The 243,793-nt window shown below is 40.9% G+C and overlaps 2 protein-coding genes across 6 annotated transcripts; both read right to left on the bottom strand.

Moving 5' to 3' along the window:
* Positions 1-3,091: 3,091 nt before the first annotated feature.
* On the bottom strand, positions 3,092-240,620 carry LOC140741982 (NCK-interacting protein with SH3 domain-like). 4 transcript variants are annotated; one of them, XM_073072625.1, is made up of 18 exons: positions 240,286-240,343; positions 230,595-230,762; positions 229,736-229,805; positions 229,414-229,646; positions 229,025-229,300; positions 228,743-228,950; positions 150,280-150,392; positions 148,322-148,517; positions 140,787-140,877; positions 98,863-99,404; positions 94,461-94,631; positions 89,459-89,545; positions 69,269-69,407; positions 68,405-68,485; positions 54,095-54,223; positions 47,227-47,319; positions 25,748-25,920; positions 3,092-4,824 (listed from the first exon to the last, which is right to left on the bottom strand). In XM_073072625.1, the coding sequence occupies exons 3-18, from the start codon at positions 229,787-229,789 to the stop codon at positions 4,624-4,626; spliced, it is 2,787 nt and encodes a 928-aa protein (XP_072928726.1). In that variant the 5' UTR covers positions 229,790-229,805; positions 230,595-230,762; positions 240,286-240,343; the 3' UTR covers positions 3,092-4,623. The 4 variants fall into 4 exon arrangements, with proteins under 4 accessions (XP_072928726.1, XP_072928727.1, XP_072928729.1 ...); XM_073072626.1 differs by lacking the exons at positions 228,743-228,950; positions 229,025-229,300; positions 229,414-229,646; positions 229,736-229,805; positions 230,595-230,762 and having other exon boundaries at positions 240,286-240,620; XM_073072628.1 differs by lacking the exons at positions 228,743-228,950; positions 229,025-229,300; positions 229,414-229,646; ... (1 more) ...; positions 230,595-230,762; positions 240,286-240,343 and adding an exon at positions 179,665-180,386.
* On the bottom strand, positions 192,262-218,704 carry LOC140741983 (uncharacterized). 2 transcript variants are annotated; one of them, XM_073072629.1, is made up of 6 exons: positions 218,564-218,704; positions 198,697-198,918; positions 197,688-197,994; positions 197,202-197,450; positions 195,120-195,268; positions 192,262-195,032 (listed from the first exon to the last, which is right to left on the bottom strand). In XM_073072629.1, exons 1-6 carry the CDS (start codon positions 218,575-218,577, stop codon positions 194,819-194,821), a joined length of 1,155 nt encoding a protein of 384 aa, XP_072928730.1. In that variant the 5' UTR covers positions 218,578-218,704; the 3' UTR covers positions 192,262-194,818. The 2 variants fall into 2 exon arrangements, with proteins under 2 accessions (XP_072928730.1, XP_072928732.1); XM_073072631.1 differs by lacking the exon at positions 198,697-198,918.
* Positions 240,621-243,793: the final 3,173 nt, after the last annotated feature.

Raw genomic sequence — 243,793 nt, 5'->3', positions numbered from 1 at the left:
ATGCACATGTCAAAACTTAAAGTGGATGGGCTAGAGCAGTAAAAGACAATACATCTACTTGTGGCCACTCTATTAAGTACGGGGGGTACCTGATAAAGTGGCCATTGAGTGTTTATTCAAGCTAATCCCATTTCAGGAAGCGCCAAAAGCTTGCCTCTTGGGTCCTTATTAAATCTTTAACCTCTAAACTTTGACTGTTTCCTCAAGTTTTCAATTCTCCTATACTGGAAAAAAAGACCTCTCACCCTATCTATGCCCTTCATTTTATATCTATATATATATATATCCATAAAATCTCTCCTCAGTTTCCAACACTCCAAGGAGTAAAGGTCCTTTATCGTAACCTCAGTTGCTCAAATTCTGGCAACACCATTGTAAATCTTTTAGGTAACCTTACCAGTTGAATCCCATCCTTCCTTTGAGAGGCCAACCAAAATTGAACACAATACTACAAGTGGGCGCTCACTCATGTCTTGTACAATTGCAATATAACCTCCCAACTTCTCTTCTCCATGCACTGAGTGATGAAATACGGCATGCTAAAAGCCTTCTTCACTATCTCCATTTTAAGAGAATGATGCCCATGTACTTCAAGGTCCCTCTGTTCTACAACAGTATCCAGTGACCTCCTTTCAATGTTAAGTCCTACCTTGATTTGTCCTTCCAAAATGTAACACTTACCCGAATTAAATTCCATTTGCCATCTTCATTGGCAATGTTCTTCTCCTTAATGAATACAGATGAGAATTATTCAAAACCTAATGTCTGCTTGCCAGTCCTGATTTCGTTCAGCATGTCTGTGATTACAGTATGAACTAATAAATGATTGTGTCTTACATGCATTAGGTAATAACAAAAAGATGCAAAGAACATTTGAGTAGTATGTCTATCCATGGCCTCCTCTACTGTCAAGATGAAGCCACACTCAGGTTGGAGGAACAACACCTTATATTCCATCTGGGTAGCCTCCAACCTGATGGCATGAACATTGAGTTCTCTAGCTTCCGTTAATGCCCCTCCTCCCCTTCTTAACCCATCCCTTATTTATTTATTTATTTATTTATTCCCCCCCTCCCCTCCTTTTTCTCTCTCTGTCCCTCTCACAATCACTCTTTGCCTGTTCTCCATCTCCCTCTGGTGCTCCCCTCCCCCTTTCTTTCTCCCTAGGCCTCCCATCCCATGACCCTTTCCCTTCTCCAGCTCTGTATTCCTTTTGCCAATCACCTTTCCAGCTCTTAGCTTCACCCCTCCCCCTCCTGTCTTCTCCTATCATTTTGGATTTCCCCCAACCTCCGACTTTCAAATCTCTTACTATCTTTTCTTTCAGTTAGTCCCGATGAAGGATCTCATCCCGAAACGTTGACTGTGCTTCTTCCTATAGATGCTGCCTGGCCTGCTGCGTTCCACCAGCATTTTGTATGTGTTGCAAAGAACATTTGAGCCTGGGGAGGATTTAACTGACCAAAGTGAAGCAGAAATTGTGTAAGGTAATGGAGCAGAAGTGGGGAGGTGAAGAGATCTGACAGACCACAAACTTTAGCAGGAGAGATAAGTGATCTCAATCCCACTAAAAAGCAGGGAGAATAAAATAAACAGCTAACTATCGGAAGGAAGATAGAAATAATGATGAAAGGTGCAGTGAAAATCATTGAGAAGTTGACAGGATGGAAGCACACTGGTGGACATGTGGCAGTGGCAGGTCAGTGGGCACACATCACTAAAAATATTCAATGCAAATTAATTTATAGATATTAAGCAAATTGGGTGATGCAGGAATATGGCAATGAGGCAAAACATCAGTCACAATAACGTAGAATTGCAGAACTGGATTAGAAAGTACAAGGGAAGAGTAAGAAACCCTGAAGACAGATGGGTGGACTCTGGGTCATGGGGAAACGGGGCATTGGGAGCATGGTCCCCAGGGAAGGTAGACTCAGAGAGAAGGGGGAAGAGACAGGGACAGGGATGAGCAATAGAGGACTTGGCCTGGGCCCAGCACGCAAGTGCAATTACAAAAAAAAGCATGGCACTGCCTCTACTTCCCTAACAATTTGTGAAGATTCAGTATGATATCTAAAAATTTTGACGAACTTCTATAGATCTGTGTTGAAAAGTATATTGACTGGCTGCAGCACAGCCTGTTATGGAAACACCAATGCCCTCGAACAGAAAATCATATCAAAAGTAATGGATATGGCCCAGTCCATCATGGGTAAAGCCCTTCCCACCATTGAGCACATCTACAATGGAGTGTTGTCGAAAGAAAGCAGCGTCCATTATCAGGGACCCACCATCACCTAGGTTATGCTCTCTCCTTGCTGCTGCCATCAGGAAGAAGGTACAGAAGCCTCAACAGGACTCACACCACCAGGTTCAGGAACAGTTATTACCCTTCAACTATCAGGCTCTTGAATCAAAGGGGATAACTTCACTTGCCCCATCACTGAAAGGTTCCCACAACCTATGGACTCACTTTCAAGGGCTCTTCATCTCATGTTCCCAATATTCATTGCTTGCTTGCTTGTTTGTTTGTGTGCTTATTTATTTATTAATTATTTCTTTGTTTTTGTATTTGCACAGTCTTTCATTGATTCTATTATGGTTATAATTCGATTATGAATTGAGTATGCCCACAAAAAATAAATCTCAGGGTTGTATATGGTGACATTCATGTGGTAGTGGCATCCGTCGGTCTCAGGAGACCATGGATCTGCGCCTGGAGAGGGTTGTATGGGAGACCAGCAGTTGCCCAAGCTGCAGGCCTTCCCCTCTCCACGCCACCGATGTTGTCCAAGGGAAGGGCACTAGGATCCATGCAGCTTGTCACTGGTGACGTCGGCAGAGCAATGTGTTGTTAAGTGCCTTGCTCAAGGACACAAACACGCTGCCTCAGCTGAGGCTTGAACCAGTGACCTTCAGGTTACTAGTCTGATGCCTTGCCACTAGGCCATGTGCCAACACAGACATTCATGTACTTTGATTATAAATCTACTTTGAATTTTGAATAACATTCTAAAAAAGCTACAAAAAATGTCAATTTCTTGAGAAACCGGTGATGCCTGCTGTTGGGAAAAGATCACACAGTGAAGGCCATGTTTGTAGCTGTTTTAATTATAACGAAGAGAAATAGGGAAATACTGAATAACAAATAGCACTGGAAGCTGGGAGGGGTGAGTACCTGCAGGTAACGGGCCCACCAATAACCTCACTGCCGATCTGTTCAGAGGTCAGACTACAGCTTGATTTGCTCCTACTCTGTATGAACATGAGCAGACAGTCAGTGACTGTGTACTCACTTTACCCCAGACCAACACCTTTATCACCATTCACTTAAGGCTATTTAAATGTTAAGCACTTTGTTAAAGCTGGCAAACAGCAGTGTGAGCCAGAGAATACTGAGCAGAGTTTGGACACAGAAAGCTACTGGCACACCCAGAGAACATGTCCACACAGATAAGAAGAGCCATGTTTGAGTGGCCTTTAAGCCGCAGTCAGATCATACCACAATACTTTCAAACATTCAATTTTCCTGATTCATTCCCATGTTTCCTTGCTAGCTATGCAGATGATAGCAGCAGAAAAGTGGTGCATTCGGACACTGCCCTGTCAAACAGCAGCAGCCGATTGTGGGTAGTATGTTAAACAGGAAATGGCAGGACTGATCAAAATGCCCAAGTGACTGATCAACTCATCTCCAATTACACTCCTGTCTTTAATCTGATCCTGAGCACACACAGTCAAGATTGGTGTGGAGTCCCCAACCATACCCTCCTCCTCACACTATTGAGGGCAGTAAATGAAATCCCTGAACACTACATTCTTTTATAGTTGCCTGACACTGAGATCCCAGAGAAAAGTATTGGCACCACTCACTCAAGTAGTGTGTGCCACTGTGAGGACCCTGGCAGACTGTAGCATGGTACCCTGTTCCCACCACAACTACCAACACTTCTAACAAGCTGTCAGAGTGACAGTTGTTAACTCCACCAAAACAGCAAACTTAACATTCAGTAAATAATTGGCTAAATTTTTTAATTTCCAATCACAAATATAGAGAGGTGGATGTTACTTTAGCAAAGTCAAGGTGAGATCACCAAACTGTTATAATTTTATCCTCATAGATAATGCCTGCAATGCCCAAAACTCATTGCGGCTTTATAACGCATGGTATCCCTGCTATATATGTCCAGATGAGCCTTTTGTGAAATATTCTAACTGCTGTGCTAAAGATCTGGCTGGTCAGCTCAGCTCCAGGAAACTTGGAGAAATGTTAGATGCCAAAGTCCATTAAACCCTCTCAACCAACATTCTACTCTCCCTGTTCAGTGGTTATTGCCATGGCATGGCTCTTCTACTTTAGAGTTACTGATATTCTGGACACAATAGCAATCTATATAGTCTAGCAACAATGGTCAGTCACAATGCTCCACCATTTCTGTAGCAAATGGGGAAGACAAAGGATTCAGAACCTTTTCCAAGGCTGCAAAAGGCTTTGGGTTCAGTTGCAAATACAAAGCACACTGTCAAATGGGGATCAGAATTTAGCAATAGACCACACCAACAAATCTTTCAAGTGTTTGCATATTGCATCCTGAAAACTCTTTTGGCACAATGATTCCTGAGTTAGTTCTCAATGGCAAAATCTGGAAATTCTTTGCAAATCTCATTGATGATCAGTTTGTCCATCTGGCATGCCTGGTCATTTTCCTCTTCAGCCAAAATTCGCTGGAAGGTGCCCTGTAGATCGGAGAGGCGATGTCGGTGGCATGTGTAATCAGTTGTACGGATGATGGCGTGCATCAGTGAGAGGTACTCCATTCTGATCTGTAGGAACAGGTAGGGGAGCATTGTGAGTGAAATCTACCGCATCTCATGAACAAGTTAAATACAAGCATCAGATGATAGTAAAGCTTAAACCGTTCTGTGTTTATTGCAGTAGTAGAGTAGAGCAAAACTCTAAAAAAAAGAAAAACACTTCAACTTTTGGAAATCTTGAAGGTTTAGCATCTGACACAAGAGATAATGTATGCCATGCTCTTCTTCAATTGTTGTGAGCATGCCATAAGCATGGAGACACTTGCAGGCTGCCCCAGCATAATTCTTGGGCTGTGTTGGTCGTTGACACAAAATGAAGCATTTCACTACATGTTTTTATATAACTATGACACATAAAGCTAATATATTTTTCACTCACCAGATTATCAGTTCCAGCACTCCAGCCCCACTCATAGGGAGCTCCCTGGTTCCTCCAGCCTAACTCACAGGGGGGCCCAGTTCCTACAGCCCCACTCACAAGGGGCCCCCGGTTCCTCCAGCCTCACTCACAGGGGGCTCCCGGTTCCTACAGCCCCACTCACAGGAGGGCACCCAGGTTCCTCCAGCCTAATTCACAGGGGAGCCTGGTTCCTACAACCCCACTCACAGGGGGCCTCTGGTTCCTCCAGCCTCACTCACAGAGGCCATGGTTCCTCCAGCCTCACTCACAGGAGCCATGGTTCCTCCAGCCTCACTCACTGGAGCCCACATTCGTTAGTGGTTCATTGGAAAAATTATTGTCACAGTCTGTGACATTTAATCTAAAATTTTAAAAAAGATTGTTTTTTATTAATAGAAATAATATTCAATAGTCTGGAAAGTCTGCAAGTTGATTAGCACCAATGTGCTGAGCATGCTGGATTATTAGAGTTTTATTGGAAAGCACATGACAACATTTTTTGGGGCAGTTCTACATCTTATCTTAAACTTCACTAGGGAGAGTGGTCCCAATAAAGTCCCAGTGCATGAATAGGACTAATATGAACCAGTGATAAACAAACTACTCAAAGTCCATCCTGAAGCTCTCTCTCAATAAACAAGTTTAACTAGCTTCTAAATGGACAACTCCAATCTTGTCTGCCACTGAATTGCCTGTGCACTGTAACATAGTTATATCTGGGGTAGGGATATCACTGGCCACTGAAAGGAAAAATACTGCAGAAATCTTCAACAGAAAAAGAAAATGTGGAAACACTCAACAGGCCAAGCAGCATCTGTGAAGAGAGATAAACAGAATTAACGTCTCAGGTTGAAGACTTTTCTTCAAAATTGAGAGAAAGAGAAAAACAAATGTTAAATTGCAGAACTAGTGGGATGGTTACACATAAAACATTGGGAACATCTCAATCAGATGAGACTAGGTAGAATTTTAAGAGAAGTTTGGGGTTATGGAAGACTCTGGTCCGGGTGCCGGTCAATGAGAATAGACAGCTTAAATGGTTCAGCATGGACATTTGGGCCAAAAGGCCTGTTTCTGTACTGCACTTCTCTTTGACTCTGTCTGCCATTGTAATTTGTATCTCACATCCTGGCAACTGTTCAGAGACCTGTAGATAACTCCCATCAAGCTCCTTTCACCCTAGCAATTTCTTCACTCTACCCACAAGGATTCTACATCTTTGGATCCCATGTCACCTCTTTCTAAGGATTTTACATCATTTTTCACCTACAGTACCTACCTTCCAATGTGTATCCTTGGATGTTTAGCTCCCAGCTATGATCTTCTTTCAGCCACGACTCAGTGATGCCAACAACATCATACCTGCTAATTTCTAACTGCTCTAAAAATTCATCTACTCTATTCCAAATACTGCGTTTATTCAAATGCAATACCTTCAAGTTCTGTATTTCCTGTATTTTCCTGTATCACCCTTTTCGATTTTTCCACCATGTTACATTTCAACTCATCCCAGTGGCTGCAATTTTGCTCTCTCATCTACCTGTCTTTCCTCACAGTCTCACTACACATTTTCTTGAATATCAAATGCACCATCCTCAGCCCAATCATTCTAGCTCCCAATCCCCTGCCAAATTGGTTGAAACCTTCCCTGACAGCTCTAGCAAACCTGCCTGCAAGTATACTTGCTCCCCTCCCCTTGGGTTCAGATGTAACCTGTCCTTTTGTAAAAGGTCATACTACACAGAAGAGATCCAAATGATCCAGAAATCTGAAACCCTGCCCCTTCACCATTTCCTCAGCCATGCATTCATCTACCAAATCAACCTATTTTTATTCTCTTTGGCCTGTGTAAGGCAGGAATCCAGAAATTACTATCCTGGGGGTCCTGCTTTTCAGCTTTCTACCTAACTCCCTATATTCTCTCTTCTGGACCTCCTCTCTTTTTCTACCTATGTTGTTGGTACCATAACTTTTGTCTGCTTGCCCTCCCCCTTTAGAATGCTATTGACTTGGTCTCAGACATCCTATGAGCCATAGAGCCAGACTCAGTGCAAGAGGCCTGCATGCAGTGGCTTCTCCCTGGTAGGTCATCACCCCCCCCACCCTCCACCAACAGCATCTAAAGTGGTATATTAGTGAGGAGAATGGACACAAGAGTACTCTGTACTGGCTGCCAATTCTCTTTCCTGCTCCTGACAGTTACCCAGGTACCTGCCTCCTGCAGTTTAGGGGTAACTACTTCCCTGCAGCTCTTATCTATCACATCTTCATTCTCCAGTATAATCTAAAGATACTTGCAATTTTCACATGGCTCCCAGCCTGCAAGATGTTGCTGGTAGAGGTAAATACATTAGAGATTTTTATAAGAGACTGTTGGATAGGTGCATGGATGACAGAAAAAAATGAAGGCTATGTGGGAGGGAAGGTTTAGATTGATCTTAGGGTAAGTTAATTGGTTGGCACAACATTGAGGGCCGAAGGATGACATTCTATGTTAGAAACATAGAAAAACGACAGCACAATATAGGCCCTTTGGCCCACAATGCTGTGCTGAACATGTCATTATCTTATAAATTACCTAGGATTACCAATAGTCCTCTATTTTTTAAGCTCCATATACAGTGGCATGCAGAAGTTTGGGCACCCCGGTCAAAATTTCTGTTACTGTGAATAGCTAAGTGAATAAAAGATGACCTGATTTCCAAAAGGCATGAAGTTAAAGATGACATATTTCTTTAATATTTGAAGCAAAATTACTTTTTTAATTCCATCTTTTATAGTTTCAAAATAACAAAAAAGGAAAAGGACCTGAAGCAAAAGTTTGGGCACCCTGCATGGTCAGTACTTAGTAACACCCCCTTTGGCAAGTATCACAGCTTGTAAACTCTTTCTGCAGCCAGCTAAAAGTCTTTCAATTCTTGTTTGGGGGATTGTCACCATTCTTCCTTGCGAAAGGCTTCTAGTTCTGTGACATTCTTGGGCCATCTTGCATGCACTGCTCTTTTGAGGTCTATCCACAGATTTTCAATGATGTTTAGGTCGGGGGACTGTGAGGGCCATGAGAAAACCTTCAGCTTGTGCCTCTTGAGGTAGTCCACTGTGGAATTTGAGGTGTGTTTAGAATCATTATCCTGTTGTAGAAGCCATCCTCTTTTCATCTTCAGCTTTTTTACAGACGGTGTGATGTTTGCTCCAGGATTTGCTGGTATTTAATTGAATTCATTCTTCCCTCTACCAGCGAATTGTTCCCCGTGCCACTGGCTGCAACACAAGCCCAAAGCATGATCGATCCACCCCCGTGCTTAAAATTGGAGAGGTGTTCCTTTCATGAAATTCTGTACCTTTTTTTTCTCCAAACATAGCTTTACTCATTGCGACCAAAAATTTCTATTTTAACTCCATCAGTCCATAGGACTTGTTTCCAAAATGCATCAGGCTTGTTTAGATGTTCCTTTGCAAACTTCAGACGCCGAATTTTGTGGTGAGGACGCAGGACAAGTTTTCTTCTGATGACTCTTCCATGAAGGTCACATTTGTGCAGGTGCCGCTACACTGTAGAACAGTGCACCACCACTCCAAAGTCTGCTAAATCTTCCTGAAGGTCTTTTGCAGCCAAACGGGGGTTTCGATTTGACTTTCTAGCAATACTACGAGCTGTTCACTCGGAAAGTTTTTTTGGTCTTCCAGACCTCAACTTGATCTCCACCATTCCTGTTAACTGCTATTTCTTAATTACATTACGAACTGAGCAAACAGCTACCTGAAAACGCTTTGCTATCTTCTTATAGCCTTCTCCTGCTTTGTGGGCATCATTTATTTTAATTTTCATAGTGCTAGGCAGCTGCTTAGAGGAGCCCGTGGCTGCAGATTGTTGGGACAAGGTTTGAGGAGTCAGGGTATTTATAAAGCTTTAAAATTTGCATTACCTGGCCTTTCCTAACAATGACTGTGAACAAGCCATAGCCCTAACACGCTAATTAAGGTCTGAGACCTTGGTAAAAGTTATCTGAGAGCTCAAATCTCTTGGGGTGCCCAAACTTTTGCATGGTGTTCCTTTCCTTTTTTTCACTCTAAAATTGTACAAAACAAAAAATAATACACTAATCTTGCTTAAAATGTTGAAAAGTATGTTTCATCTTTAACTTTATGACTTTTGGAGATCAGTTCATCTTCTATTCACTTAACTATTCACAGTAACAGAAATCTTGACCAGAGGTACCCAAACTTTTGCATGCCACTGTTCCTATTCAGGAACCTCTTAAAAGACACTATCATATTCACCTCCATCACCATCACCAGCAGCCCATTCCATGCACTCACCATTCTCAGTGTAAAAAGCTTACCCCTGATATCTCCTCTGTACCAACTTCCAAGCACCTTAAAACTGTGCCCTCTCATGTTAGCCATTTCAGCCCTGGGAAAAACCTTCCATCTGTCCACATGATCAATGTTCTATGTTCTATCAATGTAACAAGTGCAATAAGCCACAGATAGAGGTCAGAAAGGGAAAGAGATGAGGAAATAAACTGGTTAGAAACAGAATGTTCAGGTTCACTCTGGATTAAACACAGGTGATTTACAAATTGATCACCAATATGTTTGGTTTACCCTGTGTAGAGGAGAGCACATTGTGAACATCAAATGCAGTACACTAGGTTGGAAGAAGTGCAAATGAATTACTACTTCATCTGGAAAGAATGTTTCTGTCCCTGGTTGTTGGGAGGGGAAGGGGTGAAAGGAGTTGCATATCCTGCTGTGTCTAGGCATAAGGCAGGGGCAGTTGGTAAGGATCAGAACAGCAGACCAAAGAATCACAAATGCTGTGATCCCTTCTAAATTCTGAAATGGGAGAACTTTGGGGGAGAATGGAATATGTGTTCGGTGCTGGAATCGTGCTGGAGCTGGTGCAAATTACAAGGAACGGTCTGTTGTGGAGATTGGCAGGGTGGATGATAAGGCTCGGGGCAGGAGGGGTGAGACCAGAAGTCAGGAAATAGATGAGATATGGTTAAGTGTTTTCCCCATGACAGTAGAGGAAGCCACAGTTTGAAAAGAAGAGGCACTTGTGCAGAAAGCAATACTGAGCAAATGCAACAGTATTGGAGGAACTCAGAGAATGGAATGGAGTCCTTACAAGGGAAAAGGTGGGTGGACTAATAATACAGCTATTGCAATCTGGGACTCACCTGTGTTATGACCCCAGCCCCCTCCTTTGTGAGATTCGCAAGAGCCCTAGTCAAGGGGGGGTCAAATGACCCAAGAAAGAGAGGGAGACGTGCTGAAGACCACGTTCCCCAGGGAATCAGAATAAAGCGACTCTTTGACTATTGTCTCATGAAAACCACGTGTAAAGCCCTCGGGCAAAATGGGCTGGTCGCTCAACAAGACAAAAGCCTCGGACATAGCCATTGTCTTGGGAGACACCTTTGTGGGATAAGGAATTGGCCTACGTGCAAAATCTCAGGGCAATGTGAGATGGGTGATGGGGGAAGGATTGCCTCGCCCCCCTACCCTGATGGACATCTACAACCCTGCCAGTCCAGATAAAAGGTGGGCTGCCGAGGCGGGGCGCCAGACGCACAAAGGAGAGACACAAGGAAGACACGATAGTGCTTCCCGTCGGAGCGTGACGCCATTCTGAAGGAAGCCACGTGCGTTAGACTCCGGATTGGGAGTCTGTGGATGAAATCACGGACAATCGCTTTTAACTAACAACCGGGAAGCCTGCTCTTCTGATTCCACGGCGGTGCTCCAAAGGGATCCGGGCAGGTGAAGCTGTTTAATGACATCTCTCTCTCTCTCTTTCTAACAAAAGTGCACCAACGCGACACCACAACTGACGGCGGCTGGTGGAACTGCAGTGACCGCAAAAAGACTTTTAAATATCCAGTAAACAATATATATTTACGTTACCCCTAGACAACTCTAGAGCTTATTTCTGATTGATTATTACTATACCTGTGCTTTAGATTGAGTTGTGACGACATATATGATCTGAATGTTTTGTATTAACCATACGTTTGTGCCCCTTTATAAATAAAAACGTTTGAAAATAGTAGCATCAGGCTTCGGTGGATCCATCTATCTTTGCTGGAAAACTACCCGGTTACTGGGGAACGTAACACCTGTCTCTTCAGATGGTGAAGGGAACCACCAAGGGAAGGTTCAGTGACCGACCATGTGTGAAGGAAAGAGCACAGTGTGGATATTGGCAGCAGACAGAAGACATTTTCCAGTTCTGAACAAGTGTAGGAAACAGTACCCATGCAGCTGCTGACATATCAAAGCTAAGTAGGACTGAAACAGAGAGCTCCATGCATCCCATGAAAGGACAGGCAGGGGCCCAAGTGAGCTCCTACAGCTACACCTCTGATCTTCTGTCTGGGAATGCTGCAGCCTTCCATTCTCAATACTGAATTCTTCTAATTCAGTTTACTTATTCCCTTGTCCATATCAGAACCAGCCCCATCTGCTGTGAGGTTTACTCTCTCTGTTAACTCAGCCTGAGCTGCTGCATATGTCAGCAACATATAACAAACAAAGTTTGATCCATTATCTAGGTGCTCCCATTTAACCTGGTCTCACTCCATCAGAAAAATACCCGCTGTTCTAGCCATCCCTTCCTCAGCCACTCTACAACATAAAATGAGGTTTTTATTTATTTAGAGATTAGCCATGTGACCAGCAACCCACCTACTTACAGCCTAATCACAGGACAATTTAAAATGACCAATTAACCTTGTAACTGGTACATCTTTGGACTGTGGGAGGAAACCAGAGCACCTGGAGAATTCCCACACAGTCATGGGGAGAACGTACAGACAGCACCAGAAATGAACACCCAAGCTGTAATAGCGTAGCACTAACTGCTACTCTACCATGGTGCCCAGTTTTCTTTTTGTTTTCCTATTTCTCACAAAGGATCTTTAATTTGGAACATTAATGCTGTTCCATTTTCCACAAATGCAGCTTGAACTGCTGAGTGTTCCACACTTTCTATTGCTGAGCATCTCCTCACATCGGTCTTCTGTTCTGACTCTGGAGATGGAAGGTGAGCATCTGCTTTAGAAACAGGAATCAGAATGGCTACACTGACACATCCAAGAGAAAAGTCAAAATGACTGAGCATGGGACTTGAAATATAGCCTCAGTAATGGGTACCAGTGACTGAAGGTACAATAAGGGAACAAGAGAGGAGTTTCCTACAACCTTCAGGCTCCTGAACCAGTGTGGATAACTTCAGTCACCTCAACACTGAAATGACTCCAGAACCTACAGACTCATTTTCAAGGCTCTACAGCTCATGTTCTCAGTATTAATTATCTTATTCTTATTTGCAGTTGTTATGACCCCAGCCCCCTCCTTTGTGAGAATCGCAAGAGCCCTAGTGAAGGGGGGGTCAATGACTCAAGAGAGAGAGAGCGACGTGCTGAATTGGACTCAGGAGAGTGAGGGAGAGGCCTCAAGGTTTTGGAATGTGGTCTGGCCTCTCAGCCAGACAAAAGCCACGGAAATGGCCATTGTCTCTTGGAGACACCTTAGTGGAATGGGGACTGGGTTACGTGCAAACCCTCAGGGCAACGTGGGCTGGGAGATGAGGAGAGATTGCCTCACCCCACCCTGATTGACAGCTACAACCCTGAAAGTCCCAATAAAAGGTGGGCTGCCGAGGCGGCCCCTCAGACGCACCAAGGAGACACACTAAGAAGACACGATAGCGCTTCCCGTCGGAGCAGGAAGCCATTTTGAAGGAAGCCACGTGCGTTAGATTCCGGATCGGGAGTCTGTGGCTGAAACCAAAGGAAAAACCGTTTTTAACTAACAACAGGGATTTGCTTCGCAAAGACAACGGGCAAGTGTTCCTTTCTCTCACCAATCCCTCTCTCCAACACGTGAAATGCCAGCGGTTCCCAAACGGAAAAGCCTGCAGACTTCTGAGTGACTTTTATATTTCCATTGGACTCAGTATTATCCCCTAGACAACGATAGAGCTTATTTCTGATTGATTATTACTATACCTGTGCTTTAGATTGAGTATTGACGACGTATATGATCTGAATGTTTTGTATTAACCATACGTTTGTGCCCCTTTATAAATAAAAAAAAGTTTGAAAATAGTACCATCAGACTTCAGCGGACCTCTCTATCTTTGCTGGTAAGCCACCCAGTTACGGGGTACGTAACAAGTGGGGGCTCATCCGGGATTTAAAACCAAAGGGGAGGGTCAGTGAATCGGGCTGTAAGTCCAAACTTGAATCTGGTTACGCAGGTAGCCAGACAGGAAATCAGCAAAGATGGATGTGGATGAATTTATGAGAAACCCGACTCCTAGGCTACCAAATTAGACTTGGTAAATCTGGCGAAGGGGTTAGACCTCACAGAGGTGAGGTCATCAATGAAAAAGCGGGAAGTGCGAAGGGTCATAACACAGTATTTATTTATTTACAGTATTTGTCTTCTTTTGTACATTGCTTGTCAGTCTCTGTTTATGTAACAGATATCAGGAATCAGAATGGCTACACTGACACATCCGAGAGAAAAGAGAAAAGTATTTATGTAAAGTTTTTCATAAATTCTACTGTATTTCTTTATTTTCCTGTGAACACCTGCAAGAAAATGAATCTAAGGTAGCATATGATAACATATGCACATTTTGATAATAAATTGACTTTGTCCTCAAAATGGAAGTTGTGGTTTTGGAGAAGTGTTTCTCCAATAAAAGTTGAATTTATGGGACAAGTGCAGAAATATTGCTTTTACGTAGAATTTGTTGAAGGTTTATAAATGTCCATGATATGTCCAAGGTTTATAGATATCCATGATACCTAAAAAACCAAGTATGAGTTTCAGAAAAGACAAGAAAATAAAAGAGAAATAACAGCTGATACATGAATATGAATCTCTAGGTTCATGCAATAATCTTTCATCTTCACCAGCACTGGAACAATATTATTCAGGAAAGGCTGTAGAATGCAATCAAGTACATTTTTGAGTCAATTGATCCAAGAGCCAATAGGCTGTTTTATGTTAAAATTACAGTATGCAATTAATGTAGTAGTATATATTAATTTAAAACCCCTTTAAATCACAAAATTAAACAAGAATAAATTACATGTGGGTTTGCTATAGTTATGTTCCTAGAAAAATATACATTATAAAAAGTCACATTATATCAGAGCTACAGTAGCTGCATGATTCTTTTAAAACATTTTGTGCTGTTAAAATGCTCATTATGTTTCAGTTCCTCCATTGGCTTGTCCCCTCCTGACTCCTTCCCACCTGATCCCTCCAATCTCCTTCCTCCTGACCCCTCCAATCTTCTTCCTCCTGACCCCACCAATCTCCTTCCTCCTGACCCCTCCAATCTCCTTCCCCCGACCCCTCCAATCTCCTTCCTCCTGACCCCTCCAATCTCCTTCCTCCTGAACCCTCCAATCTTCTTCCTCCTGAACCCTCCAATCTCCTTCCTCATGACCCTTTTAAATTCTTCTCTCCAATGTGACAAAATGTGGCAGAGCTGGAGGTCTGGATCATTGTTACAGATTGGTAAGACAACAAGGTGAGAGGAAGGAGCTGTAAAGGGGATTTGATGAGAAAGTTCATTTTACAAACAGTGGTTGATATCTGGAACACACTGCAAGAGGAGGTGATAGAATCAGATACAATCACTATGTTTAAGAGACAGATGGCCCAATATAGGAGGGCTAACACCTCAGCTCAAGACCCAGCTATATATCTACACCTAAAGGACAAGGGACACCCCTTTGATGACAACAATCTGCACATTTTGGACAGGGAGGACAGGTGGTTTGAAAGAGGGATTAAGGAAATCATCTTTGTCACACTGGAAAACCCATCCCTGAACAAAGAGGGAGGGGCATGACATCACCTGTTATCAGCTGTTTACAATGTAGTCCTAAAATCTTTACCCTTGCATCTCCACAACAGTTCACACCTTCATTCAAACAAAGATAAGATTAATGACCCTCTCATTACTTCTGTGACTCAACAACCCTCAAACAACTCAGGCTATGTCCACACTACACCGGATAAATCCATAACCGAAGCTCTTTCTCTTCATTTTTACCCTTCGTCCACAGTAAAACGGCGTTTTCGTCCTCCAAAACCAGAGCTTTTCAGAAACGCTCTCCAAAGTGTGTATTTTTGAAAACGCTGGACTGGCTGGATCAGTGTGGACAGGGTAAACGGAGACTTCTGAAAACGTAGTCAGACGGCAGCATGCTATTTAATTGTTTTCTGGAACGCAACCTAACAATTTCAGAACAGATGGCAACGAAACTGATGCCAGATGAGTTAGAAATGTACTCACCAAATACTTTGACCCATAACTTACTGAATAAATAAGTATACTCACTTTGCCCTGTTTTCTGTCCTTGCTCGTATGAAGGTGGTTTACCTATTTATGCAAGTACTTCTTTGACAATAGATGTGTAACAGCCTAATGTAACATTGTATGGAAATACAAGATAACACTGATGCAGACATGTTTTATACATTTAACAAGGTGCTTTTATTAATGCAACAGAGTTAGTCAGTTTTTCAATGTTCCGTCGTCAACCGGGTCAATCTGTCCGTGAACTTCCTGTCAGTTGCCTCCGTACCATATACCATATACAGTATTTGTCTGTTTTTACTTTTAAGTTCTCCTGCGTGAAAGCCAACAGCTGTCCGTCGTTTTAAGTTTTTCTAGTCTGTAACTACACAAACGCGCACTTTTACGGCGAGATTCGGCACCAAACATGTCGCTTGTTTTTGGTAGATGTGTCCTGCGCATGTGCAGGAGGAGGAGATTCACCAAAATCTCTGTTTCAATGTGGATAGAGATATGTTTAAAAACGCATAGTGTGGACGCCTATCGTTTTTACGCGAAACCAGCGTTTTCAAAATTATCCGGTCTAGTGTGGATGTAGCCTCAGAGTTTATAAACTGGAAAGCTACCCACCATGGATTAAAACTGAAGAAGCCTCTCCGATGACAGACAGACAAACAGACAGACATACTTTATTGATCCCAAGGGAAATTGGGTTTCGTTAACAGTCGCACCAACCAAGAATGGTGTAGAAATATAGTAATATAAAACCATAAATAATTAAATAATAATAGGTAAATTATGCCAAGTGGAAGTAAGTCCAGGACCAGCCTATTGGCTCAGGGTGTCTGACACTCTGAGGGAGGAGTTGTAAAGTTTGATGGCCACAGGCAGGAATGACTTCCTATGACGCTCAGTGTTGCATCTCGGTGGAATGAGTCTCTGGCTGAATGTATTCCTGTGCCTAACCAGTACATTGGCAAAACATCCTCTAGACAACACAGCAAGTCTAGTTGCCTTGATTTACTGCTGCTTGATATACAATGACCTGGATGACTGAGAACCTTCATAGACATATCACCTCTATCAGATTATCCTTGAGCTCCTTCGCTCCAGGAAAAACATGCACAGCCTTTCCAGTCTTCCCCATGAGTATCATCCTCCAGTCCAGAAAACATCCTGCTGCATCACCTCTCCACCCTTTCCAGAGTAACTACATTCTTCCTTTGAGGAGTTGAGCAAAATTGCACACACTACTCCCAAGTGTGGTCTAATCAGTGTTTTATAAAGTGGCAACATAATGTCCCAACTTTTACATTCAATGGCCTACTCAATGAAAGCAAATGTACCACATGCCTTTTTCAAGGCCCACACCTACCCATGTTGTCACTTACGTTTTGCACTTAAACCACAAGGTTTCTCCATTCATCAACATTCCTTATTGCACTACCATTTATTGCATGTGAACTACTCTTATTTAACTTTCCCAAGTGGCATCAATCTCAAACTTGTTAGGATTAAATTTGATCTTTCAATATTCTAACCAACTTTCCAATTGAACTTTCTCTGGATGTAACTTAAACCGCTAATGCTTCCTTGTAATCCTCAACACCATCTATTTCATGCTAACAGTAAACATACTAATCATTTGCCTACATTCACATCCAAGCCATTAATTTATATCACAAACAAAAAGGGTCCGGTGTCCTGTGGTACACTGGTCATAGATTACTACAAAGCATCCTTTACTTTATAAATACAGCACTTTTTAGCACAGGTTCGGTATTGTCATTTAAAGTAAAATTGGATAGGTATATGGACAGGAAAGGAATGGAGGGTTATGGGCTGAGTGGGGGCCAGTGGGACTAGGTGAGTGTAAGCATCGGCATGGACTAGATGGCCTGTTTCCGTGCTGTAATTGTTATATGGTTATATTGAGCCCACACTATCCTATTTCACCCATGTAACCAATTAACCTACTAACATTCACATCTTTGGATTGGGGAGGAAACTGGAGCATCCAGAGGAAATCCATACTATTATGGGGAGAACGTACAGACAGCAGTGGGAATTGAATATGGGTCCCTGGTATTTCATTTGTGTTACTCAAACCAATACCATCTGCCTCCATCACAAAACCAATTTTAGATACTATTATAGCTAACTCTCCTTGTGCCTTAACCTCCTGGATCAGCCTACTATGCACCACCTTATCAGGTGCCTTACTAAAATCCACACAGATAATGGAAGAGATGCGGTTGAGGGCAGTGTTGTTGGTGGAGGAAGGGATGTCCCTTTCTTTGAAGGAGGACAGGTCCTTCATTTTGGAATGGCAGAGATGGAGGAATTGAGAGAAGGTGATGGCATTCTTACAAGTAACAGAGTGGGAAGAGGTATAGTCCAGCTAGTTGTGGGAGTCAGTGGGTTCATAAAATACATCAGTAGATGCACTGTCTCCAGAGATGGAGAGATTGAGGAAGGGGGTGTGAATGAGCGCCAAGGTAGTGTTGCGATTAACATGATGCTATTCCAGCTTTTGGTCTCAGAGTTTAATTCCAACTTCATCTGTAGGGAGTCTGTACATCCTCCCCTGGAATGTATGGATTTTCTCTGGGTCCTCTGGTTTCCTCCCACAATCCAAAGATGTACTGGTTAGTAAGTTAAATCGTTATTGTACGTTGTTCAGTGATTAGTTTAGGGTAAAATCAGAGGTTTCTGGACAGTGTGGCTCATAGGGCTGAAAAGGCCCCATTGAATCTCTAAATAAAAATAAGAAAATAAGAAAGGAGGGATATGGATGTGTAGACCAAAGTAATTAGTTTAATTAGGCATTCAATTACCAGTTTAATTAGTTCAGCACAACACTGTAGGCTATTAAGCCTATTCCTGTGCTGTACTGTTTTATAGTACAACACAGTTGGAGTCCTCCGGACCACCACTTGGACCTTGCCTTCCAACTATTTATACCATTTTGTATTCACTAAGGCTCCAAAATGTCAGTGTCCATGGTAACCTTCCAAACTGGATTCAAAATTGGCAAAGTAATGAGGCAGAGTGTGATGGTGCAGGGTTGCTTTTGTGACAGAAAACCTACTACCAGCAACACAGGAGATTCTGTACATGCTAGAATTCTTGAGCAACATGTTGGAGGTTCCCAGGAAGTCGGGGGAATCCAATAGGAGAGGATAGAAAACCATGGAATAAAGCAATGAAGGTGGGCCAACAGAACAAGGAAGAGTAAGAAACTGGGGGGAGGGGAGGAAGAAATGCAAGAGAGTAGGTGATAGGTGAAACCAAGTGGGGGGAGGGGTGAAGTAAAGAGCTGGGTAGTTGATTGGTGAAAGAAATACAAGGCTGGAGAAAGGGAATCTGATAGGAGAGGACAGAAGGCCATGAGAAAGGGAAGAAGGAGAACCACCAGAGGGAAGTGATGGGCAGGTAAGGAAATAGGGTGAGAGAGGGAAATGGGAATGGTGAAGGGGGTCATGGGGGGGGGGGCCATTATTGAAAGTTCAAGAAATCAATGTTCATGCCATCAGGTTGGAGGCTACCCAGACGGAAGATAAAAGTGTTGCTCCACCAAACTGAGTGTGGCCTCATTGTGGGAGTACAGGAGAACATGTCGGGTTCATTTTTGTGAACCTCCTTTGAGCCCTCTCCAGTGCCCGCACATCCTTTCTAAGATGGCACCCAAAAATGCTCACAACACTCCAAGTGGACCTCACCAGTGCTTTACTGTATAAAGTCTCAACATTATATCTTTGCTTTTCTCACTGTTACCATCAGGTAGGAGGTAGCTGGGGGCACACAGAGATTCAGGGGCAGCTTCTTCCCTTCTGCCATCCAATTCCTAAATGGATGTTGAATCTTTGGACACTATCTCATTTTTTTAAATATACAGTATTTCTGTTTTTGCACTTTAAAAAAAATCTATTCATTATACGTAATTAATTTACTTGCTTATCTTTTTTATTTTATGTATTATTTTTTTCTCTGCTAGATTATGTATGGCATTGAACTGCTGCTGCTAAGTTAACAAATTTCACATCACATGCCGGTGATAATAAACCTGATTCTGATTCTATATTCTAGTCCTTTTAAATGAATGCAAACATTGCACTTGCCTTCCTCACTACAGACTCAAACTGCACATTAAACTTTAGGGAATCCTGCATAAGGATTCCCAAGTCTCTTTGTGCCTCAGAGTTTTGAATTTTCTCTTTATTTTACACTTCCCAACAGTGAATTCCATCTGCCATTTCCCCCATTCTCCTAATCTGACTAAATCCTTCTGTAGCCTCTTACTTCCTCAAAACTACCTGCCCCCTCAGCAAATTTCGTATCATCCATAAACTTTGCAACAATGTCATTAATTCCATTATCCAAGTCGTTGACATAAAACGTAAAAAGAAGTGGACCCACAGACCCCTGTGGAACACCATTAGTCACTGGCAGCTAAATAGCAAAGGCTCCCTTTATTCCCACTCTTTGCCTCCTGCCAATCACCCACTGTTTAATTCATGCTAGATTCTTTCCTGTAATACCATGGGCTCTTAACTTGTTAAGCACTTTGCATGTGGCAACTTGTCAAAGGCCATCTGCAAATCCAAGTACAGAACATCAATCAATTCTCCTTTGTCGATCTTGCTGGTGATTTCTTCAAAGATTTGTCAGGCAAGATTTTCTCTTGAGGAAACTGTGCTGATGACGGCCTATTTTATCATGTGCCTCCAAGTACCCAAAACCACATCCTTAACAAACAATTCCAACATCTTCCAAACCATTGAAGTCAGATTAACTGGTCTATAATTTCCTTTCTTCTCCACCCTCCTTCTTGAAGAGTGGAGTGACATTTACAATTTTCCAGTCTTCTGGACCCACTTCAGAATCTAGAATCTTGAAAGATCATTAGTGATGCTCCCACAATCTCTTCAGCCACCTCTTTCAGAACCCTTGGGTGTATACCATCTGATCCAGGAGATTTATCAGCCTTCAGACCTTTCAATTTCCCAAGTACTTTCTACCTAGTAATGGCAACTTCACACACCTCTGACCCGTCCCTCTGGAACTTCCACCATACTGCTAGTGTCTTCCACAGTGAAGACTGATGCAAAATACTTATTCAGTTCATCCACCATTTCTTTGTCTACCATTACGACCTCTCCAGCATCGCTTTTCAGTGGTCCGACATCCACTTTCATCTCTCTTTTACACTTTATGTATCTGATGAAACTTTTGATGTCCTCTTTAATATTATTGGGTAGTTTACTTTTGTATTCCATCTTTTCCTTCTTAATGACATTTTTAGTTGCCTTTTGTTGGTTTTTAAAAGCTTCCAATCCTCTAACTTCTCACTAATTTTTGCTCAATTATACACCCTCTGTTTGGCTCTTATGTTGGCTTTGACTTCTCTTGTTAGCCATGGTCATGTCATCGTGCCTTTAGAATATATATACAGTCGGCCCTCCTTATCCGCGGATTCTGCATGTGCGGATTCAACCAACCACGGATCGGGAAAACTCGGAAGTTCTCTCTCCAGCACTCATTGTCTGAGCATGTGCAGACTTTTTTTTTCTTGTCATTATTCCCTAAACAATACAGTATAATAACTATTTACATAGCATTTACATTGTATTAGGTATTATAAGTAATATAGAAATTAATTAAAAGTATAGGCAGTCCCCGGGTTATGAATGAGTTCCGTTCTTGAGTCCGTCTTTAAGTTGGATTTGAAATCGGAACAGGTACATCCGGTATTATTTAGCGTCAATTACCGTAGGCAAATGTTTTTCTTAGTATATAGTACATATTTTACCTTTCTATGCATATAAAACACTTAAGAAACATACGTATTTCAATAATTAAACCACTGTGTTGTTTAGTGATAATTGTAGCTTTCATTGGGGCAGGGCCTTTCGCATGCTCCGTTAAAATTGTTTCAATCGTTGACCGACCAGCCTAACGCTTTTCCAATGACCGATGGTGTTTCACCTCTTTCCAATCGCTTTATTACTTCCACCTTATTTTCAATCATGATCGCGATTATTTTCGTGAACAGAAACACCACAGATTCAGAGCTGCACTGGGTCCTAATGTCCACCGCACCGAACATGTTAAATAAAGTCCAGGGTTCTGCTGGGTCCTAAAAACCACCGCACTGATTCAGGTTAAATAAGGGACTACAGAATCCGTGTTTTTTGGTATCCGCGGGGGGGGGGGGGCAGCGGGGGTCTCAGAACCAATCCCCCACGGATAAGGAGGGACGACTGTAAAGTATGTGCCTTCAGAATTGCTTCCTGAAATTTCAGCCGTTGCTGCTCTGCCTTTATACCAGCCAATGTATTTTTTCCAATTAGTTTTGGCCAACTCCTCCCTCATGCCTCTGTAATTCCCTTTACACCACTGTAATATTAATACATCTGACTTTAGCTTCTCCTCAAATTTCAGAGTGAATTTGCTCATACTATAATCACGTTCCCCTAAGGCTTCTTTTACCTTAAGTCTCTAATCAATTCCGGTTCATTGCACAAAACCCAATCCAGAATAGCTGATCCTCTAGTGGATTCAACCACAAGCTGCTCTAAAAAAACATTTCTAGGCATTCTAGAAATTCCCCCTCTTGGGATTGAGCACCAACCTGATTTTCCCAATTGCATATTGAAATCCCCCATGACTACTGTAACATTGCCCTTTTGGTATGCATTTTCTATCTCCCATTATAATTTGTAGACCACATCCTTACTACTGTTTGGGGTATGTATATAACTCCTATCAGGATCCTTTTACTCTTGCAGTTCCTTAGATCTATCCACAATGATTTAACACCTTTTGACCCTTTATCACTTCTTTCTAATGGCTTGATTTCATTTTTTAACCAAAAGAGTCACACCACCCACTCTGTCTACCTGCCTTTCCTCTCAATAAAATGTGAATGCTTGGACATTAAGCTCCCAGTTATAATCTTCGTTCAGCCATGATTCGGTGATGCCTACAACATCATACATGCCAGTCTGCAACTGTGCTACAGGTTCATCAACCTTATTCCATATACTGCACACATACTACACCTTCAGTCCTGTACTCACTCTTTTCGATTTTGTCTGCCTTTTACATTGCAACTCATCCTGTTGACTGAAATGTTGTCCTGTCATCAGCCTCTCATTATTACGAGCCTTTGTTTGTAAACAAACTTCCTCATCCTTAGCATTATCACTCTTGTTCCCATCCCCTTGCCAAATTAGTTTAAACCCTCCCGAACATCTCTACTAAACCTGCCTGCAAGAATATTGGACCTCCTCGGGTTTAGGTGTAAGCCATTCCTTTTATACAGTCATACCTACAACAAAAGAGATCCCAATGATCCATAAATATAAACCCTTGCCCCTTGCACCAGTTCCTCAGCCATGCATTCACCTGCCAAATCACCTTATCTTGCCCTCATTGGAATGTTGCATGGTTGAGGGTTGTTTCTCAGACTGGAGGCTTGTATCTAGTAGTGTGCTACAGAGGTCAGTGCAGGGACCTTTAGTTGTTTATAATTGATATCAGTGATGTGAATGTGGATATACATTAGACATGGTTAGACTGTGGAGAAACTAAAATAGGTGATGTAGATAGTGTAGGTGGTTATGAAAATTATAAGGGGATCTTGATCAGCTTGGTATGTGGGCAGAGGATTGGCAAATGGCTCTCAATGCAGATAAAGGGAAGGTATTGCATTAGAGCAGAGCAGGACTTGTACAGTGAATGGTATGGCCCTGTGGAGTGTTATGGAACAGAGGGACCTAGGGGTGAAAATGTCTGGTGAATGCAGCATCACAGATGGATAGGGTGCTGCAGAAGGTTTTGTGCACACTGCTCTCATCAGTCAGGACATTGAGTATAAGTGATATAAGGAGAGGTTGTGTAGGTTAGAAATTTTTTCCCTGGAGATGGAGGTACAAAAGATCATGAGGGACATGGACTACATGAAAACCCATAATCTGTTTACCAGGGAAGGGATGCTAAAAACAGAAAGGCATAGATTTATGATCAGAGACAAGAGATTTAAATGGATCGTTAGTGCAGTTTCTTCACACAAAGGATGGTGTGTATTTGGAAAGAACTACCAGAAATAAGTGATTGAAGTGGGCTCATTAGCATCATTTAGAATCCAGGAAGGGAAGGTCAGGAGAAAACACACCAGTCCTCATCAAAGGGTCAGCAGTGGAAAGGATGAGTAGTTTCAAGCTACTGGGTGTCAACATCTCAGAAGATCTATCCCGGGCCCAGTATATTAATGCAATTATGGAGAAGGCACAACAGCAGCTAGATTTCAGTAGGAGTTTGGTAAGATTTGGAATGTACAAAAGAAGTGCAAATTTCTACAGATGTACCATGCAGACCATTCTGATTGGTTGCATCACTGTCTGCTATGGAGGCTCCAATACACAGGATGGCAAGAAGCTGAAGAGGGTTGAACTCAGCCAGCTCTATCAAGGACACAAGCCACTCTACTACTGAGGACATCTTCAGAAGGCAGTGCCTTAAGAAGGTAGCAACCATCATTAAGGACTCTCACCATCTGAAGCATGCCCTTTTCTCATTACCATCATCAGAGAGAAGGTAGAGGAGGCAGAGGATACACTTTGAATGTTTTAATCATCAACTTGGACCAACCTTATTCACTCCCACAGCAACCTTGAAACTTACAGAGTTATGCTCTTTGTCTCAAAAAAAAACTCTGTGGACTCACTTAACAAATTATCATCCATCATTAAAGTAAAACCAGTCAATACTGGGGAAGTTAATAATCCCTCACCATTGCAACCCTTCAGTTGGACACTGCTTGGGTCAGATTCATCAGAGACCACAGATGGATTTCAATACAATGATAAGAATCTTCAAATCGATGCTCTGTTTACTAGGAGCCATTCTGGGCCAGTGTTGAAAGAGTTTAGTTCAAATGAGGGTACCAATGGCAGAGTTGTGACTGGGGGAGGAGAGTACAGAGGGAAAAGAGACATGGAGAGGGTTTTAGCAGTAGGTGGGCTGATAATGAATATCGAATGGATACAGCACAGGAACAGACCCTTTCACCCTCCATGCTGAGACAAACTAGCCATAATTAAATGCTTAACTAATCTAATCTGCCTACACAATGTTTGAATTTTTCCCCACTATACCAGCTAAACTTTTATCAGAATCCCCACCACCCTCCAACCATCCTTCAGCCTCCACTATTCCATGGAAAACAGGCCCAGCTTATCACATCCTCCCTGTAAGTGTGGAGAACAGAACACAGTACTCCAACATGAACTAATGCTTTATATTGTGGTATTATAACCTCCATATTCTATATATTGCTCGTGTTCCTTCTGACTTCTTTCTTTATCTATATTTCACTGCACTCTCAAATCCCTCATGTCAATGATGAAGTATATAAAGAGTTTCTCACTCTTTGAACATATGAAGTTAGTAGCCCTGAACTACCAACCTCCTGAAACCTCCTGAAACTGCCCTGAACCAAGCTGCTATCTTTCCTCCCAAGGTTGAACTGTCTAATACTATAGGGTATGCATTGAAATTGAGAGGGGAAGTTCAAAACTGATGTAAGGGACATCACTTTTTTTTAAACACAGAGTGCAGGGTGCCTGGAATGTACCACCATGAGTGGTGGTTGAGGCAAATACAAACGAGGTGTTTAAGGGGCTCTTACATAGGAAGGTGGATGTGCAGAGAAAGGATGGATGAGGACCACATGCAAACAGGAGAAATTAGAAGGCACAACATCATGGACAGAAGGGTCTGCTTCTGTGTTACACTGTTTTGTTCTATTATGAGAGGCATAGATAGGACTGATAGTGATAAATCTGTTCTCTTTTTGAGTGTCTATAACCAGACTGCATAAGTTTAAGTTCAGTAATGGAATACGGAGAGAAGATTGAAGGGATATTCCCTCCCCTTTTCCCAAAGCTGATTGGGATCTAGAACAAGCTGCCTCAGTGGGTGATGAAGGAAAAAACTCTCACCACATTCAAGAAATGAGCACAAATTGCTAAGGCATAAAAGGCAACAGAATGAACCTGAGATGTGGGATATCCTCGGGTCCAACCTGATTGCTGGTCTTTACTGTTGGATGATTCTCATGATTCTGGAAATTGTCAGCTAGTGCTAACATTGTACCAGAGAGGAACCTGTTACAATCAAATCAGTGTTCTGACCTTTTCTCCCGGTGAGAGGTCAGAAGTCTGCCGCACGATTATGTCGATCATCACCATCATGTCAGTTCGGTAGAAAATTCTTGCCGTATCTTTGTCTGCAAACACATCCTGCAGAAATTTGAGAACTGAGTGTGGTGGCTGGGGCTGGTGTTTGAAGATACTAACTGGATCATCTAAGGAGACAAGTAAAATATGATATTATCATATTACCTCAGTGGATAGAACACACTTCCAAAACACTTGAACACATCTCTGGAAGCTCTACCCCTTACCTTAAAGCCATGTCCTCTTGTATTGAGCAGTGGTGCCGTGGGGAAGAGGCGCTGGCAATTCACTCTATCTATTCCTCTTAATATCTTGTATACCTCCATCATGTCTCCTCTCATCCTCCTTCTCTCCAAAGAGTAAAGCTCTAGCTCCCTTAATTTCTGATCATAATCCATACTCTCTAAACCAGGCAACATCCTGGTAAACCTCCTCTGCACCCTTTCCAATGCTTCAACATCCTACCTACAGTGAGGCGACCAGAACTGGACACAATACTCCAAGTGTGGCCTAACCAGAGTTTCATAGAGCTGAATCATTACCTCACGACTCTTAAACTCTATCCCTCGACTTATGAAAGCTAACACCCAATAAGCTTTCTTAACTGCCCTATCTACCTGTGACGCAACTTTCAAGGATCTGTGGACATGTACCCCTAGATCCCTCTGCTCTTCCACACTACCAAGTATCCTGCCACTTTCTTTGTACTCCTCCTTGGAGTTGGTTTTTCCATATAACCATGTAACAATTACAGCATGGAAACAGGCCATCTCGGCCCTTCTAGTCCTTGCTGAACGCTTACTCTCACCTAGTCCCACCTACCTGCAAAAATGGTACATTCCAAAATGTACCACCTCACACTTCTCCAGGTTGAACTCCATCTGCCACTTCTCAGTCCATTTCTGCATCCTATCAATGTCTCTCTGCAATCTTCAACAATCCTCTACACTACCAACCTTTGTGTCGTCTGCAAACTTGCTAATCCATTCTTCTACCCCGCCCCCCAACATCCAGGTCATTAACAAAAATCACAAAAAGTAGGGGCCCCAGAACCGATCCTTGTGGGACACCACTAGTCACAACCCTCCAATTAGAATGTACTCCCTCCACCACATCCCTCTGCTTTCTGCAGGCAAGCCAATTCTGAATTCACCTGGCCAAACTTCCTTGGACCCCATGCATTCTGACTTTCTGAATAAGCCTACCGTGTGGAACCTTATTAAATGCCTTACTAAAATCCATGTAGATCATATCCACCGCACTACCCTCATCTATATGCCTGGTTACCTCCTCAAAGAACTCTAACAGGCTTGTTAGACACAATCTGCCCTTCACAAAGCCATGCAGACTGTCCCTGATCAGACCATGATTCTCTAAATGCCCATAGATTCTATCTCTAAGAATCCTTTCCAACAGCTTTCCCACCACAGACATAAGGCTCACTGGTCTATAGTTATCTGGACTATCCCCACTACCTTTTTTGAACAAGGAGACAACATTCGCCTCCCTCCAATCCTCCGGTACCATTCCCATGGACAACGAGGACATAAATATCTTACTAGAGGCTCAGCAATCTCTTCCCTCGCCTCGTGGAGCAGCCTGGGGAATATTCCATCAGGCCTCGGGAACTTGTCCATCCTGATGTATTTTAACAACTCCAACACCTCCTCTCCCTTAATATCAACATGCTCCAGAACTTCAACCTCACTCATATTGTCCTCACCGTCATCAAGTTCCCTCTCATTGGTGAATACCGAATAGAAGTATTTATTGAGGACCTTGCTCACTTCCACAGCCTCCAGGCACATCTTCCCACTTTTATCTCTAATCAGTCCTATCTTCACTCCTGTCAACCTTTTGTTCTTCACATAATTGAAGAATGCCTTGGGGTTTTCCTTTACTCTACTCACCAAGGCCTTCTCATGCCCCCTTCTTGCTCTCCTCAGCCCCTTCTTAAGCTCCTTTCTTGCTACCCTATATTCTTCAATAGACCCATCTGGTCCTTGCTTCCTAAACTTCCTATGCTGCCTTCTTCCATCTGACTGGATTTCCCACTTCACTTGTCACCCATGGTTCCTTCACCCTACCATTCTTTATCTTCCTCACCGGGACAACTTTATCCCTAACATCCTCCAAGAGATCCCTGAACATCGGCCACATGTCCATAGTACATTTCCCTGCAAAAACATCCCAATTCACACCCGCAAGTTCTAGCCTTATAGCCTCATAATTTGCTCTTCCCCAGTTAAAAATTTTCCTGTCCTCTCTGATTCTATCCTTTTCCATGATAATGCTAAAGGCCAGGGAACAGTGGTCACTGTCCCCCAGATACTCACCCACTGAGAGATCTGTGACCTGACCTGGTTTGTTACCTAATACTAGATCTAGTATGGCATTCCCCCTAGCCGGCCTGTCAACATACTGTGACAGGAATCCATCCTGGACACACTTAACAAACTCTGTCCCATCTAAACCATTGGAACTAATCAGATGGCAATCAATATTAGGGAAATTATAGTCACCCATGATAACAACCCTGTTATTTTTGCACCTTTCCAAAATCTGCCTCCCAATCTGCTCCTCAGTATTTCTGCTACTACCTGGACCCTCTAACACCGTGGGTGTGGTCGTAGAGTTATACAGTGCCTATAAAATATTCCCTCCCCCCCCCCAGAAGTTTTCATGTTTTATTGTTTTACAACATTGAATCACAGTGGATTTAATTTGGCTTTCTTGACACCAATCAACAGAAAAGGATTCTTCGTGTCAAAGTCAAAACAGATCTCTACAAAGTGATCTAAAATAATTACAAATATAAAACACAAGATAATTGACTACATAAGATTTCACCCCCCCCCCCTTTAATACGACACACCAAATCATCACTGGTGCAGCCAATTCATTTTAGAAGTCACATAATCAGTTAAATGGAGATCTGTGTGCAGTCCGGTTGTTTCAATTGATTGTAGTAAAATCTGGAAGGTCCAACTGCTGATGAGTCAGTATCCTGGTAAAAACTACACAAGGAAGACAAAAGAACACTCCAAGCTTTTTTTCACTCCAAAGTGAAAAGGCTTTTTAAAAGCACAAGTCAAAAGATGGATACAAGGAAATTTCCAAGTCACTGAATATCCCTTGGAGTACAGTTAAGTCAATCATCAAGAAATGGAAAGAACATGGCACAGCTGTAAATCTGACTAGAGTAGGCTGTGCTCAAAAACGGAATGACCATGCAAGAAGAGGACTAGTGAGGGTGACCATCAAGAGACCTAAGACAACTCTGGATGAGTTCCAAGCTTCAGTGGCTAAAATGGGAGAGACTGCACATACATCAGTGGCAAAGAGAAAGCCACTGTTGAAAAATCTCACATGAAATCTTGGCTACAGTTTGCTAGAAGGCACATGGGAGACTCTGAAGTCAGCTGGAATAAGGTACTATGGTGTGATTAAAACAAAATTGAGCTTTCTGGCCATCAGACTAAATGTTATGTTTGGTGTAAGCCAAACACCTCACATCATCAAAAACACACCATCCCTACCAGGCAGCGTGGTGGTAACTACATCATGCTGCGGGGATGCTTCACTGAAGTAGGCCCTGGAAGGCTTGGGAAGGCAGACGGTTAAATGAATTGCAGCTAAATACAAGGAAATCTTGGAGGAAAAGATCTGCAAGTGAACTGCAAGAAGATTTGGTTTCCAGCAAGATAATGATCCCAACATAAAGCCAAAACTACATAAGAATAGCTTAAAAATAGCAAAGTTAATGTCATGGAGTGGCCAAGTCAGAGTCCAGACCTCAATCCAATTAAGAATTTGTGGCTGGACTTGAAAAGGGCTGTTCACTCATGATTCCCATGCAATCTCACAGAGCTTGAGCAGTTTTGTAAAGAAGAATGGGGAAAAATTAAAGTATCCAGATGCGCAAAGGTGATAGAGACCTATCAACCAGACTCAAGGCTGTAATTGCTGCCAAAGGTGCATCTGCTAAATACCGACTTGAAGAGAGTGAATACTTATCCAATCAATTATTCTGTATTTTGTATTTGTAATTAATTTAGATCACTTTGTAGAGATCTATTTTCACTTTGACACAAAAGTGTCCTTTCTGTCAATCGGTGTCAAAAAGCCAATTAAATCCACTGTAGCGATGTGCTACAGACAGCGCCGAAATAACGACACGCAGTTGGTAAGTCGTTTCGAGACTAATTTATTCAAACTTCGCAGCGCTGGCATTTAATCACTAGTGCCTGCCCTCTCCGGGCGGAAATGGCATCAGAGTCCCAAAGTCTCCCCCCGCGTGCTGGCTATTTGTGAGCCGGTTCGCCTGCGCAGGAACTGGGTCGCCACATAACCCCCCCCCCCACCCAGAACCGGCGATACACCCCCCAATGTCCACAGTCTGGATCAGCCTCTTTTTGGGAGGTCTGCCTCTGCGCCACGGTGCCTGAACCTCAACCAGCTGCGCCAAGTCCACATGGGCTGGTTTGAGTCGGTCCACAGTGAAAACCTCCTCTCTCCCCCCAATGTCCAGAACATACGTGGACCCGTTGTTGTTGATCACCTTCAACAGCCCCTTGTATGGCCGCTGTAGTGGTGCCCGGTGTCCGCCCCTTCATACAAACACAAACTTACAGTCCTGCAGGTCTTTGGGTACATGGGTCGGGGTCCGTCTGTGCTGTGAAGTCGGTACGGGGGCCAGGTTGCCGAGCCTTTCGCGTAGTCTGTCCAGGACTGCTGTGGGTTCTTCCTCTTGCCCCCTTGGAGCTGGTATGAACTCTCCTGGGACGGCCAGGGGTGCACCGTACACCAACTCGGCCAACGAGGCGTGCAGATCCTCTTTGGGTGCTGTGCGAATTCCAAGCAGGACCCAGGGAAGCTCGTCCACCCAGTTAGGTCCTCTCAGGCGGGCCATGAGAGCCGACTTCAAGTGACGGTGGAAGCGTTCCACTAGTCCGTTCGACTGTGGGTGGTAGGAAGTAGTGTGGTGTAGCTGCATTCCCAACAGGCTGGCCACAGCCAACCACAGGCTGGAAGTGAACTGGGCGCCTCTGTCGGAGGTAATGTGGGCCGGTACCCCCGAAGCGTGCTACCCAGGTTGCAATCAGTGCTCGGGCGCAGGAATCGGCAGATGTGTCGGTGAGCGGGACCGCCTCTGGCCACCTCGTGAACCAGTCTACCATAGTTAGGAGGTACCGCGCTCCTTGGGACACTGGTAGGGGGCCCACGATATCCACATGAATGTGGTCGAACCTCCGGTGGGTGGGTTCAAACTGCTGCGGTGGGGCTTTAGTGTGCCGCTGCACCTTGGCTGTTTAGCACTGTGCGCATGTTCTGGCCCATTCACTGACCTGCTTGCGAAGTCCATGCCACGAGAACTTGCTGGAGACCAGCCGGACGGTTGTCCTGATAGATGGGTGCGCCAAACCGTGTATGGAGTCGAAAACTCGCCGCCTCCAGGCTGCCAGGATAATGGGGCGAGGTTGGCCGGTAGCCTCGTCGCACAGGAGGGTCCTCTCACCTGGGCCTACGAGAAAATCCTGCAGCTGCAAACCCGAGACTGCGGTCCTGTAGCTGGGCATCTCGTCATCTGCCTGCTGCGCCTCCGCCAGTGCTGCATAGTCCACCCCCAGGGACAGGGCCTGGACAGCTGGTCTGGAGAGTGCGTCTGCCACAACGTTGTCCTTTCCCGAGACATGCTGGATGTCCGCCGTGTACTCGGAGATGTAGGACAGATGTCGCTGCTGGCGAGCCGACCAGGGATCGGACACCTTCGTGAACGCGAAGGTCAACGGTTTGTGGTCTGTGAACGCGGTGAATGGCCTGCCTTCTAAGAAGTACCTGAAATGCCGGATTGCCAGATACAATGCCAACAGCTCCCAGTTGAAAGCACTGTACTTGAGTTCGGGTGGTCGTAGGTGCTTGCTGGAGAACGCCAAGGGTTGCCAGTGCCCCTCGATGAGCTGCTCCAGCACCCCACCGACTGCTGTGTCGGATGCGTCCACCGTGAGGGCGGTCGGAACATCCGTTCTGGGGTGCACCAGCATCGCAACATCTGCCAAGGCTTCCTTGGCTTTAACGAAAGTGGCCGCGGCCTCCACGTCCCAAGTAATGTCCTTGCCTTTACCTGTCATCAGGGTGTACAAAGGGCGCATGATACGGGCTGCTGAGGGGAGGAAACGGTGGTAGAAGTTCACCATACCAACAAACTCCTGTAGGCCTTTGACCATGTTGGGCCGGGCAAAGTGGCGGATCGCGTCTACCTTGGCAGGCAGAGGTGTTGCCCCGTCTTTGGTAATCCTGTGGCCCATGAAGTCGATGGTATCGAGACCGAACTGGCATTTGGCCGGGTTGATCGTGAGGCCGAAATCACTCAGGCGGGAGTAGAGCTGGCGGAGGTGGGACAGGTGCTCCTGGCGACTACTGCTGGCTATAAGGATGTTGTCCAAATAGATGAATGCAAAGTCCAGGTCACGTCCCACCACATCCATTAGCCACTGGAACGTCTGTGCGGCATTCTTCAGGGCGAACAGCATTCGGAGGAACTCGAACAGGCCGAACGGGGTGATGAGTTCTGTTTTGGGAATGTCTTCAGGGTGCACCGGGATTTTATGGTATCCCCGGACGAGGTCTACTTTGGAAAATATTCTTGCCCCGTGCAGGTTTGCTGCAAAGTCCTGTATGTGTGGCACGGGGTAGCGGTCTGGAGTTGTAACCTCGTTCAGTCTGTGGTAGTTGCCACATGGTCTCCAACCCCCGGCTGCTTTGGACATCATGTGCAGGGGGAGGCCCATGGGCTGTCGGACCTCTGTACGATCCCCAATTCCTCCATCCTCTTGAACCTCCTTTGCCAGGCGGAGCTTTTCCGGGGGGAGCCTTCGTGCATGGGCGTGGAGGGGTGGTCCCTTGGTCGGGATGTGGTCTGGGCATGGCTGCCGTGAACGGCGGTGCCAGAATCGATGGAAAGTCCACCAGGATTCTGGTGAATTCGTTGTCCGACAGCGTGATGGAGTCCAGATGTGGGGCCAGCAACTTGGCTTTACCCAGGGAGAACGTCTGGAAAGTCTCGGCATGTACCAGTCTTTTCCCTTGCAAGTCGACCAGCAGGCTGTGAGCTCACAAGAAGTCTGCCCCCAGGAGTGGTTGGGCCACGGCGGGCAGTGTGAAGTCCCACATGAACCGGCTGGCACCAAACTGCAGCTGCACTGTGCGGGTGCCGTAGGTCCGTATCGTGCTGCCATTTGTGGCCCTCAGGGTGGGTCCTGGCTTCCTGTTGCGGGTGTCATACCCCGTCGGGGGCAAGACACTGATTTCCGCAGCGGTGTCGACCAAGAAGTGGCGTCCCGACTGTTTGTCCCAGATGTACAAGAGGCTGTCCTGGTGGCCATCCGCCATAGTCATTAGTGGCAGCTGGCCCTTGCAGGGCGGGTGACAACGGCCAGCTTTTGTGCCCCACCGCTGGTGGTAGAAACACCACTGTTCACTGGCCTCCTCACTCCTGCCTCTGTGTTGTGTCCGCCCCCCTGCCAGGCCTGGTCTGGTCCGCTGTTGGGCGCGTGGCCTGGTAATCTGACCGACGGACGACACGCTCTCACTCTTGGCTTTCCACAGCACGTCTGCCCGGGCCGCCACCTTCCGGGGGTTGCTGAAATCTGCGTCAGCCAGTAGCAGATGTATGTCCTCGGGCAGTTGCTCTAGGAATGCTTGCTCGAACATGATGCAGGGCTTGTGTCCGTCAGCCAGGGCCAGCATCTCGTTCATCAATGCTGACGGCAGTCTGCCTCCCAAACTGTCCAGGTGAAGCAGGCGGGCACCCCGCTCACGCCATGAGAGGCCAAAGGTCCCAATGAGCAGCGTCTTGAATGCTTCATATTTGCGTTCTTCCGGGGGCGACTGTATGAAATCCACAACCTGGGCGGCTGTCTCCTGGTCAAGGGTGCTCACCACATGGTAGTAACGCATGGAATCAGAAGAGATCAGCCGAATCTGGAACTGGGCTTTTTCTTGGCTAAACCACACGCGTGGTCGCAGCGTCCAGAAAGTCGACAGTTTTAGCGAAACTGTGTGAACAGATGAAGAGTCGGTCATCTTTGATCCAAATCCCGTTTGGACCGTCGGGGTCACCAATGTAGCGATGAGCTACACACAGCGCTGAAATAACGACACGCAGTCGGTAAGTCGTTTCGAGACTAGTTTATTCAAACTTCGCAGCTCTGGCATTTAATCCCTAGCGCCCACCCTCTCCGGGCGGAAATGACGTCAGAGGTGCATTACCAAAGTCTCTCCCCACGTGCTGGCTATTTGTGAGCCGGTTCGCCTGTGCAGAAAGTGGGTCGCCACACCACTGTGATTCAATGTTGTAAAACAATAAAACATGAAAACTTCCAAAGTGGGGTGAATACTACTTATAGGCACTGTAGGTAGCACAGATACAGGCCCTATAGCCCAACTAATCTATGCCATTGTACCTGCTTCAACCACTTCCTCTGGCAGCTTGTAACATATACTCATCACCCTTTGTAAAGAAAATGTTTCCCTTTTAAAACATTTCCCCTTTCACCTTAAATCTATGCTTCCTAGTTTTAGATTCTTCTACCCTGGGTCAAAAAACTTACCATTCACCTCATGTAAGCCCCTCATAGTCTTAACTATTTCTATAAGGTCTTCCCTCAGTCTCTAACATTACAAGGAATAAAAGCCCAGCCTGGTCAACCAATCCCCATCTTTCAAGCCCTCTAGTCTTGGCAACATCTTCATAAATCTCTTCTGCGCTAATTCCAGTAACAGAGGACCTAAACTTACAGAGTTCTCCAAGCGTAGCATCAGCAACAATTTAGACAACTACAACATAATGCCTAAACTGCTATATTCAATGCCCTGAATGATGAAGACAAGTGAACACCCTTTCCACCATCCATTCTACCTGTGATTCTGCTTTCAATGAGCTATGCACTTTCACTGCTAGGCTCCTTTATCCCATTACACTCTCTAGCATCCAACCATTCATAACACAAGTCCAACAAACTGGCTTGTCATTCCAAAATGCATCATCTCACACCTGTCTGTATTGAAATCCATTTGTCAACCTTTGGTTCACTTCCCTGACAGATCAACATCACAATATAATGTACAATAGCCTTTTCACTATTGACAATATCCATTCATTTCATGTCATTTGCAGACTTACTAATCAAGGTCTGTGAATTTTCATTATTATCATTTCTATACATAATGAATAAAGAGGGTCTCAATATGACCCCTGACGCATATTAGTCACAGTGTCTATTTTGAGAAACAACTTACATACACCATGCTCTGCTTCTAACCCTTGAAACTTGTTGAAGAGCTTTCTAAAATCCAAATATGCAATATCTAATGCCCCACTCTCATCTACCTTTTTGATTACCTCTTCAAAAAACTCTAAAAGATTCATCAAGCACTATTTTCCATGCACAAAGCCAAAATAACTCCTAATATATTCTATCAATCCACGAGCTGATTGATCCTGTCCCTCAGAATTTCCTCCAATAACCTCCCCACTACTGATATATTCAATGTCCTGAATGCCAGCCTGTCCAGCATGTAGTTCCCTGGCTTGTCCTTGCTATTGTTCATGAATGCCAAAACAATGTCATCCATCTTTTAATCATTGGGACTTCATCAGTGACTGACAATGAAAAAAATCTCTTTCCACACTATCTTATCTCACCTCACACAAGTCTGAGGATGTACTCAGTCAGGTCCTCAGGATTTAGCTACCTTAATGCTCTATAATTCTGCAGATACCACTTCCTTGATAATATGAATGTCCCCAAAACATCTCCACTTGTTTCCCTTATCTTTTGAGCAACCATTATTTTCTCCTCAGTAAACATTGAAGAAAAACACTAGTTAAAAATCACACCCACTTTCTGTGTCTCGAGACATATGATCTCTATGGGGACCTATTTTCTCCCAAACCACCTTTTTACTATTAATATACTGCAGCTACTATAGCTATATAATCTCTTGGGATTTTCCTTAATTTTACCTGCTGAATACATTGCGTACCCTCTCCCTACCCTCCTGATTTCCCTCAAGTGTATTCTCTTTGTACCTTTCAAGGGATTCACACTTCCCCAAGCTCCTAATGTTTTCTTCTTTTTCTTGACTAGATCCTCAATACCTCTCTTCAGCCAGGGTTCCTTAAATCTGCTAGCTTTACTCTTCACCCTAACAGGACGATGCTACTCCTAGACTCCTGACATCACACTCTTGTGAATGTGAATGACATCACATTCCAGTCCCTTCAAACAGCCTCACCCAATCAACATTTGCTTGATCCTCCCAATTCCTCTCAAACTAGCCCTACTTCAGTTCAGGACAGTAATCTGTAGAGCTGTCCAAATCCATTTGTCTCATGGATGTGGTCTCACTGAAATATCCTCAGCACCCAATTACCCAGATCACCCCACTAACAAACTGCTTCAGCTGGTTTTGTTGTTGAGTCTTCCTCCTTTAAAACACCTCAAGAAATTATTGTCAGGTACTGGAAGCATAGAGCAGAGTCATAGTCAGTGTCACAGAAAATATGCTCTTTGCCTATTCCCATTGACCTGCACCTGGACCATAGCCCTCCATAACCCTACCATTCATGTACCTATCCAAACTTCCCTTAAACAATGAAATTCAACTTTCATGCACTACTGTGCTGGCAGCTCGTCCCACACTCACAGCCCTCTGTGAAGAAGATTCCCCCATGTTCTCCTTAAACCTTTCAACTTTCACCCTTAACCCATGACCTCTAGTTGTAGTCCTACCCCAACCTCAGTGGAAAAAGCCTGCTTGTATTTACTCTATTTAAACCCTTCATAAGTTTGAATACCTCTGTCAAACCTCCCCTCAATCTTCTACATTCCAAGGAATAAACTCCTAACCTATTCAATCTTTCCTTATAACTCAGGTCCTCCAGTCCTGGCAACACCCTTGTAAATTTTCTTAGCATTGTTTCAACTTTATTTACATCCTTCCTGTAGGCAGGTGAGCAAAAGTGCACTCCACACTCCAAATCAGACATCACTAATGTCTTACACAACCTCAACATAACATCCCATGTCCTGTATTCAATACTTTAATCTATGAAGGTCAAAGTGGCAAAAGCTTTTTTTAAGGACCCATTTACCCGTGTCTCCACTTTCAATAAACTATGGACCTGTTTTCCCAGATCCCTTTGTTCTACCACACTCCTCAGTGCCCTACCATTCACTGTGCTAGACCTACCCTGGTTAGTCCTACTGAAGTGCAACCATAGAACCATAGAACATTACAGCACAGATACAGGCTTTTTGGCCCTTCTTGGCTGTGCCGAACCATTTTTCTGACTAGTCCCACTGACCTGCACCCAGCCCATATCCCTCCATACACCTCTCATCCATGTACCTGTCCAAGTTATTCTTAAATGTTAAAAGTGAGCCCGCATTCACCACTTCATCTGGCAGCTCATTCGACACTTCCACCACTCTCTGTGTGAAGAAACCCCCTCCCCTAAAGTTCCCTTTAAACTTTTTCCCCTTCACCCATGTCCTCTGGTTATTTTCTCCCCTAGCTTCAGTGGAAAAAGCCACTCTATCTATACCCATCATAATTTTATATACCTCTATCAAATCTCCCCTCATCCTTCTATGCTCCAGGGAATAAAGTCCTAACCTATTCAACCTTTCTCTGTAACTCAGTTTCTCAAGTCCCGGCAACATCCTTGTAAACCTTCTCTGCACTCTTTCAACCTTATTAATATTCTTGTAATTCGGTGACCAAAACTGCACACAATACTCCAAATGCGGCCTCACCAATGCCTTACACAACCTCACCATAACATTCCAACTCTTATACTCAATACTTTGATTCATAAAGGCCAATGTACCAAAAGCTCTCTTTACTACCCTATCTACCTGTGATGTCACTTTTAGGGAATTTTGTATCTGTATTCCTAGATCCCTCAGTTCTACTACACTCCTCAGTGCCCTACCATTTACCTTGAATGTTCTACCTTGGTTTTTCCTTCCAAAGTGCTATACCTCACACTTGACTGTATTAAACTCCTTCTACCATTTTTCATCCCACTTTTCCAGCTGGTCCAGATCCCTCTACAAGCTTTGAAAACCTTCCTCACTGTCCACTACACCTCCAATCTTTGTATCATCAGCAAATTTGCTGATCCAATTTACCACATTATCATCCAGATCATTGATATAGATGACAAATAACAATGGACCCAGCACTGATCCCTGTGGCACACCACTAGTCACAGGCCTCCACTCAGAGAAGCAATCCTCCACTACCACTCTCTGACTTCTCCCATTGAGCCAATGTCTAATCCAATTTACTACTTCACCATGTATACCTAGCGACTGAATCTTCCTAACTAACCTCCCATGCAGGACCTTGTCAAAGGCCTTACTGAAGTCCATGTAGACAACATCCACTGCCTTCTCTTCCTCCACTTTCCTTGTAACCTCCTCGAAAAACTCTAATACATTTGTTAAACATGACCTGCTACGCACAAAGTTGTGTTGACTCTCCCTAATAAGTCTCTGTATATCTAAATATTTGTAGATCCTATCTCTTAATACTCCTTCCAATAATTTACTCACTACTGACGTCAAACTTACCGGCCTATAATTTCCTGGATTACTTTTAGAGCCTTTTTTAAACAATGGAACAACATGAGCTATCCTCCAATCCTCCAGCACCTCACCCGTAGATACCGACATTTCAAATATATCTGCCAGGGTCCCTGCAATTTCAACACTAGTCTCCTTCAAGGTCCAAGGGAATACCCTGTCAGGTCCTGGGGATTTATCTACTCTGATTTGCCTCAAGATAGCAAGCACCTCCTCCTCTTCAATCAGCAACACTAAATTCCATCAGCCATTTTTTAGCCCGTTTATGCTGTCTGCTATATCCCCAATCATAGTGTCATCCACAATTTTGCTGAACCAGTTAGCCACATATCATCCAGAAAATTGATATAGATGACAAACAACAAAGGACCCAGCACTCCACCAGTCACAGGTCTCCATTCAAAGAGGCAACCCTCTGTCTACTCCCACAACGCCACAGTCTAATCCAATTTACTATGTCATCTTGAATGCCAAGTAACTGGACCTTCTTGACCAACCTCCCATGTGGGACTTTGTTAAATGCATTGCTTAAGTCAATGTAGACAACATCCTCCACCTTGCCTTCATCAACTTTCCTGGTAACTTCCTCAAAAAACTCTAAGATTGGCTAGACATGACCTACGACCACAAAGCCATGCTGTCCATCACGAATGAGACCATATCTATCCAAATATATATCCAGTCCCTTAAATTATCTTCAAATAAGTTTCCTCCTGCTGATGTCAGGCTCACCGGCATATAATTTCCTGGTTTACAAATAAACTCTTTGTGGGCTTCCAGCCAGGTACAGGTATCGATTATAACCACGCTTCGACAACAAACTCTATTATCGTCATCAAGGATGGCAGAGATTGTCATCGAAACATCAGTGAAATTAAAACCTGTACCCGGTTGGAAGCCCAGGAAGAGTTTATTTGTTATATATGCCTGGAAAGCACTGGATCCTTTCGCCTGGCTTACTCTTAGAGCCTTTCTTAAACAGCCGGACAATATCAGCTATCCTCCAATCTTCTGATACCTCAACTGCCCCTAGGGATGATTTAGATATCTCTGCTAGGACCTTGGAAATTTCTGCATTTGCCTCCCACAGGGTCCAAGGGAACAACTTGTCAGATCCTGGGGATTTATCATCATAATTTGCCTCAAAACAGCAGGCACCTTGTTCTCTGTAATTCGTATTGGGTCAGTGACCTCACTGCTACTTTGTCTCACTTCTGTAGACTCTGTATCCACCTCCCAAGTAAATACAGATGCAAAAAATCCATTTAAGATCTTCCCCAACTCTTTAGACTCTACGCATAGATTACCATTCTGATCTCCCAGAGGATCATTTTTTCCCCTTGCACTCCTTTTGCTCTTAACATACCTGTACAATCCCTTAGGATTCTCCTTCACATTGTCTGCAAAAGCAACTTCATGCCTTCTTTTAGCCCTCCTGATTTCTTTCTTATGTTATCTCTTGCATTTTTATGCTCCCCAATTACCTCATTTGTTCCTCCCTGCCTTTACCTGCTATATACCTTATTTTTTTTTTACCAGGGCATCAATATCTCTTGAAAACAAAGGTTCCCTAAACTTGTTATCTTTACCTTGTATTTTGTACTCTCAAAATTTCACTTTTGAAGGCCTTGCACTTACCAAGTAAACCTTTGCCAGAAAACACTTTGCTAGAACCTTTCTGATACCATAAAAATTGGGCTTTCTCCAATTTAAAATCTCAACATGCAGACCAGATCTATCTTTTTCCATATTAACTTTGAAACTAATGCCATATGATCACACGAGGCAAAGAGTTTGCCGACGCATATTTCTGTCACCTGCCCTGTCTCATTCCCTATTCGGAGATCAAGTATCGCACACATCTATGTACTGATTAAGAAGACTTTCCTGAACACATTTGATTAACTCTATCCTATCTAGTCCTTTTACAGTATGGGAGTCCCAGTCAATATGTGGAAAGTTAAAATCACCTACTACCACAACCTATTGTTTCTTGCAACAGTCTGCAATCTCTCTAAATCCTGTGGACTGTTGGTGGTCTATAATATAGTCCCATTAATGTGGTCATACATTTCTTATTCCTCAGTTCACCCATGAAGCCTCATTAGATAAGTTCTTCAGCATGTCTGGACTAAGCAATGCCGTTACATTTTCACAGAAACATAGAAAACCTGCAACACAGTACAGGTCCTTCAACCCACAATGCTGTGCCGAACATGTACTTACATTAGAGATTACCTAGGGTTATCCATAGTTTTCTATTTTTTTAAGCTCCCCATACCTATCCAGGAATCTCTTAAAAGACCCTATCGTATCCGCCTCCACCACTGTTGCTGGTAGTCCATTCCACACGCACTCCACTTTGCGGAAAAAACTTACCCCTGACATCTCCTCTGTTCCTACTTCCAAGCACCTTAAAACCATGCCCTCTCGTGTTAGCCATTTCGGTCCTGGGGAAAAGCCTCTGACTATCCACATAATCAATGCCTCTCATCATCTTATGTACCTCTATCAGGTCAACTCTCATCCTCCGTCACTCCAAGGAGAAAAGGCAGAGTTCACTCAACATATTCTCACAAGGCATGCTCCCCAATCCAGGCAACATCCTTGTAAATCTCCTCTGCACCCTTTCTATGGTTTCCACGTCCTTCATGTAGTGAGGCGACCAGAATTGAGCACAGTACTTCAGATGGGGTCTGACCAGGGTCAATCCCACAGCTGATGAAGGCCAATGCACCAGATGCCTTCTTAACCACAGAGTTAACCTGTGCAGCAGCTTTGAGTGTCCTATGGACTCGGACCCCAAGGTCCCTCTGATCCTCCACACTGCCAAGAGTCTTACCATTAATACTATATTCTGCCAACATATTTGACCTACCAAAGTGAACCACCTCACACTTATCTGGGTTGAACTCCATCTGCCACTTCTCAGCAAAGTTTTGCATCCTATCAATGTCCCACTGTAATCTCTGACTGCTCTCCACACTATCCACAACACCCCCAACCTTTGTGTCATCAGTAAATTTACTAACCCATCCCTCCACCTTCTCATCCAGGTCATTTATAAAAATCACAAAGAGAAGGTGTCCCAGAACAGATCCCTGAGGCACACCACTGGTCACTGACCTCCACGCAGAATATGATCCATCTACAACCACTCTTTGCCTTCTGTGAGCAAACCAATTCTTGATCCACAAAGCAAGGTCCCCTTGGATCCCATGCCTCCTTTCTCAATAAGCCTTGCAAATGGGTACCTTATCAAATGCCTTGCTGAAATCCATATACAATACATCTACTGCTCTACCTTCACCAATGTGTTTAGTCACAGCCTCAAAAAATTCAATCAGGCTGATAAGGCACTTTCCTTTCACAAAGCAATGCTAAATATTCCAAATCCTATTACGCCTCTCCAAACGTTCATAAATCCTGCCTCTCAGGATCTTTTCCATCAACTTTTTCCAACCACTGAAGTAAGACTCACTGCTCTATAACTTCCTGGGCTATCTCTACTCCCTTTCTTGAATAAGGGAACAACATCTGCAACCCTCCAATCCTCCAGAACCTCTCCCGTCCCCATTGCTGAACCAAAGATCATTGCCAGAGGCTCAGCAATCTCTACCCTCGCCTCCCACAGTAGTCTGAGCTACATCTCATCCAGTCCCAGAATCCAACTTGATTCTTTCCAAAAGCTCCAGCATATCCTTTCTTAATGTCCATATGCTCAAGCTTTTCAATCCACTGTAAGTCATCTCTACAATCGCCAAGATCCTTTTCCGTAGTGAATACTGAAGCAAAGTATTCATTGTATCTCCTCCGGTTCCATACACACTTTTCCACTGTCACACTTGATTGGTCCTATTCTCTCATGTGTTATCCTCTTGCTCTTTACGTAGAAATACCCTGGGGTTTTCCTTAATCCTTCTCACCAAGGCCTTCACATGGCCTCTTCTGGCTGTCCTAATTTCATTCTCCTTCCTGCTAGCCTTATAATCTTCTAGATCTCTATCATTACCTATTTTTTTGAACCTTTTGTAGGTTTTCTTTTCTTCTTGACTAGATTTACAACAGCCTTTGTACACCACGGTTCCTGTACCCTACCGTCCTTTCCATGGAAGGTACATATGCAGAACGCCACAGAAATATCCCCTGAACCTTTGCCACATTTCTGCCATACATTTCCTGAGAACATCTATTCCCAATTTGTGCTTCCAAGTTTCTGCCTGATAGCCTCTTATTTCCCCTTACTCCAATTAAATGTTTCCCTAACTTGTCTGTTCCTATCCCTCTACAATACTATGGTAAAAGAGATAGAATTGTGATCACTATCTCCAAAATGCTCTCCCACTGAGAGACCTGACACCTGACCAGGTTCATTTTCCAATACCAGATCAAGTACAGCTTCTCCTCTTGTAGGTTTATCTACATATGGTGTGAGGAAACATTCCTGAACACACTTAACAAACTCCACCCCATCTAAACCCCTCACCCTGGGCAGATGCCAATCAATATTTGGGAGAGTAAAATCTCCCACCTTGACAACCCTGTTATTTTTGCACCTTTCCAGAATCTGTCTCCCTATCTGCTCCTCGATGTCCCCATTACTATTGGGTAGTCTACAAAAAACACTCAGTAGAGTTATTGACCCCTTCTTGTTTCTAACTTCCACCCACAGAGACTCAGTAGACAATCCCTCCTTTTCTGCAGCCATGACACTATCTCGGTTCAGTAGTGCCACACCCCCACCTCTTTTGCCTCCCTCCCTTTCCTTTCTGAAACATCTAAGGCCTGGCAATCTAAGTAACCATTCCTGCCCCTGAGCCATCCAAGTCTCTGTAATGGCCACAACATCATAGCTCCAAGTCACACTCCAAGTTCATCCGCTTCGTTCACAATTCTTGCATTAAAATAGACACACCTCAAACCATCGGTCTGAGCGCATCCCTTCTCTATCACCTGCCTATCCTCCTTCTTGCACTGTCTCCAAGTTTTCTTTATTTTCTCTGACTCATAATGCCACCACCACTCCCCCCGTTAATCCCTCTCACTTTGTCAAGTCTAAGACAACGGAACTCCAGAATATTAAGCTGCCAGTCTTCCCCTCTGGCTACTAAGTCTCACTAATATATACAAAATGTGATGATCCATGCTCTGAGCTCATTCGCTTTTCCTGCAATCTTTCTTGCATTGAAATATACACAGCTCAGGATATTAGTTGCACCCTGCTCAATATTTTGATTCCTGACTTTGTTTCAGGTCTTCAGGTCTTGGCAAAAAAAAAAGCCACTTTTGAAAAAACTCACATGTAATCTTGGCTACAGTTTGTCAGAAGGCATGTGGGGTCTGAAGTCAGCTGGAAGGTTCTATGGTCTGTTGAAACCAAATTTGAGCTTTTTGGCCATCAGACTAAATGCATAAAGGCATAAGCCAAACACAGCACATCATCAATAACATGCCAACCCTACCAGGACACATGGTGGTGGCTGCATCCTACTGTGGGGTTGCTTCACTGAAGCAGGCCCTGGAAAGATTGTGAAGGTAGAGGGTAAAATGAATGCAGCAAAATACAGGGAAATATTGGAGGAAAGCCTGATGCAGTCTACAAGAGAACTGTAAGAAGATTTGTTTTCCAGCAAGACAATGATGCCAAGTATAAAGCCAAAGCTACACTGAAATGGCTTAAAAACAACAAAGTTAATGTCCTGGAGTGGCCAAGTCAGAGTCCAGACCTCAACCCAACAGAGAATTTTTTGCTGGATTTGAAAAGGGCTGTTCACTCACAATCCCCATACAACCTGACAGAGCTTGAATAGCTTTGTAAAGAAGAAAGGAGAAAAATTGCAGTGTGCAGATGTGCAAAGCTGATAGAGACCTATCCACACAGACTCAAGTTGTAATTGCTGCGAAAGGTGCATCTACTAACTACTGACTTGAAGGAGGTGACTACTTATGCAATCAATTATTTTGTCCTTTATTTTTGTAAATAATTTAGATCACTTTTTAGAGATCTGTTTTCACTTTGGCATGGAAGTGTCTTTTTCTGTTGATCAGTGTCAAAAAGCCAAATTAAATCCGTTGATTCATTGTTGTAAAACAATAAAACATGAATACTTCCGGAGGGTGGGGGGCAGAGGGAAGAATACTTTTTATAGACACTACATATCTGAAAAAAACTTCTGGTATGCTCTTTTATATTATTGACTAGCTTATCTGGATATTTCACCTTTCCTCTACTTATTACTTTTTTAGTTGCCTTCTGTTGGTTTGTAAAAGCTTCCCACCAGGTTTTGCTATATTATATGCTCTCTCTTGTGCTTTTATACCATCTTTGACTTCCCTTGTCAGCCTTGCTTCTTTTATTGGGATGAACTGATCTTGCGCTTTCCAAATTACTCAAAGAATCTCCAACCATTGCTGTTCTGTCGTCATCCTTGCTAGTGTCCCCATCCAATCAACTTTGGCCTGCTCCTCACTCATGCTTCATTATTCATTACTCCAATATATCTGATAGCTTCTTGCTTTCAAACTGAGGGGTGAAGTCTATCATATTATGATCACTACCTCGTAAAGGTTCCTTTACCTTAAGCTGCCTGATCTAAACTGGAAGACTTTGGGATAGTCTGCATTGCAGTAGGGGAGGTGTTGGATGTCTTAAAATGTATGGAAGTAGATAAATCACTGGGCTCTGACCTGGTGCATCCAAGAACACCTTGGGTGTTTGGAGAAGAAATTGCAAGAGCTGAAATGGAGATACATGCACCATCGTTAACCACGGGTGAGGTGTTGGAAGATTGGAGCTCACAAATGCTTGGCCTTCTTTGTCAGGATTTGTCTGTGGAGTGCAAGATTGCTTGGGTTAATTAGCAAGGGCCAATAAAAAGAAGCAGCCATTGTTGGAGCAGCTGTTGTGTGAGCGGACAGTGTAGGAGTGGTCAGGCTTTGGCTAAACAGGCTTGGGTGAGAACAAGCGCAGGCTAAAACTTACATTTGAAAAGTTAGAGGTATAACAGGTGTTAGCAGGATATTAATTCAGGCAGTGAAATGCTTCTCCTGTGAGATGTGGGATGTCAAGGTAACTAATCATTTCCCTAATGACTACATCTACGGGAAGTGCACTCAACTTCAACTCCTGCGGTTTTGTGCAGTGAGTATAGGGAGTTATGGGAGAGGCTGAAGAACAGGACGTCCAAGATAGTCATCTCTGGATTACTCCCAGTGCCAGGTGTTAGTCAGGGCAGGAATAGGATGATGGTACAAATGAATGAGTGACTGAAGAAGTAGTGCAGGGTGCAGGGTTTCAGATTTCTGGATCATTGGGATTTCTTCTGGGAAGATATAACCTATGAAAAAAGGACGGGTTACACCTTAAACCAAGAGGGAACCAATATCCTTGCAGGCATGTTTGCTAGAGTTGATGGGGAGGATTTAAACTAATTTGGTTGAAGGATGGAAACCAGAATGAGGAGGTGGCAGTTGGTAGGTCAGTAGATGCTGTGTGCAGTGAGACTGAAAGGAGGGACAGGCAGATGACAGGGCAAAATTACAGTCAGCGGGACAAGATGAAGTGTAATGGGGGGGGGGGGGAATCAAAAAGAGTGATAAACACAGAACTGATGATGTTATATTTGCATGTACACAGTACACAGAATAAGGTAGGTGAGCTTGTAACATTGTTGGAGATTGGCAGGTATGACATTGTGGGCACCACTAAGACATGGCAGAAAGAAGACCATAGTTGAAAACTTAATGTCCAAGGATACACATTATACCAAAAGGATAGGCAGGTAGGCAGAGGGGATGGCATGGGTCTGTTGGGTGACATAGGATCAGAATCCTTGTGGCCAGAGTTAAGAAACTACAAGAGTATAAAAGCCTGATGTGAGTTATATACAGGCCCCCAGCAGGATGTGGGATATAAATTCAATAGAAAGTAGAAAAGGCAAGTAACATGGGCAATGTTATGATAGTCACAGGGGATTTCAATATGCAGATAGACTGGGAAAATTAGGTTGCTGCTGAATCCCAAAACATGAAATTTATAGAATGCTAATAGAATGGCTTTTTAGACAGCTTGTGGTTTAGTCCACTTGGTGAAAGGCATTCTGGATTGGGTGTTGTGTAATGCACCAGATTTGATTAGAGAGCTTAAGGTAAAGGAACCCTCAGGAGACGGTGATCATTAAATGCATCACACACAAAATGCTGGAGGAACTCGGCAGGTCAGGCAGCATCAATGGAAATGAATAAATAGTGAATGTTTCAGGCCAAGACTCTTCTTCAGGAATGATCATTAAATGATAGAGTTCACCCTGCAGTCTGAGAGGAAAAATCTAAAGTCAGATGTATTGGTACTAGAGTGGGGTAAAGGGAATTACAGAGGCATGAGAGAGGAGCTGGCTAAAGTTCATTGGAAGGAGACACTAGCATGGATGATGGCAGAAGAGCAATGGCTGGAGTTTCTGAGGGCAATTTGGAAGGCACAGTATAGATATATTCTAATGATGAAGAAGGGTACGCAGGGCTATGGTTGAGGTATGGGTAGATGGGACTGGGCAAAATAACAGTTTGGCACAGACTAGATAGGCCAAATGGCCTGTTTCTGTGCTGTAGTGCTCTATTACTTTGTGCATTCTGAAGATATTGCAAAAGTATTCTCTGCACATTAGAAAATGGTTTTACCAAACACAAAAGACTCTGATTCAGTGTATGACCTTAATTTACCCAGGAGAGGAGCACATGCATACCAAGATAAACAAAACCATATCTAAATATGATCCTCACCTGCTCGGTTTAACAGAAGCAGTAACTTTTCAGTGAACACCTTCACATTTTCCCGTTTAGCTAGCGTTTTCATGATGATATTGTTTGATGGCACTGCGGGCACAACAGAATTTAATCAGCACAACATAAGGTGAAGCTGCTTTTATTCCATCACATTTCAATTGTAGGATTGCATTCAATCATATTGGCTCCAGTCCATTGGTGATCTCTGCTAATTCATGATCAGGTAAGTTTAAACTTGCAAGAAAGCCTCTTATTGGCAACACAGACCACAGTTTGTCAGTGTCCCAATAGTTAGCACTAATCATTGTTTTGAATTCTCATATCGTGCAACTTCCTGGTGATTATTCTGAGTCTGTGCTGGTTCAGAGTAATTCAATCCCATTCACCCCAATTTTTCACTGAAACTCCCATTCACATCTCCCAAATTCTACTGCCCATATGCACACTAGGGCAATTAACCACCTGTGCATCTTTAGGATATGGGAGGAACCCACCTTGTGGTCTCAGATTGAATGTGCAAACTGCGTCAAGACAGCACCAAAGATCAGGAGCTAAACCTCGGTCCCTGGCACTGTCACACACACAAAATGCTGGAAGAACTCAGCAGGTCAGGCAGCATCTATGGAAATACATAAACAGTTGATGTTTCAAGCCAAGACCCTTCTTTAGTACTGAGACAGAAGGGTGAAGACACTAGAATAAAAAGGTGGGAGGAGGGATAGGAGGCTAGCTATAAGGTGATGTGGGAAGCCAGGTGGGTGGGAAAGGTCAAGGGCTGGAGAAGGAATCTGATAGGAGAGGAGAGAGGACCACAGGAGAAAGGGAAGGAGGAGGGTACTCGGGAGAAGAGGTAAAAGGTCAGAGTGATGAATAAGGGAAGAGGGGAAAGAGGGGAAGGAGGTGAGTTTTTTTGCACAGGAAGGAGAAATCAGTATGTTTGTTTTAAGTAGCAGAGAGCATGGGGACAAATGAATAGGACAAAATAAATACTGGTGGTAGAGTAGTCAGGGCTGCTGTGGGGTGAAGTTCTATTGTTCATCCTATAGGTGGTTTAATGAGGACAGTTAGTGAGAATACTAACAAAGCAACTTAAAAGTTGCAAAGTGCAGGGCCATCAGACAAGCCTAGCAGGATCAAATACATTAATGAAGAGAGAAATATATATCAAATATATTCATGGATGACTGACAACAGATGTAGTCTATTTCCCTTGGGATCAATAAAGTATGTCTGTCTGTCTGTCTGCATTCTCTTACAGAAGGGAATGTATGTTGTCTGAAGTCATACAATTTAACATCAGGTAGGCTACAACACATCCAGGCAGGTGAGGTACTGTTTTTGAAGCTTACAGTGGACCTCACTGAGTGGGAAGAGAATTAATTTGGCAAACAACAAGGGACACCAAGTTGTTAATCATTAGTGGTTCACAAAGTGCTGGTCCAATCTTCATTTAACTGCTCAGATGCAAAGGAGAGCACTTCGTGAACAATGGAAGTAGTACGCTGGAATGGAAGAAGGCAATAACATTACTGCTTCACTGAGAGGTCATGTTGTATCCTTGTCTTCCACAAGCCTCGGCAATCTGCAAATCATGTTATACAGTTCTCTCCAGCTTCAACATAGTTCCATCAGCAAATCATTCCACCACATCATTCCATTGTTGTCCTTCTCATTTTTTTAAAAGGACCATTTCCACTGGGGAACCCTGGCTCACTCAGTCTTTTTGCAATACCAATAAAATTCTGAGTTGGCAATTTGAATTTTGAATTTTACATGAAGAATGAACCTTCTGCAATGCAGATACTATGCAAAACTGGCTGTGTGCATTTGTATTTTCATGAGGACACAGGATATGCATGCCCATCGCTTGATAAGTAAAGTAGAGGTGGCAATGGGTTATAACCGTTTGTTTACAGTATCCTACATAATTTCTGTGAGATCAGCCAAAGAAGTAGCACAATGGTTGAACTCATAGAGCCATTGTCCCTAGGCTCCATAGGCCAGATTCTCTGGTTTCTCTTTATGTGGAGCTTGTATACTCTTCCTGAGAAAATGTCAGTTTTTTCCAGGTGTTCACATTTCCTCCCACATCCCAAAGATGAACATGGTGTGAGGTTAATTGACAACTGTAAATTGTTTCTTGTGTGTAGGGGAGGGGTAGAAACTGGGGGGGAGTTGATGGGAAGGTGGTAGAGTAAAATAGGTTAGGCTGAGATTGGTGTGGTGCTTGATGGTCAACAGAGTGGGCTAAAGGGCCTGATTCCTGTTGCATATCTCAGTGACTCCATCCTTTCTTACAAGTCTTAATATTATTCATTCTGACTTTCAGGCAGTGTGTTGAAATTGTCCTCTGTGTATTGTGAACATAATTTGACTTCTGAAGTTTCCACTTTCTGCATCTTTGTTTGATAAAAATAGCACAGCATGGACAGAGGCCCTGTGGCCCATCAAATTTACACTGACCACAAACTACCTAACTGCACATATCCTATGTTATTCTCCTCACATTTCCATTGATTCTTCCCACATTCTGCTACTTTCCTACACACCAAGATACCAACGTGATTGGGATGTCGAAAGAACCAGTGCACTCAGAGGAAATCCATGTGTCACAGGGAGAAGGTGAAAACTCCACACAAATATAGTACTGCTCTCAAATGAAATTGTGTGAAACATAATAAATACACACATAACAATGGATAACTAATTACATCACGTGCAATGCATATTTTAAAAGCTTGTTCTGCCTAGGTGAAATCCCAGCTAGGGAAAAGTGATTTCTTGTCCCTCTGGATGAGTAGGATACAAAGCAGCATCACCTGGTAGTTGTGTAGCTCGTTGCTGCCCATCATTGTTATATTCAAAATGAAAATTATACCACACTGAACTGAATAGGAATTTGATATTGACTAGTGGCAAGTGTGCATTTTATAATTTTATTTCCACATTTAATTAGTAAATAATCACAAGACAATGAAAAATCAAGCAAAGCCAGAACTGAAACTGTGGGCTTGCTGAAGAAAGAATCAAGCAGTTGAATTCAATCAAGTTTGAAGATCCAGAGTACTGAGCTGTGGACTCCAGGGAGAGGAGACAGTCAGAAAAGTACAGGCAGTCCCCGGGTTACGAACGAGTTCCATTCCAAAGTCCGTCTTTAAGTCAGATTTGTACATAAGTCGGAACAGATACATCTGGTATTATTTAGCATCAGTTAGTCAAACATTCTAAGAAAGTTCTTAGGATTTGGGGGCCCATACCAAACTTCTTAAACCATTTGAGGTGAAAGAGGTGCTGTTGTGCTTTTCTCACCACACAACCGGTATGTACAAACTACGTGAGGTCTTCGGTGATGTATATACCGAGAAACTTAAAGCTGTTCACCCTCTCAACCCCAGATCCATTGATGCCAATAGCCTGTCTCTATACCTGCTCTAGTCCACAACCAGCTCTTTTGCTTTAGCGACATTGAGGGTGAGGTTGTTTTCTTGACACCATTGTGTCAGGGTAATTTCTTCTCAGTAGGCTACACTGTAAGTCCAATTTGAGGTAACTCCAATCAGTGTAGTGTCATCAAAGTTAATTAGCAGATTGGAGCTGTGGGTGCAAACACCAACATGGGTATACAGAGAGTAAAGGAGGGGGCTTAGGACACAGCCCTGAGGGGCACCTGTGTTGAGGGTCAGAGAGGCAGAGGAGAGGGAGCCCATTCTTAACAACTGGCAGTAATCTGTCAGGAAGTTCAGGATCCAGCTGGACAAGGTAGGATGAAGGCCAAGGTCTCTGAGTTTCTTGTCAAGCCTGAAGGGAATTATGGTGTTGAATACTGAACTTAGTCCAAGAACAGCATTCTCACATAAGCATCCCTCTTCTCCAGGTTTAGAAGGACAGTGTGTAGAGCTGTGGCTATTAAGTCAACTGTCGATCGGCTGTGGCGGTAAACGGATTGTAGGGGGTCCAGTGTGGGTGGTAGCACACAGCAGATATCATCCTTGTCTAACCTCTCAAAGCATTTGCTTATTATGGCAGTGAGTGCCACAAGATGCCAGTTGTTTAGACATGTTACCTTGGTCTTTTTAGATACAGGGACAATCGTGGATGTTTTAAAGTAGGAGGGCACACCACACTGGGAGAGGGAGAGATTAAGAATGTCTGCAAACACATCTGCCAGTTGTGCCGCGCATATCCTGAGTACCCGCCCTGAGATGCCATCTGGTCCTGCAGTCTTGCTGTACGCAGGTGTTTCATTGGAAACACCTGTGTGCTTCAGCCTCAGGGATGACCCAGGTGCAGGGTGCTTTGGCGGCTCTCCTCGAGGGCTCAGTGTTGGCAACATTGAACTGAGCGCAAAAAAGATTTAGCTCATCTAGGAGAGAGGCAGCGATGCTGGAAACTCCACTGTGTTTAGCTTTGAAGTCTGTGATGGTGTGTAGACCTTGCCATGAATTGCATGTGTTGGTGGAGAGCTGTGTCTGGATCTTGTCTCTGTATTGTTGTTTCGCTGCCTTGATGACTTTGCACAGATCGTAGCTGCATTTCTTGAGTTTCTGTGGTTACCAGCAACATAAGCTCTGTGTCGCGCGGTAACTGCTGCACACACAAAACTGTTGATCAGCGTTTCTGGTTTGGATACACACTGACCGATTTTTGGGGGACAACATCCTCAATGCACTTCCGGATGAAGCTCGTGACCCCTTCCGTGAACTCAGAGATGTCCTCATTATGAAAGATATTCCTGCTGATGTCATCAAAGCAGTCTTGTAGCATGGAAACTGATTGGTCAGACCAATAGTGGACAGTTTTAACTATGGCTGCCTCTTGTTTCAGCTTCTGCCTGCACATGGGCAGAAGCAGGATGGAGGAGTGATCAGAGTTCCCCAAGCGGCAGATGGAGGAGCACTTTGTAAGCGTTGCAGAAGGGAGAGTAGCAGTGGTCAGTGGTGCTATCTCCCCTTGTGCTCACCTGGATGTGCTGACAAAACTTCAGAGACATTTTAGTCGATGATGTTCGATTAAAGTCACAGGCAACGATGAAAGCAACCTCTCTGTGTACAGTCTCCAAGGTGCTGATGGTCTCGTACAGTTTCTTCAGAGCCAGGTCAGTATCAACCTGTGGCAGAATTTACACATATAGCTTTGATAATAACAGCCGTGAACTCTCTAGGCAGCCAGAAAGGTCCACACAGCAGCACCGTATACTTCTGATCCGGAGAACAAAAGAATTTGAGGGCATGCACATTCCGGGAATTGCACCAAGCGTTATTGACAGTGAAGCATACCCCACCTCCTTTACTTCTCCCACAGAGGTTTTTAGACCTGTCCACCCAGAATAGGGAGAACCCAAAGGGCTCGATGTTGTGATCCGGTATCTCCTCGGTCAACCAGGTCTCCACGAAACACAAAATGTTACATTCCTTTGTTTCCCATTGATTGGAGATTCTGACTCTCAGTTCACACAGCTTGTTGTCCAGGGACTGAACATTAGTCAGGAGTATGCTAGGGAGTGACGGTCGATTTGAATGCTGTCTCAACCTCATCAGGATACTGGCCCTTCTCCCTTGCCTCCGGCGCCACTTCCGAGGTAGCAGCGGTGTAATAAATTAGCCTGCCATGGATCATGTACACAGGGGTTCCCAATGTAGAAAAGGCAGCACGCTGTGGGTAAATGCCATCTTCTCAATGTTCAGAAGAGTCAGTCGATCATATCTGATGTGACTATCAGCTTCTTGAACAGGAAATGTGAAGGAAATTGCAGAAATTAGCAGTACACTGTAGAGTTGGTATGGAGTTTGCAACACAGCTGCCATACATGGCACCATTTTGGTCTGGCAAGAGTTTGGATATCAGTGTGTTGGAGGGAATGTGGTAACTGGGTTCTCTCTGTGTGAGACAAAGGGGTCCCAGTGTATGAGTGGAAATGTGGGAAAAGGAGTCCCAGCTTGTTAGATGAAGTGTGGGAATTGGTGACTGGTTTGTGAGATTGAATGTGGAAACTAGAGGCCTAGTGTGTGCATGGGTGTGTGGGAACTGGTGACTGGTGTTAAAAAGAGTGAGAGAACTGGAGTCCTAGTGTGTTATAGGGACTGAAGGATATGGAATCCTTGTGTGTGTGAGAGAGTGTGTGGGAAGTGGCTTCATAGTGTGTGAGAGAAGCGTGGGATTTGCAGACTGGTGTGTAAAAGGGATTATGCAAACTGGCATCCCATGATGTTAGAGAGAGTGGGAACTGGATGCTGGTGTGGGAGAAGTGTGAGAACTATGGTCATGTGTGAGAGAGTGTGTGGAACTGGGATCTTGGTGTGAGAGAGGAAGCTTGGTAATTGGGTTCATGGTGTGTTGGACATGTATTGGCCTTGGGTTGTGGTGTGAGAACTGGGTTCCAGTGTGTGTGAGCTGGGGCCCTGGTGTATTAAAGTGTGGGAGAGGGAGAGGGAGAATGGAACTTGAGATCCCGTGTGTGAGAGGGAGTGTGGGAACCATGGCGCTGATTTGTGAGGAGTGTGAGAAATGCTATGTGGAGCACTCTTTCAGTGTCAGACAGTTTGCCACTCCAGCATTCTTATCCGAATCCAAACTTTGCATGTGAACATCACTAGCTGTAAGTTTCCCTCCATGTCATACACCATTCTGACTTGGACATACCTTGCTGCTTCTTATTTCTGGGTTTAAGGCTCGCAGCTCTCTCATGAGTGCCCAAGTGGCTACAATAATGTGCATTTACCATCACAGAGTGGGGAAGCTGGTGTAGTGGAGGAGGGCCTCTTCTACAAAATATTAGGCAAGGTCAGTATCCTTTGGCTTGTTAGTGATAACTACAGCAGAATAAATGAACAAATGATTACCAATGAGTAATCTGAAAAAGACTTACCAAGCATGTGGAGATTGAAAGAAAGCAGTACATTCGTGAACAAGTCTGGAAGCTGTTCAGTGGAATCAGAGAGTAGTCCGTCCTCAATCACATCCAGGAGAAACTGAATGAAGTCTGAATTCAGATGTTCTGTAAATAAGGTGGGAGTTTAGAATTTTATTTAGGTCTGTATTACAAAACAATGTAAATATATCAACAGGAGGTTATTAGAAGACACTAGGTTTGCCATGAATGGAGTATGATACTGGGCACTGAAACATGGAAAAGATGCACTTGAAAACTGTAGTGGTGATGACTTATTAGACTGATTGATGTTATGCATTAATTACTTAGATTGTTTGAAAACCTAATGGGCTGACTACCAAGGTATGAAAAGTAATATTAAGTTGCATAGTTTTCCTTCAGTTACAATAGGGGTGGGCTAAATGGGGCTTATTCTGTGTTACATTCCTCCCAGATGTGATGATTCTGTGCTTTGCCTTTGAAGAGTCCTTTCATCCCAAGATCACTAATCTTTAGGAGGGAGAATATAAACAGGATGACTATTGACTTTGTTTCCATCATCACCAGCAAGACAGTGCATAAAGCAGAGTATAATCTGTGGCTGTGACTTTATCAAGGATTAGCCACCAACACAAGAGACTGCTGCAAGGGGATTGAATTGAGTCCTTCTCAGTCACAAACTGGAAGATGACCTGTCCTGCTTGTTCTGGGTAATATTGATTCCACCCTTAGTTTCTTCAGAATTACTCTGGACCTAATATTTAATAATTTACCATTTACAATTAATTTTAAAGACATCTTAATACATAGGAAGTGAACTATTCTGCCTATACATTGTTGTTCAATGTTAATCACATAATCTTTTGGTTCAGTGTCACTGCTAACCTGTCTTCAGTACTCCACGGAGAAGTTGCGTTTTGGGTGGAGTGAACCCTGACTGGCTGCAGCTAATGCAACACATTTAAACTGTCAAACTCAGTAGCATTGATAATGATGCCAAGCTGGTTGTGGACACACAAGGTAAACAGTAACAATTTAACCAATTCCAGTGGGTAATATGCAACCTGCAGTAGCTGTACCTTGAAAGCTACATCAGCTGTTGACACATCATTTTGAAGACCCTGACCTGGAGTTACACTCTGACTTACAATCTTTATTGGAATTTGACCTGCTCAAAGTGCCTCATGACAGGCTGATTTTTGATATACCAAGGACACGGTTTGGAAGACTAGCCGGATTTTCGTGGCTCTGAAGACGGGCTGATTCTAGGCCAGTGCCCCTGACTGAGGAATCGCTGGAGAACACAGAACATCAGGAGCAGCAGATTTGCTGCTATGCTGTGTGTCGAGAGACCTGAAACCTGGGCTGAAAAAAGCGACACAACAGACTTTTAACATCATTAATCAGTGAGCTGTTGATTATGTCTCCCCTCTCGCTGTGAAACAGGGACATCTCTTTTTCCCTTACTAGGGAGAGAGTGAGCCTGTAGCAAGTCAAATAACTGGGTGAATGAGTAGTCTTTGGGGTAATGCAAGTCTGTTTCTTTATTGATCCTTCGCTCCATGCTTGAGTGCTCAGTGGAGGGGATGGGGGGGGGGGGGGTTCGTTGCCTTGCTGCTGCTTGTGTGTGGGAGGAGGGAGCTGGGGCAGGCTTCGGGGTTCTAACATTTAACTGTCATTCATTCTTTGGGACACCCCTCTGTTTTTGTGGATATTTGCTAAGAAAAAGAATTTCAGAATGTATATTGTATACATTTCACTGACATAAACATAGGAACATAGAAAACCTACATACAGGCCCTTTGGCCCACAAAGATGTGCCGAACATGTCTCTACCTTAGAAATTACTAGACGTCCCCATAGCCCTCTATAGTTCTAAGCTCCATGTACCTATCTAAAAGTCTCTTAAAATACCCTATCGTATCCGCCTCCACCACCGTTGGCAGCAGCCCATTCCACGCACTCACCACTCTCTGAGTAAAAAACTTACCCCTGACATCTCCTCTATACCTACTCCCCAGTACCTTAAACCTGTGTCCTCTTGTGGCAACCATTTCAGCCCTGGGAAAAAGCCTCTGACTATCCACACGATCAATGCCTCTCATCATCTTATACACCTCTCATCCTCCATTTCTCCAAGGAGAAAAGGCCGAGTTCACTCAACGTGTTTTCATAAGATATGCTCCCCAATCCAGGCAACATCTTTGTAAATCTCCTCTGCACCCTTTCTATGCTTTCCACATCCTTCCTGTAGTGAGGCAACCAGAACTGAGCATAGTACTCCGAGTGGGAACTGACCAGGGTCCAATATAGCTGCAACATTACCTCTTGGCTCCTAAATTCAATTCCACGATTGATGAAGGCCAATAAACCATATGCCTTCTTAAACACAGCGTCAACATGCACAGCTGCTTTGAGCGTCCTATGGACTTAGACCCCAAGGTCCCTCTGATCCTCCACACTGCCAAGAGTCTTACCATTAATACTATATACTGCCATCATATTTGATTTACCAAAATGAAGCACTTCACACTTAGAGAGAGATTTACTAGAACGTTACCTGGGTTTCAGTACCCAAGTTACAGAGAAAGGTTGAACAAATTAGGTCTTTATTCTTTGGAGCATAGAAGGTTGAGGGGGGACTTGATAGAGGTATTTAAAATTATGAGGTGTATAGATAGATTTGACGTGGATAGGCTTTTTCCATTGAGAGTAGGGGAGATTCAAACAAGAGGACATGAGTTGTGAGTTAAGGGGCAAAAGTTTAGGGGTAACACAAGGGGGAATTTCTTTACTCAGAGAGTGGTGGCTGTGTGGAATGAGCTTCCAGTAGGTAGAGGCAGGTTCGATTTTGTCATTTAAAAAAAAATTGGATAGGTATACGGACAGGAAAGGAATGGAGGGTTATGGGCTGAGTACAGGTAGGTGGGACTAGGTGAGAGTAAGCGTTCGGCACGGACTAGAAGGGCTGAGATGGCCTGTTTCCGTGCTGTAATTGTTATATGGTTATATGGTTATCTGGGTTGAACTCCATCTGCCACTTCTCAGCCCAGTTTTGCATCCTATCAATGTCCCGCTATAACCTCTGACAGCTCTCCACACTATCCACAATACCTCCAACCTTTGTGTCATTAGCAAACTTACTAACCCATCCCTCCACTTCCTCATCCAGATCATTTATAAAAATCACAAAGAGTAAGGGTCCCAGAACAGATCCCTGAGGCACTCCACTGGTCACCGACCTCCATGCAAAATATGACCCGCCTACAACCTTCTGTGGGCAAGCCAGTTCTGGATCCACAAAGCAATGTCCCCTTGGATCCCATGCCTCCTTACTTTCTCAATAAGCCTTATTAAATGCCTTGTGGAAATCCATATACACTGCATCTACTGCACTTCCTTCATCAGTGTGTTTAGTCACATCCTCAAAAATTCAATCAGGCTTGTAAGGCACAACCTGCCCTCGAAATGCCATGTTGACTATTCCTAATCATATTATACCTCTCCAAATGTTCATAAATCCTGCCTCTCAGGATCTTCTCCATCAACTTACCAGCTACTGAAGTAAGACTCACTGGTCTATAATTTCCTGGGCTATCTCTACTCCCTTTCTTGAATAAAGGAACAACATCCACAACCCTCCAATCCTCTGGAACCTCTCCCGTCCCCATTGATGAATCATCGACAGAAGCTCAGTAATCTCCTCCCTCGCCTCCTACAGTAGCCTGGGGTACATCTCATCCGGTCCCGGCGACTTATCCAACTTGATGCTTTCCAAAAGCTCCAGCACATCCTCTTTCTTAATATCTACATGCTCAAGCTTTTCAGTCTGCTGCAAGTCAGCACTACAATCACCAAGATCCTTTTCCATAGTGAATACTGAAGTAAAGTATTCATTAAGTATCCCTGCTCTTTCCTCCGGTTTCAGACACAATTTCCCACTCTCACACTTGATAGGCCCTATTCTTTCACGTCTTATACTCTTGCTCTTCACATTCTTGCAAAATGCCTTTGTGGTTTTCCTTAATTCTGCCCACCAAGGCCTTCTCATGGCCCCTTCTGGCTCTTCTAATTTCCTTTTTAAGCTCCTTTCTGTTGCCTTATAATCTTCTAGATCTCTAACAACACAACACTCTGAACTTTTGTAAGCTTTTCTTTTCTTCTTGACTAGATTTATTACAGCCTTTGTACACCATGGTTCCTGTACCCTACCATAATTTCCCTGTCTTATTGGAATGTACCTATGCAGAACTCCACACAAATATGACCTGAACATTTGCCATATTACTTTCGTACTTTTCCGAGAACATCTGTTCCCAATTTAAGCTTCCAATTTCCTGCCTGATAGCCTCATAATTCCCCTTACTCCAATTAAACACTTTTCTAACTTGTCTATTCTTATCTTTCTCCAGTGCTATTATAAATGAGATAGAATTATGATCACTATCTCCAAAATGTTCTCCCACTGTGAGATCTGACACCTGACCAGGTTCATTTCCCAATACCATATCAAGTACAGTCTCTCCTCTTGTAGGCTTATCTACATATTGTGTCAAGGAACCTTCCTGAGCACACCTATCAAACTCCACCCCATCTAAACCCCTTTGCTCTAGGGAGATGCCAGTTGATATTTGGGAAATTAAAATCTCCCATCACGACAACTCTATTATTACACCTTTCCAGTATCTGTTTCCCTATCTGCTCCTGTTACTATTGGTCAGCCTATAAAATACACCTAGTAAAGTTCTTGACTCCTTCCTGTTCCTAACCTCCACCCACAGAGACTCCGTAGACAATGCCTCCATGACATCCACCTTTTCTGCAGCCGTGACACCATCTCTGATCAACAGTGCCACGCCCCCACCTCTTTTGCCTCCCTCCCTGTCCTTTCTGAAACATCTAAAACTTGGCACTTGAAGTAATTATTCCTTCCTGAGTCATCCAAGTCTCTGTAATGACCACCACATCATAGCTCCAAGTACTGATCCACGCTCTAAGCTTATCCACTTTGTTCACTTTGTTTAACTCCTTGCGTTAAAATAGACATATCTCAAACCATCTATCTGAGCGCATCCCATCTCTATCACCTGCCTATCCTCCCTCACACACTGTCTACAAGCTTTCTCTATTTGTGAGCCAACCGCCTCTTCCCCAGTCTCTTCATTTCAGTTCCCACCCTCCAACAATTCTAGTTTAAACTCTCCCCAGTAGCCTTAGCAAACCTCCTCACAAGGATATTGGTCCCCCTGGAATTCAACTGCAACCCGTCCTTTTTGTACAGGTCATACCTGCCCCAAAAGATGTCCCAATGATCCAGAAATCTGAATCCCTGCCCCCTGCTCCAATCCCTCAGCCACGCATTAATCCTCCACCTCATTCTATTCCTATACTCACTGTCATGTGGCACAGGCAGTAATCCCCAGATTACTACCTTTGTGGTCCTGCTTCTCAACTTCCTTCCTAACTCCCTATAGTCTTTTTTCAGGATCTCTTCCCTTTTCCTACCTATGTCATTGGTATCAATATGTACCAAGACCTCTGGCTGTTCTCCCTCCTACTGCAGGATATCTTGGACGTGATCTGAAACATCCCGGACCCTGGCACCTGGGAGGCACACTACCATCCAAGTTTAAATGTACCTATAGTCTGGGGCAAAAGTATGAGTGGCAAATAAACACAGCTCTTTAGCAACCAGGGTACAGTCAGGCCTCCTGAACTGAGCGATGAAAGCAAAATGACAGCTTCAAACTGAATTTTAAAAATAAACACACTACAACATGGCTCAGTTACTTGATCCTATGAAAAGCGCCTTAAAGGGCTGGTTATTTGTCAGCAGTGTGCCTGGATAAACAAGTGAGTATAAAGGGCAATCAGTCAGTTCCACATATGATGGATATCTTCACTGTCCAGGGCATCTTTTCGTTATCTTTTTCGCCAAGCTTAGCGCTCAGACAAAGCAGCTAATACTTGTAGAAAACAAAGTTGTTTCTGAGTAAGTTAAACTTCCAACCACATATTCTTTGTTCGGTTTCTTCTCATAAACTTCTGAATGTAAATAGCAAACAATAATCAATCTGAACTTAAAAGGACAGCTTGCAAACAAATAGAATTCTCTGTAGAACACACTGCTGGCCCACAGAACAGAGCTGACTTCTCAAGAGATGCAGTGTAAGAGACTGTTCAATTAAGAAACTGCAAGGATAAAAAAAAACAATATGGGAATCATATCTTGGTCTCCAAGTAGTAGCCAAGATGTGGGATTGAGATTTCAAAGGGAGCTGGAAAAGGCATGTAGGGTGTGTAGGCCTCTGTTAGTCTCGATACACCATGGATTTGCACCTTGGAAAGTTTCCAGGGCACAAGCTTGGGCAAGGTTTTTTTTATGGAAGACTGGCAGTTGCCCAAGCTGCAAGTCTCCCCTCTCCACACCACCAATGTTGTCCAAGGGAAGGGCATTAGGACCCATAGAGCTTGGCACCGGTGTCGTCGCAGAGCAATGTGTGGTTAAGTGCCTTGCTCAAGGACACACACGCAGCCTCAGCCAAGGCTCGAACTAGCGACCTTCAGATAACTAGACGAATGCCTTAACCACTTGACCACGCGCCAACACATGTAATAAGGGCAATGACACAATTGTAATATGGGACTTCAATATGCATGGGGATCAGAAAAATCAGGTTGGTATCATATGCAAGAGATGGAATTTGTTGAATACCTACAAAATGGTTTTTTAGAGCAGCTTGTACTTGAGCCTACTAGGGAATGGCCATCTTAGATTGGGTGTTGTGCAACAACCCAGATCTTATTAGAAAGCTTAACCTAAAGGAACCCTGAGGAGACAGTGATCATAATATGATTCAATTCATATTGCAATTTGAGAGGGAGAAGCACCAGACACATGTATCAGTTTTGCAATGGAATAAAGGGAATTGCAGAGGTTGAGAGAGTAGCTTTTCCAGGTGCATTGGAAGAGGATGCTGGTGAGGATGATGGCAGAATAGAGGTGGTTAATGTTCCTGGGAATAGTTCACAAGGCGCAGGATAGGTATGTCACACAGAAGTAGTAGTTTTCAAATGACAAACCGTGGATAACAAGGGAAGTTACGAACTGCATAAAAGCCAAGGAAAGGACATACAAGGTAGAAAATATGAGTGGGAAAAAGGCTGATTGGGAAGCTTTTAGACTCCAGCAAAAGGCAGCTAAAAAAAGCAATACGGGAAAAGATGCAATATAAGGGCAAAGAAACCAATAGTATAAAGCAGGATACCAAAATAATTTTCAGTTAAATGAAGAGTAAAAGAGAGGTGAGAGTTGACATTGGAGCATTGGAAAACGATGCTGGTGAGGTCGTAATGGAGGTGAAGAAATGCAAGGTGACAAATTAAAAAGGAAATTGGTCTTTACTTAGAATTCAATGATAATGGAGAGGTTTCACCTCCCATTCTATGGGATACTGTGAAGGCTGTCTTAAGAGGAATAAAACATGAGAGGAATTACAAAATAAGCTGAAGGAACTAGAAAAAAAAACACAAATTGAGTTTGGCACAGGATACACTAGAGGAAATTTAAAAAGTCAGGAATGCAATTAATAGTTTGGCTACACAAGAAATTAGAAAAAAATTTATTTCTGAAACAGAGACACTATGAAAGTGGATCTAAATCTATGAAAATACTGCCATGGAAACTGAAAAAAAAGATAGCAGAAAATACAATTCATAGAATTAGGGATCCAAGAACAAAAGTGATAAAAAATAAGCTAAGTGAAATTCAAGAAGCATTTGAAATGTTTTATAAAACTCTATATTCCAAAGTTGCAGGGGGAAGCATAACCCAGATTGACACCTTCCTGAATTCTTTAGAGTTACCCACTTTAAGCAAAGAACAAAATAGAACGATGACTGCTGACATAACTGAAGCTGAACTAAAAACTGCAATTAGTAGGCTTAAGTTAAGCAAGTCACCAGGATCAGATGGATATTCGGCAGAGTGGTATAAAGAATTTAGAAATGAGTTAATTCCTGTTTTACTCCCCAAATTGAACTGGGCTCTAAGAAAGGCGCAAATGCCACCCAGCTGGATAATCTCAGCTATACTGAAAGGAGACAAGGATAAGATGGAATGTGAGTCATTTAGAGGTGGATACAATAGGGTCTTTCAAGAGGCTCCTGGATAGGTACATTGAGCTCAGAAAAATAGAGGGCTATGGGTAACCCTATGTAATTTCCAAAGTAAGTACAAACGTTTGTATATGTTTGGGCTAGCATTGTGGGCCAAAGGGCCTGTATTGTACTTTTGGTTTCTATGTTACTTTGCATTAGTTTATCAGTGTGCCAGAGGTCCTTGGGTGTTAGGGAGCAGGAGTGAGTGTTGTTGCTATTACAAAGAAAAAGTGCTAGGCAAACTGAAAGGTCTTGAGGTAGAAAAAAATCACTAGATGGACTACATCCCAGAGTCCTGAAAGAGGTTGCTGAAGAGATAACAGATGCATTGGTCACTTGATTCTAGCATGTTCCTGGAGGACTGGAAAATTGCAAATGTCACTCCGCTCTTTAAGAAGGGAGAAAGACAAAAGAGAATTATGGGCCTGTTAGCCTAATGTCAGTGGTTGGGAAAGTTTTGGAGTCTATTATCAAGGATGAGGTTCAGGGTACCTGGAGACTAATGATAAAACAAGTCAAAGTTAGCATGGTAACTTGTAAAGGGAAATCTAGCCTGACAAAATCTGTTAGAGTTCTTCAAGGAAGGTAACAAGCAAGGTGGACACATGAGAGGCAGTGGATGTCATTTACTTGGATTTTCAAAAGACATTTGATTAGGTGTCTCACATGAGGCTGCTTAAGAAGACAAAATCCCATGGCGTTACAGGAAAGATACTGGCATGGATAGAGGAATGGCTGACAGGCAGGAGGCAGCAAGTTGAAATAAAGGAGGCTTTTGCTAGTTGGCTACAACTAGTGGTGTTCCTCAGGGGTCAGTATTGGGACAACTACTTTTCACAATGATAATCAATGATTTAGGTAATGGAATTGATTTAGAATGGAATTAATGGAATGGCTTTGTGGCAAAGTTTGTTAATGATACAAAAATAGGAGGAGGGTTGGTAGTGCTGAGGAAGCAATGCAATTGCAGCAGGACTCAGACAAATTGGAAGAATGGGCAAAAAAGTAGCAGATGAAATATATTGTTGGGAAATGTACGATAATGCATTTTGGTAAAAGAATCAATATATAACCATATAACAAGTACAGCATGGAAACACCTCACATTTATCAGCATTAAACTCCAACTGCCATCTTTCAGTCCACTCTTCCAACTGGCCTAAATCTCTCTGCAAGCTTTGAAAACCTACTTCATTATCCACAATGCCACCTATCTTAGTATCATCTGCATACTTACTAATCCAATTTACCACCCCATCATCCAGATCATTAATGTAAATGACAAACAACATTGGACCCAGTACAGATCCCTGAGGCACACCACTAGTCACCAGTCTCCAACCTGACAAACAGTTATCCACCACTACTCTCTGGCATCTCCCATCCAGCCACTGTTGAAACCATTTTACTACTTCTATATTAACACCTAAAGATTGGACCTTCCTAACTAACCTTCCGTGCAGAACCTTGTCAAAGGCCTTACTGAAGTCTATATAGACAACATCCACTGCTTTACCCTTGTCAACTTTCCTAGTAACCTCTTCAAAAAATTCAATAAGATTTATCAAACATGACCTTCCATGCACAAATCCATGTTGACTGTTCCTAATCAGACCCTGTCTGTCTATCCAGATAATTATATATACCATCTCTAAGAATACTTTCCATTAATTTACCCACCACTGACATCAAAGTTACAAGCCTATAATTGCTAGGTGTGTACTATTATTTAAACGGGGAGAAAATTCAACATCAGAAGTGCAGACTTGAGAGTCTATGTGTAAGACTCCCAGAAGGTTAATTTACAGGTTGAGTCTGTACTCAAGGAGGCAAATTCAATGTTAGCATTTATATTAAGGGGAATAGAATATTCAAGTAAGGAGATAATGCTGAAACTTTATAAGAGTCTAGCCAAGCTGCACTTCGAGTATCGTCAACAGTTTTGGGACCCATATGTCAGAAAAGATCTACTGTAATTGGAGAGAGTCCAGAAGAGGTTCATGAGGATGGTTTTGGAAATGAAAGAGTTAACATATGAGGAGTGTTTAGCAGCTTTGGGCCTGTACTCACTAGAATTTAGAAGAATGCATGGGGATCTCATGAAACCTATCGAATGTTGAAATGGCTAGATAGGGTGGATATGGACAGGATGCTTCCTCTAGTGCGGTATCCAGAACTAGAAGGCACAGCCTCAAAACTGAGGGGAGATCCTTTAGAAAAGAAGTTACAAGGAATGTTTTTAGCCAGAAAGTAGTGAATCCATGGAATGCTCTGCCACAGACTACGGTAGAGGCCAAGTCCGTGGGCCTATTTAAAGCTGAAGTTGTTTGTTTCCTAATTGGTCAAGGCATCAAGGGAAATGGTGAGAAGGCAAACGTATGAGGGTGAGTGGGATCTGGGATCAGCCATGATGGAATGGCAGACCAGGCTCGATGGACTGAATGGTCTAATTCTAAACACAAAATACTCTGCAGATGTTGGGGTCAAAGCAACACGCACAACACGCTGGAGGAACTCAGCAGGTTGGGCAGCATCCGTGGAAACGAACAGTCAATGTTTCGGGCCAAGACCCTTCATCAGGACTGAAGAGGGAGGGGGTGGGGCCCTATAAAGAAGGTGGGGGGAGGGTGGGAAGGAGAAGGCTGGTAGGTGCCAGGTGTAAAACCAGTAAGGGAAAAGATCAAGGGGTGGGCGAGGGGAAGCAGGGATGGGATTGGCGGGTAAGGTGAAGAAGAAATGTAAGGGGAAAGCACTATGGGTAGTAGGAGGCGGAACCATGAGGGAGGTGATAGGCAGCTGGAGGAGAAAGAAGAGTGGGATGGGGGAAGGGAGGCGGAGGGAATAACCAGAAGTTGGAGAATCCAATGTTCATGCCAAGGGGCTGGAGACCACTCAGACAGTATACGAGGTATTGCTCCTCCAACCTGAGTTTGGCCTCATCATGGCAGTAGAGGAGGCCATGTATGGACATATCTGAATGGGAATGTGAAGCAGAGTTGAAGTGGGTAGCAACCAGGAGATCTTGTCTGTTGTGGCGGACGGAGCAGAGGCGCTCAACGAAGCGGTCCCCCGATCTGCGTTGGGTCTCGCCAATGTGGAGGAGGCCGCACCGGGAGCACTGGATGCAATAGATGACCCCAAAAGACTCAGAAGTGAAGAGTTGTCTCACCTTGAGGGATTGTTTGGGGCCCTGAATGGTGGTAAGGGAGGAAGAGTAGGGACAGGTGTAGCACTTATGCTTGCAGGGATAAGTGGCAGGTGGGAGATCCGTGGGGAGGGACATGTGGACCAGGGAGTTGCGGAGGGAACGATACCTGCGGAAAGCGGAGAGGGGTAGAGAGGGAAAGATGTGCTTAGTGGTGGGGAAGTTGATCCAGAGGCTGGTGGGGTTGTAGGTGAGGACAAGGGGAACTCAGTCCCTGTTGTGGTGACGGGAGGATGGGGTGAGGGCCAAAATGCAGGAAATGGAGGAGATGTGGGTGAGTGCATTTTTGATGTCAGAAGAAGGGAAACCACGATCCTTAAAGAAAGAGGACATTTGAGATGTCCTGGAATGGAAAGCCTCATCCTGCGAGCAGATGCGGCGGAGACGGAGGAACTGGGAATAGGGAATAGCATTTTTGCATTTGGCAGGGTGGGAAGAGGTATATTTGAGGTAGTTATGAGAGTCAGTGGGTTTACAGAAGGTTTAAGTGGACAGTCTGTCTCCAGAGATGGAGACCAAGAGACTGAGAAAGGGGAGAGGAGTGTCTGAGATGGACCAAGTGAATTTGAGGGCTAGGTAGAAGTTAGAGGCAAAGTCGATGAAATTGACGAGCTCAGCATGGGTGCAGGAAACAGCACCAATGTAGTCGTCAATGTAGCAAAGGAAAAGTTGGGGAGCAGTACCAGTATAGGTTTGGAGCATAGACTGTTCCACGTAACCAACGAAGAGGCAGGCATAGCTGGGGCCCATGCAAGTGCCCATAGCTACAACCTTGGTCTGAAGAAAGTGGGAAGCTTTCTTCCCACTGTGGGGAACTGGTGAGGTCTATTGTCAAGAAAGCAGCAGAGAGCCTTGAGGTCTTCTTGATGGGGAATGGAAGTGTATAAGGATTGGACATCCATAGTGAAAATGAAGCGGTTGGGACAGGGGAACTGGAAGTTGTTGAAGAGGTGGAGGGCATGGGATGTATCTCAGATGTAGGTGAGGAGGGACTGAACTATGGGCGACAAAATGGAGTCCAGGTAGGTAGATACAAGTTCGGTGGGGTAGGAGCAGGCCAAAACTATGGGTCTACCAGGACAGTCAGGCTTGTGGATCTTGGGGAGGAGATAAAACCGAGCAGTGCGGGGTGTGGGAATTATGAGTTTTTTGGCTGAGGATGGAAGGCCGTTCCAGAGTTGATAAGTGCAGTGATGGTACAGAAGAGAATGGTTTGATGTTTATTGGTGGGGTCTTGTTCCACGGGTAAGTAAGAGGAGGTGTCAGAGAGCTGCCATTTGGCCTCAGTGAGGTAGAGTTCCATCCGCCAGACTATTACAGCACCACCTTTGTTTGTGGGTTTGATGGTGAGGTTAGGATTAGTGCGGAGAGAGTGGAGGGCAGTGCGTTCAGAGGGAGTAAGGTTGGAACAGGAGACAGGAGTGGTGAAGTTGAGACGGTTGATGTCTTGGCGACAGTTGGAGATGAAAAGATTGAGTGCAGGTAAAAGGCCGGGGGGGGGGGGGGGTGCTGTCCAGGAGGAGGAGGAGGGTTGAAGGCGGGTGAAGGGGTCATCAATAGGGGGAGGAGAATCCTTGTTAAAGTAGTAGGCTCAGAGAAGTAGATGATGGAAGAAGAGTTGAGCATCATGGCAGGCATGGAACTCACTGAGGTGTGGACAGAGGGGGACAAAAGTGAGGCCCTCGCTAAGAACAGAACGTTCTGCCTCAGAGAGGGAAGGTCAGAGGGGATAGTGAAAACACGACAAGGGTTGGAGCTGGGGTCAGAGGAGGGTAATTTCCAGGAGGAGGAGGAGGAGGGTTGAAGACGGGAGAAGGGGTCATCAATAGGGGGAGGGGAATCCTTGTTAAAGTACTAGGCTCAGAGATATAGTTTCCAGGAGGAGGAAACTCTGCTCCGTCCACCACAACAGACAGGATCTCCCTGTTGCCACCCACTTCAACTCTGCTTCACATTCCCATTCTGATATGTCCAAACGCGGCCTCCTCTACTGCCATGATGAGGCCAAACTCAGGTTGGAGGAGCAACACCTCATATACTGTCTGGGTAGTCTCCTGCCCCTTGGCATGAACATTGAATTCTCCAACTTCTGGTAATTCCCACCCCCTCCCTTCCCCCATCCCACTCTGCTTCCTCCTCCAGCTGCCTATCACCTCCCTCATGGTTCCGCCTCCTTCTACTACCCCTAGTGCTTTCCCCTTACACTCCTTCTTCACCTTACTCGCCTATCCCCTCCCTGCTTCCCCTCCCCCACCCCTTGATCTTTTCCCTTACTGGTTTTTCACCTGGCACCTACCAGCCTTCTCCTTCCCACCCTCCCCCCACCTTCTTTATAGGGCCCCGCCCCCTTCCTCTTCAGTCCTGACAAAGGGTCTCGGCCCAAAACGTTGACTGTTCGTTTCCACACATGCTGCCCGACCTGATGACCTAATTCTGCTCCTTTGTATTATGGTCGAAAACAATTGGGCTTGAATTAAACCAGACATCGCTGGCTAAGTTATTTAGTTCAAGAAAGCTTGCAGACTAGATCAATACTACCACTGAGCACATCATATAGTTGATCTGTTAATAGGTGGAAGACTTGTGGGCTCAGAGAGTCAGCTTCACAGCATTAATTGTGGATACCTGGAACTTGGTCTCTAGAAAGTTTTAGACAGTTTATGTAAAAAGGTAACTGAGAAAAACAACATATATGTGAAGTTATGCAAGTGGAAAGAAGCAGTACAAATGTAAGAGAGCAGTCAGCCTTGTTAGAAATAGTCAAGGAACAGCAAGAAGAATGACAGCAGGACGAAAGACAGAATGACAGAAAATCCATTCTTCTGCCTTCGATTTCTGCAACAGATGATTCATTTATCTGCAACGCATTGGTATGTCATAGAAACATGGAAAACCTACAGCACAATACAGGCTCTTCAGAATTCTGGAATTTTTTTACCTACCATAATGATGATATGGTAATGGCTCCCCCATGGAAAACACCATGGTCAGCAGCAATGCAGAGTAACACAGCTTCTGGTGTTCTGCAGGAAAAGAAAATGCAATCAACTGCGGCAGCCATTTCAGGCCAGTTTTAATTATCACAACTGCAGTTTTCTGAACTTGGACTGCCATTTGTCAGCCAGCAAACCCTGTGATGTCTGCACCGAACCACAGTAGCTTTTCACTCTCATCCAGACAAGCTCACCAAAGAATGAGAATGTTATCTATCCTACAGAAGTCACTTTCAGTTAGCACTCATTATGTAGACACAGAGCTGAGAACCTTAGTATAGCAGATGCAGTGCTTTGCCTTGTTTGGTTTGGTTTGTGAAAGCCACGATACAGTGAAAAGCTTGTCTTCACCTACAGATAAAATCATTGAGCTACCTGACATCTCCAGGCTCTGCCTGGACGTAACCTCCCCTCCAGGAACATGAATACACACAGGCTGCAGATGCATTATTATCCCTCATGGTACGAGGCATTAGCATTCACACATCACACCCCTCTCTCAGCTCAATTCATTAAACTAGTGTTACAGACAAATGATGCAACAGAACCTTGAAATTCACAACTCATTGATGCCAGTTTGGCTCTTTACATGAAATAATCTCGTGGAGATTAAAAACTGGGGAAGTGGAGGGACAACCATGGAGGGACACATCTTCATACATGTCTACCTCAACTTCCTGTTCAAATATTATATTATTAGAGTAGCTATTATCAACACCAGCTTCTCCAAAGTATAAATGTGAAAACTTCATGTGTTTCCAGCTCAGAGTTCTCTCAGTCATAATCTGTTAATTCCCCAATACACAAACCTACCTTTGGTGTCAGATTGCATATCCCGTGCAAGTTCCATTGGTAGCACAGAGTTTGACAATGTGGAGATGATGGCTGCGTCCAGATTGCACATGGCTCCAAAGCATTTCAGTAAGAACAACCTCAATGCCACCCTGTGTTCCTTTGGCATAATAGAACAAAGTGCAAGTCATACAACAAATACAACACATTTCCAGCATCTGATACATTCTCTAGTCAGGACCAGAAGGCCTCAGTTATAGGGAGAGGTTGGACAGGCAGGAACTTTATTCTTCAGAACAAAGAGAACGAGAGGCAACCTTATAGAGGTGTTAAGATTATGAGAGGCACAGATAAGATGGGTGGCAACAGTCTTTTCCAAAGGGTAAGTGAGTCCAAAATATGGGTGTAGAGTTTGAAGGAGAAGATTTCCTTCAGGGACCAGAAGGGTAACTTTTTCATGTTGAGGGCGATGAGGATATTGTTACTACAGGGAGTAATTGAGGCAGCTAAAATGGTATCATTTAAGAAGCACATAGAGGGGTGAAGCTTAGAAAGATATGGTCATCAATTGGAACTAGCTGGGTGGGCACCATGATCAGCATGGTCTGGTTGGACCAAAGGATCTGTATCCATGCTGCATGATTTATGATATGATTAAAAGGGCAATACATTCCAGAGTGCAGAAGTTTCAGGCATTACATGTGGGGCTGGAAAATAGCAAGTGTGGAATTTTTGAAGTGCATTCAGGAAGAATTTCTCAAATGGCAGGGTTGGACAACCATGGCTGACAAGGGAAGTTAAGGACTGCATAAAAGCCAAGGAAAGGGCATATAAGGTAGCAAAAGTGAGTGGGAATTTGGATGACTGGGAACCTTTTAAAATCCAACAAAAGGCAACTAAAAAGTCTGTAACAAGGAAAAATATGAAATATGAGGGAAAACTTGCCTCATATGTGACCATCAGGGAAGAGCTCAGGTAGTAGAGAGCACCCCTGTGGCCATCCTCCTCAGTAATCGTTATCTTGTTTTGGATGCTGTTGTGTGGTGCAGAAGGGAGAGAATATGAGGAATGTGGTAGTCATAGGGGATTCCATAGTGAGGGGAACAGACAGGAGGTTCAGTCAGCCTGATAGAGGTACCTGCAGGGTGTGTTGCCTCCCAGGTGCCAGGATACGGGATGTCTCGGATCAGGTACAAAGTATTCTGAAGGGAAAGGGTAAGCAGCCAGAAATCTTGGTCACGTTGATACCAATGACATAGGCAGAAAAATGGAGGAGGTTCTGAAGAGAGAATTCAGGGAGTTAAGTAGGAAGCTGAAAAGCAGGACACCCAGAGTAGTAATCTCAGAATTGTTGCCTGTACCACGTGCTAACGAGCGCAAGAATAGCAAGATTAGGCATATTAATGCGTGGCTGAGAGTCTGGTGTAGGGGGCAGGGCTTCAGATTCCTGGATCATTGGGGCCTCTTCTGGAAGAGGCATGACCTGTACAAAAAGGATGGGTTATACCTGAACCCAAAGGGGTCCAATATCCCAGTAGGCAGATTTAATAGAGCTGTTAGGGAGGGTTTAACCTAATTTGGCAGGAGGATGGGAACCAGAGTGATAGGTCTGAGGAAGGGGAAAACAGAAATAAATCAAAGATAGCATGTAACAGAGATGATAGAAAGCACAGACAGGAGATGAGGCATAATCACAGCCAGTGGGATGAGTTACAGGGCAATAGAGGTGTGGTGTAGTTAAAACAGAAAGCAACAAATACTAGACTATAAGTTTTATATTCAAATGCAGGCAGCACAAGAAATAAAATGAATGATCTTGAAATTCAGCTACAGTTTGGCAAGTATGACATTGTGGCCATCTCTGAAACTTGGCTAAAGGATGGCTTCCATTGGGAGCTGAACGTCCAAGGATATGTGGTGTATCAAAAAGATAGGTTAGTAGGCAGAGGGGGTGGTGAGCCCTGTGTATAAGAAATAATACTAAATCGTTAGAAAGGGATGACATAGGATCGGTAGGTGTAGAGTCTCTATGGGTTGAGTTAAGAAATGGTAAGGGTAAAAGGACCCTAATGGCAGTTGTATACAAGCCTTCAAACAGCAGCCGGGATGTAGATTACAAATTACAGTAGAAAAGGCTTGTCAGAAGGGCAATGTCACAATAATTGTTGGGGATTTTAACATGAAAATGGATTGGGAAAACCAGGCCAGTACTGGACCTCAAGATAGAGAATTTGTAGAATGTGTAAGGGATGGCTTTTTAGAACAGCTTGTTGTTGAGCCCACTAGGCGGTTGGCTGTGCTGATTGGGTGTTGTGCAATGATCTGAAGGTGATAAGAGAGCTTAAGGTTAAGGCACCCTTCAGGAACAGTGATCACAATATGCTTGAGTTGGCTAACACGAGAGGACACAGTTTTAAGGTACTTGGAAGTAGGTACAGAGGAGATGTCAGGGGTAAGTGTGTTTTTTTTTTACTCAGCAAGTGGTGAGTGCGTGGAATGGGCAGCCAGCAATGGTGGTGGAGGCAGATATGATAGTGTCTTTTAAGAGACTCCTGGATAGGCAGATGGAGCTTAAAAAAATAGAGGGCTATGGGTAACCCTAGGTAATTTCTAAAGTAAGTACATGTTTGGCACAGCATTGTGGGCCGAAGGGCCTGTATTGTGCTGTAAGACACCATAGAAAGGGTGCAGAGGAGATTTACAAGGATGTTGCCTGGATTGGGGAGCATGCCTTATGAGAATAGGTTGAGTGAACTCGGCCTTTTCTCCTTGGAGTGACGGAGGATGAGATGACCTGATAGAGATGTACAATATGGTAACAGGCATTGATCATGTGGATAGTCAGAGGCTTTTTCCCAAGGCTGAAATGGCTAGCACGAGTGGGCACAGTTTTATGGTGCTTGGAAGCAGGTACAGAGGAGATATCAGGGGTAAGTTTGTTTTTATTTCAAACACAGTGTGTGGTGTCTCCGTGGAATGGGCTGCCAATAATGGTGATGGAGGCGGATATGATCGGGTCTTTTAAGAGACTCCTGGATGGGTACATGGAGTTTAGAAAAATAGAGGGCTATGGGTCATCCTAGGTAATTTCTAAAGTAAGTACATGTTCAGCACAGCATTGTGGGCCGGAGGGCCTGTAGTGTGCTGTAAGTTTTCTATGTTTCTATGAGTTCACTTTGAAATTTGAGAAGGAGAAACTGAAATCCAATGTATCGGTATTTTAGTGGAATAAAGGAAATTAAAATGACATGAGAGGGGAACTGGCCAAAGTTGACTGGAAAGGGACACTAGCAGGAAGGACAGCACAGCAGCAATGGCTGGAGTTTCTGCGAAAAATGAGGGAAGTGCAAGACAGATATATTCCAAATAAGAAGAAATTTTTGAATGGAAGAAGGACACTACCGTGGCTGACAAGTGAAGTCAGAGCCAAAGTAAGAGCAAAAGAGAGGGCATACAAAGAAGCCAAAGCTAGAGGAAAGATAGAGGATTAGGAAGCTTTTAGAATCTTGCAGAAGGAAACCAAGAAGTTCATTAGGAAGGAAAAGATGAATTATGAAAGGAAGCTGGCGACTAATATCAGAGAAGATACTAAAAGCTTTTTTAAGTATATAAAGGGTAAAAAAAAAAGTCAAGGATATAGGATCAATAGAAAATTTTGCAGGAGATATTGTAATGAGCGACACAGAGATGGCAGAGGAATTGAATGCATATTTTACATCAGTCTTCACAGTGGAAGACATCTGCAGTATGCCGGACATTCAAGAGTGTCAAGGAAGTTAAGTATCTGCAATGAAAATTACGACTGAGAAGGTGCTCAGGAAGCTTAATGGTCTGAGGGTGGATAAACCTCCTGGACCTGATGAAATGCACCCTCAGGTTCTGAAGGAAGTAGCTGGAGAGATTACAGAGAGATTATTGAGAGATCTTTCAATAATCAATAGATTCTGGCATTGTACTGGATGACTGGAAAATTGCAAATGTCACTCCGCTATTTATGAAGGGTGGGAGGCAGCAGAAAGTAAACTATAGACCTGTTAGCCTGATGTCAGAGGTTGGGAAGTTGTTGGAACCGATTGTTAGGGATGAGATTATGGAATACCTGGAGGCCAAAGGCAGCATGGTTTCCTGAAAGGAAAGACCTGCCTGGCTAACCTACTGCAAATTTTTCGAGGAAATTACAAGCAGGGTAGACAAAGGAGATGTAGTAGGTGTGGTGTACAGAAAGTCTTTGACAAGCTGCTGCACCTGAGGCTGCTCAGCAAGATGAGAGCCTGTGGAATTACAGGGAAGTTACTAGCATGGGTGGAGCATTGGCTGATCGGCAGAAAACAGAGAGTGGGAATAAAGGGATCCTATTCTGGCTGGCTGCCAGTTACCACTGGAATTCCACAGGGGTCGGTGTTGGGACTGCTGCTTTTTACGATGTATGTCCATGATTTGGACGACCGGATTAATGGATTTGTGGCTACATTTGACGATGATAGAAAGATAGGTGGAGGGGTGAGTAGTGAATGAGGAAACAGAGCCTGCAGAGAGACTTAGATAGTTTAGGGGAATTGGCAAAAAAGTGGCAAATGAAATACAATATTAGAAAATATATGGCCATTCACTTTGGTGGAAGAAATAAACGGGAAGACCATTATTTAGATGGGGAGAGAATTCAAAAGACAGAGATGCAAGGGGACTTGGGAGTCCTTGTGCAGGATACCCTAGAAGTTAAACTGCAGGTTGAGTCAGTGGTGAATGCAATGTGGCGAGGTCTCAAGATGGCGCTCATGGAGTAAACCGCACTTAGGCTTTGCTCCAAAACTTTTACGTTTTTTAGCCTATAAACACCCCTTAAACTTATTCTAAAGGGGTTTAAATATACTGAATTCTTCTTTTTAAACTATTTGAATTATTCTCAACTTGCTGAAATGTCTAAAGCAAAAGAACCGAAACAGTCGAAAGATGTGGTACCTTTAGAAGCAGTTGCGAAGATTGTGGAAAATAAATTTGAAGAGATGCAGGAAAAATTATTCCTAAGGCTTTCGAAGTATGACGATCGTTTGAAATCACTCGAAGAAAAGTTTTTGGAACTTTCACTGGAATCACAAAAACAACAGGCAAGCATTTTGGCTCTTGAAGAAGCCGCTCGTAAGAAAGATCGTATGATTGAAAAGATACAAGAAGAGCAAACATCGACTTCTCAACAGATGGATCGTTATAAAGTCAAAATTACGGATTTGGAAAATCGCTCTCGAAGGCAAAATCTCCGGTTAATTGGGATCCCGGAAGGATTTGAAAGCGGTGATCTTACCGTTTTCTTCTCTAAATTTCTAGTGGATGTCCTGGGCAAAGAGGTCCTGGATTCCCCCCCAATAATCGATCGAGCACATCGGGTAACAAGATTTTATGCAAGTTCAAGTTCGAAACCGCGGCACATAATTTTGAGGATTCACTATCCTCATATCAAAGATCGCTTGATCCGTATGGCTCGTAAAAAAGGTATGATTATCCATCAAAATTTCAAGTTTCGTATCTTGGAAGACTATAGCCCAGAAGTATTACGGGCTAGGCTGGCTTTCAGATCGGTTATGTCGAATTTTCACCAGAAAGGCTACAAGCAAGCGCTGTTATTCCCAGCACATCTGAGAGTCGCCCTGGATGATGGAACTGTTCGGCTGTTTAAATCGCCTGCGGATGCTCAAGGTTTCCTGGATCAATGACATTCTATTGGGCTGATCAGTGTAATTTAGCCTATAAATTTGGATCTATTATGGTTTGATATATGGGTCCTTTTTTTTTTATATGGCTTGCATATACTTTTTATATACGATTAAAGCTTTTTTTCCCTGCTAGGTTTATGCCGATTTTATAGTTTTTCATATTATTAATCTATTTGCGTTGAAAATGACCGATTAGGGTTTCTCTTTTGTTCTTCTTTTTTTTAAATAAAAAACGATATACGCTTTCCTTTATACTTTTAACATCTGAATATTAAAATTGAGAGAAAAAAAAAATGGCGTTTCTTCTTCCCGACTGACTCCAGTGTTTGGAGCGTCATAACTGTTTTGATATATTTGAAAGTTTGAAACTTTTATTTATTGTTTTAATTCTTTTCTTTTAACTTTTTTGTTTATATACATTTATAACACTAATTTTATATCTTAACTTTTGTAGTATTACCCTTTTTATAATGTGGGTTGTGTGTATTTTCTTAACTCTATTACGTTCGAGTTGCCGTCTTGAGACATGGGGGTAGTTTTAGTATTAGCTTGCTCGCTTGCCTTTTTTGGCTTTTTTCTTGGGGTTTCAAGGGTGGTGGGAGGGGGATTTTTCTTTCTTTTTTTGTTTTTTGCTTGCTTTTTGCTTAGTTTTATTTTTTGGGCGTATATGAAACTACAAAAATGGCTGCAGTGCTATGACTTCCGGTTTCCTTTTGAGCTTGCTTCCTTCTTCCGGGTTCATGAGTTCACTTTTCTTTCGAACTTATGTATTAACTATAATATATACTGTCATGATGGTTAAGACTATTAATTTCGTTTCTTGGAATACTAATGGTTTAAATCATCCGATCAAACGGAAAAAAGTATTCAATGTATTCCATAGAATGAATGCTAATGTTATCTTTATACAAGAGACTCATGTAAGGAAGATGGATAGTCAGCGCTTGTTTAGGTTCTGGAAGGGCCAACAGTACCACTCAAATGTACAAGCTAAAGTGAGAGGTGTGTCTATTTTTATAGACTCATCTACTGCTTTTATACATCATGAAACAATTTCAGATCCGCACGGTAGATTTTTGCTTATTACTGGTTTACTTTGTAATCAAAAAGTTCTTCTAGTTAATGTTTATGCTCCAAATACTGACTGTCCTGAGTTTTTTAAATGTCTATTTACATCCTTTCCCAATCTGAATCAATATAGATTGATAATGGGCGGAGATTTTAATTGTTGCTTAAACCCTCTGATGGATAGGTCCAAGCCCATTCAAATTTTGCCGAATAAATCGGCTTCTCTTATTAATTCCTTTATGGTTGATTCAGCTATTTGTGAGATTTGGCGTTTTTTACACCCTAATGACAAAGAGTTCTCATACTTTTCCCATGTCTATCATAGTTATTCAAGAATTGATTACTTTTTCATTGATCAGCATTTACTCACAGATGTCATGGATTGTAAATATGACTCAATTACCATATCTGATCATGCACCTTTGAAGTTATCTATTAAGGTGACGGATTCATATACTAGTACGAAAAGTTGGAGGCTTAATCCTGTTCTTTTGCAGGACTCTGACTTTATTAGCTTTATTAAACAGCAAATTGATTTGTTTTTTTCAATAAATTCTACAGCAGAGATCTCTAGTGGAATTTTATGGGATACTTTTAAGGCATATATTCGTGGACAGATTATTTCATATTCTGCTGGAGTTAGGAAACGAACTAATTCCAAAATATTAACATTAGTTGATAAAATTAAGGCAATTGATAAGATCTACTCATCAACTCCTAGTAAAGAACTTTATAAAGAAAGAGTGGAACTCCAAATGGAACATAGTTTACTATTAACCTCCTCGATTGAAAGTCAGTTAATTAAATCGAAGGCTCAATTTTATACATATGGAGATAAGTCAGGTAAACTACTAGCTAATCAATTGAAAATTGCTTCAGATAAGCGACAAATTACTAGGATTCGTAAACAAGATGGTACTTTGACGATTGACCATAAAGAGATAAATAAAGCCTTCCAAGATTTTTATAATTCCTTATATCAATCAGAATGTACTAAGGACTCTTCTATTATGAATGAATTTTTAGGGAAATTGAATATTCCAAAAGTAACTGTTGAAGATAACGTATTTTTGGATACACCTATTACCGAGTCTGAAATAGAAAAGGCTATTTTTTCAATGAACTCGGGTAAAGCATCAGGTCCAGATGGTTTTTCCGTAGAATTTTTTAAATCCTTTTCTTCTATACTTACTCCTTGGCTTTGTAAAATTTTTAAAGATGCATTAAGTATAGGTAAACTACCACAATCTTTTTATGAAGCTTCTATTTCTTTAATTCTTAAAAAAGATAAAGACCCGACTGAATGTGCTTCCTATCGTCCTATATCTTTGCTGAATACGGATTTTAAGATTTTTAGTAAAATTTTAGCTATTAGATTAGAAAATATATTACCTCGGATTATTTCTGAGGATCAGACCGGATTTATTAAAAATCGCTATTCATCTTTTAACATTAGAAAATTAATTAACATTGCTTATACCTCTACATCTAAAATCCCTGAATGTATTATCTCTTTGGATGCCGAAAAAGCATTTGATAGAGTCGAATGGTCATATTTATTCAATACATTGCAACATTTTAATTTTGGATCAAAATTTATATCATGGATTAAGTTAATGTATCATAAACCTTTAGCTTCGGTTTTTACCAATAATCAAAAATCCCCTTTCTTTCAATTATTTCGCGGTACAAGACAAGGTTGTCCTTTGAGCCCTTTATTATTTGATATTGCTTTAGAACCTTTGGCTATAGCTATTCGTGAATCACCCAATATTTTAGGCATTACCCGTGGAGAGACGATGTATAAGGTATCATTATATGCGGACGATTTATTATTATATATATCTGATCCTGAAAAATCTATTCCTGCTATTTCTTCTTTACTTGCTCAATTTAGTAATTTTTCTGGTTATAAATTGAATTTTAATAAGAGTGAACTTTTTCCATTAAATATGTATATTCCAATTTATAATCATGTACCATATAGAATCGTTACAGATTATTTTACCTATTTAGGTATTAAAATTACTAAAAAACATAAAGATTTGTTTAAAACTAATTTTTTCCCCTTAATAGATCAAATTAAGCAACTTGCTAATAGATGGTCCCCACTTTCTTTGTCTTTGGTAGGCAGAATTAATGCCATTAAGATGATGATATTACCTAAATTTCTATATTTATTTCAAGCATTACCAATTTTTATTCCTAAATCTTTTTTCGATACGGTTGACTCTAAAATATCTTCCTATTTGTGGCAGAACAAAAATCCTAGATTAGGTAAAAAATATTTACAGAAGTCAAAGAAAGAAGGCGGCTTGGCTTTACCAAACCTAAGATTTTACTACTGGGCAGTTAATATACGGTATTTGATATTTTGGACGCAAGAATTGACTACAGTAGCTGGCCCACAATGGGTAAATTTAGAATGTAAATCTGTGCAAGATTTCTCATTGATCTCAATTTTAGGATCTTCACTTCCTTTTTCGTTACTCAAAATTAATAAACAGATAACTAATCCCATAGTTAAGTATACATTAAGAATCTGGTTTCAATTTCGTAAATCTTTTGGCTTGAATAAGTTTATACTGTCAAGTCCTATAATATCTAATTACTTCTTTCGACCATCATCTATAGATCAGGCTTTTTTCCTATGGAAAACAAAAGGTATAAAATGTTTTCGTGACCTGTATTTGGATGATAACATTATGTCCTTTGAACAGTTATCTAACAAATACAATTTACCTAAAACCCATTTTTTTAGATACTTACAAATTAGAAATTTTTTATATAATGAATTAAAGTCTTTTTCGAAAGAATGTCCACTGGACATTACAGAGAGAATTCTAACTCTCAATCCTTATCAAAAGGGTTTAGTAGCTATCATTTACAATATGATTATGAAGATACAGCCGGATATATCCGAAAAAATTAAGAAGGAATGGCAGGAAGAATTGCATTGCCCTATATCTACTGAGCAATGGGAAAAAATTTTATTATTGGTAAACTCATCCTCTATTTGTGCTAAACATGCTCTAATACAATTCAAGGTTGTACACAGAGCCCATATGTCTAAAAATAAAATTGCTCGATTTTATTCTTATGTTAATCCAACCTGTGATATATGTCATTTTGATATTGCTACATTGACTCATATGTTTTGGTCTTGTCCTTGCTTACAAAGCTATTGGAAGGATATTTTTAATATCATTTCAAGAGTTTTAAATATTAATCTTCAACCACATCCTTTTACTGCAATTTTTGGTCTACCTATGATAGATAATATCTGTTTATCTGCTTCTTCTCAACGAATGATTGCATTTGCTACACTATTGGCTAGAAGATCTATTTTATTGAACTGGAAAGAAATTAATCCTCCAACTGTATTTCAGTGGCTCTCTCAAACCATTTCCTGTTTGAGTTTAGAAAAAATTAGAAGTGTGGTCTTTAACTCCTCAGTTAAATTTGAGGAAACTTGGAGACCATTTATTCAACATTTTCATGTGAGTTAAATGGTCTGATCCTGAACCTTATAGTTACCATCCTGAATTGTATAAATGGAGGTTCGGAGTCATTGGCACTACTGTGTGTATTTAACATTATACAATTGCCCATGTTAGTTTTTTTTTATATTGTTTTTTTTTTTTGGGGGGGTTTTTTGTGCTTTTTGTCTTAAATCCTTCATATTAATATTATAAGTTTGGGAGACTTTTTATATTGGTAATATATAATTGATTATTAATGAATCTATTGTGTACTCTCAAATGTTTTTTGTACTTATATTTTACTTATGTTATGTTCTTAAAATCAATAAAAAGATTTAAAAAGAAAAGAAAGAATGCAATGTGGCATTCATTTCTAGAGATATAGAATATAAGAGCAGGGATGTGATGTTGAAGCTCTATAAGGGATTCGTGAGACCACATTTGGAGTATTGTATGCAGTTTTGGGCTTCTTATTTTAGAAGGGATATACTGATTTTGGAGAAAGTTCAGAGAAGATTCATGAGAATGATTCCAGGAATGACAGGGTGATCTTATGAGGAATGTCTGGCAGCTCTTGGGCTGTATACCTTGGAGTTCAGGAGAATGAGGGGTGATCTCATATAAACATTCCAAATGTTAAAAGGCCCGAACAGATTAGATATGGCAAAGTTATTTCCCATGGTAGGGGATTCTAGGGCAAGTGGGTGCACCTTCAGGATTGAAGGATGTCCATTTAGGACAGAGATATGGAGAAATTACTTTAGTCAGAGGGTGGTAAATCTGTGGAATTTGTTGCCATGAGAGACTGTGGAGGCCAAGTCATTGGGTGTATTTAAGGAAGTGATAGATAGGTTCCTGATTTGCCAGGGCATCAAAGGACATGGGAAGATGGCAGAGGAGCGGGAATGACTGGAAGAATTGGATCAGCCCATGATTGAATGGCGAAGCAGACTTGATGGGCCAAATGGCCTATTGCTCCTTTATCTTATGTTCTTATAATGCATTTTGATAAAAGGAACAATAGTGCAGACTATTATCTAAATGGGGAGAAAATTCAAACATCAGAGGTGCAAAAGGACTTGGGAGTCCTCGTGCAAGACTCTCAGAAGGTTAATTTACAGGTTGAGTCTGTGGTAACGAAGGCAATTTCAACTTTGGCATTTATTTCAAGGGGAATAGAATATACAAAGAAGGAGATAATGCTGAAGATTTATAAGACACTAGTCAGGCCACAACTTGGAGCACTGTCAACAGTTTTTGGCTCCTTATCTCAGAAAGAATGTATTGTGGAGACTTCCGGTAAGATGGCGATTGTTTAGCTGCTCCAAACTTTTGTTCCGTTACTGTCGCTACCTTTGCACTAAATGTCTCCATTTTTTAAACCTTAGTTAGGAATTATTTCGGTATCTCTTACTTGCCTGTGAATATATCTAACTTACAATGTCTAGCAAGAGTTCTAAATCCGGGAGAAAAGAAGCCATGACCGCGTCGGACGAGACGATGGTTGCGCTGGGAAAGCTCCGAGACGAAATCTTAAAGGAATTTAAAACCGCTTTCAAACAGTTAGAAGACAAACTGGATCGGATCAACGATAAAGTGGACAAACATGCTGAACACTTATCTCGCATCGATTCGACTTCTGAAGATTTAGAAAGTCGTGTTCGATACTTGGAGACTCTCTGTTCCAGCTTAGAGGAAAAATCTAATAAACTTCTTTCCAAAATGGTGGATCTCGAAAATCGTAGCAGACGCTGCAACATCAGAATTCTGGGATTACCAGAGGCGACTGAAAAGGGACCAACCGTGAAGTTTTTCGCCGAGTTTCTCTGTGAGTTATTCGGGAAAGATTTGCTTCCGAAGCCGCCCGAGCTCGAACGGGCACACAGAGTTTACGTTCCCCCCAGAATTCTGGGTTCCCGTCCGCGACCAGTAATCCTCTGTTTCCATCAATACCAGGTAAAACACAGTCTGATTGTGGAGGCACGTCGCAGAGGCTCTTTTTCTTTCCAGGATACAACCATCCACTTTGTGGAAGATTTTGCACCCCAGACCTTAAAGATGCGCGCTGAGTTTAAAGGCGCAATGAAAGTGCTTTTTGATCGTGGTTTCAAACCTTCCCTTCGTAACCCTGCTGTGCTACGAATAAAGCTTAATACCGGGGAATTCAAGTGGTTCAAATCAGCAAAGGAAGCTGAAGCGTTTGTGGCAAGTCTTCCGGCTATCCAGTCATCTTCGAAATCAGATCGGACCTCCTAAAATGGTGGATAAGTACTCCTCGTAGTAAAATTACTTTCTCTGGACTCGGAATTCACTTGAATCACTCAGACATTATTCATTGAAACTTTAAGGGCTGTTGACAATCTCTCCCGGGATTTGGTGTGTGTGTAACCTATCTTTATTCTTGTATAACTTTACCTACAGAGTTCTACAACTAATTCTAACTTGTTTTGGAGATTCGAAGTCTTTAGTGAAGGCCTCCCTGTTTGTCGGTTCATGGTTCAACTGCTGATTTATTTTTCCTTTGCTTTAAATCTTTATTTATTTTATCTTTTTCTTTTCTTCACCCCTTTTTTCTAATCTCTGAATTTTTCTCTCCCTTCTCTGTAAATGGTTGATAAATACTCATCTTGAATTTATAATTTTCCCCTTCCCCTTCTTTTTTCTTTTTCCTTCTTACCTTTTTTTTTCCCTTTCTCTTACTTTATTCTTCTATAATTTTTCGCGGGTAGGTTAGTTTTGGTTTTCTTCCGATTTTCTCTGTATTAAGTTGTATATTTCTGCAGAAGGTGTTCTAATCTGTAGTTATGTTTTCTAGTGCATAAACTAGTTATTATTTGCTATAGTATTTATACGGAACTGTTGTTAATGACACAGATCTGGAAGTTGTATTTGGGTTACTTTTTTTGGTAGAGCTAGCTACTTGTTTTGGTAGCCGTCTAGTTTTGGGTTGTGCGGGTGGGGCGGATTTTCCAGTTCCAACATCTCTTTATTGCTTAGGACATGTTTATATTTTGACCTTACGAATCTATGTTTACATCTCTGCTCCCAGACTGCTATTGTACTGCTTGATTTTTTATATGCCTGCTGCCTTTTATGCATTAGTAATTGATAATGGCTAGTGCACTTAAATTCGTGAGCTGGAATGTAAAGGGACTGAACCACCCTGTTAAAAGGAGGAAGGTATTCACACATATTAAACAACTCAAAGCTGACATTGCTTTCCTCCAAGAAACTCATATTCGTTGTTTTGATAACTCCCGGCTTCTGTCAAAGTGGGTGGGTCAGCATTTTCATTCATCCTTTGCCGCTAAAGCCAGGGGAGTTTCCATTCTTATTAACTCAAATATTCCTTTTGAACTCCATAATAAAATATCTGATACAAATGGCCGTTTTATTATTGTTTCTGGTAAACTATATAACACTAAAGTTGCACTAGCAAGCCTGTATGCCCCCAACTTTGATGATGTTAACTTTTTTGAACGGTTTTTTTTCCTCACTACCAGACTTAAACTCATACTCTCTTATATTGGGTGGTGACTTCAACTGTTGGTTGGATCCTAAACTGGACCGATCGTCCTCTGTTACCAGATCACCTACTAAATCTGCCTTAGCTATTCAATCGTTTCTCTCTAATTTTGGTATCTCTGATATATGGTGTTTCCTCCATCCTACGGAGAGAGATTATTCTTTTTTCTCACATGTTCACCATACCTTCACTAGAATTGACTATTTCTTACTCGATAACCAACTTATCCCATTTGCCCACTCTTGTGACTATCAGAGTATACTGATCTCTGACCATGCCCCAATTACCCTCTCTCTGAACTTTCCTGGTCTCCCTCAGAGGAACAAACACTGGCGGTTCGATTCAACTTTACTATCGGATGATGATTTCGTAAAATTTATTAAGGACCAGATAACCTTTTATTTTAACACTAATACATCACCTGAAGTGCCATCCCAGATTGTCTGGGATGCCATGAAAACATATCTGAGGGGTCAAATAATCTCTTACACAGCAAATCTCAATAGAAGATCCCGTGCAGATCGAGCAGACCTCATTAACCAGATTAAGGATTTGGATCAAATATATGCCCAAATTAAGAACCCTGAATTATACAAGAAGCGTGTTGAACTCCAAACTAAATTTAACCTTCTGTCCACTCAACCTGTCGAACGCCAACTTCTCGAAAGCAAGAGCCGCTTTTACATTCATGGGGATAAGTCTGGTAAATTCCTAGCCAATCAGCTGAGGCGTTCCAAAGCCAAACAACATATTACAAAGATCCGGAAGGAGAACGGAGACTTTACATCGGATCATTTAGAAATTAATGACGCATTTAAAAATTTTTATTCTCGGCTTTATTCCTCTGAATCCCTGAATGACAATATCTCTGTGGATCAATTTTTACAGAATCTGAATATCCCCTCACTTTCATCTGATTTCAAAGCCAAACTCAATGCGCCTATATCACCAGAAGAAATATCTTTTGCAATTTCTGCACTGTCCTCAGGGAAATCTCCTGGACCTGATGGGTTCCCTGTGGAATTTTATAAATCATTCTCCTCACTTCTTTCTCCTCAGTTACTTTCAGTATTATCTGACTCGTTTAATTACGGCAAATTGCCGCCCTCTTTCAATGAGGCATCTATTATTCTTCTTTTAAAAAAGGGCAAAGACCCAACAGAGTGTTCCTCGTACAGGCCGATCTCTCTGCTCAAAGTTGATGTAAAGATCTTAGCTAAAGTGTTGGCTCATAGATTAGAAACCGTTATTCCCTCCATTATCTCTGATGACCAAACAGGCTTTATTAAAAACCATCTCCCTTTTTTTAACATTCGGCGTGTATTTAATATTTTATACTCAGTTCCAACTGGGACTCCTGAATGTGTTATCTCCCTTGATGCAGAGAAAGCATTTGATCGTATAGAGTGGAACTACCTTTTTGCAGTCTTAGAAAAATTTGACCTCGGCCAAAGTTTCATCTCTTGGATCCAATTGCTGTACCTGTGTCCTACTGCTTCTGTTCTAACTAATTTTCAGAAATCCCAAGTATTTAATCTCAAAGGTGGCACCCGTCAGGGATGCCCCTTAAGTCCCTTTCTCTTTGATTTGGCTATAGAACCTCTGGCGATAGCATTTTGAAATTGTCCTGAATTGACCGGGATTTGGAGAGGGGGTGTTGAGCATAAAGTTTCTCTCTATGCTGATGACTTATTACTCTTTCTCTCAAATCCGTCTACATCCTTACCTCTAATGTTTTCACTTCTTGACCAGTTTAGCCAGATCTCTGGCTATAAACTCAACTTACATAAGAGTGAACTTTTCCCAATTAATAAAGAAGCACAAGAACTAATATTTCGTGATCTCCCTTTTAAAGTAGTCCATAATCAATTTACTTATCTTGGAATTACAATCACAAGGAAGTTTAAAGATCTCTTTCGTGAAAACTTTGTCAATCTTTCATATGCTATAAAACAGAGTCTGGTACAATGGTCACCTCTATCTATGTCCTTGGTAGGTCGTATTAATGTTGTTAAAATGTATGTTCTTCCCAAAGTTCTATACTTATTTCAATCTATCCCAATTTTTATTCCTAAATCTTTTTTTGATTCCTTAGAGTCTATTATTTTGTCATATCTGTGGCAGAATAAGCGCTCTAGAATTAATAAAATCCACCTCCAAAAATCTAAAAAAGAGGATGGCATGGCTTTACCTAACTTTCGCTTATATTACAGGGCAGCTAATATACATCTTTCTTCCACGGTCAACCCGAGTGCCCTAACTGGGTGGCAATGGAGTTGAGCTCCACTAAAGAATTATCTATATCTGCACTTCTTGGCTCTGCACTCCCTAGCAGTCTGCCCAGATCAATAGCTAATCCTCTGGTCAGACACACTTTGCGTATATGGGCTCAGTTCAAGAAATGCTATGGCTTCCAGGGGTTTTCCGTTTCTAGCCCTGTCGCACATAATCACCTTTTTTTACCTACTACGTACGATTCAGCATTCCATGTTTGGTACAGGAAGGGCATTAGATATTTTGAAGATCTCTTCATTAATAATCGCTTCGCTTCTTTTCAGCAGCTCTCCGTTAAGTTCACCCTGCCTAACGCTCACTTTTTCAGATATCTCCAAATCCGACACTTTACTGCTCCTTTAATTCCTAACTTTCCTGAAATGCCTGCGAAAAATGCTATGGACCTATTTCTTTCCATTAATCCACTAGGTAAAGGTTTAATTTCAATTATCCGAGATAAACTAGCAGCCTTACAACGGGCCCCTGTGGATAAAATTAAAATGGCCTGGGAGCAGGATTTAAATATCTCCTTATCCGAGGAGAGCTGGGACTCAGTTCTCAAATCGGTCAACTCAACCTCCCTTTGTGCTCGCCATTGCCTCTTACAGTTCATATGTCTAAATCTAAACTATCTCGATTCTACCCTGGCATTAGTCTGCTTTGTGATAAATGCAAGAGGGGCGTGGCCTCTCTCATCCACATGTACTGGTTCTGTCCTAGCTTGGAGAAATTCTGGAAAGATGTCTTCACTACAATATCGGGTATTCTGAATCAGCACCTAGAACCTAACCCCTTAATTGCTCTGTTTGGTTTTTGGGGCAAGACAGATTTATGTCTGGGTCCGACAAAATGCCGAATACTATCCTTTGCCTCTCTCCTGGCGAGACGCTTGATCCTCCTCAGATGGAGAGATGTTGCCCCGCCCACTCATGCGCAATGGCTTAACGACATCATGGCCTGCTTGGACCTCGAAAAAATTCATTATTCAGTTCTTAATTCGGATCTAAAGTTCCATAAGGTCTGGGGACCTTTTATCGAGTACTTTCATAACCTTCCTCTTGACTAGGGTTTTTTTTTTTCTTTTTTTTCTTTTTTTCTTCTTTTCAGTCCCTTGTTTTCAGCTCCCTTTTTCTTTTTTTCTGGTAGTAGGCATTATTATCCTCTGTTACTAAGTGTATTCACAGTCTGGGAGTTTGACTGTCCTGACTTATACTCTCTATATTGTGTGATGGTTGGTCTGGAGTTGTTGTTTTTTTTTAGATAGATAGATACTTTATTCATCCCCATGGGGAAATTCAACTTTTTTCCAATGTCCCATACACTTGTTGTAGCAAAACTAATTACATACAATACTTAACTCAGTAAAGAATATGATATGCATCTAAATCACTATCTCAAAAAGCATTAATAATAGCTTTTAAAAAGTTCTTAAGTCCTGGCGGTAGAATTGTAAAGCCTAATGGCATTGGGGAGTATTGACCTCTTCATCCTGTCTGAGGAGCATTGCAACGATAGTAACCTGTCGCTGAAACTGCTTCTCTGTCTCTGGATGGTGCTATGTAGAGGATGTTCAGAGTTATCCATAATTGACCGTAGCCTACTCAGCGCCCTTCGCTCAGCTACCGATGTTAAACTCTCCAGTACTTTGCCCATGACAGAGCCCGCCTTCCTTACCAGCTTATTAAGACGTGAGGCGTCCCTCTTCTTAATGCTTCCTCCCCAACACGCCACCACAAAGAAGAGGGCGCTCTCCACAACTGACCTATAGAACATCTTCAGCATCTCACTACAGACATTGAATGACGCCAACCTTCTTAGGAAGTACAGTCGACTCTGTGCCTTCCTGCACAAGGCATCTGTGTTGGCAGTCCAGTCTAGCTTCTCGTCTAACTGTACTCCTAGATACTTGTAGGTCTTAACCTGCTCCACACATTCTCCATTAATGATCACTGGCTCCATATGAGGCCTAGATCTCCTAAAGTCCACCACCATCTCCTTGGTCTTGGTGATATTGAGACGCAGGTAGTTTGAGTTGCACCATATCACAAAGTCCTGTATCAGTTTCCTATACTCCTCCTCCTGTCCATTCCTGACACAACCCACTATGGCCATGTCATCAGCGAACTTCTGCACATGGCAGGACTCCGAGTTATATTGGAAGTCTGATGTGTACAGGGTGAACAGGACCGGAGAGAGTACGGTTCCCTGCGGCGCCCCTGTGCTGCTGACCACCGTGTCAGACCTACAGTCTCCCAACCGCACATACTGAGGCCTATCTGTCAAGTAGTCCACTATCCAATCCACCATGTGAGAGTCTACTCCCATCTCCGTTAGTTTGTGCCTTAAGATCTTGGGCTGGATGGTGTTAAAGGCACTAGAGAAGTCAAGGAATGTAATCCTCACAGCACAACTGACCCCCTCTAGGTGAGAGAGTGATTTTCTTGTGTTGTGGGGATTGGGGAGGACACTAAGCTCACTTGTCTTTAATTTAGGTGCTTTTTTGTTAAATTCTCTTCGTTTGTAGCATATTGTTATTGTAATATTGTTAATGCTCCCCACTGGGATTTGGGATTTTTAATTTTGTAAAATGTTTTGAAAAACTAAAAAGAATGTATTGTCATTGAAGACAGTCCAGAGGAGGTTTCCGGGAACAAAGAGAACATATGAAGAGTGTTTGGCAGCTTTGGGCCTCTACTCACTGGAATTTAGAAGAATGTGTGGGATCTCATTGGAATCTACTGATAAGGTGAATGTGACAGGGTGTTTCCTCTGGTGGAGGTATCCAGAACTAGAGGGCACAGCCTCAAAGTTGAGTGGCGACCTTTTAGAACAGAAGCAAGGAGGAATTATTTAGATTAAAAAGTGGTGAATCTGTGGAATACTCTACCACAGACTGAGGTGGAGGCATAGTCCATGAATATATTTAAAGCGGGAGATGGCATCCAGGATCAGCCATGATGAAATGGCGGTGTGGACTTGATGGGCTGGATGGCCTAATTCTGCTCCAATGTCTTATAACCATATAACCATATAACAATCACAGCACGGAAACAGGCCATTCCGGCCCTCCTAGTCCGTGCCGAACTCTTAATCTCACCTAGTCCCACCTACCCGCACTCAGCCCATAACCGTCCACTCCTTTCCTATCCATATACCTATCCAATTTTACCTTAAATGACACAACTGAACTGGCCTCTACTACTTCTACAGGAAGCTCATTCCACACAGCTATCACTCTCTGAGTAAAGAAATACCCCCTCGTGTTTCCCTTAAACTTTTGCCCCCTAACTCTCAAATCATGTCCTCTCATTTGAATCTCCCCTACTCTCAATGGAAACAGCCTATTCACAAGGAATAGGCTTATGGAATAGGCCCCTATTATGGAAGGGGCTTGCTCACTTTTCCTTTGTTTAAGGCAAGAGGTGAACTTAACTGTAGGGAAGGTAAGCTCTGTGCAAGCTTATAACTATCCATGTTTGTTGAATATTCAGCTTTGTAATTTCTATAACTTAGGGAACATGAATGTTTGGTCAAATTTTTACTGATTGTAAATAAATGATTAATACACTTATTCATAGTCAGTATTTTCCATCTCACTCGCCAGACCTGGGAACCTGATTCAATGTTACAGAGCTCAATTTCAATGCTTGAGAGAAGTTTGGATAGGTACATGGACAGTAGGGGTATGGATCTGGGTGCAGGTCAATGGAACAAGGCAGTTTAAATGGTTCAGCATTGGTAACTCAGGGATAGACTGTGATACTGATACAAGTCTCATGATGGGTCAGCCATGCCTTAGATTCATGTGGGTTCCCATAGCTTCACCTCTGATAAGGAACAAATGAATGTAGCTTAAGGAGAAATTGTAAGGAAAGGAAGCTGGAAGCTGAATAATCCTATATTGCACTAAAATTTGAATCTCACATAGCAGAGACCAAGATGATGCAGTAAATAGAAAAATACTAAACTGCTGTTCCAAATTCTATCAGGGAACCCTCATCACTAATACAGGTAAATAAATAGAGAACCATATACAAAGGACAGACTGAGAAAAAAGATATACACAATCTAAAATACAACACACAAGTAAAGGATACTCTGGCATTCCATGATCATTTTCCACATTCCAAAACCAAACATTCAGTATTCTTACCATCTGATAATAAGCAATGAGTGAGAGAACTGCTTCAAAATGATTCTTCTTTATCATTCTTTTACAGACTTCTGGATCTGCATCAGTCTAAGAAAATAAAGACCATTATTGAAGATGCATGCTTGTGGAACACAGTTCTCTTGCTACAGGAATTATCTGCTTTATTTGTAATAATAAATGAAAAGGGCCAGTAAACAAAAACAAGCAACCAGAACCAAGAAAAAAACTATTAGCAAGATCAAGGTGGCCAGCCTAGCATCACTGTGGGCTCGTGTGACAGCATTCTGTGCATTGTGACTTTTTCTCACTCATTCCTAGTGAAAACTAATACGGCTTCAATGTTGCTCTCAATTATCCTTGGAGACTCAGTGGTTAACAGCATAGTCTGCTGTTTGTGAACCTTGGAAATGAATGTAGCCATTTCATCAACATCATTAGTACTGCCTGCTCATGCTCACAGAGAAGGGAGAAGAACAGCTGTAACAGAAACTGGTCAACTGGGAAAGACATTCAAATGTAGCCTGGCGCACCAGTCTACTAAACCACGAATGATTTATCCCATTTCTATTTACCAGCTGTATTTGAGATTTAGAACATAAAACAGTAAAGTGCAGGTGCAGACACTTTGGTCTGCTATGTTATGCCATATTGATTAAACTAGCAATTGCAAACTTAATTAAACTAATCCCTTCTATCTGTATATTATCCATATTGTTCCATTCTTTGCATATCTAAAAGCTCCATCGACAGTTTCAATCCTGATCTCTGAAGCTGAAGAGTGGTGGGTGCCTGGAATATACAGCCAGGGATGGTGGTAGAACATAGAACATAGAAAACCTACAGCACAATACAGGCCCTTCAGCCCACAAAGATGTGCCGAACATGTCCCTACCTTAGAAATTACTAGGCTTCCCTATAGCCTCTATTTTACTAAGCTCCATGTACCTATCTAAAAGCCTCGTAAAAGACCCTGTCGTATCCGCCTCCACCACCATTGCCAGCAGCCCATTCCATGCACACACTGCTCTGAGTAAAAACCCTACCCCTGACATCGCCTCTGTACCTACTCCCCAGCACAATGAACCTGTGTCCTCTTGTGGCAACCATTTCAGCCCTGGGAAAAAGCCTCTGACTACCCTTTTTACATTGTATATCAATGATTTGGATTATGGAATAGATGGCTTTGTGGCTAAATTTGCTGATGATACAAAGATAGGTGGAGGGGCCGGTAGTGCTGAGGAAACAGAGAGTCTGCAGAGAGACTTGGATAGATTGGGGGAATGGGCAAAGAAGTGGCAAATGAATTACAATGTCGGAAAGTGTACGGTCATGCACTTTGATGGAAGAAATAAACAAGCAGATTATTATTTAAATGGGGAGAGAATTCAAAGTTCTGAGATGCAACGGGACTTGGGAGACCTCCTGCTGGATACCCTTAAGGTTAACCTCCAGGTTGAGTCAGTGGTGAAAAAGGCGAATGCAATGTTGGCATTCATTTCCAGAGGAATAGAGTATAGGAGCAGGGATGTGACGTTGAGGCTCTATAAGGCACTGGTAAGACCTCACTTGGAATACTGTGTGCAGTTTTGGGCTCCTTATTTAAGAAACAATGTGCTGACATTGGAGAGGGTTCAGAGAAGATTCACTAGAATTATTCCAGGAATGAGAGGGTTAACATATGAGGAATGTTTGACCACTCTTGGACTGTACTCCTTGCAGTTTAGAAGAATGAGGGGTGACCTCATAGAAACATTTCGAATGTTGAAAGGCATGGACAGAGTGGATGTGGCAAAGTTGTTTCCCATGGTGGGGGAGTCTAGTACGAGAGGACATGACTTGAGGATTGCAGGGCACCCATTCAGAACAGAGATGTGAAAAAATCTTTTTAGCCAGAGGTCGGTGAATCTATGGAATTTGTTGCCATGGGCGGCAGTGGAGGTCAAGTCATTGGGTCTATTTAAGGCAGAGGTTGATAGGTATCCGAGTAGTCAGGGCATCAAAGGTTATGGTGAGAAGGCGGGGGAATGGGACTAAAGGGGAGATTGGATCAGCTCATGATGAAATGGCAGAGCAGACTCAATGGGCCGAATGGCCGACTTCTGCTCCTTTGTCTTACGGTCTATCCACACGATCAATGCCTCTCATCATCTTATACACCTCTATCAGGTCACCTCTCATCCTCTGTCGCTCCAAGGAGAAAAGGCCGAGATCATTCAACCTATTCTCTTAAGGCTTGCTCCCCAATCCAGGCATAATCCTTGTAAATCTCCTCTGCACCCTTTCTATGGCTTCCACATCCTTCCTATAGTGAGGCAAACAGAACTGAGCACAGTACTCCAAGTGGGATCTGACCAGGGTCCTATATAGCTGCAACATTACCTCTCGGCTCCTAAATTCAATTCCACAATTGATGAATGCCAATACACCGTATGCCTTCTTAACCACAGAGTCAATCTGCGCAGCTGCTTTGAGCGTCCTATGGACTCGGTCCCCAAGATTCCCCTGATCCTATCAATGTCCCGCTGTCAGCCCTCCACACTATCCACAACACCCCCAACCTTTGTGTCATTGGCAAACTTACTAACTCATCCCTCCACTTCCTCATCCAGGTCATTTATAAAATCATGAATTATAAGGGTTCCAGAACAGATCCCTGAGGCACTCCTCTGGTGACCGACCTCCATGCAGAATATAACCTGTCTACAACCTTCTGTGGGCAAGCCATTTCTGTATCCACAAAGCAATGTCCTCTTGGATCCCATGCCTCCTTACTTTCTCAATAAGCCTTGCAGGGGATACCTTATCAAATTCCTTGCTGAAATCCATATACTGCTCTCCCTTCATCAATGTGTTTAGTCACATACTCAAAAAATTCAGTCAGGCTTGTAAGGCATGACATGTCCTTGACAAAGCCATGCTGACTATTCCTAATCATATTATACCTCTTCAAATGTTCATAAATCCTGCCTGTCAGGATCTTCTCCATCAACTTACCAACCATTGAGGTAAGACTCACAAGTCTATAATTTCCTGGGCTATCTCTACTCCCTTTCTTGAAGAAAGGAACAACATCCGCAACCCTCTAATCCTCTGGAACTGCCCCCGTCCCCATTGATGATGCAAAGATCATCACCAGAGACTCAGCAATCTCCTCCCTCCCCCCCCAAAGTAGCCTGGGGTACATCTCAACCGGATCTGGTGACTTATCCAACTTGATGCTTTCCAAAAGCTCCAGCACATCCTCTTTCCTAATATCTACATGCTCAAATTTTTCAGACTGTTGCAAGTCATCACTATAATCACCAAGATCCTTTTCCATAGTGAATACTGAAGTAAAGTATTCATTAAGTACCTTTGCTATTTCCTCCAGTTCCATACACACATTCCTACTGTCACACTTGATAGGTCCTATTCTTTCACGTCTTATCCTCTTGCTCTTCACATACTTGTAGAATGCCTTGGGGTTTTCTTTAATCCTCTCCAAGGCCTTCTCATGGACCCTTCTAGCTCTCCTAATTTCCTTCTTAAGCTCCTTCGTATTAGCCTTATAAATCTTCTAGATCTCTAACATTACCTAGTTCTCTGAACCTTTTGCAAACTTTTCTTCTTAACTAGATTTATTACAGCCTTTGTACACCATGGTTCCTGTACCCTACCATAAATTCCCTGTCTCATTGGAACGTACATATACAGAACTCCACAGAAATATCCCCTGAACATTTGCCACATTTCTTCTGTACTTTTCCCTGAGAACATCTGTTTCCAATTTAAGCTTCCAATTTCCTGCCTGATAGTCTCATAATTCCCCTTTCTCCAATTAAACACTTTTCTAACTTGTTAATATAAATCACAAAGATAACCTGACCCAACACCAATCCCTGGAGAAGGCCACCATTCCCCGTCCTTGGCTAGATAAATTCCAGATAAGTACATCTTTGAAAGATTAAGGAAGTGAGTGCAATAGGGAACTGGAACAGCAGAGGAGTTGAGCCCTGGCTCAGATCAGCAACAGTCAGATTGACCAAGGGAGTTTATTATGTTCTTATCTTTCTGCAAAAGGAAGAACAACTGCTCAACTCTTGTAAAAATTAGCCAAGTTTTTCTGCTGTCATGAACTTCAACTGTGTTGAAGTGTAAAATTAGTGTGAATTTATGTGAAATTATCCCAAAACTTACAAGGACCTATACTCAACAATGGTCAGCAGCTACCAGCTTTTCCTTGTAGAATTACTAATGTTCCCACTCTACATTTGTCAAGTATCTTTCCCTTTAAATTTTACTTCCTCTTCCAAGTAATTTAGCTGATCCATTTAATTGTTGCTCAGAAAAGAAGTGGATCTTCCTCTGACAGTTCAAGTTATTTAAAATAATTCCTTATTTTTAATGAGATAGAAAATAGAAGAGGTGTGAGTACCAGGTATACAGACTTGATACAGAGATGAGCTTCTGGGTTTGATACAAACAAAGGAATGCTGCACACATGACTGCACTTGAAGTTAACAAGTACCTTCTCAATGACAAGGCAACGAATTGGCATTCAACCCTAACCCTCTGCACAGGTTCAGGAGATCACCAGAAGACTCATCTCATCACATCAGATGAGTGCTCTTTCAGTAACCATGGGCTTGCAACTTGTCAACAATGTGGTTTAGAGGAGGAAGAGAGAGTTTACATCACATCTGTAAACACCAGTGAACCAAGGGTAGTAATCAAACTAAATACAGTGTCAGTGACCAGGATTCAATTTTGCCGCAGTCTGTACATTCTCCCCATAACCGTGAGTTTCTTCAGGGTGCTCTGGTTTCCTCCCACATTCCAAAGAAGTACAGGTTACATTGGTCACATGTGCTTCATTAGACAGTGTGTGCTCATTGGTCACATTTGAGTTATTAAATAGCATGTGCTCGTTAGATTGGAAGGGCCTGTTACCATGTTGTATCTCTACATAAATAAATAAATAAACTTGTCACCTGCTAGACCAACTTCTATATTCAGTACTCACCAGAATACCCAGCAGCTCCTCCAAGTAACAGGAGATGATGCTCTCATCCTCATGCAATGCCCAGCTCCTTTGCTGAGTATCGTTCTTGTGCCTTGCCAGATCAGCAAAGATTACTTCAAGCCGCTGTTCATCCTGACAAACTTGACCCCTGGGTAATGCTGAACTAAGGTCCTGGGATAAAGAAGTGATTATCAAAAACATTTCAATGTGGATTTATCAATGCAGGATCGAGTGATATCAAGCTGAGGGCAAAAATACTGCTGAGCCATTTCCTGCAAAACACTGCCAATCCAGTGAACCAACACAAAATGCTGGAGGAACTCAGCAGTTCAGAAAGCTTCTATGGAAGTGAATGAACAATCAATGTTTTAGGGCAAGACACTTCATCAGTACTGGAAAGGAAGGATCTCAGGTTGAAAGATAGATACTGCTTGACCTCCTGAGTTCCTCCAGTATTTTATGTGTGTTGCTCTGGATTTCCATCATCTGCAGATTCCTGTGTTTCCATTGTGGACCAAAAATATGTGAAAGGAAACAACATAGGAATAAACATTCAATGCACCTACAGCAGAAGGAGTGGGTTAATAGGGTTTCCACAATACCATATAATTAACTATTCTGTTGTAAATAATTTGTTAAAAATGGTAAATGCTTTACAGACCAATTTCCTTATTAAATGTGGATTCTAAAATTCTTTCTAAGATTTTGGCTAACAGGCTTGAAAATATTTTACCTAAGGTTATTTCTAAGGATCAAACTGGATTTATTAAGAATAGATACTCATATTTTAATATTCAGAATTATTGAACATTATTCATTCCTCTCCATCTAAAGAATCTGAATGCATTGTTTCCCTTGATGCAGAGAAAGCCTTGATAGGGTAGAATGGCCCTATTTATTCGAGGTTTTAGAAAGATTTAATTTTGGTCCAGGTTTTATTTCCTGGATTAAGCTGATCTACCAAGCCCCTATGGCAGCAGTTATAACTAACAATCAAAAATCTCCTTATTTTAGGTTATACAGAGGTACCCGGCAGGGTTGTCCTCTTAGTCTGTTGTTATTCAACCTGGCTCTAAAACCTCTTGCTATTGCTGTTCGGGACTCCAATGAGGTTCAAGGTACTAAGAGAGGAGGTAAAGTGCATAAGGTTTCATGTATGCAGATGATTTGTTAGTTTATATTTTGGATCCTAAGAAATCTATTCCTGCTATGTTATCAATATTTTCTGTATTTAGTAGTTTTTCTGGATATAGATTAAGTTTGCACAAAAGTGAGTTATTTCCTGTTAACAACTATTTGGATCAATATGACCAAATTCCTTTTAGTATTGCTAAAAATAACTTCACTTATCTTGGTGTTAAAATTACCAAAAATTTTAAGGATCTGTATAAATATAACTTTTTCCATTAATTGAGTCCACGCAACAAGTACTTTCTAAATGGTCTCCTATCACATTATCATTAATTGGTCGAATTAATGCTATTAAAATGATAGTGTTACCGAAGTTTCTATATGTATTCCAAGCAATCCTTTCTTTTGTTCCTAAACTGTTTTTTTTGATAGAATAGACTCTAAAGTTCTATCTTTCATTTGGAATAATAAAAATCATAGACTGAGTAAACCTTTAATGCAGAAATTTAAAAAGTATGGTGGTATGACTTTGCCAAATTTGAGAATGTATTACTGGGCAATTAATATTCGATATATATCATTTTGGATTCATTTCTCAGACATACACAACTGTCCTTTATGGGTGGATTTGGAGAAAAACTCGGTGAAGGGGTATTCTTTGGCCTCTTTACTGGGAGCTCTTCTTCCTTTTTTGCTTTCTAAGATTGGTAGTCGAGACCTTAATCCCATTATTAAACATACATTAAGAATTTGGTTTCAGTTTTGTAGATTCTTTGACTTTAATAATTTTGTTCTTTCTAGTAAAATCCATCTCAATTTTTGTTTTAAACCATCAATTTCTGATCAGACTTTTAGTAACTTTTTAAAATTTGTTTATGGGGAATTGTTTAATGTCTTTCACTCAGTTAGTGGATAAATATGACCTATCTAATGCACACTTTTTTAGATATTTACAAATTAGGAATTTTTTAAGCAGTTAACTTCCAAATTTTCCCTCGGCTTATTCACCCAATAGATACCGTCTTTCAGGTTAAACCATTTCAAAAAGGACTGATAGCTATAATTTATAAATGGTTATTGAATTTGCTTATGTTATCTAATGATAAAATTAAAGCTGCATGGGAATTGGAATTTCGAGAGTCACTTTCAGATAATCAATGGGATAAAATTTTTCATTTGGTAAATACTTCATTTATTTGTGCCCATGATTCCTTGATACAGGTCAAGGTAGTGCATCGGGCGCATATGTCAAAGGACAAATTAGCCCATATCTTTTCCAATATTAATCCTATTTGCGATAGATGTAATATTGAGGTAGCTACTTTAACATATATGTTTTGGTCTTGTATCAAGATAGATAACTTTTGGAAAGAAGTCTTTAAAACTTTATCAAAAATCTTAAATTTGGATCTACAACCGAATTTACTGACAGCAGTTTTTGGGATCATTCCATTGGAAGCAAGATATATTCCTGTTTCCGCTCAACAGATGATAGCTTTTATAACTTTACTGGCTAGGAGAGCCATTTTGCTTAAATGGAAGGATATTGATCCACCTACTGGTCTTTATTGGCTTACTTCCATTATGTCCTGTTTAAGTTTAGAAAAAATAGGAAGTCGGACATTTAATACATCCTTTAAATTTGAGGAAACTTGGCGACCTTTTATTCAATATTTTCATATGCTTTGATTTATGGCTCTTCCAGTTACCTTCTCGAAATGTTGGATTTGATCAGAAAGTTTTTCTTTTTTCTTGCTTTCACTCTCAGTTTGAGCTGCCCAGTTCCCTTTTTTTCTCTCTTTTTCTTTTGTTTTTTTTGTTTAGTGGGTTTTTATGTATATTAAAATTATAAAAGTTTCTTTATCTTTTTTCTTCTTTTCATGGATAAGAGGAAAATTAATTATATTTTTCTTTATTACATACTTCTAGATTAATACTATGTATGATCTTGATAATGTTTAATTTACCTTTTATATGAATTGTTATTGATATAGATATTTGAGATAATTCTCCTCTTGTTTTTATATTGTTATGACCCCAGCCCCCTCCTTTGTGAGATTCGCAAGAGCCCTAGTCAAGGGGGGGTCAAATGACCCAAGAGAAAGAGGGAGACGTGCTGAAGCCACGTTCCCCAGGGAAGCAGAATAAAGCGACTCTTTGACTATTGTCTCATGAAAACCACGTGTAAAGCCCTCGGGCAAAGTGGGCTGGTCGCTCAACAAGACAAAAGCCTCGGACATAGCCATTGTCTTGGGAGACACCTTTGTGGGATAAGGAATTGGCCTACGTGCAAAATCTCAGGGCAATGTGAGATGGGTGATGGGGGAAGGATTGCCTCGCCCCCTACCCTGATAGACATCTACAACCCTGCCAGTCCAGATAAAAGGTGGGCTGCCGAGACGCACCAGAAGATACGCGAGAATTCCTGCGACTGCGTTTAGAGAGCGACAGCCGGTGGTGGGGTTCGTGTGCGTCCTTCCCTTGCCTGGGATTGGCGACCTCACCACGGAAGAACGGCCTAGCTACAGGGGAAGCCACAGATGAGAGCCCATTCCCCAACGAGACTTCCGACTACCTCCTACAGGTTGGAAAACCTGTCGGGTAAATGTTTCATTCTCTCTCTCTCTTTCTAACAAAAGTGCACCAACGCGACACCACGACAACGGCAGCGGGTGGAACTGCAGTGACCGCAAAAAGACTTTTAAATATCCAGTAAACAATATATATCTACATTACCCCTAGACAACTGTAGAGCTTATTTCTGATTGATTATTACTATACCTGTGCTTTAGATTGAGTTGTGACGACGTATATGATCTGAATGTTTTGTATTAACCATACGTTTGTGCCCCTTTATAAATAAAAACGTTTGAAAATAGTAGCATCAGGCTTCGGTGGATCCATCTATCTTTGCTGGAAAACTACCCGGTTACTGGGGAACGTAACAAGATACACTCTTTTATTTAATTAATAAGAAGATTGATAAAGAAAGAAAAATGGTAAATGTAGGTTCTGTTCTGAAGTTGATGTCAATGTTCAGTGAAGTCAAGTTGTAACCTGAACAAACAGATTCCAGAGTCACTGTTCGAATAACTGCCAATTTGGGTGTTCTGGAAATGCTCCAGAAACCTTTAAAACACTTTAAGCATTTTAAGGGGCAGAGTAATAAACAATCATCACTGCAATCAGTCAAAATATTGCTCCAGTGTACTAAAGTGTTACAAGACCTCATGTCCAGTGACAGCAATCAATCAATAAATCAGTAGCTTACCTTGCTCTCCACCAGCGACAGCAAGATCTGCTCCATAACATCCATCACTGCTGGGACTGAACTCTGAATGTGTCCAACCATCACACCAATTGCCACGCGTGACATCTCATAGCTGAGATTTGTGTTCTTACGAACCAGTTCAATCAGCTCGGCTCCAATAGTTTTGGGAACAGAGACAACAGGCTGGCCTGCCTCCGCTTCAGGTGATGACATTGCTGGAGTTTCTTTGCCCTGACTTGCACAGTGCACATTTTCAGCATTCAAGTCGATAAGAGTGGATGCTTGCACTGGGCCACTGGGATTGTAGGCATCAATCAAATGTCCTGGTATTACGTCTCCACGGGGAGGGATGCTGGTTGGATATTTAGGAGCAGAAAAAGTGCTTCGAGTTGGGAGGGGTGGAGGGGTTGTTGAAGGACTGGAAGTGACTGTGGATTGCTGCAGTTCAGGCGAGTTGGAGGAGCCAGTATACAGGGTATCAAGAGAAGCTGTACTCACAGACGAAATAGTTGACACATTCTGTGGGGAGTCTTCTACAGTCTCTGAAAACAATTTTAGAAAAAAATAAGGGAAAATCTGGAGAGAGCTGATGCTAGGTAACAAACATTGCTGTCTTCCCACAGAAGAGTTTACAAGAGAAAATGATTCCCAAATCAGATACAGGTATTGAGAAGGGCTGACAACATTCAGATGAAGCAAGTCACTGACAGACTGGGTTGTATCCTTGTTACCTGGGGTGAAAACTGCCTACGATTTGAAACTTCTGACTCTCAAGGGTACTGGCTAACTATGAGACAACAAACATGACAACCCCGGGCAGTGGGTAAACATTTGGGCAAAATAATTTTAAAATAAACGAGTTCTCTAAATTGTAGCTTAGTCATTGTGAATTGTTTCTGAATAATTGGCTGAAGAATTGGAGAAAGGGGCAGGGATTCAGATTTTGAATCATTGGGACCTCTTCTGGGACAGGTGTAACCTGTACAAAAGGAACAAGTTGCACTCGAGTCCAAGGGGAACCAACATCATTATCGGCAGATTTACTAAAGCTGCTGGGAGTGGTTTAAACTAATATAGCAGAAGAATGTGAACCAGCTGAGGGTGAGCCAGCAGGTTTACAAGTAGATGATGCAAGGGCAAGCCAATGATTGGATACAACTGCAGGCAGAGCAAAGAGTTCAGCTGTACCACAGAGGCAAAATTTAGAAGGATGAAGAATGGAGGGCAGAAGATGCAGTACTTAAATTCACATAGCATTCAGAATAAGGTGGCCAAGCTTGTGGCGCAATTACAGATTGGTCGGTATGACATCATTGAGTCGTGGCTGAAAAGGCCGCAATTGGGAGCTTAAAATCAAAGGATATACTTTGTATCGAGAGGACAGGCAGGAAGGCATAGGCGGTAGTGTGGCTCTATTGGTAAGAGACGGAATTATATCTTTAGAAAGAGGTAACATAGGGTCAGAGAATGTTGAATCTTTGTAGGTGGAGTTAAGAAACTGTAAGGATTAAAAAAAAATTATGGGAATCATATATAGGCCTTCAAATAGTAGCCAAGATGTAGGGGATGAGATTGTAAAGGGAGCTGGAAAGGGTAAGTATTAGAGGTAACATCACAATTGTATTGGGGAACTTCAATATACAAGGGGATCAGAAAAAATCATATTAGTGTCAGATTGCAAGAGAGGGAATTTGTTGAATGCCTACAAGATGGCTTTTTAAGAGAAGCTCATGCTTGAGCCTACTCAGCGAAAGGCTATCTTAGATTGGGTGTTGTGTAATAATCCAAATCTTATTAGTCAACTTAACGTAAAGGAACCCTTAGGAGGTACTGATCATATGATTGAATTCGTGCTGCAATTTGAGAGGGAGAAGCACAAATTACATGTACCAGTATCGCAATGGAACAAAAAGAATTACAGAGGCATGAAAGAGGAGCTTGGCCAGGTTGATTGGAGGGGGATACTGCTGAGGATGGCAGCAGGACAGAGATGGCTGAAGCTAATGGGAATAGTTCACAAGGTGCAGGATAGATGTGTCCCACAGATGTAGTTGTTCTCAAATGGCAGCGCTAGGCAACTGTGGCTGACATGGGATGTTAAAGACTGCATAAAAGCAAGGAAAGGGCATATAAGGTAGCAAAAGTGAGTAGAAAATTGGATGATTGGGAAGCTTTTAAAATCCAACAAAGGGCAACTAAAAAAGAGTTATATGAAGAATAAAAGGGAGGTGACAGTTGATATTGGACCACTGGAAAATGATGTTGATGAGTTTGTAAAAAGGAGAAAAAAAATCGCAGATGAACTTAAGTACTTTGCTTCAGTCTTCATTTTGGAAGACACTAGCAGCGTGCCAGATAGCTGTGTGTGTCAGAGAGCAGGTGTGAGTGCCATTGCTATTACAAAGGAAAAAGTGCGCAAGACAAACTGAGAGAGTCTAAGGTGGATAAATTAGATGGATTACATTTTAGAATCCTGAAAGAGGTTGCTGAAGAGATAACGGATGCATTGGTCATGACCTTTCAAGAATCACTTGATTCTGGCATGGTGCCAGAGGACTGGAAAATTGCAAATGTCACTCCACTTTAAGAAGGGAGGAAGGCAAAAGAAAGGAAAATTTAGGCCAGTTAGCATAACCTCAGTGGTTGGGAAAATGTTGGAGTTTATTATTAAGGATGAGTTTTCAGGGTACTTGGAGACTAATGATAAAATAAGTCCAAGTCAGCATGGTTCTTGAAAGGGAAATCTTGCCTGACAGATCTGTTAGAGTTCTTCAAGGAAGTAGCAAGCAGGGTGGACAGAGGAGAAGCAGTAGTTGCCATTTCTTAGATTTTCAGAAGGCATTTGATAAAGTGTCTTACATGAGGCTGCTAACAAGATAAAATCCTATGGCATTACAGGAAAGATACTGACAGGCAGGAGGCAGTAAGTGGAAATAAAGGAGGCCTTTTCTAGTTGGCTGCCAGTGACTAGTGGTGTTCCTCAGGGGTTAGTGTTGGGACCGCTACTTTTCACATTGTTTCTCAGTGATTTAGATAGTGGAATTAATGGCTTTGTGGCAAAGTTTGTGGATGATACAAAGATAGGTGGAGGGATAGGTATTGCTGAGGAAGCAATGCAATTGCAGTATGACGTAGACAAATTGGAAGAATGGGGAAATAAGTGACAGATGGAATACAGTGTTGGGAAATATATGATTATGTATTTTAGTAAAAGGAACAATAGTGTAAATTATCTAAATGGGGAGAAATTCAAACAACAGACGTGCAAAGGGGTTTAGGAGTTCTTGTTCAAGACTCCCAGAAGGTTAATTCACAGATTGAGTCTGAGGTAAAGAAGGCAAATGCAATGTTGGCATTTGTTTCTAAAATAGAACATAAAAACAAGGAGATAATGCTGAAGATTTATAAGACACTAATCAGGGCACTTGGAGTATTGTCAACAGTTTTGGGCGCTTTATCTCAGAAAGGATATATTGTCATTGGAGAGTATCTAGAGGAGGTTCACGAGGATGATTCAGGGAATGAAGGGCTTAACATATGAGCAGTGTTTGGTTGCTTTGGGCCTGTACTCAACGGAATTTAGAAGGATGCATGGGGATCTCATTGAAACCTACCAAATGTTAAAAGGACTAGATAAGGTGGATGTGGAGAGGACGTTTCTTCTGGTGGGCGTACCCAGAACTAGAGGGCACAGCCTCAAGATTGCACCCTTTTAGAACAGAAGTAAGGAGGAATTCTTTTAGCCAAAGACTGGTGAATCTGTGGAATACTCTGTCACAGACTGCGGTGGGGGTCAAATCCATGGATATATTTAAATCGGAAGTTGATAGATGCCTAATTGGTTGGGAATTCAGGGGAATTGAATCCTAATTGGTGAGAGGGCAGGTGTATGGGGTTGAATGGGATCTGGGAAATGACAGAGTGGACTCAATGGGCTGAATCACCTAATTCTGCTTCTATGTTTCATGGTCTTATGGTATTTTTTCAATTTAATTTTGTTTTGCTCAGCATAACAAAACTTTCAATTTCCAGTTACATTTACATTTCTTCCCCTCACGGATATCAGCTATCAGAACATTTTCATCAAAACATAGACATCACCACAACATCCTATACAAAAGCCCTTATTAGTATAGCAGATAGGTTTACATCTACATACTGCGGAAAAGGTTGCCATGTTTTATGAAAACTTATTTGGTTTTGAGTTTACTATACATGTCAAAAAGTCCAAAGGAATGTATTCCATGATTAATTTACGCCAACCAAAAAGTCCAGGAGCCTTATCGGATATCCAACAAAGTAATAAGTTCTTCCTCGCACAAAAAGTCAGGATGTTAAAAAGTTTTTCCTGATGTGCATTAATAATGCAACTAGCCTAAGAGAAAAGACACTGGGTCCAGTTCAAGCTCCATCTTCAGAATTGTTCCATTTCACCCAAAATATCACTCTAGTATGCCTGAAGTTTGGGACAAGTCCAAAAACAGTGGTTGAAAGTTCCAGTATTTACTTTACATTTAGAACACATTGGAGAAACCCCCGTCTTAAATTTCGAGAGACGATCTGAAGTCAGATGGGCTCTATGCAGAATTCTGAGTTGCAATGCTTTAGTTCTATTACAAACTGAACTTTTCTTTGCATTATCACAGATGTCTTCCCATGTTTCTGCTGTAATTTTACTCCCAGCTCTTCCTCCCAGACCCTTCCCAGCTGCTCAGCCTCTCCACAAGAACATTCCCTTCAGGATGCTGTAAAAAGTAATAATGGAGACTTCACCCTTAGAACAAAACACCCTCTTTTCTATGTTAGGGTTATAGAAATCAGTTAACAATGATTTTTTTCTGTATATAATCTCTTATCTGAAAGAAACGAAAAAGATCCTTGTTGGGTATGTTAAATGTCTGTACTATTTGACTAAAATACATCATCGTTCCTTCATCAAGCAAATCTCGAGGAGACTGCCTCTGTCGATGTAGCAGTAATTTTGTTTTTTTTTTGTAATTTATTTTTTTATTGAAGTTCATCAAACAAACATTTCCATAAGATGTATTTAAGACATTGTACATATATATCATATAATCATATATATCAAAAAATTTCCACAAAGTATTTATCTGGGGTATACACTTATAAAAAAGAGTGGAAAGAAACAACAAGTAAAAGGAAAGAACTATGTACAAGTAGGGAGTGATCTTTTTTTTTACAACAGATTCATTGATTTGTGAGAATAAAATCAGGCCTATGAGGCATTATGTAGTTAAACCATTTTTCCCAGTATGAATCAAATTGTTCCAGCTTATGATTAACAGATGCTGTTATCTTCTCCATTTTGTAAATGTCCATTGTAATTTCCATCCATGTATTTAAAGTTGGGCTCTCCTGTGATAACCATTTCCTAGTAAGAATCTTTATACCAGCTACCAACAGTATATTCATTAAATATTTATCTCTGTTCAACCATTCGAGGTATATACCCAAAATATATGGTCTTACTCTCCAAGGGGAATTTCACATTTAAAGATGTATTGTAGGGCATTGTGTATCCCCCTCCAATAGTTTTTGATAACAGGGCAGTCCCAAAAAATATGATAATGATTTGCATTTTGATTTCCACAATTTCTCCAGCAAACAGGGAGGTTTGTAATAAAGAGAGAGGGTTTCTGAGAGGGTGTAATAAAATACCTTATCAAGTTTTTCCATCCAAACTCCTTCCATTTCTGTGAATTGGTACACTTCCATTGATATCTCCACACTGTTGTCCATTCTTCCTCAGATATAATTATCCCTCCTTCCTTTTCCCATTTTGTTTTAACGTATGAAGTCGAATGTGTTTTAAGATTTGACAACCCCTTATACATGCTTGAAATGATTCTACTACCATTATCTGAATTATATGCTTTTCTAAAGAGCTCTATCAAGCATGTATTTGCCTTGGTTACATTTTAAAGCATCTTATTAACACATTGTCGCATCTGTAAATACCGATAAAAATCTTATTTTTCTAATAAGTGTTTCTCTTTAAGCATTTCAAAACTGAACAGTATTCTTTCTTTTATTATATTGCAAAGAACTGCCATCCGCATAACAAGCCAATTTATGCTCTGTCCCTTTAATAGTAATTCCACTGATATCTTCATTTTGTCTGATGTATTGAGCTAATGGTTCCAGATATAACGCGAAGAGTAGTGGTGACCATGCACAACCCTGTCTCGTGCCTCTTTCTAAGGTAAGACTATTTGATAAATATCCATTGATTTAAATCCTAGCAGTAGGATTGTCATATAGTGTCTGTATAGTTTTAATAATTGTGTCTTGGAAACCAAATCTATGTAAAACTCTGTAAAGAAAATTCCAATTAACCGAATCAAAAGCTTTTTCAGGGTCCACGCTTAACACTATTGCTTTGATTTTATTTTTTTGTATATGATCCATAATGTGAAGTGTCCTTTGTATATTGTCTTGAGTCTAGCGTTGTCATATAAAACCTGTCTGATCATTACGTATCGGTATGGGTAGAAACTCCTCTAATCGTTTGGCCATGATGGAGGTAAATAACCTATAATCTACATTAAGAACGGACATTGGTCTAAATGACCCACATTCCATTTTATCCTTGCCTTCTTTTGGTATAGCTAAGATTATCGCTTCCTTCCAACTGGGTGGCATTTGTGCCTTTTTTAGAGCCCAGTTCAGTGTGGGGAGTAAAACTCATTTTTAAATTCTTTGTACCACTCTGCCGTATACCCATCTGATCCTGGTGACTTGCTTAATTTAAGCCTACTAATTGCAGCTTTTAATTCAACTTCAGTTATGTCAGCAGTCATCCTTCTATTTTGTTCTTCGCTTAAAGTGGGTAACTCTAGAGAATTCTAGAAGGTGTCAATTTGGGTTATGCTTCCCCCTGGAACTTTGGAATATAGCGTTTTGTAAAACACTTCAAAATCTTCTTGAATTTCACTTAGCTTATTTTTTAATCATTTTCGTTCTTGAGTCCCTAATTCTATGAATTGTATTTTCTGCTTTCTTTTTTTTCAGTTTTCATGCCAGTATTCTTGTAGATTTCGATCCACTTTCATAATGTCTCTGTTTCAGAAACATTAAGTTTTTCCTGATTTCTTACGTAGCCAAACTATTTATTTCATTCCTAATTCTTCTAATTTCCCCTAATGTATCCTGTGCCAAATTCAATTTGTGTTTTTTCTCTAGTTCCTTCAGCCTATTTTGTAATTCCTCTGATGTTTTATTCCTTATTTTTTTCTTATCTGAAGATATCGCTATAATTTTCCCTCTTAAGACCGCCTTCAGAGTATCCCATAAAATGGGAGGTGAAACCTCTTTGTTATCATTAAATTCTAAGTAGAGACCAATTTCTTTTTTAATTCATTTCTTAAAGTATGGATCATTGAGTAGAATTGAAATTAATTTCCAAATAGTATTCTTTGGTCGTAGGTTAAAATCAACAGATAAAATATATAGGTGCATGGTCACTTACATCTATTGTCCCAATTCCACAGGTGTTTATTTTGTCTTTGTCTTTTCCAAATGTTACGAAATAGTCTATTCTTGTATATACAGAATGGGAGGCAGAATAATGAGTGTAATCCCTTCTGTTGGGGAAAAGGTCCCTCCATATACCAATTAGACCAGCACCCTCAAAAAGTGTATTAACTTTCTTATGTAAGGATTTTGTTTCATAGGTTTTGTCTATTGACAGAGTCTGACTTTGGTTGTAATTGTAAATTTAAGTCTCCCCCATATATCAGGAGACCTTCTGTTTCCGTTACCATAATATCAGTAATTTTCTGAAAGAAACCAATATCACTTCCTGGGGGTGCGTATATATTCAATAGAGTAACTGAATTGCCGTCTATATTCCCCCTTACCAGAATATATCTGCCTTCTTTATCTCCCATTTCAAATATTTTTTCAAAATTTAGCTTACTTGAGATAAGAATAGCAACTCCTCTCCTATGTCCCGATTTATATGAGGAGAAAAACAGATTAATGAAGCCCATTCTCTTTAGTTTTTTATGCTCATTATCAGTTAAATGAGTTTCCTGTAAATATACTACATGGGCTTGTTCTTTTTTCATTTTAGATAAAATTCTCTTATGTTTTATTGGATTTAATAGCCCATTTACATTAAAAAATGAATTTTACCTTGTCCTTAGCCATCTGTATTTATCTGTCAATGTATCATTGTAATTAGAATAAAACTTAATTGATCTACTCCCTAAACAAATAAGAACCAAGAAACTCAAATAATAACAAAAATGGCAACGAACGTGTGATTCCAAGGCTGAGGTCTCTAGTAAATGACCCTGCGTTGAGCTAGAGGAAATGTCTAGCTGTGGGGGTTAACCCCTCCTACTTATGAGTTGAGGGCCCCCATTGCAGTATTCATAAAAGTCAGTGAACAAATCCATTACACAGAAAAGATTTCCCTGTGTACTCCTCCTATATATATATATATATACACACACACAGAAATATATATATGTATGCATACATATATACACACACATACACATATATGCACACACATATATATATTCTGATTTTGGTGGGGAAAATGGAGTAAGTGAGCGAATAAAGAATAACAACTAAGTAATATAAAATCTACATTATAATAAGTATTTCTCGAGATAGGTATATCACCGTGTACTTTTGCTTCTCAACATTTTTAAAGTTAGCCAAACCTTATGGCTCTTCTGAAGGGGGTGAGGACTGTCATTGGGAAACTCCCGGTCTCTTCCTGATATGTTTCTCTTGGCCTCCTCCCGTCTCCTGCCTTCTCATTTCTCGCACTATTTCCCAAGTCGAGCGGGACAATTCCTCAGCCAGGCTTTCCTTCATTTTGGTCATGCTGACGGGCAACCCTCTGGCCTTCATGTCTGTAGTCGCCTCTTCCACTGTCTGGTACAACCGCGTCCCATTGTCATAAAACACTCGAAGTTTAGCAGGGTACGGAGTTTGAAATCTAATCTTATTTTGCTTTAATACTCGCTTTACTTCGGAATATTCTTTGCGTTTCTGGAGGACCGCGGGGGGGTAATCTTGGTCGAAATATATAATTTATCCTCTAAAAACACTCTCTTCATACCCCAGGCCCTTCCTAGAACCTCCACCTTGGTGCTGTACCAAAGGAATTTAATTATTATTGAGCATGGCTTTCTATACTGGGTAGGTTTTGTGGGCTCTTTCGACTTCCAGCTTCATAGCCGGGGGAAGATCCAGCGCGTCCCACAGTAACTTTCTGACAAACTCCGTCATAGACGAGCCCTCTGCTCCTTCGGGAACGTTGTAGATTCTGATATTTTTCCGCCGTGATCTTCCCTCCAGGTCAAGCAGTTTACCTTCTTGGTGATGTATTATTTTTATTGTCTTGCTCAGCATCCATTCCACGTTTTGAACGTGATCTTCCACCTTCTCAATGCGAGTCTCTGCCACTGCTATTTTTTGATTAACTCTGGCGAGCTCTGCCCTAATATCACGGAGCTGCTGCTCTATTTCTTTCCGGAACTCCCTTATCTCTTTCAGGATTTCGAAGATAGTCGCCACTTCATCTGTATGAGGCCCAGCAGCCACCTCGCTGCACTCCTCTCGGACGCAGGCTCCACAGTGTCGCTTTTTTAATTTCCATTTCTTCTCCCCATTCTTGCCCCTCTTTTCAGTTCAAATATTTTTCGAAAAATATTATATTTGACGGGTTAATGGGGCTTAATACGCGTTTTTTCGGAGGAGCTAGTGACTTAAGCTGCCATTCTCGACGATGATGTCACCGGAAACTTCAGCAGTAATTTTGTGCTGCTCTTAGCTTTCTCTCTCTCCCCCCCAACTTAAATTTTGAATTCATAATTTTTAATTGCTGATTCTTGAAGGAGAGTAATATGTTTACAAGAAGTGGGAAGAATTTGCATGAATCTACTGACAAAGGGAATGGAAAAGGTAATGGAAAAGGAAAGATTCCGAAGGAAAGATCTGAAGAAATGCCATCATGGGCTGAAGACATCGTTCAGACATTGAATTTAATTCAAGAACAGAATACGGTAATTAAAGATCAACTGGAAAAGAGTAATAATGAAATGAAGTTCTTTCTGGGAAATCTTAAAGATGTGGAAACTCAAGTTACTAAACACAAAGAGGAATTGAAGTTAACCAAGCAGAAATTGTCTGAAACTACAACCCGTTTGCAAAAATATCATGATAAGATTATAGATTTAGAAACCAGGTCTCGCCAAAACAACATACGAATCACTGGATTGCAAGAAGCTGAAAATGGAGATCTAACAGTTTACTTTGGTAAGCTCTTTCATACTTTATTTCCGACTATTTTATCAAAGCCGCCTGCTATTGAAAGGGCACACAGACTTTCGAAATTTAAAAACTCAAGCAGACCAAGAGTTATTTTGGTTTGTTTTCATCACTTTAAAATTAAAGATCAAATAATGTGGCAGGCAAGAAAACAGAGAGTTTTCAGATTCAACGGGTCTGAGCTCAGTTTTTATGAAGATTACCAGAAAGAAGTAATGGTACAATGATTAAGATTTGCTTCGGTAATGAAACAAGCATATGATAAGAAATTATTTCCCTCTCTGAGATATCCAACAAGAATGAAAGTTTCTCTTCCTAATTCTTCTCCACGTATTTCCTTTGATCCCAAAGCCGCGCTGGATTTTGTTCAGGCTATACCTATCACCGTCACCGATAATACTACCGAATGAACTATCTGAAAAACTGTTCGATTATTTGTATATTATTCATAGTTTAAAAAGATATATGAAGGCTAATTGGATATTTTATTGAGAGATTAATAAAAGAAGATAAGAAAACCTGCTTATTTAATATATCCTATTGGATTTTTTTTGGAAAGAAGATTTACGGCTCAAGTTTGACTGTTTAAATGGCTAATTAGATATTTGACTGAGATAAAGGGATTTGTTCTTTTTATTTAATATTTGGTTTTGATGTTTCTTTTTGTTGTTACTTACTATACTAACTGGTAGTTTTCTTTCCTATTTCCTATTTCTTTTTACATATATATATATATATATCCAGGAGGGTTTAGTTACTTATGATATTACTAATTAATATTTCTGTAAATTTAGTTTGGTTAAATATACGGAATTATCAAAGATGGCGGTGATGAGGAATACAACCATATAGAAAACACGCATGCTCCGGAACCACCCAATGGGAAAAAAACCTCTTAACTCTAAACCCGCCCACCCTCCCAAAAGCTCGAAAAAAGACAAAAAGGAAAAAACCCTTCTTTTTTAAATCTGTTTTATTATAGCAATATATAACCAAATTTAATAGTTTTCTTAGAGATTTAAAGCTTAATTTAAGATGGTGCTGGCTTTTCTCTTTAAGAGATTATATTATTTTGGTTCTTTTTTGTTTAATACATGACGGAATGTAAACACTCGCCTTTGCTGAGACATAACTGTTTTTCTTGCAAGGTCATCTTATTTTTTGTGTACAGGCACTCGCTGGTGGGGGGGGGGGGGTGGAGGGAGGGACGAGACCGACAGAGCGCCCCGTGGCTTTGCATCTATCTTAGTTCGCTTGCCTTTTTTCGAGATTTTGGGAGGATGGGCAGGTTTAGAGTTAGGAGTTTTTTTTCCCATTGGGTGGTTCCGGAGCATGCGTGTTTTCTATATGGTTGTATTCCTCATCACTGCCATCTTTGATAATTCCGTATTGGTATGTGCTCTGCGCATGTATAAAGTAAATTAGAATAAATTTATACTATGGCAGTCAAACGGATTAATGTAATAAGTTGGAATGTACGTGGTAGAATGTACATTCTATCAAACGAAAAAAGACTTTTAAAATTATTAATCGATTCCAACCTGATATAATTTTTGCTCAGGAGACACGTATCAAGGTGGGAGATCAAAATAGGTTTTTTAGATGGTGGAATGGCCTGCAGTTCCATGCTGCTTCACGAAGTAAAACTAAGGGCGTATCTATCTTTATTAAATCTAGTATATTTACTCAAGAGGATATGGAATCAGACTCTAATGGGAGATTTTTAATTGTTAAAGGAGTGATTTTTAATAGAAAGGTTGTTTTAGTTAATTTGTATGGTCCCAATTTAGATGATCCTTCTTTTTTTAAAAAAGTATTTGCTTTATTCCAGATTTAAATGAGTATATGTTAATAATGGGTGGGGATTTCAACTGTTGTTTAAATCCTTTGATTGATAAAGAGTTCAACTAATCAGAGACTTACAAATTGCTCTGCATCAGTTATCAACTCCTTTTTGATCAATTCTGGGTTGATCGAATTATGGAGGCATTTACACCCTGATAATAGAGAATATTCCTTCTTTTTGCATGTCTACAAAAAATATTCGAGGATTGATTATATTATAATTGATCCCCACCTTTTGCTTAATGTTAAAAACTGTGCATATGACGCCATTGCTATATCTGATCATGCGCCTTTGAGTTTGTCCTTTGAATTTGACGATTTTTTGAATTTGAATTTGTCATTTTTGTCTGTCCATGTCTCAGACTTTATTGCAAAACTCTGATTTTATCAGTTTTATTGAAAGCCAGATAAAATAATTTTTTTCTTTTTAATGATATAGGAGGTATGTCCAAATTAATTATATGGGATACATTCAAAGCATTTTTACGTGGTCAGATTATTTCTTATTCAGCTAAACTCAAAAAACAGACAAAAGCAGAATTAGATAAAATTTCAAAACAAATTAAAAATTTAGATAATGTCTATGCGCTTTCCCCTAATGTTGACTTATTTAAAAAAAGGTGTGGAACTTCAATCACAATATAATCTATTATTAAGTCATCCAATCAAAGGTTATCTACTTAAGTTAAAGAGCCAATTTTGTATGTTTGGAGATAAAAATAATAAATTACTTGCTTTTCAATTAAAATCGGCTGGAGCCAAAAGGCAAATTTTGAAAATTCGTAGAAAGGATGGTACCTTGGCTCGGGAATATGAAGAAATCAATAAGATTTTCCAAGATTTTTATACTGGACTTTATAAATCTCAATCTTCAGTAGATTCTTCTGAAATGAATGCTTTTTTACGAAAGATTGTTTTCCCTAAAATTTCTGCTGAGGATCAAAAAACTCTTGATGCCCAAATTACTGAATCCAAAATCCATAAAGCTATTTTTTCAATGCAATCTGGTAAGGCCCCAGGACTTGATGGTTATCCTGTAGAATTTTATAAAAAAGTTTGGAAAACTGCTTTCTCCATATATGTTGGAGATGCTTAAAGATTCTTTTGTGAAAAGTGAATTACTCTCTACTTTCTATGAAGCTTTTGTTTCTTTAAGCATCAAAAAGGATAAAAATCCTACTGATTGTGCCTCATACAGACTTATTTAATTACTGAATGTTAATGTTAAGATTTTCTCAAAGATAATGGCCAATCGGTTGGAGAGTTTTTGGGTAAAATCATTTTTAAAGATCAAACAGGCTTTATAAAGGGTCGTTATTCTTTTTCAAATGTTCGGAGATTATTTAACATTATATATTCGCCCTCTTCTAAAACTCCACAATCTGTTATATCTTTGGATGCTGAAAAAGCATTTGATCGAGTCGAATGGAAATATTTATTTAATGTTTTAGAAAAATTTGATTTTGGGATTAATTTTAATAATTGGATTAAAATGACATATAAAGCTATTGCTACTGTTGTCACCAATAACCGTAGGTCTCCCCTTTTTCAGCTATCACAGGGGACAAGATGAGGTTGTCCATTAAGTCCTTTGTTATTTAACTTAATATTAGAACCCCTCGCTATTGCTCTTCGTGAAGCTAGAAAAATTCATGAGATTTTTATGAATGGGACCATGCACAAGATTTCTCTTTATGCTTATGATTTATTGGTATATATATATATCTAAACCTGAAGAATCTATTCCTGCTTTGCTAAAATTATTTGACAAATTTGGAGATTTTTCAGGATATAAAATAAATTTTAGTAAAAGTGAATTATTTCCTTAAAATGAATTTGTCTCTGTATATGATAATATTCCTTTCAAAGTTACAGATTCTTTTAGAGTCCTCCTTTAGTGGACTCTATGAAGTACTCATTTAGTAGATGGAGCCCACTTACATTTTCACTTGTTGGTCATATTCATATAGTTAAAATGATGATTTTACTGAAATTTTTATATTTATTTCAGAATATTCCTGTTTTTTTTATCAGATTGACTATTATTCTATCTTTTATTTGGGATAATAAAAGACCAAGGATCAGTAAAAATCATTTACAAAAGTTGAAAAAGGACGGAGGTCTCGCTTTGCCTAATCTAAGAATGTATTATTGGGCTGTTAATTTGCGATATATGTCCTTTTGGTTATATTGGGGTGATAGAAATGACCGGCCAATCTGGATAGACCTGGAACTGAGAGCTATGAAACAGTTTTATTTAACTTCATTATTAAGAGTTGCTGTACCTATACAATTAGCTAAAGTTGATAATTTAAATTTATATCCTGTGGTTAAGCACTCTTTACAAATTTGGCTCCAGTTCCACAATTTTTTTTAATCTTAAAAAATTTAAACTTGGTAGTATAATTTATCGTAATTACTTTTTTAAACCTTCCTGGAGTGATCCAATTTTTTTACTTTGGAAAAATAAAGGAATTAAGTCTTTTTTGGACTTACTTAAAGAAGGCAGATTGATGTCTTTTGAACAATTAGTCAATAAAAATTCTCTTCCATATTCACATTTTTTACAATATCTTCAAGTTAGACATTTTTTACAAAAATATTTAAGTAATTTTCCTTATATATTGGAGGCTGACTTGTTAGATACTATTATGAATATGAACCCCTTGTTGAAAGGTTCTATTGGAAGAATTTATAATTTATTATTACAATGGGATAAGCGCCCTTTACTTAAAACTAAACAAGATTGGGAGCAAGAACTCAATTTGACTTTTATATGGGAAGATTGTACACAGATTCTGAAGTTGGTTAACTCTTCCTCGGTCTGTGCTAGTCATTCACTGATTCAATTTAAAATTGTACATCGTTAACATTGGACAAAAGAGAGACTTTCTAAAATATTTCCCAGTGTCGACAAGTATTGTGATAGATGTAAAACTGACACATATGTTCTGGTCATGTTCAATATTAAAACCGTTCTGGAAGTCAGTCTTTTCGACAATTTCTAAAGCACTTAGAATCAATTTACAACCTAATAAATTGACTGTGCTTTTTGGAATAATTCCTCAAAAGTATTTCTCTGTCTGACCAACATGTTATTGCCTTTGTTACATTGATAGCTAGGAGGGCCATTTTGTTGAAATGGAAGGATATATCTGCTCCTACTTTGTCACAATGGTTCTCTCAAGTGATGCTGTGTCTCAGTTTGGAGAAAATTAGAAGTCGAACCTTTGAACCTTTATTTGATTTTGTGAAGAGATGGGGCTCATTTGCTCGTTACTATCATTTCAGTTAACTGATAGATTTCCTCCATGATCTAAGTGTAAATTTTGTTTTGATATATTTTTTCTTCTTGTTGGCAGTTTGTGTTTATTCTTAGAAGCTTTCTATATGACGCATGGCCCCAGGGTTGTGCCCTCAATGGGTTCTTTTTTTCTCACTTTTCTTGCTTAGTAGGGGTTTTTTTTTATATTCACAAAAATTTTCAATTTTTAAGACAATTTTTTTTGAGGCATTGTGTGTTGTTACTTCAATGTACCTGTGTATTTTTGAATAATAATAATAATAAAAAGATTTGGAAAAAAAAAGCAAGAAAGAAAGAAACAAAGAATCAAATCTCCTAGATGGAAAATACCCTTAGAAATCGGTTATTGGAGTGAAGGGTGATATTTTCGCTGTGTTGCCCTCAATTTGTCGCACCACCCTCCAAGCCCTGATTGTTATTGTGACAATTGTAATTGCTATTGGATTGTGACAATATTCTTAACTAGTTTCAGCTTATTGAGGAAAAGCAAATTAATAAAAGGGCATTTTGCCTGTGAAGCTTCAATGTCTAGCCAAATTGAGGAGGGGTCCCTGCAAACCCAGTCAGCCACATAAGATAAAAAGGAACTTAATTGATATTTTTTGATGTCTGGAAAATCCAGACCCCCTAGACTATGGGAAGCTGTAACTTAGACATTTTAAGACATTTTAATACAGGGTCTTTTTTTTTGTTCCAGATGAAAGAAACAAACCAGCCAGTTTTTTTAAAAGTATTTGTTGGGTAAAAATGACTGCAATCATTTGTATTGGGTAGAGCAAACGAGGAAGAATGTTCATTTTGAGCAAGGATTTTTGGCGAAGCCAAGAAATGGGAAGAGTGCTCCATCGCTCAAGATCCTGTTTGATTTTGTCAAATAACTGTGCAAAGTTAGCTTTGAGCAATTGATCAAACATAGGTGTGATAAATATTCCTAAATAAACAAAACCTGTCTGCGACCATTTAAAGGGGAAAACACCCTGAGTGTCAGGTACCTGCTGCAGATTCCCCAGAGGCATAGCATTGTATAGGGTGGTGCACTGATATAGCAGGGTTTGATAAGAAAATTAGAACATCATCCACATACAATGTAATTTTATGTGACTTTAGTCCTATGTCTGGAGTAGATATTTTGGGGTCTCGCCGAACAGCCTCAGCCAATGGCTCGATCACTAGTGTGAAAAGTAATGGTGATAAAGGGCAGCCCTGCTGGCTACCCCTCAGAATACTAAAATTATCCGACCTAATACCATTAGTGAGAATCGCAGCCAAAGGGTCATTATAAAGAACCTTCACCCACTTAATAAAATTATTGCCCAAAACAAATCATTCTAAAGTGAAGAAAGATACGGCCATTCGACACCATCAAATTCCTGCATCTAAGAAAACCACCAAGCCATCCACTGCCTGTTGCTGACATGCCTGAATCACATAAAGTAATCTTCTGATATTGTTAGATGATCTAGGGTCTTTTACAAAACCCATTTGATTCTCTTTTATGATAAAAGGTAATACAATTTCTAATCGCAATGCTAAGGTTTTAGATAAGATTTTAAAGTCAATTTCTAACAATGAAATAGGCTTGTAGAAGGCACAATCTTTAGGGCTTTTTTCTTTCTTAAGAATTAGGGAGATATTAGCTTCTCTCAATGATGGTGGGAGGAAACCACAATTAAATGCATGCCTGAAGATGTTTAGCATAGGTTCTGATAATAACCCTGTGAACTCTTTATAGAATTCACTAGTGAGTCCATCAGGACCAGGGGCATTCCTACTTTGGAGCTGTCTCACAGCTTCCTGTATCTCATGTATAGCTAACAGAGCACTGAGGAGGGACTCTTGTTCAGAAGAAATGCCTGGGAGATCTAAATTCCTGAAAAAGATCTCCATCCTAGATTGTCCAACGTTACATTGCTCAGATTGATACAATTTAGAATAAAAATTCTTAAACACAACATTAATCATTTTAGAATTACTAGTGTGGGCTCCTGTCCCATCCCTAATTGAAGCAATAGTCTGAGAAGCATTTTTCTTTCTAGCCAAATAAGCCAAATACTACCTGGTTTTTCACCATGTTCAAACAATCATTGTTTAGCAAATGTCAATTTTCCTTTGGCTGCTTGTGTAAGTAAAGAGCTTAGTGTGCAGCGTACGGCTGTGATATTCTGTAACTTGGCTGCAGAAGGCTTACTAATATAATCCTTCACTGCCACAAGCCTTGCTTCCACTAGGTGCTGCTGTTCCACAGCTTGTCGCTTCTTACTAGCAGAGTAGGAGATAATTAATCTCCTTGCATAGGCCTTCGTGGTTTCCCAGAGCATCGATGGACTACTAGCTGATTTGGAATCAATAGATAGGAAAGTTTTGAATTTGGAAGTAAAATAGTCTATAAATTTATTATCTTTTAGAATAAAAGGATTCAGCCTCCAATTCTAGATCGTGCTGAATTATCTTTGGGTTTAATATTTAAGTATACTGCTGCATGGTCAGAAATAGCAATATTTCCATTTGTGCTGGATACAACTAAATCTAGGAGCGTTTTGGGGGTTAGAGAAAAGACTATTCTGAGGTTCTGGTGACGTCATCGTCGAGAATGGCAGCTTAAGTCACTAGCTCCTCCGGAAAAACGCGTATTAAGCCCCGATATCCCATCAAATATAATATATTTTGAAAAATATTTTAACTGAAAAGAGGGGCAAGAATGGGGAAAAGAAATGGAAATAAAAAAAGCAACACTGCAGAGCCTGCGTCCCAGAGGAGTGCAGTGAGCGGCTCTCCAACCCAACTGCGTGCTAGCGAGGCGGACGCTGGGCCTTGTTCAGGCGAAGCGGCAAATATCTTCAAAATCCTGAAAGAGATAAGGGAGTTCCAGAAAGAAATAGAGCAGCAGCTCCATGATATTAAGGCAGAGCTCGCCAGCGTTAATCAAAAAATAGCGGTGGCAGAGACTCGAATTGAGAAGGTGGAAGATCGTGTTCAAAACGTGGAACGGATACTGAGTAAGACAATAAAAATAATACATCACCAAGAAGGTAACCTGCTTGACCTGGAGGGAAGATCATGGCGGAAAAATATCACAATCTACGACGTTCCCGAAGGAGCAGAGGGCTCATCTATGACAGAGTTTGTCGGAAAGTAACTGTGGGACGTGCTGGATATTCCCTCAGCTATGAAGCTGGAAGTCGAAAGAGCCCACCACGTGTTAGTCCCAAAATCTACCCAGGATAAAAAGCCATGCTCAATTATAATTAAATTCCTTCGGTACGGCACCAAGGCAGAGATTCTACGAAGGGCCTGGGGTAAGAAGAGAGTGTTTTTCGACGATAAATTAATATATTTCGACCAAGATTACCCCCCTCCCCCCCGCGGTCCTGCAGAAACGCAAAGAATACTCTGAAGTAAAGCGAGTACTAAAGCAAAAAAAGATTAAATTTCAAACTCCGTACCCTGCTAAACTTCGAGTGTTTTATGACAACGGGACGCGGTTGTACCAGACAGTGGACGAGGCGACTACAGACATGAAGGCCAGAGGGTTACCCGCCAGCGTGACCAAAATGAAGGAAAGCCTGGCTGAGGAATTGTCCCGCTCAGCTTGGGAAATAGTGCGAGAAATGAGAAGGCAGGAGATGGGAGGAGGCTGAGAGAAATATATCAGGAAGAGACCGGGAGTTTCCTAAAGACAGTCCTTCCTTCAGAAGAGCCATAAGGTTTGGCTAACTTTAAAAATGTTGAGAAGCTAAACGGAAGCAAAAGTACACGGGGATATACCTATCTCGAGAAATACTTATTATAATGTGGATTTTATAGTACTTATTTGTTATTCTTTATTCGCTCACTTACTCCTTTTGCCCCACCAAAATGAGAATATGTATATATGTAGTGTATGTGTGTGTGTATATATATATATATATATATATATTTGTGTGTGTGTGTGTGTGTGTGTGTGTGTGTATATATATATAAAATGGAGTTCTGTGTAATGGATTTGTTCACTGACTTTTATGAATACTGCAATGGGGGCCCTCAACTCACAAGTAGGAGGTGTTATCCCCCACAGCTCGACATTTCCTCTAGTTCAACGCAGGGTCATCTACTAGAGACCTCAGCCTTGGAATCACACGTTCGTTGCCATTTTTGTTATTACTTGTGTTTCTTGGTTCTTATTTGTTCAGGGAGTAGATCGATTAAGTTTTATTCTAATTTCAATGATACATTGACAGATAAATACAGATGGCTAAGAACAAGGTAAAATTCATTTCTTTTAATGCCAATGGGCTATTAAATCCAAACGTAAGAGAATTTTATTCAATTTGAGTCATACTGGGAAATATGGTTTAACTACATAATGCCTCATAGGCCTGATTTTATTCTCACAAATCAATGTATCTGTTGTAAAAAAAAAGATCACTCCCTACTTGTACATAGTTCTTTCCTTTTGCTTGTTTTTTCTTTCCACTCCTTTCTATAAGTGTGTACCTTAGATAAATACTTTGTGGAGATTTGTGATATATATGATTATATGATATATAGGTACAATGTCTGAAATACATCTTATGAAAATGTTTGTTTGATGATGAACTTCAATAAAAAAATAAATTATAAAAAAAAGAATAAAGTCTATTCTGGTGTAACACTTGTGATGAGATCTGAAGGATTATTCTAAAGTGGACCGTTCCTTTAAAAAGAGAGAGAGGGAGCGAACAGCGTGTGTACTTTTTCAGCAACAGAGAGAGAGAGAAAGTCTGTGAGTTGCCTTGGAAACTGAAAGGCGGAGCTATATGATGGACACCTCGTGTTCTGCACTTGCGAGACATATACAAGGTCAGTTGAATTTATAATCAGACACACCAGAGACAAGGAGGACACTGACACTGGGTGAGCTTTGTGTGCCAATAACAAGGGTGGGGTTTTTGCTCACAGTGTCGACAAAGGAGTGACTGGTGGGGAGCTATTGGTGTGTTTAACTCTGGCCTGGGTTGATAACTCCACCACAGAAGACAGTCCTTTTTTTGTGGTCACAAGTCGGTGAACAGGAATAGGAGGACGATGTGGAGGATCAATGTGATCGGCACTGGGAAGACAAAACATCTCTCTCTCTCTCTCTCTCTCTCCAACTCTGCTCAAATAAAACTCCAGAACTGAACTGACTACTTAACATACCACTGTAAGACTGTATCATCTAATCACCTGAGCTGGAAGAAGCTTAGGAACTTTATTTACTCACCTATATATATGCATATACTCTGCTAACCTGTTTACTTTAACTTGTTTTATATTACTTTAGTCACGTAGTTACTAATAAAATAGAGTTTATAACTAAAGACTCAGACTTCAGGTGTGTCCACTTCTGCTGGTTCTTTTTAACCCATTATGGGGTACGTAACACACTTGTGTGGATTAGAAAAAAATGTGAAATCTTTGTCTGAGGGATGTAACAACCTCCAGACATCCACAAGTCCTAGTTCTCCACATAAGCCCATAATTTGTTTGGACTGTGAGAACAGCAATGGGGGATCACTAGGCACTCTGTCCATAAATGGGTCCATGAAACAATTAAAATCTCCACCTACAATAATATTTTGTATTGAAAAGCTTGTAAGTTTGGAAAAAGTATCAATTAGAAATTTGAGAGGATGAGCTGGAGGGCAGTAAACATTGAGAATACCATATTCCTCTCCACACATTGAAGCCTTAACAATCACAAATCTCCCATACTTATCCTTAATGCAGTCTAATAACTTAAAAGGTAAGTTCTTCCGAATTAAAATGGCCACCACCCTACTCCTGGTATTAAAAGATGAAAAATCAACTTGATCAAATCCACTCTGTTGCAGTTTTAGATGTCCTTTATCATTTAAATATGTCTCCTGCAATAAGGCTATATCTACCCTTTCCTTTTTCAGGTTTAGTAGGATTTTCTTTCTCTTGATTGGTGAATGACTCCCCTTAATGTTCCAAGAGCACAATTGTAATATATTACTGGCCCTTTATAACAATCATATGACTCCGGAGGAGAAGAAACCTGACTTAAGATCAGCTGAGCAGCAATAAGTAAATTAAAAAAACACACAAAAAAACAAAGCGCCAACAGCGCTGAACAAGAGGACTTAAAGGGGATATCTGAACCTTCTAGCATCCCATATTCTGCCCCACTGCCAATACGGCATTTAGCATAGTCAAAAATGAAAACAGGGCATAATTTATCAATCCACTGATTTGTTACTGTCATGTTTAAGCTCCTTCAGGCTACAGCAGCACCACTAATTTAAACAAATAACGAAACTGTATTAATCAAAACAAACACATTACCCATCCTATAAGATATCTTGCCATCAAGTAATGAAAAGGTAAAATAAAGCAACTATCAAGCATGCTATCGTCCATAACCAGGGCTACACAATATACTGTATACATTCTTTAGCCCAACATGTCCACAGAAGTTTTAGCTTTGTCAGGAGAATCAAATATCTTGGTGATTTTTAGTACTGCTGAGTATAGCATAAAGTACTGGATTCTGGATTCTCTCGGTTGCTTCTTTACCTGGTCGAATTCCTTGCGCTTCCAAATAACGGCCACTGAAAAATCTTGAAAAAAACATAAGCCTGTATCCCTCATATATTAAAGCCTGGGCATCAGTCCCACGGCCTCTCGAAGCCTCCATCACTCTTTGCTTATCACCAAAATTATGGAACCACATGAGGACAGGTTGAGGGCGTTGGCCTGGGCCCTGTTTCGGAGCCAGCTCCTTCCACTTTAATGCGCCCAGCCTTGGTTTTCAAATCAAGGAAATTAGGCAGCCAACCCTCAAAAAACTTTGCTGGCTGGCTGCCTTCTGTACCTTCAGGTAGACCAATGATTCATATATTCTTTCTCCTACCTTGGACATGGTGGAGGATTACAAATACCTGGGGATATGAATTGACAATAAACTGGACTGGTCAAAGAACACTGAGGCTGTCTACAAGAAGGGTCAGAGCCGTCTCTACTTCCTGAGGAGACTGAGGTTCTCTAACATCTGCTGGACAATGCTGAGGATGTTCTACGAGTCTGTGGTGGCCAGGGCTAGCATGTTTGCTGTTGTGTGCTGGGGCAGCAGGCTGAGGGTAGCAGACACCAACAGAATCAACAAACTCATTTGTAAGGCCAGTGATGTTGTGGGGGTGGAACTGGACTCTCTGACGGTGGTGTCTGAAAAGAGGATGCTGTCCAAGTTGCATGCCATCTTGAACAATGACTCTGATCCACTCCATAATGTACTGGTTAGGCACAGGAGTACATTCAGCCAGAGACTCATTCCACCGAGATGCAACACTGAGCGTCATAGGAAGTCATTCCTACCTGTGGCCATCAAACTTTACAACTCCTCCCTCGGAGTGTCAGACACCCTGAGCCAATAGGCTGGTCCTGGACTTACTTCCACTTGGCATGATTAACTTACTAGTATTTAATTATTTATGGTTTTATATTGCTATATTTCTACACTATTCTTGGTTGGTGCGACTGTAATGAAACCCAATTTCCCTCGGGATCAATAAAGTATGTCTGTCTATCTGTCTACCTCTGTTCTCAAGGTCATTGATATGGTCAGACAGGCTTTGAACTTGCTTTTCTAGTGCCGGGATGCGGCTTTGGGCCAGATCAGCTACAGTCTCTACCATGCAGACTCAGCCCTCGACCTCTGTCGTTCTTGTATCAAAAGTTTTAAGTTCTAGTGTGTGGTTCTGGAGTGTTAGAGAGAGTGGAGTCAGCTTCTTGTCCATCACTTTGGATATGTTCTCCGTAACTTCCTGAATTACTTGATGAAAAGTAGGGTCCAATGTGTTAGCATAGCTAGCAGCAGCTAGCTCCTCAGCCCTGGGTGAGCGCTCTGTGCCGTCCATCTTGGCCGCCTTTTTTGATGACATGGTGTTGAAGCAGCTCAAAAAAAAACTCATCGATGTTCATGTTATTAAATCCGACACAGGCATTTTTTTAAAAAGTTGAAAAGGTTAGGTTTACATGCGAAATTATCAGTGTTGCGGTACTGAGCTCAGCAAAGCAGACCTTTCACTGCGCTGCCATCTTGAAAAACCCGGGTCTTATGGAATTTGACTGATTTGAGTTATTAATTGTATGCTGTTTCTTCACATAAGGGTACTTTACATGGATCTCAGAAACTGCTTGCGTTTTTCTCAAAATTGAAGGCCATAAGATTAAAGGAATAACATTAGTGCTGTTACCCAGTTAGGGCATCATGCAGACTATAAATCAGAGCATTTATTTTATCACAATAGGGAAGTCTAAAGTGCCGCTATTCAGTGGTTTCTGAATCTACCAATCCACCCATCTATCCATCGAGCACCATTTCTGAACCAAAACTTGCTTATCTCAGTCAGATATACCCTACCAATCAGAAAATCATTGTATTGCTGCTTAAATTAACAACCTATTTTTAATGCCCTGATCATTCTAACCAGTTTCACAATGCTATTGCTATCTACCTCACTCTCGAGGGTATTCACTCTTGCCCTTAAACCTATGCCGTCAGTTCTCAATATCCCGACTCTTGAAAAAAGACTGAAAGCATTCATCTTATCTATGCCCCTCATGATTTTACACAATTCTGTTAGATCACTTCTCAGTATCCTATACTCCAAGGACTTAAGTCCTAGCCTGTTCATATCTCCCCATAACTCAGTCCCTCAAGTCCTGAGCAGCATCTTTGTAAATCCTTTTTGTACTTTTTCCAGTTTAAACATGCTTCCTCTAGTAGTTCAACAGAAACTGAAAAAAAAATACTCCGTGTAGCCTCACCAGTGTGCAATTCAACCACACAATGACCTCTCAGCCGTCATACTCAAAGCCTTGATTGATGAAGGCCAATGTGGCCAAAGCCTGCTTTACCATGCTGCCTATCTGTGACTTTCAGGGAACCATGTACTGTTCCTCAGCGCACCCCAGGGCCCTGCTGTTCACTGTGAAAATCTTCCCTGAACCTCACTTTCTAAAATGTAACACCTCACACTCATCTGAATTAAACTCCACTTGTTTTTCCTCAGCCCACTTACTCAGCTGATCAAGATCCCCGTAAATTTTAATAACCTTCCTCATTATCCACTATACTACTTACTTTTGTGTCCTCTGTAAATTTACCAACCAGTACATTATTATTCAAATTGTTGATATAAATGATAAATAACAATGGGTCCAGCACTGAGAACAGCATTCTATTACAACCTTCAAGAAAATCCGATTAGCCAGTCTCCCTGGATCCCATGTGATCTAACCTTCAAAGCAGCCTATCTTGTGGAAACTTATCAAAGACCTCACTGAAATCCATATAAATGTCTATTGCCTTACCATCATCAACTTTACTGGTGACCGCATTAAAAAACTCAAGCTCTTAAGACAATCTCTCATGCATAAAGCCATATATGGCCAACACTAATCAATCCCTGTCTTTCCAGATGTACATATCATATATCAGTACATTCTCTCCATGACTGTATGGGTTTCCTCCAGTTGCTCCAGTTTCCTTTCTCAGTCCAAAAATGTACCAATTGGTAGGTTAATTGATCTTTGTAAATTGTCCTGTGATTAGACTAGTGTCAAATTGGCTGCAAGTCTCGAAGGGCTGGTAGAGCCCATTCCCAACTCAATAAATTTTAAAAAATTATATCACTGAGAATCATTCCTGGTAACTTACCTACCATAGATATTAGATGTACTGGCCTAGAGTTCCCAAGTTTTTCCTTGCTGCTCTTCTTAAATGAAGACACAACATTCACTATCGTCCAATCTACTGGCACCTCATCAGTGGTTAACTACGATGTAAATATCTCAGCCAGGGTTTCCACAACTACTTTTCCAGGCTTCCACTAGGCCTCCTGGAGATTTATCAACCTTCATACCTTTTAAGACATCTAGTATCTCTTGTACGGTAATGCAGATTATCCCCAAGACCTCTCCATTCATTTTTCCTTGTTATGAAATCTTTATGCCTTTCTCCAAGGTACAGAGGAAAAATATCCAATCAAGACCTTGCCCATTTCCTGTGGCTCCATATCAATGTATCCTCTTTGGTTGGCCTATTCTCTCTTAAGTTACACTTTCTTCATTAACATATTTAAATAGTCTCTTTGGATGTTTCTTAATCTTCTCTTTGAAAATTACCTCATGCTCTTTTTTCAACTTCCTGATTTTCTTCTTGAGTACACTTCAACATCTTTAGGGTTTACTTGATCCCAGCTGTGTGAATCTGACTCAAGCCTCCTTTTTCCTGGCCAATGGCTCAATATCCCTTAGCATTCAGGGTTCCCTATTCCTACCAGCCTTGCCCTTCATTCTAACAGAAACATGCAGAAATGGTGTTCCCTAAAATTTAAATTTGATTGAGATTTTTAAGCTTAAGGCAAAACTATATGAATAGAAGTGGGGAATCCAAAAATGACAGCCATGTCTAAAATATTAGAGCCAGACTTACACAAGCCAATGAACTCTTGCAATTGCAAAGCATCATAAAACATATAGCTTCTATGAGGGGAGCAGTTCCAGCCAACAACAACAATATATTGCAACAGCTGCAAGCGTCAAATATTTCCAAATAAAAGAGTACTGTCAAGGCAGACAATGATCATGAAATTAAACAATGGAATTAATCTTGCATCAAAAACCATCGAAGTGTGGTAGCAAGTACATTATTTGAAGAACATACACTGAGAACAGCATTATACACCTGTGATATTGACTTTTTATCTTGGAACATTCACTTCCAGTAAGAGGAGAAAGGTATATAGCAGTGGTCCCCAACCACCAGGCCACAAAGCATGTGCTACCGAGCCACAAGGAAACTATATGATTTGTCAATATGAAACGATATGAGTCAGCTGCACCTTTCCTCATTCCCTGTCATGCCCACTGTTGAACTTGAAAGCATGTGAGGTCATTATGATACCATAGTGCCAGGGATCACTGGTTGGCCTTGGGTAACCGGCCGCCTCATGTGGCCGGCAAAAAGTGTTGATGGTACTGGCCTGGAGCGCAGACAGATGGACGCCGCCTCTAAACCTGTTTAGCACACCAAATGTTCGTGGGGAACCCGGTGCTAAAATATTTGCAGACGACCTAATTCGTGCTCAGGGTTTCATAAGTAGCACAGCAGCTACCTCGCTGCGATCTGCTGAAAGTCATCCCTCGAGCCAAACTTTTGTCGGCCGATAGATCCTACCTACCTACAAGGGGGGGTAGGCGGGCATGTGCCCTGTCACACCTCGCTCGGCCGGTCGCTCTCTCCGGCCCTTATAGGCCCCAATATAGGGACCTCCAGCCCTTACCTTGTCCTCTCACTGGTGTATTGCAATAATTTTATATGTTCATACAAGGAAAATATGGGCTGTGTGTTTAATATCCAAACGTTACTTAAAATGTTATGATGCTATTGACTTATCACTATGTTCATGTGAGGAAAATAGGCGCTTTGTGTTTAATACTAAATTCGTTAGATAAACTCTTTTAGAAATGAAATTGAGTGTATTAGCCACTTATAAGTGACTTATAGTTGACTTATCACCTATATTCCGGTCGTGATTAACACCCCCCCCCCCCCACCCTGTCGGCCGGTCCGCAAGAACATTGTCAATATTAAACTGGTCCGTGGTGCAAAAAAACGTTGGTGACCCCTGGTATATGGATACAGACAATAGACAATAGACAATAGGTACAGGAGTAGGCCATTCGGCCCTTTGAGCCAGCACCACCATTCAATGTGATCATGGCTGATCATCCACAATCAGTACCCCGTTCCTGCCTTCTCCCCATATCCCTTGACTCCGCTATCTTTAAGAGCTCTATCTAACTCTTTCTTGAAAGCATCCAGAGAATTGGCCTCCACTGCCTTCTGAGGCAGACTGAGGCAAGTCTGCTCTAATAGGGCACTATGTTCTAAATAAAAGATACTATTTCTTAATTAAAGATCCACTGAGATGGCACATGGCAGATGAAATGGAAATACCAGGCTTGGCTTTCTGGTATGCCAATTATAAGCATATTAAAGTTTGGAGCAGGAAAAGCAATATTTGAGTCAGTGAAAGGAGGAATTCTTTTTATCACATTGGCTAATGAAGAATGTAAGCCAGTACAGCACAGGATCAAGATCCTTCAGCTGACAAACACCTCTGTTGTATTTGCCTCCAACATCAACTCCAACAATGCATTTCAAGTACCCACTACTTTCTGTGTTTAAAAAAAACTTGACACACACATCTTTAAATTTAACCCCCTCTCAGCTTAAATGTATGCCCTCTAATATTAAACATTTTGATGTTGGGAAAAAGATACTGGTTGTCTATTCATCTATGCCTCACACAATCTTATAAACTTCTAACAGACTTCCCCTCTGCCAATAAAGAGAAACCAACCCAAGTCTATCAAGTTGAAATTCATCATCATTCAACTGTACATATGCATACTGCCAAATGAGACAACGTTCCGCTGGACCAAGATACACAACACAGTACATTTAACTCACACATGACAAAATAATATTATGACAAATTAAACTAAATAATAAGGTGCATGTATGATACAAGTTAAAAAGTAAACAGCATAAACGCTACTGGCACTTCATATGTGATGAGACCTGGACGGTGGCAGGGAGTTCAATAGTCTTACAGCCTGGGTGAAGAAGCTGTTTTCCATTCTAACAGTTCTCATCATCATGTTCTTGTCCAGAGGGATCATTGATATTGCTAAGGGCCTTGTGTACACAGCACTCCTGATAAGTACCTCGAATGAGCAGGAGAGAAACCCTAGCAGTCAATTGCAATCCTTTGCAGGGACTCACGGACAGTTGTCTCGCAATTCCCATACCAGATGGTGATACAGCTGGTCAGGACAATCTCGATGGTGCTCCTGTAAAATTGGTTAGAATGGGGGGAAGGGTAGCTTCATTCTCCTCAATTTCCTCAGGAAGTGGCACTCTAATCCAGACAGTGTCCTGATAAACCTTTTTGCATGCTCTCCAAAGTCTCCACATCCTTCCTGAGGAAAGGATGATCAGAATTGAATGTAATACATCAGGTGCAGCCTAACCAGAGTTTAATCAAGGTGTAAAATAACTTCCTGACTCTTGAACTCAATGCTATGACTGATGAAGGCGAATTTTCCTACTGCCCTATCAACCTGTGCAGCCACTTTCAGGGAGCTAAGGGCTTGGAATCCAAGATGCTCTGTACATCAATATTGTTAAGGATCCTTAAATTAATTGCATACTGTATGATATTTGATCTCCCAATACTTCACATGCGGCCAGATTAAACTCTATTGGCCAAATTTCAATCTTCTGCACTATCCGCAATCTCGTATCATCTGTGAACCCATCTATCCACATTTTCATCTGTTATTTATTTAGATTACGAACATTGGAGGTCCCAGAACATATCTTTGTGAAATATCTCAACTAAACCTCTAGCTAGAATAAGTCCTATTGACCTCTACCTTTTATCGGCAAACCAATTCTAAATCCAAATTGCCATGTCAATGTCTTAAAATTACAGATGAGCCTATCATGAGGGATCTTGTCAAATTTCTCACTAAAATCCATGCAGACAACATATATAGCTCTCATTTCACCAATCATCATCCCTTCTTGAAAAACTCATGAGGTGACAAAGGTAATTGATGAAAATAGAGCATAGAGTGAATGTAAAGAGGAGGGAAAATGGTGAAGGTGCATTTATGTTGGATTTGTCACTAATCAACATTACAAATGAAACACTGAACAGATTCTCAAAGCTCTCAAGAATCACCACAAAGAGAACATCAGCAAATTTGAGCATTTCAGAAGATGTCAGGAAAATGGCGAGATATTCTACCTTACAGCTCCTGAGATCAGCCTTCGCTCTTGACTTCTGATGCTGTGTGCAACCCCACATCCAGTTCCCCTCTTTTCTTCATGGACACTCCAGTTTCTTCCCACATCCCGAGACACATTGATTTGTAGATTAATTGATTATTTTTAATGTGGATGGGTAATAGAGGAATTCAGGTGGATGTTAATGTGCATGTGAGGGAAATTAATGGTGAAATAGAAGTGATAGAATTTCTCAAAGATTTGCCATAGACTTGATAACCTGAGTGGCCTATTTTCCTGTCATAAGTAAATATGAAAAGTAGATGTATATGACATTTGATTATTGGCAAGACCTTTGACAATACATTGCCAAACTGAAATTATGGCTGCAAATTATAATCTGATGATTTATTAATCTGCAACAGGATTTTAAGTGAATTTCAATATGCTGAATTGAGCAAGGAATGGCCAGATTTGGCAAAGTGCACCAAATCAAGTAGGGCTTCAGAACAAATGCTTTGGATAGTATATCATGGATCTGTCAAAGCAATCACAGTGAAGTATAGGAGAAATGAACAGCAAGTTTCATGTTTGTAAATATACTGGAAGACACCATCAATCCCAATGGCCTGGAGGCCTGTCCGTGTGTGGGAGGGTGGGTGAGCAATGTCAGTTTGGTAATGAGCTTAATGATGCACTGAGAGATGGTTTAGTTTCTGGATTCTTATGAGAAAGCATTCAAAATCAGCTCCTAACTTACATTTAACTTACACTTACAACTTACAACTTACATTTAAAAGAATAGTTGAATAGCTCTATCATCAGACAGAGATGCAATGGAATTGTAGTCAGGAATGAAGTCAGCATGAACAAATTTGCAAGAACTAAACAGAAACCAGCCTGGGCTAACAAATTTCGTTACCATTGTGGCAGAGGCTCACATACACCTGCTGAATGCATATTTAAAGGCAAAACTTGCAAAAAATGCAATAAAATAGGACATGCACAAAGAGCACGTTAGGCAGACAAGAATAAGTGGACTGCAGAGGAAAGAAGAAAATGTCAAGTTGCAGTTTAAAAAAAAAAGCATTAATCTGCAAGCTGTTGATGAAAAATCTGACAATGATGACAGTGACAAGGACTGGATCACCATGAGATTTACAATGTGAAAACTAATAATAGACAATCAATACGGCTTACACCAGAAGTGAAAGGTAAATTTATTAAACTGGAATTGGACACATTGGCTCAGCTGTTTGTCATTCCACAAAATGCAATTGATGGCATTTCAAAGATACTGAAATGAAGCCTTCAGATATACAACTAAGAACTACTGTGGGAATGACATTCGTAACAGTGAAATACTACAACCAACAAGCCACATTGGGCTTATATGTGGTAAAAACAAGAGGGCCAGCTTTGTGGGATCTACAACTACAACTTGATTTGAGATCCATCCACCTGATGCATGCCACATTCCCAGCAAGAGAGCTGACTGACAGTGAATCAAGAAAGGTACTGGATGATACCACAGCAGTGTTCAAGGATGGCACTGAAAAACTCAAACATATCAAGGGTCTTAAATGAAAATGCCTCACCAATCTTTACAAGGACAGTGATAAAGTAGCCAGTGAGCTAGATCACATGGAGGCTGAAGGAATTCTTTCCAATGTTGAGTGGAGCCCATGGGCAACATCAGTATTCTAGGTAGCTGAGAATTGGTCTGTCAGGATCTGTGCTGATTTTAAGGTCAACATCAACCCAGTACTGAAAGTAGAATTTTGATGAAGAGGGTTTCCACACAGTTCTTTGTGAAGTAGAGGCTATTATCAATGATCATTCGATTACTGAAGCATCTAGAATCCCAATGATTTGTAAGTATTAACACCCAACCATCTGAGGATGTCACCATCCTTACCACCAGGAGACTTCCAAAAGGAAGATGTTTATGCTCATTGTAAATGGAAGTTTGTTCACGTTATTCAGGTTGTGTCAGGATTCCTGGTGTGGGTACAGCTCTAAGAAGAATCCTGTCTAAGTGTGTTGTTTGTCAATGGTTGCTTGCAGCGGCAGAATGCCAGCACATGGTGGATCTACCTCAGGATAGGGTCAAGGAGTATTTACCACAGCTGCAGGAACATCAGAAATGGTCATGTATAAGGCACAATTTCCTCCCAGGAGATATTGTGCATATAGTTGATGACACAATACCTCCAAACTCTTGGATCATGAGAAGAATCATTCAAGTCTTTTCAGGCAAAAGAGGATTTAAATTGAACTGACTTTATTTCTTACATCTTTCACATACATGAGTAGTAAAAATGTTTACGTTACGGCTCCAAATGAATGTGCAATGTGCAAATTATAGTAATTTGTAATAAATACTATGTACAACAGAACAGTGAATATAGCTTAGAAATACAATCAACATGAACTAATCAGTCCGATGGCCTGGTGAAAGAAGCTGTCCTGGAGTCTGTTGGTCCTGGCTTTAATACCGTTTCCCAAACAGTAGCAGCTGGAACAGTTTGTGGTTGGGTGACTCAAGTCCCAATGATCCTTTTTAAACACCTGATGCTGTAAATACCCTGAATAGTGGCAAGTTCACATCCACAGATGTGCTGGGCTGTTCAGCATCACTCTCTGCAGAATCCTGCGATTTAGGGAAGTAAAGTTCACACACCAGGCAGTGATACAGCCAGTCAGGATGCTCTTAATTGTGCCCCTGTAGAAAGTCCTTAGGATTTGGGACTCAAGCTGAACTTCTTCAACCGTCTGAGGTGAAAGAGGTGCTGTTGTACTTTTTTTCACCACACAGTCGGTATGTACAGAGCAAGTGAGGTCCTCAGTGACATGTATACCGAAAAACTTGAAGCTCTTCACCCTCTTAACCCCAGATCCATTGATATCAATAGGGGTGAGCCTGTCTCCGTTCCTCCTGTAGTCCACAACCAGCTCCTTTGTTTTTGCAACACTGAGGGAGAGGTTGTTTTCTTGACACCACTGTGTCAGGGTGATGACTTCTTCTCTGTAGGCTGCCTCATCATTTGAGACAATGCCAATCAATGTAGCATCATCTGCAAATTTAATTAGCAGATTGGAGCTGTGGGTGTTCTTGATGCAGGGCAAGTGTGCATGAAGAAAAGACTACATGTCTGGGTAAGTCTATAACCAAGATCTGTCTTCGACAGGAGGCAGAGGTTTGAGGAGCTATAGCTTCAGAAGCTTAATGATTTTGACTTGATTTACTGATTTGACAGAAAGTGGTAGTAAAGATCACTCTGTACTGTGCTAAGTACTGGTAACCTCTGCCCTGGATGACTGTTGCGTGACTTGTTGGGAAGAAGAAGAGGACATTTGAATGAATGTTAAGATTTCATGTTTCCTATTTTTTTAATAGAATGTAGTTGTAACTATTACAATGTAATAATTAAGGGCGGGGATGTTGGAGCCATGTATCTATTTTCTGTCTATCTATATTGCATTTTGTGTTGCATGTTTATTATGGGTAATTTGTTACATGGTAGAAGTGAAGAGTATAGTTAAGTGCTTTGTCTTTAGTCAGTTTTTAGTAGGGAGCAAGTCGGGGGAAATGATTTTTTTTTGTTGACCGCTTATCATTTAAGTACGTTTAAGAATGTTTGGTTTAGTAGTTTTAAATTTGCCAACACTTAAGTACATTTAAATACGCTTAGACTGTTTACTTTTTTATATCACTTGTTTTAGTTTCATTAGTTTTATTGCTAAAAGATTATTTACTTTTGCTGGTTTCTTAATAAAGAATCAAACGTATTTTCTTTGACTTAGAACGCCATTATTTGTGGAATGATTCATACAATGTCAACCTCCCATGCTTAGATTCGGAGCTGTTTTGATTTGTTCTTAAAGTAACCACTACAGGGACATCCCTCTATTCTGAGGTCTCTCTGGTCCTAGACTCCTCCACTGCAGGGAACATCCTCTCCAAATCCACTTTATTTAAGTCTTTCAATATTTGATAGGTTTCAATGAAATTTCGTCTCATTGTTTTAAACTCCAGTAAATGCAAGCCCACAGCCATCAAACACTCCTCATACGTTAAGCCTTTCATGCCCAGAACCATTCTTGTTGACCTTCTTTGGACCCTCTCTAATGCCAACATATCTTCTCTTAGGCAAGAGGCCCAAAACTGCTCAAAATGAATGTAGTCTGAACAATACCTTATCGTGCCTCAGCATTATATAACCATATAACAATCACAGCACGGAAACAGGCCATTCCGGCCCTCCTAGTCCATGCCGAACTCTTAATCTCACCTAGTCCCACCTACCCGCACTCAACCCATAACCCTCCACTCCTTTCCTGTCCATATACCTATCCAATTTTACCTTAAATGACACAACTGAACTGGCCTCTACTACTTCTACAGGAAGCTCATTCCACACAGCTATCACTCTCTGAGTAAAGAAATACCCCCTCGTGTTTCCCTTAAACTTTTGCCCCCTAACTCTCAAATCATGTCCTCTCGTTTGAATCTCCCCTACTCTCAATGGAAAAAGCCTATTCACGTCAACTCTATCTATCCCTCTCAACATTTTAAATACCTCGATCAAATCCCCCCTCAACCTTCTACGCTCCAATGAATAGAGACCTAACTTGTTCAACCTTTCTCTGTAACTTAAGTGCTGAAACCCAGGTAACATCCTAGTAAATCGTCTCTGTACTCTCTCTAATTTATTGATATCTTTCCTATAATTCGGTGACCAGAACTGTACACAATATTCCAAATTTGGCCTTACCAATGCCTTGTACAATTTTAACATTACATCCCAACTTCTGTACTCAATGCTCTGATTTATAAAGGCCAGCGTTCCAAAAGCCTTCTTCACCACCCTATCTACATGAGACTCCACCTTCAGGGAACTATGCTCTGTTATTCCTAGATCTCTCTGTTCCACTGCATTCCTCAATGCCCTACCATTTACCCTGTATGTTCTATTTGGATTATTCCTGCCAAAATGTAGAACCTCACACTTCTCAGCATTAAACTCCATCTGCCAACGTTCAGCCCATTCTTCTAACCGGCATAAATCTCCCTGCAAGCTTTGAAAACCCACCTCATTATCCACAACACCTCCTACCTTAGTATCATCGGCATACTTACTAATCCAATTTACCACCCCATCATCCAGATCATTTATGTATATTACAAACAACATTGGGCCCAAAACAGATCCCTGAGGCACCCCGCTAGTCACCGGCCTCCATCCCGATAAACAGTTATCCACCACTACTCTCTGGCATCTCCCATCTAGCCACTGTTGAATCCATTTTATTACTCCAGCATTAATACCTAACGACTGAACCTTCTTAACTAACCTTCCATGTGGAACTTTGTCAAAGGCCTTGCTGAAGTCCATATAGACTACATCCACTGCCTTACCCTCGTCAACATTCCTCGTAACTTCTTCAAAAAATTCAATAAGGTTTGTCAAACCTTATATCCTCACTTATATTCTAGATTTCTCAAAATGAATGCTAACATTGCATTTGCCTTTCTTATCACCAACTCATCTACAAGTTAACCTTTAGGGGGTCTTGCATGAGAACTCCTAAGTTCCTTTGCACCTCTGATTTCTAAATTTTCTCCATTTAGGGAATGGTCAACTCTTTTATTCTGTCTACCGAAGTTATTGAACACACTCTTTCCCACACTATATTTCATCTACCACTTCTTTGCACATTCTCTTAATCTTAATCTTAATCTTAGTCTACATCCTTCTGTAGACTTCCTTTTTCCTCAACACTATCTTCCCTTCTGCCTATCTTCATATCATCCACATACTTGGCCATCATCCAAATCATTGATATGTAATGTGAAAAGAATTGGTCCCAACATAGACCCTTGTGGAACACCACTTGTCACTGGCAGACAAACAGAAAAGGCCCCCTTTATTTCAACTTTGCCTCCAGTGAGTCATCCAATCTTCTATCCATACTAGGATCTTTCCTATAGTACCATGGGCTCTTATCTTGGTTACCAGCCTCATGTGCAGCACCTTGTCAAAGGCCTTCTGAAAGTCGAAGTAAGCAACTTACACAGACTTTTTTTTGTCTATCATGCTTGTTATTTCCTCAAAAAATTCCAATGAATTTGTCAGGGAAGATTTCCCCTTAAGGAAACAATGCTGACTTGGCCAATTTTAATGCCTCCACAATCTCTTCAGCTACCTGTTTCAGAATTCTGGGATGTAGTTCATCTGGTCAAGGTGATTTAACCACCTTCAGACTTTTCAATTTCCCCTTCGTAATAGCTCATTTCTGCCCACTGACAGTCTCGAATTTCTGGCATTCTGCTGGTGTCTTCCAGAGTGAAAAGTGATGCAAAATACTTATTAAGTTCATCTGCCATTTCTTCTCCCCTATTACATCATTTTCCAGTGATCCAATGTACACTCTTGCCTCTCTTTTATTCTTTATATACCTGAAACAACTTTTGGTATCCTCTTTAAAATTATTGGCTAGCCTACCTTCATATTTAATCTTTTCTCTTCTTATTGCATTTCTCTGTTGATTTTTAAAAGTGTCCCAAACCTCTAGCTTCCCACAATTTTTTGCTATATTACATAACCTCTCATTTGTTTTTATGCAGTGTTTAACTTGCACTGTCAGCCACATTTGCCTTATGCTCCCTTTAAAAACTACTTTGGGATGAATCTATCCTGTGCCTTCTGAATTGCTCCCAGAAACTCCTACAATTGCTGTTCCACCATCATCCCTGCTAGTGCTCCCTTCCAATCAATTTTGGCTAGCTCCTCGCACATGATTTTTTACTCCCTTTACTCCACTAATTTTAACTTCTCCCTCTCAAACTACCTCTCTACATTAAACTCCCCAATCAAATAGAGTCAGGGATTACTACGGCACAAAACATGTCCTCTGGCCTGTGTAGTCCATGCTGAACTATTATGCTGCCAAGTGCCATTGACCTGTACCCAGACGATAGCCATCCATATACCTATCCAAATTTCTCGTGTGTTGAAATCAAACCCTCACCCACAACTTTCACTGGCAGTTTGTTCCACACTCTGAATGAAGGAGTTTCCCCTAACATTCCAGCTTTCACCCTTAACCCGGGTTAGGTCCTAAAATCTGGTTCATTACATGATATCCAGTTGTCATTTCCCTTTTTGCCTTTTTGCCCCTTGTAGTTTCTCAACTCTACCCATGAGGTTTCTACATCTTCTGATCCTATGTCGCCTCTTTCTAGGGATATGATTTCATTTTTTACCTACAAAGCCACTCCATCCCCTCTGCCTAACTAATTATCCTTTTTACGCCATACGTATCCTTGAATGTTAAGTTCCCAACTATGATCTTCTTTCCTGCCACATCTCAATGATGCCCACAACGTCATACCTACCAATTTCTAACAGCTCTACAAGATCATCAACCTTACTCTGTATACTATGTGTATTCAAATATAACACCTTCAGTCCTGTATTCATCACCTTTTGGATTTTACCCCCATGTTACATGTTCACTCATCCCACTGACTGCAATTTTGCCTCATCATCTACTTATTCTTCCTCACAGTCTCACAACACACTGCATCTGCTTGTATACCAACCGCCCCACCCTCTGCCCTTTCACTGCCATTCCCATCCCCTGCAAAATAGTTTAAACCCTCAACAGTTCTTGCAAACTTGCCTGCAAGGATAATGGTGTCCCTCAAGTTCAAGTGTAACCCGTCCATCTTGTATAGGTCGTACTTTCCCTAGAAGAGATCCCAATGATTCAGAAATCTGAAACCCTGACCCCTGCACCAATTTCATACCCTCGCTGGTGCATGGCACAGACACCAATCTAGAGTTTACTCACTTTAGGATCCTGCCTTTCAGCTTTCAACCTAACTCATAATGCTGTCTAGCTGCTCACCCCACCCCCACCATTTAGAATACTATGGACATCCCTGACCTGGCACCTGGGAGGCTATGTACTATCCGAGTGTCTCTTTCATGTCCACAGAAACTCTTGCCTGTGCTCCTCTAATTATGAATCTCCTATCACTATTGCAAACTTATTTTCCCCCCTTCCCTTTTGCGTCACAGAGCCAGACTCGGTGCCAGAGGCCTGTTCACTGTGGCTTCTCCTGATAGGAGATTCCCCCCTCCCCACCACAACAGTATTCAGTAAAGGGGAACAACCACAGGGTTACTCTGCACAGGCTGCCTATTTCCATTTCCCTCTCCTGACAGTTGCTCAGCTATCTGCCTCCTGTAACGTAGGGTGACGACCTCATTCTCCTTCATGAGCCAAAGGTCATCCAACTGCAGCTCCATTTCCTTAATACAGTCTCTAAGCAACTGCAGCTCAATGCACCTTGTGCAATGTAGTTACCGGAGAGACTGGAGATCTTCCAGAGTTCCCACAACTCATATAAAGAACATGGCACAAACTCTGGACCCATTGTCACTCCACTAGCTATGTACTAATATTCAAAGAAAGAAAGAAACTTACTAAAAAATTACATAGAGCCTTGGCACCTTCTCACGTAAGCCTCTCAAGCCAAAGCCTGACCACTCTAACACCGGCCCACTCACACAATGACTGCTCCACTTACACCTCATTTCTTTTTAATCTGCCTTTGCCAAGTGATTGAAGCCCACCAAAAAGTCCCGAAAGGCCAGAGCTCTGTTTAAACCTCATGCGCCTCTCTCACAGGTGAGTGCTCCTGATGATTGAAACCACTGAAAAGTCCCGAAAAGCCCGGAGATCTTTGTATACCTCACGTCATCTTTCCCAAAAGTGTGTATTCACGATGATTTAAGCCTGCCAAAAAGTCCCAAAAGGCCCTGCACTCTTTTTAAAACTAGCCCCACCCCTCCCACAAAAGTGTGTTTGAAATGATTGAAGAGCAAGAAAACAACTTGAGAGAGGGTAGGACCACTGAAGAATAAAGGACTGGGCTATGATGATGAATGAGCACTTTGGCCAAGGAGAAGGATATATGGGATAGTGAGATCAATATGGAGTGTGCTAACATGCTAGGGCATTTTATGATAAAATAAAGTGGTAGCATTGGGCTCTTGAAGAAAGTTCCCAGGGTTGAAATGTCTAATACCAGAGAGCATGCATTGAAAGTGAGAGCGGGTAGGTTCAAGGGGGACGTGAGGGGCAAGTTTTTTTATTCAGTGGTGGATGCCTGGAATGGGCTGCCTGGTATGGTGGTAGAGGCAAATATATTAGAGACTTTTCAGAAATGTTTAGATAGGCACATCAATGTAAGGAAGATAGAGGAATATGAAGATTGTGTAGGTAGGGGGGATTTGTGTTTGGGTATTTTTGATTCGCTTTTTAGCTGGTTTGGCACAACATTGTGGACCAAATGGCCTGTTCCTGTGCTGTACTTGTTCTATATTCTAAAGTTAAGGTGGATAAGTAACCTGTGCCTGATGGGATATACCCCAGGTTACTGAGAAAAGCAAGAGCTGAGATTGTTGGGGCCTTGACCAAGATCTTTGTACTCTCTAGCTATCACAGAGAAAAGACAACAAACTAACATTGTTCCATCTTTCTAAAAAGAAGGGAGAGTTAATTTTGAAAACTATAAACCAGTGAATCTCAACTTATGGCAGAGAAACCAGAGAGGATGCTTAGGAATAGAATTCAAAGTTCAAAGTAAATTTTATTACCTCACTACACACAACCCTGAGATTCATTTTCCTGTAGCATACTCAGCAAATCTATAGAATAGTAACTATATACAAGATTCAATAAAAGATCAATTAGGAGTGCCAAAGGCAAACTGTGCAAATGCAAATATAAACAGCAATAAATAACAAGAACATGAAATAACAAGATAAAGAAGTGTGATCATTTATTGTGGTATCTTCCCAATAGAGGAGCAGGTGAATGCAGTTATCCCCTTTTGTTTAAGAGCCTGATGGTTGGGGGTAGTAACTGTTCTTGAACCTGGTGGCATGAGTCTTGAAACTCTTGTACCTTCTACCTGATGGCAATGGCAAGAAGAGTATTGCCTGGATGGTGAGGATCTTTGATGATGTCTGCTGCTTTCCTATGACAGCCTTTCATGTAGATGTGGTCAATGGATGGGAGGGCTTTACCAGTGATGTACTGGGCTGAATGCATTACCTTTTGTAGGATTTTCTGTTCAAAGGCATTGGTGTTCCCATACCCATGATGCACCCAGTCAATATACTCTCTACTACATATCTATAGAAGTTTGTCGAAGTTGTTGATGTCGTGCCAAATCTCCACAGACTCCCAAGGAAGTAGAGGTGCTGTCATGCTTTCTTTGCTATTATATTTACATACTGGGTCTAGGATAGGTCCTCTGAAATAGTAACACCCAGGAATTTACAGACCCCTCTCCATCTCTGATTCTCCAATGAGGATTATGGACCTCTGGTTTCCATCTCCTTAACTGAACAATCAGTTCCTTGGGAATTCTTGAGCATTTGGAAAACCAGGCCTAATTAGGGGCAATCTACATGGCTTTGTAGCAGGGGAAGTTGTGTCTTACTAACTTGATATAGTTTTTCAAAGAGTTTACAAAGACATTTCATGAAGGTAGAGCTGTGAATGTTGTCTCCATGTATTTTTAGTGAAGTGTTTGATGTGGCCCCTCATGGTAGGCTCATCCAAAAGACTTAGTGTCATGGTCCGGATCAGTTCCCCTTTAAATTTAATTAGGTCGCGATCCGAACCATTGACGCCTTGTTCCCTTTTAATTTCGTTTCACGCGTCCCTTGAGCTTGGCAATCAAGGTAATCTACCCGCAACCCGAATCGGCAGCTTATAAGCCCTTGGCTTTAGCCGTTCGGCGCGTGAGTGTTAAAGAAGCCTTTGCAAGTCGCCGCCGCTGCCGCTACGACAAACCAGAGTGATCCAGCCCGCATCGGAGTACCAGCAATTTGCCTTCCGTCACCAGAGTGGGTCCAGTCAAGGTCAATCTACCAGGGGCGAGTTGAAGGTGGAATCCTGACTCGACGTTTATGCCCCTTGTCTGTGTCTACCCCCGAAGAAGAGCCCCGGCTCGGTGCCTGAGCTGAAGGCGGAGTCCCAGCTCGATGTCATGCCCAGTGTCTGTGTCTACCCCCTGAAGAAGAGTCCTGACTCAGTGCCTGAGCTGAAGGCGGAGTCCTGACTAGATGTTCATGCCCGTTGTCCATGTCTACCCTTTGAAGAAGTCCCGGCTTGGTGCCTGAGTGGAAGGCGGAGTCCTGACTCGATGTTCCTGCCCGTTGTCCATGTCTACCCTTTGAAGAAGTCCCAGCTCGGTGCCTGAGCTGAAGGCGGAGTCCTGACTAGATGTTCATGCCCGTTGTCCATGTCTACCCTTTGAAGAGTCCCGGCTCGGTGCCTGAGTGGAAGGCGGAGTCCTGACTCGACGTTCCTGCCCGTTGTCCATGTCTACCCTTTGAAGAAGTCCCGGCTTGGTGCCTGAGTGGAAGGCGGAGTCCTGACTCGATGTTCCTGCCCGTTGTCCATGTCTACCCTTTGAAGAAGTCCCAGCTCGGTGCCTGAGTGGAAGGCGGAGTCCTGACTCGTTGTTCCTACCCGTTGCCTCCATCGGGCAGGTCCGGCCGGACTGCCGCTGCCCGGCGGGGTTCTGCCCCTTCCTACCCGTTGTCTCCATCAGGCAGGTCCAGATGGACTGCTGCTGCCCGGCGGGGTTCTGCCCCTTCCTACCTGTTGCCTCCGTTGGACAGGTCCGGCCGGACTGCCGCTGCCCAGCGGGGGTTCCCCCCTTTCTACCCATTGCTCCCCAAGGGCTGTGGCAGTCCCAGTCCCCAGGGTCCAAGTCCAAGGTCCGAGGCTGTCCATGCTCCCCCTGTCCGAGTCCAAGGTCCGCAGCTGTCCATGCTCCCCCGTTCAAGTCCAAGGTCCGCGGCTGTCCCAGTTCCCTGTTTCCAAGTCCCAGGTCCGTGGCGATCCAAGCCCCTAGTCCCCTAGTCCGAGGTTCATGTTTCTCTTTGTCCTCGATTTCCCGATCTTCTGTGTAGTGAGTAATAAACGCTATTTTATTGTACCTAAGAAAGACGTTTTTGTGTCCTGCGTGTGGGTCCTCTCCCAGCACCCTTGTCCCCACCCCATGACACTTAGATGTATGGAACCAATAGTGGCTTGGCTGTTTGGATTCAGAAATTGTTTTCCCATACAAGACAAAAGGCAGTTTTCAATGGGACTTATTCTGGTTGGAAGCCGTGTTCTATGGGGTTTCATAGTGGGTTTTCAGCTGTTTGTGATAAAGGACACCTTATAGAACTTTATAAGGTTATTGGAGGTATCTTTCTCACAGCTTGAATTGTCTAATACTCGAAGGCATGCATGTAAGGTGAGAGGAGCTGCTAAACAGATGAGAGAGATGTTAAACAGCCCGTTAGGTAGGCACATGAATGTGTGGAGAATGAAGGGACATGGACATTGTATAGGCTTTAGGGATTAGTTTAGTTAAGCTTTTAATTATTAGTTTAATTTCTTTGGCACAACATGGCGACCAAAGGCTTTATTCCAGTGCTATATCATTCTGTTCCATTTTGGTCTCCAACAAAGGACTTTTCATTTGTTGGCAAATATCTTATTCAGACAAGTGACATGGCAAATACAATACTGAATGACTTTTTACATCCTTACCTTGCTTATGTGATGAGGAAAGGTACAAATCCCCAAGTTTGTCATGCTGTTGTGGAGCCACTGGAGCTGCACATCGGTGCTGAGCTGTGGTCTGCAAAGCAATAAGAACATAGTATACAAATTCAGTGAATGTTTAAGGAATTCATTGATTCTTTGTGAACTTATCTCTGATAACATTGGTGAAGAAAACTATTGATCATATGCACTGTTCTTCTGTGGGAACTAACTGAGTGTGACCATACATTTGGATCTTCTCTCTTATTCATTGTACAAGGGTTGACCAACTCTGAATATGGAAGAGTATCCCCATCGACCCAACCCTACCCCTAGTCTCAGACAGAAATTGTTGAAGAAAAGGACTTCAAGGATTACACCCTTCCTCTCCTCCTCTATCATCCACTGAAAACACAGAAGTCAATTGTAGATTCTTGCCTTAATTTAGGGAATGCAGGAGGCCAACAATTAGATATTTCAGCTCTTTGGCAGATTGGGTACTAGTTTGGATTGCTACACCTGATAGAAGTTTCTAGTTCTTTAAGAACTACATTTGGGTTGATTAGACAGCCCAAACTGCAGACAATTAAAATCACACTGAAAACTCAACTGCTGAGGTTCTGTTAGTTCGCTGCACACTATTTTCCTGGAGACATGCAGTCCCACAAGAAGGTAAAGGGAGCATTTTTCTCTGGATACACAGCATACTATGTGAACCTGGTTCCTTTAGTTTGTAATTGCTGGGGGAAGTAGTGGGGATAAGCTGCTACTACCTATTAAATGTTGCCAACAGCATGCATCTCAAATAGCCTCTGACAGTCAAGTTCAGCTCCTGCCCTTCATGCGTGGCTTACCTATTAAGCCCAACAGAACCATTTGGACCAACAGGAAAATGGGCAAAGATGGGTTACTGGCTTCAGGAAGATGAGGCTCATCAGCCATGGTAGGCAGCTCATCCAGGAGAAGGAAAACTCTGACCTCAAACCTATGCTGCCTTGTAGCTATACCCACTCATAAGGAAGATTTCAGGGGTAAACCCCAATGAAAAATCCAGAGCTGGAGTTCCTAAGGCAGTCCTACATTGAGTTCAACACTGATTGACAACTGTGTGACCACTGGTGCCAAACTGCATCAGTCTCTACCACTCCTTTGGATTCATCAGCTGTGTGAACAGGAGGAGCCGGCTGTATGGCAACAGCTTGCTCTCCATATCATACTGCCCTGGCTTGCAGAGACAGTTAGAAAGCAACATCCATGGTTGACCCGGATCAATGGAGGGCCTACTCTACTCTGTGTGACTTGAAACCCAGCATTATGCTGTAGGATGAAAGGAGCAACCAAGTTCTGGTTACCACCCATTCCTACTTCCTTAATCAGCAACTTATCCAAGTGGCATCTGCTTGCACTCCAATATCCTTGGTGACATTTCCTGCTAGCTATTATCACAATACGCACAAAATGCTGGATGAATTCAGCTGGCCAGGCAGCAACTATGGAGGTGAATAAAGAGTTTACATTTCCGGCTGAGACCCTTCATCAGGACTGAAAAGAAAAAGAGCAGAGCCAGAATAGAGGGGAAAGAGTACAAACTAGAACATGAAAGGAGAGATCAGGTGGGGGAAAAGATGGTGGAAAAGGGGGTTATGAAGTGAGAAGCTGGGAGCGATAGGTGCAAGAAATAAAGTGCTGAAGAAGAAAACTGAGGGGAACTACAGGGAGGTCACGTGCAGGTGAGAACAGAAGGCATGAGAGGGTAATCAGGATGGAGAATGGCAAAAGAGCGAAGGGGAGGGAGAGAATGTTGTTACTGGAAGTTGGAAAAATTAATGTTCATGCTAACAGGTTGGAGGCTGCCCAGGTGGAATATGACAGGTGCTGCTCCTCCAGCCTGAGTATGTCATCACAGCAGTAGAGGCAGCCATGGTAGGCGGCTCATCCAGAAGGAAAACTCTGATCTCAAACTTATCAAAATGAGAATAGGAAGTAGAATTGAAGTGGGTAGCCACCCGGAGATCCTGCCTATTGCAGCAGACAGAGAGAAGGTACTCGACCAATCAGTCCCTCAATCTGAGTTGGATCTCATTGATATAGGCCACAATGGGAGCATCGGACACTGTAGGTAACCATAACAGACTTGCATATAAGGTGTCACCTCACATGGAAGTACTGTTTGGGGCTTGAAATGGTGTTGAAGGAGGTGGTGTAGGGACAGGTGTAGCACTTGCCTCACTTGCAAGGATAAGTGCCGAGAGAGAGATCAGTGGGTAGGATGAGTGGACACGGGAATCACACATGGAGTGATCCCTAGAGAAGATGGAGAAAGGAGAGGGAAAGACATGCTTAGTGATAAGATCCTATTGGAGATGGTGGAAGTTACAGAGAATGATGCGCTGGATACAGAGGCAGGTGGCGTGGTAAATACATCATTCGCCATAACTTTTGCCACCTCCAACAAGACCTTACCATTACACACACTTTTCTCACTACTCCTTCCACAGTTCTCCTGCAAATCTGTCAGGGTTACCTATTGTATCCAGTGCACCCAATGCAGCTTTCTTGATGTTAGTGAGACCTAGTGCAAATTAGGAGACCACTTTGTCAAGCACCTTCAGCCTGCCTGCTGCAAAAGGCCGGAAATCCCAACTGCTACACATTTCAATTCCATTTCCCACTCTGACATTTCAGTCTATAGCCTCATCTTGTCATGGTCTGGTCCATGAAGTCCGTGTTCCGGTTCACAGTCTGGTCCGTGGACTCCATACTCCGGGTCTTCTGGCTGTCCCTTGTTTCATTTGGGCTTAATCATAGGTACCTGATTCTCGTCTTGGGGCCGGGAATATAAGTGGCCCTGGGTTCAAGTGTAGGTGCTGGTTTATCTTGTCAGTATCCTGTCCTTGCCTCTGTGGGGTAAGTCAGGCTGTCTTTGCCGTTACCCTGAGGCTGGACTGTTCCCTTCCCTACCATTTCTTTCAGCAACTCATGCCTGAAGCCTTGCCTGCAACCTCGCCTGCATCCTCGCCTGTATCGCCGTCAAGTTTAGCTGCTGGAGTGAGACTGAAGCCTTGCCACGCCAACAGAAGGAACTATCTATCATTGAGCTTGGAACTGTCTCTTTGTGTCCCTGTGTTTAGTGTCTGTGTACGAGTCCCGGCCCTACGCCCTGTTCCCAAGGAGGGGTCCAGGCTCTGTGGTCAGTGTTCCTGTGCTCAAGTCCAAGGGTAGTAGGCAGGCCGTTTGCTGCTACTTGAATGGACTGTGGTTGTTTTGTCATCTCGTATCCAGCTCAGTAGGCAGGCCGTTTGTCACTACTCGAATGGACTGTTGTTGTTTGTTGTTCTGTGTTCAAATCCCAGTCTGGGTCCAAGTCCAAGTCATAGCCCAGGCCCTGAGTCCTGGTCTTGTCCAGGGCTAGTGTCCGTGTCCAGCTTCGCCTCTCCCCGCTTCTGCTTTGCTCTCCCTTGACCAAGACCTAGTCTGACCTTCATGTCTTCATCCAGCCCCGGAGTCTTGCGTCCTGCCCCCTCGTCAAGTCCTGTTACCTTGCCACGTCCAGTCTTCGCCTAGATCTGGAGTCCGAGCCCGAGTCAAGACCCAGGTTCCAGGTCCCTGTCCAGTCTCTGGCTCGGAGTCCTTGTTCAGGTTCCCAGTTCCTAGTTCCTCATCCAGGTCCCTCTTTCCTAGTCTTGTCCAGCGTTGTTTCTCCCCCACTTCCCTTGCTTTCTAACACACCAGGTCCCACTTTCCCTAATACTTCAGTGTCTGTGTCTTGCATTTGGGTCTGCTCTCAACGCCCACCTTATGACACATCACTGCCACGATGAAGTCAGGTGAGCAACACCTCACATTCTGGCTGAGTAGCCTAAAAACTTGATGAAATGAACACTGATTTCTCTTACTTCTGGTAATTTCTCCTTCTACTTCCTCTTTTTCCATTCCCCATTCTGGTTACCCTTTCATCTCTTGCCTGCCCTCCACCTCCTTCTAGTGCTTTTCCTCCTTCCTGTTCTTCTAATTCCTTCTTCAGCCCTTTACCTCTTCCTTCTATCCCCTCCTAGCATCTTACTTCATTACCCCTCTGCGCCAACCAACTTTCTCCCTCACCTGGTCTCATTGTACTTCTTCCCCTTCCCCATCATTTTATTCTGACTTTTGCCCACTTCCTTTAAAGTCCTGATGAACAGTCTTTGCTCAGAATGTGGATTGCTTATCCCACTCTATAGATACTTCCTGACCTGATGAATTTGCATCTTGGGCATTACTCAAGATTTACAGCATCTTGAGATTCTCTTATAATTATTATAATAAGCACTTCAGAAATGAGGCTCAGTGTTAAAAATCACACTATATAATTTAGGATTGTTTGCATTATGTACTCACCCCACCACTAGCTCAACATGATCCCACCACCTATTTTGTCCTCGGCTCCCTTCCTGCTTTTCATATTGTTAGGGTTAATGTTAGGGTTAATTCGAGACTGCCATTACAGGTCAGGAGTGGCTCACGTAATATTAGGAGACCGGAATGCGAGGGAGGGGGGGGAAGCGAAACTGGGGATTCCGTTACACTGAAACTACTAGTGTCACGCGATTCAGTAAACAAAAGAAACAGGTAACTCGTGAGTGTATGGCATCGGGCCAATAAGATGGACACAAGTGCCCGATATTACCTAATATGTAGCGGGGGGCTGTGCTGGGGGGAAAAGGGGTATAAATAAGAGCAGATTGTAAGGGGAAGTCGGAACGCGCCTTCTCCAGCGACTCCGTGGATTCGCTGTGCCAGTTACGAATTCTGCAATAAGCCCAAGTTTTGTAATATTCCGGTGTTGGTTGTCTCTCTTCCTAAACGAACACAGGGCAGAATTTCAAGCCCAACATTTGGTGACCCCGACGTGGGGAGGGAGAGACAACACAGGCTGGCGGGTCCGACAGCAGACAACTAGCGGCCGCAACCTCGACTAAGGTCAGGAAGTGCCTGTTATATCGAAGACTTCCACTAGATAGTTAAATCACCGAGTTAGATCTTGTCTGCTGACGGATCCTCACCAACCCCAAATTACCCTGGGAGAGATCATTCCCGGTGCAGAATCGTGACTGGTAAGTACTAACTCTTATCTGTTTTTAGGAAGATCCTTCGCCCGTGGAAAAGTCTTCTGAGTGAGGGTACCCGCCGCCCACGATGGGCATAAAAGTCTCAGGAGTGAGGAGAAAAGTGTCGCGGTACACCGTAGTACACAGGGATACTGACGGCGCCTACCTTAGACTGGTTGTTAAGAGGAGAAATCTCCCACGCGAAGGTCAGGTTTTGAAAGGCGACCGTCCCACATTTGATCCTCTCTGTGTACTAGGGAGCCATGGAGCACTTCAATTTCGAGTTACCAAAACTCAGACATTTGTGTGTTGAGTAACAGAGTATATGAGAGTTTTTAGAAATATGGTAAAATTGATAACTGTGCGAGTTCAATAATCTAACAGTGAGCAGCCGCAGGGGTCGGACACCATCAAGGTAGGAGTGGAAGTGTTCCTCCGAGGCCGGGGAAGCTCACCTGGAACGGAAAACGGTGGCATGGTCCATACCCTGTCACCGAGGTCTCCAACAGGGCATTAAAAGGTAAGAAGGGAGGGGGACAATAACTGGCATCATTTTCTACTGGCTAAATAAGACCTTTGGTAAGTGGGGAGCGTTTCTGGGACAGTCGGCTCTAGGACTGTCTATTTCAATTGCTATCTTTATCACGTGTGGTTGTTATTGCATACCCTGTATCAGGACCCTAGTCATCCGGACTATAGATCGAGCCTTGACTGGAAAGGATGGACCTCCACCGGCGTACCAGGTTCCCGGTGGAAGGGGAGGACACGGCCCTCCCGGAAAGCGGACGCGCTATGGGAGGACACGGACTGAAATGGACCATGGCAAGGGGGGGATTGTGAATTTGTTCTTGAATAAGTTTTCTGAAATGTTGCATGCTACTTGTAAAAATTGCCGATGTTTAGGGAACCCCTACCCATATTTTGTGACCCTAGGTCGGACAAATCAGGATAAGTAAATAGGGAGGACACGCCAAAGAGTGCCGGGGGACGCTCACCTCCCTGCCTGATCCCGGCAGCCGCGGAAAAGATTGTAAGGGATGTGGCCTCTGGGAGGCCAAGGGAGGGAGTGTTAGGGTTAATTCGAGACTGCCATTACAGGTCAGGAGTGGCTCACGTAATATTAGGAGACCGGAATGCGAGGGAGGGGGGGAAGCGAAACTGGGGATTCCGCTACACCGAAACTACTAGTGTCACGCGATTCAGTAAACAAAAGAAACAGGTAACTCGTGAGTGTATGGCATCGGGCCAATAAGATGGACACAAGTGCCCGATATTACCTAATATGTAGCGGGGGGCTGTGCTGGGGGGAAAAGGGGTATAAATAAGAGCAGATTGTAAGGGGAAGTCGGAACGCGCCTTCTCCAGCGACTCCGTGGATTCGCTGTGCCAGTTACGAATTCTGCAATAAACCCAAGTTTTGTAATATTCCGGTGTTGGTTGTCTCTCTTCCTAAACGAACACAGGGCAGAATTTCAAGCCCAACAATATGGATTACTCTGTGACTCCATAGTACTGTATGTCCATCCCTCCCCCTTCCTAGGTACTTACCTGTGCCTGTTTGGGGTGGTGGGGGGAACAACTCCTGCCTCTACATCTCCTTACCCACCACATCAAGGGACTTAAACAGCCCTTCACATTCTCCAAATTTATCTATTGCATTCAGTGCCTTTGAAGTAGTCTTGTCTACATCAGTGAGACCAAGTGCAGACTAGACAACTGCTTTGCCAAGACCCTGCAGCGTGTTTTGTCTCTACCACTTGCTTAGTTCTACCTTGAATGATTATTAAGAGCTTAACAGTTGAAGTAACCAGGATCTCATGCTGCTGAAGTAAGGGCTGCTTGGCTCAGTTTGCAGATTTCAAAAGTGTATCATAGATTAAGAAATCCCATTAATTGTCTACTGCATGGTGTTGTTAAAACATGGCAGTACATGAATATTTTCCAAACATTATCCACCACACCAGCGTACCACTGGCGTCTATTTTATTCATTGTTGAGAAACAGTGTGGAACAGGCCCTTCTGACCCTTCAAGTAACGCTGCCCAGCAATCTCCCAATTTAGTCCTAGCCTAATCATGGTACAATTTACAATGATTAATTAACTTATTAACCGGTACCTCTTTGGGATGTAGGAGGAAACCAGAGTATTCAAAGGAAACCCACGTGGTCATGAGGAGAATATTCCAACACCTTACAGGCAGTGGTGGGAATTGAACCCAGGTCACTGGTACTTTAAAGTTTTGTGCTAAGCACTATACTACTGTGTCCCCCCTACAGGAAACTTACTTTCTAACTTATGGGTAGATATTTACTGATGATGTCATTTGTTGATGAATTGACTTGTACATACCTCAAAATAAATGAGAAATAAACACAAAAAATGCCAATGACCCAAAGAAAAAGGTCAGAAATAGGAGAAAACAAAAGAACATATTAGCTTTCTGTAAACTTTACCTGGTAAACAGTGCCTTCTGGAGACTGTGACTCTGACAGAAAAGGGCAATGATCAGGCAGGATCTTGGCCTGTCTACCTGGCTGGTGATCTGTTTCTCCCTGGTTCTCAGTCATATTAGGTTTGGAATTTATCTTCTGCTGGCTCATAATCTGGTCTTTTCGAGCAACAGTAAATTTTCGATGATGGATTAATTTCCTTAATAGGAAGAGAAAAGATATTCAACATAGGAAATGACAAAGATATCCCACAACAGATTTATGTCCTAGACTTGATAGTCCAGATTAATGCACGCCGAATAACTTGTAATTTAAACAGAGAACATAGAACAGTATTGCACAGTACAGGTCCTTCGGCGCATGATGTGCCAAACTTTAACATAACCAAAGATCAATCTAACCCTCCCCTCCCACATAATCTTCCATTTTTTGTTCAGTTGTGTGCCTATGTAAGAGTCTCTGAAATGTCGCTAATGTATATGCCTCTACCACCACCCCTGAAAGGATGTTTCATGCACCCATCACTATGTAAAAAAGCTACTCTGACATTTCCCATATACTTCCCTCAAAACATCTTAAAGTTATGCCCCCTTGTATTAACAATTTCCACACTGGGAGAAAGGCACTGGCTGTCCACTCTATCTATGCCTCCATCAAATCACCTCTCATCCTCCTCTCCAAAGAGAAAAGCACCGAATCATTCAACCTATCCTTTAAGACATGCGATCCAATTCAGATAGCATCCTGCATCATCTCTAAAGCTTCCACATCCTTCATATGAGGTGACCAGAATTGAACATATATTCCAAGAATGGTCTGACCAGAGTTTTATAGAGCTGTTACATTATCTCATGCCTCTCGAACTCAGTCCCTTGACTAAAGAAAGTCAACACACCATACGACTTCTTAACAGCCCTATTAACTTGCACTGCGACATTCAGCCATCCATGGGAATGAGCCCCAAGATCCACATTGTTGAGAATCCTGCCATTAATCCTGTGTTCTGCCTTCTAGTTTAACCTTCCAAAGTGAATCACTTCACACTTCTCAGGTTGAACTCTGTTTGCCACTTCTCAACCCAGTTCTGTATCCTAGCAATGTCCCATTGTACTCATTGTACTCTAGTATACCTTTTACACTACTTACAACACATCTAAACTTCATGCCATCTGCAAACTTACTAACCTACCCTTGCACTTCATCATCTAAGTCATTTATAAAAATTACAAAGAGCAGGGTCCTAGAACAGATCCCTATAGAACACCACTGGTCACAAATCTCCAGGCAGAATATGTACCATTTGCTATCACCCTCTGACTTCTTTGGGTGAACCAATACTGAGTTCATGCAGCCTAGTTTCCTATGCAATTTATGAGACCACTAGGCATCAGCACAGTGACAGCATTTATTCTCCAACTCTTGGTGCCCATGAGAAGGTGCTGCTGAGCTGCCTTCTTGAAGCATTAAGACCCTTTGGGTAAAAGCACTCCATCATGCTGTTTCAGATTCATTGCATCTACATTGGGATTTAAAATGCCTTATGTGCTGTTTTAAGACTTACCTCGGAAATTTTTAACTTTTTAGATTCATGAAGTATTTTATACAAAATATAAATCAATTTATCCACAATTGCCTTATTAATCACATCTGAAAAAGTGGGGGGAAATGGACAGTTGATAGTTCAAATCAAGACCCTTGATCTAAACTGGTAAAAAAGAGGGCAGATGGTATAAAATGGTGAAAGGAAGTGATGGAGCATCCTGGCTATGGATAGGTGGATCCAATTGATTAGGAAGGGGGTGCGGTTGTAACCACTTTGCCAAGTGCCTTTGCTCTGTCTGACCGTGCTTGGATACCTTGATGACCAGCCATTTTAATGCTACTTTCCATTCTCCCATTCCTCTGCTCTAGATGCAGCCTAAACACCACCACCACCACACAGAGATCTAGTTGACACTTACTGTAGAACTTCACGTTGTTCCAGGTTGTATTTGCCACCAGCTTTCATTGCTGCATTATGAATTGCCTCGATTGCTCGGTCAATCGACTGTAGGACCAGATCATGCTGATTTGACTTGGGGACAACAGAGAGAGGAATAAGTCCAAATGGTTACTCATTATAGATTATGAACAGTGAAAGTATATGAATCATGAATGACATTTAGCATTAAAGTTTAAAAGAAAATATTCTGTGCTTCTTTAAACAAAATTCACAGTGTATTCTCTACGAAGATAATAATAGGCAAACAGCTTTTAAGATGGCCAGAATTTAAAGAAATATTGTAACTGTTCTTCTGAAGTAGTTGATCAGGGTCAAGGATGGGTAACTACAACTTCAGTTTTCTGGGTTCTACATTGACAGTAAGAAATCTGAAGATTTTTCCACAGCTGGAAAAAGTGCTGTCTGAAGAGGTGTGCAGATGTTAGGTGCTTGGCTCATACAGAGTGCCCCCATCACTTGAACACAGGCCAGCAGTCAGCTGAAACATTGCAATTATTTCCAAGGAAGCAGCAATCACCACCTTGAATCGTTTCCAATTACACAGCTCAGAACAGAGGGCCTGCTTTAAGAATCTGAAGTCAGGCATGTCTCTTCTCAGCCTTTGGCACTCCAGTTTGTCCAACCTCCCCTGCTAATATTATTCAATCCAGGGAACCTCTAGTATTAGTTATAATATCCAAAGCGTCTCCTAGACATAGGACTCAACATTTCTCTTTGTAAACAAATCCTTGACTTAGACCCTTTGCCTTTCATCATGGCTGATCCTGGATCCCATTCAACCCCATACACCTGCCTTCTCACCATATTCCTTGATACCCGGCAAATCAGGAATCTATCAACTTCGGTTTTCAATATACCCATGGATTTAGCCTCCACCACAGTCTGTGGCAGAGCATTCCACAGATTCACCACTCTTCGGCTAAAAAAATTCCTCCTTAAATCTTACAGCACACCCTAATGCCTTCACCATCGTTTTGGGGGATATTAACCAGGCCAGTCTGAAAAAAAATCACTAAACAATTACCATCAACAGATCACCTGCAATACTAAAGAGAACAATACACTGGACCATTGCTACACCACCATGCCCTCTCTTCGGGAAGTCTGATCACCTGGCTGTACTTCTATTCCCTGAGTACGGGCAGAGACTGAAGACTGCAGCACCAGTACATAGGACCAAGAAGATATGGACAATGGAAGCACAGGAGCACTTACACAACTATTTTGAATTGGTGGTCCAGACCGTATTCAGGGATTCATCTTCGAATCTGGATGACTTCATTAAAACCTGTGTGGATGAGTGTGTGCCTACAAAGACTTGCTGTACATTACCAAACCAAAAGTCGTGGATGAACCAGGAGATACATTGTCTGCTGAAGGCTCGACCTGTGGCATTCAAGGCTGATGAACAAGCTCTGTACCAGAAAACTAGGTATGACTTACAGAGGGCTATTTCAAGGATGAAGAGACCATTTTGAATGAGGTTGAAGGTGAAATCGGATGTACGACACCTCTGGCAAGGTTTACAAGACATTACTTCCTACAAAGTGAAACCCAATAGCATGAATGGCAGTGATGCTTCATTATCAGATGATCGCAACATCTACTATGCCCGCTTTGAAAAGGAGAATACAACTACAGCTGTGAAGTTCCCTGCTGCACCCGGTGACCCTGTGATCTCTATCTCGAAGGCTGATGTTAGACTGTCTTTAAAGAGGGTGAACACTCGCAAGGCGAAAGGTCCCGATGGAATACCTGATAAGGCTCTGAAAACCTGTGCCAATCAACTGGCACAGTATTCTAAGACATTTTCAACCTCTCACTAAAATGGGCAGAAGTTCCCACTTGCTTCAAAAAGGCAACTATTATACTAGTACCTACGAAGAATAATGTGAGATGCCATAATGACTATCGCCCAGCTGCATTCACATTTACAGTGATGAAATGCTTTGGGAGGTTGGTCATGACTAGATTGAGCACCTGCCTCAACGAGGACCTGGGCGCACTGCAATTTGCCTATCACCACAATAGGTCAACAGCAGACGCAATCTCAATGGCTCTTCACAAGGCCTTACATCATCTGGACAATATGGTCAGGATACTGTTCATCAACTATAGTTCAGCATTTAACACCATCATTCCCACAATCCTAACTGATAAGTTACAGAACCTGGGCCTCTGTACCTCCCTCTGCAATTGGATCCTCAGCTTCATAACTGGAAGACCACACCATGTGCGGATTGGTGATAATATCTCTGCCTCATTGACGATCAACACTGGTGCACCTCAGAGGTGTATGCATAACCCACTCTCTAATCTCTCTATATCCATGACTGTGTGGCTAAGCATAGCTCAAATACCATCTATAAATTTGCTGATGATACAACCATTGTTGGTAGAATATCAGATGGAGATGAGAGAGTGTGCAGGAGCAAGATATACCAATTAGTGGAGTGGTGTCACAGCAACAACCTTGCACTCAATATCAGTAAGACAAAAGAGCTGACTGTGATCTTCAGGAAGGCCAAGACGAAGGAACACATACCAATCCTCATAGAGGGATCAGAAGTGAAGAGAGTGAGCAGTTTCAAGTTCCTGGGTGACAAGATTTCAGAGGACCTAACCTGGTCCCAACATATCGATGCAGTTATAAAGAAAACAAGACAGCTTCTATACTTCACAAGGAGTTTGAAAAGATTTGGTATGTCAACAAAAACACTCAAAAAACTTCTATAGCTGTACCATGGAGAGCATTCTGACAGGCTGCATCACTGTCTGGTATGGGGGAACTACTGCACAGGACCAAAAGAAGCTGCAGAGGATGATAAATTTAATCAGCTCCATCTTGGGTAGTAACCTACAAAGTACTCAGGACATCTTCAAGGAGCGGTGTCTCAGAAAGGCAGCATCCATTATTAAGGACCCCCAGCACCCAGGGCATGCCCTTTTCTCATCGTTACCATCAGGTAGGAAGTACAGAAACCTGAAGGCACACACTCGGCGATTCAGGAACAGCTTCTTCCCCTCTGCCATCCAATTTCTAAATGGACATTGAACCCATGATTTTTAATCTATTCAATATACACTGACATTACTTTTTTTTTCTCCTATATTATGTATTACATTGAACTGCTGCTGCTAAGTTAACAAATTTCACGACACATGCTGGTGGTAATAAACCTGATTCTGGTCACCCCTCAATTTTGAGGCTGTGCCCTCTAGTTCTGGGCACCCTCACCTCTCCACATCCACCATACCTAGTCCTTTCAACATCTGTTGACAATACTCCAAGTGTGGCCTGAAGTATAAAGCTTCAGCATTATCTCTTTGCTTTGGTCCTGAAGGAATGCTTTCCAGAGTACTGAAAGAAATGGCAGAAGTTATAGTAGAGGTTTTGGTGATAATTTAGCAAATTTCTCTGGACTCTGAGCAGGTCCCGGCAGATTAGAAGGCGGCAAATGTCACACCACTGTACAATAAAGGATGTAGGCAAAAGGCAAGTAACTACAGGCCAGTTAGTTTAACATCTGTAGTTGGAAAAATTCTTGAGCCTATCATTAAAGAAGAAATAGTGAGGCATCTGGAAAAAATTGGCTACATCAGGCAGACAGCATGGATTCAGCAAAGGCAAGTCCTATTTGACAAACTTACTAGAATATATAATGAGGATATAAAGAGTGCAGTGGATAGAGGGAAACAGATGGATGCTATTTACTCAGATTTCCAGAAGGCGTTCAATAAGGTGCCACATAAAAGACTTGTCCGTAAGATAAGGATGCAGAGATTTGGGGGGGGGGGCATGTATTAGCATGGATAGAGGATTAGTTAACTAATAGAAAGCAGAGAGTTGGGTTACATGGGTGTTACTCTGGTTGGCAATCAGTGGTGAGCGGTGTGCAGCAGGGGGGCTGGGCCCACAACTGTTCACTATATACATTAGCGGTCTGGAAGAGGGGACCAAGTGCAGTGTATCTAAGTTTGCTGATGATACTAAATTGAGTGGAAAAGCAAATTGTGCAAAAGATATGCAGAGTCTGCAGAGAGATATAGATAGGTTAAGTAAGTGGGCAAGGGTCTAGCTGATGGAGTACAATGTTGGTAAATGTGAGGTCATCCACTTTGGGAGGAAAAATGGAAGAGAAGATTATTATTCAAATTGTAAAAAATTGCAACATGTTGCTGTGCAGAGGGATTTGGGAATGCTTGTGCATGAATCACAAAAGGTTAGTTAGCAGGTGCACCAGGCTATCAAGAAGGCAAATAAAATGTTGGCTTTCATTGCTAGAGGAAATGAATTTAAGAGCAGGGAGGTTATGCTGCAACTGTACAAGGTACTGGTGAGGCCACACCTGGAGTACTGCATGCAGTTCTGGTCTCCTTATTTGAGAAAGGATATACTGGCTTTGTACTCGCTGGAATTCAAAAGAACAAGAGGAGATCTCATAGAAACATAAAATTATGAAAGGGATAAGGGATAGATGAGATAGAGGCAGGAAAGTTGTTTCTACTTTAAGGTGAGACTAGAACTAGGGGCTTAGCCTCAAGAGTTGGGGGAGTAGATTTAGGATGGAGATGAGGAAGAACAGCTATTCCCAGAGAGTAGTGAATCTGTGGAATTCTCTGCCCAATGAAGCAGCAGAAGCTACTTCAATAAATATGTTTAAGGCAAGGTTGGATAGATTTTTGCATATTAGGGGAATTGAGGGTTATGGGGAAAAGGCAGGGAGGTGGAGATGCCATGATCTTATTGAATAGTGGAGCAGACTCAATGGGCAAGATGGTCTACTCCTGCTCCTACTTCTTACTTTCTTATGTTTTTAAGTAATAGCAATGGCACTCACTCCTGCTCCCTGACACTTATTGGCCTGTTTGCCCTCATATTTCATCTTTTCCCTTCTTATAGCTTTTTAATTGCCCTTTGTTGGACTTTAAAAGCTTCCCAATCATCTAACTTCCCACACTTTTGCTACCTTGCGTCCATTCCTTGGCTTTTATGCAGTCCTTAACTTCCCATGTCAGCCAATGTTGCCTGGCCCTGCCATTTGAGAACAACTACATCTGTGGGACACATCTATCCTGCATCTTGTGAACTATTCCCATTAGCTTCAGCCATCTCTGTTCTGCTGCCATCCCCAACAGTATCCCCCTCAATCCAGCTAGCCTTATTCCTCTCTCATACCTCTGTAATTCCCTTTACTCCATTGCAATACTGTTGCATAAGGCTAGCAGGCTTCTCCCTCTCAAATTGTAGCATGAATTCAATCATATTATGATCACTGCCTCCTCAGGATTCCTTTACGTTAAACTGACTAATAAGATCAGGATTATTACACAACACCCAATCTAAGATAGCCTTTCCGCAAGTAGGCTCAAGCACAAGCTGCTCTAAAAAGCCATCTCATAGGCAGTCTTTTGCAATCTGGCACCAACTTGATTTTCCTAATCCCCTTGCATATTAAAGTCCTCTATTACAATTGTATTATTACCCTTACTACATGCCCTTTCCAGCTCCCTTTGCGATCTCAACCCCACATCTTAGCTACTACTTGGAGGCCTATATATGATTCCCTTAATGTTTTTTTTACTCTTGCAGTTTTTTAACTCCACCCACAAAGACTCTGACCCTATGTTACCTCTTTCTAAAGATGTAATTTCACCTCTTACCAACAGAGCCACACCACCACCTATGCCTTCCTGGCTCTCCTTTCGATACAAAGTATATGCTTTGATGTTAAACTCCCAACTGTGACCTCCTTTCAGCCACAAATTCCTGGCCAACAGATTGCATCAATAACAATAGGCAGCCACACCTCTGCCACAATTATCCTCAATAATTGAATGCACCTCTTATATGCTAAAGTTCAGTCTTAACCTCACAATCTACCTCATCATGACTTTGCAACTTACTGTCTCCACTGTACCTTCTCCATAACAGCAGCACCTTGCCTCATTAGGCTGTGATCTCAGTCCCTACTCTAAACCTATTATCCTCACAAATGTTCAATGCTTAGTTGAACCACCTCTCATAGCTAAAACAGCCAGCATCTTTTTGGATAAGTACCGATAAGCTTTGCACAACATGACAGATCAAAAATTGCCCATTCCTCCTTGCAAAATTGCTCAAGCTGTGCAGGGTTAGTTGGGGAGAAGCAGTGTACAGCAATCTTGAGGTCTTGCTAGATGTGTTCAATCATCAATTCTCTTCATTTGAAACCAAATGCTCTGGCAGTGTGCTTTGTCATTATCCTGCTGAAAGATAAACTTCCTCCCCAGTTTAAGCATTCTGGCAGAGGATAGCAGGTTTTTGTCCAGGATCTCTCTGTATTTAGCTGCATTCATCTTCCCATCAATCCCGACCAGATTTCCAGTTCCTGCTGCTGAATAGCATCCTGATACAGTAGGGATGGTGTTACCTAATACGTAGTATTAGATTTACGTAACATACATCACTTAGTATTGAGTCAAAAAGTTCCACTTTAGTCTCATCCAACCACAAGACCTTTTTCCATATGTTTATAGTATCTTATACATGACACTTTGTAAAGTCTTTATGGGCAAGGATATGCTTTCTTTAAAAAAAAAAGACAGGGCTTCTTCCTTGTCACTCTTCCATAAATGTTATTTTTGTGCAAGGTCTCATGAATTGTGGAGCCATGAACTTTATCTGACTTCTGCAGCTCACTCACAGTGACTGTTGGTGTCATAGTAGCTTCTCTTACAAGAGCCATTCTTCTCCGGTGACTAAGTTTACAGGGGCAACTTGACCTAGGCAGTGTGACTGTGGTTTCATATTTTTCCCCACTTTTCACTCTGGACTGCACTGACGTATATTCAGTGCCTTTGAGATGGACTTTGTACCCTTCCCCAGATTTGTGCCTCTCTATTGCCATTTCCATGACTTGTCTTGAATGCTCTTACATCTTCATTTTGGTTTGCTCTGCTGAAAATCCACCATACAGTTAGACCTTACAGATAGACAGGGTATTTATTCTTATGAATTCATTGAAAATAAATGATCCTCCAGTTTTCTACATCAACATATTGAATGAGTTGGTAAGGTAATACTGCACCTAAGGAAAGTTAGTGCAGTAATTACAAAGGGATGAATTCATTTTCAACCTCACAATTTTGTTCTTTTAAGTTTTGGTACATTGTTGACAGGTTTTGGAATTTTACTTTTAATTCGACATAATGCACAATCTTTTATAGATCAGCTCAAAAAATCCTACTTTAATGTGTTTTGAATTTAGAAAATGAGACAGTAAAATGTGAAAATATTTCTGGAGGCTGAATACTTCTTCCAAGGTATATGTGCTGTATGGGCCTTGCCCAGTGTATGATGGTTGCTACTGTGTTTTCCACCTTGACCCCAGAGGAATGCTGTTTCACTTGACTGTATTCCTGTATGGTTGAATAACAATTAAACTTGAACTTACAATTGATCTCCCAAAGTTTAACATTTTTCACTTAAACTCCATTTGTCATTTCTCTGTCCATTAGCCAATTGATATGTACCCTGCTGAAGCCTTTTATAATCTTTTTTACAATCCACTACTCTTCTAGCTTTTGTGTAATCTGCAAATTTATAGATCAGACCACTTATGTTTTCATTCAAATTATACCGCAAATGACAAATACCGCTAAGTCTCATCAGTGATCTCCATGGAACATCATTGTTGATGGATCTCCAAGCAGAATAATACGTCTCCAATACTACCCTGTTCTTTTGTTGACCAAGCATTTTTGAACCCAGTCTACCAAAAATCCATGAATCCCATATGCCCTAATTTTCAGGATCACCCAACCATGAGTGATCTTGTTAAATGCTTTACCAAAATTCATGTAGACAGCAGCCACTGCCCTATCCGCATTAACCATTTTCATCACCTCTTCAAAAAAAAACACAAGTTCATTAGATATGGTATGCCCCACAAAGCCATACTGTCTAACCCTAAAAAGCCCATGTTTTCCAAATATACCGGTAAGTGAAGTCTATCCCCCAGGAAGCTTTTCCAATAATTTTTTTCCACTGATGAAAGCTCAGCAGCATATAAATTGTCCCCATTGTTCTTCTTAAACACAATACCACTGACTATTCCTCAGTACTCTGAGACTTCACTTGTGATCGAAGAAAAGAAGAGATCCACACTCAATACTGACGATGAGAGCAGTTTGTGGAGTTTCCATGTTAGACCATAAGACATAGGAACAGGATTAGGCCATTTGGCCCATCATATCTGCTCTGCCATTCAATCACGGCTGATCCTTTCTCTCCCCTTCTCAGCCCCACTACCCAGACTTCTCCCTGCAACCTTCAATGTCACGTCCAATCAAGAACCGATCAAGCTTTGCCTTAAGTACAAGTACACCCAATGACCAGGCCTCCACAGCTGCCTGTGGTAATAAATTCCACAAATTCACCACCCTCTGGCTAAAGAAATGTCTCCGCATCTCTTTTTTAAATGGATGCTCTTCCATTTGGAGGCTGTGCCCCCTTGGCCTGGACTCCTCCGCCATGGGAAACATCCTTTCCACATCTACTCTGTCTAGGCCTTTCAACATTCAAAAGGTTTAAATGAGATTCCCCCCCCCCCCAGTCTTCTAAATTACAGTGAGTACAGACTAGAGCCATCAAGCGTTCCTCATATCTTACCCCTTTCATTCCTACAATCATCCTTGTGAACTTCCTCTGAACCCTCTCCAATGCCAGCACATCTTTTCTTAGATGAGAAGCCCAAAACTGTTCACAATACTCAAGGTGAGGCCTCACCAGTGCCTTATAAAGCCTCAGCATCACATCCCTGCTCTTGTATTCAAGAACTCTTGAAATGAATGCTAACATTGCACTTGCCTTCCTCGCCATCAACTCTACCTGCAAGTTCATCTTTAGGGTATTCTGCACAAGGACATCCAAGTCCCTTTGCATCACAGATTTCTGGATTTTCTCCCCATTTAGAGAATAGTCTGCACATTTATTTCTTCTACCAAAGTGCATGACCATGCATATTCCAAGATTGTATTTTATTTGTCACTCTTTTGTCCATTCTCCTAACCCAAGTCCTTCTGCAGCCTACCTGATTCTTCAACATTACCTGCCCCTCCAGCAATCTTCACATCATGTGCAAACCTGTCAACAAAGCCATCTGTTCCATCATCTAAATGATTGTTATACAGCATAAAAGGAAGCGGTCCCAACACTGACCCCTGCAGAATACCACTAATTACTGGTAGCCAACCAGAAAAGGATCCTTTTATTCCCACTCGCTGCCTCCTACCAATCAGCCAATGCTCTAACCATGCCAGTAACTTTCCTGTAATACCATGGGCTCTTAACTTGGTAAGCAGCCTCATGTGTGGCCCCTTATCAAAGGCTTTCTGAAAGTCTAAATACACAACATCCCCATTATCTATACTATGTGTAAGCTCCTCAAAGAATTCCAACAGGTTCATCAGGCAAGATTTTCCCTTAAGGAAACCATGCTGACTTTGTCCTGTATCACAAAGTACTCCATAACCTCATCCTTTCCAGTCCTCTGGCACCATGCCAGAGTCCAATGATTTTTGAAATATCATTACTAATGCATCCACAATCTCTACCACAACCTCTTTCAGAACCCTAGGGTGCAGTGCATCTGGCCCGTGTGACTTCTGTACCCTTAGGTCTTTCAGCTTTTCGAGCACCTTCTTCCTTGTAATAGTAACTGCACTCACTTCTCTTCCCTCACACCCTTCAACATCTGGCACACTGCTAGTGTCTTCCACACTGAAGGCTGATACAAAATACTCCTTGGCCCCTGTGATTATTTTTCCAGCCTCATTTTCTAGTGGTGCCATATCCACTCTCATCTCTCTTATTTATTTATTGTTACGTACCAGCAGCAATAGATCACAAATTGAGTCAGGTTTTAATGTTAAACAACTATCTTTATTAGTATCTACTCAAAATATATAAAATTAAATTAAATAAACAGTGTTAAGTGTGCGTGGCTCCCAAACTGTCAAGCTTAGGAACAGTTCTTAAAGTCTTAAGATGGCAAACCAGAAAGGTCCAGTAGTCCATGGAATTAGTGAGGGAAGGGATTTGTAAATCCACGTCAAAATGTAGAGAGAAGGCGATCATGAAGAATTCCACAGGTTCCATGCTGGGAAAACAAAGTAACAGTTGCCGAAGATCTTATCCATCAAGTCGTTCTGAAATCCATGTAGAAATATCCCAAAGGTGACAGTCATGGAATATCCCTTCGCACAAGTGGTTACCACATAGCACACCCGAATCCAGGTAAGGGTTAACAAAAGTGGTCGCCACAGGATACTCCAACAAAATCCACATATGGATCATACAAAGTGACAATCACACATCCAATGTGCACAATCCTGTGTCCTTTGGGCATGGAAAAGTATCAGACTTTACCCTTTTTTTTACAGCAAGCCCCTGCTGACAGCTTGCAGTCCAAATCCCTTGCCCTTGCCCTCTCCCTCTCTTCTCTGAAAATCCCAGCGGTCTGTCGCAGCTTGTTATACTGACGTCATAGTCCCGCCTCATCCAGGTGTTTTAAAGTGACACCCACAGTAAACGAAACTGTGGTCACATAACACTTCCCCCCAAAAAGGGAAAGTTCTCACCTGGAAGAGCAAAATTTTAACTGCAAACTACAATATGTGAAACAATACATATATGGGTACCATATAGCATACTACAGACTAATATAACATATTGCAGAAGCTTATACAACTAGTAAATACCACTCCACTATTAAAAGTACATCGCAAACTTAACATATGGAAAGACAATCGGCAATTATATTATCCTTTCCTTTAATGTGAGTTATCATGAGATCATACTCCTGCAAAATCAAGCTTCAATTCAACAACCTTCTATTTTTGTTTTTCACTTTACTCAAGAACACCACTGGATTATGATCTGTATAAACCACAAGTGGTTTCTGAGCTGGGCAAACATAAACATCAAAATGCTGCAAAGCCAAAATAAGTGATAATAATTCCCTCTCGATGGTGGAATAATTTCTTTGAAAAGTAAGCCACAGGATGGTCAACATCATCATAATCATCCATTTGTAGTAACACTGCTCCTGCAGCGTCATCACTGGCATCCACAGCTATGGAAAACGGCTTTGCAAAGTCAGGTGACCTGAGCACAGGTTGGTGACATAAGATGGGTTTCAATTTATCAAATGCCTCCTGGCAAGGCTCTGTCCAAACAAACTTTTCACCCTTCTTCAGGAAGTTAGTCAATGGGAGAGCAACATCAGCAAAGTCCTTCCAGAACTTGTGATAATATCCAACCATTCCCAGGAATCATCCAAGAAGTTTTTTACCAGTTGGAATGGGAACCTCAGAAATTGCCTGAACTTTTGTCTGAACAGGAGCCAACCTGCCCTAACCTACAACATAACCAAGATAGGTCACAGTGGCATGGCCAAATTCACTCTTAGTTAAATTAATTGTAAGATTGGCCTTGGAGAGCCTGTCAAACAGCTTTTCCATTTCTGCTTCCCATGTGTCATTTCCTGTAACCAAATCATCAATATGGGCATCTGTGTGTTCTAACCCTTGAATTACAGAATTAATCATTCTCTGGAATGTTCCTGGAGCATTTTTCATTCCAAATGGCAGAACATCATATTCATACAACCCAGAAGGTGTTACAAATGCAGAAATTTCTCTACCTCCATCCGTTAATGGAACACACCAATACCCTTTTAACAAATCGATCTTTGTAAGAAACTTAGCCTTTCCAACCTTGTCTACACAATCATCCACTCCAGGGATGGGATAAGCATCTGTTTTTGTCATGGCATTCACCTTTCTGTAATCAGTGCAAAACCTGATACTACCATCTGGTTTAGGTACCATAACGCAAGCTGAGCTCCAATCTGAAGTAGAATGCTTAATAATACCATTTTCTAACATATACTCAATCTCTTGTTTCAGCAAATTTTTCAATATTCATGCGATACGGAGGTTTGGCATTGCCGACATCTACATCATGTGAAACTACTGTTCTTTTTGGGACATCGGGGGACAAATCCCTAAATTTCATGATCAACTGCTTCATTTGCTGCTGCTTTTGTGGCTGTAAATGAGCCAATTTCTCATCAAGATTTTCCAAAATAATCGAATTTGTCAATCTGGTTGAAATAATGTTTGATTTAAAATAGGCCTCAGACAGACAGCTAGATCAGCTCATTGTTATTGACAACAATGGTCACAGTTTCCGCCTATTTCTCATGGTACAGCTTAAGCATGTTTATATGACTTATGCAAAATACTCCTTGGCCCCTGTGATTATTTTTCCAGCCTCATTTTCTAGTGGTCCCATATCCACTCTCATCTCTCTTATTTATTTATTTTAAATACATACTTGGAAAAAGCTTTTACAATCCACTTTGATCTTGTTTGCTAGCTTGCTTTCATATTTTACCTTTTCCCTCCTAATGATTCTTTTAGTTACTCTCTGTAGATTTTTAAAAGCTTCCCAATTCTGTCTTCCCACTAATTTTTGCTTTATTGTATGCCTTCTCTTTAGCTTTTATATTAGCTTTGTCTTCCCTTGTCAGCGACAGTTGTACTATTTTGCCATTTGAGTATTTCTTCATGTTCTTCCTATGACCATGTGGGTTTCCTCTGGGTGTTAATATTTCCTCCCACATCCCAAAGATGTGCAGAAATTCATCATCTCCGTCCGAAAGCAAGATTCTTGTACTCTGAGGTTGTAACCTCTGGTCGTAGACTCTCCCAGTACTAGAAGCATCCACTTCACATCCAGGAGCTATCAAACACTCCCCATACATTAACCCTTTAATTTCAAGGATCATTCTCGTAAACCTCTGGACCCTCTCCACTGCTGGCACATACTTTCTTCAATATGAGACCCAGAACTGTTCACAATATTCCAAATGTGGTTTGACAAGTGTCTAAAGTAAATGCATTACTTATTTGAGCCCACTCGAAATTAATGCTAATATTGCATTTTTCTTCCTTACCACTGACTCAACCTGCATGTTAACCTTTTGGGAATCCTATACTTAGGACTCCCAAGTCCTTTAGCACTTTCAACTTATGAACTTCTTTTCGTTTTAGACAACAGTCTATGCCTTTATTCTTTCTGCTAAACTGCATGACCACACACTTCACTACATTGACTTGGTGAGCTAAGAGGCCAATTTCTGCACTGTTTAGGGCACTTGCTACTACTCTCATAACTATGTACATTTCTATCATGTTACCCTCCTCCACTCCAGGGAAAATAAACCTAGCTTATCTACAAACCCCATTTCCAGAAAAGTTGACTGACAAAAGTACAAAGAAAAGATTTTCAATAGTTTTACTCAACTTAATTGTATTTTGTAAATATACACAAATTTAGAATTTGATGGCTGCAACACACTCAACAAAAGTTGGGAGAGTTAAAATAAGATTGAAAAGTGCACAGAATATTCAAGCAACACCAGTTTGGAAGACTCCACATTAAGCAGGCTAATTGGTAGCAGGTGAGGTATCATGACTGGGTATAAAAGTAGCGTCCATCAAAGGCTTAGTCTTTGCAAGTAAGGATGGGTCGTGGCTCACCCCTTTGTGCCAAAATTCGTGAGAGAATTGTTAGTCAGTTCAAAAGGAACATTTCTCAACGCAAGATTGCAGAGAATTTAGGTCTTTCAACATCTACAGTACATAATATTGTGAAAAGATTCAGAGAATTCAGAGACATCTCAGTGCATAAAGGGCAAGGTGGGAAACCACTGTTGAATGTGCGTGATCTTCGAGCCCTCAGGCGGCACTGCCTAAGAAACTGTCATGCTACTGTGACAATTATAGCCACCTGGGCTCGGGAGTACTTCGGAAAACCATTGTCACTTAACACAGTCCGTCGCTGCATCCAGAAATGCAACTTGAAACTGTATTACGCAAGGAGGAAACCATACATCAACTCTATGCAGAAACACCGGCGAGTTCTCTGGGCCCGAGCTCATCTCAGATGGACTGAAAGACTGTGTCAGATGAGTCCATATTTCAGCTAGTTTTCGGAAAAAAAGGGCGGCGAGTTCTCCGTGCCAAAGATGAAAACGACCATCCTGATTGTTATCAGCGAAAGGTGCAAAAGCCAGCATCTGTGATGGTATGGGGGTGCATCAGTGCCCACGGCATGGGTGAGTTGCATGTATGTGAAGGTACCATTGACTCTGAGGCGTAAATTAGGATTTTAGAGAGACATATGTTGCCATCAAGGTGACGTCTCTTCCCGGGACGTCCATGCTTATTTCAGCAGGACAATGCCAGACCACATTCTGCACGGGCTACAACAGCGTGGCTTTGTAGACACAGAGTGCATGTGCTTGACTGGCCTACTGCCAGTCCAGATCTATCTCCTATTGAAAATGTATGACGCATCATGAAGAGGAGAATCAGACAACGGAGACCACGGACTGTTGAGCAGCTGAAGTCTTATATCAAGCAAGAATGGACAAAATTTCCAATTGCAAATCTACTACAATTAGTATCCTCAGTTCCAAAACAATTAAAAACTGTTATTAAAGGGAAAGGTGATGTAACACAATGGTAAACATGCCTCTGTCTCAACTTTTGTTGAGTGTGTTGCAGCCATCAAATTCTAAATTTGTGTATATTTACAAAATGCAATTAAGTTGGTCAGTAAAACTATTGAAAATCTTTTCTTTGTACTTTTGTCAGTTAAATAAAGGTTCACGTGAATTAACATATCACAGATTTTTGTTTTTATTGCATTTTGGAAAATATCCCAACTTTTCTGGAAATGGGGTTTGTAGTTTCTCCTTCGAACTGCAATCAAGGTATCAACCCAGTGAATGGTCTCTGCACTACATGCAGCACAAACATATTGTAACAGTACAGCTTGAATCACAGAAATGCACAACACAGAAACAGTCTTTTCTGCCCACCTCATCTAGGCCAACTGATGCTTGTCTACACTAAGCCTACTTGTCTGTATTAGGCTTATTCTTCTCCACTTTCCTATCCATATATCTGTCCAAATGCCTTTGAAACATTGTAAATGAACCCATCCCCACCACCTACATTGAAATAATTACTCCTTGAAATCCTTCAAATTTCCTAAATTTCTTGACTCTACTGTGCTGGAATAAATTACACCATCCATCTATCCTATCTATCTAAGCAACACAAGAGAAAAATGGGGCCCCTCAAACACCAAAGTTGATATCTTTGTGTGGAAACAGTGGAAATGATTGAGGTCTAAATAAATATTTCTCCTCCATATTTACTGTGTAAAGTAGTGGTCACCAACCTTTTTAAGCCCAAGATCCCCTACTAAATCATTTACAGAAAAAACAGCTCAGAATGTACTTCCAACTTGAGGCCCTTTATTTGGGCTAATTGTATTTTAATTACATAAAATGCTTTTGTCAAACTTTCAAATTAATTTAACCAAGAAAACACTGTAACTAGCATATCAAATAAGTCATAGCGGCATCGAGCTCATCCAATAATGCCTTGAATAGGCGGTGCTGAAGCGCTTTTCCTCAAATCAAGTTCATCAGTTTGACCACCAGTGTCATTACATGAGAAAAGTCCAAGACCTTCCCAGCCAAGGCCTGCTGATGAATCACACAGTGATAATCCAGGAAGCTGGGAAAATCAGGGTCATTACGGCTATAAAACTAACACGCACACTGCGTAGTAATTGCCACCAGTTTATGAATGGGGATGTCATTTTCACGTACATTTTTAAAAACTCATTGTAAATACCCTCACCTTTTGTTCTCTCCTTTAAGTGCAAAAGAGTGAGAAAGTCCTCCTTTGTTGTAAAATCCTGGAAAGCCATTCTGGCAAATACAACAAACTGAGCTGTTTGCATTACATCCAGGGATTCATCAAACTGTTGTGAAAAATATTCACAGAGTGACAAGTCCTTTAACACTTGTCAATCCACATCCTCTGAGCCTTCAATCCTGATATCAGCTCCTCAACTTTCCTGCTATTGGTAAACTGTTACTGAGACACTAGTATATGTTTCAGGGGTACACAAGCTAATGACATCACTGTTTTTGTTTCCCATTTCTTTACATTTGGGGAATGTTGGAATTTAAAGGGGGGAGAAGTGTTGTAACATGAGCATTATAAAGATAAGTTAATACCAATTAGAATCATGGTAAAGTTGTTTGTAAGGAGAGATTGTTTCCAGGGTTGCGGGGTTTTCCTTCCAGTCTTTTCTGCCCAGTGTGCATTAGTGAAAACCTCTGTATGCAAATATTGTTTTACCGTCCTAGATAAAATTGTTCCTTTTGGGCAAGAAGTTCTCAAGTGGTCCTTTTTCAAAGTAGAAGTTACTACATATTTTCATCAAAAGGTTTATCAGGCATAATGTATTTGTGTATTTATTTTTCATTTTTTCAGGATCTACTGGGAAAGTCTCAAAGATTGACCGGTCGATCGCTATCAACTGGTTGGCAACCATTAGTGTGAAGAGACAGACTTCAGAGTGAGGGAAAGTTAATGAGGTGGTCTTGGATATATTCCACATTACAGCAATGGGTGTCTTAAAATCTATGATAATATACAAATCTTTTGGGCCTGACCATAGGAAGCTAGAGAAAACAGTGGGAGATTTGGCTGAGATGTCTGCAACATCGTGAGCCACAGATATATGACCATGGACAGAAGGGTAGCAAATTTTATACCTTTAAGAAGGACGGCAATGAAAAGCATGGGAATTACAGACAGCAAATTTAACATCTGTGATAAGTAAGCTACTGGAAAGGCTACTGATAGATAAGAAATACATGCAGATCGAAAGACAAGTGTCGATTAGAGCTAGTCAGCTCGGCTTTGTGCTCAGGTGATGTCTTATAAACTTGATTGAGCTTTTTTGACGAGATGATCAAGAAAGTTGATGACAGAAGGTCAGTAGATGTGGTTTACAGAAACATAGAAACATACAGCACAGAAACAGGCCTTTTTCACCCACCTTGTCCATGCCAACAAAGATGCTTACCTAATTGTGATGCATGTCTGCACGAATCCCATCTGTCTGTCTTAAGCCTTTTCCCCTCTACTACCCTACCCATATACCTGTCCAAATGCCTTTTAAACACAGTAAATGAACCCATCTCCACCACCTACTTTGGTTGCTCATTCCAGAAACTTAACCTTGTCAATAAGGCCTTTGACAAGGTTCCATGAGGTAGGTCATTCAGGAAGTTTAGATTGCATGGAATCCAAGAGTAGTTAAATGGATACACAATTAGCTTGATGGTTGCAAACAGGGTGATAGTGGGAGAGTTCTTTTTTGGACTGGAGACTCCTGACTAGTGGTGTGCCTCTGGGCTTGGTGTTGGGCCCATTGCTGTTTGACATCCATATCAACCATTTGAGTAAGAACTACAAGGTACTGTTTGCAAACGATACTAAAGTAGGTGGCATGGTGGGTGCTGAAGGTGGTAATCAACAATTACAGGGGCATCTTAATCAACTGAGTCAGTGAGCAAAGGAATGGTACTGGAATTTTATTCAGCTCAGTGTGAGGTATTACATTTTAAAGTCAAATCAAGGGAGAATTTTCACAGTGAATGGTAGGGTCCTGAGGAATGTTATAGAACACAGTTACTTGGAATTCAAGCATCTGGTTTCTTGAAAAGTAAGTCACATGCAAACAGGATGTGAAAAAAATTGGAAAGGAAACAGTAAAGATATACAAGGCTTTTATCAGGAATTGAGGGACTGGGCTAATGGGGGAGATTGCAATGGCCTAGTTTATTGGACCATATGATTCCTCATGGCAATATTCTGGAGTTGTATGAAATTGAGGGGCAGAGATAGTGTGAATGTAATCAATTTCTTGAGGGGCAACTTTGTTATTGCTTTTTTTTTTTACACACAGAGGGTGGTAGAAATGTGGAATGCACTGCCAGAGTAAATGTTTGACACAGGTACATCAACAAATTATAAAGACAGTTGAACATGTGTATGAATAGAGGGTTATGGGCCAAATGCTGGCAAATGGGACTAACTTGGATGGGTATCTTGGTCAGCATGGATCAATTAAGCCAAAGGGCCAGCTTCCATGCTGAATGACTCTAACATCCCAGTGAATCTCTTACAAAGGCAAGCATATCAGATACCTGTTTCACAACCCCATCCACCCATCTCACCATTCTCAGGGATCTGTGAACTCACATGGAAAGCTCCCAAGGTCCTTCTGTGACCTAACAGAAGTTAACTTCCCAAAGTGTATTCATTACCTCACAGGTGCCTGGACTAAATTCCATCCGCCACCATTCAGCTCAGCTCTCCACTTCTAAGTTCCACTTTATCTTCAATGTTCTTCGCTATGACCACCAACATTCTCAATTAATATATATGACAAACAATAAAGGTCTCAGCACTGATCCCTGTGGTACACTACTAATAACAGATTTCTAACCAAAAAAGCTCCCATCTCATCTCTGCCTCCTATCACCAAGCAGATTTTATGGCCAGAAAGGGGACTCCAGGATCTCTCGATTATTCCCAGTGCCACATGCTGGTGAGGGCAAGAACAGGAGGATCTGGCAGATGAATGTGTGGCTAAGGGGTTGGTGCAAGGGCCAGGGATTCAGACTTTTGACCATGGAATCTCTTCTGGGACAGGGGTGACAGGGACAGGTTGCACCTGAACTGTTTTAGATTGAATGCACACATGCACACACACAAAATTTAAAGTTTAAACGCTCATTGGTAGCTCTGGCAAATCTGCCCACCATTTTATAACTCTCAAGAGCCCTGCCTGATTTTTGCTCCCTAAACTATAAGTTTCTTATAGTTTATATATATAAAACTATATATGGGTATCTTGGTCAGCATGGATCAATTAAGTCAAAGGGCTTAATGACTGAATTACTCTAACATCCCAGTGAATCTCTTACAAGGGTAAATGCAATGCTGACCAAGATATATATATATAACTATATATTTCTTTTACCTCTTGGCTAAATCCTCCACCTCTCTCGTCAACCATGGTTCCTTCACCCTACCAACCTTTCCTTGTCTCAGTGGGACAAACCTATCCAGAAAGCCATGAAAATGCTGCCTAAATAACCTCTATATTTATGCTGTACATTTCCCTGAGAATATCTGGTCCCAATTGACACTCCCAACTAACCAGCATAATTACCCCTCCCCTAATTAAATACTTTCCCACATACTTTCCTGCCTTTGTCTATGGCTTTGCTAAAAGTCAACAGGTTGTGGTCACTATCTACAAAACTCTCAACCTTCTCACCAGATTCATTGCTGAGCATCACATCCAGTCTAGTCTCTCTCCTACTCAGCTTGTCCATATACTGTTTCAGGAATCTTTCCTGAACATACTAACAAATGCCCCCTTCCCCATCTGAACCTTTTATACCAAGAACGTGTCAATCAATATTAGGGAAACTGAACTCATCCATGACAATAACCCTGATTTTTTTTTGCACCATTTTTTGCAAAATATGCCTACCAAACTACTCCACAATGTCCTGATGTCTACTGGAGGACTTATTGTGTACTCCCAATAAACCACAGCCACACCCAATGCCTTCTAATCAAAGAAGTGTCCTAGTAAACCTCTTCTGCACCCTCTCCAAAGCCTCCACATCCTCCCTATAATGAAGTGATTGCCTAACCAAGTGATCTATAATGAACTGAATGCAATATTCCAGCTGTAACTTAATCAGAGTTTTGTACAGCTGCAACAAAATTAAAAGACATTTAAAGTGAGTGCCTTGACTAATAAAAGCAATCATGCCATATGACTTCTTTCACACCTTATTACATGTGCAGCCATTTTCAGAGAGCTTTGAACTTTTACCCCAAAATCCCTCTGTTCATTAACACTGTTAAGGGTATTGCCATTAATAATGCACTGTCCCTTTATATTTAATTTCCTAAAGAACAAGTATCCCAGTATGAAACACTTCCGGACCAGGGATGATAACACTTAGTTTAAATTAGTTATAGAAAGGGACAAACCTGGTCTACAAGTTATGATTCTGAACTAGGGAAGACAAATTTTGATGGTATTACAGTGGGATATTTGAGGGCAAAGGGACATCTGGCAAGTGGGAGGCTTTTGAAAGTGAGCTATTGAGAGTTCAAGGTTTACATGTGAAGGGCATGATGGTCAAGAATGGGGAACCCTGTACAACAATAGATATTGAGATTTTCACCAGGAAAAAGAAGCCAGCTGGGATCAAGTGTATCCCAGGAGTATTGAGGTAACAGAAGCATACTCAAATAAGAAAACAGAAGGGCAAAAAGGCAGAATGAGTTAGCTTTGACAGAAAAGGTTAAAAACAACCCATAGACTGTACAAAAATATAAAAGAGGAAAAATGAGTATCTAGAGAGAAAATAGGTCCACAGTGAACATTTAAGTGTGGAGCCACAGGAGATGGGCAAGGTCCTCAATGAATACTTTTCCTCAATGTTTACCATACAGAAAGGTATAGAGATGTGGGAACTTGACATAGTTAATGTGGAGGTCTTAGTGATAGTCCACATTACAGTGGAGATGGTGCTACATGTCTTAAAATATATGAAGGTAGATCAATCTCACATCCTGTGTATATCCAAGAATACTGCAGGAAGCCAAAGAAATTGTGGGACCCCTGGCTGAGATTAGATGCATCATTAGCAATGGGTAAAGTGCTGAAAGACTAGAGACTAATGTTGTGTCTTTTACTTCAGAAAAGCTATTAAGATAGGTAACTTAGACCAGCATGTTTAACACCTGTGGTAGATAAAATACTAGAGGGGATTCTGTAAGATATACATGCATTTGAAAAGGCAAGGGTTGATACACAATTGATTTTATGGTATGAAGCAGAGAGCGATGGTGGAAGGTTGTTTTTCCAGACTGGAGACAGTGTTGCTTCCTATAGATTGGTAGTCCATTTGTCATCTGTAGCAATGATTTGGATGAGAACAACTGAAAAGACTCTTGTGTCAAAGTGAAAACAAATTTCTACAAATTGGTCTAAATTTATTACAATTATTTAACAAAAAATAATTGATTGCATAATTACTCAACCCTTCAAGTCAGTATCCGGTAGTAGATGCACCTTTGGTAGCAATTACAGCACTGAGTCTGTGTGGATAGGTCTCCATCAGCTTTGCACATCTGCACACTGCAATTTTCTCCCTTTCTTCTTTACAAAGCTATTCAAGCTCTGTCAGATTGTATGGAGATCGTGAGTGAACAGCACTTTTCAAGTCCAGCCACAAATTCTTAATTGGATTGAGGTCTGGACTCTGACTAGGCCACTTCAGGACATTAACTTTGTTGTTTTTAGCCATTCCTGCGTAACTTTGGCTTTATACTTAGGATCATTGTCTTGCTGGAAAACAAATCTTCTCCCAAATCGCAGTTCTCTTGCAGACTGCATTAGGATTTCCTCCAGGATTTCCCTGTATTTTGCTGCATTTATTTTACTCTCTACCTTCACAAGCCTTCCAGGGCCTGCTGTACTGAAGCACCCCCACAGCACGATACAACCACCACCAGGCTTCACGGTAGGGATGGTTTGTTTCTGATGATGTGCCTTCCGCCAAACATTACATTTAGTCTGATGGCCAAAAAGCTCACTTTTGGTTTCATCAGACCATAGAACTTTCTTCCAGCTGACTTCAGAGTCTCCCACATGGCTTCTGGCAAATTCTAGCAAAGATTTCATGAGAGTTTTTTTTCCAGTGGTTTTCTCTTTGCCACTCTCCCTTAAAGCTGTGACTGGTGAAGCGCCCAGGCAACAGTTACGGTATGCAGTCTCTCCCACCTCAGGCACTAAAGCTTGCAACTCCTCCAGAGTTGTCATAGGTCTCTCCCTCACTAGTCCCTTTCTTGCTCAGTAACTCAGTTTTTGAGGATGGCCTGCTCTAGGCAGATTTACAGCTGTGCCATATTCTTTCCATTCCTTGATAATTGAATTAACTGTATCCAAGGGATATTCAGTGACTTGGAAATTTTCTTGAATCCCATCTCCTGACTTGTGCTTTTCAGAGGTGCTTGGAGTGTTCATGGTATAGTTTCTGCCAGGAAACTGACTCACCAGCAGTTGGACCTCCCAGATACAGGTGTATTTTTACTACAATCAAATGAAACATCTTGACTGCATACAAGTGATCTCTATTTAACTAATTACATGACTTCTAAAAACAATTGGTCTCACCAGTGATGATTCGATGTGCAATATTAAAGGGGGTGAATATTTATGCAATTACTTTGTGTTCCATATTTGTAGAGATCTGCTTTCACTTTGACACAAATGAGTCTTTTTCTGTTGATCAGTGTCAAAAAAAAGCCAAATTAAATCCACTCTGATTCAATTTTGTAAAACAATAAAACATGAAAACTTCTTTGGGGAGGGTTGAATACTTTTTATAGGCACTGTAGATACCGTTCCCTTGGCCCAACACTTCCCACTAAGCATCAGGTGGAAAATTAGCTACCTGATTGTGGCTCATCACAGGATGCAGAAGTGCTTTGAACAGAGTATTTTTACAACTATTCATTAATATTTATGTCCTGTCTATTGTGGTCAATTTCTACTTCATTTCTCCAAAGTCAGCCTTAACAACATTTTCAAAACAATACTGATTTTACCTTCCAAACCCAATATTGAATTCCATGGTATTATCAGTTCCATTGGTTAGTTATCACCACACTTTTAGATTAACAATTCCTCATTAAATTGGGGAAAAAGGGAAGATGTAAAAATTGAGGAAGCTTATGGGCTGGATAACTGTGGCGTTGGAATGTTTTCAGTGATATCATCGATCAACAGACAATTGACCATAGTTGGAGAAAGGGGAGAAGGTGGCTGCAGAAACAGGTTGGGAGTTGGAAGGTGATCATTACCCATAAAGGTATTTGAAGAGACTGTTGGAGTAGGCATCAATACTATTAAAAATAGGCAAGGGAACTTGTTGATATAGGCTGTCCCCAGGTTAAGGATGCCTAACCTTTAAACCAGGGGTGTCAAACTCATTTTAGGTCACGGGCCAGATTGAGCAAAATGCAGCTTCATGTGGGCCGGATCAGTCGGACGCGTGCGAACGCAGCTTTCGTTGCCCCCATTTTTTCAGCCTGCTCTCATGTGTCTCAGTCTCAGCTATAACTACAAAGTGGTTCACTTTACAAATTCCGTTTCTTATGAAGAAGACTGCCGAGCAAGACTGCCGAATAAACACTAAAAACCCTGAAAACCTGGTACCTGAATAAACTCAGCATTAGCCATATCATACGCCATAGGCGCTTCGATTACTGGGGCCAGCTTTAATAGTAATTAGATATTATCTCGCGGGCCAAAGATAATTCCACGGCGGGCCGGATTTGGCCCGCGGGCCTTGAGTTTGACATATATGCTTTAAACCCATGAGTGAGCTCTCACAACTTACGAAATTAAAATGTTCGATGTTTGTACAAACATTTGTTCCTACAAACAGCTGAACCAGTTTTCCATATCTCCGCTTTAGAGATTGTTCTTTCAGAACAGTCTTATGTACTTTTGACACCATTCAATAACATACAGTGGAGGTATGGTTACTATATTGAGTGAACAATTATATATTTTATGACTTGTTGGCAAAAAAGACTTGAACAGAACCCGTGTGCTACAATCATTCAGTTGCACAAGTAGCTCCATCTTGTATGAGCTCAGGTATACAGATTATGATTTATGGAGTTTGAAGGTGAAAATACCATAACTGAAGTTTCTGTAGTTCATGCAGAAATAACTCATTCTGATGAAATGTCATCAATTAACCACAGATCCCTGCAGATGTTACCTGATATCTTCAGCATTGTCCATTCTTTATTGGTTAGAAGTAGGCAAAGATGTAGCAGGTAGAAAGATAGCAAAGTCATTAAGTTTTAAGTTCAGCATTAGATCTATTTTGCTGCTATTTTGCTCTATTTTGATACATTTAATGCTGCTGCAAAACGCTATATGTCATAGCCCTTATTCAAAACAATAAATTGAACTCTTAAATGCCTCCACCATATCTGCCTCTGACAACATGTTCCAGGCACCTACCACTCTGTTAAAAAAAACTTCTATCTCCTTTAAATTTCACTCCCCCTCCCTTAAATCTATGCCCTCTTGTATTTAAATGCAAAAAATGACAATCCTTCCTACATCTCTCTCATAATTATATATACTTCTATCAACACTAAGGGTGACATCCTCCAGACAGATCACAAAACTACTACTCCTTTTAAATTTCCTTCTACTACTAATCTGTATGTGATTGGAACCTGTAATGTACATCTAGATAGCGTTTTGGGGCCAACTGAATGATCTGGCACTTTGGCTGTCTCCAAGGGAATTCAGAATGGTTAAGAGTGAGGTTGAGAATGGAGTACACAGCCTAAAGGTGGGTTGCAAAGCCACAATTGACTCAATCACTCACCAATCTCAGTAAGTGTCAAGTAAAATTGATGTCATGTGAATGGGTTCCGTGTTGTTTCTTTGTTTCATGTCTGCCTGCGGGAAGACCAATCTCAGGATTGTACACCACATACATACTTTGATAATAAATGTGCTTTGAATATTTGAAGTCCTCTCTGCCTCTAACGTTCCAGAGAAGACAATCAAAGTTCATTCCTCTTATATATAGCCAAACACCAATTCAGGCAACATGGTGAACCTCCTCTGCACAGCCTTCCTGTGCTGTGGTGACCAGAGCTGCACACAATATTCAAATTATGGCCTAACTGAAGTTTCGCATGGCTCCATCATGGCTTCCCAACTTTTGCATTCACAGCCCTGAACGGTAAAGGTAAGCATGTTGTATACTTACTTTACCATCCTGTCCACTTCTGGCTGTGATCTATAGACTTGTACCCCAAAGTTCTTCTGTACACCAATGTTCCTGCTGACACCTCTTGCACCAGTTTTCCCAAAATGAACACCTCATACGTGTACAGATTAAACATTATCTGTCATTTTCTGCCCAAATTTCCAACTGGGCTATATCCTGACACATCCTTTGGCAATCTTTCTCACTATCTACAACTTCACTACTTTTCATGTTGCCTCCAAGTTTACTAATCAGACCAAATGCATTTTCATCAAGATTATTTATATACATCACTAACTGGTGATCTTTGCAGAACACCACTGGTCACAGACAGCTAGTCAAGAAACTTACCACTGCCCTATGTCTCTGCCTAAGCCAATTTTATTCAACTTACCGACTCATTATGGATCTCATGTAACAATCTCCTAGACCAGCCTACTACAAGGATCATGCAAATGCAAAGAATACCGTTTTGTAATTTTTTTAATTGAACTTCATCATCAAACAAACATTTCCCTAAGATTTATTTCAGATATCGTACATATACATCATATAATCATATATATCACAAATCTCCACAAAGTATTTATCTGAGGTATACACTTATAGAAAAGAGTGGCAAGAAAAAACATGCAAAAGGAAAAAACTATGTACAAGTAGGGAGTGATTTTTTTTTACAACATATTCATTGATTTGTGAGAATAAAATCAGGCCTATTAGGCATTATGTAGTTAAACCATTTTTCCCAGTATGAATCAAATTGTTCCAGCTTATGATTAACAGATGTTGTTATCTTCTCCATTTTGTAAATGTCCGTTGTAATTTACATCCATTTATTTAAAGTTGGGCTCTCCTGTGATAACCATTTCCTAGTAAGAGTCTTTTTACCAACCACCAACAGTATATTCATTAAATATTTATCTCTTTTCAACCATTCTTGAGGTATATATCCAAAATATATGGTCTTACTCTCTAAGGGTATTTCACATTTAAAGATGTCTTGTAGGGCATTGTGTATTCCCCTCCAATAGTTTTTAATAACAGGGCTGTCCCAAAAAATATAATGATTTGCATTTTGATTTCCACAATTTCTCCAGCAAACAGGGAGGTTACTATCATAATAGGATTTCTGAGAGGGTGTAATAAAATATCTTATCAAGTTTTTCCATCCAAACTCCCTCCATTTCTGTGAACTGGTACACTTCCATTGATACCTCCATATTATTGTCCATTCTTTCTCATATATAATTATCCCTCCTTCCTTCTCCCAGTTTGTTTTAATGTATGAAGACGAATGTGTTTTAAGATTTGACAACCCCTTATACATGCTTGAAATGATTCTACTACCATTATCTGAATTATTTGCTTTTCTAAATAGCTCTATCAAGCATGTACTTGCCTTGGTTACATTTTTAAGCGTCTTGTTACCATATTGTTGCATCTGTAAATACCGATAAAAATCTTGTTTTTCTAATAAGTGTTTCTCTTTAAGCATTTCAAAACTGAACAGTGTTCCTTCTTTCATTATGTTGCAAAGAACTGATATTCCTTTAAGCTGTCCAGTCCTTAAATCTAACATCCAATTTATTTGGTGTAAAATCCGAGTCATATGCACACCATTTAAGAATTGCAATATCTCCTTCTAGATCATATGCTTTTATACTAGTTTTCCATATTGTAAGAACCAATTTCACCCATGGGTTATCAATAGTATTTATGTACCTTTACAGGTTATCAGTCAAAATTGCTTGTATGGGGATGGGAAGTACCCGCTCCTCAATGTTTTTCCATTGAGCGTCTTATGATGGGTTACACCAACATATCACAGCTCTCAACTGTGCTGCAAAATAATAATCTCTAAGAGAAGGGAGGACCCATCCCCCCTTTTCCTTCGCTAACTGCAAAGTTTTGAGACGAACTCTAGGCCTTTTACCCTGCCAAATATATATTGATGGCATCTTGTTCCATTCATTGAATTGATTTTGATTCATCTCTATTGGTAGGGTCTGAAAGAGATATAACAGTCTGGGCAGTATATTCATTTTAATAGACTCAATCCTTGAACTGAGACTGAAAAAAGGAATCAGGATCTATCTTGCCACATCTTCCTTAATTTTTTTATATAAAGGCTGATAATTACATTCTGATAATTTGGCCAAATCTTTTGGCATAATGATGCCCAAATATTTGAAAGACTCTGTGTGCCATGCCCAGGGGAATCGACTTTCAATTTCTCTTGGTGGGCTGTAGTAATATGAAAGTAATTGGGTTTTATCTATGTTGATCTTGTATCCTGATAATTGACCATATTGTTCAAAGGATTGCATCAATTTAGGTAAAAAGTATGTTGGTTGCCCTAGATAGATCAAAAAGTCATCCGCATAACAAGCTCTGTCCCTTTAATAGTAATTCCCCTGATATCTTCATTTTGTTTGATGTATTGAGCTAATGGTTCCAGATATAACGCAAAGAGTAGTGGTGACCATGCACAACCCTGTCTCGTGCCCCTTTCTAGGGTAAGACTATTTGATAAATATCAATTGATTTTAATCCTAGCAAAAATTCAATGTGTTTTTTCTCTAGTTCCTTCAGCCTATTTTGTAATTCCTCTAATGTTTTATTCCTCATTTTTTTTCTTATATGATATCGCTATAATTTTCCCTCTTAAGACCGCCTTCAGAGTATCCCATAAAATGGGAGGTGAAACCTCTTTGTTATCATTAAATTCTAAGTAGAGACCAATTTCTTTTTTAATTTGTTTCTTAAAGTATGGATCATTGAGTAGAATTGAAATTAATTTCCAAATAGTATTCTTTGGTCGTAGATTAAAATCAACAGATAAAATATATAGGTGCATGGTCGCTTACATCTATCGTCCCAATTCCACAGGTGTTTATTTTGTCTTTGTCTTTTCCAAATGTTACGAAATAGTCTATTCTTGTATATACAGAATGGGGGGCAGAATAATGAGTGTAATCCCTTCGGTAGGGAAAAGGTCCCTCCATATACCAATTAGACCAGCACCCTCAAAAAGTGTATTAACTTTCTTATGTAAGGATTTTGTTTCATAGGTTTTTTCTATTGACAGAGTCTAATTTTGGTTGTAATTGTAAATTTAAGTCTCGCATACATCAGGAGACCTTCTGTTTCCGTTACCATAATATTAGTAATTATCTGAAAGAAACCAATATCACTTCCTGGGGGTGCATATATATTTAATAGAGTAACTGAATTTCCGTCTATATTCCCCCTTACCAGAATATATCTGCCCTTTCTATCTCCCATTTTGAATACTTTTTCAAAATTTAGCCCTCTTGAGATAAGAATAGCAACTCCTCTCCTATGTCCTGATTTATATGAGGAGAAAAACAAATTAGTGAAGCCCATTCTCTTTAGTTTTTTATGCTCATTATCACTTAAATGAGTTTCCTGTAAATATACTACATGGACTTGTTCTTTTTTCATTTTGGATAAAATTCTATTATGCTTGATTGGATTTAATAGCTCATTGACATTAAAAGAAATTAATTTTACCTTGTCCTTAGCCATCTGTATTTATGTGTCAATGTATCATTGAAATTAGAATAAAACTTAATCGATCTACTCCCTGAACAAATAAGAACCAGTAAACACAAATAATAACAAAAATGGCAATGCACGTGTGATTCCAAGGCTGAGGTCTCTAGTAGATGACCCTGCGTTGAGCTAGCTGTGGGGGATAACCCCTCCTACTTGTGAGTTGAGGGCCCCCATTGCAGTATTCATAAAAGTCAGTGAACAAATCCATTACACAGAAAAGATTTCCGTGTACTCCTCCTATATATACATGTATGTATGTATATATATATATATATATATATATACACATACACACACACAGACACATACACCCACACACATATATACATATATATTACATATATACACATATACGCACACATATACATATTCTCATTTTGGTGGGGGAAAAGGAGTGAGCGAATAAAGAATAACAACTAAGTAATATAAAATCCACATTATAATAAGTATTTCTTGAAATAGGTATATTACCGTCTACTTTTGCTTCCGTTTAGCTTCTCAACATTTTTAAAGTTAGCCAAACCTTATGGCTCTTCTGGAGGGGGTGAGGACTGTCTTTGGAAAACTCCCGGTCTCTTTCTGATATACTTCTCTCAACCTCCTCCTGTCTCCTGCCTTCTCGATTCTCGCACTATTTCCCAAGTGGAGTGGGATAATTCCTCTGCCAGGCTTTCCCTCGGTTTGATCACACTGATGGGCAACCCTCTGGCCTTCATGACTGTAGTCGCCTCTTCCACTGTCTGGTACAACCGCGTCCCGTCTTCATAAAACACTCAAAGTTTAGCAGGGTACGGAGTTTGAAATCTAATCCTTTTTTGCTTTAGTACTCGCTTTACTTTAGAGTATTCTTTACGTTTCTGCAGGACCGCGGTGGGGGGGGGGGTAATCTTGGTCGAAATATATTAATTTATCACCTAAAAACGCCCTCTTCTTACCCCAGGCCCTTCGTAGAATCTCCACCTTGGTACTGTACCGAAGGAATTTAATTATTATTGAGCGTGGCTTATCTCCGGTAGACCGGGACTAGCACACAATGCGTTCTCTCGATTTCCAGCTCCATAGTCGAGGGAAGCTCCAGCGTGTCCCGCAGCAACTTTCCGACAAACTCTGTCACAGACAAGCCTTCCGCTCCTTCGGGAACGTTGTATATTCTGATATTTTTCCGCTGTGATCTTCCCTCCAGGTCAAGCAGTTTACCTTCTTGGTGATTTAATATTTTTATCATCTTACTCAGTATTCGTTCAACGTTTTGAAGGCAATCTTCCACCTTCTCAATTCAAATCTCTGCCACTGCTATTTTTTGATTGACATTGGCAAGCTCTGACTTAATATCATGTAGCTGCTGCTTTATATCTTTCTGGAACTCCCTTATCTCTTTCAGAATTTCGATCATATTCACCGCTTTGCCTGAACGAGGCCCAGCATCCGCCTAACTAGCATGCAGTTGGGTAGGAGAGCTGCTCGCTGCATTCTTCTCGGCAGTAGGCTCCATATTGTCACTTTTTTTATTTCCATTCTTTTTCCCCCATTCTTGCTCCTCTTTTCAGTTCAAATATTTTTCGAAAAATACTATATTTGATGGGTTAACGGGGCTTAATATGCATTTTTCCGGAGGAGCTAGTGACTTAAGCTGCCATTCTTGACGATGATGTCACCGGAACCCGAGAATACCGAAGTTTTGTGATATCTAAAAAATCCTTCTCCCCCTCCCCTCTAAAAATGTGTTGCCCCTTATTCTGAAATGCCTATTAACTCTAGATTCAAATTGTGAAGAGAACTTTCTTTCAATATCCATCAGCTCAAAGCCCCTTCAGACTCTTAAAATATTTCAAAAAGATACTTATTTTCCCAAACATCAGCCCAACTTTCCCTTTTAAAACAATCTCATAACCAACTCAATGAATATTCGCTGTCTCAAGGAGCCTAAAACTGCAGCACACCAGGTGTGATCACAACAAGAGTTAAGAAGAATTCCTTAATTTTACATTCCATTTCCATTGCAGTGAATGCCAGCATTCAATGTTCCTCATTTTCTGATTTGCCTGTAATTTAACTGTGTAATTCGTATACAAGAAGATCCACCTCATTCTATATTTCTCTAGTTTTCCAAACTAACTATATAATCTGAGCAACACACACAAAATGCTGGTGGAATGCAGCAGGCCAAGCAGCATCTATAGGAAGTAGTCAAAGTTTCGGGCTGAGACCCTTCATCAGGACTAACTGAAAGGAGAGGTAGTAAGAGATTTGAACGTGGGAGGGGGAAATCTGAAATGATAGAAGACAGGAGGGGGAGGGATGAAGCTAAGAGCTGGAAAGTTTATTGGCAAAAGGGATACACAGCAGGAGAAGGGAGAGAATCATGGGATGGGAGGCCTAGGGAGAAAGAAAGTGGGAGGGGAGTACCAGAGGGAGATGGAAAGCAGGCAAGAGTGATTGTGAGAAGGACAGAGAGAGAAAAGAGAGATGGGGTAAGAAGGGGAGGAGGGGCATTAACAGAAATTAGAGAAATCAATGTTCATGCCATCGGGTTGGAGGCTACCCGGATGGAATATAAGGTGTTGCTCCTCCAACCTGAGTGTGGCTTCATCTTGACAGTAGAGGAGGCCATGGATAGACATATCAGAATGGGAATGGGATGTGGAATTAAAATATGTGGCCACTGGGAGATTCTGCTTTCTCTGGCATCATATTCTGTCAAGATTTTGACCACTTACTCAATCTCCTTTGTACGTGTTCTTCCAGCATCGAGGATGAGTTGCTTCTGCTTGAATTCTGTCAGTACTGAGGTGCCCTAAAAGGTACCGAGTGTAACCTATGGGGTAGTGTGCTCCACTACTTACACCGGATCCCAATGCCCTCCCCAATGATCCTCAAGCAGCTTGGTGGTGAAATCAATGATTCCCATGTCTGTAAGGGAATGTCACATCTTTTGTTTTGAGAACATCAGCATAGCTTTTCTTGTAACTGCCTAGTAACCATGTTCTGTGACTGAGCTCAGAATGAAGTGTCCCTATTAGGATGTTGGTAAGCACATTAATGACATGCCCTGGCCAACAGATCCAGCTGAGTGTAGCTATGATTTTGATACTGGGGATATTGGCCCAGCAGAGAGCACTAACATCTGTTCACTTATCCTCCCAGTGGATTAGGATTTTACTGAACTTTTGCTTGTTAAAGCTTTATCGTAACTTCCTTTGTGACTCTGTTTATGGCCAACATCTCTTGCACTTTGTTTTAGGAAGGTTCTCTCAACCTGCTGTGAAACCTTGAAAGACTGATGAACACACACAAGTGTCCTGTTATAATCTCAACTGTTCAATCGTAATGTAAAATTAGTTACAATGAAACCCGGAGCTCAGAGGCTAGGACCCACGCCAATTATTTACTTTAAGGATACTGGATTGAACTGCCAAACATCAGGTTTTTACAAAACTCTTACTAAAGGAATTTAGGAAAACATTTTCATGCCAAAGATGAGTAATAAAACTTATGCAGTTTGTACATAGTCCCACAATTATAGTTCTGTACACAGATCAAAACAACACATTATGACACAGTCTTATTCCCAACAATGATATAACTAATGCTGGGACACAATTCTACATCCAATACCAACAACAGCATTAACAAATGCTGGGCCGATTACAGTCCACTACAAATCAACCCAATACACAACATCATTACAATGACCTGCACCCAATGTCAACATTGGCAGAATCGATAATATAATCAAAAACCAAAAAAAAACATATGCTGGAAACATGGAATGAAAATCAAAAATGCTGGAACTGCACATCTTGAATCATCTGTGGACACAATCTGAAATGTCACCATTTCTCTGCCAGCAGTCCACCTGACCTGCTGATTATTTCCACTATTTCCAGCATTTTTTTTAATTTTTGTTACCAATATACATTTTCACATTCAAAATTAACAGCACCAATACAGTCTAACAGTGTCAGTGCAGTTTTATCAAACAGCAAGAAATAATAGTACATAATCTCACTTCTAATATTAATGAATAGTGCTCTGTACAATCAATATAAGCAGTGCAGTATTCCTGTATACATTTTACTGCCTTCTATCCATATTCTTAACTTCATCATCTAGACTGCAAACATGAACTGCCCTAATGTACTGCCTCTGTGCCACGTTTCTTTGGATTCTGATGCACAGCTCTTAATTGTTGGTTCAAATTCCTCCCTCTGCTCCTTTTTCACCTCAACACACAATTTTCATTTCTTTCATTCTTTTCCTAAGCTAACTTTACATGTCTTTTCACTCAGCAACCATCGACAACTTAGTCAATAGCTCACACTTGTCCATTCTAAACTGTTCAAATAAAATTGTGATTTCTTTTCAACATTTAAGCTTTATAATGCTCTCAACAAAACCTCTCTATTCAAAATTAGGCAGGCTTCTACCCCACTAAATCAGAGGGAAGGGCTTTCAATCTCTTATCTTCATCACTCCATAGCATGTTTGCACTCCTCCATAAAAATCACAATCAACTAAGCAGTACAGTGTAATCATACACCAAGTTGCCCGATTTCTTAAACAACTCTTTGATCCAGAGTTACAATGGATTGAATGGGTCCCCAAACACAGTAACAGATGCTGTTGAAAGTACCTCAACTGGTATTACAATTCAAATATGCAGGATACAAGCTGCAGAGAGGTAGTGGATTTTACCCAGAACATCATGAGCACAACAATGGTATTTCCAGATAATGATGCCTCAAGAAAGCAACATACAAAGATCCTCATCATATAGACCATGCCATTTATCACAGCTACTATTGGGCAGGAAGTACAGAAGCCTGAAATCCTACACAACCAGGTTAAAGAACAGCTTCTTCCCTTCAACCATTTTTTTCTTGAACCAACCAGCAAAATCCTTACCACTACAGATAAGCAACACTACAACGACTTTGATCAGTTTGAATAAAAGTAGACTTTTTTCTTTATTGAGACATGGCTGCAAGAGGACAAGGGCTGGGAAATGATTGTTCAATGGTATATATCCTATTGAAAGGACATACAGGTGGGCGGGGCATGGCTCTGTTGGTGAGGAATGAAATTCAGTCGCTTGCAAGGGGTGACATAGAATCAGGAGATGTAGAGTCAATATGGATAGAACTGAGAAATTGTAAGGGCAAAAGACCCTAATGGGAGTTATCTACAGGCCCCCCAGCCTGGATATAGGGTGCAAGTTGAATCAAGAGTTAAAATTGGCATGTCGCAAAGGTAATGCTGCAGTTGTTAGGGGGATTTCAACATGCAAGTAGACTGGGAAAATCAGGTTGGTACTGGACCCCAAGAAAGGGAGTTTGTGGAGTGCCTCCAAGATGGATTCTTAGAGCAGCTTGTACTGGAGCCTACCAGGGAGAAGGCAATTCTGGATTTAGTATTGTGTCGTGAACCAGATTTGATAAGGGAACTCGAGGTAAAGGAGCCATTAGGAGGTAGTGACCATAATGATAAATTTTAATCTATAATTTGAGAGGGAGAAGGGAAAATTGTAAGTGTCAGTATCACGGTTGAACAAAGGGGACTATGGTGCCATGAGGGAGGAGCTGGCCAAAGATGACTGCAAGAACTGCAAGCAATATGCCAGGTGCAGTCTCACCAGCATCTTGTACAACTGTAACATGTCACAATCTTTGCACTCAATGGCACAGATGATGAAGGCAAGCATGTCAGCTTTTCTTCACCACTGTCTACCTGAATCCCTAGGTTTCTGTTCTACAATGCTCCTCAAGCCCGTCATGCACCGTATGTCCTCAACTGGTTCAACTGCTGAAAACATAGCACTTTGTATTTGTCAGAGTTAAATTGTATCTTCGAAATAGTGGTTTGAGGTAGGCACATCAGCAACATTCAAGAACCATCTAGATAAGTACATGAATACATGAGGATTAGAGGGCTATGGGCTAAACACAGGCAGTTGGCACCAGCTTGTTGGGCAACACAGTTGGCATGGTAACTTGGACAAAAAGGCCCATTTCCATTTAAATTCCATTTGCCTTTCCTTACCTACATATGGATCCATGTGATCTAAAATTATAGACTAGTCTACTACCCAAGGTCTTGGTAAGGTCCACATAGACAAAAACTTCTGACTGGCTCTCATGAATCCTCCTGGACACCTCAAAATTAAATTTGAGATACGAATTCCCATGCACAAAACCATGCTATTTATTAATCAGTTCTTGCCTTTCCCAATTCAAGTAAATATTGTCACTTAGGAAACCTTGTATTCCTCAATCTGATCAATTTTTATATATTAAATGGAAAAGTCTATGCAATTATGTCTCACTTTATATTTCAGACCAGGTTTGATTCAAGCAAATATCATCCAAGACTGTTATGAAATCTCAATATATTCATGTGTTGTTGGTGTCTGCCAGTAAGTGTCTAAAGGGGCCAAAATAAGCTAACATAATTTCGCTTTGCACTCCAGCCCCCTTAATGTTGACATTCACAAATAGAGAAAGCTTGGAGACAGTGTGAGAGGGAGGATAGGCAGGTGATGGAGAAGGAACTGATAGTTTCACGTGTATCTATTTTAATGCAAGGAGTATTATGAACAAAGCAGAACAGCTTAATGTGTGGATCCGTACTTGCAGCTATGATGTTGTGGCCATTACAGAGACTTGGATGGTGCAGGGGTGGGAATGGTTACTTAGAGTGCCAGCCTTCGGATGTTTCAGAAAGGACAGGGAGGGAAGTAAAAGAGGTGGGGGCATGGCACTGTTGATCAGAGATAGTGTCATGGCTGCAGAATAGTAGGAAGACATGGAGGGATTGTCTATAGAGTCTCTGTGGGTGGAAGTTAGAAAAAGGAAGAGGTCAATAACTACTGGGTGTTTTTTGTAGACCACCCAATTGTAACAGGGACTCGAGGAGCAGATAGGAAGACAGATTCTGTAAAGGTGTAATAATAACAGGGTTGTCGTGGTGGGAGATTTTGGGGTGGAGTTTGTTAGGTGTGTTCAGGAAGGTTTCCTGACACAATATACAGATAAAGGCTGAACTTGATCTGGTAATGGGAAATGAACCTGGTCAGGTATCAGATCTCAGCGGGAAAGCATTTTGGAGATAGTGATCACAATTTTATCTCCTTTACCATAGCATTGGAGAGAGATGGGAACAGACAAGTTAGAAAAGCGTCCTGACGAAGGGTTTCGGCCCGAAACGTCGACAGCGCTTCTCCCTATTGATGCTGCCTGGCCTGCTGTGTTCCACCAGCATTTTGTGTGTGTTGTTATTTGAATTTCCAGCGTCTGCAGATTTCCTCATGTTTGCTTACAAGGATGTTGCCATGATTGGGGTGCATGCCTTGTGAGAATAGGTTGAGTGAACTCGGCCTTTTTTCCTTTGAGTGATGGAGGGTGAGAGGTGACTTATAGAGGTGTACAAGATGATGGGAGGCATTGATCATGTGGATAGTCAGAGGCTTTTTCCCCAGGGCTGAAATAGCTAGCACGGGAGAGCACAGTTTTAAGGTGCTTGGAAGTAGGTACAAAGGAGATGTCAGTGGTAAGTTGTTGTTTTGTTTTAAAACACAGAGTAGTGAGTGTGTGGAATGGGCTGCCAGCGACAGTGGTGAAGGTTGATACGATAGGGTCTTTAACAGACTCCTGGACAGGTACATGGAGCTAAGAAAAATAGAGGGCTATGGGTAACCCTGGGTTTTTTTTTCTAAGGTAAGGACATGTTCGGAACAGCTTTATTGGCCAAAGGGCCTGTATTGTGCTGTAGGTTTTCTATGTTCTATGTTCACAACTAAATGTGTACTGTTATGGTATATGAAATAGAATTAAATCCAGAATCATTAAATTTGAAACACTGTAGTAAATACTATTCTCCCAGTTCAGCCTATCAAGCATATACAGTCCAGAAAGTCATGGCAGAGGAGAATAGTCAGATGTTCAATGCCCAACATCATTTAAACAGAAATCTTTCCCATGTTTTGGTACCACCTGATACAATAATACAATGCCTCTGTAAAGCAATCATCTGAGAATTGAAAGTAGGAATAATTGAAATAACCCACTCTGGTTTTCTGCAAGTTTGGGATCTTTTCATCTCTGTCAACCACACATTAACCAGCTCAAATTCAGCACTCCTCTCACCTTTTCGAACTTTTGATCATACTGCTCTCCACTTGCTCCACACCAAACCCAACATCACCATCAAACCTGCAAGGGGCTGCTGCTGTTGTGTGGCAGAACATTGAAATGCTCTACCTTGCTGAGGCTAGATTGCAACTCTCAGACACCACCATGAAAAGGACCACACTCAGGACCATCAAGCCATTCCCTCATGCACCATCAACCTCCAGTTCTGGATATCGCCATTCCACTACCACCAACCTCATAGTCCCTTACCCAGACTGCCTATTTCTACTTACAGATCAACAAACCTGACTATCTGGGTAGAACAATTGCTTCTGTCTGCTCCTGCCCCACTGAACTCATGTCTGCATACCTCGACTCCATTTTATGCCCTTGGTTCAAAAAAATGCAAATTTAAACCCATAATGAAGTGCTCTGGAAGAGGTCTGTGCTGAGAGGTATTACACCCTCAGCCAGAGATTGGTTGAAGATTTCAGTGACTAAAGAAATGCTCGTTACCAGAAAATCTTTCTGCAACAAATCACTCCCGATTTTGTTTTCCACAAACTTTTTTGTCTTCTTTGCAATTATTGATCTTACCTTTCTGCCAAAGGAAAACGTTATTCTACTCTTCAAACATGCTCAAGTTATATGTGCCACATGCTCTGCACATTTTTTTAAAAATCCAAATTCAATTCAAGATTCTTGGCAGATACTCCCAATATCCTACTCAGCCAAACAATCTGATGTTAAAATTTTACACCAACCAGTTTCCCATATCTAATTAATACAAAGATGGACAATTGTTATGCATCACATAGAAATATGACAGCCACATTGTTGACATCCACAGCCTGGTTTCAGTCTACACATCAACTTTTCATCAGTCTTTCCTTCATAATATCAATGATTAGAACTTAAAACCAAAATAATTTAATTAACTTGTGACATTGATACATAACATCACTTCATTTTTATCATGGTTGATGTTCTGTGTTAGTTATGTCAGCAGACAACTAGGTTATCAGTGACACCATGTTTAGGGTGGCTACACAAAGTTGAACAGCAGAAAAACAGACCTTTCACCCCACTGCATCTATGCCACACCCATCATAACTACTTGTACAGATCCCACTAACCTGTATTAATTCAATATCCCTCTATTTCCTGCTCATTCAACTACCTGTATAGATGCTTCAAATTTGTTCATGCTCCTTTCTCCACTATCAGTCTAGCAGCTCATTCCAGATACCTGTTACTATATAGAAAAATGTACCCCTCAGTTTCCTTTTATACCTCCACCCCCGACCTTAAACCAATACCCCCTAGTTTTAGACACCAATGCCATTTTAGATCAACTATTTACCCTCTTGTATACTTCTATCATGTCACCTCTCAATCTCTTTTACTCCAGGAAACCAGACCAGAAATATACAATTGTTGCTTATATCAAAAATCCTTCCAATCCAGACAATGTGCTTGTGAATCTTTTCTATATTTCCAGCTTGATCACATCTTTCCTGTAGCACAATGACCAGAATGATAAGCAATACTCCAATACTCCAAGTGCAGTCCAGCCAACTGGTACACCCAGCTGTTGTGGTCAATACAATGCATGCAAGCACAAATGCCTTCACCTGTATTATGTATCAATGTATCATCCTGTCTGTGTTGCCACTTTCAGAGAATGAGGTACATTTGATTCCTCTGTTCAACAATATACAGCAAATGAAGGCTCTAGGGAGCATGCCTGCTCTTGTTTAATATACATCATGAAGTTGCTATCACTGATTCAGTACACTTTCATTGGCAGTATGATTTTGTACTTTTCTTTACAAAAAACAAACTAATAAAAATCACCTCTCATTACATGAACAGAAGCCATTTTGTGAGTTAGACCATCTATAAATTAACTAGAAAATCAAAAGCTTTATTTATAGATCTGAATAAGTTACATAGCATGCCAAATGACAGTTATTTAGAAAATTTGCAGCGACAAACAAATCATTGTGCATTTTGGAATTTCCCTACTTCATCATATTGAGGAGTCTGATGGCTTGGGGGAAGAAACTGTTACATAGTCTGGTCGTGAGAGCCCGAATACTTCGGTGCCTTTTCCCAGATGGCAGGAGGAAGAGTTTGTATGAGGGGTGTGTGGAGTCCTTCATAATGCTGTTTCGTTTGCGGATGCAGTGTGTAGTGTAAATGTCTTTAATGGCGGGAAGAGATCTTCTCAGCTGACCTCATTATCCACTGCAGGATCTTGCGATCCAAAATGGTGCAATTTCCGAACCAGGCAGTGATGCAGCTGCTCAGTAAAGATCTCACCAAGAGCACAACTTGCAATGCTGAAGGAGATGAGAAAGAACCCAGGGATAACGTTAAAAGATCGGCAAATATATCTAGAACTTGCTAAAGTCTCTGTTTATGTGTCCACTATAAGAAAAACGGTGAACAAGAATGGTCTTCATGGAAGGACACCACAGAGGAAACCAGTGCTCTCTAAACAAAACATTGCTGCATGTCTCATGTTTGCAAAAGACTACCTGGATACTCTACAACACTTCGGGACAATATTCTGTGGACAGATGAGACAAATGTACAGGACTGATCAACAGTTACTGGAAACATTTGGTTGAAGTTATTGCCATACAAGGATGTCACGCCAGTTACTGAAAATAAAGGTTCTCATTTTTACCAATACATGTAATATTGGATCGTTTTTCTCAATAAATAAATGAATAAGAATGTTTTTTTGTATATTTAATTAGTTTCTCCAGTTTAGGACTTACATGAAGATCTGATCACATTTATGCAGAAATAGAGATAACTCAACAGGGTTCACAAACTTTCTAGCACCACTGGGAAGAGCAGTAGGACCCTGTTGTCTCTGTCAAACAGGTAATGCCATTTTGGATGCTATTATGGGATGGCATTGCAGAGTAAGTAGCAAGGTCTAAGTTTGTAGCACCACAGCTGGGGCTCAACTAACAGGAAGGTGACCTAATAGTAAGGGGAAAGACGTGTAGACTTAAAGACGACTTCTAGAAGGTACATTGCCAAGGTCAGTGGTGACACAGGCAGGGTATTCAGCTAGAGTTCTGGTGTATGTGGGCACTAACACTTCCCCTCTGCCATCCATTCACTTTTTTAATACAGTATTTCTGTTCTTGCATATTTTTAATAATCTATTCAATGTGTAATTTACTTATTATGTCTTATTTTATTTATTATTACTATTTTTTCTGTCTCTGCAAGATTATATATTGCATTGAACTGCTGCTGCTAAGTTAACAGATTTCACGTCACATGCCAGTGATAATAAACCTGATTCTGATTACAACATGGCTAGAAGAGGGATGAGACCCTGCAACATGAATTTACTTTTGTTTTAATTTAGCGATACAGCACTAAGGCACTTCCAGCCACATCGCCTCAGCAACCCCATAACCCTGATTAACCCAGACCTATCACAGGACGATTTACAATGACCAGATAACCTATCCAGTACATCTTTGGACTGTAGGAGGAAGCCCACACGTACCATGGTGATGACGTGGAGACTCCTTACAGAACAGCACCGGAATTGAATTCTGAACTACAGAACTTCCCAAGCTGCAGTAGAATCACAACTATTTAGTGAGTCCGCTGGAAGATTAAAGAGCAAGACAATTTTTCCCCTCCTACAATCAAGGCTCCATAATAAAAAAAATATGCTTCTGAAATACGTTCCCCACAGGTCTGTCTCTACAAATATTACAATTCTACTACCCTCCAAGAAGGAATTATACTCACAAAAGACCCCCTCTAGAATGCTCCCTCTGCATATGATGTTTGGAGACCATAATTCTCAAGAATATGCTTGGTAAACCTTGTCATTCACCTGTTACAGCTTAGTTCCTGGCTTGAGAGAGTGACCACCATGGACCAGCTGTTCCAAAGATCAAAATACCCATAGTGGAAGATTATAAGCAAAAATCTAACTGGTTCAATAATTAATTTATATGACCTCAATCAAACAATGAATTAGCTATGAATATCGATTTGATGGAAGGTAAAAGAACATTTAAACCTAAATCAATGAACCACTTCAGTGATACATGAAACCTATGTACACCAAGCAATTATAAATATTTCCACCAAATTTTAATCCCAATGTTTCAGGCAGCATCTATGAAAACAAATAAAAACAGTTGACATTTCAGGCTAAAACCCTTCATCAGGACTGGAAAGGAAGGGGGAAGACAAAAATAAAAAAGTGGGGAAGGAGGACAAGCTCGATGACAGGTGAAGGCAGGTGGGTGAGAAACATTAAGGGCCGGAGGAGGAATCTAATAGTAGAGGAGTTGACCATGGGAGAAAAAGAAAAAGGGGGGCACCAGGGTGAGGGGGCGCACAGGGGAGAAGAGGCAAGAGACTAGAATGGGGAATAGAAAAGAGAAGGAGGAGAGGTTAGAGAAAAAGTACTGGAAGGAGAAATCAATGTTCATGCCATCAGGTAGGGGGATACCTGGACAGAATATGAGGTATTGCTCCTTCAACCCAAGAGTGGCTACTTTTGTCAAGCACCTCCACTCCATCTCCCAGAAACGAAATTTCCCCTATTTTAATTCCTATCCCCATTCCTGGTCTGACACTCTAGTCCACAGCATCCTCTTCTGCTATAATGAAACCATTCTCAGGGTGGAGTAGCCTCCAACCTGATGGCAGGAACCTCCATTTCTCCTTCCAGTGATGTTTTCTTTTCCTTTTCCTCCCTCTTCTTCTAATCCCTACTCTGGCCTTTTACCTCCTCTACACCTGCCTAACACCTCCCCCTAGTGCTCCTCCTTCCCTTTATCCCATGGTCTACTCTCCTCTACCATCAGATTCCTTCTTCACCAGCCCTTTACCTTTCCCACTCACCTAGCTTCAACCTATCACCTTTTGGCTTGTCCTCCTTCCTCTTCCCCAACCTTTTTATTCTGGCATCTTTCCCCTTCCTGTCCAGTCCTGATGAAGGGCCCTGGCCTGATATATCAACGATTTATTCATTTCCATCAACGCTGCCTGTCCTGCCGAGTTCCTCCAGCATTGTGTGTTGATGCATAAGAATTTTGAGAGAACCAACATTAGAACTGCAGTTGATCGTTTAGTTAATTTTTTTTGTGCCTGTTGAATGAATACACATTTTTCACCTAGTGAAAATCATGTCCTCCAAGAGGTTATTTAAAGCCTTTCATATTAACTATGAAATAAACTGCAAACTGAAGCATCTATTTCTACTATAAACAGCCTAACCGGAGGTCTTTTTACCTCCATACACTCTGTACCAACACTGCAGATATGTGTTTCTTTGTACCTCATTACAGTACATTGAAGAAACAGACACTTGTGTGTGCAGTTTGAATTCATCACATTCAAAAGGAATACTTTTAACAAACTTAACACCTTTATTTTCTTTAGACCAATAGCAGCCTGTATACAGTACAAAACACAATACATTCAATTCCAGTTAAGCACAGCTACATACCTGGTCCAAGTATAATTCTGATCCAAGCATAGAATTCTAAATGCATCAAATCATTTTCCATCTCCCAAATAAACAGAACACCATTTCCAAGCACAATTTTTTTAATGCATCATCTTGTTCCAAGCATAATATATCCTCAATTATATCCATTTTCAGTGTTCAGCACAACGTATACTGTCAATCCATTTCCAATTTTCACCTGAACACAACAACATGTTAGTAATTCATTGAAAAGCATGTTAGCACCTTCTTGAGAAAAGTTAAAGTGGGAATGCATGTTGTTGAGATTAATATTAAAATGCACAGTGAGTGAATTAATGGCCTGTGGTAAAAATGCTACAAATGGATCATGCACTTCATAGAAATCTTGTACAATAAATTTTTGGCAAACTAGTGTTAAGACCATCCATATATTTTTATAAGTGAATGAATATATGTAATAAAATAAAATTTGCGTAGTTAAGCAGAAAGACAATGGACACATTTACTACCAAACCCAACACCCTACACCAATTATATTAAGCAAGCCAAAGCAGCAGCTCAAGAACATTCGAAGAACTCAGTTAAAATGGAATGGGAAATTCTGGTAATAAACATCAGTCTATTTCACAAATGCAACTTTAAATAATGTGATTACTAAAGCAAAGTTCATGGAAAATAAATTTTATTGAAGCATGGGAGGGCATAACCATGCTAATGTGGACATCCACCAGTTTCCCTATTGAAACGTAATTGTTAGTGTCAAGGGAGGTTGATAAAAACATAATTGCTGAACTGCTACACAGAATGTTTTACTATGTGCGAGCATGCAAGAGTATTCTTTGTCATCCAATAAGTAAACCTTATGCATTACTAAGCTTCAATACAGGCTGGAAGAACCAAATAATCTTTTGGCTTTACATTCAAAAATCTGCTTTCAATGGATCCATGAAAGATTTGGTCCAGAATGAGTCAGCTACCTGCATGTGAAGCAGTGCAAGAGTTAAGCTGCTCATTGCCTTACAATTTTCTTCTTCACCATAATCTGAATTCATAACTCATCACAGCATTTTGGTGAATTTTTAAATCAGCACCAAACACATCGTTTGCGACAATTAGAGACCACATATATAAACTGCTTCCACATGAACATAAGATTACCAGAGTGCTAAATTCACAGGAAACCTGGAGAAAAATTAAAAAAGTGATGAAGAATTGTGAACTATTTGCATAATCTTAAATGCTGAAGTTTCAGGTTAGCTAAGTAGCATGGATTAAATAAAGGCATAACTAGCATAGAAACTGACATGGTTAACAACGAATAGTTTGCTGTGCAGATAAGCAGATTGTATCACTGAGTAGGGTAGTAAATGCACCTCAGTGAACTGCCCATGATAAAACACAGCTCCAGCGCTATTCTAGATTGATGTTTGCTGGGGATGTTCACTTTTTATTTGATTTGAGATATATAGTGTACAACAAAGTATCAGAGGGGATGTTGTTTTCATACTGATCTATGCACACAACCTGAACATTCATAAAAGTGAAATTTTTTGTAAAAAGTGTCTCATTTAAAAAAATGTTGCCGATGCCAATGGCATTGACAGCTCAGATAAAAGCCCTAACTCCACTTTTCTGCATTGCATACAGGAAGCGGAGCTTTAGAACTCCCTGAAGTAGTATACAGCTGCCTTATCAAAAAAAATACCAAATACAAGTCTCGCATATTTCTTAAAATCAAAGTTAATGCCACATTTTAAAATATCATTCAATGGAATAATCCAATATGAAGTATTTTAAATTTCATTGTTTTGACATCACTCCCAGTACTTTGTAACGTAATTTTTTATTTTAGGAAGAATGAGATCCAGAAGTTGTTTAAGACTTTGAAATGCATGAGCATTTCAAAGTAACATTAAAACCCAAACTCCTAAGGAGATTTAAGAATGCAATTCTTCAAACAGCTTCTTCTCTCTACACTTATACCCAAGCATCACTGCAACAATCGCACATTCAGCAGTTGCATTTCACCTTGAACTTACTACATCCAATTTTAGACAGTCAATGACTGTTAAAAGATCTAAGAAACTAGCGGGTGTCAAAAGTTTTATTTCTTAAAAATGTACCAAATGCTATTGAGTCATGATAACTCGGCTGTATTTAAACTCATCTATAAAAATTGTTAAATCGTTTATTATATGATACGATACACATGCTATGATATAGAAGCATGTTGTGTTGGATTATCAATCGGCAATAAAGGAACAGTATACAGAATACTGGGAGATGCCTTTTATTCCAGGCAATGTAATGTAATGTAAGGCAAAAATGTAATGTAATGTAAGGCAAATGTACATTTCTTTGTAATACAATTACAAACAACATAGCACCAACAGAGAATCACAAGTTAACAAAGAAGTTGTATTTTTCCCTTTGTCATGCATGTCCCAAGACACTAGTCAGCAGCAATAACTTTTATTCTGAATCAGACAAAGGATCTGGATCCGATTCAGTTGAATCAGATTCAGTTTTTGATTCTTCCCCTCTTCTCCATTCTTTGAGAAGAAGCCTCCATTGTTCAGCTTGCAGCCATGCAGCATAGGCTGCATCCAGGTAATCCTGGGTATCTTCAGGCTTCTCCAAGCACAGTCTGAGCAACTGATCAAGTTGGTCTGAAGTGAGCAAATTCCTGCAGAAGAAATTAAGTCATAGTATTCAGCCACTAATAAACCATATAACAAACAACTGTTGGCTAATTCTCATCATGACAATATACCTGTATTTATTTTTTATCAAGTTCACAGATGTAAATCCCCTATCGGGTTCAGTGGTTGATGCTGACATCACCATACAAACCTCTGATAGGATTGAGAAGTTTGGATATTCTTTTCTCCACATATCCGAGTGTGCTAGATCAATGCAAACCTGTGAGTTGGAAAAAGGGAAGGGAAAGAAGAATGATATTCGCTCTTGCTTCAAACATACTGTTCACACATCTTGTAAAGTTCAGCATAGTGATGTTGAATTCAAAGTACCATCTTTTGGATATAACTAGTTTTATTTTTATATATTCATTTTTGATACCTGACTAGGTTGCTGGCTAGGGGAATAGCCAATGTGATGAGCTGCCTTCTTCAACCAAATCAGTGCTTCTGGTGAATGTATTACAACACTGCTGATGGAGAGGGAGTATAAAGCTCTAGGCCTAGTAATGAATGTCTGTAAATATAACGTACATTTCCAAACCAGGATGCTATGCAACTTGGATGGATGCAACTGATACTGCTCTATACACTTGTTGCTCTTAGCGATGGATGTCTTAGGGCAGAGGTGCTGTCAGATCAACCAAGATTAGTAACTACAGTGCATTTTGAACACTGTCAATATTGTGCGGAGACAATGAGTGTTCAGGATGGCAAATGGTTGCTGAGGGCTGCTTTGAGAACTGTTAGAGTTGCACTCATCTATGCAAGCAGAGTGTATTTCATCATGCTCATGACTTGTGCCTTACAGAGGATGGGTGAAGGCATAGGTTTAAGTTGAGAGGAAGGAGTTTTAAGAGTCTTGAGAAGAAAGTTCTTTCTAAATAAAAAATGGTGGTTGGTATTCACAACTCTCAACTAGAAGAGGTGATGAAAAATATAGTAACTTCATTTCAGAGGCATTTAGAAAGGCACAGAGACAAAATATTGAAGAACCTGGATTATTGTGAATGAGCATGAATGTGGTGGGCTGAAGTGTCCATTTCAAACTCTGAAAGGTTAAGAGTGTCAGCAGATGACTCACTCAGGATGCCCAGCCTCTGCACTGCTCTTGTAACCTCCATTTATCTGGCTAGTCCAGTTGAAGTTATGATTACAGTGCAAAATGGTGGACCTAATGATTGTGGTTACACATCCCCATTTTGGACATTGTCAATGCTTGAAACCCTTGTTGCACAAAAATAATCTGCCATTCAACAACCCATCGATCTTTACAGGCACCACAATTACTGGAGCTACAGCCTCACAGCTCCATCTACCTAGGTTCAATCTTGACTGCTAGTGCCATGAGGAAGGTGCATGCTCTCCCTGTGGCTACATGCATTTCTTCCGATGCCCCCATTTTCTCCCACATGCTAGAGGATGTTGGTGGGCTAATTGGCCACTTTAAATTGCCTCTTGTATGTGGATGATTGGTAGAAATTGGTGGTGGTTGATGACAGTGATATATATGCGTGGTTTATCAGTGGGTCAAAGACCCATTTCCATTCTGAAATTCTATGACCCTTACATTTATAAAGCATTTCAAAATATTAACATTACACTGATTAAGATTTCTATATTATTCAGTTTTACTGTATTTAGAATCTATCGTTAGAAAGACTGAATCATGGGACAAAGGGTTCCTAGGACAAAAGGTCCATAAGCAAATATCTGGAATTTAGGAGCAAGAAACATGATCTTAAGACATGAAAAGCTCTGAGAAGACTTAATAAAGCAGAGCAAGTGAGGGTATTTCCCTGATGTAGTGATCAAGACTAGTGGGAAAGCCTAAAGATAAAGAATCACCCATTTAAGACTGAGATGAGAGGAATTTCTTCTTACAGACTATAAAGGTCTCACCTTCAGAGAGTTGGGCAGGTTGAGTCTAGGAATTCAGTAGACAATTTTATGGCAAAGGAGCTATGGAAAAGAGTTGATTCGAGTCCAACAATCAAGTCAGCTACGTTCATATTGAATGATTCATGGTCCTGCTTAGTCATCTCCTACTCCAAAATCTTAATGTTAGATTATATTGCATATATTACATATGTTACATATATTAAAGCACAGTAAATACAACTAACAAAAAATACATAATTGAAATAATTGCTTACTTCATCCAAACTCTCTCCTTTTCTGGATGCAATGAGGTATTTCATCTGATCCCACTCAGCAACTAAATCTTTCCCATCACTGGAAAGAAGATCTGAGAAATGGTTTTGCAGAGCTGCTGCTTCACTATTTCCATACTGAGCCAGTTTCTCAGGGTCAGACGGAATCCTATCTGGATCTAGGATCCGAAAGGCTCTGATGATTGCATTATTAGGGAACCTCTCCTTCAGACTGTCAACAATATTCCTCACCTAACAAAAACAAAACAAGTAGAATTCTTCTACTAAGCCACCATCTTTATTACATTATTTCTTTGTTATTACTGCCGTATACTTAACCAAGGAGCATTAAGCACACAGGGCAAGTGAAACCACTTCACTATATACTACCGCATCATGAAGTATGACAATATCCTATTGCAAAGTATTGGCAAAATTCCAAGTTGGCAACAAGTACATAAATAATCTAATAGTTTAGTATCTACTAACCAAAGTTTTAACAGAGTCAGCTATCTCATCAGTAGCTTTAGCTGCTGTTTTGTGAAGTATTGGCCCATGTGGTTTTCTTGCCAAAGGCAGTCGAGAAAGAGCACCACTTTCCAGCAACTGGATTCCCAACAGAAAGCTGCTTTCCCATAAGATATTGTTTCCAAGATACTTGCACTCAAGGAGATTAATTGTGGATTGAACCTTTTCAGGTATTCTTACTGGATTCAGAAATCTTTCCTGAAAAAATAGTGATAGATTGTCCAAATGGTGGAGGAGATCTCTCAAGAAGAAAATGGCAAGTAGAATGCTGTAAATGTAAAGAGAGAATAAAAACATTGTACAAATAAATGGATCTAGTTATTACAGCCGGAGTTAACATCATTTTCCCCAAGGTGAATGTTAATTGTGGTTAATATGCCATTTTAAAAGTATACTTTAATGGTCCCCTTGCAGCACAATCCATGATATCAACTAGACACTGTTGCTTTTGAGTCTCAACACTGGAATAAAGTCAAACAGTAATTTAAGCACAAAATCTTGGCTGATGCTATCATGCTCAACTGTCAAAGGTATCAAGTAGTGATGAAATGCCATATGAATTTTCCTGCTCAGGTACTGATAAAAAAAACACTACTGCAATATTCTGAAGAGCAAAATTAACACCAATGTTTTTGCCAATGGTTTTCACTCATAACAGCTTAGGTTCATTAATCATTTTGCAATTTGTGGGACTTAGCAGTGCATAATCGGGCTGCACCTTTTCTATAATGGAAAGGTGACTACAACTCAAAAATATTTCTATTGCTGTAAAGCACATTGAGTTGTTCTATTCATGAAAGATGGTTTAAAAGTGCTACTCTTTACTCCCAAAAGATGAATGAATGAACTTCCATAATGAGAAATACAAACTGATATTTCTAGGCACAAAGCAGAAAGTTTCAGTCCCAGAAAATAAACATAATTTAAGACTCAAGTATTAAAATAGATATTAGAATGGAGGAGATAATACCGAGGTTGTTGGAGTTTAAGGAGGATACTTTCTGCTGTGATATCATGGTCACTGTAACTCATGTCAGAAAAATATATTATGAGGGTTTGGTAGGATTTGCAAATTGCTTGGATTGCCCGGCCCCGATTTATCCATTTGAAGTGACAAGCCTTTGCCAGTTTGATGGTGCTCGTCTCCAAGACATGGAAGACTTCTTCCAAACCACTATGTTTAACTGTGGATCTGAAAAGTTTAAGAAATGGTTAGTTTTTCATTAGCTCTATTTTACCAGCTATTCACAAATAAATTTGCATTCCAAGGCAGCCCAGATAAGTTTAATTTATTTGTTTCTATGGGTTATGACTTCCTAGTGTACAAGCTGCAGCGGAAATTGGAATGATTGGCAAGTAGAAGTCTAACATTGTAGACAAACGATCAGGCGAAAGAAACTTAATCCCAACATGCATTCTGCAACACAAAAATATCTTTTTAATAAAAAAACTGGAAACACAATCACAATTGAAGTTAAGGGTCACCATATTCATCAGTTTCTAAGGAAACATCACATTCATGCAATGACAAACATTGGAATTCTACATACAGTACTAGAACTGTACAAACAAATTTCAAACATGCCAGGAACAGAATTGGATAGCCATGCTAATCAAAGTAATAAATTCCCCACACTGGACAACACAGCCAAAGTAACAAAATAAATTTCACAATATGAATTACCAATGAAATAACTAGGAACCCTTGGGCATGTCATAATAGAGGGGAAACATGAACCTCAATGCAACTAAACTAAGACAAACATTTTGTTTGCCATGTTTAAAAGCAAACTGTTCTAGGAAAATGAAAACTTGTTATTTTTCAGAAGAGCTATAATGTATTTTACCTGGAAATATATGAATAGATAGCTTTGAAACAACCATCTATTTCTTGAAAAAGTGTAATTTCATTGTATGAATCCTTAATGGCTAAAGCCTCAGAATGTACCACAAAGTGTTGTCCAAGCAGCCATGGAATATCTACCTACAAAAGTGCCAGCAAGTGAATGTCAAATTAAAAATCATTGTAGTGTTCAGAGTACACAATACAGACCAACAATTAAAAACACTGTATTAAGCACAGTTGGGGGGGAAGAGAGAGAGAGAGAGAGAAGGGGGAGGAGGAGGATTTTAAGAAACTTTACAAGGAGGTGAAATAGAATGCTAGGCTTAATCAACCAGAATTAATTTAGATTAACACAAGAGCCATAATGTCATTTTGTTAACTGCATGAAATACACAAAATACATTAACATATCAGAGACTGCCCATGGCATCATTTACTCAAAATTATATTGACAACCTGTGTATGACATAGTGCTTTGGGAATGGCCACCATAAAGCTATCTATTTCAATGTGAGTGGGGAATACAAGAAAGCATAAACCCATTACCCAAAGATTTGACATTATGCCAATGATTGTTGCAAGTCCTCAACAACACTCTCGAAAGGGAATATTAAAACTATGTTGAGCATGCAGTTCAAAAATATCTGAAATAGTAAGATCAGACTAATTATATTTGACCCTACATAAATCAAAGTGGGACAAAGAAAATCTAAGGTTCTGCAGGATGAAAATGGAGGTTCATAAGGAAAAATGCGAGGATACGCAAAAACATATTTAAGTAACCTTCTTAGCTCCAAAGGCAACAATCCCAGCTTCACTAGTCTCTCCTCATAACTGAAGTCCTGAATCTTTGGTAGCATTTCCGTAAATCTCCTTTGCATCATCTCCAAGGTCTTGACATACTTCCTAAAGATGGCCAGAATTAGACACTACTCCAGAATCAGCATTGAGACTTCAACTAGCTCTAAGTAACATCAATGATTTGTATTCAGTTGGATATGTTGGGCCAGAACACACTGATAGTTAGCCAACTGTTCTACACACAACAGCTAGCTTATTGTAGTGCACACAGCAGCTCACTACAGACTTGCATATCTGCCTCTAGCCTCAACAACCAAAACAGTGGCGTTGCTGAGCTGAGGAGCTAAATGCACTGTATCCAGCCATTCTACTTGATGCAAACCTTAACTGGTGCATCTATCTCAGTCCCATTCAAATAATCAATGAGACCATTGGTTTCATCACAAAAAGCAAGATGTTGATCTATTTTTCCTGTTTATTTTACACTATTTATTTTTGGTCACCAATTTTGTCATACATTTAATTCAATATTTAAAGGAAATAAAAAGTTAAAACATTTTTTCAACCATTTCTAAAAGCCCCTCATTGGGCAGCCATCAAAATGGTCTGCAGGTGATGATGCGGTGTTAACACCTACTGACTATAGCCTAGCCACCACTTGCATAACACTGTGCCTTGCATTAAGGTCCTGGTGGTAACACTGATCGCATTCTTGAATCGCATTCACATGACTACAAAAACTGAGTGGTCAGTCAGGGTCACATGAGACATGATCAGTGTGATCTGACCCATTAAAGTCACCACTAGCACTAAACAAGAATAGGCAGTGGTTTCAAGAGACATAAATATTTAAGAAATGAATTACAGAGAACAGCTATAAAAACTTGATACTAGGAGTTCCATTTCACCAGCATGGGAATAGGAAGGAACAAGATGAATAAGCTAGGGACCAGTGACCACAAGAACTTTAAGCAAGCAAAAGTAAGAGCTGTAAGAAAATGTGTTGCAAAGCAAACAAAAGGAATCAAGCATAGCAGTAGCACAGTAGTAATATTAACTGCAGCTTTCATTACTGTAAGCAAAGCAAAAACTGAAGCACTAAGACAGGAGAGAAAAGCCAACATGCGTGAGTGAAACATTATAGCAAACAAACATTTCTTACCTAAATGCAGAGTACAAGGAATAAACTGAATGAATTGAAGCTGCAAATTCAGCAGGGAAGCAATGCCAATTTAAGTTAAGTTATTAACTTAAAGTTATTTAAGCTAAGTTATTATCAGGTTACAGTTCTAAAATGGTGAGGACTAGGATGTGGTAGTGGAGGAGGATGTACTTGGTAAGGATACCATCAGCTAAAGTGAAGCTTAGAAATGTTCTGTTTAGGAAATTAATTGGCAGTATTATAGGCGGGTACTCTAAGGAAGGATAAGGAAGGATACACTTCTCAAGGGGAATCACACCTATCAACAGGATTGATAAACTTGAATGCATTGGATCTAGATTTGACAGAAACAAAATATCACACTTCTAACTATACTGATGGATAGATGACAAGATAAGCAGTGCAAATGGAACATTAAATTACAGGGAGCTACTGACAAAGCAAATGGACTATGCTAAATGCAACTTTTGTTGGCTCATGTACTGCAGACCTAAAATGGGAAAAAAAATTGAAAATTGGTGTAAAACAAGCAGCAATGAGGGAATCCATGAACACAGATACATAAAATTATCATAAAGGATAGGACAGCTGGCTTTTATAAAACTTGTGCTACTGCTACATAAAGCTCAGGTTCACTAAATCTGGAGCAATTCTGGGCACACCACATTTGGAAGCATGGATTGACCTTGGAAGGAGTGCAGCAATGATTTACCAAAATGATACTGGATTCCACGCGAAGCTACGAAGAAAGATTACCAAATTGTTAGAAAGTTGACTGAAGATTTGAATTAAGGGGAACTGACAGAAAAAGTGGTGAGTCTAGGACAAAAGGACATGTTAAAATTGTCAGGGATTTTTGGAGACAAGTTAAAAAACATTGTCACTTTCTATTCCACAATCTTGTAAATGTGTGGCTGGTAAATAGTTAAGTTTGAATCTGAGATCAAAAGATTTTAGCTAATTTAATGATTATAGGAAAAATATGTAGTTATGGATCTAGGTCACAGACCAACATTATTTTATTAACTATAGGGATTGAAGTCTTCATATGTTCTTAATTATAAGAGGTCCAAATAAGCCTTTCAACTTGGAAGGTCAAGACTGAATGGCAACCTAGTAGAAGAATAAAAGAGAGCAGAAGGAATCCCAAAAGCACAACAAAGATTGCCATCTCTTCAAACAAAAGAAACAAATGAATTTCTCAATTAAAATTGTCATTTTATCTGGATAAAGCTGGGACAAATGGTTTTCATCATTATTTTATCAACTATTTCACAAAATTTTTAACAAGGTACTGATAATTTGCTCCTGTCATCAAAGAGGTCAAGCATATTCTCTCCTCCCAACTTTCTACTTGCACCTATCTCCAACCATAAATTGGCCAAGACCAACTTTTTTAATTTATGCAACTCTTAGGGGCCCATTGCACAGTACAATGTACAGTGATTTAAGTTGACTTGATGTCGAAATGAATACCAAGCAATAATCATTTGTGACTGCAGGATTGCTGACAATATTTCTCACCATCCTGAAGATTGGCCATGGATGTGGCGAGACAAAGAGCTAGGTTTGTATGGTAAAACTATAACTGATCAATGAAAATGAAAAAATAAAAACACAGAGAAGGTCTCCGAAGTATGACTGTACACATTTATACTAGCTTCATTTCCACAAATTGAAACATTGATCTTTCTTTCATAAACTACATAAGCCTTAACCAGAGAGAATTGTCAATGCTCAAAATAAACAGATTCTGAAGATGCAAAATCTTGAGCAACATACGTAAATGCAGGAGGAACTCAGCAAGTCAGGCAATATCTATGGAGGGGAATAAACAATCAACATTTCAGGCTGAGACCAGTACTCCTAAATCAGGATTTATCAGTAGTCAGTGCTCACGCCTGGGACCGAGGTCCATTAAACCCCCCAAAAAAAACATACCTGATTTTTTGTTTGTAAGTCTTAGGAAAGGAAAAGACATCCTATTTCATACAGCTCTATACAATCTTCATTGTTTTGATAATCCAACCATGCCTCTCACCATCTGGCATCCCTTCAAAGCAATTGTTAGATCTCCTAGATGATCAGTATTTTCTCCTTTTCACAAGCATGTTTACATAGGCAAGATCACAATCGCCAATTAACCATTATTCATGTCACCTAATCTTTTCAACACTGATGCATCCTACATACAGGTTCTTCCATTTAATGATTTCCTTTATGATTCATATTTGCCTCAACCACCTTCAGACTGGAAAAAGTACAGCCAACTTTAATCAAAGGTCACTAATACAAAACATTCATAGTTTCTCCTCAGATACTACCTGTTATGGACAGTATTAATTCTAAGCTTACTAACAAGGTCATGTGGGAATAATGGAAGCAAGAAACTGCAGATGCTGAAAATCTAGAGCAACATACAAAATGTTGGAAGGAACTCAGTGGGTCAGCAAACATCTATAAAAAGAAATAGAAATCAACATATCAACTCTTCATCAGGATTGACAATGGCCAGCTCTTGCTCCTCTCCCACACCCTACCCTTTTACACTGGCTTATTCCTGGTGTCCTCTGCAGTTCAGATGAAAAGTCTCAATCTGAAACATTGACTGTCCATTTTCTCCATAAACCCACAACTTTCCTCCAGTATTTTGTGTTTTGTAGGAAATCGAGGTGTGGAGTGGAGTAATATGGCGCTAAACAGTGACTCCTTTGCTTGCATCTTTGGGAACAGCTCTATTTCCATCTTTAATATCTTTATTTTTCCATTTCAGGATACTTTTGAAGATCCTGACCTGGAGTTACACGCTGATTTCAGTTCTTCGTGGGAATGGGACCCGCTCTTGGCGTTCCATAACTGGCCGTTGTTCGGCATGCCTAAGAGTCTGGCTCAGATTAGGAACCCTAGGATCTTAGAGCTCTGGTGATGGGCAGACCGAGGATCAGTGTCACTGCAGGAGACCCATGTGTCATCGGGGGTGTCTACGGCTGTGTGCCTGGAAACCCAAGATCTTAGAGATCTTCAGGCACAGAGCTCAAAAAAAGCGACGTAATGGACTTTTAACATTGTAAACCAGTGAGTTGTTTGTTATGTCTCCCTGCTCGCTGGGAAAACAGACGCACCTCCTTCCCCCTTCTTATTAGGGGGAGACCGTATACCGAGTGAAATGCGAAGCCTTTGGGTAACTGCAAGTCTGTGTCTTTGCTAGTGCTTTGATCACACTTGAGTGCTTGGTGGCGGGTGCTGGTGCCTATTTTTGGCCAATGGGGGTAAGAAGGATTGTTGCTTGCTGCCACTTACACATGGGAGGGAGGGGAGGGGGGAGTACTTTGGGGTTCTAACATTTAATTGTTGTTCATTCTTTGGGGGCACTTCTGTTTTCGTGGATAGTTGCAAAGAAAAAGCATTTCTCTGACATTAAATTGGACCTATGAACCTTTGATTTGTTGACTCTTACCTTAAAATTGGTACATGGCAAATGAATAAAATGGATAGAAATTTAATATAATATTTTGGTATTGACAAAATCCTCAGGGGATTTATGATGAAATACAGACTCCAGAAATTGAAGTAATCTTTCATGGGGAGGAGACAGATTTAAAAATACAAATTAAAATAAATAGATTATATAGGCTGAAAGAGATCAAGTGTAAGCAAATCATAAAATGCTCAAAGCTAAGCTAAGGCAGGCTGCATCAGTAAATTAAAAGTCTGAAAAAAGTTGAATAGTTCCAACAGTGAAAACAATAAACAATTTTTTTCCTGGGATCAGCAATCATTATAACCATGAATATATATTTACAGAGCCCCCACAGGAAATCAGGGACTTAAGAGCCTAAACTATTACTGTTTGACTCTAAGCCATCACTAACTCTCAGTGAAAACTGCAAAGCAATTTTGAAAGCTCCATCCCAAATGGTAACAGACATAATGAGAATTTTAATGCAAATAGTATCAGGAATTAGAGTCAGTAAATGGAACTCCAACATCATGGCTGTGATGAGACTTGGCTACCACAAGGGCAGGAACACAGTTGCTGGATGTTCCGTGGTTTAGGTATTTGAAGTGGACAGGGAGGGAGGTAAAAGAGATGGGGATAATATCAGGGAGATTATCACAGGTTGTATCAGGGGTAGCATAACAGCTGCAGAAATGGATGACATCATTTGAATGATGTTGAATGAGTCACTGTGGGTGGAAATCAGGAAAAGGAAGGAAGCAATCATTTTATTGGTCTATTTCACAAACCCTCCCGCCTCCCCACCAATAGCAACAGACAATGAAGAACAGATCAGAAGGCATATATTGGAAAGGTGCAATAATAACAGGATTGTTGCCATAGCCAACTTCAACTTTCCTAAAATTGACTGACTCCTTTACACAAAAAGTTTCGATTGGAAGGAATTTATTAGGTGTGTCCAGGAAGGATTCTCGAACAATATGTAGACAGGTTGACTATAAGACTGGCCAGATTGGATGTGATGACAGACATTGAACCTGGTCAAATGCCAGATTTCTCGGTGGGTCAGCATTTCAGAGATAGTGACCAGAACTCCCTATCCTTTACTGTAGCCTTTGAGAAGTATTGGAATAGGTCCCGCATGGGAGGTTAGTTAGGAAGATTCAGTCGCTAGGTATACATGGAGAGGTAGTAAACTGAATTAGACATTGGCTCAATGAGAGAAGTCAGAGAGTGGTAGTGGAGGATTGCTTCTCCTAGTGGAGGCCTGTGACTAGTGGTGTGCCACAGGGATCAGTGCTGGGTCCATTGTTATTTGTCATTTATATCAATGAGCTGGATGATAATGTGGTAAATTGGATCAGCAAATTTGCTGATGATACAAAGATTGGAGGTGTATTGGACAGTGAGGAAGGTTTTCAAAGCTTGTAGAGGGATTTGGTCCAGCTGGAAAAATGGACTGACAAATGGCAGATGGAGTTTAATGCAGACAAGTGTAAGGTATTGCACTTTGGAAGGACAAATCAAGGTAGAACATACAAAGTAAATGGTAGAACACTGAGGAGTGCAGTAGAACAGAGGGATCTGGGAATATAGATACATAGTTCCCTAAAAGTGGCATCACAGGTAGATAGGGTCGTAAAGAGAGCTTTTGGTACATTGGCCTTTATGAATCAAAGTATTGAGTATAAGAGTTGGAATGTAATGGTGAGGTTGCATAAGACATTGGTGAGGTCAGATTTGGAGTATTGTGAGCAGTTTTGGCCACCGAATTACAGGAAGGATATTAATAAGGTTGAAAGAGTGCAGAGAAGGTTTACAAGGATGTTGCCGGGACTTGAGAAACGGAGTTACAGAGAAAGGTTGAATAGGTTAGGACTTTATTCCCTGGAGCACAGAAGAATGAGGGGAGATTTGATAAAAGTATCTCAAATTATGATGGGTATAGATAAGAGTGAATGCAAGCAGGCTTTTTCCACTGAGGCTAGGGGAGAAAACAAAGAGGACATGGGTTAAGGGCAAAGGGGGAAAAGTTTAAAGGGAACATTGGGGGGGGGCTTCTTCACACAGAGAGTGGTGGGAGTGTGAAATGAGCTGCCAGATGAAGTGGTAAATGCGGGCTCACTTTTAACATTTAAGAAAAACTTGGGACAGGTACATGGATCAGAGGTGTATGGAGGGATATTGTCCAGGTGCAGGTCTGTGGGACTAGGCAGAAAAAAGGTTCGGCAAAGAAAGAAGGGCCAAAGGGCCTGTTTCTGTGCTGTAATGTTCTATGGTTCTAGATGATATGGGTAACTATTTAATAGAGGGAGGGGTGATTACGATGCTACAATGTAGAATAGGAGCATAAATTGCAAATGGATGTACAAACCCCCATTTCCAGAAAAGTTGGGATATTTTCCAAAATGCAATAAAAACAAAAATCTGTGATATGTTAATTCACATGAACCTTTATTTAACTGACAAAAGTACAAAGAAAAGATTTTCAATAGTTTTACTGACCAACTTAATTGTATTTTGTAAATATACACAAATTTAGAATTTGATGGCTGCAACACTCAACAAAAGTTGGGACAGAGGCATGTTTACCATTATGTTACATCATCTTTCCTTTTAATAACAGTTTTTAATCGTTTTGGAACTGAGGATACTAATTGTAGTAGATTTGCAATTGGAAATTTTGTCCATTCTTGCTTGATATAAGACTTCAGCTGCTCAACAGTCCGTGGTCTCCGTCGTCTGATTCTCCTCTTCATGATGCGCCATACATTTTCAATAGGAGATAGATCTGGACTGGCAGCAGGCCAGTCAAGCACACGCACTCTTTGTCTACAAAGCCACGCTGTTGTAGCCCGTGCAGAATGTGGTCTGGCATTGTCCTGCTGAAATAAGCATGGACGTCCCGGGAAGCGACGTCGCCTTGATGGCAACATATGTCTCTCTAAAATCCTAATATACGCCTCAGAGTCAATGGTACCTTCACATACATGCAACTCACCCATGCCGTGGGCACTGATGCACCCCCATACCATCACAGATGCTGGCTTTTGCACCTTTCACTGATAACAATCAGGATGGTCGTTTTCATCTTTGGCACGGAGAACTCGACGCCCTTTTTTTCCAAAAACTAGCTGAAATATGGACTCATCTGACACAGTCTTTCGGTCCATCTGAGATGAGCTCGGGCCCAGAGAACTCGCCGGCGTTTCTGCATAGAGTTGATGTATGGCTTCCTCCTTGCGTAATACAGTTTCAAGTTGCATTTCTGGATGCAGCGACGGACTGTGTTAAGTGACAATGGTTTTCTAAAGTACTCCCGAGCCCAGGTGGCTATAATTGTCACAGTAGCATGACGGTTTCTTAGGCAGTGCCGCCTGAGAGCTCGAAGATCACACGCATTCAACAGTGGTTTCCGACCTTGCCCTTTACGCACTGAGATGTCTCTGAATTCTCTGAATCTTTTCACAATATTATGTACTGTAGATGTTGAAAGACCTAAATTCTCTGCAATCTTGCGTTGGGAAATGTTCCTTTTGAACTGACTGACAATTCTCTCACGAATTTTGGCACAAAAGGGTGAGCCACGACCCATCCTTGCTTGCGAAGACTGAGCCTTTGATGGACGCTACTTTTATACCCAGTCATGATACCTCACCTGCTACCAATTAGCCTGCTTAATGTGGAGTCTTCCAAACCGGTGTTACTTGAATATTCTGTGCACTTTTCAATCTTATTTTAACTCTGTCCCAACTTTTGTTGAGTGTGTTGCAGCCATCAAATTCTAAATTTGTGTATATTTACAAAATACAATTAAGTTGGTCAGTAAAGCTATTGAAAATCTTTTCTTTGTACTTTTGTCAGTTAAATAAAGGTTCACGTGAATTAACATATCACAGATTTTTGTTTTTATTGCATTTTGGAAAATATCCCAACTTTTCTGGAAATGTGGTTTGTACTTAAGGAAATGCACAGCAGAAATATGGAAGTTACTTAGGGAGGAGTTGCATGGGGTTCTGCATAGGAATGCCCCATTCAGATAGTGGGGTGACAGAAGCAAGCACAGTTCACAAATGATGTGAAACATCTAGTCAAGAGGAAGATTCAAGTGTACTTAAAGTTTAGACAAAAAAGAACAGGGCTCTAAAGAGTTACAAAATATCCAAAAAGGAGCTTAAAATGGACTTAGGGGAGCTAGTAGGGGACATGAGAAGGACTTAGCAAGATTAAGAAAAATCCCAAGGCTTTCTACACGTATATGAACAACAGGAGGATGACTAGAGTGAGAGTAAGACCAATTGGAGAGAGAAGAGGAAACATGTGCCTGGAGTCAGAGGAGGTTCTTAATGAATATTTTGCTTCAGTATTCACCACTGAGAGAAACGTGGACATTTGTGAGCACAGCATCAAACAAATGACCTGCTGGAACCCGTTGATGTTAAGAAAGAGTATGTGTTGGAACTTCTGAAAAACATTAGGATAGATAAGTCACCAGGGCTGGATGGGATATACCCCAGGTTACTACATAAAGCAAAGAAAGAGATAGCTGCACTTTGACAATGATCTTCAGTAGTACCAAATCATTTCAGATGTAGTTCAATCCAGAAAGATGTGAAGTGATTCACTTTGGAAGGTCAAATTTAAAGATAGAATACAGGATTAATAGCAGGATTCTTCACAGTGTAGAGGAACAGAGGGATAGAATTATAGTTAGAGCACAGAAACATGCACTTTGGCCCATTTAGTGCATTCTGTCTAGTTGCATCAATTTTCAGCTTGAGCATAACCCACAGGTAGGCCCATTTGGATAAGTACATCCATGTACTTATCTAAATTTCTCTTAAATATTGAATTCAACCCAGATGGATCACTTCCACTGGAAGCTCATTGCACACATCTCCTTAAACATTTCACCTTTCACCATTAACCCATGATCTCTATATAATGCCATGGTTGAGAAACACATTTTATTGTATTACTACTGTTGTGCTGTTAAGTATTTTATTTTCTGAAGCTTTTCCGTAAAATGCAATGCTTTCTGTTAATCAAGTTTCATAGTTCAATATTTTGGTTTCTGCAAAGATAAGGAGTCGTTTGCTCAGCTTGGGAATGCTGTGTCCAACTGGGTTTGTTTTGATGACATTCTGTGCAGTGGGAACATCCAAGAGACCATGCATTAATTTTCTAGGAGACAGTGGGTTGGGCGGTACTTACACAGCATTCACCATAGTTTATTCCCTCAACAGAGCATTTCAACTTCCCTGTTTTACTGAACCAGAATCATACCCACCTAAGACCATTGAATATGGCCATCTCATTATTACTAATGCATTTCTGAGTCACATGGTTGTTAGCCAGAGCTAGCCAACAAACCTGGTTTATTATGAGCCTTGGTGAGAGTGTTACATCTATCTTTAGTCTTACCCAACCTCAGTGGGAGAAAAACTACTTTCATTTATCTTACCTATATCCCTCAATTTTGTATACCTCTAGCAAATCTCCCCTCATTCTCCTATGCACCAGGGAATAAAGTCCTAACCTATTCAAACTTTCCCTATAATAACCAAGGCTCTCAAGTCCCAGCAATATTCTTGTTAATTTCCTCCAGACCCCTTCAATTTTATTGACATCTTTCCTGCAGTTTGGTGACCAGAACTGCGCACAATACTCCAAATTAGGCCTTACCAATATCTTATACGATTTCAGCATAACATCGCAAATCCTTTACTAAATTTGATTTATGAAGGGTAATATGCCAAAAGCTCTTTTTAAGAACCTATCTACCTCTGACGTCACCTTTGAGGAATTATGGATCTGTATTCCCAGATACCTCTGTTCTGTCGCACTCCTCAATGCCCTACTGTTCACTGTGCAAATCCTACTCTGTCGTCCCAAAGTGCAACATCTCACACTTGGCTGTATTAAATTCCATCTGCCACTTTTCAGCCCATTTCTCCAGCTGGTTCAGATCCCAATGCAAGCTTCCTCACTGTCCACTTACCCCTAATCTTGGTGTCATTCGCAAATTTGCTGATCCAGTTTACCACATTATCATCCAGATCGTTCATATACACTGAATGACAAAACTTATATCCACAGATCCCTCAAAGTTGCCGCATAAATTGATACAGTTGTTGAGAAGGTTATAGTGTGCTGACTTCCATTAGTCAGGGAATTGAATTCAAGAGTTGTGAGGTAATGTTGCAGCTCTAAAAAAAACCCCAGTTGGACCACTCTGAGAATATTGTGCTCAGTTTTAGTCTCCTCATTATGGGAAGGATGTAGCAGCTTCAGAGAGGTGATGAGGAGATTTACCAGAATGCTGCTTGGATTAAAGTGCATATCTTATGAGGATAGGTTGAACAAGTTAGGGTTTTGCAGCGAAGCAGGATTAGAGGTGACTTCAGAGATATGCACAAATCAAGTGGATAGCTAACAACTTTTTCCTAGGGCGGAAAAGTCTGATACAATGGGCATAATTTTAAGGTGATTGAAGGAAAGTATGTGAGTGGTTGTCAGAGCCAAGTTTATCTTACACCGAGTGCTGGGTTCATGGAACATGCCAGAGTTGCTGGTAGAGGCAGTTATATTTGGGGCACTTAAGAAACTCTTTGATAGGCACATGGATGACAGAAAAATATGGGGCCATGCAACAGTAAAAGGCTATATTTATCATAATGGTGTAAAAGGTCAACAAAAATAGCAACCAAAGGGGCCTGTATTGTAATTTAACATTCTATGCTCCATGTTCTAAAATAGATGTACTTCAGCTCATCTGACTGTAATTTTGTACTATCAACTACCTATCCTTCCTGACAATCTCTCGATACTTTGTATCTACCTGTATACCAACTTTCCCCTGACCTGTCACTCTAGTTCCCATCCCCCAGCCAAATGAATTTAAACCCTCCCCAACAGCTCTACCAAATCTGCCCACAAGGATATTGCTCCTGCTCCATTTTCAGGTGTACATTCATCCTTTTATTGATATATTTCCTGCAGTCCAGTGACCAGAACTGTGCACAATACTCCATATTAGGCAATCCAGAGATTACTACCCTTGAAGTCCTGCTTTATAGCTTCCTATCTAGCTCCCTATATTCTCTCTTCAGGACCTCATCCCTTTTCCTGCCACATGTCATTGGCAACAATATGTACCACAACTTTTGTCTGCTCTTTCTCACCCTTTAGAATGCTGTGGACCTGCACTACAATGTTCCTGGCACTGACAACTGGGAGGCAACACACACAGTACTACTGATGACATTACATTGATGGCCTTATCTCAAACAATAATGAGGTGACCTACAGGGAAGAAGTAATCTCTCTGACACAGTGGTGTCAAGAAAACAACCTTTACCTCAATGTCGCAAAAACAAAGGAGCTGGTTGTGGATTACAGGAGGAATGGAGACAGGCTAACCCCTACTGACATCAATGGATCTGGGGTTGAGAGAGTAAATAGCTACAAGTTCCTCGACATCCACATCACCGAGGACCTCACTTGGTCTGTACATACCAGCTGTGTGGTGAAAAAGGCATAACAGCACATCTTTCACCTCAGATGGTTGAGGAAGTTTGGTACTGGTCCCCAAATCCTAAGAACTTTCTACAGGGGCACAACTGAGAGCATCCTGACTGGCTGCATCACTGCCTGGTATGGGAACAGTACCTCCTTGAATCCCAGGACTCTGCAGAGAGTGGTGCGGACAGTCCAGTGCATCTGTAGTTGTGAAATTCCCATGATGCAGGACCTTTACAAGGACAGGTGTGTAAAAAGTGTATGTAGGATCATTGGGGACCCGAGTCACCCCAACCACAATCTATTCCAGCTGCTACGATCCAGGAAGCGGTACCGCAGCATAAAAGCCAGGACCAACAAGCTCTGGGACAACTTTTTCCACCAAGCCATCAGACTGATGAATTCATGCTGACTTGAGCGTACTCTATATTACACTGACTGTTCTATTTATTATAAATGTGCACACTCCTTTCTCCTTGAGTGGACTAACCTTCTCAGTTATCCTTTTTCTCTTCAAGTATAAAATGCCTTGGGATTTTCCTTGATAATTTTGGGATTTTGCTTGTCAAGGACATTTCATGGTCTCTTTTGACCTTTCTAAACACCTGCTTGAGTTCTTTCCTGCTTTCAAGGATCTAGACTACTTTTAGCTTCCTGAACATTACTTATGCTTCCTCTCCCTTCTTAACTAAATTAGGGCCTCAAACCATCCAACGCTCCATTACATTACCATCATTGTTCTTACTCCTTATCTGAACTCTGATCAGCTGGTCTTTAAACAACTCACACAGATCAAATGTGGACTTATCTCACAAGAGCTGCTTCCAATCAATGCTCATCAGCTCCTTTCTTATCCTGTCATAATTTGCCCTCCCTCAATTTCCACCTTTATCCTTACTCATAACTGTCTTAAAAAGTAATTAACTTTCATCATCATTTTCAAAATGTTTATCCACTATCAGGTCTGTCACCTGTCCTGGCTTTGTTCCCAAACCTAGATCGAGTATGTTCACTTCTATAGTTAGATTCTCCACATACAATCAAGAATCCCTGGATAGCTGAAGAAATCCTTTCCCCATGAGTTTCTTGTATTAAGTAAGTTCCAAACAATACTGGGGACACTATGCAACCCTGTTATGACAACTTTCCATCATCTGCTTACATACCTGTTCAACTTCTCAGTGACTGCTGGTGAGGTGTGCAGTGTAATCCTGTCAATGTAACTGAACCTATCCTATTTCTGAGGTCTATCCAAATTGCCTGTGAATGAACCCTGCAGTCTGTCCTCTCAAAGCCCTGCTGTAACATTCTCCATTAATAGTGCAACCCCTCCATTTCTTTTAACACCTTCCCCCTCACATTTAAAATAACTAAACCCAAGAATGTTGAGCTGCCAATCCTGTCCCTCATGCAACCAGGTCTCTCCAATAGCAATGTTGTAATTCCATGTACTGATGCAGGCTCTGTTCATCCTCCTCAGCCATAATGTTGACATTGAAATACAGCGGCATGCAAAAGTTTGGGCACCCCAAGAGATATGAGCTCTCAGATAACTTTTACCAAGGTCTCAAACCTTAATTAGCTTGTTAGGGCTATGGCTTGTTCACAGTCATCATTAGGAAAAACCAGGTGATGCAAATTTCAAAGCTTTATAAATACCCTGACTCCTCAAACCTTGTCCCAACAATCAGCAGCCATGGGCTCCTCTAAGCAGCTGCCTTGCACTCTGAAAATTAAAATAAATGATGCCCACAAAGCAGGAGAAGGCTATAAGAAGATAACAAAGTGTTTTCAGGTCGCCGTTTCCTCAGTTTGTAATGTAATTAAGAAATGGCAGTTAACAGGAATGGTGGAGGTCAAGTTGAGGTCTGGAAGACCAAGAAAACTTTCCAAGAGAACTGCTCGTAGGATTGCTAGAAAGGCAAATCAAAACCCCCATTTGACTGCAAAAGACCTTCAGGAAGATTTAGCAGACTCTGAAGCGGTGGTGCACAAATATGACCTTCATGGAAGAGTCATCAGAAGAAAACCTTTCCTGCGTCCTCACCACAAAATACAGCATCAGAAGTTTGCAAAGGATCATCTAAACAAGCCTGATGCATTTTGGAAACAAGTCCAGTCAAGTTAAAACAGAACTTTTTGGCCGCAATGAACAAAGCTACGTTTGGAGAAAAAAGGGTGCAAAATTTCATGAAAAGAACACCTCTCCAACTGTTAAGCATGAGGGTGGATCGATCATGCTTTAGGCTTGTGTTGCAGCCAGTGGCACGGGGAACATTTCACTGGTAGAGGGAAGAATGAATTCAATTAAACACCAGCAAATTCTGGAAGCAAACATCACATCATCTGTAAAAAAGCTGAAGATAAAAAGAGGATGGCTTCTACAACAAGATAATAATCCTAAACACACCTCTAAATCCACAATGGACTACCTCAAGAGGTGCAAGCTGAAGGTTTTGCCATGGCCCTCACAGTCCCTCAACCTAAACATCATTGTAATTCTGTGGATAGACCTCAAAAGATCAGTGCATGCAAGACGGTCCAAGAATCGCACTGAACTAGAGGCCTTTTGCAAGGAAGAATGGGAAAAAATCCCCCATACAAGAATTGAAAGACTCTAAGCTGGCTACAGAAAGCATTTACAAGCTGTGATACTTGCCAAAAGGGGTGTTACTAAGTACTGACCATGCAGGGTGCCCAAAATTTTGCTTCGGGCCCTTTTCCTTTTTTGTTATTTTGAAACTGTAAAAGATGGAAATAAATAGTAATCTTGCTTAAAATATTAAAGAAATATGTCATCTTTAACTTTATGCCTTTTGGAAATCAGGTCATCTTTTACTCGCCTAGCTATTCACAGTAACAGAAATTTTGACCAGGTGTGCCCAAACTTTTGCATGCCACTGTATATACATTTTAGCCCATGGGGCACAAGGGGAACTTGGGGAAGGCCCTGCCAGAGGGTCTCAGCCTAAAATGTCGACTGTACTTTTTTCCATAGATGCTGCTTTCGTCTGTTGAGTTCCTCTAGCATTTTGTGTAGCTTCTAAACAACTACCTTGTAATGCCCCCAGGAATCTCTTGCATTCCAGTAAGATCACCAATCATTCCTTTAAAGAATATTGATCTGGCCAGCATGGTAGTGCAGCATAGAAGTTAGCATAATGCTATTATAGCACTAGTGACCCAGATTCAATTCCACTACTGCCCGAAAGGAGTTTGTTTATCCTTCCTGTGATCGCATGGGTTTCCTCCAGGGGCTTAGATTTCCTCCCACATTCCAAAGACGTATCAGTCAGAAGATTACTTAGTCACATGGGCACAATGGTGAGGCGTGGTCGCTTTGTAAAGGATATCACACTACATCTAAATAAAAATAAATCTAATTTCTTTAGTTACTAGTGATAAAAAGACTATTCATTCCAAGAATTAACCTAGTGAATCTAATCTGGACTGCATCTAATGCCACCTGGATCACCTACCACCCACCAGATCTTGCTCCAACCCTTCCCCCTACCCTTTTTTCCTAGCTATTACAATTTTTCCCAGTCCTGAAAGGTCTTGGTCTACACTGTCAACTATCCATGGATGCTGACTAATTACCAAATTCCTCCAGCCTTTGATTTATTCTAGATTTACAGCATCGGCAATCTCACTTCTTTAACAAAAAGATCAAAAACACAAATATTTTCTTTGTGGCCTCCCCAGCACCTTATATAATCTGAATGACACCAAACTCCAACGCTTACAAATAAAGAAAAATCCATGTCTTAGGGCTAAGTTACGCAGTCCTTGTTTCCAGTCTCATCATACTTCATATCCCTGTGACCGTTTCAGAGGACAATCAAGCCACAATGAAATTCCACAGAGGATAAGATTAGAGAGGGTTAGATTAATTTTTAAAAAAGCCTCATGGCCCGCTACACCCATGCAAAGCATCAAGTACCTACAGATACTAATCCTATTTACCAGCACTTGGTCTGCAACCTCATTCTTGGTAAATTCAATTGCTCAACCACATGCATCTTAAATGTTGCGAGAGTATCTGCCTCCACCACCTTCAAGCAGTGTGTTCCAGACTGCATCCACTGTTGGTGAAAATGGTTTTCCTCAGATCCCCTCTGGACATTTTATCCTCACCTTAAACCTTTGTTGAGCTCCCTATCCCATCTATCCCTCTCATAATTATGTACAGAAATATATCTCTTTTATACAATTCAATCTCATTCATTTTTAACCTCATTGCTCTAGGGTAAAGTGGGTCCTCTCCTGAAAACTGAAACACTCCATCCAGGCAACATAATGAATCTTCTTCTCATACTCTCCAGATCATCACATCCTTCCTACTGCGTGGTGACCAGGTCGAAACACAATATTCCAGCTGCCTTGCATATATTCAATACTCAGCTAATGAAGCCCACAATAGTTTCTCAACAACGCCATCTACCTGTCCTGCCAATTTGTACACCAAGGCCCATTTATTCCTGGTCCCGTTTGTCAACACATCCGGTAAGATATATTAGCCTAGGCTCCCTATTTCCCCTTCTATGTCCTGAATACCTGTGCCAGTTTGTCACAAACTATTTAGACCATTCTAAGAATAAAGACACTAATCAAATGCAGCCTCCCACTAGCACACATAAAGCCAAGATTTAATCAGAGAGACTTGGATAGACAGTGGATTCCAGTTATTAATCAGACAGTGATTAATCAGAGCAGCCATTTATTTGGGTCACCTCATAAAGAACAACAATTAATTGAGAAAATAGCTGGGGTTCCTTCTGTTTATTTGTGACACTGTGGAGTTTAATTGGAACATCAGACAGTTACCAAACAATTTTGAAATAATGTCAGTCATGTGCACTTATGTGGCCATTGAACACTACACCAGCTTTAGAGCGAACAGGTTTTGAGTAGCATCACTTGAATGTTTTTGTGCTTAAAAAGCAAAAATTTTTGTTATTGATAATTGGCAAGAAATAAACAGGAAGACTATTCAGAATTGTTTTGCTTACTGTGGTTTGAAGCATTCCAGCTTGGAGATGCCAGAAACAGCTGGCACTGAAAATAAAATGACTTTTCTACTTCAATGGAACCATGGTACCCTAGTGATTAGCATGACGCTATTACAGCTTGGCGCAGAGTTCAATTGCAGTGCTGTCTGTAAGGCACCTTTGTACGTCCTTCCCGTGAAATATGTGAATTTTCACCAGGTGTTCTGGTTTCCTCCCACAGTCCAAAAACGTACTGGGTAGGTTAAATGGTCATTATAAATTGTCACGTGATTAGGTTAGGGTTAAATCCAAAGTTGTCAGGGTTTGCTGATCCAGCATGGCTGTAACCCACTCTATATCTCTAAATAAAATTAGAAATTATGAAAAATTTCAAGGTATTGACAATCACCTGGAAGATTACAATGAAAATGAAGATTAGGAGGATGCAATAGGCAAAACCATTGTATGAAGGCAGTCCATTAGCTCTACTAAGTGTCTGCACTGATTTGTTCATTTACAATCTATCAAAAGAACATGGTAACATCCAATGGATGAATTCTCCATTGATAACTATTGGGAACTAATAGAGTTTTATAGTACTGTAGCAGTACAGTGCTAATTTGTTCCATAATCCAGTTAAATACATAATTTGTTACTCAGTTACACAGAAGTTTGTCTTCACTATGCCTTTTTAATTATTTCTATTTAATTTTGGATGCTTATTTGTGCCAAAATGTCCAAATGTGTCCCAATTAACTGGTATCCACTGCATAGCTATTTATTTCTCAGCATTTCTCCACACTCTTTACAATTCTCAGTTGCAAGATCTCATCTATATTCTGGTTTTGTAGATCCTAGATTACAGATAATGCATCTCAAAAGACAAAAGCTAAGCTTTCACATTCAAAAACTTGCATAAACGTTGTTATATCAAAATAACAAACTACCTTGATAAATTAGAAACGATTAACAAGCAATAATTCCATCTTCCTAATCTAATGGAAATTCTATCAGAAAAATGGCTGGTTCCAAGAGTCAAAATTACTCATCATTTACCTTGAGCTTGACATGAAGACCTCCTTTCGATCCCATCATAATAGCTGAACCATTTGTAGTTATCATGGCCATAGACTGGAGGCAGATTTGGTGCTCAACATAGAACTTCTTTATAGATTTGTACAAGGATACAGCATCAGATTTACCATCCAGATAAAGCAGCTTTATAAATTTCACTTGCAGCTCAGTCTACATGAAAAACAAAACTAACATTTACCTATAATTGAATGTGCACTTTTATTTTACAAAAGAAGACACTACATAAACTTCACTTCGGGTTAAAATTTACAGAGATGATAAATTGCATTTATGGAATCAGCTGACAAAGAAATCAGACAGAAGCAAAGTGGATCTTGGCTTATCTCACTCACGTCCCACTTCCAACAGTGCAGCACTCCCTCACCACTGCAATGGAGTGTTCTAGATATCTGTGTTCAAGTTTCTAGAATGGGACTTGTACTGATAACCTTCCAACAAGACACAATTATAAATATGATGGTTAGAATTATTCAACCATTGTTGAGCAGGGAAAGGTTTAGAATCCCAACTTGAGAAAATGTGAAAATGCTTCCAGGCAGGAAATGTGGATATATTGAAGATATAAATAGATTACAAGTCCAGAGATGGGTCAAGTTCACCTATTTACAGAATCAAATGACAAAATGAATTCCAAAGCAGAAACTTAAGCTTCGCTCAAAAACTTCTTGTATTTTTTTTCCTGAATGTGTGACAATAATACACTGTAGAAAATAGTAGTTTGGTTAAACAATTTAGTACACATATTCTAGGTGGCTTCAGTAAAAATAAATATAGATAGAAATAATGTTAAACCAAAGAGATCAAGTGAGAAATAGATTAAGGAACATGTACACATTATTAAAAATATCAAATAATTGTAAACACTCCTATACACGCAAAACATTCAAAATACGTTCCACTTAGCTGAAACTTAAACATGCAACATTGAAATTAAAAAATAAAGGGCATTCTACAGCCGAAGTTGGAGGAAAATTACAATTATTTTGTTTTTGGAAATATGCATGCTCAAATTTAGAGAAAGAAATCAACCATCCAGCTTTATAGGAAGGCTTGATTAACAAAGACAGCAAGTATCAGCAAGCAATTCCAAAAATATCTATATAAATTAATATTTCCATACCAAGATAACATAAGTAACACAAGGACCATATTGAAGATCTTCATTGAGAGATAAACTGTTGGCTGCTGTGCTTTTCATAACTAAAATCACAGTAACTAAAAAAATAAGGCAACTGCTCTGTGATCACCATGTGATATGACTGGGCCAAACTGAATAACTGAAATATTGGTCAAAAGTAATACATGCATGTTGCTTCAGAGAGCTCCTTCACAGATGAAAAATCCCAAGACAGATCTCCAGATGAAAATTTCCATAAATCTGGTACAAAGAATTACATTGCCACACCATGAGATGCTGGAAAGATCCTTAGTGCCAACTGCATTCCCCATACACTGTGTATTTTACTAACTATCTGGCCATTCTCTATTATTACACAAGAGTTAGACTGGGATAATATTCAGGTGTTGATATTTTGCAAATATATAATTTGTTTCTAAGCATGTACAAGTCAAAAATGCACAAACTGGACTCTACAGAAAAGTACAATAGATTAAGTACAGATACAATTATCAACTTCCCATTGTACCTGTAGATTGTTCAAATCCTAACCTATATATACATTCAGCGGCCACTTTATTTGGTACACACTTGCTTGGTGATGCAAATTTCTAAGCAGCCAATCACATAACAGTATCTTAATACATAAAAGCACACAGACATGGTCAAGAGGTTCAGATGTTGTTTAGACCAAACATCAGAATGGGGAAGAAATGTAATGTAAGTGACTTTGACTGTGGAATGATTGCTGGTGTCATATGGGGTGATTTGAGTATCTCAGAAACTGATCTCCTGGGATTTTCACACACAATGGTCTCTAGAGCTTAAGGAGAATAGTGTGAAAAACAAAAACAAAAAATTCAGTGAGTGGCAGCTCTGTGGCTAAAAACACCTTGTTAATGAGCGAGGTCAGAGTAAAGTGACCAGACTGGTTCAAGCTGACAGGAAGGTAACCATAATTCAAATAACCACGCACTAGTGGTGTGCAGAAGAACATCTCTGAACACAGAACAGGTTGAACTTTGAAGTGGATGGGCTACAGCAGAAGGCCACAAACATACACTCAGTTGCCACTTTATTAGCTATAGAAGGTACACAATAAAGTGGCTGAGTTCTATACAACTTTGCAGGGAGAAAACCAACTTGGAATTTTAACCCGCCACAAAGTTACAGCTGCATCACTGAAGTGAAAAAGGAGCCCGAGGTGAGAATAAAATCTCAAAGCCAAATACATGATAATGGGGAAGTGTGAGAGAAAAAAAGATCTAGAGGACATTGATGGATAAAGCACTCGGATATCAGGATTTCCAAGGATACTGCCAAAATCTATCAAAGTTAACACAGCAGAAATAGTGAATGATGTCAAAGTTATTTCAATGATCTTTGAAAGCACGATTATTCTCAAGTGTGACCGCTGCATAACATGCTTTTTAGATTATGAAGAGCATTCAGAGGGGATAAAGGCTGCAGCAGGGCTTTAGCTATAAAATGGCAAACCTTTACTTATAAAGGAGTGCAAGGTCATATCTTATTGTGAGAAATCTTTCAGAAACAATAATCAGGGTAGAAAGCCACTGCGGAGTTGTTGAAGGCAAATTATACTGAACAAACTGGAAGAATTTTGGTTAAGGGGATAGAAAAGGTTGAAGAGAATACTATATTAATAATATGCATTTTCAAAATGGGGAGGATGAAATCCCCATAGAAGACTAGCAAGGAAAACTGAGGCCCTTGAAATACAATTAGAAGCACAGTACTATGTACAGAAGAATAATGAATAACGTTTTTCAGAATAGAGATGGTAGCAAATATGATCCAAGTTGTCCATGCTAGGATGAATATTTTTTTTTGTGTATTCATGACTTAGATGTGGGTGTGTAGAGTAGAATTTCAATTTGCAGATGGTACCAAAGTTATAGCGAAGGGTAGGATATTAATAGAGTTTAGACATAAATAAGACTGCAAAATAAGATAACTGACAGATGATATTTAATACATCTGATTCTCTGAGGCCTCCATTGGTCAGAGTTGACCATGGATATTGCATTCTAGCTATCTACATACAGAAGTCTGGACTGTATGATATGGAGAACAAGCTGTTGGCCATGTAGCAAGCTCCCCCTCTCCATGCATCTGATGAACCCAAAAGTAAGAATGCATGAAATAATAAATTCTCAATTTTATCCAACGTAGCTCTTCTTGTTGAGAAGTATGTAAATTAAGTTTTTAAAAAAAAGACAACTACTTCATGTCACAGCATTAAAAAGTATGAGCAAACAGAGGGGAGCAGCTTGCAAATGTTTATAAATAATTGAAAGTGCCATTACACATTTGAAAACTTGAGCTTCATAAATGGGGGCATCAAGTACAATAACAATCCTGATGAAGGGTCTCAGCTCAAAACATTAATTATTCCCTTGCATGCAAAATTTCAAGGTGACAAAGGTTAAGCATAATCCAAAAATCCAAATCAGTCATAAGAAAGCTCATTAAAAGGCTCCAAATTACAGTTTTGTTAGAAAAAAAAGCCATGCTCACCTCTGTCAACTTTCAATTGCTATTTGCCCAGTTATGACCAGTGACATTTAAAATAGCTTTAAATTTGATACAGTTTAAAAAATAAAATTACATTTACTTCAAACACAATTACAATGGAATGAGAGAAAAACAAACTATAATCTCGACCAACAACCCTGTTCAGAAGGTTGGGGGGGGGGGGGGGGGGGGTACACACTACATATCACAACCACAGCTGGCATAAAGCAGCATCAATTCAGCACATCCAAGCTCTTTCAGACCCAACACTGCATCCAATGGCAGACAAGGTCAGTGCAAGACCGCAGTAGTACTCGCTGTAAACAGTTACATGGCGGCATGACCCTTGCATTTCCCCCGTCACGGTTTGGTAGAAGCTTCAAGCAATATACTTCACATTTTTGCAAAGCCTGTAAATAGTTACAAAAGGTAACTTCTCCCAAAACACTGTAAATTCTGGATTGATAAAGGAACATGGACACCTGAGAAAACCTTGCAAATCTAGAACATAATCTAGAAGTGGCTTTTCCATAGGTCTAAAGCAGAAACACAAAGATTGGCGAATAGAAATCATACAAGGAATACCATGTGCCTTGCTTAAACATGCCGTAATTTCTATATAGTTGCAGCACAAATCCATATACATCAATAGTGGCTTATGCTTGATAGAGAGCCATATTCAAGCCTTGCTCTTCATAAAAATGGTGTTTTGTCTGCCTTAAAGTTACAGACAAGCTGAACAATTTGCAATGACTAAGTGTTTGGATTATATTTATTTACTGTACAACCCTCATATCAATGTATATTGTAGTAGGAAGATTTGGGATAATGACAAACTTTTTGCCATATTCACAACATTCCAATGCACAATAGATGACAACCCTCTGGCAGAGTTCAAACTCTGTGCCACAAATACAAAACAATCTTTACAATACCAAATACATAACCCCACTGGAACCACACCACAGACAATGCATCAAATAAACTCTTCCTCGATATCAACAAGACAAAATTTTTTTAATCAATTTTGGAGAACTCTACTAATCATTCACACCCCTCCTTACATCAGTAGCACAGCAGTGGAAACAGGAGTTCCAAACTCCAAGGACTGCACATCTCACAAAACTTCTCGTGGCCCCAGAACACATTCTGCACGATCAGGAAAGCTCACCAATGTTTCTACTTTCTGTAGAGGTTGAAGAGAGCTGGACTATGCACATCTATATTCATCTCATTCTACAGATGCACCTTCAGAGCATCCTTACAAGCTGCACAGTACAGAACCTGCACTACAGCAGACAGGAAGGCTCTACAACAGTGAGTCAAAACTGGCCAACATTATCACAGGCTTGACCGCCATCAAGGACATACATAGTGAAAAGTAATACCAGAAAAGGGATAGTAACATCACAAAGAATTGAATCCACCATGCTCATGGACTGTTTGCCCCATTCCCATCAGGAAGGAGGCTATGTCACATCCTAGCCAGGACCACCAGACACAAAAACAGTTACTTTCCCCAGGTAATAATGCTGATTAACACTTCCACCCACTAATGCACCCCTCCACTACTTAAATCATTTCCTTTCAATCACCTTACATATAGACACTCCTGTGCCTGGTGTAACTTTATGGAAACACAAATGTATCTTATTTATTGTGGGGTTTTTTTTAATTGTTGTGTGCTTTCTCTTAGTAACAAACAAATAGCTGGAGGAACTCAGCAGGTCAGGCAGCATCAGTCAACATTTTGAGCTGAGACCCTTCATCAGGACTTTTAAAACACTGCATCAGATCCAGAGTAACAATTATTTTGATCGCGTTTACACTTGAATACTGGAAATTACACTAAAAATTAAATGAAATCATATGCTAGCTGGTGCAAACAGCATTAGGTCTTGGCACAACAGGAAGTCCCTGTACCCAGATACCACCCCAGATAAGGGCATATCTCATGAAAATTTGAGAATATGCAAGATGGAAGATGCTAATATCTGAAGCAGGCATCAAAATTATCAAGGTTGGTGTTAGCAGTGTATCATTATCTATGCATTTAAATTAATGGCTTTAAATGTCCTGGAGAGCACTAGAGTCTACATATCATACAGGCAAGAACAGTCAGACAACCATGACAAGGACCTGGTGGATGTGCAACCTGAAGAAAACTGCCACAGTCACTAACTGGATCAGTGTGGAAATGATCTAACTATAAGGTCTCCGGTGATGAAATTATCATTTATGTTGAACTTTCCTTTAAGCAATGTCAATCTGTTCATACAAGATCCCTACATATGAACTGGTTAGCTTACAGTGAGACAAACAAATGGCTTCAAAGTATAGCTATTTTGTTGGCCAAGTCCTGAATACATAAAAACAGGAACCTCAGCTTCCTAAAAAGTACACTTTTTTTCTTCTGAGTGTTGGCCTTTTATTTTTTTCTTTAAATTGGGTTATTTCAGGTTTCTTGCTTTGCGGCTACCTATGAGCAAGCAAATCTCAAGGCTGTATAATTTATACATTCCTTGATAATAAATTTACTTGAGTTTTGATCATAAGCCACCGAATGTAATTCCAGACCACCGTAAATGATTAGTCAGTACGTTACAGGGAGAAGGCAGCAGAATGGGGTCAAGAGAGACTAATAGATCAGCCATTATGGAATGGTGGTGGAGAAGACTCAAAAGGCCAAATAGCCAAATTCTGCTTCCATGTCTTATGATCTAAAACTAAAACAGGCTGGTATAACAATTTGAACTTGTGAACAGGTGAAGATGTGATAAAATGATAGCGAGCACAGATTCTACAAAGATACCATAATTGGATGATGCCTCTGTCTTTTTTGCTGTAATCCCAGCAACATATCAACCATCCAAAATCATACAGAAACATAGGAAAAAAACTACAGCACAATACAGGCCCTTTGGCCCACAATACTGTGCCAAACATGTACTAACTTTAGAAATTACCTAGGGTTACCCATAGCCCTCTATTTTTCTAAGCATATCTAAATGATTTCAGGAACTTGGATTAGGTATCTCTATAGCAACATACATGTTTCCAAATAGGTCCCTAAAAAGAATGGTCCAAGGCAAAAAAAATTCATTCTGCTGAGGAAGTCTGATGACCCAAAATATTACACGCCAATCTCTCAGTTGCTTATAAAGAAAAGCATAGAGAATCTCTCCTCTTTTTCAGTCCACAGTAGAAGCAATGCACTAAGGGTAAGCTAACATTCAGATACAAATCCTCCCTGAGCTGCAGCAGAGTTCTGTTCCTCGGAAGTTTTCATAACCTAAAAAAAATAATTAGCTTTGTCACATGTATCAAAACATGCAGTAAAATGTGTCATTAGCATCAAATAAAAACCATGATTGTGTTGAGCAGCCTACAAGTGTCATCAATCATCCAGCGCCACCATAGCATGCCCACAAGTCACTAACCTGACTCACACATCTTTGGAACATGCAGGAAAACTGGAGCACCTAGTGAGAAACTCGTGGTCAAGGGAAAAACTTAAAAACTCCTTACAGACAGCAGCAAAAATTAAACCCTGATTATACAACTGGCACTGTAAAACAGGAGCAGTTTACAAGCCAAAAATGTAGCCAATGGCAATTTGTCTAAATAAAAATACAGGCTAAGAAAGAACAAGTGTAGTTTAACGTGGGTATAACACTATCAGATTTCTCTGCGAGATGCAATATTGCCATGAACCAGGTTCACACATGGCAGAAGATGCATGAAGCCCCACAGCAGCCATCCTGCCTGGCTTCCAAGTGCTCATTCATATGTACAAGTTGTCTATAAACCAAGCATTTATAACCAGAAGATATGTAATCACAATCTGCTGTGATTAGATATTCAACTGGCCATATCAAATCCACATTTCAGCAATTAAACCCATTGAACTAAAAGGCTTCTGTTGAAGAGAGTTTGTCACAAAACATTAATTCCATTCTTCTTGCCACAGGAGTACCATGACATTTTTTTTTAAAAGAGATACAGCAGAGAAGGCCCTTCCAGGTCTTTGAGCCACACCGCCCTGAACCCCCGATAAACTCCATTAATCCTAACAATCATGGGAAAATTTATAATGACCAATTAACCTACCACAGTCTTCAGACCACAGGAAAACTGGAGCACCCAGGGAAAACCCACACATTCCTCAGGGAGGTTGTGCAGAGACTCCTCACAGAATCGCACCGAAATTGAACTCCAAACTCCAGAATACCCATAGCATTTAACACATCATATTATAGCTATGTCACCATTGTGCCCCAGTGGTTTATTTTTGATTTACAGCTGTCCGTTCCTCTTACAAGAGGACCTCCACTTTCAGTTATCTTCTGTCAATGCATTTCGAAAATCTATTAAATGCCTTCAAGATCAAATAACAATGCTAGGTTCTGCCTTTCTGTCATGACAATGACCTCAGGAAACAAACTCATTTAGATTATTTCAATTCCAAACTGAACCTTCCCATACAATATCTGGCAATACTAAACTGGTTTGCCTTGATTAACCATACAAGGTGTTCTGCTCAGTTTAACAGATTACAGTCATATTCAAAGATTATGTGTCCCTCAAAGTCAATGCAGTTGCAGAAATCAAAGAGAACATTAGAAATTCAAGAAAGTACCTGGAGTACCAGAAGCTGGCAAATATGAATTAATCTGATGTCAAAAGATTTGTTCTAATTGTATGCTTTACATTACCAAACATTATTAACTGTACTTCACTCTATCTTGAAGACAAGACTTGAAAACCTGGCTCTCTTGGATATAATAAAAAAGATTCAGAGGAACTTAATATCACCTAACCTAGGAAATAATTTATTATTCATTGCGTAAATGCTTAAAGACAAAACAAGCATTATAAGATATTAAAGATCTAGCAATTATCTTCACTGCAGACTATGTTGTAATAACTTAGTAAATATTTACCCAGACTAGTTAAAAAAAGACAGATGCTTCAAATTGAGGCCACATGGAGAAGTTTCCAACACTATGTCTCAGAAATATCATCCCTAAACAACATGGGTAATGTTAGGCTGCTCCAGCGATGCTGAAGCTTCTAACTTCATGAGGAAAGAAAAGTTCAATCAGGAAGAGCAATGGTCTGTCAGGAGAGCAGCAGAAGCAAAAAATTACAATTGTTGGAGACATCTCGATGTGGAAGGAATGAGGTGTAATCACAGGACTGGAACCAGCTTTTAAGGGACTAAATGGAAAAATGATCTGCCTTCATTTCCTATGTGTCATGCAAGTTTCAAGTTAAGGAAAACAGCAAACATAGGAAAGATGACCTAAAATGTGGCACAAAATTCTTTTTAATAAAATAGATACACAATTCTGACAGGCATTGTAATTATTAGAATTCTGTGAAATATCCTAACTATCCAAATTCAAAGAGGTAGGAAAGGACACAAGAGGATACAACTAAGCACAAGAAGCTGGGAGACATGGGAAAATGTGAAATTTTCCACTTTGGCAGAAAAATAAAGAATATTATCTCAAATCTAAGAGATTGAGCTGCCCCAACTATAGAGAGGTCTGGATTCTCCAAGGCATGATTTGAAAATGACTGAGGTAGGAACAGCTACAGACAGGAAAACCAACAGGTTACTGTTTATTCTGAGATGAGCCAAATAAAAACTGGGGAGGTCACATTTCAGTTATCTGGGGTACTATGTCATCCTTACTTAAGGGAAGACAGTGATACATTGGAAACAGCTCAAAGAAATTAATTGATGAAATTAATAGCTTTTCTTATGAGCAAAGGGTGGGTATGTTAGCCTGATTCTGCTGGATCTTAAAACAGCAAAGGACTGATCATTTACACATAACAATATAAACTTATTACAAATAGAGATAAGCAGGAGAGAAAGAACAAAACAAGGGCCATGGGATTCTGCTTGCAGAGGGTCACTGGAAACCAGAATAATGGCAATGCAAATTGTCACAAAAAGGGCAAAAGTTATATGATGCCAGTGTTTACTCCACCTATTGGCATTTTAAACATTCCAGCATCAATCAAAGAACAAACAAAATGAGCATACCATTTTGAATTTCATGTGCATTTACAAAAACCCACATTAAATTGTGCAGAAAAAAACTGAAGGCTTGAAATTATCACCTCCAATCAAATTCACAAATTTAAATCTCTCCTTAGTAAGTCAAATGTCTGGCTTAAAGTACACAAATAAAAAGTCGTAAGAGGCATGTGCATCTCCAACAACTATTAATCTTTTATAGAAAAAAAATCTTGGAATATTGGTGTCAGACCACTGATCAATAGAGTAATCCAGGCAATGCTTGAAATGTTATTAAAATCCAGCGGAAAATAACAATGTACTCATGGTGAATTTCTCACTTTGAAAATATTGTTTGTAGCTGGAAGGAGCAGTCAAATTTTTGAGCTTTTAGCTGAATGGCTACTAAGACTGCATCAATAATAATTCCCTACAGCATAGGCAAATTAAGACTTACCTTTGCAAGAAATTTTGTGTACATCATCAGGTGCTTTTCAGTGGCAATATCTGAACTTTCATCAACAATCAGAGAATGAACCCTTGCTTGCTTTAATGCCATTAGGTTTTCTGCCTCAACAGGTTCATTGAGAGCTGCAACAAACTGCCAGCTGTAATTTTTACTTCTGTGGCGTCTACCCAATGATAGACCATGGCTTTCTATTAACCTAAAATGAAAAATTTACATGAGACAAAGATAGTAACAATACAGAGGAAAAAAAGATTTATGGAAAGTCTTTACCTGTGTAGGCTTTTAGCTTTGGAAATGGGCAACTGTTCCTTGATTAACCACAGAACATTTCTGAGGAGGTGAACAACATCCTCTTTTGTGTCACTACTGAGAGCATCAGTAAATAGTGCCTTCTCCCAGTTGGCTGCACTTATAGGAACCGACAGTGCCTGAAGATGTTCTCTACTGGCCAGATGGCGAAGCAAGTAATCTTTTTTCCACCCACCTTGTGGTTGAGACCTACCACTTGTCCACTCTGTATCAGTAATGCTATTATCAACACAAACTCTAAAACAAAACATATCAAAAAAAAGTATTTTGTGCATAATCTCAACAATGAATGTTCAAGTATTGTTGATAAATATTTATGCTTACTTGCTATTTAAATACTTCATGCTTACTTGCAATAGCACTTGTTCTGCTGCTCATCATATAGAAAACAAGAGAGCCGTGGGTCCATTTGAATCCATGATTTGAGCCCACAGTTACTTCCTTTACACTTTTTCATTATTCCATAATCGAAGTAGGAACTCTCCTTCAGTTCATCATCAAAACAACTGGCATAATTATCACCACTTTTATCTTTGTCTTCATCTTCATCAATTTCATGACCATTAGCACAATCTTCAGAATTCTGCAAAGGAAAGATGGGGAAATTGCATTTCAAAAGATCACTTTTAAAACTGATTTAAAAGCTTTTGTTAAAAAAATCAAAATTATTACCTCATGTGATCTTGTTGTGTTACGGTGAAACAATTCTAAAATAGAGCGATGCATTGTATGTCCATCCAAACTGGAAAAATGTGAAACATGGAAGTTAAAAATAAAATACGAAATGCTTAAATAAAAGAATGATACTTTTTAAATGTGTTTTTATCCTTTCTCTTATGGTGAATTGCTTTCCAAATAACTTGATTTATTTCATCTGCTGGCTTTTCCACTAATAACTCAACACAGACATGGACTCCAAAATAAAAAGCACTTGAAGCTTTCCATTCTTACAATTCAAAACCAATCCTAAATGAGTTAAATTAGAAGCATAGTAACCATAGACACTCATTCTCGGAAAGCTGCAAAATTGGAACCATCCATGTAATATCAACAAGACCCAAGTTTCGAAATGGATTCCTGGTTACTAATCATTACATATAGCAGAGTTGGAAACTATGAAAACTAAAACACACACAATGCTATCTATCTGAACAAAATTAAAACAAAAACAAAAAACCTGTTTGCTACCTTTATCCAATCAACAACTAATTTTCCATTATTTAACCACATACTTCCAAACACTAAAATAAACTTTCACAATCAATTTCATCACAATTCTTCACAACCTTTGCACAATATCATATCACTTACCATTCATTAATAGCTGCCATTCTCTACACCACTGGAATATCTCATTCTGTACCCTAAATTTCAAGATCTGCCATGTTCACTGAAAACCTGAAAGCTTACAATAAGTGCATCAAGTTTTATGGTGCCTTCAAATCCTTTACAATCCTGCAATACTATTTAAGTTTCATTGAAAGGAATAAAAACACATTTAAAAAAACACTATATATTATTTTCCTCTTACCTGTCAAAACTTAACTTGCACCCTTTTAGCGTCACAACTGCACATCACAACCAGATGGTCCTTCCACAGCCTTGCTGAGTTCCTCCAAAGTCGCTTATCTTGTCAACGAATACATTTGTCGATTCTCATATGCTTCAGCAGTTTTCCCAATTGTAGCTGCAAAGCTTCCTTAAGTCCCCAATACCACCAAAAAAGATCAAAACTAAACAACAGTTCGAGCCCTGATTACAGCTGACCGCAGCCTACATTGTAAAATAAAATTCACAACTCATTTTCAATACAGGCAGCAAGGAACTGCAAGGACAAGTGACCACAAAACAATGCTTCACAAAATGTGTCATTAATCTGTTTGCAGCAACGCTGTCCTTATCTACACTGCATTTTATGCCAGAAAGCCAAGATTTTAAAGCTCTGACATGCATACTTCCCTCTTCTACTCTAACATCCCAAATGCATTTTCCCCATGCATTCAGGGAGTCAAGAAAATCTACAAACAGAAAAACGGGCCATTTAGTCATAATTGTGAGTTTTCACTGTTATTTATCCTGCTGTTAATTATCACTACTGATGGTCACAAAAACCATTTGAACTACAACTTAGAATATTAGGTAGGCCTAATTTCAAGAATACATTTCTGGTGAATATGACTCTTGTAAAAATAAATCAGAACTCACTGAATAATTGCTGAAAGAAACTTAAGTTTCAAACTATGTTGTCTGTTCCCACATTATATGAATGTACTTACAATCAAAACAGAAAAGGCTGGAAAAGCACAGCAAGTCATGAAATTCCTGCTGTGTTTCCAGAAGTTTAATGCTTCAGGCTGAAGACACAAATTCAGAAGGATAATTGACCTGAATCAACTGTTTCTCTTTCCACAGATGCTACAGATTGTTTCTAGCAAATATCCAGCAACTTAAGTTATTTTTTAAAACTTTTTGGTACATTTCTCTATTCGTCTCCCATCCAAAATCTTGATTTGAAAACAGAATAAATCCTCATATTGCATATCAAATCTACAGTGGCATATGTGGTGAAGTTGCATATAATTTTCCATACATGCAATGCAAGATATATTTATTGGAGTTAAAACCTTCAAATACAGCTTGCAGATTACAGGAGATAATGTTAAAAATTGCAAACTACAATTACAAATATCCCATAAACTCCCAAGACTGATCGGAAAGATTGTCCTGTGCCTCTTGTCAAGCAAGGAATGAAATCATAGCTGTCCTCATATAATGTGAACCAGAACTGACTTACTGGTTTAATTTTTAGAAGCAAGCAGCATCAAAACTAAAAAATTAGCAAGATCATCTCAAATATTCCCAGATACTAGCTAACACCCATACTGCACAATAGGTCTATTATGATATATTTATCCCAAATTTAACCTAAAAACTTTGATGTCAACCTGAACAACAGGAAATGAATATAATTGTAGAGTGAGAATTAAACTTTTTCAAAATCAGGTGACCAAGCCTGCAGAATGTGTCCACCCATTTAAATCAACCCACGAGGCCAACACAAGAATGCGACCATTGAGACTGCACAATAACACAAGTGCAGCTTTAAATGAAAGAGCACCAAGGTCTTCTGACAGCCTACTGCCAGATGGATAATTGAGCAAAGGTGAGCAAATGGAATTCAAGTACAGATCAGATATGATCAAAAAGAATAGCCATAGGCTTGATGGTCTGAATGACACACATTTTTTACATGGTACATAGAAAAACAAGACAGTTACTTTTCAGGAGCAGAGAAGTCTAGAGCCTAAAGGAGACAAACAATTACTGTGAAATGGGCTGCAAACTACAAACTGAAGTTTGCCACTAATGAGAACAGTGAAGCCTCAAATTTTTTAAACTCTCCATTAGCATCATTCAACTATTTTAGCAGAAAATTAATTTTATTAGAAGTTCATCTAAACTATGTTGAGAACAATGATTGTAGATTAAAACCATAGGAATCCCATTAGAGAATTACTTGGATTATTTGATCTGACACCATATTCACTAATCAACAATTTATGATGCCACATCTGCAATACAGGTCAAGGTTTTTTTTTTAAATAGAAGAACTGAAAAACCAGTGGAAAAGTATGCCAATTAAATCTCCAAATATGATTTTTTTAAAACAGAACTATTACTTCAAATCATAAAGTCCATGCTGCACCTTCAAAGTACTTGTGCTATCATGAAACATGTTATGCAGTAACTAATGTTCTTCCTTTAGTAACAAATTAATGGCAAGAATTGTGCAAGTATAAATCACAAATTACTTTCCTTAAGCCCATGCAATTGTCACTAATTGAACATAATTGACTTTCATCTCACAAAAGAACAACTTCACATTATGCTTCCTTTACATTTAATCTGTTATAATTGTATTGACAAAAGCTTTATCACTATGTAGTGTTAAAAGTTAAACTCCAGTTTCCCATGCAAAACTGTCTTTCAATAGATCACAAAAGATTAAAGCTCATCATCATTATCTAAACCTCAGTGCCTATAGTTCAGTCTATTAATTATCAACATTTCCAGTATAGATTATGCTGGTATCAAAGTGTAATTTCACTTCTGAACAACTATCGCCGGTCCTTTTAATGGCATCTTCTGGGGTTGGAACGATACCTCACGATGCCCAAATAATTACAATTGCAATAAACTACAAAAAGTAGTGTGATTTGCCAGTATTTGTCAGTATTTGCCAGTGATTTGCCAGTATCATCACTTCAATGTGCTATTCAGTTATGCCAAACATGCACACAAAAATTAGGAGCACTTGATATTCACCAGAATAACTGCCTCTCGTTAATTAAAGGACACAAGGGGCAACCTAGCACCCTTACTGATCTAATGCCACCTCAATAAAATCCAACTGAGACAAGAAATCAATCTAAGGATATGTATACTCAGTTACTCGCAAGTGCTCATGTTTATAACAGATTTTTAAAAATCCAAGAACAGCATGGAAACTAGTACAGCACAAAAGATGCAAGGAAAACGCGAACTGAGAAAAGTAAGCTACAGCAATTAGGAAACATCTTGGAAAGTAAACTGCTGCTGCATCAGAAAATTTGGGGAGGCAGTTATCGTTCGAATGAACTGAAAATTGGGATTAAAATATACCAACTTTAGGACAACCTCCATACACCTCATTCCAAGTTTAGTCTTCAATAATAGCAACCAACTCCTTATTGACGAGAGGTTCATTGTATAAATACATAGACTACAAAGGGCAAGTTTCTTGAGATTAGTGCAGATGAACTGAACCTTGGCTCAATTTCACAGTTTATATATGTGTATTTCCAATGGCAGAGCATATTCTGAATATGCAAAATACATTAAGCAATTTCAATGAGTATGCCCATCTGCAAAAACTGTTTAATGTTGTTCCAAATACAAATCCAAACCAGGAAAACATTAGTATTATAGAGATTTACAACAATGATCTCGAGTGGTACAATCTCAATTTTGTGCTTGGAGAGCAGAGTGAGGATAATTGTTTACTGAGCAATTCCAGCATTTGCTGTTACCTAGAAAAATCCATGTGAACTAAAACATAAACATAGTCCAAAAAAAAAATCACACACCAAAGAAATAATATTCCCCTCTCCATTATGATTAACATACTCTGTGGATTTTTGTTTACGGAGCCACTGCAATCCTCAAAATTCTTCCTCCAAACAAGCTTTTCGACTGACATAGTATAACTTGGCAATGGCAAATATGTACCCGGTATACAATCGCTTAACATACTGCCCTCTGCATTTGACATTTAGTCTGTACTGAATGAGAATCACAGAATGAATAGTAAACTGGTAATGATGTGTTATCTCCGTAACACCTTTGCCAGTGGCATTTATATCCCAGGTCTTTGAGGCTCTTCAATAATAACTGAATGTTACCAAATCTCCTAAATTTCACACCATAGCAAAGATTCAAAGCTTTATACCAGCTGATGTTATGGCCATAGAGCACCTGACCGCTAAGTAGTATTTACTAATGGCAATTTAAAACTACTTTAAATCTGCTTGAAGTTGGAAGTGGAAAAATATTCAACAAAAACAAAAAGATGAAGATATGTAGATGGAAAACAGCACAGTTTGGAAAAAAAAGTTAAAATACGATTTAACAGAATTTTAAATGTTCACAGAACAAAAGTAGAATACTAAGTTAAATCAATTTAAAACATGCAATAATAGCCAACACTTTGGTAAAATACATTTAACATGCATACATTTAACAGTAAAGCAGGGGTCAATATTCACAACTGCCCAGTAAATTCAGGCAGCAACACCTTAAGTTACCTTTCATATTTTAAGATCAGCCAGTTACTACGTTATACCAAAGAATAGATATTCCATTCATTAAATCACCAAAGGGATGGGTAGGTGGGGAGAGGGACTGGGGATAATAGGGAAAATTAGGATTAGCACTTCAGTAAGAGTAGGAAATAAGCAGAGAACAGGAATCAGAAAATTTCCCCTTGAATTACTCAGTATCATGAACTGGCTGATTATTTTTTGTTCAGGAAAAATGGGAATTTGCATTAAAAGACACATTTTCACCCCCACTTTAAAGTTTTAACCGTTACATACTATGATCTTTTGGTCAAAATTTAACATCATCATCATCTGGATTTTTAATTCTAAGAGAGTGAACAATGTTGGCACTATTTGCAGGCATCAAAATGTTAGACAGAAGTAGATAACTACACATAACGAATATCTTTACAATAGCATCTGCTGAGCCCCATCAGATGCACTATAGATCTTAACTTGGTAAAAGGTGTGTGGAAATTGAAGGGGGGTGTTCACTCCCATAGAATAATGCAGAATACCTCACCAGTGACCCAAGAGTTCCAGGCAAACGTGTACATTCGTGCAAAGGGCTACCATAACTCACTTTGGCGCATAGCATTTGTGAGTTATGGGCAACTCACTGTCACCAGTGAGATATCCTCAATGAATACAAGATTCCTATCCATGTCAGACAAATTGATCCCAATTGATAATAACTATTAATTCCAAAAACTTTCACCGGGATTTTAATTCCAGTATCTACTTGTGATTTTTTTTAAACCAAACTGATCTAAATGTAATGCATCTTTACCATTCACGATAACACACAATCACAAAATCTTTGTATCAAGCTCCAATGAGTAACATAGTTAAAAAAGGCGCAAGCCAGCAATGCAAATTAAATAAAATTATAACTCTGAAATAAGTTAATAGAACAAAATTTTAAAACATCAGCAAAAACTGATTTTTTTTGAAAGACAGCAACTAAGAAAATTAACTTGCAAGATGCAGAGAAATACAAAAAAATACATGCTAAACATGCTTCTTCCAGCTTCAATTGATTTATATGTGTTAACAGAACACAAAAGCTCTATACTAAAATAAGGGGCAAGACTAATTCAAGCACAGTGTTAACCAAGTGCTTTCAAAAATTCCAACACAGAAACTGAACTTTCAGAAATTTGTTGAGTGTACATTCTCTTAAGAATTCATGCAGTATCATAATGTAAATTTGGCCATCAATACCCCAGTACAATTTCAATCTGAACAAATCCCTAATTATTAATCAATTAGATCTTTGACAAATTCGGGAATGCCTTCAATTTAACTCTCCATATAAACTGAACCCAACTGTAGTATCAATAGCCACTACTGCAAGGTTGTGTGAACCAGGGTCATTGAAGTAAAAATAAAATCTATGATCTGCACATCATCTGCTTCTACTTTTAACAATATACTATTGGGATATCACACTGGTGACAGTAAATAAAATGTGTTTCTTTCACACACAGTGCAAGTATCATAAGTCACAAACACTATGCATAAGTGAGCTCTGGGTAAAACATTTCACAAATGTATATGTCATTAACAGTAACTTCATTTCTGATTGGACTGAAATCTTATTACAAAATGAATTTGATACACCTGTTCTCTCAATTGCAGATGTGAGTACCGTATATAAGTTGTGAACACCACAAGTTGTGATGAAAGGTTTTCAGCTATGCTAAACAATTATGTTTGCTGTAATCCAATAGTAAAGGTACCATTTGTACAATTAGATATATTAAAGTTGACTGTATTGATTCTTTGACGCACTGCAATTTAGATTTAAGGATATCATTAAGTGCATCTCCCATGTGCCATTGTTCATTCTCTCAATACAACTCGCAATTGCTTTGCATACAAGATCATTTATGAAAGGCAAAACCAATGTCACAAAGTAGAACACATCACACGCAGAATCAGAATATAACAGTTATGAAACAAAATGTTCAAAACACTGCTAACAAACAAAAAGAAACTTGTCTGACAATTTCCCAGCTTTCTTTCATTTCTGCAAAAAGCAAGTACTCACTGTGATAGCCTGCTCTTTCACACAAGAGTAGATCAGTGTCATTGGCAAGTTACCCAGCAGAAATTATGTCCATAGTTTTCCCATATAGAACCACACACACTCAAAACTAGACAAAATACATGGCTCACATCGACCAAGCTCAAGAGTATGCAAAACATGTCAAAGACACTTAACTCTGCCAGACTTTCATATCTCCCATATTTTGACCATCACCTAAACTCAAAAACAATGGGACAACAACAACACCCCAAAAACCAAGGGAGCAACAAATCAAAATCCAATGCACTCCCACCCCATAGCAGCAAGTCCTCCAACTGAACAGCTGGCTTCAGGAGCCTAAGCAACACAACACCACATCAATGGAACAACAACAATATGCCCCAGAAACACCTCAACACAGCATGTATCCACTCAAATTCTAAACCTACAGGAGTGCCCACACCTAAATCCCAAATACATTAATCCTAAAAAACCCACAGACAACTGCAACGAGCTCAGAAAATACTCACACCACCAAAAACCCAAGCATACCAAACCAATGCTCTAGAAAATGCTAGATCAACTACCCCAGGGCAACTGAATATTCCCAGGTAGTCCACTCCCAGAGCACACCAACCCCATTAACCAATCCCTTCAATAACCCCCAGGTAACCCATTCTTAATGCAACCCAAACTCTGCATATCTAGAGCACCTCCCCCATGATCCTTCCACTGTACACCACACACACCGAGTAACCACTCCACCATAACCCCCATCCACACACACCAGTAAACCACTCCCATCGTAACTCCACACACACACACGGAAACCACTCCTATTGTAACCCCACACACACTGGGTAACCACTCCCATCGTAACTCCACACACACACACTGGGTAACCACTCCCATCGTAACCACACACACACACAGGGAAACCACTCCTATTGTAACCCCACACACACACACTGGGAAACCACTCCCATCGCAAGCCTCACACACACTTCTCTTCTTCTTCTTGTTTTACGGCGGTTGGCACCCAGCTTAATGGTGCATTACCGCCACTTTCTGCTCCGGAGAGTGGATCAGACAATAGACTCACACTCTAAATCCCTTCACCCATTCACACACACACACACACACCCACCCATCTTAATCAACACTTCATCCTTTCTTCTTTGGCCATTCTAGTACCCTATTCCTGCTTACCCATCATATCCTATAAAAAAAAACCCTGCATCCCTTAAGAAAGCTAAAAGCACCCGGACCTGTGCCCTCTCACCCATGCCCAGTAACCCTTTTAATGTGAATTCCTGCACCCCCAATTCCCTTAGGTTAATTCTCATCTCTCTCTGTATCCCATACTTCTACTGACTCCGCGTCCTACCATTCCTCACACAATCCTGTCTGGTGTTTCCCTATCATTTTCAATGTTTTGTTTAGCACAGTGCCCCAGCCTTAAACTGGTCCGGACAGTTTCCTCTCTTCTGTATCCACTGCCTACCCTAGTACCTGCAACACTCTTTTGTATTTGATATAAATGCCTCCCTTTCCCCTCTCTGTCCCATCTTTCTTGCCACATTTGGATAATTCTTTCCCAGATTATACACTTAGCCTCTGTTTTGCTGATACTAATGTGCATTTCTATATTTTCTTTCTTTAACGCACTCTTTGCCAACTCATTCACCCTCTCATTCCCCTTCACCCCTACAACAGCTAAAACCCATAGAAATTTTACCTGACCTCCCTGATTTGCAACTCTTGTGACTGAATGAAGGACTTCATAAAGTACATCTTGCCGGCTGTTTGAGTGAAAAGACTTTAAACTTGCTAGAATTGAGGATGAATATCAACACTTTGACTAGTCTAGTTTTCTCCACCCATCGCAACCAACACTGCCAACATCTCCACTGTATACACTCCTAACTTATTGGATGTTCTTCTGCTGATTCCAATTTCTTTTACTGGCATGGCCACTCCAAACCCTGTCTCTCCTGTTTTAGGCTCCTTAGCACCATCTGTATAAATCTGAGTATAACCACTATACTTTTCCATCAATTGATTGTTAAATGTACTTACCAAATTGGTTTTATATTTTCCTTTCCTTTTTACCTCTAACAAATGCCAGTCTACATCAGGCCATGCAATCTTCCATGGAGCTACAACCAGATAAACTACTGAAGGACTTATCCTTAGATCAAACACTCCACATTCTTTCGCAATATCATTCCCTACCCGACTAAAGTTATCCCTCTGAAACTTCCCATTCTCTCAGCACTCCTTTTGCAGGGTGAGAATCATTGTGCCCCTGCAAATTAGCCCAGTAATTTGCCATCAATTGCTTCCTTCTTAGCTTCAAAGGCATTACTCCCAATTCTACCTGTAGGGCTGATACTGGTGATGTTTTAAAAGCCCCACTGCACATTCTTAAAGCCTGAATCCTTATAAGATACCTAGCTGCTGATCCATATGCTACACTTCCATAGTCCAACACAGATCTTACTAAAGCCATATACATTCTCTTCAACACTGAACAGCTTGCTCCCCATTCCCTACCAGTCAAACATCTCATCACATTTATTACTTTTTTACATTTCTCCTCAAATTTCCTGCTATATCTGCCTATGTTAACCATGAATCAAATATAACTCCCAGAAAATTAAATGATCCAACCCTTTCTAATTCTATCCCATACATCCTTAACTTTTTCCCTACCTCAATTCTTTTCCTGGTGAAACATACAGTTTGAGTTTTTTCTACTGAAAATTTACATTCCCAATCATAACCCCACTCCACCACTTCATCAATTGCTCCTTATAGCTTCCTGATGGAGCTTCCTGTTTGTAGCTCCATGTTCCTACCTCTTTTCCACAAGGCCCCATCATCCGCAAACAGTGACCTACCTATGTCCGCCTCACACACACTGTAACCACCCCCCCCCCACACACACACACACACACACACACACACACACACACAGAAACCAATCCTATCGTAACCCCCAAAACACCGAGCAACCACCCCATAATCCCATAGACACACACTGGGTAACCACCCCATCATAACCCCACACACACAATGGGACACCACTCGCATTAACCCCCCCCCCCCAACACACCGGGTAGCCGCTCCAGCGTCCCCCCGACACCACAGTCTTCAACCATCCCGTGCGGCCTCCGGCCCTACAGCTACTAAAAACACAGAGAAGCTATAGGCACCCGAATCCTGAGGCAAACACTGCGCCGGGAGCCAGAGCCCAAGGCCGGCATCAGTACAGTGAGTGGGTGGAAGGGCCGCTCCACTGAATACTAATGTGATGCGCTGCTGCTCACCTCGTCCTTGTGGATGTACGATGCGGGAATATAGCCCACCTCCCCGGTGCTGCTCTTGGACGCCAGCCACCAGTGCTGGTTGCTCCGCTCCAGGATAACGAAGCTCTCGCCGGCCGTGAAGTGCAGCGAATGCGGCTCGGCCGAGTGGAAGGTGTAGAGGGCCCGGTACATGGCAGCAATGGCCTCGGCCTCTTCGTCCGTCGGGCTCGCGTTGGCTTGCTTCCGCTCTCCCTCCCTGGGACTCGGGGGCTCGTGCTGCGCTCGGCTCGCGCTTCTTCTCCCTCCCCTTGGGCTCGGCGAACAGTACACAGTCCCCTGTAAACACTGCGGCTCTGACGTCCACGCTACGTGATTACGTCATGTCACACGCAAAATCTTAGAGGGATGCAACACGCTGGAGGAACTCAGCAGGTCGGGCAGCATGTTGTGTGTGTTGCTTTAACCCCAGAATCTGCAGAGTATTTTGTATCTTAGAGAGGTGGACCAGTGTTCGGGAACTGCGACGCCCGTTGCCGCTCACCGAAGTTTAGCGGACGATACGGCTTTTTCCTGCCTAAACTCCTATGTAACTATGGCAACCAGACTTAATCGTTTGAGGAATCAAGCTGGAGGAGCACGACAATCGATGCAGATTTGGGGACCTTGCTATGTCAAGTCACTATTTCGGATGCCGGCACCTCTGAAGTGTTCAGCTGGCCTACATGCTGGGTGGTGCGCGTACAAACCTGGTGACAGTTCTTACCCAACTTTCTAAGTCATTTGTCCCACATCTCTGAAGTACAGTTGGGGATGGACAATCTCCAGACACTTCTTGCTGTGGGAAGCACTGGTGATCTGGTCATCTGCTAATTTACCGTCAGAGCCGAGATCCTAAGTGACTCCTAAGAATCCAATTGCGAATTCCTAGGACACATCACAGGCTTCCAATCACACACAGATCGCTGGACCAATCCCTCTGATTCCAGACATTAAAACGATTTTGTGAATGGAAGCCATTTGTCATAGCCAAAGGAAACTTTGCTACTGCTGGTTCTGCCATCACCAATTATCTGGTACTCCTAAGATAATTCCTCTACAGGGCTCGCCTCCACTTCGGTTTTGTGAGTTCTGAAGCCAATGTGAGAATTATTATTGCACGTGAGATTCTCAAAACCATCCTGAATGCATTTTCGCCACATTGAGTCACGGACCAAAGTCACCAGTAGTCAGCAAGAGTGTTACTATTTTCAAGGAGACATTTTTGTTTTTGTATCCTTTGCTTTCTCAGCTTTTCAAGAGTTTAGTACTGGTCGTGTAGACAGTAAAACAGACTTGGCTCTCAGTGCAGGCCATTTTGACCTGGAAGAGGACACTGACATTGATCAACTGATCCTGCTAGCTAACCTGGAGGATTTTGAAGAGCTGCTTTGGAGATATGTTTCTTGTCCCTCAAAGTGCTTGTAGGTCAACCTAAGTTCAATTGACAAGGCACCAGTATTGTTGATCCATTTATGTAGGGATATAAGATTTTGGTGCATAGACACAAGACACAATGCAAACCACCCTGGAAAGTTTTCAAAGGAGTATTAAAAGAGCCATATTAAGACTTTATTTCCTGAAATTAGCAAATTGAATGCCAACATAAACACCTAACTGTTGAAAGTTCACATCAGTAAGATTTTCATTAGCATCTGTTCCACTTATAGCCACATCCTCCTCATAAACCAACACCAATAAACTCCTCCTATAAATATTGCTTCCCTATTAACAAATGACTATACTCCTGCCCCATTACAAACTCTCCATATTAACATAACAAACAATTAAAATCTCTCATCCTTAACAATGCCCCCATCTCTCCAAATCCATGGAGACACAGAAAACAAGCACTAGCACAGATCTACAGAGAGCTTACCATTAAGTACCTGCCCATACTAATTGTATTTACTAATACCTGGTCTATAGCCTTTTATGCCTTTGTGCTCATCCTGATGGTCTTTCAATGTTGTGAGAGTGTCTGCCTCCACGACCTCCTCAGGCAGTGCAGTCCAGTAAACAATCACCTTCTGGTGCCTATGATGCCTATCTACACAAATCACATTTGTCCTACATACTTCTACTTTTTTCCTATCCAAGTACCTGAACTACTGCCATTTAGGGGTTGTAATTGTACGTGCATCTATTTCCTCCTCTGCTAGCCCATTCCAGTTATTCACAACCCTCTGTATGAAAAACAGATCTAATTTAAAATCACTATCCTTAATGCTCTAATCTCTGGTTCTATACTCCCCTGCCCTGGGGAAAAAACAACTAAAGAAGCCCCATAGAATTTTATAAACATTCATAAGGTCACACCCTCAGTCTCCAACATTCCAGTGATATTTGAATTAACTGCTGCCCCCCACTGCAAGCAACATAATGGTGAATCTCCTCTGCATTTACTTTTATTACTACCTTCCTGCAGCATGGCAACAGAATGGTGCAGAATATTGCTAATATTTTGTATAATTGCAGCATAACATCTTAAATCTTTTACTCATGCCTTGGCCTTGAAGGTAGGCTTACCAATTATCGGTTGGCACCCAAAGGCCTCTGTACATCAATGCTCCTAAGGTCCCTGTCATTAACTCAGCAAGTCTTACCAGTAGTTGAACCTGCTTAAGTTTATCACATCACACATTAATGGATCAAATTCTATCTGCTGCCACTCCTCCCAGCTTTCTATTCATGTCCCACTTATCCTTGCCAACTACAAATTCAACAATTTTTGTGTCATCATCAAACCTGCTAATTACATTGCTGACTTTCATTCATATATGTTACAAACAACAAAGGTCCCAGCACCAGCCCCTGCAGTATACCACTTGTTGCCAATTTCCAATCAGAGGAACACCCTTGCAACACTACCCTCCTATCACAAAGATAGTTTTAGATCCAGTTTGCCAACATGCCTACCTTGTAAACTAGCCAACTATGCAGGACTTCGTTAAAAAGCCTTTCGTAAAAAAAACTATGTATACTGCCCTGTCTTTAGCAACATTCTTAATTACCTTCTCAAAAACTCCAGTCAGTTTTATGAGACATGTTCTCCCCTGCATGAAACCATGCCAAGTGAGATATGTTCTCCTCTGCACAAAATCATGCCAACTCCTCCTAAATAGTCCTTGCATTTCCAAGTGAATGCAAGTCTTGTCCTTCAGATTCTTCTCCAATAACTTCCCTGCCACTGATGGTGATGCTCGTTGGCCTGTTGTATCTGGATTTATCCCTACTGTCTTTTAAAAACAAGGAGACAACTTTAGCTATCCTGCAATCTTTTTATAGGTAATCTGTGACTATCAAAGATGCAAAAATTTCCTTCAGGGCCCATGCAATCTTATTTCCTGCTTTCCTTAGAATGCTGTGATAAATCCCGTGAGCCTCTTGGCATTGAGCTGTTCGAACGTATCCAGTATTTCTACATTGAAGCCTTTCTGACACAGACATTTCCCAGAATGTCAGTGCAGCTCCACCTTAACTCTCCAGCCTC

This window comes from Hemitrygon akajei, chromosome 19, assembly GCF_048418815.1.
Source record: "Hemitrygon akajei chromosome 19, sHemAka1.3, whole genome shotgun sequence".
In the NCBI taxonomy this organism is placed as follows: Eukaryota; Metazoa; Chordata; class Chondrichthyes; order Myliobatiformes; family Dasyatidae; genus Hemitrygon; species Hemitrygon akajei.
The sequence above is the reverse complement of the archived record's forward strand: the minus strand, read 5'-3'. Positions and strand labels throughout refer to the sequence as shown.

Excerpts from the sequence above, each read along its gene's own strand:
- LOC140741983 (XM_073072629.1), bottom strand. Across the intron at positions 197,451-197,687 it reads CTGACTCTGTTAAAACTTTG|GTGAGGAATATTGTTGACAG; the intron begins GTTAGTAGATAC and ends TGTTTTTGTTAG. Across the intron at positions 195,033-195,119 it reads TTGATAAAAAATAAATACAG|GAATTTGCTCACTTCAGACC; the intron begins GTATATTGTCAT and ends TTTCTTCTGCAG.
- LOC140741982 (XM_073072625.1), bottom strand. The coding sequence starts at position 229,789 with ATGCATCGCTCTATTTTAGAATTGTTTCACCGTAACACAACAAGATCA. Across the intron at positions 229,301-229,413 it reads CAGAACAAGTGCTATTGCAA|AGTTTGTGTTGATAATAGCA; the intron begins GTAAGCATGAAG and ends GTTTTGTTTTAG. Across the intron at positions 4,825-25,747 it reads ACCTCTCACCGGGAGAAAAG|ATCAGAATGGAGTACCTCTC; the intron begins GTCAGAACACTG and ends CTGTTCCTACAG.